The sequence below is a fragment of the Cuculus canorus genome, chromosome 3 (genome assembly GCF_017976375.1).
Source record: "Cuculus canorus isolate bCucCan1 chromosome 3, bCucCan1.pri, whole genome shotgun sequence".
NCBI lineage: Eukaryota > Metazoa > Chordata > Aves > Cuculiformes > Cuculidae > Cuculus > Cuculus canorus.
This window is the reverse complement of record NC_071403.1, coordinates 77,885,259-78,173,616: the sequence shown is the minus strand read 5'-3', so window position 1 is coordinate 78,173,616 and position 288,358 is coordinate 77,885,259. Positions and strand designations below refer to the sequence as shown.

The 288,358-nt window shown below is 39.6% G+C and overlaps 1 protein-coding gene and 2 long non-coding RNA genes across 7 annotated transcripts; all 3 read right to left on the bottom strand.

The window, feature by feature from the left end:
• Window positions 1-36,403: 36,403 nt before the first annotated feature.
• LOC128851875 (uncharacterized) lies at window positions 36,404-67,967 on the bottom strand. Its single transcript, XR_008449409.1, has 4 exons — window positions 67,843-67,967; window positions 58,110-58,200; window positions 51,410-51,567; window positions 36,404-36,925 (listed from the first exon to the last, which is right to left on the bottom strand). It is a non-coding gene; the product is annotated as an uncharacterized LOC128851875 (long non-coding RNA).
• A 727-nt stretch (window positions 67,968-68,694) lies between these two features.
• On the bottom strand, window positions 68,695-81,378 carry LOC128851874 (uncharacterized). Its single transcript, XR_008449408.1, has 4 exons — window positions 81,057-81,378; window positions 77,648-77,727; window positions 73,891-74,065; window positions 68,695-68,824 (listed from the first exon to the last, which is right to left on the bottom strand). It is a non-coding gene; the product is annotated as an uncharacterized LOC128851874 (long non-coding RNA).
• Window positions 81,379-137,639: 56,261 nt separating this feature from the next.
• Window positions 137,640-276,085, bottom strand: CCDC85A (coiled-coil domain containing 85A). 5 transcript variants are annotated; one of them, XM_054063759.1, is made up of 6 exons: window positions 276,056-276,085; window positions 218,426-218,887; window positions 214,824-215,736; window positions 156,018-156,094; window positions 146,570-146,689; window positions 137,640-139,672 (listed from the first exon to the last, which is right to left on the bottom strand). In XM_054063759.1, exons 1-6 carry the CDS (start codon window positions 276,068-276,070, stop codon window positions 139,583-139,585), a joined length of 1,677 nt encoding a protein of 558 aa, XP_053919734.1. In that variant the 5' UTR covers window positions 276,071-276,085; the 3' UTR covers window positions 137,640-139,582. The 5 variants fall into 5 exon arrangements, with proteins under 5 accessions (XP_053919734.1, XP_053919739.1, XP_053919735.1 ...); XM_054063764.1 differs by lacking the exon at window positions 276,056-276,085 and adding an exon at window positions 243,212-243,227; XM_054063760.1 differs by lacking the exon at window positions 146,570-146,689.
• Window positions 276,086-288,358: the final 12,273 nt, after the last annotated feature.

The following is a 288,358-nucleotide window of genomic DNA, read 5'->3' as shown; positions in this document are numbered from 1 at the left end:
CTTCACCACTTTTTGTCTGCCTCAGTAGTGAACGGGAACAGAGCTCCAGTGCCAAAATCACCAATGTGCAGAGACAGGCTGAGGTGTGCACCGATTGGAAACACATACACAAAACTGAAGTTACCAGAGTGTGGGTGTCTCCCAGACTGGCATCTAAATTGTGTCTACTAGAAGTTGTGTGTTGGTGAGAGAGAAAGAGAGTTTTTGTGGTATCAGGAATGAGCTCTTTACTGTATTATTTAGAAAAAGGTATGAACTGCTCTGTTTTCATGTTTGACTGTGAAGATACAAAAGTAGTAATCTCAGTCTGCTCCAGAGATTTTTCTTAAACTATTCATACTGTTTGCTTTCTGGGCAACATCAACGCATTCCTTCCATATGTGAGGCATATAAATCTTAAGAAGCTTTTAGTGGACCAATACACTAATTGAGTAGCTGCTGAAACAAAGATGGAATGCTGATAGTATAGCTCTCTGCTACTTTAACTGGACGTGATCAGATACGTTCCATTGCTTTGAAATCTTCATTTCTTGATTTGTTTGGGTACAACAGTGTCTTTTAGTCTCCAAACATCAGAAGTACTGACCTTTATGTACAAAATAGGCACTTCTATAATTTCCCCCCCTATTTTTCATGGCACATTGTCATTTGTTGTTCAAAGTGTTTAAACTTATCTCATTATTTGAAAACTTTAGAGACTTCTTCAATGCAGGAAATTAAGGAAATGTTTGAAACCATAGTCCTGCTATTTAGAGATGGGTTTTAAGGGTGAGAAAGGGTGAGAGGTCAGTTCTTGGTTAAGGATTCCTCAACAGATTTTTTGTTGTCTGGGTTTTACTTATTCTTAAAAAAAAAAAAAAAAAAAAAAGAGTAGGGGGGAGGGGCTCTAGCCTATACCTTTTATTCCTTTTAATAAAAATTCTGTAGTAAATTTATTTTCTGAGGTGTATTATGAACTTTGTGGTTTTGGGGACTGGTGAAGGAATTTTTTTACAGCTTGTTCATGTGAGACCTGTGACCATAAAACTATAAAAAAAATTGTCAGCACAGCCCAGGGCTGAGTCATCTTTTTTTTTTTTTTTTCAAGTGGCTAAATTTTATATGGGTGTCAGTTTGTTTAGTTGTCTGGTTACTAGATGAACCCAATTTTAAAAAGCATCTGATTTTATAGTCTAATCCAAATGGAAATCACTTTTTTTTTTACAATAACCTTAGTGTTGCAGAATATTGTAATTTAAGTTTTATTTGCTGTTACACTTGAAATAGAAACAAAAACATCTGGTTTTTTAGCTCCTCAGTTGATATCAATCATCTTGCTGGCAATTTTGTTCTATATGCTCCCAGCTGATGTGTTTCATCTCACTAAATGCTCAGGAAAAGCACAAAATCAGTATATTTTCTTGTCTTGGAAACAGCAATGAGAAACACAACATAGTAAAGCAGAATAAATAAATTTAAGGCAATTAAGATGGAAAAAAAAAAGGAAGGGAAAAAACCCCAAAGGATCTAGTCAAATTAATGTGGCAACTTGAAAAATCGTAACTGTGCGATTCAGAGTTATATACAGCCTACAGTAAAATATTTGAGAACTAAGATTTATTAGGTAGCAGGATTTGGGATCCTCTTACTGAATATCCTGCAAAATAACGAGGAAGATGTCTTCCTCTATGTATCAATAGTACTTCAGAACTATTGGAAGTGCTTTCTTCTCTGCCTATTTTATGTTGAGATCTAACTATTCAAAGTCCCAGCATCTTGCCGGGTCTGTAATAAAGTGTTTATTTGCCTTTTATTTTGGCTGTTCAGTTATCGCTGTTTTTGATGACCACTTGTGGAGGGTGGCAGAGTCGGTGCTCACTTAGATGCAGTTTAATATATTTCAAAATAAGGGAATTGGCTTTAAAGGGTGTTGTTATAATCACTTCCCACATTTTTTCCCTCATTTCCTTCCTGCACATCCTCAAAGCTGATTTCTTAAAGCTTACTTGGAAATCAACCATGTGTACCTCTAAAATGAGTACATTAGGGTCTTTCCTGTTAACAACCTTGGAGGCTGGTGGTAAAAACTTGGTTTCTGTGATATCACCACTTAAATTCAGTGCCACATTGTCCGCAAAACTTTGGGCTGCTTGTCCATTCTCCAGTCTGATATTTAACTGACTTGAGTCCTCTCTCTGCATCATGGAGGTAAAGCCTTTCTACCCCTCAGCCTCAATATGGGAAAGTCTCTGCAGGGCGATGCCCACACTGCAGTTCACCTGCCAACTTCAAATCTGTGCCTGCAGAATAAAACAGCTCTGCAGTTAATGGGTTGGGAGGAGAGTCAATCTGCCTGTCCAGAGAGAGTTTGTGATTGTTGTTTTGGATTTTTGTTCCCTCATTCCCTGCATTTTCTTCTATCCTGAGTTCCAACAAGAAGCTGTCACCTCCAGTACTGTCATAAACTGAAGAGAAAAATGAAAAATGTGGACGGGATCAGTCATGCACTGCTTGCACTTTGTTTCCTTAGCATCGCTTTAAATGGAGTATTTCTAAATGAACCATATTTCACGTCAGAATAAAACATTCAAATTTCAGAGACCCTTTTTTAAACAAGACTGGAATTTTTCTCATTCATCTTTTCTAGGAAAAGGTTTAGATTTTACTAAAGTAGCTTTTCTTTATGAAAACAACCACAAAAATCTTAAAAATTTCTTGCTATTTCTGATGGTGTTTGTCACACATGCAAAGCTAGGAATCTGGGCATACATGAAAACGCTGCCATGAACTGGCAGATTGTATTCACTATAAATCAGTCCATGTCAACATGCTTTGTATGTCTTCAAACAGTCTGTTTCTGAACTTTAGTGTGTACGAAACTGTAAATATGAGGATCTGACCATGTGGTTGCTGGTGTCAGTTGTGACCAGGACCAGGCAAGGAATGTATGTAACACACAGACAGCTGCTAAAAAAAATTTCGGATCTCATTTTTTTGCATCTCCCCCTTTTCCTGGGGAGGAATTAAAATTCTCCTTTTTTTGTCCTCTATTGTGAAAGAATGTGTCACTGCTGGCCCTTGATGTACAAACCTGTGTCTTGGGTTACCCTGATCCTGGCAAGAAAGCAGCACAGCCCAGGCACCTCTCCCCCCTGCATTAAGGGAAAGAAGAGGTCATCCATGGTTGGACTTAAAAACGAGTCTTTCATTTTCATTTCTTCCCAACAACCACTGACTATGTGATGAGTCAAACTGGCTATAGTATGTATCTAAAACTGGGTGAACCAATGCCTCTGGGTCCAATTTTCTTCCAGTCTGCATGAAGTCATTTATGTTGTTCTGCTGGGATTTTTTTAAAGTGACCTAGAAATAAAATGGTATCATGTTAGAGTGGCACAGATGTAAACCCAGTCTGCATGGCTAGAAGTGACCACATAAGGTAGTAGGCAGTGATTTTTAGATGTTTTTATACTTGCATGAATTTTTACACTTCATGTGCTATTTTAATATAGCACTGATTTAAGGTTAATATATTTTAATGAATGCCTTTTAGCAATAGTGAAAGTTGCAAAATGGCTTCTATTAAACTTTCCTGGATTTTTTTTCCTCTATAGTGGCTGAAAAGCTGATTTCTCTTGTAGCTGTTTCTGGCAGGTTTGTTCTGCTTAATATTAAAAATATCCATTGCATGAGAATGATAAGAAAAAAATATATATCTTAAAAGGCATCTTTGTACTAGACGGACATTAAAATTCTAAATCATCAATATGAAGCTTGAAATGTCCCTTGAGTAGAAGACTAGAGATGGTCACATCTTTTACAGAAGAAGGTAGGCCTTTTTTTGTAGGTTGGCCTTTCTACATTTTGCTTAAATTTCCGTGTGCTGATTTTATTGTCTAATTGATGCCAGTAAAAGTTCTTTCTTTTTGTCTAACAGCTGTTTCTCCAAGTTCCGTGCCCTTCTCTGTCAGAAAAAAAAACTATTCCTTTTATTTCACTGCCTGTACTTTAAGCAGACTTAGTTATCTAATCTTTGTTTCCTTTATCCCTTAATTTTCATAATTATTGTAAAGGTTTGATCTAATTACTTAAATCCCTTGGGAATATCCAGCGTACATAAAAGTGACAAAAACTGCAGTGCTCAGTCTGTTGCACAGAGAAAATAGTATATATAGGGAGATGCAAAAGATGAATAGTTATAATGACGATGTGTTAATACAAAGTCCAGCATAAAACCACCACCACTCCACCTCCCAAGGCTAACCCTATAGCTCAGGAACCAAAAGTGGGAGGGGACAGACAAAGAGAGTTATAGAATGCCTCTAACCTGTCACGGTGAGACAAGGTAAAACTCAAGTGCTTCTCTCAGTACCAGTGGATGCATGTTCATATATAGACATTTTCTTACCCTCAGCTGGAAAACGTCAGTGTGCAAGAATGAATGGTGATTTAATGTAATGTTTCTTGTGAAACTGAAGAAATCCATAATGGAAAATCTTCAGTTACTGACTGAGGCTTATGGTGAGGAGTGCATGTCTTGTCTCTTTTTGTGAGAAGGAAATAACTAGAACTGGATGAACAGTTTGATTTTTGCCACAACACCAGCCCGTAAAGCTTTGTCTGTGAAGCTGATTTTAGCTAATAACAGTATCACAGTATTTACTAAAGCACCCTGTTCACCAGACCAGGCTCCCTGAAATTTCTGCCTCTTCCCAAAGGTCATGTTGATGTTCAAGGGAACCCACATTTTGTCAGCAGAAGATATGAGACCAAATAGATGGAGATCTTCCACAGCATTTCAGAAAATTATCAGCAGAATTGCTTTGAACAATGGCAGCGTCACACACAGCTGTGTGTCAACTCAGAAGGGAACTATTTTGATGGCGATTGTAGTTGATTTTCTTAATTTGTTGAATAAAAAGGGTTACAGGCACAGTCTTGGGATTTTTGAGGTCAGAGCTCTTACACTGTGAGGATCTTCAAGCACTTGTTTCTGGCAAAAGCGTTGTTCGGCTTTTACAGTGGCCCAAAATAATGTTTTGATGGCTGTCATTCTCTTCATAGTCACTGCCTTTCTGTCTCATTGCTCTGGGATTCCCCTGAGGTGAAATGCTGTGGTTTTTTCCTGCTACACTGCACATTGTGAAGCTCATCAGACTACCAAATTGGCAAAAATTCTGGGGAAGGTGTCTATCTTTGTTTTCTCCTCACCATTAAATATGACATCACCTGATTCCACAAAAATCAAAGAATCATAGAACGCTTTGGGCTGGAAGGGGCCTTAAAGATCATCTAGTTCCAGCACCCTTCCTATGGGCAGGGTGATCAGTGGATCAATCCAGTAGATCAATCTGACCATGCAATGAGCTGGGGAGAGTCTGGGAGTACAATGTGGAAAGCTGTGGTCTCTGGCCCTGGGTATGGAGTCTCACTGGGTTTTTTTAGGCAGTTTTTAGGCTGTCATTTTTAGGCAATTTATGATTCCTAGGAGGTGACAATATTTTTAATCTGGTCAAACTTGAACTCTTAATCTAATTTTTTATTTTTCTCTGTTGCTTTTCGAGATGAACGCAACCTGGAAATCGAGTGGAGATTCAAGTTGATAAAAGCTGGAATAGGGAAAATTGAACTGACAGCAAAATTGGCCTGATGTCCGCCTCTTCATCCCATTCCCTGGTTCATTCCTCTGGCTTTGTTGCCAAAATAACTGACTTTATTAAGTAAAATTAAAGGCTAATTGGTATTAACCAAGCAACACGTAACTACAGATACAGGAGCAGAAAACAATATACACTATTTTGAGGAATGTCAGTGTAACTCATGGATCTTAAAACTACAGTTACTTTTTTTATAAAGACATCAAATGTGCTAAAGGTTTTTCAGATGATTCATGTTTTTTTTGTAAAGGATTCTTATCTTGTTTACATTCCTCTTTAGTTTGGTTTTGTGCACAAGTCTATATGATATGCATTTGTTGCATATCATATATGCAACTTTTCATAAATTGAGCAAAGATTCACCAATGAGACTCCCATAGCCACCAGGGACTGGTTTCAGACCTCCTTGTTTGCAAATGGGTCAAGTCCCAAGAGCCACTTTAGACTCCACTACTTTCCAGCCTTGCATTCTTCCAGCATATAACGAGAGGGATTCTTGCCAGTTATGGTTGTTGTCTGTAAATGGTTTAGTGGAAAGTGATGGAGCTTGCCTGACAACAAGTCAGATCAAAGATCTTTTTAACATTGTTCTTTCTCTTTAACCTAGTGGCTTGGTAAGGCAGGAAACAAATCTTTAGAGAGGTGTTCTGCATTGTCTTAATCTCTGGCAATTAGATCACATTCTCTGAAATTGCTATGAAGAAATGAAGTTTTATTTGTCATTTACTGAGTAAATAAATCTTCATGGCATTATATTATAGAAGCACTTTTGGCACAAATCTGAGCAAACTGAATTTGGTATTCACAATTTAGTCCTTTACACAATGTTTAAAAACAAAACAATTTTTTTTACCCCCCAAAAGGTGAAGAATATAGAGCCTTTAATGAGTTTAAGGCTCTTTTCACTCAAAAAAAGAATTAAAATGTAACCACAGGCTCTTTATGCCAAAACTAAACAATTATTTTCCTATCAAAGAATTCTATCTCCTCCTCAAAATTATATTCATTTCACTTTGGAAGTAAAATTGGAAGTTATCAATTAGGACTCTTTACTATTACTCTGAGACTACTGTAGTCTTGTAATTGTCTCCAGTAATGGTGTCCCCGTAGGCATTGATCATTCAACTGGTAAAACAAATGTGCTCATTTTGACATTAGGCAGGAAATACATTCCTGGGGCTTCAGCCAGATTAAAAAAATGTCATTGGTAAGCAGATAAGGAGTACTGCACCTTCCTAACAACTTACAGTTGAAAACGAGTGATATTCCTTCCAAGCATGAACCATACTGGTGCGAGTGTTACCAACAACAGTAAAGTGAGCTGTAGGGATTTACATTAGAGCATACAGGGGATTGGCACTTGGTGGAAGCCAACACATCAGGTAGGGGGGAATAATTGCAGAGCATTACGAATGTGTGATGAATGTAATGAATAATTAGATGCATCCCTCAAGGACTGATTTAGATGGCTATAGAAGTTGTTCCTAGGTAATTCACAACAATGCTACTCTTGTTGGCTTTCCCATAATCTGGTGAGAGCATTAAGGAATTTATGTTCTAGAATCATTAAGATTGGAAAAGTCCTCTAAGATCACCAAGTCTAACAATCAATCCAACGCCACCATGCCTACTAAACCATTTCCTGAAGTGCCGTATCTATGTATTTTTTGAACTCCTTCAGAGGTGGTGGAGTGCCACGGTTTCCCTGGGAAACATCTTCCAATGCTTCACCACTCCTTCAGTAAAGAAATTTTTGCTAATATCAAATTCAAACCTCCCCTGAAGCAACCTGAAGCCATTTCCTCTTGTCAAATTGCTTGGGACAAGAGCCAAACACCAGCCTCACTGCAGCCTCCATTCAAGTAGTTGTAAAGCAGGATAAGGTCTCTCCTCAGCCTCCTCTTCTCCTGGCTAAACAACCCCAGTTCCCTCAGCTGTTTCTCACAAGATTTGTGCTACAGATCCTTCACCATCTTTGTTGACCTCTGGGCAGGTTCCAGCACCTCAGCATCTTTCTTTGTAGGGAGAGGCCCGAAACTGAATGTGAGACTCAAGGTTCAGCCTCACGAGTGCCAAGTAGAGGGGAACAATAACTTTCCTACTCCTGCTGGCCACACCATTTCTGATACAAGCCAGCATGCTGTTTAGGACTGAGAAATCTAGTTACTAGAGTCAACATAATTATTAGTAAATATTAGGGTAATAAATATTGGTAATTTTTTGTGCTAATGGATCCTACACTTTTGATTAGTCGGCCATTAGATGAAGGTCTCTTGGCTGAAAAGAAGGAAGAAAAAGTGCTTTGGTTTAGTTGGCTCATAACCAGCCCTAGAGAGGATAGGGAATTGCAGCAGAAAGAGGCTTGTGACAGACTAGTGATCACTATCAGTCACTTTTCACTGGTGGTGTTGTTACGGTCTTATTTTTTTTAGTAGCCGTTGTATAATTTGTTGGAGTTGTATAATTAGCTAGGAGTAACTGTCTCTAACCTGCATTTTGCTTGAAGCTTACTATTGCTTTATCAGAAGAGACTTGTATGCCCCAAAGCTGCATTTGCTAGTCTAACAGGGCCTCAACTTCTGCCTGCAAGTATGTTCATAATGGGGAAAAAATGATGAAAAATATTTGTTCATGGGGAAAAGAAATCCATTCTACTTTTTTAGAAAGCAAGTTTAAGATGTGTGTTTAATTTGTGTGAGCTAATGCTTGAGGCCAAAGCAAAGGAGAGCCAAATCAGATATTAGTCATTTTGGCCTGGGAGGGTAGTGCCTGAAGCGACCTTGGGAACAGTAGTTTTAAAAAGATAGATGGGAGATGTTGAAGATAGTGTTCTCTGAAGTGGGCAAAAAGGAGTGCCTGCAAACTAACTTATAAAACTTATGCATTACATGGTCTTCAGCCTCATCTGCTAGCCTTTTCCTGGCTTTTCTAGACTCAATAATAAATTAATGTCATGTTCTGTGAGGGTTTTTTCCTGGTCTTAATACGAACTACAAATGCTACTTGTCTTGCACAACACTCGCCTCGAGACCTCCTTCTTGAGCAGCTGCTCTGTGCAAGAGTCTGTGCAGCCTCACCGCTTTGCATGCTCCTTGGTATGTTCTCCTAATCATTATCTTACCAACTTATCTACTATTTCATGGACATATCTATTCTTTTAGATAAAAAAATAATTAATTTCATTGCTCTTCACTGTTTACTTTTATATTTATTCTACAAAAAATTAGCCTCTTCTTGGTGAATCCACGTGAACTGTGGTGGCACATATACAGAATAGGTTTTCTGAAAAGCTGTACTGTGCAGCAGGTAGGAGGATGCTGACTTCTGAATCATTTATCAGAGCATTAATCAACCATGCAATGGTTTCCTATTGCAAACTCAGCCTTTGTCATTCTGAAATATTGAAACTGGGGAGATCTAAATACTCTGCAAATATATGCCTGCTCGTGAGGAAAAATGAAAAATCCTGAGTTGTGATTGATGACATTGAAGGCATTTTGAGTGTGCAGCTGAGTGTCTGATGCTCTTTCCCTGAATTTCGTATGTTCCAATTGTGTTTCCTGAGAATGAGCTGGGGCTGTTGGCAACATGCTGCATTTGAGGGACTTGGTGGATCAGCACATTCAGTCTCCTGATGCTGCAGCCAGCATCCCATTTACATGGACAGCTTTTTAAAAGCAAAGAATGGGAGAAGGTTGGTTTTGGGAGAGGATTGGATGGGTAGGTTATTTGTTTGGGGTTTTTTTCTTCCTCATCCTCCTCTCATTTTTTCCTTCTTTTTCCCAGTATAGCTCCCCCTGCGAGGCCATTTCACAATCTAATTGCTGTAATGGGGGTTAGGAGCGTTCACTCTTGGGAAGTTTTGTAGTTCTCATGCTTTAGCATATGGAGCTGTTTTCCCTCCTTGGGCTTACCTCTGTCACACTTAGAGCAGCAATCCTATATGCTTTTTATTTTGGTTAATCAAGCCTCAGCCTCTCAATTCCAAATTTCCTTCGGTTTTCCCATTTACCGTTTCAAATCTGGTTTAGTTTCCTAATATTATACACTTCTGGTAACCTTTGTTCAGCATTTTAAATGAGGTATTTAGGCCTTCATACAGCAGCTTGAATGTTGAAAATAATTTTCCTAGATTCAGTTTTTCCTCTTTTTGTCATTGCATGACAGCTTAAGTCAGTCTGGGATCACCTTGGCTGTTCTTCAACTAGTTTTCCATTTGACAAGCTTACCTCAGAAAACTGCTGCTTTCTGAGCCTGAGTTAGTACTCTCATACTGCTGAGTTTTACCCTGTTCTGATTTCCTTCATCATTGATAAGCTTGAGTTTGCATAAAGAAAATCAGCAGCTGACAAATATTGCTAATAAATGTGTGTTGAGAGTAGCTCAGAAAAGAGCACTCTTTCAATAATTCAGGGCAACAAAAATAGTTAAAGCAGATATATCTCCTGCCCTGCAAATCAGCTAAACTTTAAACACAGCAAATATCCCAGTACTTTCTCTAATAGTGAAGTCAATTACCTGGTGCACAGTTATTTATTGCCTTGAACAGATTCTTTAGGACTAGCTGTTGCTCAAATATTGAGAGATATAAAATGAACTTTTCAATGTAGGACCGCATGAGGTGTGTAACGGAGGCAGACCATTGCTGGGGTGTTTTGGGTGGGTTGTGGGTTTGGTGGGGTTTTCTTTGGTTGTCTGGGGAGAGGGTTTTTTTGAGCGAGTGTGTTTTGGTTTGGGATTTTGGAGTCTTTTGGGTTTGGTGGGTGTTTGGGTATTTTTGTAGGTTGGGCTGTTTTGCTCAAAATAAATCCAAAATGTTTTCTCACACTTCAGGACTCTGGTTGAAATTTCGTATTGGACTTTAATCATCTACATTGTTAAATCCCATAGGCATTATTTTAAAGCCTTAGTGATAGACCTGAATTCTGTAATGACACTTAAGTAAATACTTCTGAAATTTTTCTCACAAGCTTGAAGTTTTCTTATGTTTGGGGTTTGGCTTTGCCCCTTTTCTGCCAGCTTTACTTGAGCTCCCTATGGAATTCACTCTGAGACAGAATTCATCCCAAAACATAGCCGGCAGACTGAAATCCAAAATCTGGTAGTTACTACTACAACTCAGAGAAGGTCCCCAAAGCAAAATACTCAAACTCAGATGCTGCTGAGAAGGTATCAGACTTTTTTTACTGTGGCTTATGTCAGGATGATTGCATGTCATAGTTTTTAATAAAGCCTTTTTTTTTTTTTTTTAAAGTAAATAATCTCCAAACTTCATTTCTTGTCAGAAAGATACATGAGCGAGCAGAGTATGTGCAGAAGAAAATCCTGGTATTTATAAACTGCTTAAGCAACATACAGATTGTGATATGTCAGCTGAGACCTTGATTCTTCTTGCACATCAGCCAAATAAAATTAATACTGGAAGAAATAACTGTGCTGAAAGAAGTGTGTGAATTTAGTAGAGGGACCTGAAGTTGTACTTACAACATTATACAGCAGTTGAGGTTCTGTTTACATAAATTATCTTTAGATAAAATAGCAGTAAACCGTCGAATCCTGTTTTGTCTTCTTCACATCATAGATGTTACAGGAGATAACTTCAAATTTAATTTCCAGTTGTTCTGTACGGCCAAGAGACTGCAAAAGGGCTAGCAAGAACTTTACACTTGAGCAAAATGCTTTTTGGACTATCTGATTTAATAACAGCAGAACAGAAAATTTCCTCCTAGGTTCTGGGTTCATATAAATAGATATAGCTTTGTCTTCTCTTGGCAATTCTTATTCAAAATAGCTCAGATTCTGTATCAAAGATTTTTTTTTTGTGCATTTTATTTCTGTCACAGGTACTTTTTAATTGAAACCATGGCTCTTTTTAAAGGGAAAGGGGCTGGGGGAGAAGTCAAGGGGAGGAGGGAATGTTTCCATCGGGCAGAGCAGGGGAAAGAACCCCAAACTGTAAACCGTTTCTCTTCCAAAACTCTGCCTACTTATGTGAAAGATAACTAACTTTTTTAAGGAAAAAAGTACTTTGGAAAAAAAAAATCAGCATTTAAAATTTGTTCTTAACTTTTTCTGTGTGAGTGTGGCAAACTACTACTACAGATATTCCACAACATCACCATCTAACCTCATCCCAAAAGCCTTCCATAGGCTACATACGTTGTTATTATCGTCTTTTCCTCCTCAGTAATCTGTTGTTCTGTTCTTCACCTCTTCATTTCTCAGTCAAATTAAAATCAGAGTTTCAAATAAAATTGGTTGTGTGTGACACCTAAAATCACTTTAAGAAGCAAGGTCCTTGTAGATGATAGCGCTGCAAAGGCTTATTACTTAGCTGGTTACAAATGACGTATCTGGATCACAAAGCCCAGTACAATTTATGACCTGCCATTGACATAAGTGATTGTTAATTTTGGATGACTTTAGATGAGGTTCTCAATGAATAGTCAGTGTGTTAATTGTAATGGGTCTTTCTGGTTGAGAAAGTCCTCTTTGCATGCATGAGTTTACATTAAGTCTATACCGTAGCTTTTTAAACAAGAAATATCAAAAATAGGACCCAGGTCCTCAGTTGGGTTTGGAAAAATAGTAATTTCAGAGCAATTTTTGTGAGCCAGATTTTTTTTATCAAATGTTTTGTGGCCAAAGATGTTCCCTGACCTTTGAAAAGTGTGTTTTCAAGAGCCTGCATTACGCATTTCACTATGATCACAAATTAATACCTTTGTGCATAACGCAGCTTTATTAATACAGCAAATTTGTCGTGCATCCCACTTCCATCATGCTCAAGCACATAAATGGTGCCCTTGATATTTGTAATGACTACTTGTTTCCTGGCAGAGGAAGACATGTTGCATTAACATGAAGAAACGAATCCTTTCTAATTACTTACTTATTTTTACCATTTTCAACTTAAGTGAGGTAATTAGCATGCAGCAGAGTATGATCTAGATGACGAATTAACTTCATATAAGTGTATTCTCTTAATTACTCCCTATACAACAGTGCAAATACAAGATTAATTTTTAGGAGTGAACTTTATGGGTCTTTTAAGATTAAATAAATTGGCTGAACTTTACCTGAAGTGTTTTTGTAAAACCTCCAGACCATTTTCTGTCCCTTCTGCCCAAATATGAAACTGCATGGCTCAGCATTGCTGGTACATAATCTGAAATTCCCAAGAGGTATCATTTGCTATTGAGTAGTATACAAACCAACGTGGGCATTCAAATATACCTGTTTGCCTTTTTGAAGACAGAAAGTAATGTTTGCTTTGTAATATATTCCTGTTACACATATATCTGGCCAAATACTTCAGGAGACTCATTCGAGGTCATTGAATTAATACCAGAATCAAACAGACTTTAAATTAATAGTGAGTTATTGGATGCTTTGCTCATGCTAATTAAATCTTTAAACAAAGTGATATACACTTGCCTGCTGCTGTCACCCAGAGACGCTTCCCATACGTGTATGGATGACTTGCTGACAGCACTGTCTTAGAGACCAAAATTTTGTTTCAGGCAACTTTGTTTTTCTAGGCATCCCTCTGCACTTCTAATGGTGTTTTCTTCCTGAGAACAACCTTTGCCCATGCAAACCTATTAGCTAGACTGTAACATTTTGATTCTTGCATCATCAGTTTATAAATTAGAAGAGGCGGTTGATACATCTTATAATCCAGTCTGAGGAATAATATAATAATAATTAAAGCAATTGTGATTGCTCATTCTCAAAGCTCTTCACAATCATGATCTACAAAAGAGTCAGCTCTGTGGCTTGGGAAATACCTAACCGTTTTCCCGCTGGTCAGATTAATATGAAGGCGGAATAAATAGTTAATTATACCCTTGCAGAGAGACCAAGTTCCAAAACTGCTGTCATGACAGTTGAGAAAGAGATCTGGAAGCCCTATTTAACAGGGCCCATAATTCATGTGGTTCAGCCATATGTTTACATTTCTAAGTAACCTCTCTTTAATTCTGTATTCACACAGTAGGAACATTAGTCAATAAGCATTGGTTGAGTCAAATACATCTTTTCATAGCAAGTGATCCAGCTGTCCAAAGGTGCTTAATCTCAATTATATAAATTCATTTTCATTGTATGAAGTACACTTAAAGAGACTAATACAAGCTGCTGTTGCAATGAGCTATTTTAATGGCATTAAAATGGAAAACTCTATGTATTTCCAAGTGCTGTTTAAGAAATTATTTCCCTAAATACCAAATTTCATTTAACTATTTTCAGTCAAGATAGAGACATGCACAGGAAACTCCAGAGGAATGGATTTAACCCAGGTGACACTACGCAGGGTTGTCACGAAAAATGGATTTTGTAAAGGTTGTTGGCTCTAAATTAGCTTAGTGTTGAAGATTTGTTTGCTTCTTCCCTGTATGCTAGAAAACACTTCATTTCTGAAAGAAACCTGGCAAAGTTGACTCAGTACAGAACTAAGTCTATGTCACACTAGACTTCATACTAGACCTTCAGAGCCTGCAAAATATCAGTGAAAGCTTAAAATTAATTTTTTGGAATTTAAAACCCTTTTTAAATCATATCTCTTGAAAATACTGAAGGATGTGCTGGTTTGCCAGAATGTAACAAGCTGCTTTTGGGGGTATCAGCTCCCACCTTTATGCATATTTGATGGGATTAAAATCTGTGCTGCAAAAACTGTTTGATCAAAGAAGCATTTAAAAATTTTACAATTCTGAATTGCTAAGTTGCTCTGTCCAGTTCATCAGGGTTTGGCATCATACTTCACTTCTGACACCATTCTGCCATTCCTGAGCACATCTAGCATGCTGATCTGAAGCAAAAAAAAAAAGCGAATTTCCCATAAACCAGCTATTCTCTTGAAACCCTGGCAATATTATGATATTTGATGGTGGGGTTTATTTTTCTGAAACATATTACAACTATTTAAAAAACAAACCCAAAACCTCGCACCTAAAAGAAACTAATTAAAAAAAAAATCACAACCTAAAAAAGAGGAAATTGAACAACTCCAGAGTGGAATTTTTCTTTCAAACTCTGTGAAGGTTATTATATGTCAGGGTATAAGGGAAAAATTACTATAATGAATTTCATGTGCCTTTGATTTACCTGCCTGGTTTTAGTCTTTTGCCATTGAATTACACCCACTAAGGTCTGCTGAGGACGGCAAGCAGGAAATGAAGCAGCAGCTAGTGATAAAAGAGGCTTTGGGGGAAAATATATCAAGGGCTCCTTAGGAAACAGCAAGATGTTCTTGCTTAAGAAATGTTTGCCTGCCTGGTTGCAGTGAGGTTAACAGCCTTGGGGTTTGTTTGTCTTCTTGTTTGTTTTACTTCCCAGCCACCTACACGGCTGGAGCCTAGAGCCATACTAAGTGTCCTACCTACACTAAATAGTAGCTGCTCGAGCGTAGCCAGGTTTGGCAGATGTAAACTGGTAGGTTTGCAGTTTAGAAAAACTAGTGTTAAAAAGCTTTGTGGCCCTAATCCTTTATTTGTTGCAGAACGTTTTTAGATGATGACGTAAGCTGTCATTTGGCAAAGTGCTATTTAGGATCACTTGAAGTGTGTTTAAGAAGCAAAGATGCAAAATGTAAATGCTCTTGGGCGGCCTTTGGGATCAGTTTGCTGTTGGCATGAAAATGAGGACATGAGAACCGCTTGCATGAGAAACCTACAGTTTTGGCAGAGAATTCGTAACAGTTGCTGATGTTTTGGTTGCTTTCAGTTCACGCTGCATCTGAAGTGCAGCATGAACGGGCACTTTTCAAATATGTTCTGCTCTCTGTGACATACTTATGGCAAGAGTGGGACTTACCAGCACAGGCCAGTGAAGGGCAAGAGTAGCAACCTGCCAGCTAAACCTCTGTCCCACAGGGTGAAATTTATATGTCAGTGCTATGTATGTTGCAATGGTAGCTCTGTTGCTGCAGCGGTTGGTAGTTCTCTCCCAAAGGTAAATAAGGTTTCTCTTTTCAGTGCGAAAGGAAATCTAAAGGAGAAAGGATGATGTCCAGGAGGGTTTCTTCCATCAGTAACAAGTGAGAGGGGGAAATGCCAGTTGTATTAGCAGTTCTGAAGGCTGTGAATTTGATATTTGATCAGTGGCCTGTGTGAGTATTGCCTGTATTTCTCTTTCTCTGGTCAAAGATGCTCTGACTTTTCTGTGGCATTTGCTTAAATCGGAGCAACTGCTCTGAATAACAGGCTGTGTCTTTGCATGCAAAGTAAATTCTCTGACGTGGATCAGAGGAGCTACAAAAGGGCAAAGTAGCATATTTCAAAGAGAACTGGAACAGTAAAATTTTATTTGGTTGGAGCATCTGACTTAGCAGATGGTAAGGAATAAATTGAAGAATGTGAAAACTATGTGAACGTCTCAGGAGAGCTAGTTACCAACAGGTGAAGTGTGGGACTTCTGCAGCATAATCCAATCTCTAAAATAGTAATGGCTGTGATGCTATCATAAATGTGACGTTTGTTACAATTTCTGTCAGCATATGGCCACAGGAGCTGTCAGGACCTCACAAAGCTCCAGGATCTCTCAGGTTTTCAGGGATGGAAGGGTGGCAGCAGGAAATAATTTGGACTTTTCCTATTGACACTCATGATATTTATTCATTTTCACAAGGTCAGGAAATAGTAGAGAAGAGTTGAGAGAAAGGTACAAATGCGTAATTGCTGTAGCTTTTTCAACCAGCCATCAAGCTAGAACTATATCAAGGTGCAGGAATACTGCACCAATGTGAACATCTGCATCAGGCCTCGAACGTCCTTCTCCAAAGTGGTACCGCCATTTCAAAACTTAACTGGGATTGTCAAGGGTGATCAGGTTCTTAGATGGAAGAAGAACATGCTTTTTCTTTTCTTTGGTTCCAGTAGCTCAGAGTTCTGGTGCCTTGCTCAATAGCTCAGCCGACCTATTTTGACTTTATTCAAATCTGATAGAATAGTGACACTTTAAATGGAATTAAACTGGAGGAATTTATTATTTTGATTCATGGAGACGCTCTGTAGCATTTGGGATTAGAACTGCAGTAGTAGTGACAACTTCTTGGCAAATATATATATTTTTTAATCTGATAGATACGCTTCTCACATCTTATCTTTTTTATCAAAAAAAAAGACAGAACATAGAGAAACTTGCTGATTTTAGGTCTTATTTCTTTAATGGACTTCACAGGAATGAGGATGGGGAGAATAACTGTAATGTTTAGTTGTGAACAGGCCATACATTAGGTTAAGGAACTGGGCTTTTAATTAATAGTCACAAACTGTACTTTCAAGACTATTACAAATTAGAGGAAAATTACACAAGCACAAAGCTGACAGCTCTGCTTGCAGGGAGAGTAGGTTGCGTAACTGGATTGAGATGACAAAAAGCTGTTGTTGAAATTGAAGTCACATGTCTCTGGGGAATGATATTTTCCACTAAAATATGTGAATATATATCCCTAATTTACAGATGCATGTAAGGCAAAGGACTCGTTTTCAGCTACTGTATTCTCCTCTGGAGTTTTTTGAGTCTGTTTTACAGACTGGGTGAATAACTTGCGTTGAATAGTTTTTCTGTTTCTGATCAGCCTGTGAGCAGCCCAGGTAACTGTTCACCATACCTGAATGTAGGAATTCAGCAGTTTAAGCTGTACACTGAAGAGTTCAGGGGCTGCTGGAGTTGCTAGAACAGTTCTGCCCTGGAACATCTTGAGAGTTAATGTTGGGATCTGGGTAGCTTTAATTCCGGCTAGGATAAGTTAAGGTCAATCAGGCTGTAATTGACCATCTGTGTAATATTACTGTGGTAGGAGCATTAGGCTCAAACATGACTCATTGAGCTTTCAAGAGGAGGGAAGAATTTTTCAATATCATCAACCAAACCACTTTATTTCCTAGGGATTTTTTTATCTTGATCCACAAACACAAAAATCATTCCACTTTTCAAAGACCTTTGCAGAGCAAGGAATGTACTTGTGGTAACTTCAGCATGCCCTTGTCATGCGCAGTCATGCAATGTTCATGGTCACACAATATTCAAAACTTCCTCCCCTCATCTTCTGCTCTTCACGTGCCATCTGGTGCAACTTGCTGAGCCTTCTTAGCTCACGAGCACCTATGCTGATAGCTCACGCATATATTTAGCAGATATCAGTGTGCAAGGAAGGGGTTAAGAAGTCACTTCTGCAAACGTATATAGGAGGTTCCAGGGTCTTCCTGGCTTTTCACAGAGAAGGGGAGGAAAAAAAAAAAAGACAAATTTTAGAATTTTAGACATGAGAAAACTTCTGGAAAAATAAATGTCCAATGTGTTGTTATAAAGAAGTGCTGCTAAGAATGCGTAAGACAAGCCCTTGAAGGAAGGCAGCTAAAATATGATAACAAGTGGAAAAACATTGATAGTTGTTATAGGAGAAGAAATAAGAAGGATTTAAGCCAATTCTAGGAAAATCCGTTACTCTTGTGCTTTAAAGTAAGCCCATCATAAAGTCTATCCTTAGTTGCACTAAGGACATAATCACATACTTGAAGCTTTTGTATAGAGTTCATTCTTTGAAGTACTCTTCCATATCAGAGTTTTTAAAAAAAACCCCAAACCACTTATATCACTAGAATTTTTTTTTTTCCTTCTATCATTGCACTACTCTACTGTCCCATCCACACTTGGGCTTTTTACCTGCTTCTATGATATTTTGAAAGGATTTCACTGAAGTCAATTAAATTAATCCAGATTTCCACTCACACTGAGAGAGTGCAGAACAAGAACTGCTGCATCATATTTTTTAGCATTGTCTCTTTTCCAAACACAGACTTTGCATATAAAGATATGGCAGTGTTTTTCAGGGGGAGAGTGTAAGACTAGGTGACTGCTGAGGTCCTGTCCAGCCTGAACTTTTCAATGGAATGGTGTTTCTTCTTCAGCAGTGAACTTGCCATCAGGGCATTGCTGCTTGGAAAAGTCAGAGTGCATTTCCTAAAGGAGCGGGCAGGAGGGGAAGCACGTCGTGGCACAGCCACTATCACTAGTTCAATACCCTTTCTTATCTTTTAATCTTTTCTAGCTGAGCAATCACAATTTGCCTGTCTGGCACTGACTTCCTAATTAGTGCAAAATAACTTTATTTCCAGTACCCTCCAATAAAGTTCCATCTCAAATAAATGTCTTTGCTTACTAATGCAAATTGAGCAAAGAGCACCCGGCAGGGTTATTAGCAGGAAAATTTCTTTCACATCTTGTGTAGTAGTCTTGTATTCTTAGTCATCTTTTGGGGGAATCATCAGAGAGACACCCAAAGCAGCTTTTCTCATTACTGTCCAAAAGGGTACTAGATGTAAGATATAGGGTTTGTGGTTAAATATAGATTAGTAATATGTATTCAAGATTAGTATTGTTGTCTGGGAGAGGACGTGATCTTGTAGTTCAAGGATCTCAGGAGGTAGGATAAGAGCAGGATACCTTTGAGGTGATGTTAAAGAGTGCATGTCTGACATTGTATAGGAAAGGTGATACACAGGAGAGCTAAAAATATTTTCTTACAGATAAATGTGGAACAGACATCTTGTTAATTATGCATCTTTTAAAGCTTGGTTTGCAAATTGAATTAATAGTACATAATCATGATTTATTTAAAGAGAAATTAGCATTTGACTTTGAATTTTCAGTTGACTAAGTCATCTGCATTTCTGGTGTGTTGTTATCATGGAGCTCGTATTTGGCACTTCATGGTTTTTAGGTCACTAAGGTGAGAATGTTGGACAGCTTCTTTTTTTTCTCTTTAATAAAACAACCTAACTCATGTTTTTATATTATTTTCATGCTGGTAAGAATACTTTACTTGTTGTTAGAATTATAGTGGTACTTTCCTGTTTCCTTAAGGTGCAGACAGTTTGTTTCTGAGTTTCTGGCTCACAGAGTCTGTATTATTGATTATGGATATTTCTCCATGTTTCCCAAGTTAATATGTGTTTGTGGCATAAGTAACTGATCTCACCACTTTTTGTTATGAGACAAGCTGGAGGTGGTGAAAATCTTTGAAATGAGTCCTTTGAAAAAAAAAAAAACTCTTTGAAAAGTTAAAACGATTCTAACTTTCTGCTTTCACTGTGATCCACATTCATTTATTTCTCTGTTTGCTTTCATGCGCAGTCTCTGGCTGTTTTTTCTATTAAAACTTTTTGTTAATCAAGCAGTCTCAAAAGACGAGGGCCTTTCAGACTGCCTTTGGAAATTCAGTATACAGACATTTTTAGCTTTCATGTTTCCAGTGCCATTTATTCGTAGAAGATAAATGGTTATGAAGGCTAAATAGGACATCAGAATAGGACAATACTAGTTTTGGTTTGTGTGTTTGTTTTGTTTTTTTATTTAATAAAGCATTTAGAAACTGCATTTAGTCCTGTGGGCAACTCATCATCTTTAAGAGGAATTTGTCTGTGATGCTTTTGTAGACTATATACACGTGTAAAAGTCAAACCATAGTATAGTCCAGAAGAAATGTCTTGCGATTAGCATTTCCTTGGAAACAGTAGCTGTAAGGTGGTGGGGTTATCTAGTCAGTATGCAGAATTAGTTATGGTTCCTTTTACATCTCTATAAACCCGAAGTGACGTTTGAATTACTGTTATAGCTGCTGCCATAATTTTGGTTTAGTTATTATTAACGCTGATGGTTTATTTCTGCAAAATCCTACAATCTGCAGCAGTGAGCTCATGGTACACACTTTTATCGTGATGGAAATGCTTTGTCAAAACCATACTCAGAAAGCATAGATAGTAACCTGAGAAACGCATGCTATTCTCATCTTTCTGTTTTTATTGTCTCACGATGAGTCAAAGCAGTGGTACTGAGTCCCCTCATTTTTACCCAAAACACTATAAAAAGTGAAAATGACTTAACAGCTTGACTCGTTGGTGAATACTACAGACCATGCAGAACTTCCTCTTAAACAGAACTTGGTACATACGTAAGCATAGGAGGAAAGTAACTTTTCAGATCTACTCTTCACTACTGTAAAATGTTTGCAAATAGCTAACCACTGCTATAATGTTTTGTTGTTCAGAATTTATCACCAAAGACAGACCAAGAATCATCTGGAAGATGCGTGTCACTCAGGTAGTTCAGTAAAGAATTTCAACACTTTAAGTGGTTCCCTGTCAGACAGAGGTTACCTTATAGATTTCCTAGATGAACTACATAAGTTTAAGTCTTTGAAATTGCCTGCCTGGTGCCCATACCTGTTACAACCATGAAAAATGCAATTTTTCTAAATCTGTTCCAGTATTCGTTTAATAGCATTCATGCCTGACAATAAAGCTCCTCTGTCAGAATGCTCATAAGAAGTCAATGAAAAAAAAAAAAACGAGGGCTGTGGTGAGGCCATATAGTAATGGAAATGAACCAATTGGGCAGAAAAAGCATATTCTGGAGGTTGTTATGCTTTGCTGTTTGCATGCTGTTACTGTTCCAGTTCTAGAAAGCTCCTGGGATTCTTTATAGTTTATAGTATGTGACTCATTGGTCTTTTGATACAGCTATTTGACACACAAAGATTTTTATTTATACTTCCCTGGAGAAATGTATATGCAGGTAAAGGTTACAGAGGGATGTAAGTGACCCTCAAATTGTATTACCTTTAAAAAGTGAGAGAAAGCATCTTCTCCCTTAAAATGTTGAACAAGATGGCATTAATGCCAGTTACAGAAATCTTCAGAGCATGCCACTCTGCAGTTTGTTTACATACATCCAGAATGAAGGTAGTGAAGGTACTTTTACAAGCTATTTATTTTCAATATAAATAAAATGATAGTGAAACAACCTGAAAGTGCCTTATTTATAGCATCTTATTGTAAAATGTGTTTGCTGCTTCTCTTCAGTTTGGTTTAGCCAGCAGATAGGAATATTTAGCATGGGGATGTGACCGAACTGCAGTGTTCTTCCTTTTTATTTTCCTATTTCCAAGTATTATTGTGATATCAGTGGTTTTCAAGTCCTTCAGCAACTACCTCTTAGGAAGGGTTTGGTATCTGTTGTTGGTTAGTCTCCGTAGCAACATTTTAAGGGAAGTGCCTGAAATACATTTACAAATAAATACCTGCTGCTTGGCAGCAAACTCTCCCCAAGCTTTACTTAAATGTTCTGTAGTTTAAAAAATTGGAAAGGCATGGGAGAAAATACTGAGGATAACATTAGAGTACTTGTGCCCAAGTAACTTTACTTGAGAGGTGCTGTGAGGTGGGTAAGGATGTCATCTCCCCACTGCCCTCAGAAAGCTGACAGCACTCCTATTCTTCGTTTCATTAGAAGAGCACAAAAGGAGCTGCAGAGATGGGCTTGCACACAGGTTGTACAATAGCCATCCTTTTACTTTAAAGAAACGCATTCAACTGTGCATGATTAATTTTTTCTCTGGTGCTTCACTTATAGCCACTGAGAGCATTTTCCCCAGAAACACAATACCTACTTTCTTAACTGCAAAAATTGTACGTATTTAAACTTCATGGAGCATGAGTAGCCCATGGAACTTCAATAGCCCAAAAGCAGTCATTCAGTATGAAGTCTTTGCTTTCTCTTTTTCTAATACTTTGCGATTTGTATTATTGCACATCAACAGTTTATCTCAAAGAAATGGCAAAGACGGTGCCATTCCATCTCTAGAACAGCTATGCTGATAGACAGGTAACAGTTTTTCCGCTTATCGCAAGGTGCTTCAGAATTTCAAAGTTGCTATAGAAAAGCACATAATTGTTCAGGTCAGAGTTTGTTGAAGTTTTATCAGAATCAGATAATTTTAATTAATAAGGAGGGATGGCTCCAGTGCAGTTTATACAAGTCCATCATGCCAACCTGCTAAAAACATTGAATGATTAAAAATAACCTTTTGATATATTTCTGTTATATCTTCTCTCATTTTTGTGTTGTCATTCTCTTCCTAGAAGATCCTGTTCTTCATATTCTAAAGTTATTGTTCTACAATTTGTTGGCTTTTTTTAATGGGGAAAGGGGATAGAGGAGAAAGGGGACAGAGGAGAAAGAGAAGTGTGCTGTTTATTCCCATGGCTGCAAGGGAATTTTCCACCCATACGTGATACTGAGATAAGGTGTGACCCTATATCCCTCAGAGTCAATAACAACGTTTTTACCTATCTCAGAGTGCGTGAGTCAATCTGTAATTCTCAATGTAAAAGCACAACATCTGGCCCTGCAAACATACCCTTTAGAGCAGAGTCACTGGTATTGCAGTGAGAGCTGTCAAACCACTGTACACAGGTTGGCACTGGAAGTGCCTCATCTTATTCTAGGTGCTGAGCAGTCGATGATCCCAACCATGGGTCTTTCTGGAAACTTAGTGCCTTGCATGCGCCTCTGGCTTTAAATTGCACCACAATCTGAATTTTTAAATTAGAATGTTGTGTCTTTCTGTGAGCAGAAAAGGAGAGTTGTATAACATCTAGCTCTTGCAGGGTGATACTGCGGGAATTTTGAGGAATTCAGTGTGGTCATCATCTCTGTTTGACATTCATGGTGTAGTGTGTCAGGCGAGAAGCAGTTTACAGATTAGGAGAAATATTTTAAGGCAATGTACTTAAATGGATTACTGGATTGCAGGAATTCAGAGAAAAGCATAAGGATAGCTCTGTGTGCTTTCCTAAAAGTTTTCTACTCTTGTGGCAGCAGCAGAATCTTCTCTGTTTTGATCAGCCTGACTGACATGTAGTCTTTCTTGCTTGCCAAGATTTCCATGGACATAAACAACTTGGCCATTCTGGCCTGGAAGCCATTGTTGTTCAGTATAGTTCTTTTTTCATCTGGTGGTCTCCTTTAGAAGTTCTTGCTCAGTGTCATTTTCCCCCTTGAATTCTTGGATAGGAAGCACTACTGCCTCAAACTTCTGCAAAGCTTAAATACCTGATGTTGGGGTTGCAGATTGCAATGTATACTTGCTTCCTTATCTTAATTCCCACTGTGGAACCTTTGCCCAGTGGCAGATCTAAAAAGGATGCCTAGTTTTGGAGGGCAGTAGCTAAGGGAATTAATTTCCTCAATGTCTTTACAAAAAGATGAATTGGTCTTTTGCATTCCTGCACATCTTGTGATCCTAGATTTTGCAAAGTTGTCAATAAAATACCCATAGTTTCTGGTTTGAGCTAAAGCACAATTAATTTTCTAACTTCTCAGCTAAGCCTTGTCTAAGTAATTTCATTTTCTAAAAGTTAACTGCATGTTTTCAGACAGTGTTTCTCTCTAGCAATGATAACACAAGACATTGGTATGCTGAAAGACCATTGCTTACACTCGTTCCTATATAAACCAAGGCTATCCTCAAGTTGGTAGAATGCCATAAGTGAAAGTGGAAAAAAAGGATCACACCTGCAGAGAGAAGCAGACAGGGACAGGTGACCCAAAATTGACAATCAGAGTATTCCATCTCATGTACATCATACTGAGTATAAAACCAAGGGATCACAAGGATCAAGTTTCTCTTGGCTGGCATCCAGTATGGATCTCGTCTGTCTTTTTGGTCCCTGATCCTAGATCTGTGTGTTCCTGAATCTGGATTTTGAGTTCAGCTCCCTCCTGCTACTGAGTCCAGCCTGGGACCTTTTCCCAAGCACCACAGATGCTTGAGTTTAGCTGCCATTTGGGCCGGACCAGGATCAAACTGTGACACCATGTTTTGGAATGTGTCATGGATGTGTCATGAATATGCTGATATTTCCTAATGGCCAAGGCATGGCCCGGAGCATTTGGACCTTTGGACTAATTCTAGTGTTTCACACACTTCAGGTTTATTCAGGCAAATCTGCCTGATAAGAACAGTGACATGGGATATGTATCTTACACTGGCAGAGGTTTAAATTCAAGTGTTTCCTCAATAAAGTGGAACCTTTAATATGCCCTTCTCAGATGCTTGGAGATTCAGAGAAAGCAAGCTGGCAAGGCACTAGGGGCAGAAGAATTATAATAATGATAATCTGTAATAATCTATGATGATATTTTTTCTCTTCAGTTGCTTACATGTAGGGCAGGTCAAGTCAGCTCTCTGTGCCTCAGCTTCCCTTCTCAGTGTGTCTCTGCTGTCTCTATAAAAGGAAGATCTAGGAACCGTGAGTGCCTTTAGCCCTGACACTGTGGGATGTGAAATGCAGAGGCGACAGTATAAAGGAAATAATAACCTATGTGTAACGTGGGACCCTTCATTTCATTAAATTTTCCATCCTCTGAGGAAGATCCTTTTCAGAGGTGGGGAAAGGGGGACAGTAAATATGCCTAATAATATTTGACTCTAGTAGATATACTGGAACCGGCTGCCCAGGGAGGTGGTCGAGTCGCCTTCCCTGGAGGTGTTTAAGGAACGGGTGGATGAAGTGCTTAGGGACATGGTTTAGGGAGTGTTAGGAATGGTTGGACTCGATGATCCAATGGGTCCTTTCCAACCTTGTGATTCTGTGATTCTGTGATATGTTTCAGTATGGACCTCTTGTGTTAGTCTGGAGGAGCTGAAAAGGAGTCCATCATTATTTTGATATTAATTAGCATTCTTCTGAAGTCACATTGGAAAAAAAAATTGCTAGGCAAAACCAGGCTATAAAATTACTTGCAGATGAGGCAAAATATACCATATGTCAGCTACAGCTTAAAGCCAGCAGGGTGCCACCTTTGTTTTTCTCCATGTGGTGTTTTTGCTGAGGTATTACAGGATACCTTGCGCTTTCCATGGCAAAGCCCCAGGTTTTGGTGGGTTTCTGACACAAGAGTAACAATACTGTACTGCTTTTCCCTTTTAGCTTTAATTTCTTATTCTACACTTATATGCTCAGACGCTTGCAGAGCTTGCAATTGCAAAGCAAACATTTGAATTTTTAGTTTTCATAATTGATCACCTGCCTTAAACATCTGCTGAGTTCAGGAGATGCGGGAGTTGATGGAAAAAAAAAACGTATGGCTTTTCTCAGCAGGGCATTGACTCAGCTCTCCTCAAATATTTTCTCCTGATGTGTTCAGTGCTGAACGTACAGGCGCTTACTCCCTGGTGGCATCAAGCCCATGGCTGCTGAGTGCTTCAGCATGCTCCAAGTCATTTACATCGTCTAGAAAATAGATACAAGAGAAGCTTGCTGAGATGCCACTGAGCAATTCTCTTGGCAGAGAACAGACATGGCTCCACCAGGCACAGGACAGGTGGAAATTTCCCTTGGTACATCTCTGGAAAAGGGGAGACTCAAAACCAGGACCAGTACACATTATCGTAAACGTGACTGTGTGTGTGTGATGGCTGTAGACTATAGGTAACGTTGTCTTCAACCATAACACTTAACCAAGAACAAATTACATGAGCTAGTAGGGAGAAAAGGTTAAAGTTATTTTTGCCTTTGAGAGAGGAAAAGAACTCTGCCCTAAATACCCAGGAATCCAGGTGATTCATCATTTTAAAAGCTCTATTTCTGTTCACTATGTATGTGTCACCATCCCAACCATTACACAGGTTATTATATTAAACGAAACATCTCAGGAGCTGCATTGTGCAAGTTGTGTCATAAAAAGGTGCAGGAAAACCTTGCAACTCAGCCTATAACAAGGTAATGTGCCCACTCTAATGACAGGAATATTTTTCTTTTTTCTTCTTTATCTTCCCTGCCCACATGGATAATAAACATAGGGAAAGTAAAATGTTGCCTCCTCATGCAAATATGTAGCTTCTAGAAACAGTACAATCACTCTAGTATTAATATTGAGTACCAATAAAATGCTTGTTAGTGGGTTTTTCTATATATGTACATTATGTTGGAGTGGGGGTTTCTCCGTTGCTCTCTGTTACTAAGAACTGATTGCACCATGAATGAGGAGTTAAAATTGTATTTTCTAGTCTGGATCAGCAGATATTTTTAAGTTCATTGATTAAAGCTCAGCAAAAAGTTATTTTCAGATGGCAAACTAGGCAGTTCTGACCTCTCCCTGACTTTGTGGAGAAAGCTTAAGGAAACCCAGAGCTTTTGTGTGACACGGCACTTGTTTTTGCAACCAATGGCAAATGAGGATGGTGTTTTGCCTCCTGCGTAAGGCTGTTATGGCAGACAGGGAGGACACTGGGTGAAACACCTCTGTTGTAAGTACTAGGCAACTGTTTCTGGAGCAAAGACGAATCTATCTAGATGTTGTCTGCAGGAACAACAGGCTCCAGCATCTCACAGAGGAAGACAATGTCTCAGCCAGTGTAGGCAATGCTGAAGGGACATTCCTTGGCACTCGCAGCGTGTACTGTCTGGGTGTCCCCTTACTCTTCTCCCTTGTCCTCCCTCTCCTCTTCAGGGCAATTTCTCCTGACTTGGCATGAATCTCAACAATGATGAGCCAGCAGCCTTTCACATCAGGCTGCAATTTCCAAGGGGGCTGGCACACATTTGCTGCCCTTTTTCTCCTTACCCTTGCTACTGCTCCAGACAGAGGGAGCAGTTCCCATATCCTTCCTGAACTGAATAAATTCAGGAAGGTCAGTTAAGACTGACCTTCTCATAAGCAGATCGCAGGAAGGGAAGTCTGTGCAGGCATCTAAGTTAGATGTCCCTTTTGCTCTCTCCATTTTTTAAGCCATTGAGTAAATAAATGGTTGGAGGGGAAATGTGATTTAATAAATTAGGCTCCTTTAGACTTAACGGACAGCGTCATTGCTATGGTAAAAGAGAAATTGTGGAACTCTTGTGGAAAGGCAGAATCTGTCTGAAATTCACAGGTGTTAAAAGCTGGTGCCAGCTGCTACAAAAGTCAGATGCGTTGTACCAAATTCATCAAAGTTGAGAAAAAAGTTTCAGTAGAAGCTAGTAGAGAAGACATTTAAACTACATACAAATCTCTGACACTGATTCTGTCTGTAAGGTGAAGGAACAGACAAAGAAAGGGACAAAAAAGAGGTTGAAAGCATTTTATGAAGACTTGAAGTTTCTTTGTAGAGTGGAGCTGCTCTACTGTTCATTTCTTGCTTTAAGTAGTGACTCTAGACAGCATCTATGGCAGCCCTTCTCTTTACAACTGTCTTAGTCCAACCAGGATTTATAGGTATTCTTGAAGTATTTGTCTTCTAGCTTCCTCTGAGAGAAAATATTCTATGTGATTTTGGAGATAGACACAATTCATTCAATTCATGTAGCAGAAATAGAAAAATCATGAAACATCACCTGTAATTAAATCAATCTGGTGACATTATGTTCTGCTAACAGATATTCTGCAATCAGAAAAAAAGCAAACACTTTCAAATAGGTTCTTTGCTGTAAAAGCAACTTGGAGGTTTTTTTCACCATGAGATATACCACTATGCTAAGAGTGAAACCACATAGCATCTCATTGAAGAAAGAAAACACAGGGAAAAAACCCCAGAAATAAAGGTGAATGTGCTCTTATTGGTGTCCTTAGAGAACTCCCACCTCTAAATGATACTAGGTGGTAGTACAGAGAGTTTTTTATCATGACCATCCTCTAAGAAAGAGTATTTGTCCTCATTTGTTGCCTGATGGGAGTACCCCTCCCTACAGGTTGGTCTGGGAACACAATGCACAACTCCTTAAGATCAGCCAGGGAACTACTCAACTTTCATTGTATCAGTTCCAGGCCCATTATTTTCTGAAAAAAAGGTGGAGATATTTAATAAGACCAGTTACCCTTTAAGGTGCTTAAAGATACTCTTTCTGTAGCTAATGAGCAAGTAGACAAGAATCTAAAGATCAAGCTTGTTATCCCAGTGCTGTTGAAAGCTACATAGAAACGACTGAATGTCTAACACTAAAAGTAACTATACTGTATATAACTAACAGAAAAATCCCAACAATTGGTATTAATGTTCATAGGAAGACAATTTGGCCATTTATTTGCTTATGCAACTTTAACCAAATTTCACGTCTCAAGCAGCATCACATCTGATGAAACAACACAGCTTTGTCACTGATTTCTACCTAACATTTTTCCTTAGCATTACTAGTGTATGGCACATGTGCACAGCCTTTGTAAAACACAGCGTTTGTGATTAATGGGAATGAGAAAATTCACTAGGTGGATGCTTTTGAGTTGAAAAGAAATGCAAAGCTTCCATCCAAAACTGCCCTTTATATACATTGTTAAATACAGTACCCCAAATTATGCGTCGATTTTCTCAAATATGTAGAACTAACAAGTAATTTCCAGTCTTTACCTATTGCTGAAGATGCCTTCTCAGGTGTTTGCTATGCTGTATTAAACCTGGCAAATATTTTTATATTTGTTATCACTGATGCTGTAGGTTTTCCAATAATTTCTCATTGTTTCCACCACATGAATTATGGAACTTTCTTATGACAGAGATTTTCCTAAAGATGGTGTTAGTATTATATACCAACTTGATCAATGATTTGGGTTACTTAGCTGCCTCGATATTGAATTTCTGGGCAAGATGCTCCTTTTGCTGTGCCTACTATTTTTTTTTTTTTTAGATGCTTTTATTGTAGTGGATTAGCTGGTAAATCCCTATCTACTCAGCCCTTCTTTTTTGCATTAACAGTTCTGCCATCTACAAACCAGCTCACAGGAGATTCATTTCTGAGATGAACTATCCTACACTGATAAACACCTCTGATAAAACCCTGATATCCAACGTGTGACCCTGGAGGACAGATAAAATGATCCATCAGAACCTGTCCCTTTCTGACCACCACAGGGCTTTTTCCCAGAAGATGGAGCTCTTTCCCCGAGACTGGTGATGGAGACTTGTAAATTCAGTATCCTATAAGATTTGGGAATTCTTATGGATGTCAGTGAATTATGCTTCTTAGCTGAGAGAAATAAGAGAATATGAACATGTTGACTGTAGCTATTTTGTTATGAAAATAGCATTTTCATACTTGATTCATACTTCATTTCTTGACTATAGTAGTAGTACATGAAAACAAATTCTGTTAAAGAGTTTAGATTTAGGTTTTTTTGAAGGAAGATGAGACTCCTTTGCAGTCTTGAGTATTTAAAGCTTTGCAATTTCCTTGAGTTTATCACTTGATTAGAAAGATGATGATTTGTCTTATTGACAGCAGTCACTCCCTTTTTGTTAGAAGCAAAACCATTCACTCTTCTCTGGAGTAGATAGGGGTATTTATTTCTAGTGTGCTTTGTTTTCCTGTGGGTGATAAGACTGAGAGGGATTTTAAATTTCCACATAGAAAACCAACTGAGAAAGTAACGAACATAGAAGATTGAAAGAAAAATATGGATGATGAATCCTGCTGAAGTAAGGATGATTTGTGGGAACTCACAAATCATGCAGGAGGAGTGTTGGGATGGAGCAGCAGAGCCCTTTGGTATCAAGTGCCAAAGGAAATAAAAAGTATATGAGAATTTGAATACATTTATGAGTATTTGTATTTTGTGTCTGATCTTCTTCCCTTTAAACCAATGTTAAACCTCTGCTCCTTTCCTTCCCTGCTTACCCCTAAATCTGGGGTAAGGCAGTTGGTCTTTCATAAGCCTGGACACATTGAGGAGCTCCTATGGAGACTGGACAAAACTATTGCAGTTAATGACTCCAAATATTTGCAGCTTCCACCAAATATGTCTTACCTTCCACTGTTTTGGATGTTATGAACATTTTATTTTTCATTTTACTGCTGTAGATCAGAGATAGATTTTTTTTTTTTTTTAATTTTTTTTTTTACAGCTCGCGTGTCTGTTATCTAAACTGCAAAAAAGATTATGAAGAAGGGAAGTTTTATAAGCACTGTTGTGGTTGCTATAGCTACCTAAGCCACTTTGCTGGTACCGTACAAGTCTTTTACTTTATCTGTCTAGCTTTTACACAAACAACATTTTTTTTTGTGAGAGTCTGAAGAAACGGGGCTCAAGAACCATCTATAAGCCTAGATGTATGTGTGTGTGTGTGCGTTTAGAACCAAGGTGAAGCTAAAGCTCATTTTCACCCAATCAAATAGAATGTGTTATATGCCTTGGACTGTGAGAGAGGCAGCTCAAAGCTACTCTCTACTTTCAGCTGAATTGACAAAATCTGAAATCCTAGCAAACTGGCACAAATGATCAAATGATGTGAGTTGCTCTGACTTACCATAAGGTGCAGGTGCCTTCCATCTAGCTGTCACCATTATAAAGTTTTAATTTGTTTTTTGGGTTGGTTTTTGTTTTGTTTTTTTTAGTGGATCCTGCCCATTTTTCTTTAGCACTAATTACAATATTTGCAAATCCTCCCCAACTCTTCAACATTTGACTTTCTCACTGAAAGCAGAGCAGGTGGCTCTGCCTTTCTCTTTGCTCAGCTAGAAAAATAGGAGGTGAAGGGACAAGAGAGACAGAGTCATCTCTTACAGCATGCTGTGAAAGTTTCTGGACGCATCATTAAAATCAAAGAGAAATTGTGAGCCAGTATCATGCTGTATACATATGCCATATTCCACTGAAGTCTGCTGAAACCAGATTTTCCTAAGTAATAAGTTCTATGTCTTTGCACCTCTGCAAATTCTTGAGCGTTTGATTTCACCTTTGGGATGGCTCAGAAAGACTATGAACTTGACTAGAAGAGAGATTTATCTGCATTGATCCTTCACATGCAACTTGGGCACCAGCTGACAGTGTGCGTACAGGGGTTTTTTGAGTCTTGTGGTCCAGAGGAGTGCGCCCAAAGCAGCTTTCAGCTGTTGCTGTTTCCTTGGGCAGGCTCTCTTTTGGGTGGTTTTTTCTCCCTTGGTTGCTTGGTCGTTGGAATCATGAGAGCCTGTACATTCCTAAGGAGCAAAAGACCTCTTCCGACAAAACCAATACTCCTTTTATGGCCGTTTATAAGTCTCTTCCCACAGGCTCATAATATTGAGACAACTAGGACATGTGAACGCTCTCTATGAAGCACTTGGAAAAGTGCAGTTGAGCCATCAAAGCCTTTTTTGGGGTTTGTTTGAGTCTTTTCTTTAAGGGAACAGTTTGTGAAGTGACAGACACATGGATCATTTGCAAGGGAACAACCAGAAGTAGGAGTAGTGAAAGTCTAAATGTTAGCATATTCCTGATGCTTTATTTCAAGCAAGATGATGAGCATAAACCTGATAGGCAATCAAAACAAGAACAAGGAAAAGTACTAAGTGTGCTGAGAAACAGAAGAAATGTAGCATGCTCTGGGCACAGTGTCTCCAAAAAAACAAGGGTCCGTTTAAGATAAAGTTTTGTTGCTAGGAGACCACAACCATGAAATAGAAATGCTGATTAATTGACATACTTGAGAGATGATGAAAAAAGACATCTCAGTGTCTGTGTTATGTCGAAAATACAAAACCACGCAGTTATTTTGGAAAAGCTAAGTACAACAATACAAATCCAAACAGCAGTAAATCCAGCCCAAGTGCAAGCAGTTATAGGCTCTGATTTAAAGTTTGATTACAGGAATAGAGCTGAGTTAATAATTTAGGTGACCCAACAGTTAAATCATTTGAGAAGGAGGAAGAAGATAAGACAGGTTAAATGTATGCAGCTGTTGCATTCTTTTAGCACTGAATCAACTTTAAACCTGTTGGAGAGTGGGACGCTCAGGTAACAGGTTCTTATGTAACCTGCATGTACACAGCTTTGTGCTTTCCTAAGGCCCCAGAAACTCCTGAAGAGAGTTGTTACTGTACAAAAGCATTTTAAATTCCAGGTAGACACCAAAGAGAAAAGTTTGGAAAGAAATCTGAAAGATTTCAGTCAAATTGGAAAGAAAACAAATTGAAGGGAATAAGGATAGAATTTCAGAAGATAGGGTCCGGCCATCATGTTCGTTTAATTGTAACAGGAAAATAATAACTTGCATAAAGGAAGCCTTCTGTTAAAACTCACCTCTTTAATCACCTCTGGTCATCGTTAGAAATAGAGAAAAGTAGTTAGAGAAAGATAAAATGAAATTGTCCTCCATGATGAGTTATGTTTGCATTCCTCATTGTCATTTTGTTTCTGACAAATCTTGCAAACACCTGTGTAAAATAAAACATCTGCAAAATGCTTCTCTAGCTAGTGGGGGTACAAAGGAAGTTTCAAGTAAAACCATTTTCATATGTCTATCTGCTTTTAAATCAGGCCTGGTGAGAATCTGGAGTTGTGAAAGTTTTTGCAATCTTGAAAACTGTAGACAATTCAGTAACAATATTATAATGAAATCAATAATTTATGCTAAGCATACTTAAAAATGGCAAAATGTAATTTAATTATTTTGCCAGTGGGGAAATAGTGAAGAAATGAGTTGTGCTTGCTTAACTTAATTTTTATTCCTTAGCAAAAGGTTTATAATTACTTTAAGTAAGCAAGTTATTTGTTTTCATTAGCAGTAATTGACCAGTAAACATGATAGTAACATATTTTGTCTTCAAAAACTCTACTAGTAAGTCTCTGTAGTTGAGAGCTATGACTAAAAATACCGTGTGGAATGGATCTCAAATGTGTCACACCTGAGACTAGCTATCCTTAGCATAATGCATCTGTTACTAATTATGAACTGCAGGTCCGTGTGGGTTGGTGTCTTAATGCTGTAGGTTGCAGAGAAAGTGTTAGCTCAGAAATGCACTCTCCCCAAGCTGTGCTTAGACGTCTCTGTAGCACCGGAGGAGATTTATTTATGTAACTCATGCTCTAAATTGGGAAAAAAAGTAGTGTAGATCATCCTGCTTGCAAATAAATTTGACCTGTGCCTCTCCAGTTAGCAAATGCCTACAGGAAATATTTCTATAATGGATAATACCATGAGTACAGGTACATTTAGACAAACAAATATGTCCAGAACAAACATACACAGTCGACTGCAGTAGTGTCCTGGGTTTTTTATTTAAAAAAAAAAAAATAAATTCAGGGCTTTGCTCTTTCTTTACATGTAGTTTTGAGACCTGGTAGCCTACTTAGTTCAGCAGCAAAAGCAGATGCTTAACATACCCCAAATTACTCACTAAAGCTCAAATCCTCATCCCTGCTTGGCCATAGTGGAGTAGCAGTCATCCACCTGTCTCCTGCCTGTATAGATGCAACATACAGACACACCCTTGAAAGTAACACCCCTCAAATTCTGAGTGAGAGTAGGCAGTGTTATCAAGGAAATAAATTTTTAATGGTATTATACTTCTCATCTAATCTGTTTTTATTGTGACTTTGGCTGCTCTGCAAGAAACATAAAATCTGGTCTGGATGTCTGTTTTCTACATCTGGATAGCTGGAAATTGGTATGTGTTACTCAAGATCCCAAACGGCTGCATAAAGGTCTTTCTTTCTCAGAGGCTGCTGGTGGCTTTGCATACAGCATTGCCATTCCCATCATATGCTGGTCCGCAGAAGGAGTATCAACCAAACAGTCTGTATGAGCAGAAGGCTTCTGATTCTATTGTGGAGTCAGCAGGGAGCGCCCAATCCTCTGCAGATCATAAGCAACATATTCAATTCTGGAGCTACTCACAGCTGACAAATACTTGCTCAAAGTCATCAAGCCATTTTAAAAAACAAGAGTTCTTAAGAATTAAAGGTTTTTTCATAGGCAAATACTAAAACAGAGTGCATCTTAGACAACATGCTTTGGGTAGCTCACTCTCAAGTAGCTAGGTAGTGAGAAATTACAGAAAGAGCAAGCTGGGGAGACGTGTTGAAATCATTAAGGAATCATAGTTGATTGGGTTTTTTTTTACTCCCAATTCAATTGTGTTTTGCCATGAGGAAACTACAGGAAAATAAATAAAATTATCACTCAAGAAAGGACAATGCCAATTGATTAGTACATTGTGTTGCAGCAATATCTTCATTGCACTGGTAGATGACAAAAATCATTCGTAATGAGTTTTCAGGGAAACGGCATTGCTTGCGAGTGCAGACATTACTGATTATTCACACGGTCAACAGATTAGTGATGTTCATGGAGCAGCCAGCTATTTGCAACAAATAAGTACATTTTCTTAGGATAAAAAGGCAAGCTGAGGATTACAAGGACCCACGCTTTTTATCTCCACGCAATCCGTGTTTCAGGTTTTTTACCTCTTCAAGGCTTGAAATAAATAACATATTGATTTCCCTTCAACTTAAGAATATGTTTGCTGTTAAAGTATTCACACTGCTTATAAAACAGTAGGGATTGTTTTGCTTTTAAGGCTTCTGATATCTATGTGAAAAGGTATCTATTCTGCCAAATTTGTCCATTGTCATAAAGATTTCATGCAGGAATTTTATATGTATTTATACTTATTTAAGCTGTTCCTACAGGGTTGTTTTCTCAGCTTCTAAAGGCAAGTGAAATGTGTTTGGAAACCACTTGTTTGCATCACTGTATTTCAACTCATATATGTAGATGCAGAGGAAGGCCTTTAATTTGGGGTCAGTATAGGGGTTTGATTGAGCTCTTTTTCCTGCTTGACCTGCACTTTGAGCTTACTTTTCTGCTAGTGGTACCTCTGAGAGCAAAGAATGTATCTGTATGAAGGCAAATTGAATGTAGTCTCTCTAACTACAGATTCTACTATGTAGTACCATATGATTTCTTAGTGTTCAACTCCCAACCTGTCCACAACGTCTTGCTGTTAACTAGACAATTAACAGATAAATTCTCATAAGTGCTCTGTCTCAGCAGAGTCATGAAAGATCTTCTTAGGAGCTGCCCACAGCAAAAATGTATCCTGAGAGAACAAAACAGATATGGATCACTTGCTGAGTATTAATTGATCCAAAATACCTGCTTTACTGGAAGAGGTAATTGAAGCATTTGTTTTGTTTGACTTCTGAGTTATCTTTCTCTTAAAGTCATATATTGATTATCTGCCCCAAATCATATTTACCTCATCCAAACCAAATTAGGATGCACTCAGTGTGGGGGAAAAAAGTAAACATTGGAAGGCATCATGAATAGTATTTATCCTGTAAGCAGGATACTTAGTCCTCAAATAGTGATAAGCATAAAACACGCTGCTAGTGGCTTGTCAGTTCTATCCTCTTGCTTTTCAAAACTTCTCTGTAGTTGGAACACTGCTTTCACAACTAAAGTTTAGTTGTCGTTTGTAAACTGTTCAAATATTAAATGATTATTGATTTCTTATCCTAGAGAACTCAATAGCTTAGGCAAACTGAAACCTCTGTATAAAAGACTCAGTCCTTGACAAAACTAGAAGTGATGCGGTTTGAAGAAATCATATTGTAGAAAAACTTGGGGCTGGGGGAGAGGAATGGACAGTACAGCAACCAAGGTGTTGCTTAAAGCTAAACGAAACAGCCTGAAAATCATGGCTTGGATCAGTTTGTAGTTCTTTTGGGACCAAATGCTGGTCTCGCTGGCTGTAGCAGCAGAGGAATTTGCTTTTAGAGGATATTCACGTTAAAAGAATTTTCTCTGCAGAGGAGCAAACTGATGAGTTCCTGATAGATTTAGAAACAGAGTAGTCCCTAACTCAGATAAAGGATATTACCTTCTCCCGTGGTTCAGGTTGTCCCTCTTGGTGACTCTTACACCAGCTACAAAGAGTTTCCAGGAAAGGTTATTCAGTATTAAGTGTTTTGCCCCTGGGGATCTTCAGGAAGTAAAATAAATATTTCTACAATTACAGAGTATTATTGCATCCAGCCATGATCCTTTGATCTGAAATGTGTAACCTGTCAAGTGTATTTCACAAGTCAACTGATTTGTTACCTGTCTATATGTATAGTGCGTCAAAGTCCAACTCACTGTCATTAAAGGAATTTTCCTGTATTTTTCTCTCTGTAACATCTTTATTCTATAGCAGTATGTCTGAGCCCAAAGTTTAAGTTCAAGTGCTGAATAGAGAAAATCCCAGTTTACAAAGTGGGTTTAAACTTCTTCAGAATTTGAGATAGTTCTGTTCTGAATTAACTTCTCTTCCCCATCTGTTTCAGATTACAAAATTTACTTTCTCACACGACTTAAGCAGGTCTGTTATTGATGTTGCTCTCCAGGATGTATTTTTCATTTATTTTAAAATCGTCAAACATTTTAAAATAAGCAACTTCATGATTAATAATTAATTTACTTTAGCAAACAGATATTGCTGGGTTGTTACCTTGACTCAATTCTTACCAATATTCTTACACAGCCAGGAAGTGTTCTCCCTCTTTGGAACTTGATGTTATGTCTCTTTAGCCACTTATAAAGTAAAGCTAAGTGAATTAGTATTGATTCTCTTACTTAGAATAACAGGAATGCAACATAATCACCTCTCCAAATCACCAAGGCATGACTGAGGATGGGATGTGAAAGACGTATGGAGAATACAGGAATTTGGTGTTGCTGAGGGAACAGTACGTAGCAGGTATCTCATCAGGCAGCACTTGCTCCCCACCTGGTGAATGAGAAGTAATTTTTAATGTTATTGTTGCTAGATACAAGAAGTTGGGTTTTCCCCCATGTTGCATGGTTTCTTGAATTATCTTTCTTTGTTGTATTGACAATAAAGATTGATATTTTATAAGTTTCACTCAGAATTTAAAACTTTCATAGCATTTTCCCCCATTCCGTTACATCTCTACTTACACTCTCACTGTCTTGAAACGTGTTTCTTCTCTTTCCCTATTCAGCTGAGTAGGTCAGGAAATTAATTACCATTATGGGATGAAGGCACTTAAATGCAGACACAGTTGCAGAGAAAGATAGATATAAAATTGTTCAGGTTTTCTGAGCAACTTCTCTGTTTTCCTGCCTGAATAGTAATTCTCTTCCTCAGTCTCACATAGGCTAAACCATCCTTTCTTCCCGCAAACAAATATTGCAACAACAAAACAGGACAGTTTACCAAATTTATACTGTGCACACAGAAAATCCTCTTGCAAAGGCCAAAGTAGCTGCTGTCAGGCATGTTCCTGCTGTTCCAGAAAAAATTAGTAATAAAAAAGTACACCAGGGCAGGATTTTTCATTATGGAATGCTGACCAGCTTTTCTTATCAACCTAGCTTGTGCGCAGTGTTTGGCTACAGAAAACTACTCTTAGGTATACTTTACCTGGTAAAGGTCACACAAACACTCAAAAATTGTCACCTGCAGCATTTCTGGTGCGTTTAAGACCTAATCAAATTGCACCAAGGAAATGAGCTACCTGAAATGTAGATTAAATTAGTGTTGGAAATGTTTAGCTTTAAATACTGGTGTTTACACACAGAGCTAAATTTTGAAACATTTATTCTTCATCAAGCTTTTCTAAGTACACTCCTTTCATATTTCATTGCCTCAGTTTTGCAAATATAAAGCAGAATTGCATCTTCAGTGTAGGTCCAATGTTAAATCACTTACTATCTCCAGCATTTGTATTTCATGTGTCCGTTCAACCAGTATGGGAGGCTACGTGACTTGCCAGGTGTATTTTTGGTAAAACTAGGCCTTATGCGTTGCTATTAAAATAATAAGGGAACCATACAGCTCACAGAACACTGTCATTTACAGATTTAGTAAATCTTTTCCAAAAAATGCTCTATCAAATAATCCTTTTAATTGTTGTTTGTGTGCAATAGGTAAAGACAAATATTAGAATTAAATGTATAAGGAATTTCTAACTAAGGAATTCCACAGAGGAAACATTGTTTTTCACTAAACAGTAACAAAGATATATTTCAGAAGACAGAAAAAAGAAGCTTTTATTCAGAAAATCCTTGCCTGTCTTGAAACATAATGCAGAAATTATGTGAAAACATTAAATTAAAATGATACAAATACAATATTCTTTTTTCCTCATCCGTGGTTGTATGTAACTGAACATCTGTTATGTTCTTCAATGTGGCATTCCCCACCTGCTGCAGATGAGCCCCAAATGTCTGCTGCATTTATCCCAGAGTATTTCAAAACACAAGTCAAAACAAATGTATTCAATTTTCTTGTTGTTGCTGTTGATTGTGTGATGCCAACACACTCTACAGCCAATTACAATAAAGACAACTGTAGGTGAATGAATTTTCATTAAAAAATACAGGAAGAAAATGTGAACTACAAGCAGTAGTCAGGATATTTCTTGCTAAAACAGAAAATATTTATCTAGAAATTAATTGAAATAATCTCGGAGTATGTTATCAAAGACTGGATTGAGAGGTAGCTTAACCTCAACATAGAAGCACCTTTCTTAGTGGGAGATGACACTTACTAGAGTGTTCCTTTGTCTAACAAGCAAAGGCCTGTCTAGAGATTGAAGCAAGCAAACCTATTCCCAAGGTGAAACTCTTATGTTGTGTAGTAAGAAGACAGCTAGCTGACTATTGGAAAAGTTTGCCATGAGAGTACTACAGCTTTTATTTGAGATGGAGTTACAGTCACTGGAAGCTGGGAGTTTAATTTAACCATTTGTATTTGAAGTAGGTATAAGAATTCTGCAGGCTTTCCAATCTGAAATTTCAGTGTTGCCAGTGAAATTGCCAGTGTTGGTATTCATGTGATGTGTGTGATACATATAAAATAGCTTCTCATTTCCACTTTCTTTCTTCATTGAGATTGTAGGACATGAAAGAAATTAGTTTTGGTCTTTAGAAGTGTGGTAACATTTCACCATGTACAAGAGCAGTGAAGCCCTTTGGACTGTCTTTATTGAGTATGAACAACTACTAGGTTGTCTCAGAGATTAAAAAAAAAGAAAATCACATCCATTTGGAAACCTGAAGTCTTGAAAAGCTATCTCTGAGCCATTTTTTCAGTTCAACTTTTGTGCTGTTCCTCTTACTGTCACTGTCATTTATATTGTTTTAACACTCTTGAGCAGCAGAGATACCCCTTACAGCAGGAAGATTATGAATGTGAAGGCTAGCTTCTAAAACCTAAAGGCCAGTTTGAAAAGCCACAAACAGTTGCTTTTTGTGCACACAGTTCTGTTGATTCATACGCATGAAAAAAAAAAAGAAATATGCCTTTGAAAAAAAGGAGTCTTTTCTAAGTTTTTTACCTATTTCAACCTGAACCTCATTCTTCTCTGAGAACCTTTAAAAAATTTGCATACAAACACTATGCAAATAGTTATTTCCACATGGAAATAGCTATTTTCAAACATGAAAGTTATATTCCTGCTTAATGTTTTTCTCCATTTTAAATACTTTTTTTTCCTTTCCTAGAAGTAACAAATTTGTTCACTTCTGAATGTTACCATCTATTAGCATAAACTGCTAAATGAAATTAAAGCCATTGAACTAGATTCAGGTAAAACCATACTGAGATGAATACATTGACACTTCACGCAGGAAAGTCTTTGATAGGCTAATGTTTAAGATTACCTGAAGACACTGGGAATCATCTGAAGAGTTAGCTGTTATCACTGAAATTACAAACATATTCCAAAAGTGTGTTATGTTAAAGTAAGGTTTCCAGCTCTGTAAAGTAGAGACTTTTGACTATTACTAGAGTGATATTACCTGAACTTGCTCACCTTTGACATTATTAATAAACTACAGTATATCTCATAAAGAGTAAAATGACCTTTTATCTTTCAATTTTTTTTTCCGTTGCTAGCCTCATATGCATTAGAAGCTACTGTGAGTCTCTGTAGGCTTAATTACTGGGAGGCAAACCTTGCATATTAAACTGAGTAATTTTTAATATTAGAAAACTGCTTGAAACTCCTGTGCTATGGCATGAAAAGCTTTTTAGTCTCTCATTTTACTCCTTAATGGAGGTTCAAATGTTCTCTGTTTACTTGTTCCAGGAACAAATGCAAGTGATGGTGGCAAAAATATTCTTCATGTAATTTTAATTATTGAAAAAAATCACCATTATATTCTTAATATTTTTAATTTATCCACTGAATATATAATTCACTGTAAGATGTAATCTAGCTTGATGTTGTTTATGGGAGTAGTTCTTCAGCTGGCATGAATGGGTGTAGTTTTATTGTCATCTGAACTATCTCAGCTGTAAGTGGTTCCAGAAATGGTGTTTGAAATATCAGAGTACCCAGAAAATTATCAGCATACACAGAAAGTGCTAGGGCTATGAGCACATTTACTTTGTACTAGGAAAAATGCCATGAAATCTTGGCCCCACTGAATTCAGAAATCAATCTCTCATGTGCTCAGTAGCATTAGTTTTTCACATTATCTTTCCATTTAAATGATAGAGTTCAGCAGCAACAGGTATCTTGCACTGTCCTGAGATCCGTTGTGTGGCTGCCAGTACTTTGGTTGTGTTCATATGTGCCACTGCTCTGTACAGGGGAATGCTCCTTTCATGTGGATGTGGCAGGATTTCCATCCATACTGTGCTCTACAGTCTTTGTCTATTCAATTCGGTGATGGAAGACACTTACAGCAAGGCTACAGAAGAGCGCTGTGGCCAAAAATAATGATTATCTCTCTCTCTCTCCCACAGCATCTTTTCAACTTCTGTTTAGACCAAATAAGATGTCAATTATTATTTGACTGCAGGTAAAACAGTAACAATTTTAACACCGATGTAATTGACATGTTCAGATTTTTTCCCCTTTTTCTGTGATATTAGATTTCATTTTCTTTCTTTTTTCCCTTTTTCCTTATTTGAGTGAGCAAGGGCGTTGTTAAAGTGAATCATTCTGGAGCTCTGGACTTCTGCAATTCTTTTCTTTTCAAAATTAAACAAACAGTAAGATGATTTTCTTTCCCTAGAGCGGTTTTGGCACTTACCATGTGTGCTAGTCCTACTCATCCACGCAACTCCTCTTTTTTTTTTTTTTTTTTTTTTTCTTTTTTAACTAGAGAGAAGGAAATGTTATCACAGTTTGATGTCTTACGAATCATCGACCGAGGCCATTAACTGAGTATAGGGGCATCAGGACTGAAAAAGGAATATTTTACACAGAGTTAATGGACACTGGCTTTAAAGGGAGTTTTTGCATCAATGGTTCTTTATCAATTTCCAGTTAAACTATTTTTCCTGTAAAGTCTGCCCAAGGTACTTGAAAGTGAGTTCAAGACACTGTTTGCCTTTGCTAATGCATAAGCAGGTATTAACTTTCAAGAAGCAACTAGTTAGCAGTAAGGTAGCTAACAAAGAGTTAGCAAGTTGGTGCTGCTGAGCATTTGTAGCTGATGCTGGGGGATGTAAGAGGAGGCTTTTCTTGCAGTTTACCACTAATTATATCCACAAAAGACAAAGACACGGGACTAACTGCAAATGATGGATTATATATAAAAACTATCTTTCCTTTGTAAAAAATCCTCCTTCATGACGATTAATATAAATAATGCTTTTCTGGTCAAGCTAAATCTATTGATGATCAGTATAAAACTAAAATAAATCATTTGTGAAAAGAGCACTGAAATCAATCAAGAGTGCGTCACATTCTATTAAGCACTGGGCTTCTCTTCTGTCAGCCTGTGTTTTGTTGTGTTCACTGTGTTTTCATCCTCCTGAGTCACTGTCACCAACCAGAGTCACTTCCATACTCACACGTGAAGAGTCTTGCAACTGGAAGCTTTTCAGCATCTTCTCCCTCAAAGGCCTTTTATTCCACTCAGTAGTCATTTATGTCTTAGCAAATTAATTATTACATATTAAATAGCATGGCACTATGTTCTGTACTAGAGGGGACAAGATGCTCATGAGTATTCAAAGGTAGCTATATTGTTGGATAATCTTCAGCATTCTGTCCTGAACATACACATGTTGAATAATGAACAATTTACTTCCCATTTGCATTCAAGTTCGTAGCATGCATGTTTGAATGAAACAGTGGAAAGAAAAATTGTTTGTTTCAACCCTCCTCAAAACTGCTTGCTAAGACTAAGAAGTGTAAGACTTTACACAGGACTTGTTCATGTTCTGTAGAACTGAGAAAGTGGGAGGTTATGCAGTCAGCTGACATACTGACAATGTTAATTGTCAAGCTCTTAATGTCTAAAACAAGGCAATATTATCCATTCATTTTCTGTCCTAAATATCCTTATGTACCTGTAAATACTGCTCTAGATAGCCTGTTTTCCAGCTTCCTTCAGGAAGCCCAGGGTGCGGGCTAACAGTCCTGAAGCTAAAGTAGAGGGCATACGGACAGCTGGTACCTCCTGGCTTCCCCTCACCTGCTCTAGTTTTGAGCTCACTGGGCTGCTTTGTCCCGTGGGAGTGAAGCCTAATACCTGAAAAGGAGCAGGTGTATGTGTTTCTTTTGAACTGCCTCTGGTGTGTGTCCATGGAGAGAGGAAGGAAGTAATAGGAAGGTAGAGGAAGAAAATTTCCATGTTCTTATTTGTGAGAACTCTGGGGTTTTATTCCTTTTTTTATACATAGATAGTCTGTAATGCCCAAACAGAAGTGCATGCCCTTTTGCAGCATAATTTTCACAGTTCAGGCTCTTACGTATTTTGGTGCCAAGTCTGACAAACTGGCATTGTTCATTTTACGTGAGTGACAGTAACCTAGAGACACAGCCTTCTCCACTGTGTACGTGCTGTCAGCTTGGGTTATTCACATCCTGGTAGTGTTGAATTGCCCTTCTGATGTAGGCAGAGATCCTATTTATCTTTGTAGCTGGAGAACTGGCAGACTTGCTGAAGTTTGACCAGAAGGCCCTCTCAAGTCCCTACAGCTGCTTTTGTTATGGTTTTTTTCTTTTTCATTATGTTTGACATTTTGAAGACTGAGCCTCATTATAGACAGGCAATCTCCAACACCCGGCAGGGGAAATGAGTTCTGTGTGGTGGAGAACACACGAAAAAGAGTGACCACAAAATTAAAACAAGATTTGAGGCACACCTTTGTCCTGTGATGTAGTCTTGCACAATATCTGTTCAAAACAAAAAAAAAACCTGGAAATCAGAGAAATTAAAAATTGGAGCAAAAGAGATCCCTCTTTACTGGGCTTTCAAGGCACAGGGAAGTATTTGATGCACTATGGTGTTTTTGTATGCTCAGTGTGTAAATACCCTTGCTGATATAGCAATAATAATATTTGCAAGGCCCATTCTGCTTTTGTGATTTTTATTTTTTTTTAAATCAGCTCTCCTTCTATTTCTTCATACTGTATGAATGCTCTTTTATGCTGATGTGAATTGGATACTACAGCAACAAACTCCTGTTCCACAGACCAAGGGAAGACTAAAGCAAAAAATGGCCACCATGCATTAAAAAGCTATACCTTCTTGAAGTCCTAGAGCAGGCAGGCAGATGACACGATTTATATATTTGCTACTATATTAACATATCAGTGACAAATTAAATTTCATTTGCAAGCTCAGTTTCTGCTTTTCTCTGCCAGTTAATGAAGGTTATATATCTTCCGAGAGTGTCAAACTGTGGTTCCAAAATAGAGTAAATTCTTAATAATGTAATCAGATAGTTAAACGTTAGCACTTGTGACAATTCTGGCATGAAGTGCTCTCAATAAAGTCAGTTTCTCTCTTATTTATGCCAAATAGGGTCACAAATGCTGAGGCAGCAAGTTCTGAGTCTCCTCCATCAAAACTACCCGATTCCCTGGTTCCATAATGAAATGATGTGACAATGCTATAAGGACAAGCCTGTATCCAGTAGCGGGATGGGAGATGCCACATCTTATCTTAATTCAGTCTAAGCTGAAGTAGTGCTAAAAAGGCTCTGTCAAAGGTCAGGGCTTGTTTTGTACAAAGACCAGTCAACTGGCTTACAGCAGAGATACCTGTGTCTGTAAAAACCTGCACCTCAAATGGCTGAGACCATTTTGGGTGGATAGAAGACCGAAAACAATCCTTCAAGGCACAGAAAATTGAAGCATACGAAATTTTGCTGACACTAATGGAGATTTCTGGGAAAGCTGTCTTCATTTTGGGAGTTAGGGAGTATTTTCACAAGATTGTGTTGCTACCCTGAAGCTTTTCTAGAAATCAGTTGCCACTACGTTGCTCTAACTGATCTCCTTTATGTGAGGCTTTGTTTACAACTAGCTTTATAGTTTGTGGGCCTATAATAAACCTCTATATTCAAATGAAAAAGTAAGGAGAGAGCTCTTTTGCAGTAGTCATTTGACAAAGAGGCTAGAGAAGATCAAGAGCGGTATATAACGTTTCTGCAAAGGCAGAGGCTAATGCAGGGGGGTGGATTTGGGGATTAGATGAGCAATTATAATATTTCCTTCTGCTGAACGCTCTTTGTTCTTCAGTGTTAAAAAACAATCCTGCTCTTTCATGTGAGATATAGTGGGCCTTAGGTCCATGACTAGGCCTTGACATAATCATAATTATATTAATGTGAAGATAATAGATGTAAAGGAACAAAACTGACTTGTAATCAGTTTAAAGCCCATGTCTTCATTACTAAAGAATTAGAAGTTATTTAGTTCTAGTGTAACAACCACACAGAGAGAAGTAGAATTTTTGTCTGGAGATGTCCAAGCATGTGTTATGAAAGTAATTTGGGCTTCCAATATGTCGTGCTAATAGTAACTTCTGCTGCAAAAATCTATCCTGAAACATATCCTGCAAGTAGGATTTATAAAAAAATTTAAAGTGTAGAGCAGGAATATTTTACCTTAATCAAGAGGATAATTTTTGATGGCTCATAAAAGTACTGATCAGACTGTGATAAACATAGCTTGGAAAAATGGCAAAGATATTTCCTTGGTTTCCCTCCCCAGTGGTCCGAGGAACAAATCTTCAGAACAAATGATCTGTTAGGAATGCAATTGAAATTAAAATAATCATATCTCTTGAAGTCTCAGAAGACGATGGAATAATAGAAGCAGCAGAGGGATGTGATCTCTGAAAGCTTCAGCCTTGTAAGGAGAAAAGAATCATGTGAGCATCTGATATTTTCACTTTGGAGCTAGGAAGTTGTCCTAAGTACTGTTGAAAATCTAATTGGTTAAAGTAGATTTGTCAAACTGCCTACAGAAAACTGGATATATTTACTGATGTTGGAAATCCAGTCTCCCTGCTCTAGATTCTGAAATCCTAAAACTGAAAGAGTGTGAGGTAAGATGCCCTCAGCCACTCCATCCATACCTGGCTCTTCCATTCAACCACCCTCACAGCAGTATGGTGACAATCCTGAAGAGCCGCCACTGAGCCTTTCTTTCTCTAAGATCACTCCCAAAAAAGCAGCACAGATGCATTTTGGTTTTGCTTCCCTTTGGTTTTTTTTCCCCCATTGCTTAGGGTTGTATTGATTTTTATTGCTAGATCTGCTTTTATCCATTTGGTTTTGTAGGGTCTTTTTGGAGTGGGGCTCATGAATTCCCCAGTATCACTTTAATCTGAGAGATTGGTAGCTCTTGTGGCTGTAGGATGGAGATTCCCTGTCAGAATAAGAGGAATCTGCACACACAGAAAGTTTAGTTCAAAGGTGCAGAAAAGAGAAAGGAAGGAAAGGTGTGTGAGAGAACAAGGAAGCGTTCTCTTTAAAAGCGTTCGTTTTTTTGGAAACAAGGAAACACATTTCAGCCCCTCAAGGATTAAAAAAAAAAAAAAAAAAAAGCTGTGTAGGTTGGGTACTGTAGCATCCCAACTTCATCCTACCTTCAGTAATCTACTGCATTTCAGAAGATTTTTTTTTTAATGAGCACCCTCTCTAGAGAGAAAAGTTGCAATTCAGCATTTAATTTGCTGAGATGAGAAAAATAAAGGCTGCGAGGTATTTTAAAAACTAATAGGCTATCTCTTAGAAAAATTTTTCCTAGATGAGGGCTACTGCTCTATATAGACTGTGTTCCTCTCTCCTTTGATTCAAAATGAGATTTAATAGATTTCAAATAAACGCAGTATAGATGAATGGATGCATGTATATTTGATGGTTCTCCATACTTTATGTATTACGAATACTAAGAATACCTGCAAGACCTTAAGAGTATTTGCTTTCTTGCTGATATTTTCAAACGGTTTCTCAACCTTTATAAAGGTTGAGAATGAAAACAGTTCTGAAAAAATCAAGTACCCGCTAAATGGGGAATTACTCTCGGAATTCAATAAGATACTGATACCTACTTTTAATTTATTACTTGAACTTAATTCTCTCAAAAGTATTTAATTGGCAAGCAGTTTGAAGCTATGATAGTTACTGAATAGGCATAATCTGGCTGTTCCTGCTCAGAATATACATTGAATCATCTGGTTCACCAAATTTTGTGTGTAGTTTGAATATCTTGCAGATTAATAAAAAACATACTCATCCTGCTTCCATTTGCAAAATACTTGCAGTGAAAATGTATGTGAGGAAAACAAAGTATGGGAAAAATAAAGCCATCTGGTGCGTGAACAGCAAAGCTTGTTGAAAAATTACGTCTGCTCTGAAATGGGCATAAAATAAACAAACAAAAACTCCTCCCTGTGATACTAATTTCTTTCCATTGCTTCAGTTCAATAAATATATTCCATTTTTTTCCTCTCTTCCACTGAAATGTACTTTACAAGCTGTAGAAGGAAGAGCTGCTTTGAAATGAATAATTGAATAATTTCATTTTCATTCCTGGAAGACAGAAATAGGATTTTTTTTTTAACTAAACAAAATACTGGAGTATAAGTTTTGTGTCCTGCAAAAGTTCATTTAAAAAAAAACGGATAAATCTGCAGAAAGTTTAGATTTAGAGACGGGGCCCTTTTCAGTGAAAAACTTTAAGCTGGAAAACATTAAATCTAAGAATTTTCAGTCAGTGTTAGTGAACAGGGTCCAAAGGCAACTTCAGTCAATGTATTACCAAAGAAAAGCCGTAAATGGTATAACATAATCCTGAAGTAAAATTTAAATGACAACCATAAGGCACAAAGAAAGATTGAGTTACAATTTTAAAATCAGGTTGTCAATATTTTGATCCTCCAACAGTGGAAGTTGACTGAAGAAATTTCAGTCAGTCTCCAATTTCACACATCATTGGAAACAATAACAAACATATAGCAGATAAGCAACACTTGATATACTAACGCAGTAAAATGTAAGCTGAAAGGAGCAAAGAGACAATTTTCCAAAGTCAACTAAAATGGAGATCCTATTAATGTACACATCTGAGTAATTTTCTTAGCTATTGACAATGGGCAACAGCCATCTATATATTTCTATTACCAATAAGACTTTAAATTTAAATATAATAGAATTTTTCAAGAGGGACCACACTCAAAATTATCTTTATTCCTTTTTGGCACTGTTTTATTTATACAGTTTTATACCTATGTAATATTGTTAACATCACTTGACTTGTTCATGTTCTGTAGAACTGAGAAAAGAATCTGTAAATATCTTGAATATGAGTGCTATATTTGGTAAAATATCCAGGGTCACAGATCAAGAAATATTCATCCTTCTCACAGATCAAAGAGGGGTATTGCAAGCTGGCCTGTGCTGGCCCACAAATTGAGGTGGACTTTGGCTTCAAGAAACTTGCAAAGTAATGCAAACACACATGTGTGTATGTGTGTGTATACGTATATATATATCTACTATCTTAGTTCAGTCTCAAGGGCCATCACATTGCTGGGGCTGCCAACAAAGTCCAATTGCTGCATCATTTCTCTCTGTCTATCACACTGAAGCAACACTTTGAAGAATTTTTCATCATTGCTGACCTTAACAGAATCCTTACATAAAAGGAGAATACTTAGCATCCTACTGCTGTTTAGCTCTGTTCTGAATTTTGTCTTCAATGTTGACTCATAAAGTCATTGAATTAAAAAGCACAGGATTTCCAACATCAAACAAAAACTTGCCTTCCTTATCACTATTAATTCTATGTTCTCCAAATACTCTTGATTTATTAATGGTAAATCTGGGGAAAGTAACATTAGAAGTACCACGATAGCTGGCCAAAACCTGCCTAGTTTTAGAAATGTAACTTTTGTTTTAATTCACCAGTTGAATTGTGGCACGTTTTTGTGAAATATATACTGATAATATAAACAAATATGTCCTTCTCTAAAAAGATGTCATTGCAGTATCCATACAGATGAATATCTTCAGATATTCACTGCTACATTTTCTAAATATTCATCTTGGAGAATTTCAGATTTTATATGTAAGTTTTGTTATTTACTTTCCTGAAGCATCCTCCTCAACCCATGACCCAGTACTGCTTAAGAAATTGAATTTCCATTGTGCTCTATGATGTAAAATTATTTCCTCTTACTAATAATGATAAAAGCTGAGTTTTATGTTATCTTTCAGTCTTTCAACCTGTCATATAGTTGCATTTTGGACTAGATTGTCGAGGTATCTCTTAGAGAGGTCTGTAAGACTACTTGATGAAAAAGTAACATGGCAACAAGCAATCCTCAGCTGGCTTCTCGGCTGCTGAGCCTCTGTCATTAGAGGCCTTGATTGGATTTAAAAGGGATTTAGCACTCTATGAACAGGCATGAAGACCATTACATTCTTAAAAACTGTCTATACTACCATGAATATTAAGGAAGAAGTTATTATAGGTGCTGTAATTGGATGGCAGAATTAGATATGTGTGTATCCACCAGAAGCTTCAGTTATGCATATATTACATTGAACCAATGATCAATGCCAGTTTGCACCAAGACACTTTTTTTTTTTAAGGACAGATGGGAGCAGTGAATTAACACTGTAACTTTCTAATGACTTAAAAAAAAAAAAACTAATTCAGAGACTCATTAAAGCTAATATTATACCTATCTTTATTCAGGAAAGAAACTAGCTAGTTTAGAGATTAACATGTCCTTAAACATTATTCCAAATCGGATACACAAATCACATAAATCAGCAATCATCACTCTGATTAGGTGATGGATTTCAATTTAGAAAAAAGATGCTTTGTCTGTAGAATTATGTGGAGAAAAGGAAATTATGCTATTTGATTGATCTAGCCAATTAAAACTATCTGAAAGAGCTCAAATTTAATCATAGACACAGTGAAGTTCTCACAAACGCTCTAAAGACCAATAATTGTCCATAAAAATTATTTAGAAGAAATTTTGTAGAACAAAAGTGATGGAGAAAATCTAAACTCTCTCTGGTCAGTTCTGGAGTAGAAATTGGCAGAACTCATTAAATTATTCATTAACTATCATTTATTCAGCTTGGTGTATTACAAAAGTTATTGATTATGTAGTTTACAGTAGTTGGATGTATTTACGGAAATGTGTGTCTCTTCCCTCCTGTTATTTTATAGTACGTTGGGTTTTTTTAAAAAATGTGGAGGAATTAAATTATGCATTATTTATAACATAAGTTTTGCACTCAGATAGTAAGCTAATAGGGATGGCAAAGTCAGAAGTCTCTAACCTTTTCAATATTGCATTTCAGCTTGCCAAAATGAGCAGCCTTTACCTGAATAATATATTGTATATAGTGACAGAAAAGCCTAGAAAAAATACTAACTCATAATATGTATGAAAGGCTAAAAGATTTCCAGTGAGATCAAACTTTTTTTGTTTGAAAAGCATGATTTGTTCTGTTTCTTTTTCCTCTCTGCTTCAGCACCACAGAGCCTTCCCCAAGTGGAAATTAATAGCTTGTTATCCTATAGTAGTACAAGTTTCTGACTTCTGAGACTGAGCAATATTGCGTGTATCATAAATACTTGAAAACCAGTTTGACATCTGCAAAGAAATATGGTTGTCATTAATGTATTAATCTCTATAGCAGGTGATCAAAGATACTTTGCATAGTTAACTGACAGAGAAAAAAATATATCAGCTTGAACTTTTAACTGTGAACTCCAAGAGTTTGGGAGGAATTTTCCTCAAGGTCAGAATAGTTGTACAGCCCCCTTTAGTCCCCTGCCTGAACTGTTGTGTGATGTTGAAGGAAGAACATCACTGTAACACTGCAGTGGTGACAGCAGTGGCATTGCTTTTGATGCATCACATTGGGTTTTGCCTCAGGGAGAAGAGATGTACTTCAGTAACGCAGAAGACAAAATGTAAATCCAGGTAATACAAACGTGGAATTCCTGCAGCACTTGCTGAGATCAACGAGGGACAAGAAGTGCAGCAAAAAGATCTCATCCAACTTACAGGTTAGCTTCTTTTAAAAGTGGAGAGAAAAATACGACAGAGAATATTCAACCTTTAATTACTCTGACTTGAAATATATTTTTTAAATGTCTTGGAAAGAATAAAAGAGTTTAGGACTAGAAGAGTTTACTGCAATGGTTTATCATTACCTGTATTTTATAAATGCAGGCTTAATATTTATGTGCTGGTCTTACTATATTCCAAGTCTCCAAAATCTCCCTAAGTGTATCATCGTGGTATTTCTGGATTTGGCCCACATGTGAAATCTACAGTGGAAAAATTCCTTTAGAAAGTGGATAAAAACTCAGTCTGTGTGTATAGCTATATTGTAACCTTAACTACGCCTGTGGTATTAAATATCTGCCAATAAAGTGTTTGCGTGTCTGTGAATCTTCAAGCATGATGTGCGAATGTACTTGCTAGACTACACTGTTCCCAAAGTACTGGGACTGTCTGCTCGGCAAATGTATATTGTCACGACAATAACCTGCAAAATATTGAGGCTAATTTCAGTATAACTTCTGTGAGCTTCCGTGTCGTCAGTAACATATGTTTGATGCATAACACTAACATACACTAATGTATAAAATGCTTAATGTTGTAATCCTAGAAGATTTTACAGCTTTTATTTCTGTGCCTACAAGCTATGTCTGTGGCTTTTCTATGGCACTGTGGCAGCAACAGGAGAATGCTAGGCACTGGTCTAAGGAGACAAAGAAGGAATGGAGAAAGGCAACGACTAGAAACAAGGAAATTCAAGGCCATTTCTAGGGCTAAGGATTAATTCCTTTCCCTGATTGCTTTGTAAAGGCTGCTAAATTGTAATGCCAAACCTTTTTGTGTCAGTGGCCTAAAAGCAACAAATGTTTGAGTATTGCAGATTATTTAGACAATTACTTCCTAGTTCATAACTGCTCGAGCACCAGCCACAAGGAAAATGCAAAGTTTTGCTCACCCTGCTGGATATATGTCTTGTGACTGGAGCATCTGATCAACAGGGCTTGTGTTTGAGATTGAGCATCTTGAATTTCAGCTTTTTCAACATGGTTGCAGGAATTAGGCAGAAGTGATTTCTAATGAGGAACTGCAATTGTTTCCTTGCTCCCTTGCAGACTGAAAAAGAGAAAAAAATCAATCAAAACTCAGTGTAAATTATCCATCTGACTTTATTATGAGTTTAGCAAAAACCTCAACCTGGCAGCAATATAAGGCTCTTCATTCTGAGGGGCAGCAGAGCCCAGCTCAGGAGCCCCAAAAACAAAGATGTAAAAAACACTGCTGAGTAACCTCCTCCAGTTTGTCTGTTGGGTCCTTCTGCTCTATTCCTGCTACATATCTGCAGCTTCCCAGGATCTGTGGGGAATATGGTGGTGCATTTAATCGCAGGGTAAAAAACCTTATGCAGGTAGCATCAACATTTCACACCCAGTCTTAAAATCCAAAGTACTAGTTTGGATTACAAAATAATGAGTCTTTCAGATCAACAAATGTTAAATCCTGGAGCAATACGGTGGTGAGATACAAGTTTAATGAACTCTGTAGTGGTGTATTTTCAGCTGGTGTAAATTGGCACAGTTTCAATGGAGACTGCAAAAGTCCTAGCCCTGGCTTTATGTAAGTATTCAGTAATTGTCTCGCCCTTCTGTCGGTAAGCTTTTATCCTCAAAAGCTATCTTCTATGCAGATTATCTTGATTTTTTTTCCCCCAATTTTAGCATCCTAAATAGAGGCTCTGGCCTCTAGCTTTAACTGTAGCATTTTCTATCTGAAAATAAGGCAGTACTTTCTAAAGGTAGCTCGTGCATTGAACTCAGCTGTCAAAGCTACTCATGCTGCCTTGGGTAATTGTCTACTCACAAATCTTTATCTAAAGTAAATAACTGTTAAAAACCCTAACCTAAACTGAAGCAGTAAATTCTCCCACAAATTCTTTTTACTGCCCTGTTTTGCTTGGATTTAGTCAACCTATAAATCAGAGCTGAACAAGAAGTTTGCAGAACGATGGCCACAGGGATCTTTACGAGGTCTATAGCCATAAATTTCAAAGCTGAAGAGGCTGAACCAGCAACGATCTGAGCTCTCCACAGTGCGTTGTTTGCACACTCACTGTCCGTGCTGCTGGCTTCCTCGGTGTTACATGAAAAGGATTCCTCGCTTTTTAAAAGTTTGTATAATTGGTTTGGGTTTTGTTTTTTAAAAGTGGGAGGAGGTTGATGGCTGCTCAGCTTTCTCTGTGGCGAGCAGTGGTTAGAGAAACCGCTTAAACCACAAGAAGGCAGGATTTGTCTTCCCCTTAAGCACATGTGGTTTGGACTCATGTTTGATGGACTCATGAAACTCAGGTTTCGTGGCCAGGAAGTTCAGATGAAAAGTTCAGATGGCTGAAAGAAGAATTTTGGTAGAGTTTAAAGAAATAATCCTTGGATTAGGGACTGAATGCCAGGATAAGGGAACAGGCCTTGCTGGACTGAGCCTCCTGTGTCTTAATGAGAATTTACAAGGATTGTCCTATCCTCAAAACTGTTTAAACCTAGGGGAAGAAAACATTTAGGTTTTGAATAATTTGGTGCAGCTAAGTTAGTGGTTCAGACTCCGAAAGCTGCTGTTTTACTTTTCCACTCTATAAATTTTGTCCGTGCTCATCATGAATCCGATTAAAATCCATATCCTGGAGTCTGACAGACCGAGTGATAAAATCCTGGTGCAACAGGGATTGCCTTGTAAAGTTAACTCTAGCTCCTGCATGCAGTTTCAATCTGCAAGGCAGAGGAAATCTATGAAATAAAGATTTGCTTATCTCTTGTCTAACTTCCCATCCTTCTTGCCACTGGCTTAATGTGTTGGTCTGCTCGTGGAGCTATGCTACACAAGTATCATCAAGGGCCATATCACTTATTCGCCTCTGGGTCTGGTTCTGAAATCTGCAACAGTCCTATAAATGTGTGGTGTGGCTTCGTCTGAATAAAATGCATGGATTTCTTTATCTGGGTACCATAGAAATGTACAATACAACACTGTCAAGATTTATGGAACTTAGCTCAATGGCTGGATTGAGGATAGTTCCAAGTAGGAGAAAGTCCTTGTTGGAATGTTCCTGTGGTTTTTAAATACTCCATTGTGCCTGTTTTCTGTGTTACAGAAGTAAGTCAAGGAGTCCGGCCTTCTGGCATTTTTCCCTCTGTATCTGTCTCTTGTTGTCTATGCAGTGAAAATCTTCTTTAAAGTACATGCCAATTAAAAGTTTGGGTATTTTGCTTTTGTACTACACCAACGCCTGGAAAGCAGGGTTTTGGGATCAAGTCCTGAATATGTATTTCAATAATGTTGCTTGAAGACAGACTTCAGAAAACTCATGTTTTTTTCTGGACTCGGAGTGCCTTGCCCTTTACAGCTGCTGTTCTGTAAATGCTGGTTTTGTAACTTGGGTCTTGCAATTAAATAAAACCTTACCATTTATAGCAGCAATAGATTCTTAGATAAATTCACCTAATTTAGCCAACAAACATTTTTAAATACCCACAGAGAGGGTAAAATAACCAGATTTTCCCATTTATATTCTGGGGTTGGATTTTGCCTCCCAGCATTTGAAATATACTTTCCTCAGAGGGAAACTATACTCTAGATTTTAATGGAGTTATGACACTGGCCCTTTCAGACCTGTTTGACACCAGTCATAGTCTTCCTTGTTGCTAACTTGCTATGGTTAGCAGAACATGGTTCCTAATCTTGGTCACAGTCTCCAAACTTTTTAGTGATGTAAGAAAGAGTGTTTCTTTCTTCATGTCTCTCCTAAGCCATATATGTGCTGCATAATGTATTGCATTTATATTAGTGTTAAGTATAACTTATGTGAGTTACTATAGGTAAAGCATGAGAAGGAGTAGCCTGTATTTAATTTCCTCACATTCCTTTGTTCTATATGTAGAAAAGCCTAAACCTTCTATACACAATCTTTCCTTGTCTGTAAACTACTTTTGGCTTAGGTTCTCCATTTTTCCTCTTGTTTGGGTGCAGAATCCCTTTACACACTAAGCCTCTTCAATCTGTATGATCTGTTATTTCTGTTAGCTGTGTTCACTCATATAGATTGCTCAGGAATTCTCAAGTAATCCCCTCTATAAAGCTGATGCCCATCAATACCTGAAACTTGTTGCCCTTATTTATGAAGATATAAATACTTTTAAAAGCTATTTTGCCATTTATTTTCCCTGTGTTTGTTCCACTACAGATCTCCTATGCATCCTCTTCTCCAAGTCACTTCAGGCAGACCTTTTACTCTTGCAGCATAAATATCAGCAAAGCAATCAGATGCTGTGGTCTCAGTCTTCAGCTCTGTTACAAATTCCCCTACAAACTTGGACAAACTGCTTTATCTTTCAGCGTCCCATTTATAAGCTGTGAAATGTCATCTCACAAACAGAAAACTCCTTTTTATCATTGTCTTTTCTTTATCTTTGAGATGAGTGTGTGTTATCTTCACTAAATTATAAACTAGACTTTATTCAAAAACAGTAAAGATGGACTAAAATTGCTTGTGACAAGTGCCTTGGTCATGCTTGTGGCTTTTCTCTGGACCTTTTCCAGTCTGTCCACATATTTTTTGTATAGCAGGGACCAAAGCTGAGCACAGTATTCCAGATATGGTCTGACAAGTGCTGAGTAGAGTGGGATAAATACTTCTTTATCTCTTCTGGTGATGCCCTTGTTAATGCAGCCCAGCATCCTGTTGGCTTTCTTTGCCACACAGCCCACTGTTCACTTGTATTGAGCTTGTCCACCAGGAAACCGAGGTTCCTTTCCACAGAGCTGCTTCTCAACCAGGTAGATCCCAGCCTGTGCTGCATTCCTGGATTATGTTTTCCCAGGTGCAAGACTTTTCACTTGTCCTTGCTGAACTTCATAAGTTTCTTGTTAGCACACTCTTGCAGCCTATTCAGGTCTTCCTGCATATCAGCAGCAAACTTCTTCAGGCTACACTTGATTCCATTATCCAGATCACTTAAGAGAGATACTAAACAGTGTTGGACCCAATATCGGTCCCCAGGGGACCCCATTTGTGACAGGTTGCCAGTTTGAAAAGGAGCTGTTTACTACCACCCTCTGGGTGCAGCCTGTCAGCCAGTTCTCCAATGTCTGTATAGACCACTTGTCTACACTATAACACATTGGTTTCTCTTGGAGGAGGCTTTATGACAGCAGCTGATTCTATTTGTTGACATGCATTCCCTTTTTAGCTCCATCCCTCCTGGATTTAAATTGGCTTCCCTATTTTGGGACATGTTTTCTTCAGTAAGCCCTGTTCACTGGTCACCTCATGCATCCACTGGAATGGACCAAATTTAGCTTCCTGAACATGGGAGCAGCCATTCAGTCGGCACAAGAAGTGGCATGTAAGCTTGGGAGCTCTTGCTATGTAGAAGGAGATTTTGAGCAACTTCTACTGGCTGGTGAGGGTAGTATCAGGAATGCTGTTAGATCCTCTTCTCTGTGAAGAACTACTGAGTGTTGGATGCTGATTTGTGATGCTTGATCCCACAGTTTCTACTGAGTTGCTTAAGGGGATGCCCATGTGGACATAACCAGTAGAGAGGAGGAAAAATACTGGGGCTCCTCAGATTGAGATAGACTCTGGCTCACAAGTAACCACGGCAACCAAGCTGCCACTGTGAACATCAAGACACTTACATACCAGAAAATAAAAAAGCCCAAATACAGTACAACATACAGTAACGCTCCATCTCATTTGGAGTCTCTCGGTTTTGTTTGTTGACAGCTGTGCCTAACACATGGAGAATACCTTTTCTTTATTTCTTTATCAGCTGCATCAGCAGCAAAAATTGTTCCTGGTGGCAAATGTAACTGCTTCTAATTAAAAGGGTGTATTTTATTTTCAAGTTGAAAAAATACTGAAAACAATTTTGTATTCTCCTTAAAAAGTTTCATCTATCACACACTTCCAAAAACAGTGTGCTCACATCAATATTTATTATATTCAGCTCTGTGCTTTCACAAAAGAGCCATTAATACAACACATCAACTCTGGTGACAAGTTACATTTTATTGCTGTCAACAAAGATAGATGTTCTTTCTTTCTTTCTCTGCAAAATCCTCTTTTATTCTTTTTTTAATCTACCATCGGATTTGAATTTTGAAGGATATGTGTAGCTATGCTTTCCAGTATTTTCTAGAAGGCTGCCAGGGAAATGACAGAGTCAGCTCATAGGAGCTTCTGGAAGACACTGATTAGTATTTGTCTATGAGATTAAATAAAGGTTTTAGAATAGGGTCTTCACTTGGGATAGAATTAATCCAATTTCTAAAGAGGACCAATGAATCAGTACCCCCATTCAGAGGGTGTAATGCCCCTGAAATAAATATTTAGTTTTGAAAACACCACAGAATATTCATCACTGTGCCGTTGTTCTGACTTAAATGAATTTGTACTTTTTACTAGCGTAAAAGGGACAAGGAGCAGAAGTCATAATACTTGTTAATCTCTTATCACCACAATATGTTACATGATTTAGGCACTTCATACTTTTGCTTCTCAATCTCTTGTGCAGATGGGTGTCCTCGATGAGCATTGACTCCTGAGAGCAGGTCAGTTCTGCTGCAACACCTGACACCTCTCTGCACCTCTCACCTCTGCAGCCTTACGTAAGATCTTATAGGAGTCCTTTATCAAAAACACTGGAAGCACCTCAATGACTTCAGAGTTCAGTTCCACTGTGTGTACAGTGCCACTTCTTATTTTTCTTCTCATGCTAATTAGTCTCCTGAGAGAGTTATCGGTGTATATTGAAGTAAGAAATTTGATGTAAGTGGCTCTACAAAATCAGTTTAAAAGAAGTTACTCATGCAGGTTGGAACAAGTAGGCTTCAATGATTTTAGTTAGATTTCAGCAGCAGCAGGAAAAAAAATAGAAGTATAAGCATATCTGTACTAAACACTGTCAGCTCTCCAGCTAGTTAATTGATCTTACAACTGTATAATGATCACCTGCTAATATTCAATTTTTAAAGCCATTTCAAATCACATAAGTTAACTCAGTTCCACAAAACTATCCACTTGAGTCAATTGTGCTTTACTGTTACAGAATTCACTTCTTCAAACCACGCATAGCACTCCAGCTGCCAGAATCATTACAGTAGATTAAATGACCTGCACACACCTGCAGCTACTCCTGATCATGTACTCAGAGGCTCGGTGGGATAGCGAGATGAACACCTCCAGGACAGCCTGTACCACCACATTCAGTTACACTTTATTGTTTCTGCCAAGAGAATTTATTTCTGCATGCAAAGCAAAGGAATGGTTTATTTGCTTCATCAGTCCTGTTGCCAAAATGGTCACATTGGCTTTTCCCAGGTTTGCCTTTCACAGTCCTGGATGGGACAGGAGAATTCAAGCTATATGGTATAATTTCACTTTTCAGTTGAGCCATTTTTGAACCTGGGAGGAATTGGGGGATGGAATTACTTATTTTTGGTTTTCTTCCCTGCATGGGCTGGCATGCTTCTCTGGCTGTATGCTGTGCCAATATGGGACTGGTTTTAAGCTTTCTTTTTCTGAGCGTTCTAACTAGCCATTGATCGTTATTATCAGATCTAAAATCTATTTTCAGCAGTGAATCCTTTGCTTCCCACCAGCTCACCGTACTCTCCTTGTATCTTTTTAATCCTGTTCCAGTAAAACCAGGAGGATTGTTGCCACTTGCTCTAGAGAGGTCCAGATGCAGACTTGTGCTGTTAAGGACAGAGATAAGTATCTCAGGATCTTTCAGTATTATAATGCAAAAAAAGAAGAGGTCACAAATGCAACCAAGTTCTTTTGGCCCCTGCTCCCATAGCCTCTCCTTTTGTGTCCTCTATCTCGCTGTACTTAAGGTGTTTTTTTTTTTTATTTAGAGTACCTTTCAGACTGGATATCCCAGGAATATTCTTGAGCCTCCTTTGAATTTTTAAGCTGGTAACTTACCTGTTTCTCTAAAAGAAGAGTGCCATCTTTGGTGTTTTGCCAGATTCTGTTTAATTATTCTTTATTAAGATCAGCCCCAGCCATAAGAGAACCCTCAAAGTGGCTATGATCCATCTCAACCAAGACACAACACATGGCTTGGAAAAAAACTGCTGTAAAGTTCAGTCAGGTAAAATTCTTTGAAAGTTCAGAAAAACCAGCCTACCTGTTGTAGGTTTCAACCAACATCAAGAGATACAATATGGGATGTTTGTCAAAATTCATCAGAAGGTTCAGATTTGCTCAGATCCAAGGTATTTATTTGGATATATCTAAAGTCTTACAGGTAGATCAGATATCCAAAGCTTTCTAGACATAGATTTTTCCAAACAAGGAGGGTGGGGAGCCACAGAGGAGGATTTCATATATTCAAATCACTGCAGGTTGCAGTTAAGATAACTGCAAGGTTGTTTCCTTTTTGTGGTAAAGATGTTCATGCTTTTAATTTTCTATTAGTTTGGTTTTCTGTCATATGGTACCTTTCTTGTACCATTTGGAAAACAAGTGGAGAAATTAAAACACACCCAGAGTACAATAAAACCATTCTGATAGCTATACTGATGGGAAAATAATTACTCCTAGCTGTGCTAGCTCGTTTGGCTATCTCATTTAAAGGCCATTGCTTTGAGTCTCTGCAAATTATGCATAGAGCTGTGACCAAACTAGACAAAAAAACCTCAGGAATAAGATTTAAATCTGGAACTCTTCTGATAATACTCACCCAAACCCAAGATTCAAAAGTTGTCCATATACAAACTATAGAGTAATTATGATTTGTTTAGCTGGAAGACCTAGCCAAAAAACATGATCTGTTGTTCCAGCTAGCACACACTGAAGGCATTTCAGCAGTTCAGCCACTGTGGGACAATGCAATCCAACTCCAGTTGACTTTTAATACTGAGTTGGTGGCCTCCCTACAATATAGTTGAAATTCCAGCTTTACTGAGGTCAATAAAAATTCCCACTGAATCTAAAGGAAATGGAATTTTGTAGCCCCTGCACAATACATTGAGTGTAGTGAATCCAGAAAAATTAGCAAGGGAAAATGATTTCAAAATTTTTCCTTATGTACTTTTAGTTTTACAGAGCAATCACAGTTGAGGAATGTTGTATTTATGCATTTCAACTAGATCTGTTGTTGATTATTTTGGCTATCGATGTGGGGAAAACAGGCAGACTGAAGGAACCTACCCACAAAGCAATTTTGAAGATTTTTTTTTTTTGGTACATTACTTTAAAAATAAGAGTGGATTAAGCTTTGAATCAGGTAGCAAATCCATCTCCATGCCCTGAATGGCAATGCCATCAGGCTAATTAGACCATGAAGGGCAACATTAATTTAAAGATATATGTGGATGGAGAAATATAAGATATTGCAACAATCAAAATGTCGCATTGTAGGTGAATCCAGTTTCCTTGGCAACTTCTAGTGTGTGGTTTGTGTTTCACTCAGAGTTTTACCTGTAAGCAAGTGGACAGAAGGTACTTATTTGAGATTAAAGTCCTTCTGAGTTTAACCATTGAGAAATGGGCAATCAAATCTTTTACTTGTATTTTTTTTGTTCTTCCTGTTGAACTCTTTATGTGTCATTGTTTTCACTGGCATGAAGAGGGAATTACATAGTTAAGTGTTACCGATGTATTTGCTGCTGCTTTTGAAGTGAATCATAACCATTTTACACAATCACGAGATGCTTCTTGCTGTGCCTTTGGCAGCAGCTGATTTTCATGCTCTAACTCTTCCAGGTTTTGGGAAAACAGAAAGACTGGTGGTTGAGCAACTGTGCAGGACACACAGAAAGGGAACTTTAGGCCCAGATGCTCATGTAGCAGCACCTACAGCCAGGGCACATCATTTATTTGTCCTGTTTGTTCAACTTTTTCCCTTGGGAAATTCCTGTACATAGAATGATCATCAAATTTTGTTAGTTGAGTAGTTACTCACAACAGAAGAGTTTTTGTTTAAAAATGTCCCTCCCACCCTAATGTAGACCAAAACCAGTTTAAAAAGCAGGTAGAAAACTATTTTTTTCAATGTTTTGGATATAGGAATCCCTGGAACCTAGACTCTGGTCTGACGTTCTCATCAAGACCTCTACTTCCAAGCATTAAAGCACCATGACTGAAGTATCAAAAACACATGAGGTTTTAAAAAATAATAAGTGTTGGGATGATTAACTTTTTGCATTCATCATTTCGGTCTTTGCATGACATATTCAAAGATTTTCATTTTAATAAAAGTGGAATTGCTCTGCAATCCCACGATGTGCAATTCCAGAAGTGGTGCTTTCAGTGAGAAAGTAAAATTGCAAGACATTAAAAAACACAAGGATTGACAATCATTAAGTCAGATTAGAGTTTTGATCCGCTTATTTGGAAAATCATCAATCGGAAAGGAAACAAATGTAGCTAAACATACTGCAAGTCACACGGAGAGTGGCTAATGGTTATTATGAGAGCAGGGCAAGAAATGGAGTGTTTAACCTAAAAGAGTATATATGTTTGTGGTATTGAACATGTATACTTTTTACATCTCCACGGATATTAACGTAATTCTCCTTTGTAAATCTTTTTAGATTTCTCATGTAATGCTTAGGATGTCTTTAGAACTTCTCTTGTCTTTGGGGAGCACCACCATTCTTTTCTTGAGAAATGGATAATATTTTTATGCGAAAAGTATATGATTCTGTTTGATTCAGTGTAAACTTCTGAAGACAGTTGAAGTTTACAATAGCCACTGCTCTCTGTGGGCATAAGGTAGAGCAATCAGCAGGAACATGTTGAGGACCATCACTCTGGACATGTGTGTTTTCTTGTTTTGTTTTTTATTTAGGGGCTCATTCTTACTTTTTGAAATAATGGCACAGCAAAAACAACTGGAAGGAAGGTCATTACTGGAAGCAAAAAACTTCAACAAAATACACGGTGACTCCTATAGAAAAGATCGTCATTGGAATAAAAATGTTTAAAAAACATTCTTTAATGCGAGCATCTTCCTTGCCTTTTCTCTCTGTAGTACTTGAAATAAAAATGGAGATAATTCCATTTTGTATTTGGACACACTGCATGCTGCTTCACATTTTGATTTGCCACATTCACAGAATAAAATGTAAAGCACAGAGAGAAATGAGCCAACAAAATTTAAGGTTTAATTAGGTTAAGAGTTATGGAATTCAATGCTTTTATATAAAGAGGAGGAAGTCTGGGGAGCAGCTGTACTGGAGAAAGCAGATTCACGTTCAAGTATTGGATAAATTTTCACCTGAGTCAGTGCCGTCATTTGCCTTGTCTGTTTTATCTGCTTCTGGAGGAAGCCCCCACAAAACCATTGCTAGAGGGATTTTTTGGATCAGTGTCTCCGTGTACTTCCAGAAGGAAAAATGCCCCCTCTAACACAATGTGGCACACTTCTTGCTTCAGCCAGTAGGATGGTTTCTGACAACTGCAAACCTGGCACACAGTTTCAAAAGTACTTTTCTGTACACAATAAATTGTGATTCTAGAGAACTATGGATCAGGATTTACAGCTCCAATGCATCTTCAACATAACTGAACGCAAAAAAAAAGCGAATATTATATGAAGAAGTTTGTGAAGGAAAGGGGTAGGTTTTTAATTTCTCCAAGGAACTAATACCAGATCTAATGCCAGCTGCTCCTTTTAATATGAATATTTCATGGTGTGTTAACTCTTAGACTAACCTACTAAAATAGCTAGTTGATTTTATACTGTAATTTATGTATGACCTTTTGCGATTAGAGTATATGAGAACACACAGAGGTTAATGAATTCTGTCTTTTCTCACCAGTGTGAAGTACTGAAGTAATAATCTCTTGTTTCAGGAGGGAAAAGAGGGCACATGTCATGTCCAATATTTTAGCCTGTAGCTGAGCTGTGAACTAAACCTAGCTCTCCAAAACCAGGTTCAGTGCTGAAACAACTAGGTCATTCTTGCTCTCTCTAGACCATACATCAGATGAATTACAATGTACATTTAAAAAGCATCCTCAGGTTGTTTAGGCTAAGGTCCAAGTTTTCCTTTGCAAACACCAGTTCTCATGGGTGGCTTTGACCTATTACAATGATTGCCAAAGTTCTGGTTTTGTTGGGGGAAAGTTATGGTGGCAAATATTATTTTTGGTTTTTCTCTCCTGAAATAATTTTTGTGTAGTACTGTAGCAGAGGAAATAGCTCTCATCTGACAGACAAAACTAAAACTGAAACTGTTCAGTACCACCTTCTCATTAACACTGTGGCTTTGTTAATTTGTGAGAAAAATTGTGAATACAACACAGATGAAAGATGAGAAAAGTTCAAATGGTTCATCTTGCCTACTTATAGCTCAGAGCACATGCTCCTCTTGGGTCATTTGCAAGTATTATATCCAGAATGACAGCATCTCAGGCAGTCGTCAGACTGGAATGGGACAGAACGTACATGGCTGACCAACGCATCGAACAACAGGTCTTCATCTTCTCTTCTTTCATTTTCCTTATTTCTATTTTTTTCTCCTTCTGTGCTTCCAACCATCCTTTCATTCTTCTGTCATTTCTTCTGTTCTTCCATCAGTTCTATCATTCCATCCTTCCCTCTGTTCTTCCTGGCATCCTTCTGTGTCTATATCTTTCCTTCTTTCTGCTCATGCTTTCATCCATCCTTCCTTCTGTCTGACCTTCTATCCTTCAGTGGTTCGTTCCTTGTTTCATTCTTTCCATCTCTTTTTCATTTCATCCATTCTTATGTCTATCCTCCCCTCCTGTCTATCCTTCTTTCTTTCTGTCCATCAATCCATCTTTCGCCTTGTTCTTTCCTTTGTCCATCTTCCCTTCCTTGCATCCATTGGGCCATCATTCAGTGCATCTGTCCTTCCTTCCATCTATGCTTCCTTGCTTCTGTACTTCTATCCATCCATTCCTTCATCTGTACTTCTTTAATTTTTTATATCAGTCTGTACTTTATTTCTTCTGTGCATCCTTCCATCTTTCCATCCTTCATTCATCTTCCCTCTTTCCATAATTTTATCTGTTCTTCCTTCTCTCTGTCATTCTTTCATTCCATCCACCCATCAGACATTCTTTCTTTCCTTCCATCTGGCCTTCATTCTTTTTGTGCTTCTGTAAATCCATCCTTCCTTCCATCCTTGCATCCTTTTATCCACTGTTCTTCATTCCTTCTGTCCCTCCTGTTCTTCCATTCTACTGTCCTTTCTTCTGTCCTTCTTTCTGTCTGTATTTCCTCCTTCCTATAATCTATCCTTCCACACATCCTTCCTACTGTCCATCCATCTGTTCTTCTTTCCATCTATCATTCTTTCTGTTGTTCCTTTTGTCTTCTGTCCATATTTCCACCTTTCTTTTCTATCCATCCTTCCATCTTTCTCTCTTACTCCTTCTGTTCATCCTTACATCTATCCTTCCATCCTTCCTTCAGTCTTTCCACCTGTCCTTCATCCTTCATTCAGTCTTTCCCTTTTCTACCTTCTTCCATCATCCTTCACTCCTGAATTCTTTTCATCCATCCTTGTCATCCTTTCCTTCAGTACTTGTCTCTCTTTCTCTGTCCTTTCATCCCTCCACCTTTCCTTCCATTCATCCTTCTACTTGTCACTCTTTCAATCTATCTGTTCATCCAGCAATTTTTTCTTTCTGTCCTTCCATCCTGCCTCTCTTCCAGCCATCATTCGTTCCTTTTGTCCATCCTTCCTTCTATTCATCCTTCCTTCCAGCCTTCCATTGATCTTTCTGTATGCCCTTTTCTCCTTTCTTTCCTCCTTTCTTGCTTCCTTCTCTCTGTCCTTCTGTCCATCTTTCTACATTCCTTCATTTCTTCCATCCTTTGTTTCTTGCATCCATCCTTTGGTCCATTCATATATCTCTACTTCCTTCTGTCCATCCTTCTTTGCTTCTGTCCTTCCAGTTTTCCATCCATCCGCACATCTGTTCTTCTGTCACTCCATACATATCTATACCTTCCACCCATCTGCTCTTTCTTCTGCCATTGCCCTTCCCATCATACTACTTCACTTTTTTCCTTCTGTCTGGCCACCCTTTCATCAGTCCTTCTATCCTTCTTTCTAGCCATGCTGCCCTTCTCCCACCTTCCATTCTCTCCTCCTACTGTCCAACTAAGTTTTCCTTCTTCATTCTGTCTGTCCTTCTATCCACCATTCCTTCCTTTCTTCCTTCTCTCTGACTTTTCATCCACCATTATTTCCATCCATCTTTCCATCCTTCTGTACTCTCTTCCATTTTTTTTCTCTCCCTCCTCCATCCATTCTTCCTTCCTTCCTTTTGTCCATCCTTACTTAATTCTGTCCATTATTCTGTATATCTGTCCTTCTGTACTTACTTCCATACACCCTTCCTTCCATTCATCCTTCCTTCCTTTGTTCCTTCCATCCTTCCTTTCATCTTTCTGTCCATCTGTCTTTCTTTCTGCCTGTATTTCCCTTCTTTCCATCCATCCTTCCTGTCTTCCATGCTTCTGCGTGTCCCTTCTTCCATCCATCCTTCCTTCTGCCCATCATTCCTTCCTTTCTTACTCCCATTGCTCCTTCTATTCTTCTGTCCCTCTGTCCTTCCTTGTGTCCATCTACCCTTTCTTTATCCAGCCTTCAGTACATCCTTCCCTCTGTCTGTACTTCCTTCCATCCCTCCTTTTGTCTCTGTGTCCTTCCATCCTTCTGTTCATCCTTCCTTCCTTCCGTCCATCTTTCCTTCCTCCTGTCCATTCTTTCTTCCTTTTGTCCATCTTTCCTTCCTCCTGTCCACTCTTCTTTCCTTATAACCATTCTTCTATGCGTCTCTCCTTCTGTCTGTCCTTGCTTCTGCTCTTCTTTTCTGTCTATCCTTGCTCTCTATCCTTCCTTCTTTCCATCCTTCCTGTCCATCCTGCTATCCTTAATTCTCCCTTTCCATCCATCATTCCTTCCTTTTGTCCATCTTTCTTTCTGTCTGTCATGCTGTACATGTGTCCATTTCACCATCTGTCCTTCCACTTGTCCTTCTCTCTTTGCTTCCATCTGATCTTCCATCCATTCTTCCTTCAGCCTTTGTCCTTCCTTCCACTGTTCTGCCTATTGATCCTTTCTTACTTCCGTCTTTCTTCCACAGAATCCTAGAATCACTAGGTTGGAAAAGACCTTTGCGACCATCAAGTCCAAACACCCCGTTATACTGCTAGCCCATATCTCTGAGTATTTCATCCACCCATCTACCATCTGTCCTTCTATCCATCCTGCCTTGCTTCTGTCCTTCTCTTCATATTTTTTTCCTTCCATACTTCCTACTGTCCTTCATTCTATACTTCGTTATGTCTTTTTGTCCTCCCTCCCTCTGTCTCTCCCTTCCTTCCTTCCTTCTGAACCTCTCCTCCTTCCTACCTTCCTTGGTTTTCAATCCTTCTGTGTGTCCATCCTACTTCCTTCCAACCTTCTTTTCATCTGTCCTTCCTGGCCTCTATCATTTCTTCCTTCCATTCTTCCTTCTTCACGTATATATATGGTAGATATTAAAATGACATGTTCATAATACATAAAAACTAAGTTTTCCTGGAATCAGCTGATAGCACAGGCCATCAGCAGAATGTGTCACCATCCATGCTGTTTGATTTGGGGGACATTTAGTGGAGATATCATGATATCTATGCACAATAAAATAGCCTTTTTCAAAATGCTATCCTTGATATTAGCCTTGTTGAATGAATAATACCTCTCAGTGCTGCGCAGATTACCAACATACAAAGTGCAAACGGAATGAGAAAGATTTTGTTTTCATGCAGAGACAGGCGTTTTGTGCTACAATGAGATGACCATTTGCTTGTTTCACATTTAACTTCATATGCAACTCACTAATAGCCTCCCAATGTCCCTCCACATTTCTCTTCTTACAGTGTCTCTAATGCACCTTAAATGAGGAGAGCACTATATCAATAGTGTCAATTTAGGCAATGTGTGCTTTTGGCAAAAAAACAGCAAGTATTGCTAGCATAAATCTCCCATTACTATAATGACACACTATAATGACACAGGGGCTTATAATCTGTGTTGAGAAATATCCATCCACCTGCTCTCTGAAAGAGTTATGTATGTTTATCTTTTCCTTTACCCGTCTTTATACTATCCTGACTTGCAAAGATGGAAAAATAACACCAGGCATTTATCAACACACCAACATTCTGTGCAGCATTCCAGCAATTCTAAAGTGGATATGTTTGGATCAGATACCCAATGTTGTCTGTGTGAGATAAACAAAGAGAAAAGAACATGGGTGACTATCAATAACAGTTAATGACAACACACACACACACAGCCTCTCACACACAGCCTCCCACTTTTCCTCAGCCAAAAACTGCACATGGCACTGGCAGGAGGAATAGGCCTTTAATCTAGATGAAACATTTTTTAAACCCTTTTCTGAATTACAGGACATACATTGATCTGGCTGTCATTCTGTTCCATTTGGAGTGATAGATATGCAGAAAAACACTCTTGTTTAATTGAGATAATATTGTATTTTTTTTTAAGTCCTGTAAAAGAGAACTGATTTATGTGGAATATTCTTCCTGAAGTAAAAAGATACTGGCATATGAAGTCCTGACAGCAAAGCCCACATTCAGAGATTGCTTAATATCACCAACTAAACAGGCCATTGCATCCATCTCCGCAAGCTGGAGATGCTGGTACCACCATCAAGAGGCTCCCAACAGACTGAAAGTAGTATTTTCTCCCCTAATGGAAGTATTTAAGTGAGCTAGGCATCCATCACAAAATGTGCTATACTGCCTTTTCTGGACAGCTTTGGAAATAAAGGGGGTTATTTCCCCCCACCCTTTTCTCATCCTGACTTAAAGCATTTATTGAGAGTTTCTGCCCTTGCTTTAGGGTACAACCTTGCAATACCCAACCCATACATTTGCTTCTTAGCAGTAAAGATAGTTTCTTCTGCTGGGAAAGGGCAGTCAGCTGGTAGAAATCGGCTGGTGAGGACACTTCCATTCCATATGCCGTGATAGGCCGGAGATTAATGCATTTTCCTCCAGATGTTACAGTATCTCCCTAGTGCTCTGGTTAACCATTTGAGGCTAAGTTGTCATGGGAAATTATGTTGCTCTCCTCACCCTGGCAACAGGTGAGTTTAGCCCTTCCAGAGAATGACACCAAATTAACTTGGACCATCAAAAGCAGGGAGCATACAGCCTAAGAGACTACACACTAAACCAGAAAGGACCATTTTTGTTTTGCAGGTATTGTTGGTGCCAACACCTTGGCTTTGTTGTGTGTTGGGTTGAAGAGGAATTTTTGGGATGTCTGCTCTCAGGTGACAGGTGCAGCACCTTGAGTTGGAAAGAACTTTGAGAAATCTCTGTTACTAACCCAGACTGTGATCACAGCATGAAAGTTCTGGTGCTGAAGGTATCACATAGGATGGGTCATCATAGATGCCTTGCCGCTCTATGTTTCCTTACATACTTCTGCAGATGGAAGTTACTCGGTACTCTAAAATTAAAAAAAAAAATGAAAACCGCCACCAAAATCTGTTTCATTTGGTACAGTATCCTATTTCTTTAAGGAATTCTGTCTCTTAATCTACTCAAAACCATTATTTAGATTCTACAGGAATTCCTTAGCAGGAATTGTGTCTTTGAAAGAACTCACTTTTGTCAAGGTGCCTTTTTTGCAAACACACATAATTCATATTCACCGGAAAATTAAGTTTATTTGGTAAAAATTTAAGTGGTAAGGTGCTTTTGCCTTTAATTAGATAAAGGTAAATGTCTAATTAAGGACAAAAATTATTAAAAGAGAAGAAGGAGCATCATAAAAAATGATATAATTTCTTGTTTTATTTGTGTTTGCGTTTTTTGTTCTAGCTGAGTATATGTGTGCAAACTATGGAATCAGATAGGAAATCCTAACAAGAATTGAGTTTGATTTCTGAGGAAAACATGGTATAGCTTTGGATGATGAAGGTTTTTTCTTCTGTTAAAAGAACCAATTTGCTAGAAGAGGAAACAAATGAGGAAGCAATGTATTCCAGGTACCAAGATCTGTACTTTCAGAGTCAGCATGTAGGTAGATATTTTAACCCTATTTTCAAGGGCCTAACAGGAGTCCTTGTTTCCATATGTCAAAGGAGCATTTAGGGGGGTTCTGCATTGCTCTTGAGGGACTGTTTGCCCTGGCATGTACCTTAGTATGTTGCCTTTCTTAAGAAAATACCTTTGGGAGGATGTATGCTCATCACCAATCTCTTCTTTTTATCCCAGCCTGGCTGTTGCACTTCTTCCAGGATGGCATACAGCATAATCCTGCTCTGAGTATCATTAGAGTTATTTATGCTGAGCAGTGGATTTCTCTAGGAAAAAAAAAAATATTTCAGCACATCTCTTACTGTAGAATTATTTGGTTTCCCATGTCATTCCACAGAGGCTTTATGCTGCATTTGCTTTTATTCAGGGTTTGTACTAGCATGAAGCAGACCCCTAATTATGGTCAAAGTTAAATCCCAAAGTGTCAAAGCTAAAGTGTTTTTTTCAGCTATACCCGATACCTTGCATGCGTGCAGAGGTCAGGTGCTACATTGCCTTCACCACTGCCCCAGGGCACAACTGACTTCTTGGGCTGTGAAAACAGCAGAATCACGAAGAAGTAGTCAAAAAAAAAAACAACCCAGTGAGCTTTCAGTTAATAACAGAGGCGGTAAGTGACTGAGTTGCTGCATTTCCTAGATTTACCAACAGGAAGGTTTCTGGCAGTGCCACTTTGTACTGATTAAAGCCTTTAGGAGGCCTGTAATCATTTATTCTAGTCATGTTTTAGTGTAGTTTAGTGAGGAGTCCCTCCAGGAGGCAAACCAGTGTATTCATCTCTGTATCAAGGTAAGGGGAATAAAAAGCCAGTCACTATTCACCACATTCGCTCATTTGAAAGCAGGATGGCACGAGATCCACCCTGGCAACTCTGCCAGGGGCAAACTTTGTCTTTGCTGAAACTGTGAGAGAAGGATATTTGGAGAATTTGCCCTAGCAAGCAATGGCACTTGGGTAAAAAAAGCATTACAGCATACATCTCCCTCAATTTAAATTTGCTGAAAGCAGCACGAAGGAACAGTTCCAAGAGCAGAGAGGACAAACCTGCTGACTCTCACTGGTTTTGTATAAAAGTCTCTCCAGTTTTAGTGCCCGGTGGTACCAACATGGTCCTCTGACCTTTCTGTCATCCACAACTCTATTTCACAACCAAGGGACACGTTCACAGTTTGAACAGGAACCCTCTTATGGATAAAGTAAAGCCCAGTTGTAAAACTGGAGTTCTTTTGCTTCCTCACTTTTTTTTTCCCCTTGATGAGGAAACCAGGAAAAAGTATTCATTTTCTGTGCTCATATAATGCTTAATACAATGAAGATAAGACCAAAATCTGCCAGAGGCCTCTTGAAGTTACAGCAACAAAAATGAGAGACAGCAATAATGAGATTTTCTGTGATTTTTTACATCAATATGCACCTCATACATATGAGCAGCTATTTCTGCCACATACCTCACTGATATTAAGTCATGAGGTTTCCATTATAATAAACCGACTATTTAAAAAAAATGATTACAGCATAGTACAGCAAAAGAAATATTACAGCATTCATTACTTGGTGACCTTGTCATTTAGATGACAACCCAGTTGCCCAACTGACTTGTGCCTGGGCTGGAGCACAGTATAGTGTGTGCCCTCCTTTTCAGTAATTTAGACTTGACAGGTTTCACATATTGAGTTTTCAGAGCCAGCTGGTTTGTTTTTTTCGTCTAGTGTGCAGCAAATATCTCCCTTGTGCAAGACAGTGGGGCATATTTTATACATAGATGAGATAGATAAATATATATATCATGTGTAACAGCCCAAGTTGCTGTTGAGGAGCAGAGCTTCTGCTCTGGTGTCAGCACTTTCTTGACCGCACTGCCGTAACCTATGTCTGGGAATAGCATAAAATGATCTATACTATACTACACTTTCATCTACAATGTCTTAGACTAAGACAACTGGTCAATAAAAATTCTGGGAGAACGTGCCATCAGCCCTCCAGCTCCTTCCTCCCTCACCCTCTCCCTTAAGAAAGAGGCTAAAGAAAGCAAGAAAATATTTTTGAATCCATACCCTTCAGCTCTCGAGTTCTAAAAAACAGTACATTGCTTCTAGTGGAATAATGATTTCTAGATGGATTCTCATAAATGGACTGTTTCCCACATTATCTGAAATAATTGGTTCATAGAGACCACAAAATGAACAGCAGGTAGCAAATGAGGTTGCAGTTGCCAAGACATAATAGATCATTTAGTCATTCTCAGAAGGTTTTAACACTTCTTTCCCCATCAGAAGGCCTAATTGCAGTTTTTCTGTTTCTGGTCTTAACATAATAGCTGGGCTTTCATTTAACTCACAACACAAGTAAAACATACAGGTATGTGTGCATTCCCACCCACATCCACACACTCACAGTCCTCTGCCTCCTTCTGACCAATCTTCTCCCTTGAGAACCTTTTTTACCTTTTTGTTTTGTTCTGTTTTGTTTGCATATTTTGCATCTTCTTTTAATGTCTCCTTTCTTTCTTTTATTTTTTTCCTCAAAGTTGTTTCCAGCCCTTCTTCCTCCAGCTAAAATTACTGACAAAAATCGGTCTAACCACTTAATAGACCAGAGCCTTGAAGAGGTTTCATCTTTTTGCCATTAAAACCATTGTGTGAAGTGCTGGCACCTTATGTGTCCTGAGGAAAGCTTGTTTGCGCAGAGTCAGGAAGACATCTGCAGCTTTCCATAGATAAGCCCATGTCTGCCCTGTCAGTTTGTCTTTAGTATTTGTTCTGGAATTTCTTGGATTCTCTCTTCTCTTCCTTAAAAAAAACACAACAATCCCTTTTTGGGTGAGCTGCTTTATGAAAAGGAGCTAGTCAAACCCTTTAAATATGTGTACATTTTAATTTTGTCCTGTGGTAGAAATTATATTTGAATTACATTACTTGGTCTAGAGCTTTCAAAGAGATAGCATGGTATAAGTTTGAAAACAGTCTATTTTTGGTGAGTTTTTTAGTGTACTTCTACAAGGAAAAATAAAAAAGGCTTTCTTGCATTTTCAGAATTTGTTTGTTTCAGAAGACTCTGTGCTGCTTCTCAGTTTCCTGCACAAAGTCTCAGCAAGGCAAGCTGCATCTGTGAATGCCATTCAAGATTTTTTTCATTGTGGTTCCATAATGAGAAAGGTTAGGAGGACTAGAAGAAGCTATTTAGAAAGCATTTGGACTGCTTTGTATACACAGTTACTATTCTTGTGAATGCAATATGGATAATTATTCCCCAAAATAGCCAAACTATCTGTGTAGAGCTTCCTCCACAATTGTAATTACACTTGCATTTTGTACATTCAATTAAGCCTGCACTGAAATTCTGTAAAAGTTGTCCGCAACTTTTTACAATATAATGAAAATCTAGATCCTTTAGAGAAACTAAGGCCACCCCTCCTAAAGTGGGGTCCACAGAGCGTAACAGAAAAAAATTAGATGTAATGGACTGATGCTATATCTTACCCACTAGAGTAAAGGGGCTACAAAAAGGGAAGACTACACTGATTATGTCTCACGGGTAACAACTGAATCCTCATTGCAAGCAACAGGAGAAAATTTTCCTTTTCAGCAAGGCAGTCATTACAATTGGGGCCCTTCATGAGCTTAACAGACATCATTTAGAAGAAGGATAGGTGAAACAAAGTGGAAAACAGGCTCTGTTCAAAATTACATGCAGGGCTTTCTGAGAAAAAAAACCAATTAGCATTTTTAGAACTGTGTTGGGTTGAGGCAGAGTTCACAAATTTACTGTATATAAATAAATCAACCTAGATTGATATGAATTTCTGAAGTGCTGCAGATACAACAGAGAGCTGATACTTGGTATCAGTCATATTTGCCTTCATCTACCCTACATTTACCTTACTGTCACTCATACATGGGTAAAGGCAATGATAAGGACACATTCGTCCTATTCAAATTTGTATTTCAGAGATCACGAAACACTAAGTCTGTTAGCTGTCACAGTTTGCAGAATGAGTGTGTTTTCCTTTCCTCTGATAATAAAAAAATTACTCACACTAGAACTCAAAGCAGGACCCCAGAGTAGGATTAAAATAAGGTGAGAAGCCTCCTCGAGAGTTTCACCAGCTCAAACAAGACTGAGGTTATATCAGATATGCTGGAAGAACAACAAGCTCCTAATTTATAGACTGAGAGAATCGGGATGGAAGTAAGCAGTGTTTGATGTTAGAATGTATTTAAAATAAGACTGGGTTAGTTACTTTAATGATCTATGCCTGGGGGTTATGAATTCACCACCAATGACTGTCTATTTCAAAAAAGAAATCTCTCTGGATTCATTCCCCTGATTTTTTGTCATTCAAGCAGAGCATACTAAGTTTGTGCTACAGCAATAGTTATTTGTGCATTTTAGTGTTTCTAACAAAACCTCCCACCTTGACTCCTCAGTTCATCCACTTCATGTAGATCAGTCACAGTGAATGGGAGATTCTGCATGTTTTGAGATAGTCAGCACCCTTTTCTGGGCTTACCTAGTTTTGTGCAATTTTGTTATTCTGCAAGTAAGGAGCCAATGCAATGTTTTGAGTAGCACCAACAAGTTTAAAACAAAATACAAATAGAAATGCTCAAAAATAAGACAGGTTTGTAAGTACCTTAGGAAATTTCCCTGCCAAGAAGCTCTCATGCCTTCAGTTCAGTCTTCCCAATGTGGAGAACACCAAAGGATATAAAGCTGTTATCGCCACTCAACAAACACTTTAGAGAGCTACTTATTAACAATTTTTGTTGAAAACTTGAAATATTTTTATCAAATCCTAGATATTTTGTTTAGGAAATGCCTTTACGGTGTTTCATACTTGTTTAGCTCCTTCCTGCTCCTGTCCTGGCTAAACACCTTGTAAAATTAGAATGATGTACTAATGTCTCCCCTTCCTTTCCTAACTTTAATAAGGGTTGTAGGTTCTTTCCTACCTAGGTAATGCTTTTCACTCCAGAAATGCCCATGGTGAGGTGCTGCTCACTAGAGCACGATGTTCAACACATATTTGGTACTGCAAGGCCTTCCTGTCTGGGAGAAACTGAACCATTTCAGTCAGTTCACTCCTTTATAAAAGAATGTGTCAAACTATACTCCTATAAAACGATATTACTTTATCAAAGTACACGTATTCCAGGAAGAAAACTTCAATATTTATATTAAAGTTCCGAGATTGCTGTTAAACCACAATACTAGCTGTAAAACTGAAAATGAAGTATAGAAAATACACTTTATAGTCACTCTAATTTGGATTTGGATTTCTGCTTGAAGGCCAGAAGACAGGGCAAGGAGGGACTTGGGGAAATAATCTCACCAGAAACCACTTGCCAGAAGACTCCACCCAGCACCTTTCAATGAGAAGTTACTAGAGGATGATGATAATTTTGTCTTCCCTGTCACTGCTGCTGCTACCAGAGCGGATTTCAGCAAGGAAATAAATCTGATCCTTCACAAGGCTGTATGTTGAGTGAAATGAAGTTATGCAGAAGCTGTAAAATAAAACAAACCAGAAAGGAAACTGTAACTGAATTTTAACATTATTGTTTGCTATTACCACTTATAGTCTTAATGCTCTGTATGAAGATCCACCTTGGTTGCTAAAAGAGCTTTTTCAAGGAGGATTTGATCAGTGGAAACCAAAACAAAACACCAGCTCTATAGATCCTGAGGACTTAAAAATTTTAATGATACAAAAATAAGCTAGAGTTATCATAGCTTGATATGCACAGCTCACAGAGCTTCCAAAATAATTTGCAACAACAGGCGGCAGCTATCTCAGATCAAAGGAGGCTTCTAGACTGATGAGAAATTGCATAACTGTTTCTATCAAATATTTAGATGATAAATAAGAATGCATCCTGGAGGTATCTGTATGCAGGGACATAAACACATAAACGTACATACATATAGATACTTATACATACACATGCATATCACTCCAAAATATCTATAGCTATATCTCTACATACCTATATGCACCTACAAATGTGTATGAATGTTTGTACACAGACACACGCATACTTAAAGTCATATCAATTTGGGATCAAATTCTACTCAGTAGATAATTAGATAATTTTTTTCCTGACCACCACCGTAAATATTGTGATTTCTTTTTCATAGAAGTTAAGACTGTCAACTGCTTCTAATAACTGCTAGCTAATTCAAAGGAAAAGAAATGTGATTGGAGTGGGGCATTAGTTATTTTCAGTCCCACGACTGTCAACATAGAGGTATTGTATAACGCATTCCTTTACCAGTCATAAGCTATAGTTTTCAGCATATGTATGTTGAAGTCAAGCTTGTGAGATCAGAATACCAACGACAGCACAGCAGTGCGGTCAGTGACTTATGACAAGTGACAAAGTTTTATCGCAGATAGATTATATTTCGGATGCTTTATCACAGTGAAATATTCCCAGAAATTATTACAAATAGCCACATAGATCAGATGAAAATGGATCTTAAATGAAGGCTGATATGCCTCAGATATGAAAGGAGAACTTTCTTATTATTCCAGATCCTGATTTAATTAACACTTACTCCTAGTCTAGCTTTATTTTTTCTTTTCATCTCCTTCCTGTCATTTATTTGACATCTCTAGTGTGATGGGAGTGATATTTAAAATTAATGGGAAACACAGAAAAAGAAACAATTTCCAGTACTCTGTCTGGTTAAAGAGATTCTGCTGATTCATATTAGCATCTTTGTCATGTAACTGGTCAGATGCTTCTCAGAGTGTTAGCCAAGGAACAGATGGATTATTAGTTTTAAATAAGAGACAGGTTCAAAGCATCTAGTTCATCTTTAAATTTGTTTCTCACGACTTTGATTGCATGCGTGGAAAGCCTTTGTTAACAGCACTTGACACAATTTCATAAATTAATCTCCTTCTGCTTCCCATGGGCAGCACACTCCCACCGGCTGATTCTGACCCTGCGGTTTACTGTTGGCTTTGGTCAGTTCCTATCGACCTCAGCAGGGACAGGACGGCACCAGTGTTTCTGCAAAAGCTCCTCTCTGGTATTGCCAGGTTACAAGAACCTTGCCATTAACAGGAAGAAACGGCACCAGGATTCACGACAGACATTTTCAGCACCCAATTGTTTACATAAGGAAAAGAAAAAAGGGAAATGAGACTTGTACTAGAAAATGTGATGAATTTTCACCAGTGTATTTTTTAAAAAATTCTAAATCAGGGACACTTAAATGAAGTAAAAAAAAAAGATTACATTCCTTTCTGCTTTCGTTAATCTCTCCCAAAGGTGATTGTTAACCCTTTTCTTTTCACTTCATCTCAGACTAATATTTTGTTTCTAAAAGAAATCACAACTTAAGATAGAATTTCAAGAGCAACAGTCAGCTTTTTCTCTCCCCGGTATATTTTCCTATCAAACACAGTTCCTTGACTGCTAAATGCCTCCAAAATCAGCCTGATGCTGAAGTTTAAAATTCTGATGAAGCAGAAAAGTAGGGCAGACAGGGAGAGGAAATTTTTCAAAGGCAGTCGTGATTGCCATAGGTCCTATTTCCATGGCAGTCAGTATTAAAATGTGCATTGCTTCCAGTGCTAGCAGAGGTGGGCTGCTATTATAGAATCAGAGCCCTGCTTGGTTTTTAGTCTCATACCAATGCAGAATGGGTCAGTTTGTTCTATGTGAAAAGCTGACATGGTCTTCTAAATAAAACACATTAACAGTAGATGTGCTTATATTCATTTTCTTCATGTTTTACTGACCTGTAGAGGCTTTTTTTATCATGTAAAGCATCTCGTTAAGAGATGAATTATAGGTGTTCTGACCTTCAGTCATGCAGTACAGTGGGTTTAGTTTGGGCCTACATTGCAAGAGACAATAATTTTGACTCCAAAGCATCTAGCTGAACAAGAATTTTCTGTTGAGTAAAAAGTCAACTTCCACTGCAAAATGGTAGGTTTTTAATTTTTATTTAAACACAGAAGCAGATTGTAGGAACTCTTTTCTCTGAATTTACTTGTGTTTTTTCTTTCACTGTGCTTTATGTCAGTAGACAATTACATTGTCAAATCATTGACACAGAACCTGGATAATATAACAGCTGCTGTAAGTTTGCAGTCAAACTGTACTAATCAGTCCTGGCATCTGGAAATTACTTTTCCCCAGTTATTCATAGGAGGTAGAAAACAGAATTTACATTGTTCCTATTGATATTCCAGATTCCCTTTTAGTTAGCCATGCACAGACTTGAGGGAGCAGGAAAAATCAAAGACTGATAAAAGCCCCAGTCAGTGCCTTCACACAGCAACATTATTTCTTGCAGTGAGCCAAGATGAAAATCTTCAAGCTGAAGAGTATATATAGGCCTTCCTGTAAAGAGTGAAAGACTGCCTCTGACCTCCAGAATTTCTGATTATGCAGACTTTTATCAACAGATTGTGCTGTAGGAGATGGGCCTAAAACTTTTGAATAGGCCACTCATAACTTTCAAGACGGATTTCCAGGAAACACTCTCTGTGCCACAACAGCTTCTCCAAAAGTAACACAATGCCAGGGACAAGCTAGGAGTGAATCCCAGCTGCTTTAACATCTTGAGAAAAAGGCCAAGCTCCTTCTCAAAACCAACAGTCATTTCAGATAAAAATGTTTGTAACCTCAGGAACAGTTGACACTCTCAAATATGTGCTAACTGTCAGGTTCCGTATGAGGCAGTTACTAACAGGAGCTGTTTTGATATGCCATCATTCTATCTTATTATGGCATTGATTTTCGCTATGCCTGACACCCCCAAACTTGCTCTTACAAGAGGTGCAGCCATCTTAGTTTTAGATATACTGTCAATAATTTTTTTCCAATATTTCTGCCTGGTTTGTTCCTAATCAAGCACCTAAGGTGCACTTTCCAGGTTATGTCAAGAGGAAATTTCCCTTTAATCGATACTTTTTTTCTCAGCCTATTTTATTTTTGTCTTCAGGTGCCAGATTTACGCTGAAATTCAAACAAGCCTCCAGCAACATACCACAACCTGGCACAGGTAATGCACAGCTACATCCTTTGTGGCCTTCAGAAAATAGAAGATGGTTATGAATAAAGACTTACCTGGCTGTGGTACCTACAGCTGGTGTCTCTGTTCTTATGAATTATTTAGATTGTTGCCTTTACAAAAGAACTGCAAAGCTCTACATTAAAAAAAAAAAAAAAAAAGAGCAAATTTGACGTTTTAACATATAATACGTTAAAGTAGATCTGCAGGGATGAAAGACACAAGCTACCTCGTACTGTTAGTTAGAAGACACTATAATATATATTTAACTGTGCTGAAGCTTTCGTTCGTCTTTACAGAAATGAAAGATTTCCCTGGGATCATTTAAGTAACAGCCAATAGCTTCTCTTGCTTTAAAAAATGTCTTTTCCCTATGTGCATTACACATATGAAAGAGTTTAAAACATTTAACTCTGTAATTTAGATGGTAATTTCATTGCCTTTATCACATGCTTTAACAAAAAGGAAAGACTACCAAAATTTGAAGCAGCAGCCACCCTAGCTCTCCAGGGAATGGTCTGTAGGCATCAGCACTTACCAGCACAGAGGCCAAAGAGTAATGCAGAAAAGAAAATTCAAGGGAGATATCAGGAAGAACTTTCTAATTGTAAGAACGGTGAATGACTGAGGCAGAGACCTGCAAAGTCTTTATGTAGCTTTAACAGGCTAGACAGATGTTTGTCAGAATGACACAAGTACAGAGCTTCCCTGAGGCTTGGTAACATCCTGAGGTCTGTTCACACTGGATGGTTCCATGATTTTTGTCATAGAGATCACGCTTATCCAAACCACATCCTTGTAGGAATATGGACGGGAATTTTGCAACCAGGACTGCTGATCAATGAAGGAAAGAGGCTTGATGAGCACTTCCACCAGTTCCTTTAGTCCTCTCAGATGGATCCCTACTAGACCCTGTAGATCTGTGTGTCTAGGTGAATAGCAGGTCAGTAACCATTTCCTCTTGGATTATGGGGGCTCTGTTCTGCTCCCCATCCCTGACTTCCAGCTTACGGGCCTGGGTACTCAGAGAATGACTGCTCTTAACTATTAAAGACGGAGGTGAAGAAGACACTGAGAACCTCAGCCTTTGTCACTATGTTTCTCTCCATATTTAACAAAAGAGGGAGATTCTCCTCAGCCTTCCTTTTGCTGGTAATATATTTATAGAAACATTTTTTACTGCACTTTACAGCAGTAGCCAGTTTAAGTTCTAGCTGGGCTTTGGCCTGTTTAACTTTCTCCTGCACAGCCTCACAATATCATTGTAGTCCTCCTGCTTTGCCTGCCCCTTATTCCAAAGGTCAAAAACTCTCCTATTTTTTCCTGATTTTCAGTCAAAGTTCTCTGTTCAGTCAGGTTGGTCTTCTCGCTTGCTGGCTTGCCTTTTGGCACATGGAGACACTCTGCTCCCGTGGCCTTTAAGACTTCCTCTTTGAAGAATGTCCATCCGTCCTGGACTCCCTTGCCCTTTGGGACTGCCTCCTAGAGGACTCTGCCAACCAGGCTCCTAAACAGAAGTCCAGGGTGGCAGTTCTACTGACCTCCTCCCTCCTCACTTCTCCAAGAATCGAAAAGTATATTATCTCACGATCACTATGCCCAAGATGGCCTGCACCCATACCATCTCCCACAAGTTCTCCTCTCTTCATGAACAACTGGTCCAGTGGGACACCTTTCATGGTTAACTTACCCACTAGCTGTCTCCGGAAATCATCTTCCACACAAGACACAAGTGAACAATGTTGCAATAGTCTAAATCATGGCGCCTATTCTCATTTCCATCTGTCTTTTAACTAGTTCCAGGTAACTTTTCTCGTACTGCTTGTGTTACGCTTTCCTATATGTATTTTAGTCAGCATGATGCACATAAAATTTGCTGACAGGAAAAAGGATATCACTGGACTATGATGATACAGCAGGTTAATAACATAGTTTCCATGTGCCCAGATTGATTCCAAATACACATTTACAGGAAAAAGAGCCTTCGGGTGGTGGCGTTGTTCAGTAACCCACTTTGACAAAGAGATATGACCACTTGATACAGCTACCAAGGAAACAATCTTTTTTTGATGGCTACTTTGCATGGCTCCTGTGATATCTGGTAGTTTTGTAATAAAAGAAATAATTATAAAAATTATAATATAAGACAAGGAGCAAAAAATATTGAAAGTATTTCCGTTTATGTGGAGATATATATAGCAGGAAGAGGGATCAATCATCAGTCTGGAACTGCAGACTGTTTCTCATCACGTAGTCCAATGCAATAAGCATTTGGGAGCCCCTATTGTGAGCAGGTATTTAAAGATTAGCATTAAAGCAAGCATAAACCTTTCCAATCAATTGTGAAAGTAAAATCAGCAGTGAATCAACAACAGAAATTGAAGCACAGCTAAAAGAAAATTAAAAACAGCTACCGCAGAATACCTGTTTTAATTAAACGTTAGCTGGGAATATGTGAATTAAAATAGGAATGACATTTGAATTAATAAAAGAGCAGCAAAATTATTTGGGATTTTTTTTTCTTTGAATGGTGGTATAATTTACTGAGATTCAAGTCATCTTTGCTGTCTAGACAGACCAGCTTTACATGGACACTTTGTGAGAATAGCTCTGTCTGTAGCTATGGTTCATGCAGCACCTGTTGTGAGCTGACTTAATTCATTGATCCAGACTATCTAACCAAGCTACCAGGCGCCTGTATGGTTTAAATTGTAAAAAAGAGAACATATGGAATTTTTTTTAGGTGATAAACAAAATTAATTGGAAGAATGTCATGATAGCAGGAAAGCCAAAAGAAGATGCTGAGTAGTCAGGAGAGAAAGAGGATCTCAAAGTGTGTTCAAAATATTTATGTGCTGGGGAACGTGTCCAATGCTTCCTTCAGTTCCAAACATATGTAGAAATTGAGCAGTACCATAAAGCCTCACAAACCAGCAAGATACAGCAAGATTAAATATAATGTAAAAGCTATTTAAAATTATTAGAAAAATTAATATTAAATATAGAGACTTAAAATCTTGGAATTTGGAGTTTGTCAGTCATAACTTTCCAGATTTTTGAGGCCACTTTTCTATGAGCAAAGTATTTCATTAGGAAAGTGCTATACAGTAATACACCAGGCCACAAGTACCATATCTCACATATGCTGTTGCTGCACTGAATTTATTTATATTGCCATAGCATCTGATATCTTTGGCTTCAAGGTGATAAACACAGACTTAATATTAATAAATACAAACAATAATTTTGTCTACATATTTGTAACACTTAAAGTGCCACTCACTGACACATCATGTAGCCATAATGCAGCCCTTCTGGAACCACATGTCAGGTAATATTTCTACCTCTGTCCTCATGATCCCTCCAGAAGGCTTTGGAACTACAGGTCCCTCCCCTCTAAGAAGGCAGCTCCAGCTCACCAGCTCTAGTACACACACAGCGGTCAGTTTTGAATGCCTAATTTACCTGTGCTGTATCACTGCTCAGCTCCTTCAGTCTGTTTGCTGAAGCAGTGTAGCAACATAGCAGAGTTTTTCCATGACAGTTTTTTCAGTTTTTCCATATTTTGCTCCACCAGTACCACAAACTCATTCTTCTAAATGGATGTATTGGCTCCTTAGTGCCCTCCATGGGCAAGAACATATTTCAGCAGCACTGTAAGAGAAGAAATGATACCTGATGCTCATTGAAAGCCTGTTGATGGTCTCTGACTTTCCTGGTGTGAAAGATTCATCAGTTTCTTTTACCCATGAGAATGTGTTTGAATGTACTATTTTGAAAACAGAGCAATAGGTACCAATTATATCCTATTAAAGTTTGTGTCTGCACACAAAATTTCTGTTGTGGTGGGATGCTATTAAATTTACTGGTATATTGGCAGAATTTGCAGATATTAAAAATAAATTCTGACATAGTAATAAAAACATGTTTTTACAGTGTGTTGAAGTCTCACAGGACGATGTTTGCATGCTCCCTTCTCAAACCGAAAACACAAATTATGAAAGGATTTATTTTTAGGGCTGGCAGCCACTACTGCACATGTCACATCAAACAAAGCTGGCCAGCTTGGACTCCCCCTGCTCCGTCTGTTTAGATGCTTGGGCTGCAGCTTTGTCTCCACTTCCTTCTTTTCTATACTGATGAGGTGAAAAAGCACTAATGGTAAAAACAGGGAACATTTTCAGGCTTACATCAGCTCCTTCAAATGTGCATCATGAGCCTCTGGTCTTGTCTAATTTTGAAGAATAAACAACTACAAGCAATAAATGCACATAAACTATATAAACAGTTGAAAGGTAGGGGACTTGAGACTTCCAAATACATTTGAACACAGACGTGAGCTGATACATTAAGACACAAAGACAATTTTAAAGATCTTATTAGTCATTTCATTCTTGTACAAAGATGCCTGTGGTAGTCTGCAGCCTTAACATCAACCACCAATATCCTATTACTTTCTCTTGCACTTGCAGCTCAGCAAGTTGCAGCTCCTGGAGTGGAGTGCTGTAAAACACTGAAGAGAAAAACAGCATGGAGGTAATAAACTGGTAAGGGAAAGTACCTGGGGTGGGTATGCAATACACCAAAACACGTCTATCAAAATAATATCAGGACACAAGCCAGTAAGTAAGTGCTGATCTATAATACAGTTCCCAACTTCCAAATGTAAAGATGTGTGAAACAAATTGCCTGGAGGAGCAGGTTATGGGAAGCGGAGGAAACGGCAATCTGTACCATATAACAGGAGAGAACCTTCATTTATCTCTATATGAGGCAGCTGAAGCCTGCAGCCAGAAGAGCTGAACTCAAAAGGAGGATTTGAAGCTTAGAAAATAGCAGTGTAATGGAGGGTGCTGGGAGAAATAAAATTACTCTGTTAGAGGACAACTAAAGAAAACAATAATTAAGAATTAATATTAAATGAAGGCTAGAGAATTTGGAAATGGTAAATTCAGCCAAAAAAATTTGTAAGGAAGGGGCACTACGTGGTCTGGTGGAAAGCAAGGAGAGCAAGTCCATGCTGATGCTATTTCTACATTATTCATACAGGAAAAGAAATGCAAGTAAACCTGCGGTAAAGCAAGAAAAACACAAGAAAGAAAGGAAAGAAACCTCTATATTTAGATCATTTCAGCATCACAGAGAATTGCCCAAAAATCAAAACAGCTGTGTCCGTTAAAGCAACACCAGACAATAAATTAACAGTAATAGGAGGAAACAAAACAATAACCACACTAAAGTGACAGTAGAGACAGTTCATCCTCAGCCAAAAGAGGAGATCCTCTTGCCTAATGTTACTATCTCTGCACAGCTCCATGGGTTCAAGTGGACTACTTTCAATTGAGAGTGGCAAGGATGAGGGCAGATTTGCAAAGACAGCAAGGCTGGATGACAAGGAAGAGACTGCAGCAGAGGAGGAGGCCATTTGGTCTTACCCTCTGATCACTGTGATCTTGGGTGCTCTCTCACACACACATATCGTTCACAGATTAACTATTGCATGTCCATCCCTTTCAAAATCTGTAATGCAAACTTCATAAATTGTAGCAGTCCCATCTGACATCCTCAAACTGGAGAATTTGTCCTTGTCTATTTTTTTAGGCACCTTTTGGGAGCAGGTCATAATTGGAGAGTCAAATACATTGCCCAGAGGAAAAAAAAACGAGGTTAGTTATGGCATTTCAAAGAGAAATATTCAAAGCTCATGTATATGAAAAATTAATAAGCTGACCAAACATTTGAAAGCTGAATAAATAACATTTCTTTAGCAAAAATAAAGCTGAATTATCTGAAACAGAATATGGGCATCCATCCAGCACAGAGAAGGAAAAGATAAGCTGTCTTTCTCTCTAAACTTCTCCGGTTTCGTTAGAGGTCACGCAGTTCAAAGAGGATTGAGTTCAAAAAGAACTTCAGCATTTAAGTCCAACCTTGATCAAAACACATTTTCTTGGGAAACAGAAAGTAGGAAGTTATTGGCTACATTCCAAGACAAGGTGACACATTAGAAAGCATGGGCTTCATCCTGCACCCTGGTGCATGACCTTCATATTATTTCCCTGTACTCCTGGACATCACTGCAGCTCTGCAGGCAGCTTGTCCTTCCCAGCCACCTCCATAATATTGTGAGTAGCAACAAAAATATACTATTCCCACCTTGCCAATGAGAAATTTCACCCATCCCTTACGAAACTGGCCCCACAACTATCTGCCCCTTGCAGCAATTTCCCATTTTCTTGCTCACTCTTGAGCAAGTCCCATAACTTTGCAAGGGAAGCAGGTCTCCCTCTCCTGCCATAAGATGCTGCCTGACCTGTGCTTTAACATAGAACAAATCAACCGAAACAACATTCTCTGCCACAGTTATACTAATTGTCAAGTGTTTTTCCATGTAGGAAGGAAATGAAATAAAGGAGATGGAAAGAAGTATCCCACACAGAGATTCAAGTAGGTTCAAGTCCTGACTTAGTGCTTGATTGGGTGGCAACTTTGAAGTTATTCATTCAAATTATTCATTTAATTTGAATCACAGCTGAATCTTTCAAATAACTGAGCTCAACCTGTGCTTTTATAGCTTGAACATTCATACTGAGTCAGGCTTGTCTATAAAAGCGGCGAATTGTATATTCTTAATAGATTCTTGGGATGCTTTTTTTTCCTGAGTTCAAACAGTGGCAACTTATTATACAGCAGCTTCTCTCCTGAGCCACTGGAAGAATCAGCCTTTTGTCAGTCCACGGTACCAACAGCATGCTCATTTTCCCCACGAAAGTCCCTCACTTCAAAATATCAGCTTGACTCACTACTGCTTGCTAGATCTGGAAACTGCTTTCATGGCAAGGGTAATGAATATACAATATATGCACAATAACAAATAGCTGATGAGTCATCCCCAAATCTGTCATACATTAACTTCTCAGCTAATCTCCGCAGGGGAACAAAAAGGTAGTGCTTTAAAAGAGCTTTAGAAAAACTCAGGGGACATGCTGAACTTTCAGTTTGTTCACCAAATGGTATAATTTGGCAATATCAACAATGTTCAGCAAAAGTCAGGTTAAGGCATTTAATTTCTTAAAGTTTCCTTTGCCATAATCAGAAAATATATAGCCCTACCCAGTCTTGCAAATAAAACAGTGGCTCGGATATTACAAAGCTGCCTGCAAAATTACCACAAAATCTGAATAAGCCTACAGAAGATACTTTCTAAGTTTTACTGTGATATCTGAGAGTAATAGGACAAACAAGTTTTCTTATTCTTTCATTTAAAAAGACCTCTTCAGCCTTAGCAAGCTGGCAGGCTGAAACCACTAAGACCAAATTACAGCTCGACAGACTGAATTCCCATACAAACACTGAGCTTGGATGAAAATCCGTATAACCCCATAATTTTGAGTGACAGCATTTTGGTTTAATTCCGATCTCCTCCATTGCCCATGTGTCTGAGTATGTGTGGACACAAGGCATAATGACAATGTATTACCATCGCTTCATTTTTAGCCCCTGATCCTAAAGGAATAATGTTAATAGAAGTACATTGGATAGAATACTGACCCATTTTTCTTCCTCGACAAATTTTGATCTGAGTGCTCAGCTTCAACCAAATCTGATCAAACAGTGGCAGTCTTCAAGGTATCGGTTGTCAGGCATGGCAACAGGGAGCTGGCCTCTCCATGGAGCTGCAGGCAGCTCATAAATACACTGGAAACCCGAAATACTGTTATTTACAAGACCATTGTTTCGGCTTGTTTGGGGATGTTTGCAACCATTTCTGCTTTTAACAAAGTAACAGTAAGAGTATTTGGCCCCTATTTCCAGGATGTAAACATAAAACTCGAAAGGAAAGCTTACCTTTGCCCCAAATGCAGTGAACTGATAATGGCAATTCGTTAAAAATAATGTTTTTATTGTTGCTGTAGGGTTGGTTTGCTTTTTTTTCATGGAAACCTACCCATTCCAACTGGGCTTGATGTTTACCTATGGGTGGACAGGCCACCAGTGTGTTCAAAACCACAGGAGCTTCCTAGCCGTGCTCCTGCACTGAGCTCATGTAGGTTATCTCATAGATGGCCTGGCAAAAACTACACTCACACCTTCTATCATAGTGCTTTCACCTTGTAAGTTGGTGTCAAACAACGTGATAAAAACCATTCTTCCCTAAATCTTATCCATACCTTCCCTAAATAATATCCATATCCATATACATAGTGTATACCAGTGCAAAAATTGTTGCGCCCCACTACATGAGGAAGCAGATCAGACACTGCATCTTGGACCATGCTTTGAGACACAAGAACATATCTTAGTCCTTCTTCTTCAGGTCCATTTTCACTGCTGCTATCTTTCCCTCCCAGGCTTTGTTTATTTAGTGCCCTAGGATTAAAATAGCTTTATAGAAATAAAGGCTTTTCTTCTGGAACAATTCAAATTAAGATCTATGTTGGAGCGTGTAATTATCCTACATGTGTCTGACATCAAGGAAAGCCACTCAGATGCCTATATGAAATGGTATGTTATTTTCACAGCATATAATTTTCAGATCACGCACATCAATATAATTGTGTTATGGAAGCAGAGGGTAACTTTATTTACATACATTTCCTTTAACTCAGAGAAGTGCTATAATTTCTCTTCTCCTTAGTAAATATTTTCCTTTCAAAACCTGTATCAGCTTATGACTGTATGGCTGCATTTTGTGTTTGAGGTGGGTGGTCCATGGCTGTGAAAGCCCTTCTTGCTACAGAGGTGATTTCATTTGGTAAATTAATTCTAATTGTAGGCATATTTCCTGCAAAGCTTGTTGGGTGGAAAACTCAGTAGACTGAAACTGGGTGTGACTTTAATCACAAGATATTCAAATCTAAACATTCATCATTCTCAAAAATACAAGATTACTTTTTTTTTTAAGAAAAAAAGACAAAAAAGGAGGAAACCCCACAAGAACTGTAAAACACCAATACACACTGTTTTCAAGACCACAATGTTTCAAGAGTCAATAAAGTTTTGTTTCATATTGATTTGTATGTTGTGGTGAATTAACAAAGACATCAGTGGAGCCCTTTCCCCGACAACATTGACCAAGTTTTATCAAAATAGGATTTTTGGTGTCTAGTAAAAATCCTTACTGTATTCTTGTATTGGGGATAGACTTTTCTAGTTGGGTTTCTTACTTCCATCTGCTTAGTTTTGTGAAATCTGTATCAACATAATAATTTGTGAGATTTCTGCTCTTCTTCCTTGTCAACTTTGGTTGGAATTGTCCAATGATTTTAAAAGTCAAAAACATATGGAGGAGCAGGAGAGAAGCAAAAAAGAGCTTTCTTTAGGGAAAAGGTGACTAAGATAAATGCACGCTATGACTTCTTTGTCCTTTGGCTTCAGAGATGTTTAGAAAACACTCAGGTCATGTTATCAATTTTTTTTTCAACATGAAGACTTTTTATTATTTTTCTTGTGAAAAATGTCACTTTAGAGTCAAAAGGCTCTGGAGCATGATTTCAAGGAAAACACACAAGATGCTACAAAATATTTGAGTTCATTATTAACAATAAAATCAGTGTCACACTGGTAGCAATTATGCATACCTAATACAGTAGCCACAAGCCCTCTCAGCTAAGAGAGAAGTTTTGTTTCTGTTTTTGTTCATGCCTTAATGCTATGGAGTCTGAGATTGCTAATGCCAGTGCCAGCTGAAATCACGGGTAGCGTTGGTATGATGAATAGTCATTTATTTGAAACTGTCATAAAACAAAAACAGCCCAAGAAAGCAAAAGTAAAGCCAGGAAAAGGACAAAAATTAAAGATAGAGAATCATAGAATCACCAGGTTGGAAAGGACCCACTGGATCATCGAGTCCAACCATTCCTAACATTCCCTTAAATCATGTCCCTAAGCACTTCATCAACCCGTTCCTTGAACACCTCCAGGGAAGGTGACTCGACCACCTCCCTGAGCAGCCTGTTCCAGTGCCCGATGACTCTTACCGTGAAGAATTTTTTTCTGATATCCAGCCTGAACCTCCCCTGGCGGAGCTTCAGGCCATTCCCCCTTGTCCTGTCCTCAGTCACTTGGGAGAAGAGGCCAGCTCCCTCCTCTCCACAGCCTCCTTTCAGGTAGTTGTAGAGAGTAATAAGGTCTCCCCTCAGCCTCCTCTTCTCTAGGCTAAACAACCCCTAGATGAGCATAATGTGGATATTATTATTTTATTTTTTCTGCAAAGCAGCTATACTGATATTTCTGTGTGATTAACTTTAGATGTAGAGGGCTTTATAGGCTTATCTTCATGCTTTCATTCCAGCATCTATGAAAACCACATGTGCAAAGGAAAATACAATAAATACTACATATTTATTATATTTGTTTATTATATATTATTTATTATATTCATTACATTTACTGAGTACTAGAAAGATGGATCAGGCTGCAATTCCAGATGAATCCATTACGGAAGATTTCCTAGCTATTTTTTGTTTTTCAGCTTTTTGGCTGACATTTCATTGAAGTTTGCCTGACTTTTCTGCTATATGCTCCTTGCTTAAGAGCTTTCCACTCACAGTTTTCCAGACTGGCCTTGCTGCTGTCCTTGCCACAATGTGTACCTCTTACAGAAGAGCCCATTGCTCTGAGAATACCATTAACTAGACCATTGGGCTCACTAAACACACGTCTCACTTGCAGTGGGATAACTGTAAAAACTTCATCTAAACAAAGTCTTCAAGGTTCAACCTATGTAAAGCATCTATCTGTTCACAAATGAAACTGTTTCCTCTCAAGAAATAATGACTAGTAATGATGAAGTGAATTAGTGATCTCTGATGAGCTTTGGGAAGCATTCTCTTCAGGAAACATCTTTTGGCGAGTTGTCTGATCTGTGAAGACTAAGGGTACTTTATGTCATGTCACAGAAGCGTGCCTATAGCATCAAGCCCCATGTGGAAAATGAAACTGAAAAACTCTTGAATAATCTAACTACTTCTACCAATGTTCTTAAATAAAGTGTTGGATGTATCTTTCCATTTCATGTGTCTTTTCACTTAGAAACGTCAATTTTCTTTTATTTTTAAACAAATGTTCTTGCGATCAAATGGAGACTTTCCATTTTCTTTTGACTTCAATTTTTAAAAATTTTTGAAATTATTATTATGTCATCATAACTGCCAGTGAGCTGAAAAATGTTTCCAAAACAGCTCTGATTCACTTATTCTGTAAATCTAGCTATTACAGATGTATCAGAATTTTCCACTGTGAGTCTCTGGTCACCAGAATGAAATGATCAATTGCTCTAATTTAGCTTTTAAGATGACCTGAATCAGATTCTCTATGATGTCCTTGTTCATGGGTTTTCAAAACCCAGCCTCTTAGAATGGGGAGGAGGTGGGAAGGTACTTATAATAAGAGGTGGCTGCAACACAGCAGGCCAATTTCCTGCCATTTAACATCACAATTGTGGAGTCACTGGTAATAAGAAATTCAATTTATAAATCCATTAAAACAACAAAACAGCCCAATTTGCTATATAAAAAGTAATGTTTCTGCCCTAGCAGAAAAGGTGTTTGTTTCAACAAGACAGGGAAGAATGTTGTTCTCCTGATTACTGTCCTTTTTGCCCCCTCTGCTTATACAATGCACAAGATTTGTAAATGTTCTTACTTTCATCAGCTTTCTGTGGCCAGTTTCTGCTCTCAGCTGTTCTCATGAAAACCTGCTTAAAGCAAGAATTGACCCAACATCTAATTGAGGGCAGAAGTTGACCCAGGTGTGTTCAAGCAAAAAGACTCAGGGATTTGGCAGGAATTCAAGAAAAATAGGAGTAAGTAGGAAAGGAGGGACCTTACATTGTCATGGGCTTTGCGTTCCCTGCTCGCCTGGCCCAAAACTGGAGGTGTTTTGCCCCATCTGAGCTGCCAATGCCACAGGCTGCAACCAGCGCTGGACACACATACACTCCTGCAGGTATCTCCTCATCAGATTTTATTTATGATGCTCAGTGTGGTAGTCCTCATCGGGCATGTAAACATTTCTGTAATGTTAATAGTGGTACTCAGAGTACAACTATTCAGAGTCAGTTATGGCTATAAATTTTGATTGCAGAGATGGTGTATTCAAAACATCACAGTGAAGATTTTGAAGGCAAATATAAAAAACTTAGATCATTTTACATGTCTTTCAGCAGAGATCTTTGAGCCTTGCAAACCAAATTACAGGAATGAAAGGCACAGGCAATTGATAGGGTAATTATTCTTAATTAGATTTTGACACAATCTTTGGGAGACAGGCATTTGAGTCACAAAGATGTTTTTGTATCAAAATTCACAGAAGTGGCAGTTATTGTGTTGTAAAGCCAAATACAGCAGTGTAGTGCTAAGAGAGATGATTCCACACAAGCAAGAGTGTAAGGAGTCCTGAAGCCAGCCACCTCAGCTCTTTCCATTTCCAGGAAGCCTTTTCTGGCCCCCAAAGGGGTACATCTCCAGTGCAGCAGCAGTGCTATCTCGTAGACTCCTCCTTCCATCCCCTCTGCTAAATACTCTATGGCTATTTCAGAGTCAGATTCTCATTTTTCTGACAATCCTATTTCCTGTTGCATGCTTTCCTCATCACTTGTTTTTGTGCTCACCTGTACTTTACTCCACCTTAAAAATGGCCTATTTCCTGACACCTGTAATAAACCAATGCAAGCATTCAATAGCAAGGACAAAAAGAAGACATGAGCTCCCTAGGTTACTCCAGGTGGATGCTGTGTCTCGTGCTGCCTGTCCCACAGACTGTAAGCTGTCTGCAAGGAGGGTCATTTTGACCTTTTCTTATAAACAGTAGAGAAAACACTATTAGCATATAACGAAAAGCCAGCCAGCACTCATTTCTTAGACCTGGGCTGGACAAAGAGAAACAGGATAAAACAGAGGAGGAAAATGTAGAAAATTAGAAGTAAGACAGAAAGGTTTGAGCTTTCCTTCATCTCTTCCTGATGGCAAGAAGAAATTTACCAGTTTTTCTTCTACTAAATACAGCCATAAATTTATGGAAAACAAAAATAGATCGGACCTCTACTTTGCTCTTCATGACTGCATATTCTAATTTACACTTTCCTTCCTTTATGCCTTCTGCTTGAATAAATTGCACAAAGTGGTTGGTTTGATGTGTAGCATAGAGATGTTTCCCTTCTTCATGAAGATCCCTGCCCAGAGAGTACAGTCTCCTAATCCATTGCTATCCCAACACACTGGGAACCAAATTATCAAAGGTAAGTAGCAAAGAGGACAGATTCAGGTGTGCATATTTGCTCAGATCTCCTCAATTCACAGTAGGATGTCCAGGAGATGCATAGCATACAAAAGGCTCAATTCTTATTTAGGTATCACCAAGCAAGAGGTGAACATTTATGCACAGGCTTCACAGCAAGTTCATTAAAATAAGATAGAACAAACTTACTCTTCTCTGACAGTAAACATGGGAAAAATAAATTTTCTTAACACAGACCAGTGGTCACAGCCAGTGGAAAAGAATAAGCATTCCTGTTTGTGTTGGAGGTATTCCCTAGAGACGCTATGTAACCAGTAACTACTTTTTTGTCTAACCAAGAAATATGAAGCTGCTGTCCTGTCAGCCTTTCTTGTAGAATAAATGAGAAATACTGAAATAGTAATTATAAGTAGAACAATGAATTATTTGAAAAGATGATTGTTCGTAGGTCCCCCATTCACTGGACTGTTTTGAATGCACTAACTACCATAGCTGGTCCTGCATGAAATGCATAGGATGTATGACTATTTCACTCAATAGCCTGAACTGCCATTCTATACTGCTGCAAATGCAACCTGTCCTCCAAATTGAATGTACCTGCTGGCTGAAAAAACAGACCCATCATATTTAATGGGATTACACATCTGTGACTGAATAGGCTTCCCGCTATGTTCCAATGCTAGCCAGGAAAAATAACAGATTCAACAGAGACCTAGAAAAATTGAGACTAATTATTGGATCTGATCTCCAAAAACCTGGAATTAAATTGCCCAGTTTAGCACCAGACTACCATAAAGAGACATAATTTAGCCCTTTTTGACCCTTGGGTAAAACTACTGAAGTCATGGCAAGTTCGTTACAAGAGAGTAGCTTGAGAGTGGAGTAATATCTTGAGTGAATGGGGCTTGCAAGGATTTTCATGGTTCTCATTTATAAAGACCCTTTACAGACCTAGTTCTTTTAGCTGAGAGCACCATTGGAAGCAGGGGCAATGGGAGACTGAACAGGATATCTGCCAGCATGAGCCTGCCCTTGAAACAACACATTCTTCCTATAAAGCTTAGTCATTGCTCTATTCTAATGAGTTTCATGTACCAAAAAAACAAACAAACAAACAAACAAAACAAAAAAAAAACCCACAACGTTTTCCACCTTTGTCATCACGAGAAAGGAGATTCCAGGTGCAATTGATTCAGAGTTAACCACTCGATACAGGACTTTTAACTTTTTTATCCATGATATAGGATAAGCATGGTTGCAACAACACATTTAGACATGAGCTTTGCTTCATTTCTACATCCTAAAACTTAGTGCTATGTCTTCCTGACTGTGCCAGCAAAACTCTGGCATGGCACACGATGCCAGCAACTGCTTTTTGCTGCACGATTGGCAGTTCAAAGGTAAAAAGTACTATTTCTGTTCCAACCTGATTTGGGGCTGAGATGAATTATATAACGCTTCCAGATACTCATCAGTGCAGGCTGACAACATTTGATCTTGCACAATCGCATAGCAGAAACTAATGAGAAATTTAAGAAAGAAGATGAAAAAGAAGAAAGAGGAAGAGATAAAAGAAAGAAATGTGTTGTTTCTTAAAAATAAAAAACCCAACAAACATTAAGCAGAAGACCTAGAAAGTAGAAGAAAGAACATTTTTCTGAAACCTTTTGACTTCTTTGTTCCCGAGGTGCATGTGCTGATGTTTGTGCTTCCCCTGAGTTTTCTTACCCTTCTCACTAACTCTGCCTCTGACTGCAAAGAGAAAAAAACTGAGTACATGAAATCTGATTTCTCCTTTCAGTCTATTTTCCCAATATACCTTTTCAGACTGTATTATTTACCATTAAACGATTTTATATTCAACACTTCAGAAGACGTTTTCCTCTGTAACAGTTTTGTTTGTCACTCTGAGATACAGCTGCTGACTTTAAAGCAGAGGGGATTTGAGCAGCAGTCAGCAGAAATGTCACTGGATATAAGTAAGTCTTCCATAATAAAACCAGAAAAGTCTATTTAATTGGCACAGGTCTGGTAAAATCAGAGAGGCGGCAGCTGAGGGCTGTCCTCTCCTTGTAATACAGGGACAGAGGAGCACGTGACAGACAGCGGGAAGAGAGGCTGTGAAGTACCTGTCATGTTAATCCATTACCTACTGCACCTGTTACAGCGATGAGGAGTAAAGGGCTTTATTGAGTTATGTTTTCTTGTGTGTTCTGAAGCTGTTGTTGACCAGGGACGAGAAAGATGCAATGAAGATTTTAAGGCACATTTCTTATGCTTAAAAGCCCAAGTTAATGATGCCAAATAATAAGACTTTGGTGACTTCTGCAAATGTATCTCTAATTCTTTTGGCAGAACCTGTTTTGTCTTTAGTAACCGTCTCTCAGGCTGAGTTTGAGATGCAAAATGCTGCACATTTGGGTCTCAGAGGACCAGAATGATAACCATATCATAGAAAGGAGAGCAGGAAGACATCCCAAAAGGTCGGTTACTCCTTTCCCTTCCTCAAGGCTGAATCAGCTCTGCTAAATCAATCATGATGTTATTCGTCCAAGATGTTCTGAAAACTCAAACAGCTGACCTTAAGTTTGAAACGCCAGAGTCTGATCTGTAAAACCTCTCCCATGAATAACTCTTTTTCCCTAACACCTGCCTTGTGTAGTGTTAGCATTAGCTGAGCAGGACAGCAGCAGACCCCCTTGCAGCACTAATTTTCAAGTGTTTGAGACTTCAATGCAGGATAACCACATGGTTCCTCTAAATACAGGCTCCCAAACAAGGGCAGACATTTAGGACTTACAATTTGCATTCTGTAATTTTCTTTCTGTACTCTCACAATGATTTTATCGTTTCTTTGCTAAATAAGGCAATGCTTAATCCTTCTGTTAATGTTCTTTGATATTCCAAGATTCTCATTTATATCAGTCCCTCACAGCTTAAAGGCAACAGTGAATAAAGCCCCACGGAATACTGTTAATGAAAGCCTAATGAATTTAAACCAGCCTCCATCCTACTAATGCAGTGTAAACCATAGGATTCATGTAAAATACGACCAGGTATGTTCATATTAACAAATGGTTTTTCTTCATGCAACATTTTAATGCTACAATAAAATCCATTCTTTTGCAAAGTTAAAGGCAGGGGCTGACACACTGGAACTGGAGAGCAAGAAGAGCATATGCCAATCTCTCCCCTTTTCCACTGCTTGATTTTCCTATCACAGTTAAGAATTTAATTTGGAATGAACTAAAAAATCCATTTTTCCACCACACCAGAGCAACGGCTCTGACCAGTGGTTGCACACATGGGAAGTTTTCAGAGATCCTTAAATCCCAAGAAGACTTCAAGTGATAGTAAAACCAAACAGAGGGGTTTAACAGGTAGTAAAAACAGTATTTTTCCATTGCTGTGTTATGGTAGAATTAACTGTCTTCAAGCTGTCTAAAGTAACAGAAATGTTTTTTCTTGAAAAAGAGTAGTGTTGACATTTCATTTAAAATCACCCAAAACACACTCAGTTAGAGGTGATAAGAAGGTTAAAAAGTTAAAGCAGAAAGGAAAAAGCTAATGAAAAATGGAAAATTCGACCAGCTGTTGATAAAACAAATCGGTCATGGCATATCCATGGACTGAGTGGAAACCCTACGTATTTTCAAGAGAAATCATAATGCTCAAACATTTGTGGACCGTTTTGATGCTTTCCATTGCTCTTTTTCAAAGTGACTTTGAATCAATGCCTGTCACAGAACAGGGTCAAATACATTCCTTTGCTCAACAGGAGGAAAAAGCAAGTACCAAACAGATTTTTGCTCCCAAGTGCTTACACATTAAGTTCTTCAGTCACTTGGATATTCTCAAATATGTTATCCCATTCTTCTGTAACAATATCTGCTAAATTATTCTGCCTGTCCCTGTAAGGAAGAACTTGGACTGAGTCCAGTCACCAGCTGAGAGCTCTCCTTGCCAAGTCTGTCAAGTAAATTGATTTTCCTCTAAGACCTCTGGGCCTCTCTGAGCAAAAAGAAGCCATATATTTCATCTCCTTTTTGCTCAGAGGTCTTGGAGGAAAAATCTCAAATCTGGACTAGAGGACACATAGTGCCACCCAGGGACCATTGGTCACCCACAAAACTTCTGGATGTGGCCTAAGTTGGGCCATCTTGACAGCACAAGCCACTCACCTAGACAGTTTCACTGTCCTCTGCAGCTTTGTTGGGCCATGATAAGTTTTCTGGTCACTCAAGGGACCACAGATATCAATCAAAGACCATAAAACTCCCACTGCTCAAAAATATAGTCAAAATCCATAGGGCAGCATATTGTATGACAGCAAGTCATAAGCCTGTCATGGGTACATCTCCTCATGCTGAAGGTGAGTCTTGCTGTATGGCCCCCAAGTCTGTTGTCCCAGCTGCTATCAAGCCCACTATAAGCAGCATTTTCAGAATGTCTAGGGCACATCTTTGCTCCTGGAGCTGAAAGCTCGTGGAGACAGCAAGGTTGTCCATTAGCAGTAGCAGACGATACAGTAGTAGCTGTGAAGGATCCGAGATACAAATGCATTGGACTGTCTGCTTGTTCACTGTAGATACTTTTAAGGTACCGCACTTGTTGTTTTTTTTTTTTATTTTCCTTACCAGCATACAGCTGTTTCTCAGTTCATAAACAGTTCTGGAAATCCATAAAAATTAGTAGGCTTGTAAAAAAGTAAATTGAAGATATTTGTTGCATCAGGGTAAGCTATAACATATGATTCTGGTGTATCATTGCCTCAAGTGAAAATAACCAGGGAAGATTTCTTGTATACCCTCAAGAGCAGTGAAGGAAATAAAATCTGAAGTCAAAGATTTTCCACTGAAAATATCTACTATTTTGCCTTTGTCCAGGCAGATCTTACGACTTCTCTTGAGTTTTGCAAGGAAGGAAGCATAATAAAGACAACAGCTTTCATAACAGTAGAGAAGTTACATTTCTATTTTAGGGATATATTACACACCAGAGCTCCATACAAGCTGTGGGGTGTTAATTAATGTGATTTCTTTCAATGGCCACCAGTCCAATGTTTGTAGTTGCTACTTACCCTGATCAGGGAGCGATTCTGTTCCCCAGGTCTTTAGTAAAATCCTCACCCGGGCACAACACTTTGCTCAGTGGCACCAAATGGGTAAATAACCAAACAAGAAGAAGCCTTGTAGCAATCCAGTTATTTTTAACATTTCAAATGGTGTTGTGTGCCTAGTCCCGGCACTGCTCATATACTGGAATAACCTTTTTAGTCCCAATATTTCACATATAGATCTTCTTAGCAATTGATTGCTGTGAATAAAACCCTCCTACAGTCCTAATATCTTTATAATGGAAGTCAATGCTAAACACATAATGTTTTAGCAGAAATATATCGGCAGTGTAAGAAAGGAATAAAACTAACCTCTGCAAACTGTGGTCGAACTCTAAATGGTTTTGTTTAAAATATAAACGGTTTGGTATTAATAAAAATTACACTGCCAATTTCATTAGGACAATCTCTCTGCCTTCCCCGACTTTCATCTAGGTTTCCAGAAATAGAAGAAATAAATAAGAAGTGGAGCTTTCTTCACTTTATGCTGAGTTCTGTCTAAGAACTTCTCTTTACCTCATGAGCGCCATAAAGGAGAATAAGCCATGATATAAATTACTGTATTTTGAACACCACAAAGCTTTGGATCCAAGATTTTGGTTTAGTCTACACTATAACCCAGCTGTGCAATCTAGGTTTGCATGTAGGCTTGCATGTAAATAATCTATAGGGATAGAGAGGAAAAGGTCATTCCATCTGAGCATTTTATCTTGGATTTTCTACCCACTCAGCTGGAAGAGCACCTTGCTAGGTGTGATCAAGATCTGGCTTGGAACCACTCAGGTAAGAGCCCATCACTGTGTAAGTTAAAGACTTTTAATACGATACACTATATTGTACCTTAACTCTCTATAGTTTAATATACATTCTAATAATTCCTTTACTCATTTAAAGTCCAATCTCTCTGATTTTGTCATGTTAAGAATAGTTCAGAGTGCTCCAGGTCAAACAGTGTAATTGACTCTGCGATTGTTGGTGCACAATAACACTGCCTGCTGCCTGCAGAAGCTTTTCTTATAAGAAGATACAGCAGGAGATGAATTTGTGATTCTCAATCACAGTATAGAGGCTAAGCTTCATTAGTAAAGTGCATGACTGTGTAAACAAAATTGTATCCCAATCACTTGGTGGACAAAGGGACTCCAATACTTCTTCCCAGACTTGTACACTGCTGTCACTGTTCCCAGTCACCTGCAGGCCCCCAGATCAGAGTGAGGACAGTCTCAATCAGTTGCACCCATTTAGCTATTAACAGGAGTCTTCTCAACAGCATGGTAACAAGGAATTGGATACTACTGATACAGCACAATATTTCCAATCTTTCTTCTAGGAAAAAAGGCTGATAACAAAAACAGCAAAGTGCCATGAATTTTGGCTATCTGAGAGCAAGAAGCACCAGAAGTGTAGTGCATCCAAGTGGGATAAGAAGAAACAAAAATTAGCACATACGATCTGCAGTTAGCGGATGTGGACAAGTTTGCTTCCACCTGCGTATTTCAACACACACTGCAACCTCAACAAGAAATTGAATGCACATGGGGTTGTCTCTCTTTTGGGAAACTGGTTGTGGACATAAAGAAAAACCAGCACAGATGTACCACAGCCGTGACTGAGTTCTGCCAAAGTGCCTTTGGGTAGGAGTCATTGCGGTTTTCTGTAAACCAAAGGGATCGCGTGCAGGGGCCGTGGCTGCAGCTGGCCCCATGTGATGAGCTAGTCACCTATATGACGAGCTGATGAGTGTCCTCCCATCAGGGCAGCTCCACAGTGCAGCGATGCATGTCTCACATCATACTCCAGCCTCCTGGTTTGTGTTTTCTGGCATGGCTCTCTTGTGCCGATGAAGCCTGCCAGAGTGCTGCCCTCAAAAGTGTGTGTTGCCAAGCACGTGCAGATCAAATAGTTTGTGACATGCTCTGTAAAATTAGCCTACATTGTTGAATGTGTTTGATCATATTTCACTTGAAAACAACTACAGTTTTCACAGACTGTGGGCTATTCCCCAGCCAGGGAATCACTGGCTTTCTGTGCTCTTCTCAGGTAGAAAACACTATTTCCATAATCACAGAAGTGACAAAGCAGCAGGAAAAGCTGAGCACTTACACCCAAAATATAATCATCTGCAGAAAGAAGTATCAATAGGTGTATTGAGTGATTTTGGCCATAAAGGTGATGCTCTTTGCTCCCTTCCCTCGTGACAGCAAATGTCTTGTAGCTTCCAAGATCAACACTTCAAAGCCACACATCTTGGTCAAACACTGCATCACTTCTTAAAAGACACCACACTGCCTGCCAGCAGCTCCAGAGGGTTAAAATCCATTTACAATATGTCTTTCTGTTGGTAGCGCCCTACAGCGCTTACCAGGTGAGATGCTCTCCTGAGTTGTATGGGGGGGTAGGGGGAGAGGGGAAGCTGACCTTCCCCACTTGAAGATCAGAAGAATCCCCAAATCACCTCTAACCTTATTTTCCTATTGCATTGGTTGCATCTACCTGAGTACAAATATTCATTTAAATGCAAGGCTGATGGCATTGATTTGCCTTAAAAAAAACAGGACTGTTATAACAAGTCATAAAAGGCAACCATCTGAACTGTGAGAAAAAAAATGTCAGAGATGTGGAAAACTTGGCAGAGTAGATTTGCACTCTTCGCAGCTGGAAACTGGGTGTGCTGATAGCCCCAAATCCACTGGGAGTACAGATCAGAGCACTGCAAATAGATTTCCTTGAGACATCCTCTTTTCACTTGCAAAAGGAGAACATCTCTGCTGAGAAAAAGCAGTGACATCATCCAAACAGCAAGGAAAAAGCAGCATCCCACTCCCATTGCCCCTTGCAGACACAGATCCAACCAGAACGTTAATATTTACTTTCATCAAAGATCTCTTCCTTGACACAGTAATGCAAGCACGGTATATAACCCTGATACAGATATCCCCTATACGTCCACACAGCTCTGCTATCTGCTGTTTGCAGTGCACAAATCCTGCAAGCATGCTGGTGACAGTAGGAGTTGTAGCAGGGCGAATACTGAAGGAACAGTAGCAGACAATGATCCATCCCCTGGGTACTCCGAAGCAAGGTGTGCAGGTACCACTGCAGTGTAATCCAACCAGTTCCTCCACAGCACCTTCCCTCTCTAAAAATGCAACTTCTAATTGACAAAGGCATGTCTGACACTCTAACAAGCAATCCATAATCAAAGGAAGGATTGAGACAAAAAGACCTATTTGGTGCCTGTGTTTGAATAAACATGCACAACTTTAAAAGCATCCATTTGGTGTTCTTTAGTGCAAATGTTATTTTTGCTGTTTGGTAGAATACCATACAAATTTCCCTTGCTCCTGTAGTATACAGGCATGTATACGAGGCAAAATATTCATAAATCACTATTGATGTAACACTACCCAACAAGAAATCCGCATTTGATTTGATGCAGTTTATAGTTTGGCTCATGCTTATTAAACATAAATACAAATAAACATTCTTTATTTTCTGTTAGTCTTGTGGTTTGAGCTAAATTAAAGGCAGTATTGTTATTAACTCAGTTGCTGTATGTAACTTCTTTCTCTGAAAACTAACAGCATGTTTTTGAGACAGTATTCTTCTCTAAAAGTGATAACACAGGGCACTAGTATGCAAGAATGCCAATGCTTATACTTAACCAAGGCCATCCTCAAGCTGGTGGGAAAGCGGGCTGTACCTGTGAGGAGGGGCAAATAGGGCAGGTGACCCTAAACTGACCAACAGCGTATTCCATCCCAAATACATCATAGTCTGTATAAATTTGAGAGATTACAAGTGTCTGATATCCAGCCTGAACCTCCCCTGGCAGAGCTTCAGGCCATTCCCCCTTGTCCTGTCCTCAGTCACTTGGGAGAAGAGGCCAGCTCCCTCCTCTCCACAACCTTCTTTCAGGAAGTTGTAGAGAGTAATAAGGTCTGCCCTCAGCTTCCTCCAGCCTAAACAACCCCAGCTCTCTCAGCCACTCCTCATAAGACTTGTTCTCCAGCCCCCTCTCCAGTTTCGTTGCTCTTCTCTTTCGTTGCTCTGGACACTCTCCAGAGCCTCAACATCCTTCTTGTGGTGAGGGGCCCAGAACTGAACACAGTACTCAAGGTGCAGTCTCACCAGTGCCGAGTACAGAGGAAGAATAACCTCCCTGGACCTGCTGGTCACACTGTTTCTGAGACAAGCCAAGATGCCATTGGCCTTCTTGGCCCCCTGGGCACACTGCTGGCTCATATTCAGTCGCTGTCAACCATTACCCACAGGTCCTTCTCCTCCGTGCAGCTCTCCAGCCACTCTTCCCCCAGTCTGTAGCACTGCATAGGGTTGTTATGCCCCAAGTGCAGGACCCGGCATTTGGCCTTGTTAAACCTCATGCCATTGGTCTCAGCCCAGTGGTCCAGCCTGTTCAGATCCCTTTGCAGAGCCTCCCTACCCTCCAGCAGATCCACACTTCCACCCAGCTTAGTGTCATCTGCAAACTTGCTGAGGGTGCACTCAATGCCTTCATCCAGGTCATTGATAAAGACTTCTTACTTTCTAATTATTCTCATTGTTATTGTTATTATTATCATTTCATTAAACCTGCAGTTTTAGTTTCCAACCCACAAGTCTTTTTCCTCTAATTTCCCTCTTCTCTTTTCCTGAGAGAGGTGGGACTGGAACGGATTTTGGAAGCTCAACTGCACAGTTTCAGCTGCCAAGATTTAGAGGGGTGGGGCTAAGTCATGACAGTTGTGTAACAACCTCGCTAGTGATAAACTTCAAAAATCAATTTACCATATATGACAGATCAGTGAAGAATAAGATTTTGTGGCTATTGAAGCTGATAGCTGTGTGTTTGCTCTTCAGAAGGCAGGAGCCAGCCCAGACCCGCTCCCACCAGCCAGCACCACGCTACCAATCATCACAGCAGCCCAAGTCTGCCTGGTGCTTGTTCATAAAGCAAAGCAAAATTCCACTCAAGTTTGCCAGCATTAAACGTCAACTCATGGAGAATTCAAAGTAGCTAAAAGTTTTCTTTCACCAAAGAACTTCATTGACCTCTGAAAATCAAGTCCACAAGGTGGCAGAGGTCAGCAGTTTGTAGGAACAAGAAATCATTTCATTAGACAGCTGCATCACACATGGACCAAACCTGCTGCCCTATGGCACAGCACTTCTCCCTTGGAGATAAATCATGCACGTATTTAACAACTGGCCTCGCAGCCTAAGGTTCTAAATACGTGCTCACTGCAGTCTGGAGAGACTCCAAGCAGCACTTTCATGGCTGGTTTGAGCCAAAAGGCATATGGGAGGATCAGGCATAGAGGCACAGAGTAAGCTATGATTGTTTGTGTTTTTGTGTTACTTGTTTGCCTGGCTGCTATGGATCGGTGCATTGGCCTCAGGTCTCACAGGTACCTCCAGCTCAGTGTCTTTTTTGACTTTTGGGAATTATGTAGTCAAATTAGGCAATACAGGGTAAAGATAAGTATTAAACAGTAGAGCCAGGCAGCTGCTACCTGTCTGCAGTGATGGCATTTCTCACGCCGACAAGCTGCAACATAAGCGTGCACAGAGAAGTCTTACAGAGCTTTCTCTGAAGCACCAGGTGTGGTTATGGATGGATGCACCAGTCTGGGACCTGAGGAGACGGAGGGAAGAGTGGGGAAGCATCGCAGAGCAACTGCCGTCAGAATCACAGCCCCTTCTTCTCACCCAGGCTCGGAAATCAGCCCATCATTCAGGCCATCCACTTTCCTGGGAGAGGCATCCCAGCTGCATGTGGCATCATTTGGAATACACATTATTCAGTGGACTAAACAGAGGGCAGTTGTCCAAATCCAAGTGCTCCCTGCCCAGCATTTGTTAAGAGAAGGAAGCCTAGGCTGCGGTAAATCAAAGCAAGTCCTCTGCCTCTCAGGTAATGACAAAACTCATATGTAGAATTCACCTGTAAAAATAGGAGAGAAATGGAAACTGCTGACAGAAATATGGAGGCCAGGCACTGCAGATATGATGTTTGTGGAAAAAAATCACTGTATGTTATTTTTCTTCGACTCAAAAATGTCAAGAACTTTTTTGCCTCAAAGTATTCTCTTAGAGGTTTTTGTTTCTAAAAACAGAAAATATTTCCACAGACCATTCTGTAGAAAGATCATCACTGTCTCACCAGCAGAACAGATTGCATATATAATTCGTATTTTTTCCATTCTTCAACCTGACTTTCTTACAAGCTTCATGCCATATCAGTGTCTACACTGAAGGAAAAGCTTTGCTGAAACCCACAATCAACTAAGAGGTATAAATCCATCAGCAATCAGTCTTTATTATTTTCTGGCTCAGGTAACCACTCCTCATTTAGCTGCCTTTGCAAAGCTGAGCTGAGCTCAGTGCAGTTGAAGCTGCCTTTTGAATGTCCCAAAGTTTCACTGATCTGCCACCCTGACAGTCTGGCATATTGTCCCCACTGTGGTGCTCGACAGTGTAGTTTCTACCATAGGCTGTCAGCAGAAGGAAAAAGAATCTCAACAGGCTTTTAAGAGGTATATATTTAGCTTAAAATTATTGTTTTATTAATTCACTTAATTTTGTATATTTGAGCATGCTTAATGCATGTAAAATTTTGTTTTGAACAGTAAGAAAATAAACAACATAATATCCAGAGCTTTGAGAAGGCACTAAAAAAACCATCAGCTGTCAAAACTCTACTCTTAGAGGAAGGTTTGTTTTCATAGTCTGTCACTATAATCAGATCAGTGTCTTCATCTCACTTTACCATCTCTACATTTTGCCTTGACAGTAACAGTAGTCATAATAACAACACAAGTCAGAAAGACATCAGAGACAACTCAGCAGTACAGTACAGAATCCGTCCGCAGCATATAGCTGTGCCCATCTGCTGCAGCTTCAAACTAGCTTCCCTGGGAACTCCCTGTGGAGAAGCGGCTGTGCTACCAAGGCACACAGAGATGTATTTTAAAAATCTGAGCTTCATTTTGAAGTCCAAGATCTATGGCTTCTGTGGGTTTAAACCACTGATGTTATCTTAATGCACTTACTGGTGTTGAAAATATGTGGGAACCTTTTAAGTGGGGGTGCAAGATTTCATTTCCTTCAGGTGAGCTCTGCCCAGTCAATTCACCTTGTCTTTGGAACATGTTAGTTTTCAATGTTTGCTAATATGCCAGTTGCTGCCAGGCCTAAAAATATACAATGAAAGAAAAACAACACAAACAAAGTCAACAAGCTGCTTAGTGTTTCCATTAATGACAATTCAGTGAGGATTGAAAGGGAAGGTAATGCAAGAGGATGTGATTCCAGCTAAGGCACAGTTGTGTATTGAAACACCCAAAGTGATGGCTGAGGACAGATTTAGGGGTGCTTTAGTAACCTCATGGCTCTTGGAAAATAACATAACATCTCCCTGAAGACAAAAAAAATACAAACTGTTGCTTGCCTTAAAATGCTTCAGTTCTGATAAGGATATCAGAAATGAAAACACCAAGATGATTCCCTTAAAAGCGGTGAGCTGCAGCTCAGCCAAGTCAATTGTCTTCCTGGGACCAACACAAAATCATTTTTGCTGACAAAGGCCATGCTAGAACATTTCTTAAATCTCTTCCTAGAAAAACTTTAGCAGGTAGACTAGAAATAATGCAGTCAGAAAATGGGTAAAGCTCTACAGAACTGCTGATAGCACCAGACCTGCCAGTTGAAGTCTTTGGTCAAAGACTTGAATATTCACCAGTTGGAGCAGTGCAAAATAGGTGATATTAGAATCAGATCCCACCAAGTAACAAATATCTTTGAAAATGGGGAAGAGGCTACTCTTTGGTATTTGGGTTCACTTATGGGAGACTCTTAAAAGATCAGTTTCTGTGCACATCGATTATTTTCGTACGTGGATTATTTTCTGTCTTCCAGGAGAGCTGAGGCACCCAGCATCCACTTATACATCCTTTGGCAGCTCTGGCACGTGAGTTAAGAGCATCCTGTATGTTTATTTTCTTGTTTCTATAAGGATTTTCCAAGAGAATAAAACCCATTCCTTTGATTTTCCAATAAACCCATGCCATTACGGTAGCTGCTGGTGTCCAGCCATGCTGACAGGGTGCTTCTGAGAGATGAAATCCCTACAGACAAGTCTGGAGTCAAGCCAGGAGAAAGAATGAATCCCCCCAGCACAGGAGCACCCTGCCTTTCAGCAGTAGGAACCCATGTATTGGAGCAGGTCTGTCCTTATTTTTCAAAGTGCAATAGAAGATTTAGGCCTATTGTTCACACTTTATTGCTATTTTCTGGCACTTTGAGAGATACACCTTCCTCTAGAAAGCATCTTCTTTCAACAATGATTATTCTTTAGCAGAGCTTCCTTTGGATTCATCATTTTCACCACCATTTGTGGGTTCATAAAACTCGTGCTACCCTTTAAACAATCCCTTTGCCACCAGATCCTGAGAGTCTCAATCAATATTCCTCTCAGTCCTCTACAGAGCCCTTTTTTCCCCTTTACATTGTAGAACTCCAGATAAGAGATTAGCTTAATGCCAGAATGGCTTGAGCTTTCCTCCAGCTCGGAGCTGGCTGATTTCTGGTGGCATCTGGAGGAAGCTGGGGAGGTGATCAGCTATCTCTGCACTGAAATGAAGCTAACAGAGGCAGAGGTGCAACTCTCATTTAATCCAGCCTCCTTTCATCACGAGTATTAAGGATTCATCTTCAAGCACTTATGCTCTTTTATTTAACCTTCCCTTGTCTCCCAAGTGGTCCTAGAGCAGAAAGAAATTGAATTAGGAGGGCTCAGTGCTAATAAGCTCAGGAATAGCTCTGGAGCATACTGTTTTGGAAAGGCCATGCAAGAGGCTTCTCAGCCCTCTCCCAAAGCACCTAATACAATTCCTTCCCTTTGCACTGCAAAATCCACAGAACCATCTGCTATGCTTTCAGCAACTGCACTCAAATAATATAGTTGAAAGCAGAGGACAAACCAACTTTCAGAAGGTGCAAGTCAGAGGACACTGGTCTCATGCTCGGCCACTGCACTGTATGGGAGCGAAGGCAGCACAGTCCAGTGCCACAGAGTTGAAGAGAGTAAAGAGGCTGGGTGGTCACCCAAAAGTTGGTGCCTTAAATTACGCAGCTACTGGAAATCTTTGGCTGACGCATTTACTTCCTTCTGCTGGGGTGTGGAGGTGGAGTTGATTTTTTTTTGTTTTTATTTTCTAGCTTTATGCTTCAGCTAGGCTGCAAGGCTGTGATGTTTCTTGCACTGGAGGATCAGAAAGAGATTTCCTGGAGACAAAGCTCTAGTCAAAACAGTAAATCTTTTGTGCTGGTTTTGTTCCTCTATTATTACCAGCTGCTTATTTTACAGCTTAAGCAGGTGATCGTTTCAGCAAGAGCATTACTAGAGCAATAAAAAGTTGGAAGAGAAAGGTGAGAAAGGACAATGTGGATTTTTGCAAAGGGAGAGAGCAAGAAGGCGGTACTGTCCTGGCAGTGCAATGAGACACAGGAGAGTGTCAGAAGAGCCACAGAGGGACATTTCAGGTACATCAGCACTGTGCAGTTAGTCCAGGCTGGGAGCCAGGTTTTATTTCAGTCCTTGTCCCATTCACCTGGACACTCCTTCCTATGGCTTTGGAAGTGCCTCATTAATTCACAAAAATTAGAGCTAGGTTTAAAACTTTACTTTTGCTGAGGAAGGAGGAACTAATCTAATATGCAAGTTAATGCAGTAGAATTTGGGAGGGTCCCAGACCTTTCCCTGGTGAAACCCTATCATACCCTACACCAAGCCAACTGACAAAAAAATAACTTAGATTACAAACAAAAAACTCTCAGGTACCTGCAGAAATAGTGAGGACATAATCTAAGAGTTTCAGTACATCTACACTCACACTTGGGCTTCCTTGAGCAGTCAATCAGAGCACATCACAGACATCTGGACAGGAGCCCAATACACACATTCTAAAATATATTTCTTCTTAGTTTATGTTTCTACAAAACCTAGTACAGGAGAGTTGTGTTTCATGGTGAGGTCTATTCTGCACTATTGCAAAAGAAATACTTTAAAATAGATTTAAAACTCAGTACCTACAAATCAAAAGCGTGCCAAAAGGTGTGTAAAGCTAAGATTCCCAAGGCGTGTGGCCTTGTGCTCTTACAGAGTCTTGATTTTCCCCTGAAGGTAAATGATAAACATATCACGTAACAGAAAGGAATGAAAAAAATCCCTTCACAATACAAAAAACTTCCAGTGACATACTGGCAGGCTCAAGAGATAAGAAAGAGAAGAAAAGTGAAGGCAAGCACCATAGTAGTATTTCCACATGTCAAATGCTATACTCAGACTGAAAGAAGAAAATCTATTGCTCTTCTTAAAAGAAACAGTCACAGGCTCTCTATTATCTCCAAGCATGAAAACAATGAATGATATTTCAACACAGAGTTCAATCTGCTTAGAAAACAGACAGGAGAGATGTTGTGTCACTTTTTGTTGAACTTTATTCAGCAAAATCACTGTTTTGCTCATAAGCCACCTTTTGCCAAGCAGTTGTGCTCTGATGTAATGTAGAAAAAAGGTTTTATAGAAAATGGGAGTACACAGAGAGTTGTTTCAAAGCTAATCATGCACCATTTGACTGGGCATTGCGTCTCTGCAAAGATTGCTGTAATAATAAAAAATGAACATACCCAATACTTTCTTCAGCATCTTCCAAATGTTTTCCTATGCATATTCATACTACATGAATATCCCATTTAAGACAAGGTATAACTTAGCAAGTAAAGGTTCTAGGTAGTTGAGAGGAGTGTCTGAATTCACTGTTAACCTGAACCACGAAGAAGCAGGACTGTTCACAAGCCAGTTTGACAGGAAAAGAGCAGAAATAGCTTCCAACTCTTCATTTCCAGGTAAAAGCAATAAGTCAGTTATGTGGCAGAAACCCACAAGCTAGGATGCAATGATTTCTGAATATGCAAAAAAAAATTCAAATTAACTAAACATAGAAGAAACATTTTCTACTCTATGTCAGATTGATTTTCTTAAGCAGAAGTGGAATTTAAATGGTTGACTAACTCCAGAATTTGTATAGCTTTATGGGGCTTCTCAGCCAAATTCCCAAGAACAGGATGCTGAATCACATGCCAAAAAAAAAAAAGCAATGGAGAAATTCCAGTTACATTGAAAGGTGTTTAGGTGTGGGCCATCTAATATGCTCTTTTGTCAGAGGTATTCTTGTCCACACCAGGAAAAACACCCACCATTTGGGAAAGATCTTTTTTGCGCATGTCATACAGTTACCCTATCCCAGATATCCTCTAGAAATACCCCATAGTGGCCACAGGGCATATCACTGAAACTGTAGTCATTTAGGCAATTTATGCCACGAACAGGGCAACTGGAGCCCAGAGTAACTTCCTTTATGAGCTCCCTGTCTACTCAGTGAAGCAATTCCCCCCACAGCAACTACATTATCATCTGCATTTCCACACACACTCTTGGGTATTTGAATAGAAAACAGTTCCATTCTGTAATTGATTAATCTATGGTACAGCTCTTAAATTGGTTGCTTAATTTAGAAGTATTCAAAATAGAAGCACCTAACATTTAAGAACAAGGATCTCCTATAGTAAACAAGAAATAAGCCCTACTACCTCCACACAAAACCCCTGAAAGTCAGTTCCTTCAGTTGTACCCATAATCTTTGATGATCTGATTTTATTACCAAGCAGTTGAAATCATCATCGTCACTGGTATTTAGCTCCAAAGTGAAGCCACCCGTTCAACCCACAGCCAGCTCGCACACTTGGGACTGTTCCTGGGGCCAAGAGCAAAGGCTGCTCTCACACCAGTAAGTATAGGCAAGGTCTTGAGCTTTGGGAAAATGTATTTTCAAATGTGATTAGGCTGAAAGACAACAGCGAAACATGGCCAAACATACGTGGAGGTACCAAAGCAGGAATTCAAGCAGAGGGTCATTAAAAACTTCATATTCAATCTACAAAAGGTAATATATTTCACAAGCTAGTTTCTAGTTACAGACAAATCAGCACTTCAAACACTGAAGAGATGGCAGGATGGGAGATGGAGCAACAAACACGTTTGATTTTTAACCTCATTTTTGTTAAGTTTCAAATTAATGATGAGAATGTCTATACTTCACTTTTAAGCATGAGGGTGGCCTATTATAATTCAGTCTCATATAAAAGTTAAGCACATACATGCAGGATCACTATCTTTATTTAGGAACAACGTAATTGTTCATGTTTCAACCCAACATTAGATTTTTTAAGAATTTACCTTAATGTTCACCAGTAGAAAGCATAATGTATTTTTTTTTTCCTTTTCCCTAAAGAGATTGAACCAAATTATTGTGGAATTTGTCCAGTTTCTCTACTGAACTGTTACAGGAGAGAAACAACATATTTGCTAGACTTAATTAAAACTCATGTTAATAAACTGAAGTGTTTACAGCAATAATACAGCAAATATTTTACTATAAGTAAAGATATACTGCATATTTAACTGTATTGGCTGTATTATCTATTCACTATATATCTTTTTATATTTAATATAAATAAGAAGGTGTGGTTATAAAATATAAAGGTTAAGTCTATATATATATATATAGTTAATTTACAGATATGTTTAAATGTAAGCAAAGTGAACTAATATTAATACTCTCTAAGTTTCATTTCTTTCCCTTATGGTAGGTAAAGAAATTACTTAGTGATTTATCATATGGCTAAAACCAATGTATCAAGACTCTCTGAGCTTGTAAATACTTATTTCTCCAGTCCCTGTTCTATCACTGGGTGCCCAGTGCAGCCTCTGCTGTGCTCTGCCCAACCAATGATTATTTCTGGTGGCATTTTGAAGGCAATTAAGCCAGATGCATTTCAACCCCCTGAAATATCAGACAATATAGAAGCACAACAAATTATTAAAAATACAAAATACTACTAAAATCACAACAAATTACTCTTCCTGAGTAATATACCTGGTTTGAGTGGGAGACATACAGGCTGACTGCCTTGTTATAATTTGGCCCACATTTCACCATGTGAACAACAAACACATTGACAGCTGGCAAAACTCTGCCTGGGTTGCAAACATATTTTCTTTTGAAGTTAGTATCTCATGCAGATACCATCTGCTCTGCAGTGAGGAGTAAGCAGTACACAATAAACAGGTCTGGGATAACCAGCCAAGCTCGTTTCACGTGCCTATTAGCTGCAGCTTGAACGATTCCTAGAAGCAATACTGTCCCCGGCTTTACAACTTGTTTTTTCAGAGTTGGTGTGGTGTCAGAAGGAGTAATCACTCACCACTTTGGTCTGCCAACTCACCATCCTCTTCTTGCCCAGGCAGAGAACTGCACATGACTTTTCTCTTTGTGCTTTTATTTGCGTTTCTCCTCCAGGTTCACTTTTTCCATAATATCAAGACGCAGTAACCCCCGCAGAAAAGGAAAATAGGTACAAAACTTCATTTGCAGAATAGATCCATTTTCCAGGTCAAGCACAACCCACAGGAAACCAGGTATGGTTTAGAGATCAGTCCAGTTACATACCATAGGAAAATATGGATTACATGGTCTTTTTACTGTTGTGCTGAACAAGTTTTTAGAGCTCATTCTAGCTCCTGCCCATCAGTAAAACAAACTAAAGCAAACAGCCCAGTGGTATTCTGGTTTGAGGGAATATATTTGAGGTATATATAACATGTGATGACAGAGGTGTATTGTCAAGAACATCTATACTATTTTAGTGGACATAAAGGAGAAAATATGCTGTAATAAATTGTAAACATTATGCCTTTTAGCATCTAGATGGCCACTCTAGAAATTTAAGACCTTACCTTTAAAAAGTGAAACAACTAAGCTATAATTCATATTTATTGCACTCTTCCACCTTCCCAAAGATTATCACTCCACGTACAACAATGTTTTTTCAAAAAGCTGTCAAGAACGCAAGGAATTTTTACCTTGAAGAGAAATACACAACCATTTCTTGGTGTCATAAAATATAATAGCATACGTTTCAATCCAGACGGGGTTTCAATCCAGCAATTATATTCATGCAGATTATATTTTATGAGATTTCATCAAGGCAGGGAATTACAGTTTTAGAAGAGAAAGGCTAAAGCTCCAGAAAGGATTCTGGAAGATAAACATTCCAGGAAGGAACCAAAAAGCCATCCCACTCTGTAGCCTTATCTGTTCCATGAGGCTGAACCAGCCTTGGGGCTGAGGTTCTCTGCTTCAGCCTTTCCAAAAGTGTACTTTCATGCTAATATCTTTTTCAACTAATTTCTGAGCAGGTTGCACTTTGGTTCAACTTTGTGGATATTTTGCCATTTCTACACTTAGTTTTGGTTCTTCAGACAGAGGAGGACCTGTTCACAAAGGCTTGTAGTGATAGGATGAGAGGGAATGGGTATAAAATGGAGGGGGGCAGATTTAAACTAGACATAAGAAAAAATTTCTTCACTATTCCTTCACTATGTGCCAGTGCCTCACTATGAGAGCAGTGAGGCACTGGCATAGGTTGCCCAGGGAAGTTGTGGATGCCCCATCCCTGGAGGTGTTAAAGGCCAGGTTGGATGGGGCCTTGGGCAGCCTGATCCAGTGAGATGTCCCTGTCCATGGCAGGGGGGTTGGAACTGGATGATCTTTAAGGTCCCTTCCAACCCGAACTATTCTATAATTCTATGAACCACAGTCAACTTGTAAAAGCAGTCATGTCTCTCTTGGACCATCCCCATTGCTTTTCATTTCCACAACACCCCATTTTTATTGACAGTTGGGTAAAGGTGTTTTCTCACAACTCTGAGTACCCCTATTTCTCTACAGAGCTTACACACAGATCTTTACTAATGCAAAGCAAAATAAATGCAAGAGTACCATTCCTTCACCATGGATGTTGCAATAAATGTTTCACCTGCTTCACCCAGTTTAAATCCCACAGAAGTTTATCATGGTGCATATTATGGGTTCATTCCTGTAAGCCTGCAAATTCCTGTGAAATGCTGAGTGGCACCTTTTCCTTCTGACCTCAAATTAATCCAGGGTCATGCATGTCTTTATAGAGGAATTAAAGCTTTTTAAGATCCCAGCCCTTTGGATCCAGTTTTGCCTTGGGTAATGGAAACTGCTGAAGAAAACGTGGCTTGTGTAGTATTTCATGCTCCCTTTACTGATCAATACACTATAAAATACATGCTGAGGTGAGAGCCAAAGTTCACAAAAAGTTGCACTCGCCAGCCCCAATCCACCTCATGGCATCAAAGCAAAAGCTTTCAGCAGTACTTCAGCCTCCTTCGTGCCTTTTGCCTGCAGTCAGTTCCTGTCGTGCCCTCAGCTGGAGGACAACGCTAAGTCATTGCAAGAGGTTGCAAACAAGCAGATGATTGCAGTGCACAATTAAAAAGCATCGTGCAGGTCCCTGCAGAGTGGTGCATTGTGTAACTTTCCATGCTCAAAAAGTCAAAGAAAGTGAACAAGTAGGGAAGTTGGATTCCTGTCACCTGGGGAGTTCACTGAAAGCTGATTCTTTTCTTTTGAGGAATGCATGTATATAAACTTAGATTTAATTGCAAATGGCAAACCTGTATGTCAACGAGATGATAGAAAACTAGTCTACTAGCACGTAAACTTCAGTCACTCACCCAACCCAGGAAAGGAAAACCACAACTTTATGACCATGGGATTGTGATCTACAAGGGTATAAGGATGTTCCTTAACTGCAAGTGTGACTTGCATATATTCATTGTCTTTGAGACATCCGTCTCATAAATACAGCCTTTACATCATGAATATGCTGTGTCTTTCACTTACACTACATTTGCAGCACTTTTTTTGCTGAGTTTAATGATATTCTTTTTTGGAGAGGAAAAACTCCACATGAGTTTTTAGATCTCCACAATTTAGGCAGGACCTTCCATGTTTTAGAATACTACCTGAAATAGGGTAGTATTCTATGTGAGCAAACACAATTGAAGAAAATAACTTAAATGGCTAACATACAGTTCTCCCCAAAACAAGCCCATTTTCATTCTACTTGCACATCCCTGGTTCCACCTGTTACCATGAGAATGAAAACTGAGGCTATTGCTACAAAACTCACAGGTTAGCTTTTCTCTCTGTAAATAAAACCAGTGGTATTTTTTCTCTGAACAACCTTTAGCAGCTTGATCCTGTCTCCAGGAATGATAATTCCCTTCCAGAAACGAGCCTGAGGGATAATTCACACAGAGCCACTAAATGCCAAGGAAAATCATTGGAGAGAGCAGACTCTCTTGCACCAAGTCTGCCCTGGAAGGTGAATGACAGTCACTTTGATCTGTAAATCCTTTGACTACTGATGAGATCCAGTGTAACCTAACATTTTTTTTGCTCCATTTCTGCAACCTTCACATGCCAAGGTAAGATCTTTACTAGATCCATTTTACGTTCACATAGACTAGTCAGTGAATAACGTCATACACAATTTCTCTTCTTCTCTGTGCCTTCAAGGAGTGATATCCCTGGGTTTGATGGAGTCTCTGATGATATTTGGACGACATTGCCAGATGCTTAAAACTGCAGAACAGCCCACAAATGGAACAAGAAGTGGTGGGTTTGCTCAATCTGACCAAAGAAGGACTGACTAAGGCTCTTAAAAATACTTCAACTCTAACTTCCTTTTCCGTCTTGGAGGAATAAAGCATTTTTCTATGAGGTTGAATTTCCCTCTTCATAATGCCTTCACTGGAGAGAGAGCACTCTCTCAGGCTCCAGAGACAAAAGATTAAAAAATACCTTTCATGTCTAATTTCAGTTTAACTTCTGTTATGACACTCTGTCTCTGGCTCTACACCAGGATATCCTTTTCCTTCTAAAGCAAGAGTAAACTCAAATATTAAACAAAAACTCTTAAGAATGAAAACAATTGAGCTTTTCATGTGTAAATGTATACATTTGTTCCAACAATTTAGCCTATCATCTCTAATGAATAAAACTGGGTATTTTTTCCCCTTTTGTTGTCCTTAAAATGAATAAGTTAAAAACAAGAGCCAACTATGCACACACAATATAACAGAGTTACATCAACTGAAATGTTAATAATGAAAATACGACTTTCTATTCATTTTGTGGGCCAGAGTTCTTCTCTCATGCTTAAATATCTGTATTACACTGTTATTTCACAGAGACCAGAAGAACACTTGCAAACACCAATCCCGATGAGGCAGGTAGACAGGTCCTGTACAAGCATGGCATGCTGAGGCACCCTCTGGCCCAAACCATACAAAATCAGTTATAAAGTCAACTTTCAGATCTGACAATGAGAAAATAGGGATCCGAAACAAAAAAAAAAAAAAAAAGAGAAGATGTAGAATGAAAAGATTAGCTGAGGACAGAGCACAGCTTGATCTAGATCTGCTCTCATGCCCTCAACACTGCTGGAAGCTCTGACTGGAGCACGGCAGACATTTATATACCAGTCTCAATTTCATTTATCTCGGCTCCACCGGTAGCAGAGGCTTAATGCAGAGCAAAAAAACTCTGGAGTATATTAAAGCCACCTAAGGCGGTGGAGATGTCCCCTTAAACACACTCAGATGCAGAGGCTGAGTTCCTTCCAGCCATGCTGAGAGCAGTCCATGCCCACAGCAGGGTTTTGGGCACAAAAACAGCAGATCATAGAAATGGCCAGTAAGATATACAACCACCACCAGTACCTGCAGCTGCACTGTTGTTAAGTCTGTTTAAAGGAGATAAAAATTTCATACCCCATTAACTTTTTTATCTGTAAGTTGCAAATATTGTTGTGTTCTTAAAAAGACATAACAATACAATCCTGACATGTCTTTTTAAAAAAGAAATCTTTTATACTACCTAGGAACAGAAGTATATAGAAGAAAATTTAAAATGCAGAAGCAGATGACTGGTTGAATTTGTCGTGTTTGTTCTTGCCAGAGTGATGCTCCAAATTCCCCAAGAAATGCATTTCCTTATAAAGCACAAGTGTTATTTTTAAATCAGCTTAAAATCCCACCAGAAGCTCACCAGACACACATATGCTCTCAGACACAGAGCCACGTAATGTCACGGGAAACTCCAGGAAGACTTTCAGTACATTTTTCTTCACGACATTGTGTGCAAAGCCCACAGCCCATTTCTGACGGCACTTGTACGTTCTCACACCCTTATCCACGATGTGGCAACTTTGCCTTTAATGGGGTGTTTAAGTTACTGTGGAAGAAAGAGCCCAACACCCCTAGCACATTTCCTTCCAGGGCAGAAATCTTCTACTTCTGCCGTTATTCCATAAACTATCTTATTTATTTGGGTAATAATGGTCCAGAGCCAAGCCCCCAGCACTGCATAGTCCCAAGAGCAAGGCTGCTTCGGGTACTGAATACAGGGATATGACGTAAAAAAAGTAATAACTTCTGGCTGTGTAATTATAAGCTGCATCATTATGCATGTGCACGAAGGAAGGAGAGGACAAACTGAGGTCACCCAGGAAACTTTGATCCTGGCATTTCTCTGCCTCGAAGTGTCTGACTTTGCAGCTTTAATAATATTCATGTCATGAAGGGGTTTTGTCTAATTTATATATAGATTATGGGTTGGTGTCTATCGGCAGACACCCGCAGTATTGGCTGAATGCAAAGCTTCCCTCTTTTGAAAATATCTGCTTTAGCTAGAAAACCATTTCATTGCAGGTATTACTTATACTCTGAATGAAAAAGGAGCCTAATTTTGGTTCTGTGATATGCCCAGGGAGGACAGCATCATTTAATGTATCCATCACGAGTTACTAACTTGATCATAATTGAATGGGGAATGGTGTATCTGACCTTTCTTCCGAATTACCAACAGTCTTTTAACGGGGTTCCAAAAACTTTTTGTTATTAACATGAATATTAGAGGAATGAAATCAACCTGTTAAAGCCAGTAATCACAACGCTTAAAAAAACAACGTGATTCCTGCAAATAATCTGCTGAGGTATCAAGAACTGTCTTGTTCCTAAAGAAAGACAAGATTGAGACAAATATATTGACTAGTAGAGATGATAACTATATCAACACAGTTAATCAACTGTTTTACTGAAAGTAATAGAGACAGTGAATTAAATGGGACAGAATCCAAGTGGGAGTATGAAGTTACTTTACAGTATGTCCTGTGGTTAATAGGCATGAGCTGATCTTTCGCATCTTCCACTTAGTTTATTCATGATGGATATTAAGCTGCATGGTGCAGAGTATTGAACTGTTAGTTACATTGTGAACCTGCAGTTATTATCATGTAAGATCCTAGAGTCACGTATTATTATTAATGGCAGATTTGCAGGCAAGGTCAATGAGCAACACAAGGGAAGAAATTCCTATGACGCTGTTAACTTCAATGGTAACCAAATCTTTTTGAAGGTGCGTCCTTTTTATTCTTATTTCTGAATTAGGAGCAAGCAAACACTGTTCAGTCATTCAGGAGGAAGGAGAAAAACCTCAGTCATAACTAAGCTCTCTGTTAGCTTGCTATTAATCTTTCATTAGTGCTCCCAACTACTAGGACCAGCGTCTGCTGTGTACATAATACTTTTTTCCCCCCGCTAGATGAAAAATTACAGTAGTGGGTCTGGAAGATGCCTACTTCTTCATGGAAGAGGTGTAATACACACAGTGGTGATAAATACTTCCCTAACAATCTCCTTTATGAGCATGTCTTGATCCCAAGCTGAAGGCACTATCTCTAGGTTCAAGACCAAGTTGTGCTCTGGTCTTTTCTGCTAAGAGGAGGATTTTCGCGGTGTGCAGATTTTCATTTTCTCATTTCTCAAGGTCCTAGTAAAGAGTTAGGTATTACTGGCTGTGATCTGACAAGTGAGAACAGAAACCTGACTGACCTGAGGAGTCCGATAGCCCTGTGTCTAATATTCTTCTTTACTTAATATGCTAAATGCCACCTTGTGAGCTAAAGTACCATTTACAGAAATCAACTTATAACTGAATTACTAAGCATGCGAAATTGGCTACAAATAGAAAAGGCATTCTTCCAGTGATGATTCAAATTTTTTTCTACTGTGCCATAGTTACCAGTTATTATTGCAGTTTAATAAGTATAATTATATATGGTTGGTGTTCAACCAAGTTTACAACTTTCTGTAATTCCCTGTTCTCATTTACTTTTCTGCCCGAACAGGTCTAACTGACAATAATAAGAAATATCCACCCCATTTATGAAGAGAAAACCATTATACTTAATTCCATAGATATATCAACTTAATACCATAAATTTTAATACCAGGCATTGGAAAAGACACTTAGCTATGTACTGTGCTGCCTAAACTGACTCAGTATATGCAATGGCTATGTGATACAATTCAGTAAGGACACCAAAAGCTATTGGAAATGGAGCGTATCCGGACCTGTGAAGAGCCATGCCAATAGCTACGTGTTATCAGCCGTTGCATCTAGCCTTTTACCTGGCATTTGGCCAAAGTTAATAAAACTAATCACCATGAGATTTTTTTTACAAATGGAAATGCTGCTATCATTTTACAAATGATACAATCTGAGTGCTCCACACTGAGCACTGTACATCAGGCAAACAAATGAAACTTTTTTTTTTTCCTGTGGAGAAAGTGGCTGTTCCTGTTCACTCCAATGGGGAAAGTCACAGCTCTGTTTTCTGGATCTGCTGTTCCTGAGAGACAGTAGCAGAGAGGATCTGCCTTTTAGCATTATGAAAACTATGATTCTCGCAGTGGTCTTTATTGAAACACTTACCTGCAGATCCCCTTTCATTATATGCAATTTCTGGTTGCTTTTTGCAGATCACATTTTCACACATCCTTAATAATGTCACCACTGCTCAGTTTCATCTACTCAGGTCCAACACACATGCACAAAATATCCTGTTATAAACAACCCCACACACTCCTTCAACCCAGCATTTATACAAAAGCTTTCTGATAATCATCTATCCTCTGCAAGAGCTATCGGATTTCACTTCATAGCTGATCACATGCCTTATGGTCTTGCTGTAACTTGCTTTCAGCAAGTGGCAGGGGGCCACTAGTGTGACACAGGGTTTCTGGCAGAGGGAGAAGAGGCACAGGCAAAGCTGCTAAGCAGTGTCAGTGCCTCCAGCCATTACCAGGATGGTCTGCAGTCACCACTGCATCTCAAGCCAGTCTCACAGCCAGGATTGTGTTGGCACCAAAAAGTGCTGTTGATATTTGTCCTGACCAGTGGCAAACAAAATGAAATATCAACAGGAATAAGAGTCTCTATTTACTGCAGACGACAAAACCAGGAAGGTTATTTGATCAGGAGAGAAAAAGCTGTCTCCTTTGCAGCTGGTGATATTTTAGATTACACTGAGAAGCCATGCTCACTATTCCAGAGATGGTCATTTTGATCTGTGAAACAGACAACACTTTTGGGGCTATTAGATACAGCTATCCGATCTTAAGTTCCAAGACAAGTCACCTTGAAACTACCAGAATTGTATGTGTGACAGCAAAATAGCTGTATCGACTCTAGTCTGGTGCATAACCCAATGCCTGAATCCAGACATGTTCTTCAGAGCCTTTTGGGTTTGGACTGGGGCTGCCCACTGCTCTTATTTGAGTATTTACTGGTAGGTGCCAACATAAGGAATTTCAGTTTGTCACTTATTTTCCTTATTAATTTCCCATATCCTAAGGATCCTGCACTGAGCCCTGTTGGGCTCCATCCATCGGAGATGCACACTCTCTTGTGAAGATTAGCGTAGGAAAAAGTGACTGGTAAAAAGCAAAAACCATCACACCAAAGTAAGTGGCAAATTAATAGCAATGTTTATTATAAGAAAAACACTAAATGTCCTCCTTCTTGAATAAGAGGATCTGCATCTGGGAAATTGTATCTGGCTGTACAGAAAAAATATTGTGGTAGAAGGAAGGACACACAGAAATGCTCTCAGGAATGGTTTTGTCCAAGAAGAAATCTTTCCCAGGGGGGTCTACAAAAAAACTTTTTTACTTCTCCTGCTACCCCATTTACTATGCCGCTTTACAGGTCAAGTGATGTGAACTCGGAGTGATCAGCTACAATTGAACACATTTTTCTATCACTGATCTCCAAAGAAGGCTGAGCACCATGCTGCCACAGACACCTTCATACCTAGGGGCTCAGACTAGGACACTTCCAGAAAGTGTCAAGGGCATTCCTTTCCTGTCTCTGCATGGTCCAAACAAGGTTGCCTGAGAGAATAGCTGCACCATTTTGGAGAACGTTTTCCACTGCTGCAGGCATCTCTGCAGGCTGCAAGTACTTGGTCCAGAGTGTTCACCACAGTCATATGAATTTTGAAACACAGTGACTCTGCAGCCTTAGCCAAGGATTTCAACTGCATTCCCAAAGCATTATGCTCACTGTGCTAAAAAGCACCTGCAAAGCATTTCTCTGTGATATTTACTTTATAAAATTAAAGCTCAAGGAGGAAAAAAAAGCATCGGTTTCTTTCTGCTACTCCTTAGTTTGTGTAAGGAGTCAACTGTAAATGTCAAACACCAGCGGAGCGCTGAGGAAAGGATCACACTGAAAAATTCTTTCTTGAAGGCCAGAGCCCAGACTCCTCACGAGTCCCCAAACTGCCCTAATTTCACGTATAACATTCTATATTAGGACCATGTACAGTAATACCTGATTTAGTCATGACAGTTCCAGTAGCATGGGACTTAAAGAGACTCAAGTAGCACGCGTGCAGACAGTTCACCTCATGCTAAATTGTAGGCAGTGCCACTCTGCTTCAGATAGCTCTGTCCAGGTTTGAAAGGGTGAATGGTGAATATTGTGAGATTTGAGTTCATTACAGGAGCAGGTGCGGATGTCTGCAGCTGAATAAGCAGGTTGCTTTGGGAATAACATGAAACAGATGTCCTGTATTCGCACCCCCTGAACATTTTCTTCAAATAAATTGCAAGCGCAGGGTTTAAGGCTGAGTCTGTCATTTTTCTCTTTAGCAACTCCTCTTCTGTTTTCTTCTGCACATTTTCTTTCAGGATAGCAAATCTTTTCTGTAAAAGGATGATATTAGAAGCTAGAGGGCAAAATATGCTTTCTGACTGAGCAAGGGATATGAAATACTCCAGCCAAATGAGTTTTCTGAAGTTTCAGGTAGAGATTATTGGTAGGTGTTCTGTACATGGTATAAGACAGGCACATACTCAAACAATGCCAAAGCACATTAAAGAAAACCACTTGCTAGGCTTTACTCTTAAGGGAATTTCCCTTCAAGGTATTTTCCAAGCAACCTTTATTGTTCAGGTTGAGGATGGATCAGGTTTTTTTACATATGCTAATTATAGCTTGTCATTTGTTATTTCAGCACAGCACAGCACTTATTCATATCAAATGTCCGAAGTGGATGAAGGGACACTGGTTCTGATTACATACCCAAATCCTGGGAAACACTCAGGCAGGCCTAGAGCCATTCACGGTTACCAAAAATATGCTCACCCTGCTTACCAAAGGTGTACTCTCTTTAAGTAAGAGATTACTTATAGCACACACAAAAGCCAAAGGCACTTGATTCTTCTTCGTCCATGAAAATTTTACTTTGAAAGACCAAAATATCCAGTTTTCTATAAACAGGAAATGTTTTAGGACAATATCACCCAAGACTCTACCAGAAGGCATCTATTGATCATCAGAAAGTCCCCACCACTCACCATCTGGAAAAGTCTCAATGAGATTCCTTCATGCTTGACAATTAGTTCCCTTTGTCAAGGCCCAGGATTCACATTTAAAAACACTTTGCACAGGTAATGTACAGGGGACTAAAGGAGGCAACAAAGTTCCAAGATGTATTAGAGGAAATGAAGGGATTTCTAGGTCCACTGTCTTTGCTTTTTATTGACACTTTAACCAGCAGTGGTGCAGGAATGCCATTTACTGTCTATTTTAATGCTTATGCTGCTGGGATAAGCTTTACTATATGCAATGCTCTTGACAATGTGCAAAACTCAGAATTATACAAAAGAAACTTCCAAAAATCTGCAGAGAGAACTAGTTCAAGTCTCAAGATGAAGAGGCAATAATTCCCTGATTCCATCAGCATCATTACCAGAAGTTAATGCAAAATAAATTCCATGCGAGTTGGCAAATATGTCAGATGACAATAATACCTTACTGAGGCAGAGCACATTTTATGCATCTTTCTCATTAGCTGTAAAGCCTGTCTGCATGACTGTTTCTTCTCATTTGAATTAATCACACTGTATATTATGAAAAGACCCACTGAGCCCTTTAGTACATAAAGCATTTAAAAGATGATATTTAAAAAGTTGTTTTGGGCATTTGCAATTGCTCATCTATTTTTACGCTTGCATATATTGCTTCTTTTGCTGTCAGTCTGTGTCAAGCTAAAGACACAGGAGTCTGTTTACAGAGGTGGAGGTTTGGAGCCATTATAAGCATGCTTACAAGAAAGTAAGAGTATCATTCTTCTAAAAGACTATACAATTTAAAAGGCAAGTTATAGAGCAGCTGTTTGGCATAAACAGATTTGCCAAACTATTTTATAAAATGTTTATACATCATCTCAACTTCAATATACATTCCAGTTCCATAACCAGGAACCCAGTAAATCCATGTTCCATCTAGGTCATGAGTAGATCCAACAATGTTGAAATGATGCCGTATACTGAAGCTCCTCTATGTGCAGTTTCTCAGTTAGTCTGGAGCCGTAAACATTTAAGGCACAGAAAAATTCCTTTGCAAGCCAATGAAGCCAACCATCTGTCTACCAGTCTACATCTCCTCACATGAACTAAGTGTCAGTCTTAAAAAGAAATTCGACTTTTTGCTACACCCTTTATAGGAAGACACTTTTGCCAGCCTGAAGCTTTCTTCCACTTGATAAAATAAATGCAGCCACTGTTAGTTTATTCCCATTTACTCCCGCACCAGACAGCTCTTCTCTCTATATCTATTTATAGACAATAGCGTAAAGTGTCCAGCCAGCCTAAAAGAGAGACTTGGGCACTGATTTTTTGGCTATAGCTTTGGTTTTGAGTACAAGTCAGACAAGGATTATTTCTGCCTGCAGGCACCTTCACTCTGCTAGCACTATTAAGAGCAAGAGAATAACAGTGTATGAATTCCACAGTCCTAATAATCTTATAAAATTTGTGAAACACAGCAGACAAACAGGTTTCACTCAGGCACCTCTGGGCTGTGATGGTAAAGTTTGATACAAGGGCAGCGGACTCAAGTGTTAAATGACTAAAATGGCATCCCCAGCAGTTTTTTTCCTCATTCATTATCAGTGCATTTTTAGAGTCACCACATAACCCTGTCCACCCTTGCCCACAGGGATATCAGTATTGAGTCATTCATCAGCAGAATATTGTCACATTTTACAATATCACTCTTAAATACAAGAGCCCTCAATAGGACAGTGCTGGAGGTTATTGATTTTGAACAACTGACACAGCAGACCGCATCCCCCAGCAGGAGAGATGCCCAAGGTCAGATGCCTTCTTAAAATACACATTTGGCTACCAGGAGTTTCATAAAGTTCAATAAACCACCAGGTATTGACTGGCAGACCTATTTATAAATAATCAGCCTGTACAGTGCTGAACCCTTTTTTATTTAATGATATTTGTTTTCTCTTTTCAGTGTCAGGTATTTTGAGTTAGCGAAATGCTGTGACCTCTCCCACACTCAAAATGAAACTGTATATAAAGACTGTTATAAAAGCCCAACAGTAGCAACAGCTCCCGGAAACAGCATACGTCTATTTAGGTAACACAAAGAAGATCTCAAATCTTTAAAAGAGTAGGCTGTTAAACCAAGTGCCAAACCATCCATAAACGTTTGCATACCACAGAGCAAGAGCAGGCTTTCTTCTTCATTCAGCCTCCGTAAAATAAGTAATATATCATGCACATGTTATTGCAGCAGTGACAAGTCATCTCAAATCAAGACACTCAGGATTTAAATCTCTCCCTCCTTGTGCATTTCCTAAAGGGGAAGAATTTCCTAAATGCAATATTTCTTGCACGGGAGCTGCAATGTGTTGGACTAATGTTGCCCTGACTGGAGAGCGCTTGCCAGGGCTGAGCTTCAGCATAGCCACCCAGCTCCAAGCTCTCAGTGCAGGGCCAACGTCCTGCTGTGCTCAAGCTCCCACGCTTTCCTAGTTCAGCATTGCTTTCTCCTTCTTATACAGGAGCTGGCAGGAGCATTATCTACCGCAGGCTAGCAAACACTCATTTTGAGTTAATGTTCCTTTATTACCTTATGGACTTTCCTTATTTCTCTCTATTCCTTATGCCATGGTGGCAGAGGTAGGCATCCCTCTTCCTCCTCCTGCCTTGCTGTTGGTTTGTTCACCTGACCTTTAAGTTCTCCTGCACAATCCACAAGGAGGGATTCACAACAAAAAAATCCAGGAAACATAAGCTTGTAACTTCAGGCCATACTATATTTAGCAGTTCCCTGGTGTACTGCTATGTTTTTGATGGCTGTTGTCAGAATACATGTGGGAGAGGAAGCAGCTGTTTTATGAAACAAGAACCCTTTATACCCAGGTGTTAAGCGTGTGAACATCATCCAGCCAGTTAATGGGACCGTGAACTGTCAGGGTCAAATACAGCACACCTAGATCCAGTTATTTGCCTACAGCACTGCACTGCTATACTTGCCATGAAAGTTGGTTGGTTTTGTTTCCGTGCAAGCTCACGCACATTCATGCAGAAAGGGGTGCATATTTGATGAGTGTATATATGTTTATACTATATTATAATATATTTTTATAATATATTTTATTATATTTTATAATATAATATTGTATTATATTTTATAATATATTATATTGCATGACAATGTTTTGATTTGCAAGTGAGTAGTGTTCAATGATGTAATGTGGAACGTGCATGGGGGATGGATAGATACAGAGCTATCACAAAGCAAGATTAAAACTCTTTGGTTGATCTATATTGATTTTATTTTTGTAGTACTGTCTTACTGATCACAAATCTTCCATTTCCACCCTGCTGCTGGGCAGGAGGGGTGCGTGATTTGGCTGAGACTGCTCAGCACAGCATATATCTGCGTAGCAGCGAAAAAGCCACCGACATCCTTGAGTGGTTAGAAATTACAGACCTCTCACTAGGGGACCAGATTGGAGCCAGGATCCAGCTTTTAGTGTGCCAAAGCCAAATATAGCTGAATTACACTCTCATCTGCTTTACCAAACAGCCACTGTGAGAGATGCAGTCTCCAGCGGGTCCTTGCCCTGTAGCCAGGGCCACCTTGCATGGCCAGCCACATCACTGTGGAGGGCCCATGCTGCAGGGAGCAAATCCTGTTTGTGGTCTGTCATACTCAGATCAAGCTTAGCCCTTGTACAAGTGCATGTACACATGTAACAACCTAAAGCACTTCCAGAAGCAAAAGAAAATTGTTCCACAATGCAAGTGCCAAGTAAGAGCACTAACACTTCATACTCAGCAGGTACAGCTGCTGCAGAGGTTCCTTTGCCACCGCGCCAGCACCGAACTCCCTCCCTTTCTTTGCAACCCAATAAAATTGATCCAGGAGCATCTTCAGTGTGACCAGCAGTTCCCACTCCTCCTTACTGAATGAAAAGCGGCAGGTTATTTGAAAGCAGGAAGCAAACACATCCACACTGCCTTTCAACCTTGTTAGCATTTGCCAAGCATCATTTCAACTCTAACATTATAGATGTTTAACATGTCCATACCGAAAGTCTTTGAACCTTGTAATCAATACAACTGAGCCACTGCACAAAATTTACCATTGATCCGTGTTTCACTTCATTAAATGTTAGTTTTACAAGGTTCAAAATGGGTCTGCTTAAAATTGTTTAACAACCTGTGCTTGCATTATCAGCTCTAAATGGCCACGGAAGACTGACTACAGGCAAACCCACCAGTTATTTATTCCTTGTGCTATAACAATATCTATTCGGCAAACTCACTTTTAAAACTTAGTAACACATTCAGCAATATTCACTTTAAGTTCAAGTGTGCTGACAATACCACTTAACGATAGCCTTTTAGGATTCAGACAAAGCTACACCACTTCCAGCGATCCCTGATGTATACTCACCCATAGGAGCTGCAAAAGCAATGCTGCAAATTTATTATACCCCTAGGAAGCTCCTGCCACACTGACTGCATTTCAGCTGTGTGCCTTGGATTAAGGAAGCAAAAATCACTACAAAGATGGCTGGTGCCAGGGAATGTCCTCAGCCTGTGCATCACACAGGGGCAGGACTGTCCATCTGAAGCAGAAAACAGTTGCAGGATTTTTGTGTGTAGCAACTCACCACGGGTAGTGAGAGCTTCAAGGCAGCAGCACAGGGAGAGAAAGCACAAACAAAGCTTCAAACAACGGGCACACCTTTTTTTTAGTGCTGAGGATGAGCTGCTCACTCTGTGGGCCAAACAGAGGGATTCTCTTTAAAATTCTTCAGACTTTGAAGATCTGGAGCAAGCAGGCACAAGTGCCGCAGCACACGTCATTAGTTGCTTAAAGACCATATGATGCTGAAGTAGACTAAGCCATAGAGATATGCAGCAGTATTAATGTGCACACTCAGCAAATTAATAATCAATTCTGCCTTTTCACTTCTACTTCTTGATCCACTAAGCTAAATGTGAAACACAAAATCTCGATCCCTGTTACACCACGTTGTCTGATAGCATCTATCAAGCTCTTAGTCCTTAGGCAACACACTGCATGGAATAAACTATGAGGGCTGACAGCAAACCATCACTCTACCACCACTAACGCATGCCATTATTTATCTTCTGGACAAGGTTAATATTTTAGTGCAAATGGTTTTATGTACTAGCATTTCCTCATATCTATGGCCTTGTGTCACTAGCCTCTATATTTTCACTTCCACAGCCAATAGCTAGTATTGGAGAAAAATATTGTACATTCATTACACAGAGGAAAAGAAAAAGACCCACATCAACATATTCCTGCGTGCTCTGATTAAAGGTTAGATTTTCCTCTTTATTCTTGTCTCCAGAAATTTATTAAACCTCCTGCCACAACAAAATGAAGAGAATAGGTAAAAATTGCAAACAATTGATACATTGCACAGACCATCAGATAAGAATCAGTTTTCTTTAAAACGAAAACACATATATTTTGAAAGCATATCAGTTGCTGGGGAACTTTGTCACCTACCACTTGCAGATGCACCAGGGCAGTTGGCCTCAGGCCGGGACCCCCTTGGTCGTCCAGATGGACTAAGGTTTTGCAGATGGAAATCTGCTCAAGTGTTTTGAAAGATGACAGCCCAGCAAACCAGAGACACGGCACCACCTGCCTGCATTGCCCCCTCTCGTCGCCTTCAGACGATGCATTCCTGATTAAGAAATAGACACAGAGAATTAGGCCAGGTTCATAGCCCAGAAATAGCAGCCTTCTTGTTCACAAGGCAAGTAATTAGACACTGTAAAAACCATATACAGGTGTCATTTTTACATGGATGCTTAATATTACAGAGCTGTGAGCTGCTACAGCTCAATCATTATTCATTCCCATCAACAAACCGGCGTTGCTAAGTTTCGAGGGAAACCTCTCTTGGCTGCTACAAACTCCGTGGCCAGGAGAGGGACACAAATGTATGTGTTCAGATTTAGACGGCCGCACTGCTCATAGTGATCAAAACCACCCCTGCAATTACATCACAAGGAGTTTCACAGTGTGAAGTGACACTAGCAAAGGCATTTGGAAAATTCTCCTCCTTTGTGCACTATTTCTCTCCACCTCCCAGTTTTGCTTTGAGCAGAGAAGCCCCATCGATGGCAGCAGCTGGAAAGGGGTCTCTGCCATACAGCTAAACCATCATGCAACCCAATGGTTTTATTGTCACTGTCTGCAGGATAGATGGTATTTCTCTGACAGACTGAAAATCACAGACAAAATAAACAGATACTCCTACAGGATAACAGGAGCGGAGAGCTGCTCCAGGCACAGATCAGCATGATTTTGCAATGCCCAGCAGCCTCTGCCAATTCGCTTGGCACCGCCAAGAAACCAACTCTAGCATCTAGGCAGGAAAGTAGAAAGACTGAAATCAGCTCTCATCTGCAAAGATTTATTCTTCTGAAGATCAACAAAACACAGATGGTCTTTTCTCTGGGTGAAGACCATTTTGCACCTGGAAAACTCAAGTTGAGAAAAGACACCACAAGGTGAAGGGGAAAAATCCATTTGTAGAGGTACTTTGCATTGCAAACTGAACTGTAATCCTCTGATGAGCAGCAAATGTTCCTGTGCATAGCAGTAACATGCGCAGACCAAATGTATCTCTCAAACAGATAAGGGCATTTCTTTGTGTAAATAAATATTTTGCATTAACTTAAGAAAAACTACAGGTGCCTGTTGGAATTTTATAATAGAAGAAAAAGGTGTTAATAATATTAATAAGGCTGTCTGGGACCTGTCTTTCTTTTCTGAAATTATTTTGAAGGAATAGGGATGAAGTCAGAAGTGGATTGGAGGTTCCTTCCCCCAGGAGCAAAGTTCAAAAAGCAGTATTTTTCTGACTGGTGATGCCAAAGGAAGGTTGTCAGGCACTCACATGGATCTCCCAGTGGTACCACAGAAAATGATGCCATGTCACATACTAAGACAAACACTAAGTTAAGACCAAATAAACTAAGCATATGCGTTAGCATCTGGCTCCACAAACACAGAGTACACCCCAACAGACTTACCTGTCTCTACCGACAGTTTACAAAGTGCTGTCACTGAGCATGTTCACAGTGTTGTCCTTCAAGACATTAACAAATCCCTCCTGACAGATTCCCCTCTAACAAGAAGCTTTAGCAAAGCATCCAGTGAATCACAGAGCAACATGAAAGCAATTTAAGTTCTCATGAGCAGGGAAGCACCTTATCTAGGCTGGTGCCTTATTCATGTAAAACTATTCCTGTTGCATCTCCACTTCCTTACCAAGTTCTGCTGAGCTACATAAATTAGTTACACGGCAGCAAAAAGAGTGGAAGATATCTGATAGATCCTGTGAATTCCCTGAAGCCCTTCAAAAACCTAACCTTCAAAAATGAAGAAAACATCTTTTAAAACTCATTTAAATTGATTTTTAATCAAATTGCAAAGAATACTTCACTGCACTTCACCCAGTAATTTTTTTTTGTAATGACACATCTGTATTTTGTTGTAATTCAGCTACAATTGTACAGTTTGTCAACTACCATAGCCACACGCTTTCACGAAATACCTAATTGTTCTACTAAGCTCTACTATAGTTCTTTATGAGAGCAAGAGCGCCTGCGAAGTACACCCACTTCTGATCATAGCAATTAGATTTTTACTCTTTATGGACGAAATTTTCCTAGGAGGTACAGAGAGGGAAAACGCTTTTACAGCTGAGGTATACCTAATGCCACCAGTTCAGGAGCATAGCTGGTGCATTTAGCTTTTATTGGAATAGCCTTGTCACTTCTTTCAACACACATTATCATTTTTACCATAGTAACAGTTTGAAAGTCTCTAGTTCCCTTCCTGGGCCTCAGGCCCTTCCAGCAGTGGCTAACGATGGAGATTCACCAACAACCACAATAGATGGACATGTGGTTTCCACCAGTTATGGCTGTCACTGCTTTCAGATAAAAACTGTTTAAGATGTTTTCACCACAAGAAAGGACTCGCAAGGGTAAATTAAATTTTAAAGCTCTTTAATTGCTCGATTTGACAATTGCCATGTAACCTACCTACTCCTCGACAGACACACCAAAATGAGACTAGAAAATGCATCATTTGGAGATAATTTTCCAGTCATTTATACCCATGAAATCCCAGTTAACAGGATTGCATCTGCAAAGCAGCCACAGAAACATGAAGGGAATCGGGTCCTTTCTTTTAGGTGAATGTCTGTCCAGCAAAACTGGCGCAGCATTTCCTAGTGGATTTAAATATTGCACAGATCACCCAGGTAATTGAAGACAGAATAAAAAACTGGGGTTTTGTGCAGTTGTAGTTAAGCTAAGACTCCAACACTGCAGCCGTAGTTTTCCTGCACTTCTGTCATTGTTACTTTCCTCTAAAGAATGAAAACTTGCAGGACACATCTGAACAGAGACCAAGTCAGAGAATTATTTTGCATTGGTTATTCAGCTCTCTTCTAATACCATCCCTTAGTTTATGTAATTTTAGCACCTCTTGTTGAGGTCACCAGAATTCAAAGCCTAATAATGCATGAAATAGGAACTACAAATGTGGTTAATAGGCAGTTTAGTGAGAAACCTTCTAGGGAACATATTTAATTAATCCTAGGAAAAAGAACACTGCTCAATATTTCCTCCCTGTCCAAATGAATAGCATGGCATAATTACACTAAATATCTTTCCCTCTTGCACTCTCTCTCATTTATGGACTTTGCTGTTTACGTAGTTTTTATGATGACAGAAAACTAAAACACAGCAAAAGGAGGTGATTCTACCTCTCTGTTCTTGCACAACCACACCTGGAGCCCTGCTCTCAGCTCTGGAGTCCTCAGCACAGGAAAGACATAGATCTGCTAGAGGGAGTCTAGAGGAGGCCATGAAGATGATTAGAGGTGGAGCACCTCCCATATGAGAACAGGAGAGAATTGGGGTTATCCTGCCTAGAGAAGGGAGGGCTCTGGGCAGACCTTATAGCAATTTTCCAGTACTTAATGGGGGCCTACAGGAAAGATGGGGAGGGGCCCTTTATCAAGGAGTGCAAGGATAGGATGAGGGAGAATGGTTTTAAGTTGAGAGAGGAGAAATTTAGATTAGATATTAGGAAGAAATATATTATTGTGAGGATAGGGAGGTACTGGCACAGGTTGCCCAGAGAAGTCATTCATGTCCTATCCCTGAAGGTGTTCAAGGCCAGGTTGGATGAGCGTAAGCTGTCCCTGCCCGTGGCAGAGGTTTGCAACTGAATGATCTTTAATATCCCTTCCAACCCAAACCATTCTACGATGCTATGAAATATGATCTCATATAGATATTTTATAATATGCATCAAAATGTTTTCCTCAATTTTTGATACTGATGCCTGCTAGGCATGCACAAATTAACTGCGGGCACTAAGCCGACAAACTAATTATTTCTGAGGGTGTCTCTATCACCTCTATGAAGAAAAATGACAGGAAATCTCCAAATTCAAACCACTTTTTTCCGTTTCAGAGTCACACAGCATGATTTGAGGGTTGGGGAGCAGGATTGTACCCTTACTCGCACTGAGTGACAGAGGTCTCAGCACTTCCCAAGTCTTAATTCCTCCTTGGAGAAACACCCACAAAGGGAGGCAGTTTGAGGAGGGAGAATACGGCTCTGCCCACAGCACAGGCTGGGCTGGGGAGCCAGGCACCATGTCCCTCCTTGCCCACCTCCAAGGGAACAGGGAGGGAGTTCAGCCCACCCAGAGCTTCATTGAGGAGCTCTATTTGCCTTTAAGCAGAAAATTCAGGTGGGATTTTTAATTCATATCATGAGTTCATTGGGTGCGGGCACCCAGGTGTCAGCTGCACTGGGAGGAGAGATGGGGGATGCTCCTGCCGGGCACGGCTGATTGCAGCCAGTTCTGCCCAGTTCCAGCAGCCCCAGCCCAGGGCACAGCACAGCCCCTCTGCCTCGGCAGAGGCACCTCAGGGAAAACGGATTTAAGAAGTGACAAAATGGTGCCTAGCAGTGAAGAGCAAGAGTTAAAAATACCATGAGAAACAGCCCCACAAGACTGGGTTGGAGTGGAGGAGGAGTGGAAGAGAGGACCCAACATCACTCTCCTCCTCACAAGAGATAGAGTGTGGCCAGATCAGAGTTGGCATGTCAGGATGTGTCCCATAGTGACAGGCAATGAGACATGGTTACTAGCCACACACACATCCTGACATGGCCAGCTGGTCCCAAAACCACAAAACCTCCATCCCCACAGGGCTGACCCTGCGAAGTGAGAGTCCTTGCAGGCTCTTAACACCTCTCCGGGTTAGAGACATGGGCAGGAACAAGCCCCTTGGTACCTTCATGAACAGCACAGGACCAAAACAGCCGAGGAAATTTTCAACTGACATGTGAGCATCGCTGAAGGATGCCGAGTGTCAATTATTTCATCAAGATCAAAGATAAACAGTTATCTGCCTTGTCTTGGCACCGCTCAGCAGCAGAGCAGATCACTGTCTGAATGTTATCAAAAGCCATATTCTTTCTATTGTTCCTTCTTCCTGCTAAGGCAGAAGAAAAAGCCAAGTATCTAATCACATGGACCTTTCATCTGAGAAAAGGAAAAGCTTCAAAGGGCCAAGGGAAGGTACTCAGGTACTCTGAAGTAGTCTTTTTTTCTTTTCCTTTTCTTTTTTTTTTTTTATTGTAGGCAACCACTCTATCTTTTTTTAATCTGAAAATTTCTCTGGAATTACTTTAGAGCAGCATGTTTATTGCAGACTGCTGGCACGTACCTTCCTTTACATCAACGTCAATTTTCCATTAGCAGTTGCAGAACATTTTGTTGGACACAGTAAAGCCATTACTTAACATAAGCGCATATGGATTATGGATGCTATATATGAATATTCCTGTAGTTTCCATTCTGTCAGAGTACTTCATTGCCTTTGTCACTACAGTATTTAAACACATCTACTACCTTTGTAAAGTAGGGCTGGTGAGGGAGGTGATCCTTCCCTCTACTTAGCACTGGTGGGACATCCAGATTGCTGGGTCCAGTGTTGGGCTCCCCAGATGGACATGGACATACCAGAACAAGCCCACAGGACTACACCAGGATAGCCAGGGGCTGGAGTAGAAGATGTATGCCTCTCCCCAGAGGTGCCCAGTAAAATGATGAGACACAAATGGGAACACAGAGAATTCTAGGCAGATGAGAGGAAATCTTTTTCACCACGAGGACAATCCGACTGGATTGATCACAGGGCAACACTGCAGTTGGTAAGGACTGACTAACACACAGGGATGAATCTGCCACACCTGGTATGGTCTAGCTCAAGAGTCTGGTCCACACAGCTCCCTGCTGGCACTCAGTTGCTGGCATGTGCCACGGCCAACGGCAACAACTTCCCCTGCGGATGACTGCAGGCCACTCCTATCCTGTTTGCTATGAATTGTTGCGGCATGTTTTTTGAAGCCTGATTAAATTGTAGTAATGGCTCATCTATTCACAAGTGGCTTGTCAAGGTTCTCAGGTGCTTCACCCCTTTCCTCTGCTGTCACACAGTCAGGCCCTGATGTGTAATCAGCAGGCAGATCCACTCCGTTGGACAGCTTAATTACACCCACGTGCTATTGGGGTCAGGCAGATTTTAGAAACTGAATGCCAGGTAACATATGGCATAATTTATAATAACAGAAACATACTGGTGCCTTCCTGCCTCGCTCCCCGCCTGTCCAGTTCTGCACATGGCTGCAAACCATGGGAGATGTATCAAGCCCAAAGATATCTTTCCAAGTAGGCAAAGGATGGTGGAAGCTCTGCTTTGCCAAATCATGCCTTCAGTCTGGGGACAAGCTGGTCGTTTTCCCCCAAGGGACACTGAAAAGGTATATGCCCCAACTGTGGGGACTGAGGGACCTTCTTGACATTCTGTGGCACCTCTGGATACAGAGTGGGTATTTTCCTGTATAGAAACAAACAATATTGTGCTAATTATATAGCTTTGCTCCTCTAGTGAAGCCATCTTAGAGTATACCACCTTCAACATCTGTTTCACTTTTCCCCTAATATTATTAATGGGATTGATGAAGACAAGTCTTAATCATCCATCATTATTCTACCTTTTCTCCCTCCTTTTTCAGTTACTAGCAAAACAATTAATATGAACATTTTAACACAAATTTCTAGCTATAATTCATCTCTGGAGGAAAAGTCTTTTGTTTTGTTTAACATGTGTACATAATGTATTTACTGTAATTAAATTAAGAAGCTTTGGAGCCCTCCTAGCTACAGGTTAGCTTATTTGGATGTGAGGTGTTCTACCTGTCTGCGGGAAGAAGACCATTCCAAAGGAGCATGGTTTACTTTCAAATCACTCATGCAGATGCCTCTTAATGACAAGATACAAATAGGTAGTTTGGATACAAGACTTTTTGCTTTTGATTTTACCTTAGGTTCTCATTTGAACTGTTTGGTAGTAGTACTCAAATCAGAAAGCTGAGAAACTGTTCTGGGAGCCTTACCAAGAGAAACACACTGCCTTTTGCGCATTATAGCAGAGAACAGCCTTTGCTCAGAAGTGCACACCACCTTATCTGCAACACCCTGTAACTGCACTATGCACCAGACCATAAGCTAACTTAAGTTCTTTTAGTTTCAGTGACCTTCAAATAAAGCCCACAGAGCCTGTGTGAGCACCTGAGCAAAGGGAATATGTACCATGCTACATATTGACCGTGCCAACAAGAAAGCTAATAATATACACTATTTTCTTACTATACTGTGCATAAGTTCAGTAGCAGCTCCACTCATGCATCATTATGAAAGGCTCACTGGCTATGATGTGCTTTTTTTTTCCCCCCCTAAAGTGTTTTCACCATTAAAAGGCATTGAGCATATGTTCTCCTTACAGCCCTAGAGATCTGCTGGCCGTTTAAGGCTGCCCTGCCAGCAAGGCAAAGTGCCCTGGTGCAGAAGGGTGACCCAGTGCACACCAAAAAGACTAACATTCCTTTGGGGAGCTGATGGATGGGGGTGCCAGAAGGCAGAGAAACAAGGGCACAGGGGATTGTTGTTCAGTGAGAGAAATTGAACCACAAAGCCTGGATTTTAGAGGTCCTCATGCTAATTGTTACAGCTTGTTCCCTTGGAGAGCAGATTTCTTCTCCTACTGTGGAAGATTTGACTTTCAAGATGGCACAACCCAGAGCAGAAGACCTCCAAGAAACATTTTTTGCAGTTATGCATATTCAAAGCTTGATGCGAAATAAAGCAAAACCAGAGCAAGGACTAGGACCCGCTACACAACAGTGAGAAGCACCCTTCAACCCCAGCCAATTCCTACATCATCTTTGCATCTACTTCCTACAAACTGGGCAACACATACTTATAAATTCATCACTGATCCCCTTTTCTATTTGGTCCCGCAACCGCCTAGCCTGAACATCAGTGACTCCAGTCCTGCTGCCCGAATGTGGACAGTGGTTACCCAACTCTGACAACAACTTTCTTCTGGCATACAGTATCACAACTTCAACCTGGCCACCTTGGTTTTATTTGTCTGTGGCTACAAATGCTAATATTCAACTGAGCTGCTCCAAGACACCGCTCACATGCAACAGGAGAAAAGCGTAGGAGGAAAATGAAACTTCCAGTCTATGCTTGGTAGGCTGTCAGCAGCACAAAGCGAGACTACCTCAGTGACACATCCAAGCACCAAAATAACAAGTGCAAAACCCCAGAATCTTTAGTGAGAAGCCAAAGGGATGCTGCAAAATGTCCGTAACAGGCTTAAAAAGTAAAAAAAAAGAAGAAATGTAAAAGTCACAACAGAAAGAAAAGAATGCCTTGTTTTAATGCCAGTGTAAGGTGAGAACATACAAGAACGCTTGTAAAGAAAGGTTTAAAATCGTTTCATATTCTGCTGTGATTGAAAGAAAGGAATTATTCAAGACATCATTCATCTTGCACTTAATTGTAAGCACATGTTGGGATTCCAACCTGTTGCTTCAGGCTAAGTCTCCAATTATTTCACAGGATTATAACTACTTTTTTTTTTTTCCCCAGGAAATGTAGTGTTATTGTGAAGCACATCTAGACATGCTATTTCATAATTAACACTAAATAAAAAGTGAATTCTCTCCTTTGTCTAAATAGTTTGCTTTGGCTCAGCTAGGAGCAGCAATTAGCAAGACAGCCTCCCTGAATGTATTTGATCTGCTACAGGGTTTCCTGCTGTGTATCAGAAGAACAAACCTGACTTCACACAATCCATGGGGTTTACATTGGCTGGATGCGCTATAATTAAAATGATCTTCTTCCCCCTACCCCCCCCCCCCCCCAAGGGCTTTGTTTATACGTGCCTAATTTAGCAGTTTTGTTGATTTACACTTCTGCTTTTTACTGGTTCCCTTTGCAGTGTTCACCGTTTGTAGTTTGGAGCAGAAATTGGGACCTGTTATCATTTATGTTATAGGTCCATTTTATTAGCAGGAGTAGAGGAACAGTTCCCATGGAAACGCTCCCAAGTTTCATGGTGTTCTTTTTCTGGGATTTTCAAGGTTGTGCAGGGTGGGCTCTGGGGCTCTCTAAATGGGCACATGCAGCAGTCTGTGAACACTTCCCCTTCAGCAGGGGGAGAAAAATGATGTCTTTTTAGACTGTGTATTTCTTCTTATGAAGTCTAAAGCCTGTGAAAACAAATCAGCTCGACAGATCCATGCCACAGATTGATCTTCAAACCAATTCCCAGTAGTCTGACAACAAAACGGATCCTATTTTGAAAGGGCCACCTCAAAATTCGAGTGTTTTCCTTTCACACTCTGACCTTTATGCTTAAGCCACGAGTGATGCTAGAGCTTAACAGAGCTCAGTGCACTTACCAGAGCCAAAAAGTTCCTGTGGCACTAAGGACTTCCAAGGCTTCATGGAAAAAAAACATGCCATCAACTCCCTCCTGCTCGCCAGCTGAAGTGCTCAGGCTCAGAGAACACTAATGCTCCTGAGCCAACCCTGCCCCCTGTCATTTACCAAGAGCAATGCTAAATATATATACAAAATCACATGTGAAAATGTTTAAACACCTCCTTTCTCACACAGCCTTTCTCAGAATCCTCTGTGATTGCCATACGTACAGGTGAGTTGCATAGCAAATAGATTGTACCACCAGTCATGTAAACACCGCAGAAGATTCACCTGCAGCCTGGATCCTGGCAGAACGGGTCCAAATCCCCCCTTCCCTTTGTCCTTTCTTTCCAGAGTCTGTTGATGGGTTCCTAATCTTATTTTTAGCTTTAACGTTTCATCTGAAGATATTATAAATAAATTATTTTTAAAATTTACTTCAATCTATTCACAGTAGTGGGGAAAAACGCAACAAAGAAACTTGAAACTTTAGTTCTATGGCCACTGCACTGAAAATTATAAAGAATTCTTATTCAAGTAGAGAATAATTATCATGTTCTAACAAACATATTAAATAATTCATTATTATTATTTTGGCACTTCTTTGTGAACCAGGTGCTTAGGAAGCTGTTTCAGCTGGAAACATGTAATGAAGTCCCTGGAGTCCTTCCCTACCAGCCAGTAGCACGAGAAAAAATACAAATGCTGGGACAGGGCTGGAGCTAGCATGCCCAGCAAAGACCTACCACTATCAGAAGATGCCATGGTTTAATTTAATTTCATCATTCCCCATAAATATGTCTGTTTTCTAATTGCTTCCATGAAATTGTTTGAGTTTTCTCAGCTAAGAAAGATTCAAGTACTGCTTATGACTCTGGTCCACGTTATCACTGCCGTTTTTAAAACATGGTAAAATTTTTAGGTTAGACTACTTAAAACTCTATTTTCATTCACACTTCCATTGTTGGGTTGTCTGACCTCCCCACCGAAGTCAGCAGGAGTGCCAATGAGCATCCCATGTAGTCTTATTAAGCCTTTTCCTCCTCCCTCTTCTTTTAGTGAAGTAGCCCCAGTATTTGGCCTTTTGTAACCACTAAAGTTTCTCTTCTGCATATTGAAAATCTCAGCCACACCATGGTACTTCTGGGATACAAAAGTCATGTTTGGAGTTAATGAGGAGCAAAGAGAGGTTCTTTAAAAAAATTAAATAAATAAAATAAATCATTACTAGCAAGATTATTTGCCCTTTTCCTCCTTTACAATTTCTCCCCTCCCACCCCCCAACCCCCCCCCAAATACTGCATACATGATCAGAGTTGCCAGCTCTGGCAAACATCATCTCATGATTCACTTCTGGGCCTGACTGCATGTGCTAGAGAGTACCATAATCATAAGGGAGCGCAGCAAATACCCGCTCACTGGCTGGTTAAATAATGCAGAATTTATAAGTGCAGGTAGAGCTGCCATTGAGTGAGCTGTCCTTACCCTCAGGTTTTCAGATCACCAGGGTCACAGAGCTATTTGCTGCCTTGGGGACATTCATGGCTGGGGTTCCTGTGTGCATGGATCACCCAAGCCCAGAAAAGACAAGTGTGGAAACGTAAAGAGGTCTTGACAGTATATATCGGGCAGCTGCATTTGATACCCTGTTCCACAGGAATTCACAATAAAGGACAATCTCATCAAGATTTTCCCTCTGAAAGTGGGGAAAAACGTGGCTGAAACACTTTCTTCTGTATCCAGTTGGTAAGATCAGTATAAAGAATTCACACCAGCCTGGGACTTATTTCTAAACTGTATAAAGAACTAAACGAACCAGTGCTCTAGCAGCATGGTATTTGTCTGGGAGACACTCGACAGCAACACAGAAAGATATTTGGTGTTTGAGAGGTTCAGGCAGTACAAAGGAGGGCAGGGCTGGGTACCATCCCCATGACACAGAGGCTGTTTGGGCTGGCTGTGCACAAAACATTACAAAGGGCACACCAACTGTGTGCTGTGTCCATAAACGTGTCCATCAACCCCAGCCTTTGGGGAATGGGCTGAAACCATTCACTTGCTGAAAAATAAACAGCTGTTCTTTCCCTTCTAACCCTTCAGCAAAGCATCTTTTTCTCCACTCCAGAATGTAAAATCCATTCACGACATCTGCTACGTGATTGCTATTTAGAATTCACTCACATAGTGAATTTTATAGCTCATTCATACTCAGCTGAGAAGCTGGGAATGGCCCCATAACAACATGTGCAAATTTTCAACTAAAGCAAGATTATGATAAAAACTGAATGAAGAGTCCATGAGGCTTGGCGCGATTACATTTTACCGAAAAATGCCTAAGCATGTGGGCAGAGAGCAAGACAGATGAGATGAAGGTTCGTAACCACTACAGCAATTTTTATTCATTAGCGTAGAGACACATCAGCAGGCTACAGGACCCCTCAAGAGCACTGACTCTCTCTCCACACAGCACACTTTCTCCTCTCAGTAAGCTGTATTTTCAAGAGTCCCCACAGGACCTATTAGCTTCAAGATATTCACTGTACTAAGTATCTTTTTTCCAGAAAATTTAGTGCAAGTTTTCCGCTCACTAGCACAAGCAGCAACGGGGCAAAGTGCAGCATGCTGCCTAACAGGCGCAAGCTGGGGGGTGAGGGAGCCCAGTCACAGGGCAGAGATAACACAACCAGCCTCCCCCAGTACCACGAACAAATCTGCATCTCTTACCTGAGCAAAATGGCCTCAGAAGCTTCGTGTTGCCCTCTCCTCATCTCAAAGCCACACTGTGCAAGAAGGGGAGAGGAAGGGAGTCACACAGGTGCCCTGAGGTTGCCCCTTGCAGCACAGCTGAGGATTTAACACTTCACACCTGGGGCATACGGCTGGTGGCAACACCCCCGCTGTCTATACATAATGCATACAGCAGCTACCTCAGTTAGCATAAAAAAAAAAATATAAGCAGGTCTATATATCTGGGATTTTTTTAGAGAAAGTGTACAAAACCCCACAACATGCAGATAATTTCTCAGCCAAGAAGGAGTCGTTTCAAAGAGGTCCTTCAAAGCAAACTGTGAGCCAAAGCACCTCACAGGTTCAGTCATTAAAGGTGAGCAAACAACAGTGAGGTTCTATAATTTATTATTGTTGCTAAGATGAACACAGATACTTGATACCCAATCGTATGCAGAACTGTAAAAAAATAGTTTTAATACAGTATCAAAATTTACACAAGTGTAGTGTCAAAAGACCAGTGTCTCTCAAATTACCCCTGCACATACGTACTGCAGGCACAAGTACAGGTTTTACATTTTTTCATACATATATATAGATATATAGGAATACAACAATTTAAGTTTAACTATGCAAAAAATATGTATGGGAGAAAACAACATGTAAAAGTAACAGACAACTGTTTCAGCTGGATTATATATAAGAAATTTTGCAAGAGCACAATGTTTCAAAATGGAAGGGCGGATTCTGCATTTCCAACTCAAGGAGTGAACAGGAGTTTTGCCGGAGAAAGCAGTGCTGGATCAGAGGCTTTATAGCAAAGGGTACCAAGAAAAAATTAACAACAGAAACCAATATAATTACTGCTACAAATTAACACCTTTTTTTCTGAAGACAGTTAGCAGATTTACATCATACTCCTATATAACAAAAGATTGTACAGCAACTGAGCTACAGTCCACTGCAAATAGCCCACAAATACATAGGTCGCAAGCTCAGAGAAAACAGAGGTTCTGACTTTGGCTCAAACCTTAGTAACCAAGATCAAACAGTAAACCCAGGAATTGTTGCATTCCTATTTTTTTCTAAACATTTATTAGTCTTCTTGATACTTAGCTATGGTAAAAACTTAATCAACAGCATTCAGTCACAAGCCTGTTGCACATTCATACATGAAATTATCAATGCTTTTAGATATACACAAAATACTTATCATTGCAATTCAATACACACAACTAGTATCATACACATAGATAAAAATAAACTAAGCACATCTAGGGCGCCGTCTGGTCAAATCTCAGGCAATCTGAGCAAGAGTTTTCTGCCTCATAATAATGAAAGACATGCTCTGAGTATAATAAAACCTTTTTCTTTGAAAGAATGCTATAGTGGCAATAAGAGCTTTTTTATAATGCAGTACAATCTTTTAGATCCTTATAGACTCTTGCTAAATAAACCAGCATGTCTCTAAATTAAACAATAGAAATCAGCATCCTGACAATTGGAAAATACTTCAAAAAAAAATAAAAAAACTCTAATGGAAATTCTGATTTAAGACCTGTAATAGTGATACCCAAGTATTCTGTTCATTAAAGGGCTGCAAACATCATACACATCTTCAGAAGATGTGCATCAAAGTGAATGGAAAAGAAAGTAATCTTTACTTTCATTTAGAAAGAAATTGTGTTTCACTACAAGTACTGTAGTTATGCTACACTACTGGCTGGTTAGAAGACTTTATGGTCTTTTAGCACCTCCAACGGCAGGTATTCTACCAAAGCAAAAAAAATCGTCTGGAAATCGCCTAAGCACCATTAACTGATACTTTGCAGACTGAAGTGATAGTTACTAAGAAGTGACTTTCTCAAAACTGCAGAGACCAAAGGCACAGTTTGTCAATGCCTCTCCAGTCTAATGAAAAACCTCTGTTAAATCCAGTGGAAAATTCATTCAGTCTTATTAGAGATTCCCTGTAACTAACCAAAATAAAGCTTATTTCATCTAACTCCTGCAGAATCCCAATTATCTTTTAGTTAGGACAGAAATACCTCAATGCTTCTAAATGCGATGTATTGAAGTGACAACGCGGCAGCAGCATTTCATGAGCCAGTATATGGAAACAGCAGTATTCAGGGGACACTTGACAACACGGCTCCTCTGAAAGATCTCTGTGCAGAATCTCTACTAGTTTCCAACGAAGTATCTTGTAGTGCATCATACAGACAACCTGTCGTCAGCTGGGAAGTTGATCTGGAAACAGTTCTTTCTCTCTCATCAATAGTTCAAACTCTTTTTCTTCAGAGAGAGGACTTGCTCCGGGTCTTTTACATAGGTCCTTTATACTGATTTCCTGACAAATGTTGTCTAATTCCAGGGCACGACCCTGCAGCATCTCCAAGTTTCCTCCACACAACCTAAAGGAAGGGATGGAAAGAAATCTTATTATCACCAGTTAGGATGTACTGGTGTTCATATAGACATGCATCTGGAAATGCCACATTCATTAAGCAGATCATGCGACACAGTAAAGACAGAGGGGAGGGACACACAACAGGAGAAGAGACTATCTCTCAAGGCATACAACATTCCCTCTGAACGCAGAAAGCACATGCTTCTAGGTAAAAATTATTAAAAACAGAGACAAATGAACTAGTGCGTGCATTGCCAGGATATTTTGTGCTTCAGATACAAGACTGAGGACATTCACAGACCTCAATTGAAACTTTTCAGCTGAGGTTCAACTGTTTCCCCAAGAACACAACTCAGGAGCACGAAGCTCAGTCCAGCAGAGTCTAAACATTTCTCATTCAAAAAGCACAAAGCAGCTCTCCCCCTTTTCAAAGAATTTACTTTTTCTCTTATAATCAAGCAAGGCATTACAGTGCTCGGGTTTTTTCATTTGTTATTCCTTGAGATCAGAGGAATTTTATGTGTAGTCACTGTTCTATATACGCTTGTGTGTTTTGTTGAACCAGAGAAAAATCCACGATTTAGTGTAAGTTAGCAATGTTTTTCTTAGTGTGGACTACAGGTTATAAAGATTTCCTTCCTCATACTCACATCTACTCCCATTCATGATTGCATAATACCCATGTTACAATTATAGAATTAAAAAAGCAGAGCAACTATACCAAAACCCACAAAAAATAGTGAAGTATTTTATGAGTTATAAAAAGCTTGACTGATTACAAGTATGAGAATCAGTAGCTTGTGTTGCATCACCAAGGCATTTCTTTCAGGGGCCACCAGAAACAAGAGTGGTGATTACTACCATACCATGTATTGCAATTTCAAATTATTTCTATTTAATAATAATCAACTGGCAACCAACTAAAGTATAACTGCTACTAAACCTACCCATTAATCTCTGGAGCAATAGCAATATGACTGTTGAGAAAAGAAAAACCTGTTTTCTATTATCATTATTTGTTATTTCTATTTTAACAGTGCCTAAAGCCCAGAAGTGAACAGAGATTACATTAGCTAGAACTGAATAAACACAAAGCAGCTGGATCCTGGGAAGATAAAACACCACAAACCCCAATTCCTACAGCTGATGAGCAAAGGCAGAACAAGCCATTATTCTGCACAGGAGATGGAAAAATAATCGAGTTCCTCTGAGCCTTCACTGAAGAAAACCTGCATATAAGCATGAAAATACTAATGGGTGGGCATAACCCACACTCTGCAAACTTTTCATATGACCAGAATCTTGCAGCCCAAAATCATAAGGAAAATGGATTGAATCATGTTATAATCATAAAAAATATGCATATGTTTTAGCTATGTTTGCTGTATTGTGAAACTCCGTGCCGTAGTGAAAATATGAAAAATGGGGTTGCAGTGTAACCTCGCAAATCAGCTGTCAATGGTTGAGCTATCAGAAATGGAAGAGGGCTGAACTTGAGAACATGGACGTTTCTTTCCAGTGTTTTGTTGCTGATGTTCCTAACTTCATATTATTAAGAAGTAAGACCTTGTGGATAGCTCTTGAGAGAAGGCATATCGTACCTACAATTTTTCGGGTCAATAAACATTAGACAATATTTACCAGCAGATAATGCTGACACAATAACAAACTGAAAGGTGACACTGCTGAAAATCCTTGATTTCCAGCTGAGCAAATGACCCCTGCTTGCTAGGAAGGGACAAACACATACAAAACAGCTCTGGAAAGCCAACATCCTAAACAGAATTGACAAGGTGGGTTCAAAAGGAATATTCATGCCATTCTTATGGACAGGAAATGAAGAAATATTTATCAACAACCACTTTTGCTTGTGCATACAGTGCAACAGACACCTGGGTCTCAAAGGCATCACAGTAATTTTATTTGCCTCCTTTTCAGAAACATGGGATCATGGAGGCTAAATTTCTGCAGATTTATCCCCAAACTCTCCTTTTGTGCTGGCATCTGTACAGTTCTTTTCACAGTCACGATAGTTGTACACATTGCTGCCTTCTGTTCACATATTTGTTTGCCCCTCTACATTGGAGATGCATTTTGGATTTGCATATAAGGTTGTTTTTCCTCAGTTTACTTGTTCAACACTGACGTATCACAAGCAGCACTAATGGAACTACTTTGCATTTACAAGCACTCAAAAGAATTAAAAAGTTATGACAGAATCAATAGCCCTGTACCAAAAACTTAACTCAAAATTTCAGCAGAAACCTTGACTGAATAAAGGACAGCTATGAGATTCACGAGGAAGTCATGACAATTCATTTCTACCATACTTCCAACAAACAGGAGTGAAAGGATGGAGAAATCATCTCTCTGGAAGTCAGGCAGAGACCTGCACCTTAACTGCAGACAAGAGCAGCCACATCACCTGCTGGCTATGGTAGCATTCAAGGCCTGTGCTACTTCACGTGCAGCATGAAATCCTTGTGGAGCTATCTGGGCTTCCTGAGTCCTCTTGCTCAGCCACCCCACCAATTCCATATGGCATGTCCCATCTTCCCTTTGGCTCCTAGGCTGCTAGCCCAAGAAAGTGTACTGCAGCCCTGCAAACAAAACCTACCAGTAGCCTGAGGAAAATCATGACCAACACCCCTCCAGACATAATTCAAACATTGCCATGCTTTTAAATTACCTCCACGCTCACTAATACATGATAAACTACCTCTAAACCTGCTGCTACATATTGCTATGTTCTCTGAAGACAATGCAAGTATATAACTAGAAAGCAAAAACATTCCCAAATACATTGTTGATAAGGTGGTACCACTACCACATGTACATCCTGAGGAGAGAACTCCCATATCCATAAACTCAATAAAATAGCAACAAGATCATACAATACCATAACGTTCCTACAATATGAATTATACATCCAAATTGCATTTTGGTACCAATCAAGACCATGCACCAAAATCCCAAAGCCCAAAATGAAAGTTGTCATCATTGCACTGTTTTCACAGGCAAAATGATGCCATGGCAAATGTTTCATATAAAAAACCCACAGGGTGCAAAGCTGAAGGGAAACAGTGAGCTACAAACTGGAAGAAACTGCAATGAGAATGCATAAGAAACAAAGCCTTACAATTAGTTTATCACAAATCCACGGTACTTTTAACATGGACTAGATGAATATATGAAAAAGTAAAGCCAGAAAGAAAAAAGCCAACTATTTTAAAAGTAAAATAATAGCTCAATAGTCAAATCAGACACAGATTATAAAAGAAAGGTAGAATTTCAGTGCCAGCAGCAGAGCTTTGAATGGCTGGGAAACACAGAGACAAGGCAGAATACAAGTATATATTCGGGGTTTACAAAAGTGAATTGATAACGTCAACTTTAGTACATCAGCATTTTAGAAGTGGCATTACTTACATCATGAGAACTTATGGATTACTATTTAATATCTATTAGTTAGAAACTGCTTTTTTTTTTATCCATACATTGCCAAGGAATATTGTAGGCAAGAAAATACATAGGTGTCATTGTAGAGATGGGGAAACTGAGGCTGCCAGACTTCATCGTACTTGCCAGACTTTATTCTTACAAAGGATAAACTCAGGTCAGCTGAGTCATACAGTACTTTATTTCAGATATATTATCACACATAGATTTTTCTGATCAATACTAACCAACATATTAAAATTACAGTGTTCCTAATAAAACAGTAATTGCATTACAGAAACAGTAATTGACTTAATTTCCATATAAATCTTCAAGGGCACACTGTCAGCATTTAAACAAAAAATACTTTGCATCTTCAGGTCCTTCCAGGCTCAATGTAGAATACAAAATTAAACACCTTGAACTTATACTGCACATTTCTCCTGCCAAATATTTTTAAGACTGTTACTGCTACCTTCGTGAGACAGAAGAGACTTTAACAGCCTGCTGATTCACATTTTCCTGAGCTTCCAAGACAAGGATATGTTTACAAATTTGTTTTGCAGGCAAAAACAAAAGTAGTAGTGTGTTTAAGCTTACAGGAGTCCTTCCTGAGTATGGGCACACATATACAACTGACCAATTGCATTTAAAGATAATTAAACTGATTACCATGCTCTGGATTTCAGGGAAGGGGGGATAATTAAATCTTCCTGCCTGACCTCCTGGGTACCACAGAACACCTACTTTTCTGCAGCACTTCCTATACTTAGCTGTAGACCTTGTCTTCCACTAAAGCACACTTCAAATGAATTGGCAGATGGCATACTGGATTTTCCAGCAGGTGACATTGCATTCAGGATAGGAAAACCCAACGCAAGTTTCACAGGTAAACCTATGCCCTTGCCTATTTACGCAGTCAGACAAGATAAACTCTGGTCTGCAAAGCAAATATGTGGAATATGCATATCTCCTTGCAGAAGCATGCAGTTTCACCATATACAATTTGCAAATAGAAACAAATACATCCTGCCATATGAAAGAATTACTTATATATCCCTAGTGAACCCACTGGCAAACAGGGAATAATCCCATAACCACTGGCAGGGTGGGGAAGAGCTCCAAGGCCCAGGCATGAGAACACACATAGCAATTTCTTCTTTCAGCCACCCTGCACAGCACATCAGACAATGGAAGAGTCCTTAGCAGACAAGCTGCACAGCAAAGCTCTTCTCTCTGTCACCAATGTTTCCACCAGTCAGAGATTCACAGGCTTTTTTCTTTTTTTTTTAAGTCTCCTCATTACTCTGGAAGAAAACAGCACTTTTTTTTGCAATGACCTCCTCCTGTATTCTTATGGATCCATCCCTTTAAAATACAATCCTGCTCCTTAAATTTCTTGCTCTGCAGAAGGGGGTTGCGCTAACAATGAGGTTTTGTAACAAAGACTATTTTTTTTTTTTTTTTGCAGGAATTCCAAACTGTGAAATATATGAAGAAAAGCAGGCTCCATACCTTGGCTTATTCTTCCTCCTACATTTGATTCTGCTAAGTGATGCAAGTGGGAGATCGGCATTCCCCAGAAAGTCAGGACCAAACCCGTATGCTTCACTCTGGGAAACAGCAGGGTCTCCTTCCCTGGCTGGGATGCGGAAGGTTGGGCAGTCTGTTTAGCTGACAGCTCACTTTCCATTTCGAATATAAGAGTATAATTTATATCTATTTCTGCTTGCTGCAATACCTCCTAGAAAACTAAAAGCTGAGCTTTCACATCACATTCAACTAAATTCTGTGTATTTCTTATCAATCCATTTCAGCAACCAAAGTATCACCCATTGTTCAAACATTTCACTTACACCAACCAGCTATTACAGGTTGTCAAAAGCATGTTGTTAAATGTTCCATTCAGGCAAGTGCCTTTGCCAATGGGTATTTTAAGAGAACTACAAAAGGATTTTTACAATAATTATGCATGAGCTTTTCACAAAATTACTTGGCATAGCTTTATTTTGTAGGCAACAGCAGGCAAAATATATGGAAGATGCACACAGGATCTTGAGCACTGCTGACCCAGGCACTTCTCAGCAGCTGGAAAGGGTGGTTCATCGTACCTCTTCTGGATGATGACAAAACCAATGCACTCATGCATAGTGTGCTGCCGATGGTGACATAGTTGGGGTGGCCATTAGAGCCATAACTGTGTGCATGGGGAGGTAGGCTCAAGCACTCCGCTGCTTCTGCTTGCCCTGTTCCAACGCCAGAAAAAACAGTGAAGTGGCTGAGGTGAAGCCCTGTGCCTGAGTTTTATATTACAGGAAGGGATCTGATTGCTGTAATTTGTGCACAGTTCACTTGCATAAACCTATTTCCTCAGGCTTCACGGAGGAGAAGTCAATGTCACCCAGCCATGTGGAAGATCATCACACTGCACATAAACTCAGATGTCCAGGCAAGTCCCTGGCACTGCTGAGCTCCTACTGTGCATCTATACAAAGCTCACAAACAGAGCAAATATCTGCAAAAGTCCCTTCCAGTTCTTCCTTGAAGGACTGCAAACCTATCCCCTCCAAGTAGCCAGTATGTCCCCGTGACACCTGTACAGGTGGGGAATAACATCCACTTAAATGAATGAATATTAGAGCAGTTTAGCTTTTGAGCAAAGTACAGGAGAGAAGATGTGCACAAAGCACCAGAAAATAATCACGTCAGAGCCAGCATTAGCAGAGGACAACACAGAGTCCCTGCTCTCTGCTTAGCTTACCACCAGCTTTTAATCCTCTCCAGAGAAGCACAGACAAAGCTGACACCCATGCTGCAGTGAGAGGGTGAACTCAGCCACATGTTGGTTCAGATCACCTAATAAACAGGTTTCATTGACTGCAAGTTTCACTGCTGACTTAGGTAAGCACATGCAAATTTGCCCCTCTGGTTGCTTGTGTCAATTGCTGTTTATAAATACAACACACTCTTTGCAACCCAATCCTAACTTCAGAGTAAATCACGTCTGCTCTTAAAGTTTCAACACTGACCTTGTAATTGTCTTCAACCCAAAGTTCTACTATTTTTATTATGAATATGCCATGCACATTTGCTTTACCTTTGCATTAAAGTATTTCTCTCTGCATGGGTTACAGGAATCCATTATATTGCACTGGAAAACAAATACGCATCCTAGATGAAGTAGAAAGACTTCCTTATTCAGAAAAACTTCAGCTTCAAATAAAACTGTACAAGGGTAAGTAATTCGGACAGCAGCTACAGTTGGCATCACCCCCACTGTAAGGGTCAGATCCCTGCCCCAAGAAACACACATTTCACAGATGCAATGAGTGACAAACAGAAAACGATCCCACTGATGACAGTAACATCCCAGTGGTGTCCACAGGAATGTTGCCAGGACGATACGACATGTGTTGAGTAACAGACATGACGTTTTGCATGGACTGTACCGGAGGAGTGTTACCTTCAGAGCATTTACCACTGAGTCAGACTGCTGAGAGGCTGAGCCATGTCCACTGACGCTAGCTGGCTCGTCTGCAGAGCAGTAACTCCCCTCCGCCCCTCCTGGCATCCTAATGGGATCCTTCGCAAAAAATTAAAAACTATTTAATAAAGAAAAGGGTTGGTAACTAATTAAAACAGATGTCAGTTATTTATTGCTCTTTTTAAAAAGGCTAAGAAGCACTGAAGGCATGTTGCACTCCAAAGTCCCCGTCTTTTTGTGCCACAGTAACCAAGATCCACATGAGGCAACTCAAACTGTTGAACCATCACTCAAACACTCTGGTTCTCAAGAGTGTCTATCTGAAAAATCAAGACATAGTAATAAAATTCCTTATGTACCTCCATTGCCTCACAAAAGCGCTGCAATACTCAGAGAGACGAGTTCAACTCCAGCGGAAGGTTTTGAGAATGTCTAATTTTATCCCAACAATTCTGGAGGTTGTTCTTTCAAGAAAATTCATATTTTTAAACATTGCTACAAGGTTTGCAACTCAAGCTCAGAGACAGCAGACCAGAGAAGGAGGCAGGAGCTCCAGGCTGCCAGCTCACTCCTTCCCTGCCTCTGGCTGCTCCAGTATAAGGCCATGTTCCCATGCTTCCCTGCGAGATGTCCATTTATACCCAACAGTGACAACCTTGTGGGCTTTTTCCTCCCAGGGAACACCTGGAAGGGTTCTTCAGGACGCTGCAAAACAAATGAAAGATACCCAAATGCTTACAGCTCAGTCACCTCAAACTTTGCAAGACGTGAAGCATCTCCTGGAGCAACTGCAGTGCTGAGGTAACCTGAGCGAGCAGCCTGCTTTGGAGGATTGCTAAAAATACCCCTGCTGCATTCATGGAGAGCAATGTGATAGCTGCAGCAACAGAGATGGCCCGAGTAGGTGCTTCCGAGGTGCCTTCAACCTGACCTGCTCTTCACTGTCATTCTTCATGCAGACTTTTGTTTAAAATATGAGAAATATAAAGAAGAAAAACATTTCAAAGCTTAAGACATGACAAATGCCCTTCCTACAGAATAAGAAACGCTGTAGGAAACACTAAGAAATAACGTAGCAGTAATTTCTGCTGGAAAGTGTGGGAAATGCATATCTGAAGGATAAATAATGGCAGTGGAAAGAGCCTCTGATCAGAATCGGTTCCCCAATGTGCACTGATTTGCCCTGCTGAGCAAGCACATAGCATGTTGCAGTCTTTTGGGCGTTGTCTATAATCTGAACAATAGGAAAGATGAAGGTGGGTGTGGGAGAAAAAGGGCACTGAGATGTCATGAGGCTGAACTTCACAGATCCAGTCTGCCTGGAAACATTTACTTGAAAAGTATTCCAGTCCAAAGCAAGATAATATGCTGAGTATGACTTCGTCAGGATATGCCCAGGCCTTTGTAACCAATGCTGGCACAGGGGCACATAACACAGAGAACCTTTGCAGCTACTGAACACATTAGACTAGACCCCAGCAATCACCTGCAGGACTGAACCTCACATATTTGAGAAAAAACCCTAAGAACAACTCTTAAAAAACAGTGAGAATGCTGCATATGTTAAGCCCACAGAAAAGGTAACTTGAAACTGAATATGAAACCCTATTTGGAACATGAACTCATCTCCCAGTGCTGCCCTCCTTCCAAGCAGTGGATGCAGCGTAAAGCAAAATACGGGGCACTAATGGGTCTCATAACTAGGCTGACAATACCAGCACACACATAGGGCAGCGCACAGTGTATCATCCTTCAATCCATGGCAATGAATATTAGCAATTTGTTGTGATGTATGGAGGGAGATTTAGCACTTATGTTTCTTTGGGATGGATTTATAGTTCTGTTCGTGACTGGGCAGGCCTAATGTTATACTTTGGGAAAGGAAATTAAAGAGGAAGGAAAACAGGTAATAAAGTAGATTGGAGGGGTTCTGCTTTAGGATAAATTCCCTCAGTCAGCTTTGGAGTTTTATAGTCAAAATATATAGAGCATTCTGTTTCTTTACTAGCTCCAGAGCCACCAAAGATTTCGGTCATTTTTGAATGGTAAAATATAAATATTATTATTAAAAGGCTGGGGAAATTAGTACGGAACATACATCTAAAGCCCTAAGATGAGAAAACACAAAAATCCTGCAAATTATGCTGCTGTCACAGTTCAGACCTTCCTCCAGGCAGCTATCGTCCACAGCCTCTTCTGTGCCATATGCAGCACAATTCTGTCTCCCTTCATGAGAATGAGAAACTTATTGTGAACACACTGCTTTAGGCAGACAGCATTCTCAACACATGTTGGTAGAAGACTGAAAATTAGTATTTCCTCCATGGACGTCCTTCTCCCTTCTACCTCTGTCCTTGATAAGACACATAAGCTTTCCTTTAAAAAACAAGGCAAGTTTTGCCACCCTGAAGCCCCATCCTCCAGCTCGGCGACTTCTCATCCCAGATGAGGCCACTCAAAGGCCATACCGCCTCTGCCTTCTTTGGAGAAGCTTATTCCAGCAGGTTATGGAGGCGGGACCAGCTTGAACACAAGTCTCCTGTTCCTCAGCAAGTCCTGCCAGTCTGAAGACACTTCAGCAGTACTGACTGCATTACGAGTTTCTGTGGCAGTGAAGGAAAACAAGGGGAAAAGGAACTTTGCCAGAGCAGTGGTGCCTGAAAATGAAGTGCCTTAAGAGACTTGACCTGAGTTTCCTTGCACTGAGACCCTTCTCTGCCACTGCTCAACCTAGATTACAACTGGATCCTAAGCAGTACCTTGAGGACAGAAGGAGAAATCCTGTTCCCTTCCTCGTCCTTCCTAGCTCCACACACAGCACTTGCATTCAGCTGCTCAAAGTAGGCATCCCATATGTCCACATGTTTCGGACAGATCTTTTCATTTAGTATTCCATAACAATGCTGTGGAAGTAGAACTAAATCAGACAGAAGGGATGAAGTCATGGCTCCACAGTGCTGAAATCTGCATTAACTTTAAACATCTTGAGTAATGTTGAAGAAACTGTGCTGCACAACATTAATGTCTGAGAAATAATTTACTTTTTTGCTCATCCTACACTGCCAATCTTTTTTTCCTACTGCCCCTGCCCAATCCTTCTGTCCAAACTACAGCATGGATTTCACCTTGCCTCCTCTGAGTCTAATGCATACTGTGTGCAAATTATATCACCGCAGAAAGTACAGGTAAAACCTTCATAATGTCCCATGTACATTTTGCCACAAATAAAAAACAGAGTGCAATCACTAAATGTGCAGAACCACTTTCTGTTGGAAGTAAAGCCATAAAATATCTAATGCCAAAACACAACTCTCGTGAATAGAAAGCAAAGGAAATCTGACTCAACCCCATAATATCACATAACAAAGAATTAGATGAATGGAAATCAAGTATCTCAAGTCACATTGACTGCAAAACATAAAGGATATTCAGGCTGTTGTCCCATAGTGCCAGAGGCAAACCCTGCACTGTACCCTGGTTAGGGTCAGAATAAAGACCCCTGTGTAGAACACAATATACTTTGATGAAGAGAACTAATCATAAGCCTTTCTACTTGAGCCAGCAGAAAACATCATTTTTTCAATCTATACTGTTGATAAGAGCAGTCATGAATGAAAGCCGCTGTAGTGCAAAGCACGCTACATAGCTCAAGTCAGCAGCAGTTGATCTGCCATCCTCTCCGGAGGAAGCGTGCCACTTGCTGCCTGATTCACAACCTCCTCACGGCACGCAGGGATAGCTGAGGAAGGAAAAACACAGTCCATCTCTGCCCCAAGGACACTTGCAGTCACCTCACCAAAGCTTCTGAGAAAACACGATTTTCCTGTCCACTGGGCACTGCTCTGTTCACTTGCCATTGGAGACCTACCTCAGCAAATGCACAAGACCTCCTTCTCCAGCTGCCTTTTATCCCAGAGGCAAGTGCTCTACTAGGAAGTATATCCTTCCTGCTGGGTAACTGCCACACTAGTTCAATCACTACCTGCTTTTTAATGTTTTTTTCTGATTTCCCAAGCCCTCAATTTCCCTGTTAGCTCCAAGAAAACGCAGGCTGTTTGTCAGCTTGTTTCAAACAGGCAAGAGAAAGCAAAAAGAAGCAGTAAGCTGCAGTATGTTGCTCTGCTGCGTTAATAATGCACTAAACAAAACAGCAACAATTTTTTTTAGGGAACCTTCCTGTCAATTAAAGCACACAATTTTAAAATGCTGTAGTTATCCACCATAACTCCTCTTCTCAAGGATCTCAGAAGAAACCTCTGCTCCTGTGTATTGCTACTGAAATCCAGATATCCTGTGCATATTTCCATATCTGAAGCACATTCGGACTTCTGAGTGGCCAAAACCACTGCTGGCTACAAACCTTCAGAAGCAACAATTTTCAGCAGGCCCTTCATAAAGCCCTTTTTCTAATGAATCTGTGAGAGAAAAAGGCTCTGGGCTGTAACACCTCTAAATCTTGGAGGTCACACATAAACGCCACCTGGAAGACAGTAAAATCTGGAAGATTCAGTGTACTCTACTAGAAAATCATGAGTACAAAGTAACTCCAGACTTTCAGGAATTACTCTGGTGAGGGGAGAGGTGAAGTCCCCCATCCTTCTCTCTGAACTACAACTCTTTTTGTACACCATTTTTTGCTTGAATTTTTATATAGGCAACATCAAGCCCATAGGCTCTTGCCATTCATCCTGCCCAGGCCAACCACAATGGAAGAGGCACGCTTAGGACACCCTGAGACGGAGTCTGGTTAGAACCTAGCTATTGTAAACTGAAGTTGCTCCATTAATGACCTATTAATTTAAACTGACAATGAGAACACATAAAAGAACAGCGTAGGTTAACACTGTTGATTTACTTTCAGCAAATATTTGATGACATAATTAGGTAACATGGATTTATTCATTGGGTTTTAATTACATTTTGGTTGAAGAATTCCCTATTCTTCTATGCAGTATGGAAGAGAAGAGACAAATAGTATTGGACTGTGAGTGACAGATTTTACAAAAAAAAAAACTAACCAAACAGTTCCCATCTTCTAATTAGACTTATAACTAAAGCCATGCCATGCAGAGGGAAAACAAAATCCACAGATCTCAGCAAAAAGGTCTTTGCAAGACTTGGAAAGGGGTCGAAATAAAGTGTGATAATCTAGTGGAAAGGGGAAGAAAGAGGGAAACTGAAAGTTTTGGAAGTGCTTAAAAATAAAGCAGCGTGTACCTAAGGGTCACGCCTGCCTTTTCACGCTTGAACATATCAGGACTGGAAAAGGCTAGCAAGCATGGAAAAAGCAACAGCAGATGCCTGCAGCAACAACTGAAAAAGATTCAAAAAAAAGTGAGACTGTAAGGGACCCAAAGACCTGTAAGGGAAAGAATAAGGAAACAGTGGCAGAAAAGTCCGCATGAGTGGGAGCAGAAGGGCCCTCGTTCAGCCTTGCACCACACATGCCTCGTGGCTTTGGTGCTGCACGCTCTGGAAGCCAGGAAATCAGCTCCCAACACCAGCCTCTGGCTTCATGGAGTTTGTTCACTCAGGAAGCAGCATCGTAGCAATACTACCTCTCCCTTTCATTAAAAGGTAAAGAAAACTGCAAAGATAAAGAGTTAGAAGAGAGAAATGTCTGACAATTCTCCATCTCCGCCCCTTGTTCCCACTTTCCACGAAACAAAGAAAAACGAAGCAATGTAAATCGTGTGGCTTGCCAAGTATGTAATTTGCAAATACATTCACTGTCATTAGTGACAGATGTCCACATTTCCATAACATTTCAGTTGAGCTTATCAGCCTTGAAATACTACCTCCACGAATATCCAAGGATATCTTCAGTTAACTGACATTTGTATGCCAGATCCTGATCTTGCTTCCCCTGGCATAAGACATGGGGAGCAGTTATGCACAAGACCAAGTCTGGGAGGACACTCCTGTTCTCAGTTATCTAAAGTCCCTCACTGACATAACAGGTCTGTCACAGCCCAGGAAGCTGTAACTGGGATCAGAATTCTTTGTTTGATCCCTACATATTTTCTTAGTTGTAGCTGAGTATCTTCATTACAACATACACAGACACTATGTTCTGGCAAGAGCACTGGCCATATTATCATGCTTGGTTTTTTAATATTAGCAGCAACACTTAATCGACAGGAATGCTCTAGTTTCACGCACATTTTGAGGCAGATGAAGGTGTGGCACTGCCAGAGTCCACGCACTGCAGAGCTTTCCTGCCTCAGCCCCGCAGGGGAACTAGTCCAGCCTGAAATCCATCCAGCAAAACAGAAATGTTCTCTCTCAAATCCTTCTGCCTCTACACACTGCTGTCATACACCCTTACCTACATGAGTGTTTGAGAAGCACCAGCACAAGCTGCACACCCTTGTCTTGGGCGCAGCCAGCATGGTTTGGCATTCTCTCCAGAAGACCCAGCTGCATATCATAAATCTTGGAAAGTATCTGCTTTCTTGCACAAAAATCCTACGTGTGGCCGCAAAACGAAAGAGTCTGGATCAAACTCTAGTTACATGCAATCTGAGAGAAGGGAAAAAATAAAAACCACAACAATGGAACAGCTAATTACAACTCGCAGCAACACAACAAACCTACAGCCCATCTACGGCTTCTCATAACTCTTAAACCCACTACTATAAGCTGCCACCAGAAAAACTGTGCAGCACAGGAAGAGACATTAACAGGCTTAAGTGAATACATGCATTTTTATACCTTTTCTATTACCTGATCAAACTAAAATATTGACTCTGTGGTGGTAATGCATTTCCCCTGACAAAGAAGCCCTTCGGTACTTAAGAGTGAACAGAAACTCTGATTCCATTTGAACAGCGATGGCAGCACTTAAAACCATTTTCTCTGCAAATGTTCTTGCCACTAAATATTAATAAAATCTTTACATTAGAGGTCTGTGCGGTTCTGAAAAGAAACTAACATGTATGGAGGGAGACAAACAAGGCAGAGGAAAATGGAACAGAATCTCACCTAAGTGACAGACGAAAGGAGTGATTTATCTGAAGAGGGTGTCAACAAATATGCTGGTGCACAAGTGACACATAAGCAGAAAAGGGGGAAAAGAAAAGGTATTGAAAGCAGAGAGGGAAAAGGAGAAAAGAGTAGAAAAGGAGAGAAAAAAAAGCCTCAGAAAGCAAAGCGGGGACTCTTCAGCCAAGACTTAGCAGAGGCATCACACTCAGGAGTGCAAGTCGTCACCTCTTCATGCTAAGTGCAGTCCTGCAACTCTCAAACCCTCCAGGTGCTTCAGTACACCATCACTGAGGTGCCACAAAAAAAGCAAAAGGCACTCTCTTACTGAAGCACTGGCAAAATTTTAAAGCACAACACTGTAATTGAGTAAAAGCTGTGCCAGAAACCTTCATCAGTTGTGCAGCTCATCGTATATTTTCAGCTGATTTGTCAAAAGCACTCACTTGGCTGAATGCCCAGCAAACTCCCATTCCTCCCATTAAACAGAACTGAATCAGTATCAGAAGAGTATACATTTCCATCCCTTGTCCTTGACTTTGTGATGGGGCCCAATCATGTTTAGGGTGTTACTCATAAGAAGAGCAAACCCCCCAAACAAACTCATGCAAATGTAATGCCAAGGTAATTGAGTGCAAAGTTGCACTAAGCTTGGTGTCTACATTTCCTCCCTCTCCCCAAAGCAATGACGTTCTTCAGGAGGAAAGGTGAGTAAGATATGCCAGGAAACAAGAAACCTTGTCATTCATTATTTCTTATAATAAAGTATGAAGTGATATTAGGAGATTTTTCAGAACTCTAATACAGATCCTCGTGCCAACACCACCAAACATAAGACAAACTTTGACCCGTGTATTTAAAAACAAAAACAAAATGCAGTTTGAAGGCTTGATCACCTAGTTCTTTCCCTTCAAAACTCCTCAATCAGCACATTTTGGCTCAAATAGTTTTGCAACAGCTACGCGCTCATTTGCTACTTTTACAAGCACTATTTTCTGGGTTTAGCACCCCATTTAAGATATCTCCAGTGAACTCAACATGCACAATGTAGGTGTTCCAGTCTTAGGCGAGATCTGGTAACACATTTCATGGGTCTCCATCTGAGCACCTCAAATACCAGACAAATGAAACAAAGTCATTTCTAAAGACTTTGCTACAAAGCATGCTCTGTGCAATTTATCCCCCAGCACTGCTCCAGAACCGAGACAAACTATAGTAGTATTTTTCAGGTAGATTTGTTAACATTTACCCTGAACATCATTCTTGAATAACAAGCAAATAATATTCTTTGTCACTGAAGATCAACCTTTGTCTTTCCTATTGAAGACTGTATACATGTGAATGGACAGACATTTAATCATACTTGCTGTCCTTCTTGCTAGATCAAAAAATTAGGGTACAGAGAAGTTACATAAAGGTCACTCAGCAAGTCAATAGCTAAACAAGAGCTATAGAGGCCCCTCCAACTGTCATGTTATAGATGAGGAAAAAACCTCCACATTTTATTTAAACTCTGCCTTAAGAAAGGAAATTGTTAACCCAGGGCTGAGATCTTCTAGCTAATCTTGGCTTATACAAATTAATTAATCTGATCCAGTGGATTTTACTTCTTACTACATTTCATTGCTATTTTGGATTTTACATTCAAATAACTAAGTTCGAGAAAAAAACACTTTTCTTATTCAGACCAATGCCTTAATTTATCCTAGTGTTTGATCTAAACAAAATGCAACTTCTTCTTCTTCCAGTGGGCAACTTCATTTCGAGACTTTATAGATTTTCCTGGGGATTACTCAATCAAATATAATAGAAATATGCAATGGTATGTATGTGTATATATAAAAAATACCCAGAAGTGTCTGAATCATTCTTATTGAACTTCGAAACTTTTCATTTTTGGAGACACGCTAGGGAAAGCTTTGACTTCGTATTTGACTTATTTATTCCATATAATTTCAGTCTTGCATTTACGTATCTCATATATTCCTAAAAATATTAAAAATAATCTAACCCAATTAATTTTACTTAAAACATTTGCATTTTTAGAGCAAAATATTTTGGTTAACTATAAAAAGTACTTGGTATTTTAACAACAAGAAGCTGTTGCAATAAAATCAGAAGGTCAGTTCAGTGTGATTTTCAACCCTTAAATTAATTAATTGTAAGTTGCGGCTTCCCGTGAATTTTTCTTAGCAAGGTTTCAACATCTGCAAAGGAGAAAAATTAATTAAAGCATTGTCACAGTCTTAAATAAATACCCCAGTCAATCACAAGCAAGATGAGCAAACAGATGTGAGCGCCTTTGATTATCTGAATGATCAGCCTGAGTGTTCAAATGCAGTAATGTCAAATCACAAACCATACTGGTTTCATCTCAAGCATGAAGACTCGAGCATTACTGTCTAGCTGCCGGCTACTGTTCCCACGAACAGAAGTCACCCACCTGGGGCAGCATGCGATTTTCCTCCTCCAGCTGTCTTACTCTTGCCTCCAGCTGCCTAACATAGGACAAGGTTGATTCTAAAAATCAAAAAGAAAAAAAAAACTCGTATTATCCACAGAGATCTGCTTGTGTTTACTGGTGTCAGAGCCTGCACCACATTCTGACTTGTACTCACAGCAGATTGCCTCTCTCAAAAGTCCGTTAAACATTTGGCTCTGCTCCTCTGCAGTGCAAATAACACTGATACTAGAATTAATCCAATTCCTTGTTGCTTGTGATTCTGAACTGCTGTGCTTTCAGGTGGTCCCTTCTCAGACACAAGATACCTACAGGCAGACCTGAGTTCTTCCAACCCACCCCCCAAGATCTGTGAGCTTGTACTGTATTTTGGAAATACTCCACAAGAGTAACGCATTATCCCACCAAGTCACCACCGAAAAGCCCAGAAAGAGAAAACAGTCTTCTGAGGAGAGATGCAGTCAACAAGGCCCCTCCACCGTGGTGCACATGCAGTCTCCCCCACAAGCTCTGACCTCGCTTGCAGGGAATATAGCAGCTTGCCAGCATGGAGGCTCAAGCCTCAGCCTCTGTTAGGAATTAGACATGTTGTCACAGCTTGAGCCTTTTAGGAACCAGATGTGTGTCCCCAGGGTCCTAGAGAGGGTTTGAAGCCTGGTTGATAGCACATCAGCCTAGGGCACAGCCCTGCTCACAGCATGTGCTCCTCAGCCCACACATGCCAGGGCAGTGCCATACTAGGACACACGCTCACAGCACTGCTTTGCTACACAGGGTTGGTTGAAGAGCAAAATCCCAACCACCCTATTCACAAGTAATCTCACTGACCTTCATCGGCTGTGTTGGTTGATTATGGAGAACATGAGTCACTCCTAGTCTGTTCTGTTCCCAAGAAGTTTATGTAAGAAGAGTAGATCCATGTTCCATCCCCTAAAGCATGTGAGAGCTTTCTTTGAGAGCTTTCTTATCATGCATTTCTTGGGTTGCAGAGAATTTCTGCTATTCAAGTCATGTATCTATGAGAAACACATGCCTGAGAAAGTAGCACTTGAAAAAGATATCTTTTCAGCCCAGAAACACTGCTGCCTCTCATACCTCCCTTGTATACAGATGGAAGTTCACCACATACTCACTTCTGACTCAATGATCCACTAACTTTCTCTGAGATTCCAATTCCAGTAACATATTTGTGCTCCTACTACCATGTAACTAGTAGAATTTTCTCTCTGATGGTTAACAGTACGGAATCCATGACTATCAGGACAGGACTGTCAGCTGCCTGCATTGACAACAGAGCTGTTCACTGGTTTAAATTGACAGATAAATTTGCACACCAGCTTCCTGTGATACCTAAACACCATGGCAGCCCATCCATAAAATAGAGGTGATGGTAAATAAGGTGTCACTTACTCTTACGAGACTGCAATAGGCTAAAATACACACGCAGACAGTGCCTGGGAATCTATACAACATGAAGTTATTTGTCAAAAATTAATACACAGCAAGGCAGTGGATTAAAAATAGCATTGTACAATAAAAGGGAAAGAGGTAATCTGAGGTTCTGTGCGCTCTGCTGCGTAAGGATTTTCATAGCCAGCGATGGGTGTATCTCTTGAGAGTCGCTAAGCCTAGCTCAGATGAGCACTTAGAAGATGAACAGCTTATTCAATTAACTATATACGACAGGGTCCCTCCCATCAAATCAGCTTCCTTCCCAGCAGCAGCACTTCTGGGAGGAGCTGCAGAACCTCCCTTACCATTATGGCCATTAGCACAGGCAATAGCTCCCAGCACATCTCATCTTTACTCTCAGTTGTTTTACAGAGGACTGTTTCTGTGGACCTATCTTTTTGGAGAGACTGCCATAGGCACTTTCTTTGTCACTAGCCATCTCTAAATGCACTGGTTACAAGTCCGCTGCTATGTTAGCTTGGGCTCAGACTGCATGCTCAAGTTCTACATCCCAACAGTGCCCACTAGCCCACTTCATGCAAACTCCCCACTAGATTCTCTTCAACTCTGGGTCTTTATGAATTTTCTGTTTTATCAATAATTAGCTCTTCATGTGGTATATAGCTCTTGGTAAAGTTTGCCTCAGTTTTATTTCCTCATTTGTATGTTGAGAGTCCAGAGCTGAAATCTCTGCTGCTCCAAATCACACAAGTCTGCTGTCAGTTCATAACTTCACAATGCCAGCTCATAACAGCTTAGGATTTAGTCTGAAATCTCTGTGCCCGATACTCCTTCTAAAGTGTGAAACAGTTATTTAAATCTCCTTTTGTAATCTGATTAAAACAGAAAATTAGGTCATCTACCAAAGGGTTCATCTTGCAAATCCTTATTTATGAGTCTTCTTGACACATAGATTAGATGCATATATATTTCAGCATCCGTTAATATATTTATGCTGTGATGCTATGAGCTCAGAGGGAAGAATGAGCAGAAAAGCCAGTCAAGGACATAAGAAGTGGAGGAACTGAAAATACACGAAGTGAAACACTGGCACTGGTGACATAATAGCAAACTTTAAAAAAAAAGTGGCATCTTAAAGGTCCGTATGAGAAGGACTATGTGAGCTATCTGTTCTTAATCAGCCTGAAGACCTGTGAAGAGCTCTAAATAAAAAGCAAATTTTAAAATGCTACACAGAAAGAAAATAGTTACCTGATACCACTTCCATTGTCATTCCAGGCAAATTTTCACAAGACAATTAAGTAATTTAAACTGAAACAGAATGAACTGCTGATAGTAATGCTCCAGCTTCAGTATCTGAGCAGAAAACAAATGTCCCCCAAAGTGAAAGCAGCACAGAAACTTAGCATCACTTCTATAGCATTCCTGTTGTCTTATAATAAAGCATTTAATAAGATACTACAATGTGTCAGGAAGCCATTGCTCTGAAACAGAAGCTGCTCAAACAAGATGATCCCTAGCTGATTTCATTAATCATAAACACTTTTGGTGTTTTGTCTTTACCCAAACAGATTCATCTCATACTGTTCATTTTCACAGAGCTCTAAGTGCACAGAAAAGCCCTCCCCCATTTGCAGAATCTTAAAATTGAGTTGCAGACCACTTATAGAATAATTTCCAAACACAAATCTGTTGAGTTACCTCTGCCCATAACCCAAGTGGTGAAAAACAGCATCTATATTAACATCACAAAAGCTCTTCTACTATGTTCTGGGCAACAGCACAGAAACTGTTAACTATGTTGAGATCAAATGCATGCTCAATTAAAAACAATTCATTTGGGCTCACATCTAAGCAAGATATGATCACAGAACCATGATACTGCAGCAGCCAAACTACTGCTTTCATCACCTGTGGGCTTCCTGGTTATGTTATTCCTGCTCCTTCCCATCTTCCTTGTCTAGGCACTTCTACTGAGGTAACAATATTGAACAATTTCCATTCTTGGCAATGGATCCCTCCCAAATGAGGTTCCCTACTTGAGTTTCCTGTGCTCTTAGCGCGATTGAAAATATGATCACCATGTGGTGCTCCATTACAGGCTGAAAATAAAATTATTTTCCTAATTATTAGAGAGATAGTAATAGCTAGCTTTTAGGGAAATTCACTGAAAGAACACCTTTCCTCCACATACATCACTCTAACATGTTATTAGAGAACATCATCTATTTATGTAACTGACTACTTTTTCTATAGGCAGCCACACTCTTGAAGCTAGTAGGTATTTTGGGGTTACATCAAACTTTATCAGACCCTTACAATGCTGCCAAAGGCACGTTTCTACCTTGGTTTTATCCATTTTTGTGTGACTGTGCCTGATCTCAGTCTACTGAGTAATTCCTAACGTTCTTTAAGCTAGATTGTTCTCTGCAATTTTAGAATGGTTGAGGATGTCATGTTACAGGGTTTGGTTTTTTGAAGAGATTGGAGGGTTACAACTCATAGACAACTGAGGGATTGTACTGAAGAACTTCTTGAAGACTAAGGTCCTCTACTCAGCTATAAGCTCCCTGCAAAGCAAATATCAGAACCCCACAGAAAGCAAAAACTCCAGGGTTCAACCTACTCTTCTACTAGTTGAAATGAGTTTCAGTAACAAAACACAATATAGCAGGTGGAAGGGATTTTATCCAATGAACGGAAGAGTATTTGAGGTAAAGAAAGAGTAGGAGATTGCAGCACCTCTACTACCGATGTAAACTCAGAAAGTAAAGCTTAAGAAGTGCTTTAACTCAACAACTAAAATTCCGTTTTTGTAGATTTTAAAAAAACACTGATTGTAATAATTGTCTGCAAAGACTGAGCATGGAGATTCCACAGAACTCCTTTTAACTAAATTTATAGGATAAACACCAATGCAAAAGATGCTCCTTGCTTCTTTAAAGTTAAAAAATGTATAAAATCGTTCAGCTCTGGAGAAAACTAGTAATACAGTAGATGAGCTAAGCAGACATCCCACAGGGACTAGAGAAAAATCCTCCAAGTTGAAAATGCTTAGAAGACTGTAGGTACTAGGAGAAAAGAGCAATACTGTGCCTTGATCTCTAGATATTAACTTACAGCCAGCATAAAGAGAAGATGCTATGCTGGACAGAAGGCTGGTCTGAAGCAGCAGCAGCTGGTCCTTACATCCTCATATCCAGGAACCAGAAAAACACAATTTCATGATAATGCAAACATTGGTTCTGTTAACATCAATATTTTCTGTTTCCACTGTCTCGGCTCTATTTGGTATTCATGTTCCTAAAGGAGGTCATCAGAATCCGAAGAGCTGTAACACCCCAATACACATATTTTAAACACTTACAGTATAAATGAGGGAAACTGCCAATTTACCTCAGCAAAGAATTTCCCATTTTATGTGTGGTGATACTTCAACATATGGTGATGAAGGTTCAGTTAAGGTATATTCAACTTCAACAGGGAAAGTAATTTGTTATGCTGTTCTTCCTGCACTGTGGTGGAATATAGTAATTATATATCAAATCATATTTTGGTCACTGAAATCCACACCCAGCATCCCACAATGAAAACTAAAAAAATCTTTCAATAAAATGGAAGATGAAAAACAAGGCTGTACTATTTTAAACCCTCCTCTAATTAACTGACAGCTCCATACGTTTTTGAAAGGGTTTCTCTACTAACTGGGGAGCAGATTCAATGACACACGAAGTATCTCCCAGTCCTGTAATTCCTAGTCATCTGATTTAATTACTTCAATATTAATATTCATGACTCAAACATGTTATTACTTCAATCCCTCTCCTTTCAGCTAACTTGAATATTAGAAAAGTCACACTGCTGGATTTACACTAAAGCAAATTTATACCACCTGCATCTCTAAATGGGTGAAGCTGCTCGGAGTTTACACTGGCAGGATCCAGCCTCCTAGCAGCAGGATTAGACGACCTCTGAAGGTCATTTTTAGCCCTGTCTTCTATGATTTTTCTATTATGGTTGCACATCTTGCATAACGCTTCTATTGAATAAGTGCTGGAGAACTTCTTATTAAAGCACAGCCGAATTCCCCTGTAACACAGTGACGTTAGGATTAGTGCTGTCATGTAGACAGAAAGACGTTTGCCTAAGGCAAAATTTTATTAAGCTCACTAGAATGTTTAGGAGCTATTTACCACTAAGACACATATTCTCAGAAAGTTTTGGGACAGCAAACACTGTAGCATTAGCATTAAGATGGAGTTTGCATATCTCAATATTGCTGTTGTCTGAAATTCTCCCACTCCAAGCCGAGATTTCTTGTGATTACAGATCCAGCACCCCTTGACTTCTCTCTATAATTAAAAATATTATTAACTAAGCTTAGCTGGTTGACTGAATATTTCAAAACTGAATCCTAGCAAAGGGAAAAGCTTACATATGCTAATCCAAACATATAGAATGCAATGTTACCTCTGCCACTTAGTTTTATTTCTCAGGCAACATGTGCCACGTTTCCCCTTTTTGGCACACGTTGCACACAATGTGCTAATTACAATATCTCTGTAATCAAACATTTTTTATCCAAATTTCATACAAAAATAGTGTTTTCTCAGTTGCAGCAGCTTTTAATCACAAATTTTCTATCTATTACAAGAAAAAAAAATACTTCTCATTGCCTTGAGGCAGCCCTAGCCATGCTTTTAATGATTCATCAATGGTGTCTGACTCAGATTGCCAACACGTTTGCATTTGTCTGGATTTAAGTGCCGCTTAGACACTGTATATGATGTGATTGTAGGGAGTGGGTCTGGGTTGACTGTGCTGCCATGCACACGCTATCGTGTGTTGAGGGGCAGGCATCACTCTGCTGCAGCAGCACCTCAGGGGGTCACTTTTGCTGAAGTCACCCTAGGTATGCCTGACATCACCCAAATGCTTCCTGTGGCACAACGTACTGAAAATACAGGGCTGGTTTCCACTTAAGAACCTTAGTGATTTCAGCTGGCATTCCTTGGAGGATTGGTTGCACATCTAGCAACAAAATTTCCAGTTGAGTTAATCTCCAAAAAAGCTTAAAACAGAAGTTTAAAAACTCACATAGCGCAAAAGGAGTATACTTAAAAATGATATCAGATGTCAGACGAGGGAAGGTTTTGTTTTCCTCTTCTCTGAAGCCATCCGTAACACTTTTGCTAACGGGTGAATAACACTGTCACACTAATGGTGTAACACTAACCTTGGTTTGTTTAGGGTTTTTTGGTGCTAGAGGTGAGAATGGAAAAGCTTTTCTTGCTGGCGTGCTTGATATCCCGTTAGCTCCATTCAGCCTGTGCTAAATGCATTTGCCACGTTATTGATGAAAACTGAGAAAATCAAATCCATTATGCTATTGCTAAAACCTTTCCCACTGGCTGTTAGCTTGTTCTGTTATTGATTTTGTGTGTTTCATGATTGGTAAAATCCTTATTGGCTCCATTTACTTAACTGCTTGGGTTTGTCCCCATGCCACCGCACTCTCATTTGCTCATTAAGAGTGTCCTCAAACTACAGGCACGTCCCCCAAGATGGAAGCACAGCAGGAGAGGAGGGGTGTTCAGTGAGCTCCTGTGTGAAATCCAATGAAAGACCGGAAAAGGCAAACCTGAGCTTAGCCTAGGAAAGGAAGGCAGATGAGGACACTGGCTCAGAGAGGTAAATAAGGGAGGGTTTCACTACTGGTACATAGAAATAAATGTGCAAAATGGCATTTTGACCTTACATCAGTGCCTCCTGATGACACTGACTTGCATCTGTTAAGTGCTCCCCTGCCAGAAAAGCCCTGGATCCTCTGCAAACACGTGGCCAGTGTGAAACCATGCATGCCTTTACAGTCCAATGTATCCACACAGCCACCTCCAGCTTCTCCTGGTTCTGCTGTGCCCATGTCAAATGACCATTTGCAGTACATTGAAATTAAAAAGCAATAAATGAAAATATCCCATCAACAGCGGGATTAGGGCAAAAAGCAGAAGACCAGAGGGTCAAACTAATTGGGGTGCCAAATATACACACTAAAGGTCCCTTAGCATCCCTACAGATACTCACAGCCACCTTTCTTATCCCATAGAATTATATTTTTCAGGCTCAAATTATATTTTAGACAAGATAGTTTGGTCAAGGATTTTAGTATTGGTACAGCAAGCTCTAGTTAATAATTTTATTGGCTTCTACTTGGTAGTCTGCAATGTAGGTCAAAACTGAAAACCACATCTCCAGGGATTCTGAATCAGATCATCTCCAGGAATTCTGACTCAGATGAAACCTATGAATCATTTTTATGCTTCTCCTCTGCCTCGTTAGGGGGTAGATATGCAACCTGTAAACTATCTTTTCATGGGTTACTATTTGCGTGACTCAAAACTAAATTCAAATTATGTTCCCAAGAGAACAGAAACAGAAGCTTCCACACTTCTTAAGCCACTGTGCAAAAGCACACACTTTTTCTTGCTACCACTACAACACAGATGTAAAAACTCAAAACAAAGATCCACATGATACATGGAAGAACAACCAACCTATACTCTTTCTCCTTGTTAAGACATCGCCATGTGCAAGTGAAATCAGCAGTTCATATTTGCGGATTCTGTGGAGCAAGTCAGGATGAAGAGGCAAAGGCTGGGCAAGATACGATTTAATGCATAAAGCATTAAATAAATCGGTGACCAGGGACTGCAAATATAGAGCAGCAGACTGCATCCTATTGTGCACAGGCTGCAGACCATGGCACACAGGAAGTTGTGTCAGGGAGTTCTTTCCTGACTCCTTAAATCTCTCCCTGCTCAGAGAAGCCTCAAATGAGATAGTCTCACCTGGGAGAACCTGGACAATCATCCAATTGTAGCTTCAAGAAGTATCTGGGGAGCACATAGTGCCACAAAAGCAAGAGGAACAGTAAGGCCATTGTCTTGGGCTCTGCTTCTAGCTCCTTGGCTTGCTTGCAATGCTGCCACTGCTCCATTTCCTGCAACAGAAGTTTCCTACAGCAAACTGAGGTGTGCAGATTGCGGCACGAAGCCCTGTGTAAGCCCTGCTAGAGAGCGAGCATGGCAACAGCATCTTCCATGCACAGAACAATGCTGGTACACCTGGTCTTCAAGGGAAAAGTATTATGTAATAATGACCCAAGAAGATAGTAGGATTTAATTAAACTATTACCTGTGAGACTGCTGTCTCAGGGGTACAGGAAAAGCTGCTGAGAGGGTCAGGAGTCTTTTATTTTCATTCTTAAACTCAGATGTGCAAATTGACACCTATCATGTCAAGGATCAAGAATAATGCAACCAACCACTTACAATACTGTTTGGGAAACTCCTTTTTAAATGCATTATACAACCCTAATAGAACCATTTTTTCAAGCTTTTTGTGGCTTTTCTCACTGTTCTTACTAAGAACATTTACTTAAGTGTTCTAAATCATTCCCGCAATACAGCAATCTGGATGGCAGCAAGGCTTTCAGAATGCAGCATGCTGGACAAAAACAGTAGCATTTACATTTAGCAAACACGGGGGGGGATAATAACCATCTCAACCAAATGAATAAATCAATTCCTTAACCAATGTCAGAGAGGAGAAGGAAGAGGGAGAAAACAGCAGGTTGAATGCCAAGATGCTAAATTTAGATCAGCTCCTATTCCTTCCCCATGAGGATCCACAAACAAAGAACCTTCACATTCTGAGTTGCCACTGCAGCTCGCACAACCTGCAACTCGGAACTAAAGCGCATGCCCCAAATACCAAGTAAAGTTATAGTGACAATCAATGCTACATAAACACACCAAAATATGTCAAGCTACATGAATTAATAAGGTAAATTAAGAGACTAACACCCTAGATGTTCTCACCGCTTACATCGTCTCCAAACTATACGTGTAAGTTCAAGATATGAGAAATTTTAAATGGTTCTGCCATTTGATCTCATTAGTGTTCAAGCAGCAGAACAGAAATTCTCCTACACTCAGCCTCTTTATCCACATACCCATCCTGCAGATATCCACAACACTGTGGACCTTCATTGAGAAAACCAAGTCAGTACACAGTCTATATGCCATACAGGAAAGAAGAAATTCAGTGTATTTATAGAAAGCTTTCACTTTATTTGCAATAAAAGATTTCAGAAACTTTTTACAATATTGTGGTTATAGAATAAATATAACCCAATATTTTATGAGTGACGAGAAGTCGATAAGGGACATCATTATTCAAATACATATACAAGATAAACGTATTTGATAAATAGTGATGAACTGCAGAGATGTTTCTCTGCGATGCTTTAAGTCCATATTTTAATTCTTAATCATTGAATGGAAAAGAAAAAGAGGGGAAAAAACTATTTGGGTTGACTGCCAGAGCTGTGAACATTTCCACTAATATCTTACTTAGCTGTGTTAAAAGCTCTGCCAATATACAATTTCATATTGGAATAGTGAGTCATACTTTCTAACAATCACTAGATCTAATTTTGACTTTCAGACCTGCCCATCAGTCTCCCCCACAGCTACACACCTCTGCCTCATGCATGAGCCCTGTCGGGTACCACTCAAAAGGAAGGCATCACGGAGCCTGTGGCTACACACAGCGCCTGCTACCACGAGGGCTGGACAGCATCGCTAACTGGAAAGAGACAGCAAAGGGGGACACCCAAGCCTCTTGCCTCTAGAAACAAAGGCATCAAAATGCCCAGTGTTTCCATGTGCCTGCAGGCAACTTCTGGTCCAGGGCACACTGCCTGCGTGGCCAAATATCCGTCCAAGCGGCTGGAACCTGCAGCAATGAGCACTTGGCAGCGATGTGGCATCTCTTCCCACAGGCAGAACATCAGCCGGAGCCCAACTACAGCAGGTCACCATGACAGCACTAGGGCACTCCACACATGCAAAAAAAAGTGGGAGAATGTGCTGCCCAGAAGCCTAAGTGTCTTATAACAGGGTGGATATTTACTGGGAAACTCAGTGGGGAAAAACTACAAAACCAGGAGGTCTCTCAAGTGAAAGAGAAGCTAAATTTACACAATTATCCACTCCTATGGCTGAGCGATGAGCATTCCCATGGTCAGGCCAGAGCAGAAGCCGGGGAACTGCCAGAGAAAGACAGGCTGACGTGGGCAAGCACAGTGGAGATTTAAAATTATCAGGACAAAAGGAGGTTTTGGATTAATTTCTCTACACAGAGTGATTAACATTAGGACAGGCTATTAAATGTAGTAAAAGATGTTACAAGATTAAATATGTCCTCAAGACTGAAACCACCCTCTTGCTTCCCACAGCCCATTAAGGAGTCATCATATCATAATGTCTTCCTGCCTCTACTGAGCCTGGTCACATTTGAAGCTGAAAGATGACCATTTTGTAAAATCACTCCACTGCCTATCTCAGCTCAGAACCTAATTCTGAGGAAAAATTAACTATCCATTTCATGATGGCAGCTACATGATAGCAGAGGAGAAGGCTGTCTGTATAGCCTCCATCTCTTCTGTAAGAGTTTTTTTGGGCTGATTGTGGAAGGGAGTATTACAAGGAAGTATACAAATGACACAGGTTTAAAGCCAAAATCTGTCAGTGCAAGTACGTCACTATCTGTAGGTACTCTGCCAGGCCACATAACACAGTAGCCCAGACTGCTTCCTCCGCAGCTGAAGCATCCATGTGTCCAGAAAAAAATCCCTGGGAGAGGAAAGCCCTAAGAGAGATCTCAGAGTTCAGGACTCAGTCTAAATGTCCAGCTCCAACTGAGATCACTAAACTACTTCAGCACTCTGGAAAGTACTGCAGATGTCTCCTGTATGTTCTAGGTACCTCGAACAATCCCAGCCTCAGGGGCATAGAGATGCCTGCACCAGAGCAGACCAGGGACCCATCTAATGCAAGATCCTGCCTCACTGTCACCTCTCTATTTACTTTATTTCTGGAGATCTGACCCACTGTCTCTGGGGTCCTGATATGATGCTAAGATTATGCAATTATTCCCGTGTAACTCTCAGCACCCACTGCCACTTCAGAACCTCAGCTCAGGCAGTGACTCCCAGGCTGAGGGGACTCTGGTGCTGCATGCTGAACCCTGACATGTTGCATTTTGGGGCATCCAAGCTCTCCAAGGGGCAAGGGTTTGGCAGCTTTAGCACATTTCCCTATTCACGTGGTTCCCTCTAACTCAAGCTTAAATTTTTCCCTTCCCCATTGCCTTTCCTGTCTTCCCCAAGATCTCTGTGGCTGTATCCTACACTGCTGCTGGGCCACAGAACTAATCAAAGACCACATTTTCACATTTTGGGAAAATATACAGACAAACCCACTTCATTACATGATTCAGAACAATAACACTTGAGAGGCATAAAACACGGGAACCTATGTTTTACCAGGGTGTCAGAGGAAACCAAATGCACCACATAAACACAGTTTTCTCATTTCTCAGCCCCTTTTCACAGTTATTTCACTGCAATCATAATATGCTGCTACTAAATTAACATGATGATGATGAAGACACTAATAACTTGAAAGTAATCTCAAACACAGGTAACAAAGCACAGCACATATCATTACGGATAAACTGCACTAAACACATTTATCTGCTTTAAAGCTATCAATTTAACAACTGTATAACGATATAACTCCCAAACCCAGCAAACGGTAGCTGAGCCCCTAGCCATATATCTGCAATGCCTTTCCAGCAAAGCCAGCCAAGATTTCCTAAGTCAGGATGTTCAATAACCAGCTGCCCATTTCCTGGTCAGCATAACTGATTCTCCAGGGATCCCATATAGGTTGCATGGTTCCCAGGACTGCAGACGTGGTAGCTCCCTCAGGATGCTGCTGCCTGTCCTGTTGGCAGCCCCTCCACTGATGTGACCTTATACCAGTATTGGTGAAGCTAATCCTTGGGCTTTAAGAAGATGTGATCATCTTCCAAATCAGAGGTTAATGAACTGCTTTCACTTTACTACACTTCCAAAACATTTAGGAAAAAGATTCAAATGTATCTCCAAGCAGCCCTAAGGGTAAGTCTTCCACAGAACTGCATATACCTCTTTGTTGCCAACATTGCCATCAACACATGCACTTCTTACGATGAGCGGTCTCTTAAACACACAAAATGACGCCACACTTCTGTTGACCACCCCTGCACCTTCTCCTTTTATGTTTCAAGTACCATCTAATTCAAAAATCAGTCAAAGATAAGAAGTACCCTAGAACATGAAAATGGTAAATAAACAGTTGTGACAATTCTGCAAGTCTTATTCATCTGCACTACTTTAATCAGGGATATAGTACTTTGTTCAGCTGTACAAGGGGCTTTGACATCCAGACAAAGCTGAGAATGATTCATGGAGCAGTCAAACTTGAGAGCTCTCACAGCTGCTTATCTACATCATCAAAACAAAACAAATATTTTCAACAAGGTCTCCTGTTTATTTCCTGGTTACTTCACTAATGGGAAAGCAATTTACGTAATTCCTCTCCCTAAACATATAAATAATTGAGAAATGCTTTTGGTTACAAAGGCTTTTGGAAACTGTCACGTACTTCACGCTGAGATTTACACAGAGCAATTCATTACCGGTCACCCTGCCCTGGCACAGGGAGAGGGGCTGAACGACCTCCTGAGGCCCCGTTCTTGCCCCATTCAGCATCAGGTCCCTTTTACAGTACATGGTGCACAAGGAATAATGAGACTGACCTCAAAAATGAAGACTGCACACGTTTGTGTGCACACAAGCATGTGAGGTGAGAGCCTTTTTATTCATGATCTTCCTTAGAGGTATTAGAATTTCATTCTGGTCATATTCTGAAGGCGTCTTTTATAGGATTACTAGGACTAAAAATTTGCTCCTTCAGCAGGCAGAAGTACAGAAGAGAGATTTTTGCTCATTAGCTGAGCATTTCCTGAGCAGGTAGTATGGTACAGTCATAGTTATCACATTTAGCTGTTTAATGCTAATATCTGATCTGAAATATAATATCATGAAATACAATAAATTCTAGAAAAAAATAAAAAATACCGACATTTTACTCTCTCAGCAGCTGCAAGCTAGGACTGTATCTCCTGAGACTTACTGGAATGAAAACAAAAAGACATAATAATTCCTAGAGTTCTTGGGCAATAAAAGACATACGTGATTGTAACTACAAACTGAAGGAAACCTACAAATAAAACAGTTGGGGGCAGGGGGTTGAAAATTACAAATCAGATTATATTACTTAAACATGACCAATGCAATGCATGTTAGAAAGACAACAAAACCAGACTAGTGAGTGTTTTATTACATAGGTATGAGCTCAGATACTATAGTGCTGAGGGCAAGGAAGGTAGAATAAGTATATAAATGAGCTGTCAGGGTAGCTGCCATAACAAAATGCAGACAGCATCCTGAAATTTCTGAAGAAAATTGAGAAATATAGACAGGTTTAAGGCTAGAGAAATGCCATTAAAACAATGCAGTCTGGCTTCCTGCCCTGCAGAGACAAAGGAATTTTGATAATAATTCCAGGAATGCCTGGTTTCCTTTTCACCACTGGAAGTGGACACAGTCAAAAGAAGGTTGTGGGGTTTTTTCCTCTACAGAAAATTCTGGCAAGAACTGAAAAACAACTGGACTAAAATTAAGTCTATGAACAACATTTTTCACGTGATTTATGACATAAACATAAGATCTGTAGTAATAAATTATGGCAGGAGGTTTACATTCTCCTTTTCTGTGTTTTTTGTGAAGCCTGACAATCCATCTGCACAACTTCCTGTCATTCATCAGGACAATCTGGCTTGCATGTTCACCTACAGAAACAGCACGAGAAAAACTACAGCACTTACTGTCCGTTGCTTTGCTTATATCGCATTGTGCGCAAGAAGGAAACCTGTCTGCCCCAGCTGGCAAACCACCCACTGGAGGACATCCCACAGTGCTTCCTCCATCCACCTGCTTCTACAGGGGTAGCAGAACAGGTATTGTATGTCATGCTTCAATTAAGCATTGCCAAAGTCCCTGAATACAATGAGAAATCTTACACAGAAGATGACCCCCAGCAACCCACCGGTATTTCCTAGATGGTAGCAACTATCTGGCCTCCACCAGAGTTGACCAGATAACTGCCCATATCTCCTCTCTAGCAGAAAGTGGGACTTACAGTTCAGGGGCAGGTTTTGTGCAGGACTTGTACCACTGGCCATGGAGAAGGTACGGTTTTGCAGAAGATTTCTGCTCATACACTCAACAGAAACTTTCAGTCTTAACGAAGACTAAAAGAAAAATCTCAAAGCATGGGGTTGTAGAGTACAAGGAATTTCCTTTCCTCCAGTTCTTCTAATAGCAGCAATTACGACATACTGACTCCAGAAACAGTTGACACACAAAACAACTTCTTCCTGGAAACGCGCCAGGAGCTCCGGAAAATTACAAGTTTGCCTTTCCTGTAGCATAAACACATTTCAATGAGGCTCTGCAAGAACAACAGCAGCAGCAGAATTATCAGGCAGAGCAGCCACTAAAGACTACATGCCTCTTTGCCGACAACCGCCAGCACAGCTGGGACAGCCTGTGCTTTCCAAACAAACAAGCTTTTTCTTAGACTGCCTATATAACCTTTTCTTGAGTACTCAAGAATCCAGTGCTGGTGGGAACTGAACTCTTCCAGCAGAGTGGCAAGTTCATAGAACAACAGAATCACAGAATGGTTGGGGGGGAAGGGACCTTAAGACCATCCAGTTCCAACTCCCTGCCATGGGTAGGGACACCGTCCACTGGATCAGGTTGCTCGAAGTCCCATCTAACCTGGCCATGAAACCTCAAGGAATGGGGCAGCCACAACTTAACAAACAGAATTTGGTAGACCAAGCACTTGAGCAGCAAACAGAGCCACTAATACAAACAGACAGAAGAAAGAAAAAGGCATTTAACATATCTCTAAATCATTTCATAAGCTAGAAAGTGGTAGTGAGCTGATATTTTTTTCCACCTTGGATAGACTTACACGTGGATTTGAAGCCTTCTGAACAGAAAAGGAAAAGAAAGAGAGGCAGAGTCAGAGAAAGGAAACTTGACCTCAATTTGAACTAACAAGTGAGACAAATCTCTTATTATGGAAGCCAGAGGAATGCAGACCTCTTTGGAAAAGTAAAATCAGAGGAAGTTAGTGATAATCAGTAAACTTATTTTCAGAAAATTTATCTTTACTGCCTTATTCTTAACACAATGTTTCTTATGCTATGGTAAAGAATTCTCTGTAAACTTAAAAAGAAGTGGTTTTTTTTCCTAGACAGTTTTCTTCAAGCCATCCATTACCTCCAAAGAAAGTCCCTTGAGCATCAAAGCATTTGCCACTGAACATGTTAAAAGCTGGCAACAGCCAATTTTCTTTCAGAAACACTCACCATGCAATGTCAATTCCTATTTTCTTCTACCAGCTCTCATCAAAGCCCAAATAAAATCCATGGCTGATGCCACCTAACCAGGTTCCTTCCTCAGCTAGCAATTAAGTACATTTCAAAACTGTACAATAAATACATTAAAATAAGTGGAAAGTGTGACTGACTGCACATTTGTTAAGAACCATGCTTACTGCAACAATAGTTGCAGTACTGCCAAAAGTGAGCTTCATTCTGTTTTATTAGATATATTTGTGTTAGCACATATGTAACAACTCCAGTCAACAGTGTCTAAAACATAAGTCAGTGACTCTTCTATCGTAAGTGAGTTCTCAGGATAACACATAGAAAGCTGAAACATATATACACACACACTCTCTGCATCTGCACAGTGTGTTTATAGTAAGCATTAGCCAGATCTAGTTTCTGGTATTTTGATCAATACAGAAATTTCACCTGCAAACTAATTTTTCCCACTTCTATATAAATGTTCACACATATCAGTAAAAATAACAGCAGAACTGACTGTTCTAACTGAAAACAAACTCTCTTTCACTCCAAAGCGCAACAGCACGTGTTCTTAGAATTATAGAATCGTTAAGGTTGGAAAAGAGCTCTGAGATCATTGAGTTCCACCATCAGCCCAGCACCACTGTGCCTAATAAGCCGTGTCCTTAAGAGCCATCTCCCTCCAGGGATGGAGACTCCATCACTTCCCTGGGCAGCCTGTTCCAATACTTCACCACTCTTCCAGTAAAGAATTTTCTTCTAATATCCAATCTGAACTTCCTCTTCTTGCTGAACCGTATGGTAGCACAGTAACAGTAAGCAACCATGTCATAAGGCTACCTGGAGTGACTGTGTCAAGAGCTGACATTTGGATATGCAGAAATGTCCATTTCTATGACTTCTGTAAAGGTGCCTCAGTCCATAATCCCCAGGGGTTCAGATCTTACCTATCTCACAGGGATTTCCTAGGAACAGGAGAACCCATCATAGAAACATACTGCTTTAGGACCGAAATCAGTGTTTCTAATCCTTAACCAGAGGCACATCACTATTTCAAAGTTTAACACACCGAACTAGGACTAACGCAATTTCACTTTCAGTTTTAAAATATTCATGAAGTTGCAAGATGTTTTTCCCACAAAGGCAAGAATAAAATTGATCCCATGCTTAACCTTAATTTTTATCTTCACATTATAAGAACATTCAATCTAATCTGCTGATTTAGATAAATATTTTTACAGGAAAAAGGATATTTGTCCCTTGGATTCAGGTTTGGAAAATATCATGGAAAACACAGGTTTTCAGAAATTATGCAATAAGTGCTGATATTCTGAGGAAATGTCTTTGCAAGTTATTACTTACTGCTTGGGGATCATATATTTGAGGACATTTCATGTGACAGCTTTCCCACACCATAAAGAAAATAATTTTCTATACTGTATATTGCAATCCTCTCAAATTAAATTCCTTTCCCCACTGAAATAAGTGATCAAACCCATATAGACTACAGTTCATTTAGTGTGTTGAATAGATCACAACAAGCAAAAGTCACTTTGAACCTAAAACATTAAAAAAATACTTGAATCAGCAGTGTCACACACTAGATTAAATTTGCCACTAATCCAATCAGATACACCATTTACTTTGTCCTACATGTTAAGCAGACACACCCCCAATCTATTAAATACCAGGTATTTCATTAACTAGAGCTGGTTCATAATTCACAGTTAATGTCTCGGCACAAATTAAAAGGGAGTTTAAAATCTCCTTCCCCTTGCTGATACTGCATTGGCACTCCTGGCAGGGTGCATTGCCACTCATCATTTCTGTATTCACAGTGCAGTAAAATGGGATACGTAGTTTCGGAGAGGACTGATATCAGAGCAGATATGAGATAAGACACAGCATCCCTGCGTGCAAATCATGAGCCTGGGAAAGCTCAGCCGGGCGCAGATGATGCCAAGGCCAAAAAGGAAGGAGTCAGCCTGTGCTGCAACACACAACCGGGTGAACACACTGCTCAAAGTTTAACTCTACTCCAGGGCAGAGACAAATAGATAAATATTATATTTTGTTATGTATATTGATATACACACTTCAGGCAGGCTGTTGCACGCCCTCTCTGCACCTCAGCAGAAGTTCAGCTGCACACTAACCACTCTCTGCGTCAATGCTGCTCAGAACTTGATAGATCACGTCAGACCCAGGAGACACATGGCTCTTTATTTGCTAAATTCACATATTAGTCAATTTAAATATGCAAGGTGGGGACCAAAATTAAGGATAAATTTGGATTCCCTCTCACCCTCTGTCCAACTGTATAAAAAGCTTCACAATGCCAGTTGCAGCCTCAGAGCAGGGCTAGGGCGGCTCTCTCAGGACAATCTCCTTCCCATCACCAGCAACCTGGAATCAATATTACCGCTCTGGTATGCATTTGGATCACACTGAGAATCATTTCCCAAACACTAGCCTTTACCTGCTAATTGTTAAGTTTACATTTTCACTGGTAATTGGCTTTTACCTGCTACTCTTGCTGCCACAGACTTTTAAGGCACCTTAAACACTTCTTACCAAGAACTCAGTCTAACAGAGCATGGTGCGTCACTTCACAATATAATTAAGTCTTCCTGGCGCTGGGAACCACAACATAAAAATTAACCAAGCGTAAAAGAGATTAGAGATGTTGTTACTCAAAACACCCAAATTTTACAAGTTGTATTTCTTAACTGTGAGATTATTTCACGTCTGTCATTCCATCTCTTCTAGTTTTGTGTAAAAAGTCTGCAGAAACTCTATGTTTATTTGAAATGTCACCTTTACCAATCTTCATACCAAGTTTAAGGTCAATAAACTCATACTAAATTAGATTGGAAATCTCTTGAATGAAAGATGAGTTTGACTGAGCTGCAGTTTTCATAATGTGACAGCACATAATCAAAGATAAGATTGCTATCCCCAGCAGAGCTCTTTAGCAAAACATCTGTTTCATGGTAACAGGACAGGTTAATTATTGTTTCCCCAAATAAAATTACTTTTATATAGGTTTTGTGTATTACATTAGAACAAATGATGTACGAACATTTTTAAATAGGATTCCTCTCTTCATAAAGGCAGTCGTAATTCACAAACTCTTAAGTCCTTTCTCAGTTTTTACTGTTTCCTTGAAGAAATTCTCACTAAGGATCGCAACAAAGTTTTCAGATTTTATCCCAATTATCAGTAGTGCCATTGTCTGCCAATTGCAGACACTGAGAATTAAAAAATAAGTATTTGCCTTACGCTACAGCTTCCTTACAACTTCATAGCATCCATCAACATATCTCTTTGCTTGTACATTTAGAGATATGCCAACAAAAATAGCTGAAGGAAAACAGTAAGAGTGGACCTACACCTCTAGGTCCTCAGCATTTTGCTTCCTATCTTCTTGTCAAACACATCTTTTATATTTGGCATGTCTGTCAGATGGATAAATAGGGATATTGTCAAATTGTCACATTCAGAAGCACCATTTTGACCATGGAATATCACATATTTTGGAGAACCCATAGAAGACAAAGATGCTTTGAAAAAGACAGCAAGATCAAGGCCATATGAATGAAGAATTAAGATCAAGATTTATTTATGCAAACTGAACTTTTTTAAATAATGGGAAAAAAACCAAAATTAACATTCAAATGAAGTTGAATCCTGTAGCAAAGAAAAGTCAGTAGACAAGTTTCAAAGGAGTGAAAAAGTCCACTTTCAAGTGTGCTACTTAGGGCCTTTTTCAAAAGGCTAGTGTACACAATACAACTTCTTGAATGCTTATACAGCTCTATTTATCCTCTAAAAAATATTCACCATTTAATATTAGGATGCTGCAGATCTTGTATTTGTTGTGAGAATAGCTCTACTTCCAATTCTCATGAACTAATTCAGCATTCTGCAACAGTATTGGGAGGACAAAATATTTAACACTGAATACGAACGGAGATTTCACCAGAGTATGTGAAGATCTGCACAAGATGTTCTTTTATGAGAGCCTCAGCCCCACAATATTCAGCTTACCAAGAGGTGCAGTGCATATGAGAGTGCTTACTGGTAAGTAACACCCATCTGCACTCCAGTATATCTATCTCTGTGTTTACACAGCACTTTCATTTTCAAACAACAGTTTTCTCTTGCATGTACAATTTTACACATAGCTGCTAGTTTAGGACATTCAAGGATAGATGAATGATTTTAGCAAAACTGACATAATTTGAGCCAAGATTGGTTTAAAGATCTCTTTTGACAGCCCTTCATTCTGACAGCTTAATTTTGCTGCTAATTTTTTCAGATTAATACTAGTACAAGAAGGGACTGTATTTGGCCATAACACGGTCTGTCACTTCTATTATCTGTCCAACCCATCATGTGTGCTTTCACCATTTTTTCACTACGAGGGCGGTGAGGCACTGGGACAGGTCGTACAGAGAAGATACGCATGCCCCATCCCTGGAGGTAGGTGTTCAAGGCAAGGTCGGATGAGGCTTTGAGCAACTGATCCAGTGGAAGGTGTCCCTGCCCATGGCAGCGGGGGTGGAACTGGATGGGGTTTAAGGTCCATTCCAACCCAAACCATTCAATGATTCTCTGATTTTGATTGTTTCTCTGCAATCCCCTTTGCAGTCAGGCATGGACACAAGAATCGTTTCTCAGAGACTGAAGTTCCGCCCAACTTGGAAGTTTTAGCTTGAGAACTGTGTCACCAAGCATCAGGCAGATGTACTGTTCAAACATCAGTGTCCAGGAGCTTTCATGAGTATTTTCAGTGACTGACCTCATATGCCTGTTTTGTCATAGGACCAATTTAATAATCCTTCCACACAGGAGTTACAAGAATTCATTCTACCTGGGTGTTGCATTGTTTGAAAGGCATAAAAGGAGAATAAATTCATGAAGGGTCCTCCCTTACTGCAGTTCAAGGAACTGGTAACATCTGCCCAGCCCCACTACATGTCTCCCTTTCCCACACAAATCCTGCAGGTGAGCTAAGCTGTAGGCATGGGTACCCAGAACAGATCCTCTCCTTTAGATGCTCCTTTCGAAACATGAATTGCACATTTTTATTCCTGGGGTCTCTTCCCACTTCCAGAGAGAAAATATCTAGTTACTCAGTTCATTTCAAAGATTGTCCACTCCCCTACTTACCTCCATGGGAAGAAAGTACTTGTAGCATATTCTTTTAAAGGTTTCTAATTTTGAAGGTGTCACAAACGTAACAAACATTATGATATATGTATGTTCATGACACGTATTTCCTGAAATAGAACAGTTCAAACAACATCCCTATCCTAAAGAGACATGATGGGAAGCTGTACGATAAGATTAGTAATGTGCAGGGGCTGAGTGAAAATTTGGTCCAGATTTTTTCACTTGAACTACTTTTCCCTAAAAAATACAGGACAAACTCCATTTATTCACTCTCTGGCTTCTGTGTCAGAAAATCATAAAAGTTTTCTAGCTTTTCTTTCAGAAAAAAAAAAAAAAACCAACATAAAAGCATCTTTAAACTACGGCAGAGGTGAAGTCAGTGACTGGGAGACTGCCCATGAAGCTGTCCTAGAGGACGTGCCATCAGCTAAGGACTTGGTTGCAGCTGCACCAAGGTTGTCAACAATCAGAAAACATGTCTTGCCGACAGCCACTGGGCCTCTGACAAACTGAAACACAGTCAAGCTGCAGCTCTTCCTGAGGGTCTGGACCTGACGTATTCACCCTTGAAGTACCAAGTGATGTTTTTTAAGAGAGACATATATAAGCCTACCACAGTGTGCCTCTACAACCCACATAACGTCTACAGCTTCAGGTTAGATTTAAAACAGATTTAGACACCCAAAACAGGACTTAGGTGGAACTCAAACTACCATATCCAAAACTGTATCATTTTCTTTAAATGCACTGACTTTAGTTCCCCAAATAGAAAGAACGCCAAGACATGAATTTGTGCAGTCGTGCTGTAGCACGTCCATTACTTTTCTCTGTAGTTCTTTCCACCATCAGAACACCTGCATTCAGCTCAATGAAAGCATAACAATTTGATTTTCACTTCAAATTATGTAGATACCATACAAATATGTACATGTATTTGCACCTTCTTGTACAACTACTGCATTAATAATTGCTCCAGGCACAACACGAGTAACTCTAGCTTTTGTCAAGAAGTGCAGCCCCAGTGAAGCGACAGAGGAGCTGACCCCAAGAGCAGACCATAAACTGACACCAGCATTAGGAAATACAGGTGCTAATCCTGGGCTGAGACACAGCTTTCCTTGTAAATCATGGGACCTCTTCATTTCTCCCTTTCCCTCTTTCAAAGGCAACCACTTCAGTGTGTTTGCACACTGCCTATTCCAGCAGAGCTGCCACACTGTCTGGCCTGACATGCAGACACCAAGCAAATCACACACCATCAAAACAAATTCCCTAAGAAAGAGCCCACCATAACTAGCCAAAATTGAACAGCCTGGCCTTGGCCAGCAGCCAAGCCGTGTCCCAGTTGAAGCTAACAGTAACTCTTCCACTTCTGTAAGGATTAATCTAATGGGTATACTTACAGTGTAAATGCTGTATATATCCATTGTAAATGCTGACATCCACTGTAAATCCACTGTAAATGCTGACAGTGATTTGTTGTTTAATAAATTATAGGTCTGATTTTCAAAGGCAGCCAAGTGCCAGCTCTGTTCCCACTGAAGTCACTAGGAAAAGAAAATCCCTCTTGATTTAAAAGTCTCAAGACTTTTAAAAATTCTTAATTATATGGAGATGTAAAAACCCACTGAAACAAAATAAGTATATAAAAATGTAAATGGCTTCAACAATTCTTTAAAGTTACATCAGACCAAATTTTGCAGTTTGCAGGTATTTCACATCAAAGACACAACAGATGTGAAAGCCAAAAGGAGAAAAAGAGAATTAATTGAGATTCATTACTCCTCTGTTTCTTAGATCCAGATATAACGCATAATGACTGTATCTTAACCTTGCCCTGAAGTATAATACATGACAGTACAATGTTTCTTACAGAAAACATAGCTATATCTTATGGCAATAACATGTAAAAATTAAGTTATATGAATAATTAAGAAGAGATTGATACCTTAAATAAATAATAAGTTTCACAAAAATAGCATCACATACATGTTGTAAAACCCTTATAGAAAAGTGTAGTAAACAGTAAAGCTCTTTCAGGAAATTATTTTTACTTTCACAAAATATTATATCCATTTATAACGCATTTACAGCAGCAGCTATCATATATCCAGAGTTTCAATACAGGGTTTTCTTAAAGGCAAATTAAAATAACTGGTTTTTATTAAATATAAATGAGGATCAAATCTGCTACCTTTACACATGCCAAACTCATTTTACTCAGGACCTGATCCTACATATGTGTTCAAGCTTGCATTAAGAGTACAAAGGTTTAGCGATGTATCCCAGGACAAGCCCACTTCCTCAAGAAATTCCAGAACCTCCCATCCTACCTAGCATATGTAATATTTAGCACCTACATATTTAGGTACATCCAAGAAGCTAGACTAAGTAACATCTGGGTTAATGAAAATAGTATTTCCTAAAGAACTTCTGTTGAGAAGAGGAGCCTCTGTCAGGCTCCTGAACCCTTTTAGCAGTTAAAAAAAAAAGAGCAGAAATCAGCAGCTGCAATTCGCACAGAACTAAGAGTAGTTCCTTCCCCTCGAGGCAAAGGTAACAGTTATAAGAATCTAATAAATATTACTAAAATAACTCCTTGCATAAGGTTCTACAAAGGTACCAGGTAAATGAGGGGCACTTAAAATACAGGGAAACATTTGCTCATTCAGAGTTATTCAGGTGCAATAGCTCCCAGCAACTGCTGTACATCATGACAAGAGGCTACGTTACAAAACACAGTGGGGAAGGGATGACATTGGATACCAGACACAGAATCAAGTATACAAGGTGTACAGACCTCTCTGCATTTCAGAAATCATTCTTCAGACCAGAACACTAACCCCTCAACAGTCAGAGGACCTCCCATCTGTAACTGCGTTCTCAGCTGAGACCTTAATGGTGAAGCACCTGAAAAGTAACGGTACCGCTGGAACACTATTCAATTGCCTTCCCCTGCTTCTGTTCCACACAAAGATGAATTCAGCAAAGCCACTTTGAGGAGCTCACACAATCCAAAGAGTAGTAGATGGAATAGTGTAATTTCACTGCCAGGACACCACATACCTCACAGCAAATCTCACCTGAGAGTAAATGTTTCAACGCTTGAGTTGTAAACCTCCAGAAATGGGACTTCAAAACTACAATTATCACGTTCCCTTGGCTAAGGTGTTACTCTAAAAAGAAACTGCTAAAACTGCTATCTATTACCTGAGGCAAGATTAAAAATACGGTTTCAGGGCAAGTAACTTCAATGCAGAATGTACATGTATTTAAGAGACCCATTTATCCCCTGCAGTTATATTTCTCCCTGATCTTCCTTCTCTCTTCATGCAATTATATTTAAAATTAATAGGATTTAGAATAATATAGTGAAAATTGTAATGCTGTGGCCATCTGAACTAGATATGGGTTTTTTTCCTATTTTGCAATTTTACAGATATCTGGATTTAAAAATAAAAAATGCTTAAACAAAATTAAGCTTAAAAAGTACCTGCTCATAACATCATTTGCTTAAAGGCAGTTGTACAGACAGTGCAGTATGAGACTGCTTACATCTGCAAACAGAATCCATTTATAAAAATTAGCCTTATAAACAACCACACATAATTTTATGAGAAATCAATAAACATGGTTTCTATTAGGAAGTTGTAATGAGTTATTACTTTTCCAAGAAGCAAAATAAGCTCTTCTTTTTTCCCCCCTCTGTAAAATTCTGAAGGCCATATCCAAAGTCTTTAACAGAGAGTGAAGCTTCTCACTGACTTCTGTGGGCTTTGGATGATACCCTTCACCTGTCCTTAAACTTGTCAACAAATTCTGTCATATCCTTCAGAGAAAATGCTGTAGTTGTTTTAAGTATGTCTAATCCATAAGGACAAAGCTTTAATGAGTTTCTAAATTTATATCTTTAAGAAAAAAAATAAAATAAAATAAAAAACCCCGTGACCTAAAATCTATTCCAAGGCACTGCTCATCTTTTCACAGGCTCTTGTGAAGAGCCTCCTGCAGTGAAGTATCCAGATCAGATTTATCTCACATACATGAACTCATAGGCAGAAAGCAGGAAAGAACTTATGTGCTAGACAAAATTATGGTTTATATTATATCCTCTGAAAGTCAAAGGGGCCATACTCTGCATAACCACTGCCACCCCAGAGAAACTACCACCTCATCTACCTGCAGATGTACATCAGTGAAGAGCTACATGCATTAATCCTGGTTATACCACTTGACATAAAACTTGCTAAGAGTGCCTGCATACGTGTGTGTGTGTGCGCGTATGTATAAACGCATGTGTTAATAATAGAGAGAGAACAAAAATGTGTACGTATTTCAAGAAAATATAATGTAAATGTAAAATTTGCATGAAAAATAATGTTCACTAGAATCACCTTCTGGCACAGGGGCAATGGCAGATTCCACCTTTCAATGGATACACAATTTCTTAGTCCTTTAGGCAAGCATAGGCATCCACCAGAGCTTCATAAAGGCAACCACAAAGGAATGGTATTGACGGGCTGAGGAGTCTGTGAAATGTTCATTACTGGAGGCTTGAAGAAGTTATAAAAACATTTGCTAGGGAGGGCTGAGACGGAGCTGACTGTGCCTTGGGCAAGCTGGCGAGTTAGCTGACCCCACAGAACCCCTTCCATCCAAGTTTTCTGTGAGAGTGTGTGTGCGTGTGGTGTGTGTGTCTGACAGCATGACATCATTTCTAGATGACAGATGCTAGTTTTAGTGAAAATGAGAAGGCAAAGAAATGAGGGATGAAGTAGGCCCTTGGGAACAGTAACAGGGTTCTCCTTGATTCTCACTGTTCATCCCTTAGGTGGTTTAATAAAGGGCAGGATATTGTACAATGTAAAATGAAAGAGATAAAATTCATAAGAACTTCTTGTGTTTCACTGACTTTGTTTATAATTTGGCACTTTTGTAATTTAAAATAATTGAACAGTACTTTCCATAGAGACCTTATCAACCTGAGAACAACAGAATCCTAGTCCGTTACCTAGGATTTATTACACTTACAGCAAAATAAAAAATGAAAGCAAACACCAACCTTTCACTTGTTCCTATTCAAGAACTTAATTTCCTTTAAATGATCCAATTCGGTACCTATAGGAAACTGCAAGTCAAAGTCTTTTAGTGAAAAACTAAACAAAAAGGAATTAAGTAAAACTTATTCATTTTAATGTAAATAAAATAAAACAAAACTGGTAAGCAGCTAGGAGGGTAGAGTGCTCAGCACAGGAAGGACATGGGTCTGTTAAAGCCAGTCCACGAAGATGATCAAGGGGAGCACCTCATATATGAGGACAGGCTGAGAGAGTTGGGGATGTTCAGCCTGGAGAAGAGAAGGCTCTGGCCTTCTTATAGCGACCTTCCAGTATCTGAAGGGGCTACAAGGAAGCTGCAAAGGGGCTTTTTATTGGGAAGTGCAGAGATCGGACAAGGGGGTGGGGCTGTTTTAAGATGAAAGCGGAGAGATTTATATTAGATATCAGGAACAATTTTTTTCCTGAGAGTGGTGAGGGACTGGAACAGGTTGACCAGAGAAGTCATGGAAGCCCCATCCCTGGAGGTGTTCAAGACCAGGCTGGATGGGGCTTTGAGCAACCTGATCCAGGGAAAGGTGTGCCTGCCCATGGCAGGGGGGGTGGAACTGGATGATCTGTAAGGTCCTTTCCAACTCAAATGATTCTATGATTCTCTAAGACAAGTGGGTGAATTCATGGGAAAACAAAGGGAATTTACTCTGTTTAGTCCTGCATGCAGAATATCCAGAGAAATATATGAAAACATATAAACAATAAACAACATATTTGTCATCACATAGATCGCTATCGCTGCCTGGTGTAGTGCTGTTTGCATCTCTTTTGTTGTTTTTCTAGGGCATATAGTCTTTGAGGAAAAGATAATAGTCCTTTGTGTTCTCACACTGCTGGCGCACTTAGGATGCTGCTGCAACCTAGCCTGTGTGAACCTACAAGGCTGATGTAAGATACAGCAGGGAGGGCCAAGACAGAAAGCCATAGAAGGGCAGCAACCAACATCTGCTGCAGCAGATGAAAGTACAAATCAACTTAGTCTTCTCTGTTCTTGAACAGATTTGGATATTGCTCTTAGGGCATGACACAGAATAAGTCATGGCTACGTCAGAAAGAGAGAGCCAGGTCAAGAAGTTATAACTTGAAGTTATCATACTTTTTGATTCCTGTTGGAGATGAAATAGTTACTACTAATGTTTTGACCTTCTCCCAGCTGGTGCCAGGCAGAATAACAGAAAAAGATCTTGTCTTTGTAAAAACAGTTGGGGTTGTAGACAAGCTATAGAGAAGGAGCTGCCAGGCACACAACAATGCAGTGTGCTCCCCATCACAAAGTTGAAGGGAGGGAGCAGGTAAAACCCCAAACCAAACAGCTCTGGTACTTTGCATATCCTCCTTTTTGGTTCTGCAACTTCAGTCCTGCTTGATCACATCATATGCTGAGCACATAAGAAGTAATGCTTTTGCTTTTTTTTTTTTTTTTTTTAATGTATACTGTTGGAGGGCTTCTCCCTCACCCTTGTCTCATATTTATGTCTGTTCAACCTCTTTCCTAACTGTACAGCTGCATTTTCATACAGAAATGTGTGTACATCTTTAGAATACAATCCACATGGTGTTATTTCTGCACACACAGCCTAAACAAAGTTTCTACTTGAAAATTCCCTTAATTATAAGCATCCACTCACACTAAAATAAGCTACATATATTTAATGCTGACAGATTTCAAAATCACAGAATCCTCAGGATGAGCTCACTTTGAGGGCAAGCCAAACAATGTATACCAGCTGTATCTATAATGCAAATACAAGCAGACTTTCCACAGAAGGTTCCCCATCAAATTAGTACGTCTCCGTGCACCAAAATGATCTATTAAAAAAATAAGTAATGCAAATAATTGCTGGAATAGGACTTAAATAAGAAACAAAGCTCCAGCATAAAAGGGTAAATACAGCCTTTAAGTGGACAAATCCGCTTACTGTTTCAGCAACACAGGAATTGCCAGACTGATCTGAAGTCACACAAGGATCTCAGTTATTAGTTCAAGACACTGCAGAGCAACAAGCAAACACTCTCCTACAAGCTGACACAGGTTAATTTGTCCCTCTTAGTAGGGAACACACCCTGTTCTTCAGTAGGCAAAAGTAAACAGAATCTTGAAACGCAATTATTGTGGAACACAGCTTGTCCCAGATAATTATAATGACCCTGGACATTCCCAACATCCCCATTTCAGTCTTTTTTCAATTACAAATACCTTTTAAGTACAACCCACTTCTCTTGGACATAAATTTTACTTATATATCTAAAAAACATGTTCAGCCTTTCATTGATTTTGAAATTCCTATTGTATTTCATAAAGTATCTCCTACATTTTCTAGACGTAAAATAAAGCTTCGATCTGTCCCCTGTAGTGACTCATCATTTATATATTTTCAATTTTTTTCTCCTCTTCTCCTCAGACCTTAAATTCTTCTCTAATTGTCTTTCACCGATTAATTCTTTCTTGCTCCCAAGATAAAGACCAGAACTTCACTTATTGTTTACGATAAATCTTATACAAAATAGAAGTGTAATACCATGTTTTCTATAGCATTCACAATCCCACATGACCTATGATCATCTCTGCTGTTTCTAAATAATGCTGCACATGCACAGGACCTCCTTCCAGCTGTAATGCCTACGTTCAATATCAGCATAAAGAATGCTATCATTTAACCACTGGAAAAGTGCCTTACATATTTCACATCCCTATTGAAGTTATCCTAGCTGGACAGTACAATGCTCATATTGGGACCACAAAAATCTCCCCGTGTGCTCTTTAGCCTTATGAATCCAAGTGACAGGAAACAGCAAAGAAAGAATTATGTAAAAAGGGAAGAGGATTACTAGCACTAGTAAACATATAACAAGACAGAATATCTTTTTTAAAAAATATTTAGGTTGACACAATACAATGACTTTACATCAAATTGTAACTGGACAAATTTATGATATGCAAGTAAGCTGATCTTGAATAAGGTTGGTTTGCTACAGAACACATCTTGTGTAAGTTTGTTTTTCCAGGCATGACACTCATATTAAGCAAACACTGTCCACAATGTGGTTTTACTCCCAAAGACATTTGAATCTTTTTCTAAAAAGGTCACAGAAGGACAAATATTTGAGACCTTGTCTAGGAAAAACATTTTTGTTGGATTGTTGCTTCACTGGGATTTTCTTACTGCACTCACTCACACCTTGGTTGTGAATTCTGCAGATGTTCCCTTTGTTCTCTTTCAAATGTCACTCTCTTTTCATAACCCAACCATTTCTCTGAGGACAGTTTTTCTTATTTGGTAAAAAGGGCATTTGAAGGCATAGCAATAGTCTAACATCTTCAGTTCCAGTCCTATACTGTGTCGATTTAATCTCATCACTTGCCTCAAAGTCCTTTTATTCTTCTTGTTTAGGAAACTGAGGATGTATGGCAGTGGTTACCTAGAGGCAGAAGTAGGTAACACGTGGCATGAGCTTAGAGCAAGCTAAGAAAAATTAACAAGGAAAAGGTAAGCTTTTTCACTAGAAGTAACAGTGTTACATATAGGACTGAAGCTCCCTTCTGCATGAGTGCATACGCTATAAATACCTGATTTTCAGGTGGCAGGCTTAGGTTGTGTCCAAGTGAGGAGCGGCATTTCTCCTCAGTCAGAATGCCAGTGCTTTCTGTAGTTCCACTGTCAACTTCACAAATGACAACTAAGCACTAGGAGCACACACCATGAAGGAACCAAAAGCAGCTCCCATTCGCCTGCAAGGTCAATACTTTGTCGGCATTTTCCATTTTCTGTGTGAATTAATAGGTATTTATTACTCTGGTTGCTCCTGTACTGGTACAGCAAGAGCCAGTGACCCCAAGGAACATACACAAGTACCAGCTGGGAGATCTGCTCCTGCAGTTCCCAGGCCATTCTTATGTAAGTAAATAGCAAGATGGGGAATGATGAAATTATAGGGGATTTAGCATTTAAAAGTATGAAGGTATTTGCCTCCTTTTCTTTAACCTAACATGTTCCAAGATAAGAGTAAGGACCATCCCACCACCAAAGGTATATAAAAGTTAATGTACCCATACCTGTTGGACATACTTTCAGGTACAAATCAAAAGAAGAGTAATACAGATGCTGTTTTAAGTAAGATTTAGGTCCTACTGTTTAACCCCACTACAGCACCTGCATCGTGCCCTCATCTGTTTTAAGCTAACAGACAATGGATCTTCTCATCCAGACCCCTATGAAGTACAAGCTGTAGCTGAGCAAGAGGCTCAAACATAAGCTACATATTTAGTACATCATCTATAAAATGTGAGATATTCTATTTTAAACCAGTACTGATGCTTCTTTGTTGAAGTTTTCTTTATCATCCCAGAAAATACTGAAAAATATCTGTCATCTTTTAGTAAGCTTTAGTTCTAAACCTTTAAGGAACAAAACTGAAAATTAACAGTGTTAGCGTATAAGCACAATAAAAATAGCAGCTGATAAAAATCCCTGTAAAAATGAAATCCAGCTTATTCTTCTTGCAACTTTACATGCAGCTTGCATTTCTTCCTAAAGCTTCAGAAAAGGCCAGGAAACAGACTATTATTCAGAAAACCATGAAGCTAGAATTTCAAGCCAGGCTAAAAAGATCCCAGCTGAGCTGCTCTAATAAATAAAAGAACCCATGAAGTACAGTATGAAGCTTGATTTCCTTAGCTTTGAACCCCAAGGCAGAACAGTCAAACTCAGAAAACTGTATCCACAGTTTAATTCATCTTATTTTAAAAGTTCTGCTGCAGCATCAATCACCTTTGGATTTGCTATTAGGCCTTGCTTGCGCCTCAGATGATAAAATAAACACGTGGCCCTGCCTCAGCTGTCAGCTCATTAAAGACAGCATATTCAAAGCTACAGCTCTATAGAGACACACACAAAATTATACTTTCTGCATAGGCTTCTATAGAGAAGGCAGAAAAGCAAGTGGAGAGGGAAAACTACACACACCAGGTGTCATGGTAATGAAATGAAGCAGTTAAAAAAAAAAATGGAAATTTATCAAAATCTATGTTGCACACATGGGAAGAGTTATGGCTATGTAAATCCTCACCTTGCGACAAGATCTACTGTGTGAAGATCTAGCTTTAGTGAAGTCTATATCATGAATTACATGCCACATACTGACTGAGCTTACCAGTTAAAATTGACTGTTTTGTTTTATTTTATTAAACAGTAAGTCAGGGTATGGAAGGAAGAAGTAAGAGAAAAACTTATGCATTGCAGGGATGGCCACTATCCAAATCTTTGCAGATTTCATAAGAGCTGTCATTATTTGATGTAATGAATGCAATGGCTTGAAGACCTGAAAATCTAAGCCAAATTCTCAATCAGTCAGCAGTCTGTTGTGCTATGCCACCTTACATTAGCTAAGGGTTTGGCATCTCATCCCTTAAAACATTAAACTCTTATCTGGTGGTGTGGATCACCAACACAAACCTGTTCCCTATGGCTGCCAAGGGCTGGTTCAATAAAGGCACGTTCAGAAGGTCCTTTTATTACCACTGCTAAAGGAAATGCAAGATTTAATTTTTGCAGCTCTTATTCAGGAATTGTTTTCTTCCCTCCTCACTAGAATGTCCTTCCATTTCTTAAAAATCGTCTGGGGAGAAAAGAGAAAGAAAATGAAAGCAACAAGACGTATTAAAATGTATAAATAAGTAAACAAAAAAAAAAAATCTGTTTTCCAGCTATTACTAAATTAGATTGAAGAAGCTCCTGTCATCATGCCCAATTCCTATCAGAGGAAAGAGAAGTGAAGAAATGGCTGTGAGATAACAACTGGCCTCAAGAAAAACATCATCATTATTCCCTTTCCACTCCAAAAACCTTAAACATATTCAGTCCTACTTGATTTCATCAAGATACTGCCGAGGCAAGTGAAAAGATTCCAAAAATAGCATCAGCACCAAGACTACTTGCACTGCAACATATTCCTGGACACCTGCCTTCTGATCTATCCCTTCTGACATGACATCCAGAACATCACTAAAGCTTAGTATCAGACTGTGGCATTCAGCATCTGACATTGCAGCAATTACCGAGTTACTGTGATTGCACATCTCTTCCCCAGTAATCCCCATAGACCAGTATTCTGCATGAGAATTTGACTTTTGAAGAGAATGCTGATCTTCTACATAGGGCGTTTCCAGGTCTTGCACATTCAGCATAACTCAAAGTAGCCCTGTCACAAATTTCAACCAGCAGATTAAAGTTCTGGTGTTCAGCAACCTCTATTTTCCTTTGAAACTGCTATTATTTGTGTCTTCCATCTAGAAAATATCACCCTCAACACATCCCAGGGCTTCACAGCTTTCTCTCCTTTTCTTGGCTCTAGCACAGTATCTTCAAAACTTGACACCAAACCTGCTCATTGTTTTAACCACTCATTGCATCCTTTGTGAGGCATACTGCCTACAAACTATATCTTGCACTTCTACGCTATCCTTCAGAGCCCTTCAGAGGCTTTTATGCTTCCTGCTGAGGCTGCCTACCTGGGAAACCTCAGCTCTGGGGAAAAAAAGAATTAAAAAAAAAAAAAACAAATTAAAAGAATTTCCTTACTCATTGGTCAGACAAACTTAAGTGCTTCACTTAGAAAAGTTCCATTTCTGTTCCTTTCAGATTAAAAACCAAAACTTCCACAACAGCGTGTGTCAGCCTCAGCAGGTGCGTAGGTAGTGTGACTTCATGCACACTAATGGAGTTGTTCCAAATTTGTTTTGGATTTCCAGTAAAAGACATTGATTTCTTCTTTACTACATTTTTGCTGTTCCTTTGTCATGCAACTGGGAAAGCTAAAGTGGAGTATTTAGTGCGAAGTGCACACGTGAAACAGTGTAATGTATCCTCATGTAGGCATAAAATCCAAATTCTGCCTTGGGACGCAAGCACAAAGCTTCTGCAAGTATCAGAGAGACAGAACTTAGTCAAGATTTAAATGAGATCACAAAGTACAAGTGCAATGGTCAAGTTGCCTGAATTGCTAGAACCAGAGGCTGAAATTATGTCTGTGCTTTTTGGAAATAGAACACTTCACACGATCCATGGCTCTACCCAACCTCCTTTCTCCAGTCTCACAGGTATCTAAAGTCCAGGTGATTAGTCCTTCACTGTTTTCTATTCCAAAGTTTTTAAGATCATCTCTCATTCCTTACTGTCTACTTTTAGCTTGCTACATGTTCTAATTCTACTAATTATTTATACTCTAAAAAGTAATATATTTTATGCATACTCTGTTCTTGGCCAAAGGCCTTTTTACCCCTTTTTCTAGCCACACAACTTGCAGAACCATTTTTGCTTTGCTAAAATGTCCAAAGAAACGATACCTTTACCAGCACTGAAATACACACCATCTTTCTTGTCTCATATAAAAATTAAGCCCAACCTGCTATCTGTTCAAGTTGTCACATCTAACACTTACTACAAAAGTGAGCTATTTTATCATCCATCTAGAATTTGATAGAGTTATCATAGTATCCTCTCTAAAGGAAAGTAACAAATTTTAATGTCTCTTCTTTAGTATCATAAGGTATTTTAAACCTTTGATGAGCTTCAGAATTAGGAAATTTTTTCACTACTATTAATAATAAACAATATTTTTTTTTTATTGTTAGTTCCGTGGTAAAGAAAGTGAAGAGTACACCATGAAGGGAAACTGAACTAGTATTTGCAAAAGAAAACAGTGAAACATGTTCTACCATGTAGAGAGCAAAGCCAAGGCTGTGTAGTTCGGAAGAATCCATGCCTTGGGCATCCTGAATGATGAGGCAGAACATCTATAGGAAATGTGGGAAGTCTGTACCAGGAGGAACAGCAAACAGATCTCAGATTTGACCAAGTTTGTTCTGCTATGTCCAAACAATATCACTTCAGCCAAGTTAGGATAATTTCTGAGAGCCAGTAGAGTCCACAAAGGTTTGGCTGCTGAGAAAGACAAATAAAACTATTTCTGAACTAAGAGGCATTTCTCCAATATAAAAAGATTTTTCCATAACCAAAGTTTGATGACTTCACATTCCAGAAGCCAATAATTTGAAATCATTGTTTTACAGCTGCACTGAGCACAAAGCTTTGCTCTAGCAAACAAACCCATGTCTACTGTAACATCAATGTCCATTCACTTTTTACATTTTTTTCCATGGGTGAAGACTGAGATGCCAAAAACCCTGTAAGGAAACTGTCCTTTCACATCTACAGTTGTTCATCAGACAGTCAAGCAGACGTAAGTATGAAAATCCAAACACTGATCATTCTGATAAATCCAAGATGACAGGTAACAGAACAGGGAGATGTAGAAAGAATAACCATGATTGATTTTTTACCGAACATAACATTCACTGGTTTGTTGCACTGCAGGGCTCGGTATCTGTATTGGATAGCAATCAGTTGTGAGCAGCTCAGAGTCAGAGGGCACCACAGTTGTTCTCTCATAATCAGAGTATGGGGGATTGCAGAGTCTTGTGATCATTATCTACTTTACCACCCATAGAAGGCAGAAATCAGGCTTATCAATTTTAAAATTCTTCAGCACTGAATTTTCTGAACATGTGTAAAGAAACATAAGGGAAATAGCATTTCCAAGGGAGAAAAACAGGTCAGAGAAGGGAGTTTTTGCCCAGGATGGGAATAATCTCTTCTTGACATAGTCCTGGATCACTTCCATCCTCAGCAGGCATTTTTGCCTATAATTAAATCTACTTTATCATCCAGAAAAATAACACTCAAGAGAGGCAGAAAGAAGGGGCAAAAAGAAAATATAAGACAAAACGTGGTTGCAATAAAGAGAATAAATTGGTGCTGTGATAGGAGAAGAGAAAGTGGATCTGCTCCAGGACTTGAAACAGACCAGCATAGAGGGCTGTATTTGCTTAGAAGCACATCACAGCATCAGACAGCAGTTTCTGATAATAAGTGAAGGATAATACATTCCACCACCAATGTTTGCAAAGAGCCTTGGAAAAATTTTAAAGCTCTTGGTCTTTGGGACTTCAAAATAAGAAGTAGAAAGAATCACAGCTTAGTGTTTCAACCTTTACCCTCACAGTATTTATGGCTGACTCAAACAATAATGTTTTTTCCACCACAGGCTAACACACATGGGTTTTTTCCAGAGGTTAAAAATCCAGGTAACAACTTAAAATGCCCCTGCTCAGCTTACAAATACTGAGAAAAGCCTTGCTTGCAAAGGTACAGCTTCTTTTAAATAAATAAAGAATTAAATAAAACACCGAGTCTTTGCTTTTTTAGTTGAGACACTGCTAAACTCTTCTGCCACTTTGGAACTGCACAAGAGCCTGTGTATAAAGGAGGATTATGAAACAACCTCTGAGCAAAGCAAAGTCATCAGCTCACCTGATCTCTGTAGGGCAAGGACCAAAACCTAAGCACCTGCAAAATTTCACTTAAGTCCCCCATTTAGGCGTTAGTGAGACTGTCACAGCATATAACTTAGTCCTGTGGATTTATGAAGTATGCTTGATGCTGATGCTTCCACCAGCAGACACGTACAACCTTGAAGCCTGATGCTGCCACGCTATTAAGAAGCTGAGCTGCTCTTTACTCCAGCCAAACTCAAATACACCTACAGGATGCAATGCACATCATCAGCTCATTTTGTATATTCAAGATTATAAAAACTTCCAGTACAGGCTAGCTGTGTACACTTATGTGTAGCTCTGAGTTTAAAACACCCACTCAGCAAGCAGCACTGGTACTTTCAAATCCTCACAGTGCAAGAGTCAAAACTAAGCCCAGAGAAGCTGTGGATGCCCCATACCTGGAGGAGTTCAAAGGCAGGCTGCATGAGGCTTGGAGCAACCAGATCCAGTGGAAGGTGTCCCTGCCCACAGCAAGAGGTTGGAATTGGATGGTACTTAAGGTTCCTTCCAACCCAAGCCATTCTATGATTCTATGAAGTCTCATTTGCACCAGGAGAAACCATTAAGCACTGTACCACTGGATATTTGCCCTCCAGAGAGTTAACAACATACCACAGCTGATAATTTCCTTTAAGACAGGCTGCCTCTAACATACCTCTCCATCTTCTGCACTATGAATTATTCTCTCGGTTTTCCCATTTTTGCTACACCCATGCCTAAACAGGTTATTCTCCCTAGGAGTTAAAGAGTCAACCCAGGTACATAATTTAGTGCTAAAAATTCCTGTATTTGAGCAAGCTCTGATGCGGGCATTTCAGGACAACTGGTCTCCCACTGCCTGGGGTTTCAAACTGAGGGCTGTCAGCTGAGATCAACCAAGAAACTGCTGTGGGTCACAAAGGACCACACGAAGAGGGATGATCTATACCCTTAAGCTTCAGTCAATCCCCTGAGATCTTTAAAGATTAAGACTAGTAATTTGATAAAGAACCAGAATAAACTGAGCTATAAACGTCTTTTGCAGCACAAACTGTTGCTAGATTAGGTTTGCAAAACATCTCAATGGTAAAAGGGGAGTAGTCTTGACATGGAAAGAACAATTTTAAAATCTCTCCTATTTTATTTTTTAGTTCGCTTTTTTAAAATCATGTTTATCAATCATTTACAATTCCATGGGGTACAAACAAGTGATAAAATAAATAATCCACTGAAAATTAATTCTGCTCATTGGTTCTACAGTTTTAAAGGTAATAAATCATCAATCACCAGCAAAAGAGCATAGCATCTATTTCATGCATGAAGCAGCACTTCATCATGGCAAATTTAGCTATGTCTCATTAAACTGACTGCAGTCTCTGACCCACTAGTAGAACCTGAATAGGTTTTCACATTATATTCCTCAGAGCTCAAAATAAATCAAAAGGTCTCAGCTTCATATATCTACGTGATTTTTAGAAAATGACTTAACGATTTCAACTACTGAACTACTCTCCAAATTTGTGGTCAGTCTGAGGACTAAAAACTCAAGGAATATCACTTCTCAGTCTCCACGGCTCTGGCATAACAACCATATTAAAGATTAAAAAGTTAATTTAGTCTCCATGCGGTCAAGTAGAATTTTGTTTATTCATTTTTTTGTTTGGGATTGAGGTATTTTTTGAGTGTCCACAATCCATAGCAACAGAAAAGCAGTGTGGCTATATCCTGTTCCTCTAGAAATCAATGGCAATATTTCTACAAGAGGATCAAACCATGAATGATCAATTTCTCGTTCAAATTCATTTCTTCGTCTCATCAAAATGAAATTAAAGCAATTTAAGTATTTTCCAAATCCATCTGTCCCTTCTCCTAATGGCTTACGAGCCATTCTTTTCTGAAGGAAACAAAATTTTCTCCTTTGTTTATGTTCTAAAGTATGCATTATGTGTGGCTGATTGTGCCAAGGCTTTATTCCAGCTCCACCCATTTCCTTCACTTTATCCATACTGATTTTTCATACTTTAACTACTGTGGGAAGCAAAGATTTAGGGAAAGAGTTGGTCACCAAGAATGAAATGTGTGTTCCTGTGAAAATACAATTGAAAGAAAATTCTCGTGTGACCAGCAAGATAAGATTCCTCTTTCCTGACGTTCCATTCTTCTCAAAAATCAAAATGCAGTTGAACACATTGGAAATGGTACTTTGGAACTACCCATGTCATCCGCTAACCTACAGCACACCAGGTGTTGTAAGGTCAGTTTTTGCTCCTGGCAATCATAATTTGTACTCCTGCTTCAAGGACTGCATTGTTTGGCAAGAAAACGGGCCAAACAATTCTAGCTCCATATCTTCTTGATTCTACTTTGAATTTCTCAATTTTTCTCCTCCGCGTGTACAAGAAATAACATAGGATATACTTGTATATATATTTATCCTCTTTTTTACCCCTCTTTAGCAGAGGGGGTGACTGAAAAAGCATATTGCAGTCTTTTCATTCAAGATACTTACAGACCAGAACGTGTGACGTTAAGATATGTTCAAAAAATTCACAGCTCTGTCAATTTACCCTCAAAACTGTGCTTACTATTCCAACATATCTGTTGGTGTGACAAACACAGGGTCACAGCACCAGGATCTGAAATGCTCAGCACACTGACAGTCAGAAGCTACCAAAGCATATCCTGAGGCAACTCTCTTCGCCTTTTTTAACCTGAAATATTAAGAAAAACAAGGTTTTCAAAAGAAAAGTCTCTGATAAACTTAAAAACACCTTTTTCACCTATAAGGGGTTATAAAGTTTTGTACTTATGACAAATTTCTGTTTGCCTCTTTACTCTGCCCTGCAAGGCAAGTCCCACTCGTGGTTTTCTTCACATGCCTATTTACAGGCCAACTGTTCTGAAAGGGAGTCAGAGTGAGCCTTTCCACTGACTTTAATTAACCTCACCTAAACATGATGACAGGTGTAACTGCAGCACAGCAGAAAGTCATCTAAAGACTGCACAATCCTATACATCTGTAACTCCACAACTTCAACAGCAACCATCAACATTGCATTCCCCCATCTGGTTTTATTTCCCCAAAAGCAGTGAAATACTTCATGCAATTCCTCAACTTAGAGGAAGAAGCTCCAGGAAGAAGCTCCAAACCACAGCCAAAAATCACATTCACAGTCATGCATCAGTGACTAAAACCTGCATTTTCTCAAGAACAGTCATCAGTCTACAGTTACCCGTTTAGCAAGCAAACACTGCTGGCCCTTAGCTGTCACCAAAACAACGTCAAAAGGAAATGGGGAATAAAGCTTTTCCAATCTCCAGAAATGTAATCACAGTTCACGACACAATAGCTTGAGTGCTAGTCACATATAGTTCTTTTGAAGCATTAGATAAACCCTGGTACACAGCACAGATGTCTTTCAGACTTTCATAATATTAATTTATTGCAGAGATATGGTCTAATTTCCTGCCTTCAGTGCAGTAATAGACTGGCAACACTCTTGTATTCATTCTGCTTTCCCTTTTATTGTTGAATTCCAGGCAGTCTCTATATTTGAATATTGAGCTTATTTGTATAGCTACAATACAATCTATATGTGATCACCCTGTGTACCTTCTTGCGTTTGACGTATCCTTCCGAAAAAGATTTGGAATTTCCCATTTGTACATTCATGTCCTACCTGGAGTTTTGTACAAAAGCATTCAGACAGCATGGAAGGAAGAGGGGCATGGGGTATGGGTATGTGCATGTAGCCCGTGTCTATATATTACCCTGGAAAGCATGTATACCTTAGAATTAAATCGGAAATATTAAAATATTTATCAGAGAGGTTTTTAGTTTTCACCACGTACCCTGGCAGTGGGATGGCAGTCCCTGGGCACCAGCATTGCATTACTTTTCACTCTCTCCAACTCTAACAGAGGTTAGATTCTTTTGGAACAGAAAGGCAATTTCATATTAGCTTTATGCAATCTAAGCAATAATAACCATAAACACAATAATAACTACTATTATTACTTTTAAAAAATCTATTTCTCTTCTAGGTGACCTTCCAGGAAGTTTTTCAGTCCCACAGTACCCTTGGTTCAAGTTAAATTTATCAGAACTAGCATTTAGACAACCTGAGAGTTTAAAGGCGTTTAAGGCCATAGTTAGAAATAGTCATAAGGCTAAACCTAAGCATTACAAATTACTCAAGAAAGCCTTCAAACCTTTGTAAGGCTATTTAGCTAAGTTTCTTGATAATCTTGAAAACAAAACCAAATAAAACTCATAATGATTGACCAAAAATTTGTAGTTTAACATGTCTTATATCTATGTAACGTATAATTAAATAATTATCTAGCAATGCATGGCAGCCTTTGTAACTGAAATTAATTCACTCAAATTTAATTAATCTGATATAATAATGGCATGCAGGTGGGTAGTCTTATTTGTGCAGTTGAGTGAACATTTTCTAGTTGATTTAAAATGAGACAAGTGGCCCTCTAAATTAATAAATGCTAACACGTATGGATACACATAGAACAAATCATTGGATTCTTCCCCCATTCAGCTAGTCAGAGATTTTTTCCAAAATGCTGAGGTGCAGGCACCTACAGGAACTTCACGCTGCCATAAACTTCCTGCTGCCATATTAATCAGACAGCACTCCGTCACTGAAACACCTGCTAGATGAGGACTAACAAAAGGAACCAAGAGGAATTCCTACATCCCTGACTTCCTGAATAATACATCACCCACTATACAAAATAAAACAAGGAAAACGTATTAGAGGAGTCTTTACCTTTTTTAGTCACTGGCAGATTTGCAGTGATGCATCTCAGCATTAGCATGAGTGAAATTCAGCCTTCATGAGAACAGGCAAAGTGTTGCTGAAACTACAAAAGTCATGTCAGGTCTGGATATATCCCAAGTTTATCTGACAAGCTGTATTATACAGAGCTAGAAAACACATGCACTAATCTTTTACCAATATGCAAGAGAAATTAAGTCTATTTCTTACCAGACTGCACCCAAAGTATAAAAGGCAACAGAATATAACCCAAACAGAATGCATCAATTAAGTGCTGCATTAAAGCAGCACTCGAGGACAACACTGTGCTTTACAAGGACAGATAGTACTCTCACACCCAACTCTCAACTGGGTTTGTGTTGTTTAAGAAAACAAGGCCAAACTTCTCTTCGAGCAATCTGGTCAACAATATCTATGACTTTGATTTACATATCGTTTCTTTTGCAATGCCCAAAGCACAGTTTCCAAACCCAGATTTAATTAAAGTTTATTTATCAACATGGTCTGAACTTTAAGTGTGCATCAGGCTCCCTGAACCACATGATGTCTTGCACTGCCAAGTTTAATGAAGAATACTTTGCCCTTTAAAAGTCCAAGTCCTCAAATCAGCAAAGCTGCTCCTGTACTTAAAATAAGGAACACACAGAAAAGCTTACAGAAGAAAATAGCATCCCTTTAGCTCATTAGGTTAGAGCTGTCAGTAAATTACCACAATTCAGGGCCAAAGGTATAAAGTAATACACATTGAAAATGCAACTTCAATGCATTAAGATTACTGCAACCAAACCTATCTACTAAGCTATTCTTTTTATTCAGAGTAACGTGCATTGTTGCTGGCCTGATGCATCATTCTGATTATGCTTACATGCATATCACTAAGCTTTTAAGCAGCTCTACAATGCTGAAAGAGCAATGCAGTGAAAGTCATCTTGATATTTCTCTGAAAAATCTTTATTAGGTATTTCTGTACTGCTGGACTTAACTTCTGCCACTTTTGCTGCATTGCTGAAGCTGTCCAATTTCACCACAGAATCTTCAGTCAAATTCCACCAGATTAAAATGGGTGCAATGGATGTTGCACTTCAAAGACAGATGGCTGACAAATTAATTTTTAACAATACACATTGTTGCAGCAACAAATTACACAAAGAGAAGAAATTAGCTATTTAACAGCAAAACTGGGTACCCAAATAATTCAATGACCTCTGTTCTTGTCTGCAAATACACTAAACAATGTTTATAAATGGCAGCAAAAGACCGTCTCTGGCCCATATTAACTGATAGAGGAACCAGCAACGTAAAGTTTTTAATCTCACATTAGACTTTTAGTTGATCTTCCAACGTAATTGCTTTTTCAACAGCAATAGTCATCAAAGGACTCATAGTAATGACTTTCACAAATCATTAAGATTAATTCAGTAAAAAATGGATAGAAAACATATTTTGCTTTCTCCTTTTTAATTAGGAAAGCTCAATTTTAGTAGCAGAGTTCATCAACTAACACAAACTTTTCACCAATGCCATGGCAGCAACTAAATATTTAATAACGAAAGACTTCTGTTTTCCAACGCAGGGGAAGAGTCCTGCTTTACAGAAAGCAAGAGTAGAGGATATATAAAAAGAAATTTACATTTCTACACATTTCTACAATTTAACGGCTAGGACTGCTTGAAGTAGCTGTAATCGAACTTCACTCTCAACCACAAGAGAGGACTTCCAGTCAGCACCTTCAAGTGCACAAGACACGAAAAGTTATGGGGACCTCAGATATGCTACAGAAGCAAAAAGCCTGAGCACCCACTGTGAGTTGTTGGTCAAGATCAGCACTACTGCAAAAGCAGCTGCAACATAGCTTGCAGATACTGGCAGATAAATATCCTATCTTTCATCTGGTAGCAGAATGTAAGGGGAAGGATATCAAACCCATACCTGCAACTGACTAAAAACTGCATAGTCATTAACCCCTGCAATTATTATATTTATCACCAACAAAAAAGTAATATATAAGTGTTCATTACCTACCTAATTTCCTACCATTTCAAGTTCGGAAATGTTTGGGCTCTGGTTGCCCCTATAATCTAATTCTTTCTGCATCTCTGTTTTCTAGAAGCAGAGATATGGCTAAAAAACTGTGCAAATTCAGCATAATCCAACTTCGGGTAATTGGATTATGATAATTTCCTTTCTTCAGAGTCCTTGCCTTTACAACCTGTGCATTCTTAATATAACTCTGATTGTGTCTCAACTCATCTAGTTCCTTTTTCTCAAGGAAAAAAAATCTCATAAACTACAAATTCTCTTCTGAGCAACTCTGTTGTCTGTACTCACTAGGGTGCAACTCAAACCTTCAGCATCAAACGCAGCCTGCTCCCATTACAGCTACACTACCTTCACATCTGAGAGACGTTTTCCTAGAAATGGTAATCAGCTTCTGAACCCAGGTTCAAGAGCAAAGAGAAAGGAGATCTTGTTCAGTTTGTCCTTCCTTTCTGCTTCCAGCCATTGTGCCCTCTGGGGAATAGAGCTCTGCCTCTGCACTCCAGCCCATCAGGCACGACTGGTGAAGCCGCTCTCTCTCCTCTCCTGGAGACTGAAGATGCTTCACCTCTTGTAGTGTTTTACAAGGTGTATGCATTGTCAAGAGGTCTATACTTGGTTCAGTGTTTCCAATGAAGCAGAGAAGGACCACAACATGCTTCCCCTCCTACTAAAAGCTGCAGTGGAAGCTCCGTGTGTGTCTTCAGTGAGGGCAGGAGCCCAGTCCTGGGGTGATCAATGAAGGCAGCACCCCAGGGAGGTAAAAAGGCATAGCTATTTTTTTTTTTTTGCCGTCTTCAAACCTGGACTGAGAGTCTGTGTCAAATATCAAGCTTACTGAAAGTAGACAGTGGAAGGATAGAACTTCTTGCATGAAAAGTTGAAAGACTCTTCAAATCAGAACACTATGGGCAGAAAGGTATTGCTGTCTGCTTCCCCTGGAATAAATTTCTAAATCCCAGCTCATAGTTCCATGACACCACTTAAAAAAAAAATAAATAAAATAAAATAAAACAGCCACCCTGCTCCTAAATGCTTGTGAACTCAGTGGTAACATACAAGGGTATAAAGTCAGCCACCTGCATAAACAAAAGCAGTATCAAAACCTAAGTGATTTCATTACTAGATGAGTATCTCCAATATGACAACACAGCAAGTCATTTTGTTTTCAAAAGCAGCAAGATTATAGCACACATAACTAAAGAGACGCATTCCTATAGCACAGTTCACAAAAAGAGGCAAGCAGTTATTTTTTCCAAGTAGCAACCAATGCTTCAGGTGGTTTAATACTACTTGCCCACATTCCTAGGAGACATGCTAGGATATTTTCTGGCAGCTTGTCTTTCAAAGTCTACCCAATTCCATCCTTGCACTTAAACTGCTGGCTCCTGCATAACAGAGCTGCTAGGAAGCAACAGGGCAGCACAAGACCCCATCATCTGTCTGGCACCAGTTCCACACTTTAGAGCATTTCCTAAAGTGACAAGCAATATGGATTATGCTCATCACACACCCGTATCATAGTGACTTACTTTACTCCAGGAGGACTGCATTAATCAGAATCCTTGCTTTCCCTCTGCTATGCAAGAAGTCTAGTTTTAGATCTGCATCATTCCATGAGATAAATATTTTTGTTCATTTCTAAAGAAGTATATTTAACAGGCCAGTTAGCCTCCTGCTCATTATCCCTCATGCTGAAGAACAGTCTAGCAATGTACAGAGGTAATCTGGTTACTCTACTCATCGAGCCTTTGCAGCTATTCCAGTCTCCAGTCTCAGAAACATTTTCAGTCTCCTTTCATTGTATACAGATGAGCATGTTGCTATTTTACATTTTTTAATGCATGTTCATGACTTAAGCCTTGCATGGCTCAGGCAGAAGAATCATCATCACTTGGAAAGTGTGTTCGCTAGACTGAACACAAAACATGAAATGTAACTTGTTACCATGTAAGTATTCTGGCTGCTTTACTAGAGGATTCCGTGTCGACTGTCAGTGATATCCCAAGAGTTCAGCTCAAAAATAATATTACTATTTTGACCCTTTCAAAATATATGCAAAATGTTTTGATAAACTATTTTATTTTTTTATTCAATCATCACTATGATATTTCTTGCTAGTCTCTTTGAATTTCTAACTACTTACTGTTCATTTTTCCTATTTGGAGTTGACAGTTTAATTTCTTGACCCACATCCAGTAAAAGTTCAATGACAGAACAATGATAATCCCATGTTGCAGTTATATAACTGGTTAAAAACATTAGGAATGTTTTCACAGGAGAAAATTATATGGCTCTGCAGAAAACCTTACAAGCAAAGATATTTAGACAAGTGCTACATCAGAAGTAACACCATATGTTCCCATACTTCAGCATGAAAGACAAAATGCCAGTAAAACGAAAGGCAATTATTTTTTTTCCAAAAGCTGGTGCCCTGAGAACTTAAGAATATGCACTTATTTCAAGTACTACATAATCAGACCAATCTAATTAGGAAGGAGATAATTAAAATACTAACAGGTTGCTAAATTATGCTTAGGACACACAACCTGGTAGCTGCTCTACTTTGTAAGTGAGATTAAAACAGTAACAGAACCAATGTCTCTTTAATGTCTGCACTGGTTTGAAACTTAAAATTGCACTCAGACCACATTTCATCATAAGAAGGGACATTAAAATCTCACCACTTAGCATGGCAGGAAGCTGCTGTAATTGCAGTCACTCTCTACTCATAACAAGAATTGTTACTGGAGTTCTGTCATCACATATCACTGACTTGGAAATGTTTAGGCTGTCATTATTGAACGCCAAGGCCTGATTCCCCACTGAGTGTACATTACTATAGAGCTTAAAAATCCTGGACTGAATTCTAATGGTTGCCATTCATAAACACTTTTAGAAATGAGTCTGCCATAGTTAGTTATACAGGAAACCTCCATCTTTTGGCAGATGGCAAAAACCCTTACCCAATCTGCCCTCAACCACAGCCACTGCTTCACAAGACTTTAAGCAAGGATTTCAGCCTGCAGTATTTGAGAGAGCAGCAATCACCTACCTGCTAGAAACAAGATCTACCGGCAACTGGCCAAAAAAAATCTCAACACACACACTAGTTCACCAAGTTCCTATCTTCCTCATCTGCCAAGTCACACAGATGTTCAGACTGAGACTTGGGGAGATTTATATCTGCAAGTACCGCCGCTTCCCCTGCTCCCTGGCATATTCACAAGATGCCACACTATTGACTGATACTAAAGGCCAAATTACCAACTTGCCAAAATGCTGCTCTCATTTTTTCAGTGCACAGGACAAATTTTATTCTGTTTTTGATGAATACTCCTTTTGATGGTACCAGTTTGCAGTGTGAAAACCCCAGCTAACAGCTGACCATGCCTCAAATTCATATCTGCATTTTGATTTCCCAAATGAGGACAACTACAGCTACACAACGATTCTGCAACACTAAAAACCGGAAAAAAAAAAAGCAAGCAGAAAAATATTCTCTCCTCTAATAAAACTATCACAGCACTTCATTCCTACCCAAAGTTTGGATTAATTGTAGATCACTTTCTCCACGCGCAAAGACAATTTTAAGCATCCTGCAAATGCAAAAGTTACATTGAAAATTTCTAACATGCCAGCTGCACGCACACACAAAATATAATTAAAAATAGCTTTGTTCTCTACTGGCTTGGTTAGCATAATTCAGGAAATTCAGAAAGGAAGGAAACTTTGGTTTAAAAGTTCAATTTCTTTTGAAAGGAAACACATTGAAAAAGTTTGTATCAAGCTAATTGTTCATAATTTTCATAAAGGTGTTTTCTAGGCACGTGAGTAACCTCAGCCCTAATTTCACACCACACTTGATACAGACTTATCTGAGAAAAAAATGTTAGAACAGGGGTATGATGTAATGGAATAATCCATAGCTAAGGCTCAGGAAACCTGGATAACAGATTTAGTTGATGGCTGATTAATCCTGTCTTGTCATTTGTTTAGACAATTGTTCTTCATGCACAAGATGATGATCACAATATTTGCCTCCTTGGTAAAATGTTTTGAGAACTAGGAATAAAAAGATCTAATATCCAGGTACTACTAACAGGTGGAGAAGTTTACTCAGGTTAACCTTGTATGCATAGCTCACTATGCACATCACGGTGCATGTTCCACACATCTGATGCTATCCTGGCCAATATATGAGAGATCTCCAGGGCTAGAACTGCCATGAGTTAATCCATCTCCAGCTGAAAAGCCAAGGCTAACTAGTCAAAGCTGCTTTACCTCCTAACAGTGAAACAAGGCTGTTCCTCAAGCCTCTGCAGGCTCATAGTCTGCAGTTAGAAGCTGATGTGAGAGAGAGGACTTTCTAATGCATTTTCACAGCAACCAAGCGAGCAAAGAAAAACAGCACTGTCCTCCCCTTCTTTAGCTCCCCTGGCGTGTAGCACAGTCTCTGTCTCTGAGATCACAGACTTGCTTTGGACCTTTCAGAAGCTCACAGAACTCACTGAAACACAGAAGCAAGCTTATGCAGCACAAAACACAGCAAAAGTTTTGTCCCAACGGACTGGGCCTGAAAAGAACAGACATATTGCGATAGCAGTTTCCAACATCAATAGGCTGATGACCAACACATCACAAATTTTCAGTCTTTCCCCCTTCCAAATGTTCAAGAATTCAGCAAAATTTAAACATACCACAGACACACAAAGTAGATATCACCGAGCATTTATTTTGGTGGCTTTGAGATCTGAATTACACTTGTGTTTGGGTTTTCCAGAGTTGGGCTTTTCGGTTTTGAGGGTTAAGTTTGATGCACAATACACAATTAAAAACGTGTTCACAAAACCAGAGCAAGATAACATGATACAAAATCTGATGACCCCACTGCAGTGATGCCATACCAGAAGGTGGAGGGAGCCACTTGAGCAGTAAGGCACCCACTTTGGTTTTAAGGATGGCAGAGGATGCTCAGATCTTTCTGTGAGAATACTCCCCACTCTATGGAAACAGGCATTAGCAAACTCGCATGAAATTAATTTGCTACCAAGCCTTATCTGACTAACTATCACTAAAATTCTCACATCTCCATAGAGTCAGCCTCTAGCCCAGCTGAATGGTTTGCAGCTACCAGGCCACACCTTGCATGGCATCAAGGATAAGCACCAATGGAGTTGAAAGCAGACAGGCCCACAGGTGACAGCTTAGTCAGCATCATGCCAAGAATAATCTCATCCATCCCTGGTGGCTTGAGCCCCAAATACATTTGGATCATTAAAGGGGTGGTGTTTACATATAGAAGAGAACTGGGCCTGCAATCTGTAGGTCAAAGAGCTACTTCCAATTCACACCATTAAAATAGAGAAATCTGTATTTCTTGAAATATGGTTTTTATAGATGCAAAAAAATATCTGGATGTGGCTAAAATAAAGAATGTTCTCAGCTTTATCCTCTCCAGATTCCCAATTGGACTTTTGGAGCAGTGAAGAAACTTTCTCTCAAAGAACATTTTCCATTGTGTTTCACCACATATAACGGGACATAAATTCAGTTCTTAGTAAGCAGCACATCAAGTCATGCTAGCTAGATGAGTAAACGAGTTGGCTCATTTATTATTATTATTATTAGTTATCATCTAACTAGCATGACTACTTACACTCCTGAGGCACCTGAATACTATGCTGATGGGTGAAAACAGACACTGTGACGTTCAGTGTTTGGAATTAAGATGCTCCTGGTTCCCTGGGAAACAGCATTACCTAATAAACAGAATACAAACATTGTCTGGATTTTTCTCACTCTGGGCAGTGAAAATCTACTGATCACTTCCATCTTCCATTACAGATCTTTCGCACAAGTTTCAAGAGCTTCTTACTTCCTGTTCATCATGATGTATTTCTGAGCAGCACTGCAAGAACAAATAAACTAAAATTTAACAAAATTTTGGGAGTAGTAAAAGCACTTAAATATGTTGAATATGAAAGTAAGCATCACCTGACTGCATCTTCACAGTCAACACCTTGTTTATCCTGTAACAAGGATAAAACATATCCAAAAAATGTCTTTTGAGGTTTAAGTGACATGTAAGACTGGTATCGATCATCAATTACCTGAAAAATACATCTCCTAAGTGCACCTCTACCAAACACAAAGCGGACAGAGCCAAAGTCTGCTACATTTACAGTACAGATCTTTTAATATTTATAAATTCAACAGATATTTCACTCTCAAAGCAAAGAGATTTCTCAAATATTATTTACTAATCTTTCAAATATCCATTTTGCAAACTGATATCAGAATCAATTCTGTCAATTTTGTTAGTTAAAAATAAAAATAAAAATAAAAATAAAAATATAAAAAATAAAATACGCCATCAAGCAACAGAGGTTGAACAGAATATGTTGCCCAGGAAACTGACTCAGCTTCAGTGCCCAAAGTACACATTTCCAGGTGAGGGCTGATAAATGTTGGCTTGTTGTTTAAGTACAATACACTTTGTTTATTCTGGATTGTTGTAGTTATCATGAAAGAGGGTCAAGCAGGTCCTTTAGTGCTACACCTCTTTTTGGACTTTTCCAAGTATCTTTTCAGTATTCCATGGGTCTACAACTGGATGTAATTGCAGTTGTGCAATCAATACAAGGAGTTAGCACTATCCAACTCATTCTTGACAAAACCAGTATGACAGAGTGACATGAGTGGATAAAACTTTGAGATCTAAGCTTCCAAAAGTCTGTTCAGTTGCTTCCATGCTGCCAGGCAATCCAACAACTCATTTTTATCAGCCTGTATACAACTTTTCAGTATAATCTAAAAAGTTAAGAAATCTTTTAGTTTTATTACTTTTATAGAGAAGATAAAAATATGCAAATACCACTGCCTTAATCCTTGAATTAGGATTTCTTTTAATGTGCTCAGGATGCTTTTTGTCCTCCTAGCTCTCAAAAATATTTGCACATGCTACGGTTGCAAGAAAACCGGTGAAAATGCAGCATGCAGTATTATTGATTGCAGTGTAGACCAGGTGTCAAGCTCCAACAACAATAAATCAAAAAGCTCTTAGCACCTGTACCTGAAGAAAACAAATTCTGGCATCTTCTGCTCTTTAGTTAAGACTGCAGAGCCTTTGGTCTTGGTGGCTCGAGAGCTGGTTAGGAAAAAGAACATTGTTGGAATGCTTTGGTTTCACATTTTCTTTATGGACCTAATGATATTGCAAAAAAAAAAAAATCAAAATTTAATTCATGTTACAAAAAAATCCTAAAACAGACACAAGCAAGATGAACAACAATAACAGACAAATTATTTCATTCAGAGCACTGTAAAAATATGGATATTTAAGCATCTTGCTTCTATCTGCGGATCCAATTTCAATGATGTCCAATAGCAGCAAAGTGCTCAAATACTCTGAAGGATCTAAGCTATTTTCAGATTCTACCTCATAACATTCATATGCTTGTGTTTGATGTATTCAGCTGCCTTCAGCAAAACGTTCTTTTCCTCTCTCATATTCAAACAGTATGTTTAGAGACTTATCTTAATGTCATCAGTAGTGTTTTCAGACCACAAAAATCCTAAGATCAATTTCTAAAACCATTAAGATTCATCCACTATAAAACAAAAATAGACTCAGAAACCAAGAAGGGATATGGCTCACCAGTCAGTGCTTTTTTCCAGGCTTGTAAGAACCTATTGGTGAATTGGCCCTGTAACCTTTGTAAAAAGCACAATGTTTTTTCATTGAATCCAAGTTACAAGTACACACTCCAAAAGCCTACAGCAAGCATTATTCAAGGGAAATTTTCACAATTCACAGGAACTTCAAAAGATGCAGGGAAAGAAATTTGGGAAATTTTGAGGTCAAACATTTGAGGGACAATTGCTCAAACTAGAGAAGTCTGATATTACAGGCATAAAAGCTATGGAATAACTTAGGCAAACTTGGGGAAGAGGCCTTTAGAAGACATTCAGTATTGTTGGTGACCACATGGGTCACTGTGCTTTTTCAGCTACAACATATGTCTTGCTCTACATAGTGCTTGAACACTGCTGTGTTTGATTAGTCTAAATGACCACTCAAATTATTATACAGACTTTTACAAGCCAGTATTACAAACCTTGTCACCATTTTTCCTCTCTGTAACCTGACACAATATTTGTAATAATTCATTGCAAAGTTCACACAAATCAGGCAAAAAGAAAAAAAAGATGAAGAAACACATACTTGCTTATACATACAGATGCAAACCTGTCAGTCTCTCCCTCTCCCCAAGAACGTACAGAAACAATGCAAATATGCCCAAAGTTTCAGAGCAGAACTGACAAGTTAAACTTATTTGTTATTCACAGCCTTCACATAACTGTTCATCTCTTAAGACAGCCTAGCTCTAGATTGCAGCTTTCCCATTCACAATCGATAAATTTGCAAACATTTTCATGCTGTGTACCAAATGCTCAGACAGATCTCAAATCACGATCCTGACTCCTTTTTGCATTTCTTGCAGAATTAGAAGTACTAAAAGAAAAAAAAAAAAGATTTATAAAAATACTAAATGTACACAGACGAGTATCATTACTGTATTTTTTCTACAGAAGACTTTACTAGATATCATTCTCCCCACCACATTATGCTTGTATAATTAATTTACTCTGAAACAGATCCTTGTCATTACTAGAATATCTCGCTGTCTTTCAGTCCCACTGTCCAAGTCCTCTTCCAGGTGAACTGTTCCTTTTATTTTTTGAATTTTCTTTGGCATCTTTCTGTTATGATACTGTCTGAAAGCCCCACCAGAAGTGATCAGATTTCAAAATAAAAAATAACAAAGATGGGAAAGAGAGAAGTGTGGATTTTTCTCCTCATTTACTTAAATATACTTTTATATTTCTTGACCGTGAAGGCTCCAAAGATTATAGAAGATTCTTAAGTCATGTATATAAAGAAACCAAAGAACATTACTAAAAAACTACACAGTTCTTCCAAGTTCACACTGACAGTGAAGGCCATATTATTAAGTCCTTGAGGTATACTACAATTCACAAGTAGAGAACAAGTATGTTGCGTCCACATACAGAGCAACAAGATTCAAAAGAATCATCTTACAGAAATTAGAAACTGCCGCGCTGCACCAGACTAATGGAATTAGTATTTTATCTCCTCCCTATCAAGAACGATCAGGATCAACAGTTTTAAAGAGAGGCATACAAAAACTTTTGCCATGGAAAAAAAATGGAACAGAACACAGGAGTGGAAGTCACCTTCGGTTTCTATTACTTAGATGTTCACCGTAGATCAAATTAATCAGATCTCTTCTCTGAAATCCCAAGGATTCCAATATTATCTTCCATTTTATATTATCCAAAGGAATGTACAATACTTCACAAGAATTCACCATCATTGCACTCTGCATCATGTCACAGCACTGACTGTCTGGCTAAATCTGCAAGTGTGGCTTAAGATTTTAGTTACAACTGAGCATCCCATTAAAATAGTTATCCAAATTCCATGGTAAATGCTATACCCCCTTTTTCACCACTAAGGCTTAATGCTGCAGATGGGCTTAACTTGTACAGATTCAAGTGTGAAGTTGTGGTAAAAGCACTGTATAATTTGGTTTTAATCTTTTCACAAGTATGGATGTGGTATATCAAGATGAATTTCTTTCTGCATTCAGCAAAATTCGAAGCTCAGTGTTTCAGGTTCTAGCTGATCCTCTTAGCAGAATCCACCCTTTATTCAAGGGGCACACGCAGACAAGATCTATATCAAGATTATGACTTGAAGGCAATTCTCAATGCCCTCTCAGTCACTGTCTATCTATGTAGAAGATAATAAGAGCTAAGATAAGCCATGCTTCAGTTTACTAATTAAGACACGACTTATTAGCTCACAAGCCAATGAACTGTCATTGCTAGTCATTTTCTTATGTATACAAAGCTTTATTATACCTCATTAAATACCCTATAATTTGGAATGCCTCACTGTCCTTGATACCCATCAACATCTATGCACTTTGTATGCATACAAAATCTTAACCCCGTGCTATACTGACTGCTATACTCTTCCCTAATTGTTAACCCATTCATCTCCAATCCCTGTACAACCTGCAGCAACTCTCCATTACTAACTTCCTAATAAAATAAAAGAAAACTCAAAAAAAGAAGATTCCATTAATAGAAAAGACAGGACAGCCTTTGATTAACACATATAATATACCCTACAAGGCTGAAGCTCTTAAGCAAGCAGCACTTACCAAGAGTTATAATATTCTAACTCTGCATTATAACTGCCAGCATTCATAGAACTTGACAATTTAATCACTGTAATATTTCTAAAAACTTATTTTACTATTATAAATCATAACACTATAACTCAGAAAGCGTGCAAAGGACTATATTATATGAGATCCTGTCCTCAGGTTAAAGGCATCCTCTCCAAGCAAGCACTGATGCAAGGCTTTAATGTGATGACTCTCCATTCTGGCACTAAAAAAATAAAATAAAATAAAAATCTACCTACATATTTCAGGCAGACAACAATAACAGCCATGCAAGCTCCTGATGAGCCTCTAAGAGGTTATAGTAAATGTCTTGCATCTCGACCCAACGACCACGAAAAATAAATAAGCTTTTCTATTGTCTTCAGTACATACCAAGACAAAGTCCCACTCACTACTCAGAAAATACATTATTTTTAAAAACATACAATGAAATAACCAAAACAAACAAACAAACAAAAAAACAAGTATATCCGGTCCATCCCAGGTATAAAACTAGTAAGTGAAGTCAGGGGAGGTGCACAAGCGCTGGCTTGCAGTGTTGGTCAAGACACTGTCAATAACAGCAGTGTGATTTATTGTTAGCCTTTCACTTCTGGAGATCTGTGGTCAAATGTCAGTGACATCCCAACAGATACACAACAACAGATACAGCCACACTTGTCAAGTTAATCAGCCAGCCAGCATAGCTGCTAATCTCCACTTGGTACTGGTTAAACACTTGGCAGATAAAGCACTATTCACTGGTCTGAAGGGAGAGTTACTGAATGGGCTGTATCAGCACTTCTGTGTAACGGTGTACGCCACGTGAATGGGGAAAATGAGTAACTGACTCACGGGCAAAAGCTGTGTAATCATCACCAACTCCCTCCTACTGTATTAATACACATACACTTAACACGAACTAACACAGACCTTCTAAAAGATACATCATACACTGATGCTGGTTTAAAGATAACACATCCTTATTCCTTATTCTGATTCTTGCTTCCATCAAAGAAAGACTGAATTAGCATCAAGCCCTTGCTGCAAAACAAAGTCAACTGTGTAGCAGGATATGCAACCTAAAAGGAAAAGGGAAAAAGTAGAAAACTTCAAAGCGGTGATTTAACAGGAAGTTCTGTCTGTCACTTGTGGTTGTGGTGTACTTGTAGCCCTATAACAAGAGAGGTTGTTCAGACAAATCCTCCTGTACTTCCTACTATAACATGCCGTGCTGCTGCCCATCTAGCAGCAAACAGACAGGGATAGAAGCAAACCTCTGCCATCAGCATCAGTCTGCTTGCTACTTTGTTCACCCACTGAACTTTTCAGTAACCAGGGTGCTGCAATATCCATGTAACTGTTTAAAACTAGGCAAGCTTATTTACAGAGAAGAGACCTCAGTCTTCCCATCAACACACCAACAGTTTTGATGGAAGGATGACCCACCATATACTAAAACATTCAAACCAAAATCGGTTTTGTCAGTGAAGTTAAGGATATGGAAGTGTGAACTTCTCCCAAAATCCCTACAATACGAGTTTCTACTAGATTTGTGGTTTTGGAAATGTGGCTCGTAATACCAATGTGATAAATTACTCCTCAAAAAACTTAAGTTTGGTAAGAAAAGCAGCATGCTGTAGTCACAGATCTGTAGTCACAGATATTCACATACCACACCCCACTTCTCTTATGGTATATAAAGGCTAAAACTAATTACAAGTTTGACATAAAACCTATGGAATTAAACTGAAATAGACCAATTGACACAAAGATTCGGACCTCTTCACTTAAAATAATAAGCTCCTGAAACAAATAGTAGATTAGTTCATAACAGCAAACAAGAAATTCTGTCACTCCTGCAACCTTTGCTTATACAACAGGCTACTCTCAAGCATAACTGATGTTGTATCAGGCTCCCATCACCAGAAGTACAGTGGTGGGTACCATCAGGAATGTTCAAGTCACACACAAATACTGTGCACTGCTGTTAGTGACAGGCAAATTATTTCCATTTCAATTTGAAGAAGCATAACACATAAGCAAACCTGTATGAAAACATCATTTCACTATTTCCGCAGAGGATATTGGTTAACTCAGTAACACTATTATAAGACCTTTTCTCTCTGAAGTCCTACTGCAGTTTTCTCTTTTTACTCAGCACAGTATTTTCTGATTTTACTTTCCTCATAAGGAGCACATTTACAGCAGATATTTTTCAGAAATCTAAGCTGACACTCCATTTGGCCTACAAATACCTTTGCTCAAGGAGAGGTGCTGTTGCATTTGTTCTGTAAGAATCCTCATACCTCCAGCAGTACAGATAGTGGTAGTCAGCAGTTTTACTTCATTAATAACCTCAGCAGAAAGCAAAAAGCACATATGAAAGCCACCTTTCACACAGAAGTCAAAGCCCAGAGTTAAACAACGGACTCCCTAAAATAGAAAGTTTACAATAAATTGCTTAAAATAAAACATACTACTTAGACTGCAAACGCTAAAAGCACATTGCCTTATGTAGAGCCACTTATATTTGACATATTAGTGTCAGAGTTAAATAGTCAAATATCAGTCTAGGTTGCATATTTGTTTACTTTAAAATGTTTTTACCACTTTCTCTTCTAATTTCAGCAATCTTTCTATCCCAAATATCTCCATGCTCATTAACCAGAACTTTCAGGTGAGGTCCAGCAAAATTGTTATCATATGTCTAATTTTAAAGGCTCTAATCAAATAAAACATATGTTTTCAATAGACAAACCTCAAGCCAAATTTAGCTCTCATATTCCATTTTCTGTCACTCCAAAGGCTGAGGACACCCATTTCAGAAAAAAATATGTAGGAGAACCCTGAAGTAATTTTTTTTTTAGATCTTATAAATGACAGCTGACATGTCATACAAGAAAAAAATACCAAGTTCAAACCTTTGAGCATAGAAAATTAGAAGAATTACAAAAGGAAATGTTATCACCTTATCCTTTATTCCTCCAGCTGTGCCTATGGACCAAAGACAGCTTCAGACTAAAGTAACATCCAACATACCTCATGACAGCTTAAAATATGCATGAAGCCCAAACGATTAATGCTGATAACACATCTTGTAAAGCTACACATGCTATACATCACATTTCTGATATCATTGTAATATCATATTGCAACTGCTTTAACTTTCGCTTACAAGTTTTTAAAAAAAAAACCTGCAAATAGTCTTAATTCCATTCCCCACATCTTTAAATACATGCAAAGTTCTGGTATAGATAACTGTACCCTACTGAACACACTGCTTTCCTGAGGTCATGCGTGTGCTAACAAGACCAGAATTCTGGGTGAGTAGGAGCTGTTAGCAGCATACGGAAGCTTTCATATCAACGGGAACAGCTAGGCTGTTTGCAAACATGCCTTCCAATTAGGAACAGCAATTTCAGGTAGACAGCACAGTACGTTTCAGAATGAGGTTTGACATGCAGAGATATACTTTCTCCCCTCAGACCTGATTCAGAATCCAGTTAAGACCAGGAAGGTGGGACAGGCCTGTACAGAGTCTGGTGAGTTCTGATTACATAGTTACAATATATTAATTTTTTCCCTGTATTTACGAAGGAGTCCAAAGATGTGAGTCTTTGCTATTTGTCACTTAGGATCACAAACACTTCACCCTTGCTGCTCAAATGACAGTCCACAGGTACTTCAATAAGATTAGAAGTGCCCTGCAAAATAATCACACAGACATGCGATCAAACATCTACTAGCTAGATATGCTCCAAATTTCAAAATAAACTAGTTTCTATCAACATGCTATAGTATATTTACTATGTTTTTTTGGGACAAGAATCAAAAATAGCACCCTTTCATATTGCTCATCAGAGTTTAGGGCCAGGTTTCTATACGACTTTTTAACTCCGGTTCTCACAATTTCACCATTCCTCACAATGGATGCAGAAGATCAGGATTTTCATTACAGCTCAATGTACAGTTCCCATTCGTACTTGGCTGGCAGGTTCATGTACACAGGAATACACAGAACATGCAAATTAAGATTTACAGATTATGGTAAGCACTTCCACTACTTTCATATTAACTTTTCTTCTCCAATAACTTTACAGTACCTGACAAAATCAAAACACAAAAACTCAAAATGATTCAGCTTTGCTGTGAACATCAGGTATTTTCCTGAAGTAAGGCCTCTTCCTCAGAGCAAAGCTGTCAAGATTTTTACCACTGACCAACATCAGATGAATGTCAGATTTAAAATTCATGCTTGAATCGAATTACATAAATATGAAAGAAGTGAGATTTGACAACTTATAGGTGAAAGGAGTCCTCTGCAAAAATGATTACACAAAGTGCAGGACAGCCAAAGCTCTGACTAAAGTCAATAAACAGACTCCCAAACCACCAGCTGCCCTCTCCAGCATCTTGTGGCTCGAGTCCAGATTGTAGACAGTTGAAATACTCCACACAAAGGACACCAGTCAACTCAGGTTTAAAGTAACAACCGCTTTCATTGCACTGTTAATGACATGGCTCAATTCTTAGCAAGACTATTTGGACCAAAAAAAAACCATCAGAAAGCCAACCATTTGGAGAGCAGGAAAAAACCTATCTTTATCTGTGAAGAAGTCTTAAAAACACATACTTAAAACCTTAGTTCAACTGTCTACATTAACAAGTGACACAACTGATGAACATCATGAGCACAACTAAGAAGCCACCTTTAGGAAGGCTGGTTCCACACTTCATGCTACTTACTGCCAGGTCAGCTTTAAAACAAAGAATTGAGTGGAGAAAGAAATAGAGTTTTTAACGGAAGCTTTGAAAGATCAGCTTTTGTAACTTTAATGTGCATTACACAGTTATCATAAACTCATTTTATTAAATCACTTTAAAATCATTAAAAAGAGAAGTCTCTACACTTACCACTTTGGGATTCACCAGCCCTATGGAGCATATGTATTTCACTGAAACTAATCTGGATTTATCCCTACAGAGCAGGTTCCCTTAAATGAATGTATTCTGTAAGTTAGTCACAACAGGTAAATGGACTGAAGTGAGAGCACAATGTGACAAATGATGAGGACAGCACTCAACACACAGCTCAGTCTCCTCCATCTCACAAGCAGATCCAACAAGTGGTCAGTTCCACCGAAGTCAACACAATTTCTCACAGCTCCTTATAAAATGGAAACACATAAGCTCCATCTGAGACAATTTACTAAGACAAAATCATCCTTTTCTTTAGAGCTTGACTTCAAATCTAAGTGTTTAGGTCTGAGAAATGGGTTTTCAACTATGACACTGACTTCCTTCATGAAAATATGGCGAAGCACACAGAAGAAACAAAGCGGATCAGACTGTAGAAATTCTGCAGTCTATAAAGTTATTTCTAGAGCATAGTAGGATGTTTGGACTTTGTTTTTAATCATTTCATTTGGTGTATCTCATTCGTTTCAATATTTTTGTAACCACTTGTCTTTCAAAATAATGAACTACTAAAATTGTTTGTATCTACCTTGAAAAAGGAGTAATTAATTTCAATCAGTGCAGATACACAGCTTTTAAAAACTAGACATGTCTAATGGTTATCTTTCTAAAATGCAGCAAAATCCCTACCCCTTAAGATCTTCCTTAATTTTTAATTTGTTTTAATTAAGCACATGCAAACTCAAGGCTTTGAAGCTATCGGGTTCATTTACATTTAGCCTAGCTCTTCATCTGGGTCTTTTCTAGAGTTTATGGAAAAGGATATAAGAAGCCTTCCATCAATAAACAGGAAGTTTTAAGATCTTTAAAGTAACAGACAGGGTAGGTTAGGAAAGTGGAAAGAAAAATGGAGACATTCAGCTCCATTCTGCTGACCCAAATATAGGCACGGCAAGAAACACACAAAATTCCTCTCTGATGTAAACAGCAATCTACCTTGGATAAACATGTTACATCTACCAACCACAGAGCAAGATCAAGGCCACGTGCTGCTTCTCAATACCTTATACCAACACTCCAGATGCACGTCCTCTACATTTTTAATCCATCCAACACCTGCTGAATGGACAAACAGGTACATTTCAGTTAATTCAATTGCTAAAGAAATTATACTGACACCAGACCTGTTACCTTTCATTTTACATAAAACATTACTCCTTTTCCAGAAAGAGTTGAAATAGCACTGAAACTACCTTAATAATTTTCAAAGTGAACTTTCACTAAATGTATTGACCCACCATTCATTCCATTGTATATACTCCTGTGGTGAGGTGACAGGTCATCTGTTACTTGTCTCCTGAGGGTACCTTCTCTGCTGCTTCCACTGAGATGTCTGAGATGCTCTGGGCTCCCTCCATAGTGCTGTTTGAGATGCTCAGGGCTCGTACCCCTTACTTTGTGTAGATGTTCTGTACTTCCACTTGGTGTGTGCTTTTGAAGATGATCTGGGCTGCCACTGCTGTGCTTTTGATGCTCAGGGCTACTACCAGGCCTCTGCTTTTGAAAGTGTTCAGGGCTACTACTCAAAACGTGCTTTGGGATAGTTTCTGGGCTACTGCTGCTGTGCTTTTGTTCAGGTGCTTTGACAATGGTTTTGTGATGTTCCGGACTTGGCCCTTTCAGGTGACGATCAGGACTGCCAGAACTCCTAGGCTTCTGGAGGTGCTCTGGGCTGATACTCCTGTGTTTCTGATGCTCAGGGCTTCCTTCACCCCGCGTTTTTTGAAGACGTTCTGGACTAGTACTTGGATGATGTTTATGATGGTCTGGACTGTCTGTACTTCCTGTGCTAGAGGTACTACTCCCATCACCAACATCTCTAATATAAGTGCTCGTCGCAGTTAACTGGCACAGGCTGATTTGGCTGTCAATAGAGCTCCGGCTGCCTGCTCCACCACTTTTCTCCTCATCCAGCAACACACACAATTCTTTCAGCTCCAGGTTTTCCTTAACCACTTCTTCTTGTCTCACTTCCAGCTCTTTCAGCTTCTGTAAGTATAAGGCAACCTCTTTGTGCATGACACTGGCACTGTATCTGCCCAGCCTCTGCCATTCGCGGGACACCTTCTTGCCTTTCTGCCTGTCATCATCCAGAAAGCAGCAAAGATCTCTCAGTTCTTGGTTATCTTCTTGCAGTTTCTGGTTGATATCCTTCAAAAGAAAGATAATCATGGCAGAGAAGTGTCTAAAAGTATTAACATCATACCATTACCATTATATAAGCTAGTGAACAGCACTGCTATAAACCCATCGTGTAAGCACTCAAGTGAGGCATAAATAATTGCGTGTGTGGATCTGGCATGTTATAACAGCATCATGCTTCAAACAAAGCGAGCTGCTGCCCAGTAAAAAGTGACTATAATGTGGAGCTAATCTCAAAGGGTTCAAAGACCAGCTTCTGATACAGCATAAAAGTTTCAGGTGCTTAATTAATTTTCATGCTAAACATCAGCCTAATTTAGCTCCCAAACTGGGCAAAGATCATGAGCTCTCTCATGATGACCTCACTCCCTTGAGAAATATTCACCTGAGAGTCACTGCTGAATAAAACTGCAAGGTATATCAGAAATCTCATTTAAATTATTCATTATTAACATTTATACTCTCTATTCCCTAAAGTATATTCACATATAAAGATGAACTTTCTAGAGATTTAAAATATTTGGGGGTTGTTTGATTTTCTTTCAGATTTGCATAAAATAACCTCATCAGTTATTATTTAAAACCATTACTGACTCAAACTCTCTAAAATTAAATAATCTGCTTTTATAGATTTTTCACTCCTAACAAACTGAAGTACATGATTCCATGCCCTTCTCTAAGTGCGGAACATTCTGAAGCAAATGCTCTGAAGCAAAAATGTTCAAGCAATTACTATAGCATAATAATATGCCAAAGAAAACATTTTCAGTATTTCATCCTCCTAGTTTTACTAAACTGGCTTGTGACCACATTTATCTTTCTTCCATCTACATAGTCATTCCTTTTTATGTATTATATTAGAAGCAGAGGTTAACCATAACTCTTAAAAAATTAGCCTCATGGAAAGACCATTTTAGCACTGCCTCTTAAGACAAGGAAGCTTTTCTAACTCCAGTGTATTTTCATGCCTGTAAGCATTTGATCTTTGTCTCAAAATAGCCTTGAACTTTACCAATCTCAACCCATATTTGACAAAGGAGAAATCGCAGTGGGGTTGCAAGGTATCCTTAAAAATCGGTGCTGGTGAGAGACATTTAACAAGACCTCCTTGGTGGCCTAAAAACGTTGTGGCAGCCCACAATTCATCAGCCAGAAGCATGAGGCACCCAACCACTGAAACCAGGTACCAGTGGTCATCATTACTCGTGTATGCGTTATTTCACACAGGACAAAGCAGGTAGATGTCCAGACACTAACACAGGGCTCAAAATCTCCTTCTCCCAACTTACTTTTCAAAGTTCCAGCTGGGGCATCTGAACAAAAGGCAGAAGTGAAACATTACTTAAGGAGTTCAAATTGAGAGAGGAATTTGTCACTCCTTTCCACACATTTCAGTGTAGTTTTTTACTTATCTGGAAGATGTATAAATCTGCATCATGTCACAACACCTTTGCTCATAACTGGTAGAAAGATACTATCATTGTAATTTAAGGCTCACATTTAAAATATAAGTTATTTTCTACTAAAGTATCGTCATTGATGAGTCTTTTTTTATCCCCAGACACCATACACTATCAAAGAAGGAGGGGGCACACACAAACTCACACTTTGCAGAACAGGAAAATTCAGGAGACAGGAACAGTCCTACCTCACATGCTATTTATTTTATGCCACACTATTATCAAAGACACTTTTCCAGTAATTTAGTTGTTTAATGCCCTTCTACAAGTGAAGAACTCTCTTCTAATGTTACTCTTCTCAGGTAACGATTCAAAAGCCTACACTGCATCTCTGTCTCTCTCCTTCCCTACAACTGCACATAATTGAAGGAATTTGCTAATAACAATGTCCCTTTTCAAACCAACACGACAGAAAATGTTTTATAGTCATGTCTACTTTAAAATAAATTCCTAGGTCTATAAATACATATGTAGATGGTGCATCAGGGTAATTTTCTATAAATAGTCAAATTAACTTCCGAATTCTCAGAACTAGGAAGGAAAGATCAGGGACTATGCTTCTCATCCAACAGAGAAGTCTAATTAAGAAGGGATAACTCATTACAGACTCTACCTGTAGTCTGCAGAAGTATACAATCAAAAATGGTTTGGTCAGAGATGCGTTATCATAGAATCATTCAGGTTGGAAAACACCTTTAAGATCATCAAGTCCAACCATAATGTCTTTCTGAGACAAAAAGCTAGGAATTGGTTTTGATCATCCAGAAACCAAGCCCAGGGGTTTGCCATCCTGGAAACAGCCACTTCTCTCCAGCAGCCTACAAGACTAACCGACAGACGAGCAAGTCATTTTAGAATAGTGGCAGAAAACAGCATAAGCTACACGAAACCTTCTGAACGCCTCCAGCCCTGCACACTACTCTTTCACGTGCACTTCAGAGAGGACCACTTGACCTCACTAAAAACCAGCAAAGTCTACCACAAGACTTGAGTGTCCCAAAGCCTACTGGGGCAGAGCCACAACAGCCGCGCTCCACAACCCGCTGAAGAGTCTGTCACCCCTTAACCGGACCCTCGATTTTTAAGCAGGATCAAGCGCTCTTCAGCCCAATCCTCCTTCGCTTTTCCTGCTATTCCCGGTCCCGGCTCCTGCCAGACCATCCACCGGCGGGACGGGCTGGGGATGCAAAGCCACGGTGGAAACTCCAGGGGTCCCACCCTGCCCCCCACCCCGCTACCTTCAAGCCGCGGATCTCGCCGAGGTGGAGCTGGAGGCGCCGGTTCACCTCCCGGATAAGGTTGCTGTGGTCCAGCATCGCGCTCATCTTCTCGGCCTCGGCGCGGCGGAGGCTGCGGATCAGCTCCTCCTTGCTCCACTTGAGCAGCTCCTCGTCCGACACCTTGGACAAGTCCTCGGGCGGCGCCGCCCCGCAACTTTCAGACGACACTTTCGACATCGCGGCAGCCCGGGGGGGGCACCGCGGAGCCGCTCCACCGGGGAACCGAGAGAACGGGGGCACCGGCGGCTCCTGCGGGACGGCGGATCCCGGGCGGCTCCTTGCGGGACCGGGAGGAGGCTCCCGGGCGGCTCCTTGCGGGGACCCGGGCGGCTCCTTGCGGGACCAGGAGGAGGCTCCCGGGCGGCTCCTTGCGGGCTGGGGGTTACGAGAAAAACGACTTCTATCCCCTGGCAACGGATCCTGGGGTAAAAAAAAAAAAAAAAAAAAAAAAAAAGGAGGAAGAGAAGGAGGAAAGGGTGTGGAGGAAGCCAGGACACAGTCTGGGGAGCAAACTTCCCCCGTCGAGAAAAAAAAGAACCCAAAACCAGACGGAGACAAAGGACGCGGCGCTTTCAACAGGTCACGGCAGCCTGGCCCGGTCGCGGTGACCGGCGCCCCCGGGCTGGGGGCCGCGGCGAGCCGGGCGGGGAGGCTGCGGAGCCCCGATGCGGCGCCCCATGCCGGAGCGCGGGGCCGGGCGGAGCCGGGGCGGCTTTTCAGCGGGGCGCGCGCCCCACTTGCGGGCGGGGCGGCGGCGGCGGCGATGCCCGCGCGCGGCTCACGGGCGCCACCTGCCGGGCCACCGCGCACCGCCACCCGCCGCCGTGTGCGCCCCGCATCCCGCGGCGAGAAGGGGATGTCGGGGAGAGGCGTTCTGTGGGCAAATAAAGGGGCGAACGCAGCCGGCCTCGCGTGGGCCCGATCCCGCCGGAGAGGTCGCGGTGTATGGCAGGCTTTTCATCTTCCAGAGCTCAGTCTAAGCACGGGGCAGCAAGAGGAGATGGAGGAGGGAAGTTTCTGCTAGGTTTGTTTCCAGAGAGAATTGTTTTGTTCCATATCTTTATCAATGACCTGGATGAGGGGGATCGAATGCACCCTTAGTAAATTTGCAGACGACACTAAGCGGGGGGGAAGTGTGGATCTGCTGGAGGGTAGGGAGGCTCCAAAGGGATCTGAACAGGCTGGATTGATGGGCTGAGGCCAATGGCATGAGGTTTAACAAGGCCAAATGCCGGGTCCTGCACTTGGGGCACAACAACCCTGTGCAGCGCTACAGACCAGGGGAAAAGTGGCTGGAAAGGTGCACGGAGGAGAAGGACCTGGGGGTGTTGGTTGACAGCAACTTAACATGAGCCAGCAGTGTGCCCGGGGGGGCAAGAAGGCCAATGGCATTTTGGCTTGTATCAGAAACGGTGTGACCAGCAGGTCCAGGGAGGTTATTCTCCCTCTGTACTCGGCACTGGTGAGACTGCACCTCGAATACTGTGTTCAGTTCTGGACCCCTCACCACAAGAAGGATGTTGAGGCTCTGGAGCGTGTCCAGAGAAGAGCAACGAAGCTGGTGAGGGGACTGGAGAACAAGTCTTAGGAGGAGCGGCTGAGGGAACTGGGGTTGTTTAGTCTGGAGAAGAGGAGGCTGAGGGGAGACCTTATTGCTCTTTACAACTGAGAGGAGGGAGCTGGCCTCTTCTCCCAAGTGACAGGGGACAGGACAAGGGGGAATGGCCTCAAGCTGCGCCAGGGGAGGTTCAGACTGGATATCAGAAAAAAAAAAATCACAGAAAGGGTCATTGGGCAGTGGCAGAGGCTGCCCAGGGAGGGAGTTGAGTCACCTTCCCTGGAAGTATTTAAAAGATGGGTAGACGAGGTGCTCAGGGACATGGTTTAGTGGCAGATAGGAGTGATTTGATCCAAGTGGTTTGATCAGTGATCCAAGAGGTCTTTTTCAACGTGGTGATTCTATGATTCAATGAAACTGCCAGCTTCAGTTGTAATATCCCACAGCAGAAGCCCATGGGGAGGCAGATGTCTCTTTCTGGATGGGAAGAAGTGCCCTCACTTAGCAGGCAGAGCTATACTTTCTTCCACAAAATTTGCCATTTACATCACCAAAAGGCAGAGCTGCCCCAGGCTTTGCCTCATCTGTCACCGGCAGTGGGAATACTTCAGCTTTAGGTAGCTGTTATTGGGCTGGAATAGACACGCTTCCTCATTGCAACTCTTCGCTCAAGCTGATGCTGTGAAATGAGCTCCCCACAGGAATTAAGATTGGGATATTCCTATTTCTTCCTTGAGAATATTCAGTCGAGGCGTTGGGAGAGGCTTGTGTTTCCCCATTTGCTTAGAGATCAAAGACTCCATGAACCTGCCTTGCAGATGATTCAAGAGTAAAACTTAATAATCCATTGCTGTTGCTTACAAAAGAAGACTATTTCTCAGTGGATGAACTGAAACTCTTAGGTGAATGATTGGTAAATTCCCATTTTTAAATCACATCATTCCCCCTGAACAGACTCTGGCAGGCAGAGGAGGTGCCTCACTTAATAGGTCCTTACTACCTCCAATCTTGCAATTTTATAATTACTTGGCATTAAAGGTTTCTATCTCTTCAGCGGAAAATTTAAAGTACTTACTACCAGCACCGTGAGGTTGCAGCCCCACGAGCAGAACTGGCTCTGCAGAAGGCAGCTGGAGAACGTGTGCCCTGCCCATCCCACCACTGCTGCCCTAGCTGGCTCCCTTGGCATTTGCTGCCCACAGCAACTCTGCCCTGCCTGCTAAGAGATCAGCCAATGCCATGGGACCAGACTAGCCCAGGATTATTTTCTGCTGTAGTCCCATTTAAAAGTTACCACAAGAATGGTTAAATCAAATGCTATTCCATTGTTCTTATTCCTAATTTTATGCTTGAACTATCATCATTATCACAATAAAAGTTCTCTTGCTCCTAATCATCTTGGGCCACGCTTCGCGTTTTCACCTTGACAAAAAGACCTGCATGTTTTCCCTTTCCAAGCACCATTTGGAGATGCTTTTTCAGTTGATCCATTTTTCGTGTACTTCCAGTTTCCCAGCAACGTGCCAGACCCTCTGGTTCCAGTCAGTCCAGTCACAGGACAACCCAGCAAAGGCAGCCCCAGAAGCCCATACCAGCTTCCTCCCATAATAGTCACTTGCCAAAGTCCTGGCATGGGAGTCACATTTGAGCTGCTACCATAGGTACAGACTGCTACTCAGGATGCATGAGAATTACCCACCACCCCTGCTATGAACAGTGCCTGTGCCACAGAGTGAAGGACGGCATGTTTGCTGAGCTGCAGTATGAACCCCAAAGTCCATCACTGTCAACAAGAGTTTCAACAAAGCACGAAGCTTTGCCATCGTGAAATCCCATTTCCTGATCAGTGCTAAGCACTGTGTGAAAGTTTTATTTTCTCTGAAAACTCTATCACTCTCTTAAATCCTCTGAAAATTTTTCCACTGTAAGTAACAAAGCTTTAGATAAAAGCATCTGACCAGCCACAGCAAAAATACAGTAAAAGGCCATGAAAAGGAACTGTCATCTTTTATGCTTAAATATATTCCATTTTAATGCAACTAAAAAGGAACAGCTTGGGAAAAGAGGCAGCAATAAACCAGGCTTTTCTTATTCTCCTAATTCAGCAGTATATTAGTTGAAAAGTCATATGATGTTATGCTCAAACGTATTTCTTTCCATGAAATAAACAGTTGTCTGAAAATTTTTAATCAAAAAGCTTCAGGGAAGAATGTCAACTCGCCTCAACTCAATGTTCATGGCACTTCTCAGGAGTAGCTTTTCATAGCTTTTGATCGCGAGGTGCCATGGAAAGCATGGATCCGAGATGAACAGCTTCAGGGAATACTACATTCTCCACCAATATGGAATACTTCCACATCTGTGTCTTCAGGAGGCACTGCTTTATTGTATAGACACAAGCATTAAAGGAGAATTCAGAAATTATGGCCATGAGAAATACTTTAATAAAATCAAACTTCAAAGTTCGGCACAAATGTAGCTCTAATAATGGAACCAAAAATGTATCAAGTGAAACTAATCTGGAATGTTTTTAGAAGGAGACGATCTAATTTCACATTCACTTGCACTTGTGTAACAAGATCAAAATGAGAGTGGGAAGTGCAACATAATTATTCCCATCTCCTGGCAATTTTAAAACTTTTTAGGTGGTCTGCCTCACTGCTCAAATGCTGAGTGCTTCCCTATGCCTGGACTGTTAGCAGCAGTGGTGATGACAACAATAGCTCCAAAACAAACACTTTATTTTTCACATTAAAGCGGATATTTTTTGCAATTCTGTCTTACTTCCCTGAATAATTCTTATCCAGAGGCTGAAGTGGAGGGCCTAGACAAATTAGCTAGGGGGTTGCTGTGCTGGGATGGCTGCAGCCTTTGTCTGGTGGCAAGGGGGGTTGAAGTCCCCTTTGCTGTCAATTCTTGCACACCGTGTGCAAAATGCTAGCAGCAACGTGGACCAAGATCCAATTAAGTCTCCATAGGTGACCATGGTTTGCCAACTCAGTAACATTTTCACTGCGGTGTCCTGCTCACTCCTTGTTATGCAGATATACAGCAAATTCTCTTGCAAGTCCTCAAGGGCTGTCACTGGCATTTCCTTGCTGCTTGCAGACCATCTAATGCTTTAAGTTTCCAGTTGCTGGGTGGAGCCTCTAAGCATTATTAGAACCAATAATAATTATATAATAATTTTAAAAACACTTTTGGACATTTCCAATGAGGACCTAAAGCTGTTCAAAAGCTGTCTGCCAAAAATCTGTCATAGCAAATGAATACTTTCGTAGCAGTCACTTTACACAAAGATGGCTAAATTGTTTTTGTTCAGACTTTCCAAAAATACTCTTGAGAAGAGTTCAGACTTGAAAAATGTCATTCCCAAATTGGAAGGAAGTGGAAAAAGCTTTAAAAATGAAAAGTTCAAGTAATTTTAGTTATAGTTGCTTCTAGATGTTCTACCCATCATTCATGTGTCTGTAGCTGACACTCAACACGAAATCACCCACACTGGCTGCTCTCTAATCTTAGCCCACTAGTTCTCTGCTGGCTCACCACTCATCCCTAGGAAGAGCTCCACACCTTCTCATTACTAACAAAAATCCATCCCCCTCCTCACCTTTCCATCCTGTCCTTCACAACAAGCCTCTATGCATCCATGGCAGTACCCCAGTCATATGAAGTATCCCACTATGCCTCCATGATCCCAATGAGATCGCAGCCCTGCAACTGCACAAACACCTCTAATTCCTCTTAGACCACAGGATCCATCCACTCCTCCTCGAGTCCTTTTGCCATCGTGGCAGTCTCTAGCCTGACAAGCACAGACCTTGTCTGCCCCTCCTTTATTCACTACTCCAGCATAAATTAGATTAATGCATTCACATAAGAATATTTACAATGCAATGTAGAACAACTTTTCCTAACAGAGTCTCATACAATGTTCATAGAGTGCTAGTGCACATAAAAATTAACAGACTGATACTAGGCAGTCCATATATTTTCTTCCTCACTGCATACCCACTTCCATCACTCAAGGCATATTAGAGATAACGTCACCTAGATAAAGCCACCCAGAAACAAAATCCATCATTACTGACACCTTGGTATTCAGAACATTTACAGATTAAATCCCTATCTTTTGCTTCTGACTTTAAAATTAGGTAAAAATCAACAGCCGACTTTGAACAAAACCAAACCTCATTGCATTCACAATCCAGTGTGCACTATACTCACATCCTCTGGCTTAAACTCATTGCTCCAGGACAGTTTCTTTACACTGTATCTCTTCATAAATCTTCTAACAGGTACAGATACCTCACCACACTTTTCAGCTTTAAATGAGACTAAAGAGAGCATGTTATGTGAAAGGAATAGTGACTCAAAGTATCAGTTAGATTTCCAAAGCTCTTGCTCCCACATGCCCTTGGCATTTCAGAATGCCTCTCACCATTCTCTTCTTTGACAGGGTTTCAGTTGTGAACTCCCCCCCCCAAGCAACACTGGCACCACAGCAAAGCCAGCACATCCATGACGGCTGCAGAAGAGGGGAAAATTAGTGGAAATAGCAGGGATCGCAGACTTCTAGGACAACGCTGGCTCCATGAGGGCACACTGTGCGATTCTTAAACCCTCTGGATGATGTTTCAGCTTTATTGCAATCTAGATGACAAACAATTCCACAAATATAATTTCCAGTGCAACTATGAGCATTTTTTAAAGTAGTCAACATGCAGTTTTCTCATGCCAGAAATATTTTTGAGAGAGAAAAAGTTTCATAAATTCCCAACTATGAGAAAAAGTAAAAGAAATGTAGAAATAGAAATGTTTTCATATTAGCAATCTGGAAAGGGGGGAGAAAAAAGCCCAGTTTGAGCATTGGGCTTTTTAAACCTTTAGAAAGTTTCAACTTTAAACCCTTTAATCAAATACCTACAATAAATAGCTGTAAGAAAAAAGAAATCAACTCAAATAAAAACTTCTTGATATTGTTGGAAAGTTTATCTTTTTTTTTTTTTTCAAAACTAAGAATTTCTTACAAAACAAAGTTTGCTATGAACTTCCTCCCATTGCCATGACACATTTCTCATGATCTTGCTATCATGCAGCCATGTGAGCTGAATCAGCTTCATGAGTCAATGAAAAAAAAAAAAATCAACTACTTAAAAATAATAACTGGTTTTCCAGTGGATGATTGCACTGATCTGGCTCACAGCACCTATATCGGATGCAAGGGAGGTGGAGGCAACACACAGCCCTGGGTATGGAGGCGGAGCAAGACCATCCCTACGGATGGCAGCCTGTGTTTAGAGCAGATTAAACATGTCATGGCAGTGAGCATTCCAGATAGCCACCAAAGATGTCCTGAGGAAGAGGAGTAGAGAGCAACTGGCACTTCTGGCTGGGTATATGTGGTGACTGTGGCTCAACCAGACTTGTAGATTTCACTTGGAATCTATAACAGAATGAAAAATCTGCAAACGTCTTACATGTGCACTTTGCTTTTTACTTCCATTGGAAAACTGATTGGAGACTTTCGTGGCTGCTCTCTTCCAGGGCAAACTTGGGATCCCCAGGTCATGGATTACTCACAGGGTGTGCCAGGAAAAGACACTGCCACTCAAACTGACTCAGAAATTGCTTTCGCAAGTCTTGGCGAATACTTCTAACCTTGTTTGTTAATTTCAGTGAGGTACAAGTAAATGAACATGCTTTAAAACTGCTCAAGATTAAACAAGTGGTTAGATGATTGCTCCTTAGAAACAACATGAAATATAGAAACAGGCACCTTTCCAACTCAGCAGAAAATGTACCTGAAACAATAACTTAAAGGCATCCAAAGATGTTAGAATGAAATCATTAATTATAACGTTTTTATGGGGTTGATTTTATCGTGAAGAGCTTGGCAACTTTTATGCACAGCTAACAGTTTGTTCTGGCTGGGATCCAACATAGACATATAACCAGAGCATCTGTGGGTTTGTTTTAATTGTTCTCCTGTTCATCGTTTGGGTAACACTGGACTTCATTTTGTGTTCATATTCAAGTTGTGAGTTACTAAGGGGCCAGATGCTTCTTTCCACTATTGCTGATGGAAGTAAAATAGATGACTATGTGGAGGGAAGTTGAAAAGGTGTATGTCCTACAGCATAATCCTTTCCTTCCCCCAGCCTTGTCAAAGTGGCAAATACTGGCACTATATCTACCGGGATGAAGATAGAAATCTCTTGTCCTCCTCTAGCCTACTGACATAACTGCAGTAAAGCATAACTGTAAGCATTTATAACATACTTTAAGCATTTACAACATACTTAGCAAGCACAAGCACTGGAATGAGCAACACCATGCCAGGATGACATATGTTACATGATATTTTTCACATGATTTTTTTTTGCCCCCTCCTCCTCTTTCTTTTCTATGTCCACTTTTCAAGTTTGAAGTCTGGTATCATGAATGAAAACTGACAAGAAATCACTGGAATATTGGGTTCCTTGATAGCTACACAAAAAACAGTACTCATAGAGTTCATGCCCATTTACATAAGGCATCTTACCAAAGAAGTCATGATTCTCGAGTCCTAAAAATCGTGGTCCAAACCAGCTATCTAAGTAGAAGGGAAAGCCTCCTATTATCATTTCCCTGAACCTACAGCACAAAAATCTGTATTTGCAAGCTCAAAGCTTCTTTTTTAATATGTCTCCTTAGTGGCCTTATTGTTACTTGTTAATAACACACTTTATGAAAAAGAGATTATTATTATTGATATCCTTGTAAAGCTATGTATGCTTAAATAAAACTAATCTACTCAAAGAGTATATAGGTCAGATCTTCAATGGTTTGTAGCACCATTTAGAATCAACCTAATTTATCCCAAAATATTTAAATCAGCCAGCTGCCCACCCATTCTGGCTGTTGCATGGCTACATGCTGGCCTTTTATACCCACCTCCTCCTTTGGTATAGGACGGTATTTAGGATATAGACTCTGCAGTTTCTACTAATTATCCCAAAATACAGTTGTTGTCTGCAATAAGGTGGGCTTTTGTGAAATCATTGCTTATTTATCCACCACTTAACCCCTTGCCAGACACTAACAGTCTATTGCTGAGGCAGATTTCTCCCTATCTCATGCTGTTTCCAAGTAACAGCTTCCACAGCTGAGCTCAGTAGGAAACAATTCCAGAGAGTCCCAACTTATCTCGACTTCTCATTTTGAGGACTTCATATCTTTACTGTGATTACCCATTTGCAGGGAAGCAAAGTGAGATTCTTCTGAAGATTCCCCTAGACTTACTGTTAAATACTAGACTAACTTAAAAATACAAACAAACCCAGTTAAGCTGGGTACTTGAGTACAAAATTGGAAACGAAGTGATGAAAGCAGAGTATAATATCAAGGAATCCACACTGTCCATATCAGTCTCACAGCCTCACTGCAACTGTGGGTTCATCTACAGCCCTTGTCGAAGCTGATGGCCAGACCATGGCATCTGGAGTGCTGTTTCTCACAGGTGGCCCTCTCAGGGGCCTTGTTCAGGTTCAAGAGTGAAGACAGCAACTCAAGAACAGCTAATATCCGAATGGGTATTTTTCAATGCACTTTGCATTGCAAGCCCTAAAGCCATTCTTCATCTGAGGGGTGCTTTGTTCTGTATAGCTCTTTACGGAAGACAGAAATCAAAAACAAAAATCCTTCAAATTTAATGAATGAAAAGCAGCACAATTAACACAACCTCTCTAGCAGATGTGGCTGTGACAACATTCACTTCCTTTATAACAACCGCAGCTCTGATAATGCCCGTTTCCTTCTCCCTATTCTTTAGAACTGGGCTTTGTTTCTACTCCTTGTTAATTAAAAAAAACAAACAAGCAAACAAACAAAACCAGCCCTCAATATTTGCGCTTCTGTGAACTGAAGCATTTGGAGCATATCTAAGAGAGATTGGTGAACACAATGCCAGTGTTGCTACTGCAGTTTAAAAATTATTGCAATATTTTTTAGAGTATATATCACACACTTGATCACATCACTGGTGATTCTTCACAGTGATCTGGTGCAAGAAGCCAGCATTCAAAGCTCCTTGGGCTTACTCAAAACATTGATGGTTTTCATTTTGCCCAGTGAAAGCAACAAGAGCAGGCACCTTTTGTCAATTTTTTCTTAATTGTTATGCATAGATGATTTTTTTAATGAGAAAACCAAGAAAAATTGTTGGAGAAAAAAGATGAGTTAATGACACGTCCATGAAATTATCACAGAAACATCATTAAGCTTGCAACTTCACAATGCAATGAAGTTGAAGGCTTAAGCTGCGACTAAAGCAGTTTTATACCGTAGTTGCCTTCACATCAGTTAGAAACTACACAAATGCAGAAGGAAGCTGCCTGCTAAGAGATACACTTTTCACTTGCTCAAGCCCTGTGCAGATACCACTGGCTCTAGTAATTCTAGCAATTAACTGTTGGTTCTGACTGCCATTCAGGAAGGAATAAAGACTGTAGCATCTTTAGTCACCTTGAGCATTCTTTATTTATTTGTAAAGCAACAGCACCTGAGACTTCTAGCTCTGAAGTATGACCCCTTTGAATTGGAGTTGTAGAACCACAAAATAAGAGTGTCTTTAATACAGTACATAAAAAGACAATGCTCCTGGAATTTAAAAGCTATACCTTAGACCTCTGTTTCCTGCAAAGTGCAGGGGAGGGGGCAGAACTAGTTAAATAAGACTGTCCTGTTTAATATACAGCCATTTTTCACTGTAATCCTACACACACGTTAAACTAATGAAGGAACAAACCACACTAAAAAAAAAAAAAAAAAGCACTAAAAGTCAAATAAGAGGATTATAAGGTTTGTAACAAAGGAAGAAGAAAAATGGATATTAAGAGACAAGAATTCTAAAGAGCATATTAGTGAGAATTATGTCAAACAGTTATATACCCAGTAATGTAACCTGAAAAGATCATGGAGTCAATGACAGCAATAACAAACCTCAAAATGCCTGGACAGTTGATTTTCCTGAAAAACCTTAGAACCATTGTGGATGCAAGGCATTGAGCTGTTGCACGGAAAACAAAAGACAAAGTCCTCAAAGCAAGGGTGGTCCTTCAGCAAGTACGTCTCAAGCTGGGCAGCCACGGGGAGATGTGCTGATGTGAAATGGCTGAGAGAACAGCATGTTGTCCCAAAGGACAACAGCTTTGAAGAGTTAGGACCAGAGCCTTGCAGAGAATACTGTTTTTGAACAGGAAATGTTCTCATATCAGTTCACTCAATATGGCTGAAGCGATTGTTTAGCTGGTTAAGGGATGGCAGAGATGGCCTTGTCAATGACGCTGTCCATTGGGCTGGAGTTTCCCAACAGCATTTCTGCTGCTTGCAGTAGGTAAAGTTCTATAAAACATTCTGAAAGCGTACCGTTGGTGAAGCATACAGAGAATGGCCCATGAATGCCACATTTGCAGCCATCTAAACTGCTTCAGTATCACTGTTAAAATCACCTTTGCTCAATGTTCTGTTCTGACTCTTTGAATATGTTCAAATGCTCTATTGGCTTCAAGCTACATTTTCAGTTCAGCAAACAATCAACTCAATATTTATCATCATGCCATACAATAATACTTTGAAAGTCTTTACTGGTTTGGGGCTGCTGCTATGTGCATATACATATTAATGCATGCAATGCCACACTTGGAAGAAAGGTACACATTGGGAAGGCAGCTCACGAGGTTATTGAATGAACAGTAATCCCCACAGATCATCTTCCTCTGCAACTTTCATCTCCATGAACACACTCTTTAGTTATTCTGCTGATTCCTCTCAGCAGGAAAAATCCATTAAATATTTAATTAATCTCTGTTCAATATATTAGGTAAGTGAACTATTTTATTTAGTGCTAGCTTAACACTACATGCTGTATCATCATGTTCTGCACAAAACAGCGTTGCAATGACACTCACATTATTGAAGATTTTGTTCTGTTTGCTTATGAGCAGTAAAAGCAAAAATAAAATGGACACCCAAATCATGATTTCTCATCTACGCGTACTCCTTTTAGATATTATTATTAATTAATCAATTCAAGAGGAGATGCCTGAACAACAGAAACAGCTCGTGCACTAATAGGTGGGTGCTGAAGCCTTGTGGGGGGTTCACTTGTTTGGGTTTTTAAGCCCTGCAGAAATTCATCAGTAAAGAAAATCCCTCTGTATGGCTCACACAGCCACAGGTATGCTAGACCATAGTGGAAATTTTAAACTGAATGAAACAAAGGCAAAGCAGAGAGGGGGATAGTTTGGAGATTCCAAGCAATAACATCTAACCTAAGCACAGCACAAACCATTCGTGAGGAACTTCCAGAAAAATCTTTTCAGCCTCAGTCAATTCCTAGCAATTAGGGATGACACTCACTATAATGTTTGGAATATACAGGGAGAGGAAAGGAAAGATAATTAAATTGCTGTATGTTTTGTCACAGCTGACGTATGACAGTTGCCAGGGGCAAGTGCTTCTGAAGATAAACTGATAGGCTGCAGTTGAAACAATTGCTTCCGACAAGGAAATATTAGAAGCCAAAAAAGAAACCCTCTGACCAGTAGGTGATGAGTATTTGCTCTGTTTGTAACATTAGATAAACAATGTGCACAAAGCAAGATCACTGCACAGGGAATTCTTACAACTGCAACACCATGTGAAATAAAAGAAGATCAAATCCAGAAATTTAATTTCCTAGGCTGACATAGCAAACATTCATCAAAGGTTAAATAAAATATTTTAACTTCCTAACACATGAAGGTAGGGACAATTTGGTTCAGTTCTACAAAGTTTGAAGAACTGGGGATAATATGCAATTATGTAAGACCCCAGAACTGACAAACAGAAAGCTATGATTAAAAAAGGGGACAAACCTCACTACTTTATCAGGAACTCAGTGCTATGGAAACAGATAGCTGCTAGATGGTTTAGAATTTATACCAAAATTCACTGGCTTCAATTGGTCTCTTTCCGTTATTTGCAAGGAGTACTGCATTGTACCCAGCTCAGTTACTTACCTACTAGCCTTATTCCTGATCTCTTATTAGAAGAAGGCTGACATTTGCATAGAGAAAATGACAGAAAAAAACTAGAAGAGGGAAATAGCAATAAAAAACAGCTAAGGAAAAAAAATACCTCACATAATCTATTTTCTTTTCTCACATCAACTCAAATTCTTTTACAGTTCCAGTAATCCAAGTGGTAAGTACTTCCTTATATTGCCAAAAATGTAAAGATGTTAAAGTGAATTTTGCAAGTTACTCATGTGTCAGAAAATCTCAACTGATTCAATTTTGATAAATGCCCTTATAATAAGAGCCTTTCTTCTTTTTTTTTTTTTTTTTGGGGGGGGTGGGATTTTTAAGCAGGGGGTCTTAAAAGCACTAAAACCAAAATATCCTGAAAAATGCAGAATGCAGAACCTTGTTGCAAGCAAACATGGGAAGATTTGCCAGCTGCTCAATTACTGATTTGGAAATAAAGTAGGTTCTGGATCTAGACCATCTATGGCTTTACACAAACCCAGAAAGTCCCTGATCTTGCAGAGGAGCAGGGAGAAGCAGTTTGGACCAAATTGAAAGGAAAATCTCCCAAAGGTTTTCTTCCAAGGGAATCAAATGTTGATGCAAACCTCAAAAGCAGTTATTTACAAATAAATAAATTACTAAATAAATTACTAAATAAATAAATAAATAAGGCTGAATAGAAACAGTTATTTTCCATGCATCCTTCTGAACCACAGGCAAGAATGGAGGACAAGGTCATTGGGTTTTGTCACTATTACAGACATGGAAAGTAAAAAGAAAATCTACAAACAGATACTGTTAAAGGTACTATTGGTTTAAAGCCAAGTCCCATTCTTCGAAGGGTGACAGAAATGTGCTGGACCCACAGGGAAATAGAGGATCTTCTCATCTTTGTGCTATAATCTTGTTTCTAGCCTTTCAGGGCCATAAATCGCCGTCTAGCACTGCAACACACAGTAGGCCAAGCTGAATGTGTTGTACAGTAGTCTTAGACAAGGATGATTTTAGTGGAGAGGGAAGCCACCAGATACAAATGTTCATGTGGGACAAATACAAGAAGATTTTATGTATCAATAAACAACCTAGTTGTCTTATTTGTATTTGTGGGCACTGCAGCTGCTTGCTTTACTAGGGTTCTGAGGATAGCATTTGGTCCTAAATCATATTCTCTAAATTTACATCAATAATCCAGTTAAAATGTATGAAAATTAATTAAACCTAACAGATAATGATAGAAACAATAGTACATAGTAATTTATAGCATTTGCTATCTTCAATGCACTTTACAGACATTATCTAATTAATGGATAACATGAATTTAAAAATCAATGCGTGAGAATAGCATAAGATTAGAATTAACATTTCAATTACTCTCCTCTGACCACTACATTTACAAAATGCTTGTTATTTCTTGGTACTTACGTGTAATAATTAAATGGGATTCTCTACAGCTTATTACAAAGTAATTATAGAGTTTCTGAACCACTCTATACACTCAGCGAGAAATCACATGGGCTCTCTTATTCTCCTCAAAATCCTGCCTTTTTAGATAATTTCCACAGTGTCCCATTAAACCCTTTTTCTTAAACTTTGCTCACGCACAGTGGATTCTGTGCAGTAACTTCTTGCCACACTAAAACAAGGTGAAGCTCCTCAGGAAAAGCCATGGGAGCTGCCATTACTCTGGAACTGAAGTGCTCACCTGCAGACACAAAACGTGGATTTGGCAAGCTCTGGGGACCAAAATTGCCATCACTTCTTCCTGTCATAGAATGGCTTGGGTTGGAAGGGACCTTAAAGATCATCAGTTATAACCCCTGCCATGGGAAGGGCCACAGGTTGTGCAAAGCTTCATCCAGCCTGGTGGCAAATACTTTCACCTAGCTAAGGTGGCCTCCACTGGTGTACCTCAAAAATCTCCCATTCTAGTGGTAAATCAGGGCAGGATAGAGCTTGTCATGGGCTAAGACTGCTCTGGACCCACTTCACAGACTGTTTTATTTAGCCTGAGCTTTCTGATTGCGCCACAGAAGTTTAAATGTAATGCAAGTATATCCGGATGCGCAGGGGCCAAACGTGGAAGTCTTCCATTAGGAGGATCTGAGGCTTTCAAAATCAGCAAAACAAAAACACATTTTGGCAACTCACCTTCCCCTGCTGCCAATTTCAATCTTACAGTTTAAAATTACTTCCTTTCAACATCTGTTGTTTTTGTGCCTAACAGATTGACCTTTTTGAGAAGGAAGAAAAGTTCCTTCTGGGGGTTTTGTGCAGAGCACTGATCTGCAGGGATGTCTGACTGAGTGTCTGGATGCTAGATTTTTCCAATAGTTTTCAAGGGGTTTCAGGTACTAAAACCAAACCAAAGCAAAAATCTCCAAAGCGCCCATGTACACTAGCCATCACACATAGACTACAATAAAAAGAAACCTCCTTCAGCTGACAGGGTAAATGCATTTGCCTTCTCTCCACAACAAAAATTTACAGCACAGCATCTCCCTGCTGGTGCTTTCCTCCCCCTGCCCTCTCCATCTGCAGAGAGTTTCAGTGTGTCTTCCTGCTGTTTCACACATCCTTTTAATGAAAATTAGATCACATTGCAGCATTTTCCCTGCTAGATGTTTAGGCTGAGACTCTCTGCTTTGCTGTTCTCCAGCTTTCTTTATGGACAAATGCAAATTGTCCAGGTAGAGCTTCCTGTATGAATCTGTTTTTCACATAATTGCCAGTCATTACTGTTAACTTGTAAGTGTAGAGGGACAAAAGCATTTATCCCACCCAATACAGTTATGTCTTTCAAATAACTTTTCTGCTCATGCCCTAACCCTTTAGCTGGCTGTAGATGCCTCTGAGCAGCTGGTATCCATTCAAAGTTGTCTTTTTTGGTGTTAGTAACATGTTTCCAATCAATGAAGTCAATAGCACACTTCTGGTGTTTTCCCTGTTACATAAATAAATACAGATCTAATGCCTCCATCACACAGGTTAAGGTGGCAAAGAGAGGGGAGCACGGTAGGGAAAACCAACAGAAATCACTCAAGCCCTGCTGAATTAAGTTCTTACTAACCATTCAATTATCAGATTTTTTCATATAAATTAATAAAATACCCACAAAATTCTAGCAGCAGGGCAAACGCTGATTTTAATCTTGCTCATTATATCATTTGCTTCTGACTAATAGGGTTTCAAATATTCATTCTTGTGCCTATTTTTTATTATTCTTAAAAATTGAACATTTCTTTAATTTAGAGAAAAGCTAGCTGGTGTGATCTACATAGCAATATTTCAAGTTCATTGCATTTTACTTTCAGCTGTGAAAAAAGTCTGAATAACTATGAAGACAAGTTTAAATCAAAATGCAACTTATCTCTTCAGAAAAGCATTTCCTTATACACTGTGGAAGAAATAACTATGTTTATTCAGTGTTAATAAAGTTTTCTAGACTTTGATTTCATTGATAAGTCTCACTAGCAAGATGGGCTTAATCCCTTGCTACTATCTGTGAGGAAGATTTTCTAATAGCAATAGTAAGGCAAAGGGGCTGAAAGAGCAACAAAAATCCATGACCATTACTGCCACACTGAGACAGAACTCTGAAAGTTGAAATATTTGGCTGCTACAATGAAGAATTTTAATGACAGAATTTTCTAGGCAAAAATAGGATGGAAGGATTCCTGGTACTCTGACGGGAAGCCTGCCTTAGGAATCCACCTAAACCTATGCGTGAGCAGCAACTACTGCTGCTACTCTCATTCTGTGGCCTCTGAAGAAGGCAATGAGGAAAAAACATCCAATTTCTAAAGATAATGAGGGAAAAACATCCAATCTCTAAAGTACAGGAAAACAATTTCACAAGAGCAAGCAAGTTTGTATCCTCCCAGTAGGCTTGGGAGAGTTGTTGAAGAATAAATGAACACTGGAGAGAAAAAAAGCTCTGAGCCTCAGAGATGATTTTTAGACAAGACTCTGGCCCAGAGCATGAGAAAATTTCCATTGCTGTTAGTACTGTACGTCATCTGGATAAATAAAGGCTTTCCTAAGTCATCCCCTTCCCATTGCCTTTCAGAAGTGCTGCACTTACAAAAAAAGCAGTAAAATCCTTACAACTACAGGAACTGCAAAATATTTCTCTTTTATAAAAATGTTCTAAAGGAAAGTGGTATCATATGGAGAAATATTTGACAAGAAATTACAGCCTCATAGTTATCCCCATTTTGCTTTTCCATTTACCGTTTCTATCCACCTGCTCTCCCACCCACACACCGCCAGCATTATTAACAGTTATGAAAGAGCATAAAGTTTTCATAATAAAGAATGTTTTTGTTCATTATCTAGAGTATAATATAGTTCATTCAATGTGTTCCCTTGGAGAAAAAAAAAAAGAACATTTTGGTCTGCTGTAACTAGATGCTTTTTCTCAGGAGAATACATGGCACTGAACTACCTGATTTTCTTTTGGATTTAGAAGGGTACACAACACTCCTGCCTGGAGACAGTGATTTTCATCATGGGATGCTCACCCACAGATGATGTCAGGTGTGCTATTCGTTACATATCATCATCCCATACCATATGTTATGTATAGAATGAGGAGATCTATTTTTGATTCTAAATGCTGACTCTGTTCATTTTATCTCATTACTGAAAAGACAGGCATGCTAAAGCTCAGGTTTTATACCCAAAATCTACTTCAAGGACATGCTTTGCTGCCATTGACTCAACTTCTCGAAAGTTCTCTATTAGCCAGAGATTTGGTGACATCACTAAATCATATACTTGCAAAACAACCTACATTAGCATTTGTTTATGCCAAGATTAAGGCCAGAATACAAATTGGAAATAGTTGTGGAGCCAGAGATTTCAGCTGACAGTGCTTTACCCTAATACATACAAGCTTAATGTTAAGGTAAAAACAGCAGGAGCCTTTGAGGTAGGGAAAAATGTTCTGGCAGAAAAAGGGAGAGGCAGTCCGTGAAGCAGCTGGCTTTCAGTGCTCTCTAAATGGAAACCAAAGTTTCCATGTGCTCATGGCAGTGAAACAACAGCCAGTGCTGAGCACGGAAGCATTGGTACACAGTGCTAGTGTCAGCCTGTAAAACTGGTGGCCACCTTCACCATCACTAAAGGTAATACTTGACCAGTGTGCAAGTGTAAACAGTCCCCTGTCATTCTTCTTTATAGCAATCTAGTCTCGAAGGAACCAGGCAGGTGTAACTACAAGGACTGCATCAGAAAGAAAAGTTGGCAAAACCCTGCCACCTAGAAGCTGGATGTGCCTACACTGAGGTTAAGGCTGCCATCCAGGTGTTTGGGGCTGTTGATGTAACAAAAGAACACTGTAGAATATTGCAACCTCTTCAACAACAGCAAACATGACTCCCCATGCTGCCTCATCTCCAACCTGAATTCATATTGTCACGCTTTCCGAGACGTGCTTATAGCTTTTTAAAAACAGGGAAGTGAGGGAGCACTGCTTGAAAGGCAGGTGCCTGCTGGATAGGATATGCTGTTGTTGTTCCCCAGATCCTCACACACTCTCAACCAGAAAGGCAGCCTAACGACTTCTTGGGAGATCAAGCTTGTGAGAGTCCTCAGGCAGTATTTAGCAAAAAGGGGACAGTCCCCTGAACAGGACTTCCCAAAGTTAAAGAAACAATTACATAGCAGCCTCCTCTGTCCACAAGAGGTACTGCATAAGAAGTAGAGAAAGTCTGGACTGGAGTATCTTCAGCCAGTTCAACAAATGTTGTGGATTTGCGATTTAGTGAGTATTTATTAAAAAAAAACAAAACAAACAAAAAAACCCCACAAAAATAACCCCACGAAATTGAGTTAGTCATTGACATTTTAAAAAATAACTCTAATACAAGTCAGCACTGAAATTACAGAACTTAGAAATAAGCCAAGTGCTATGTTATTCTCTGGCTTTTCTATCATTCTATGCAAGAAACTTCCCTAAGCCTGGTTTTGATTAGAAATGCTGACCCAGACTTATTTTCCTTAGTTTTAACCACTCACTTGAATGTGCTGGCATGGAGCCGGTCACTGTGTGTGTGTGCTCCACAGACAGAGATGCTCTGAGAGAAGACAGCTCAGCTCTAGGAGTAAATTCTCAGCACACAGACCCTTGGAGACACAGGCTGGGGGGCTGCCAGCTCCAGCTATAGCCCAGCTGTGCCCACAAGTCAGATGGGGCAAATCCAGAGCTTTCTTCCAACTCAGAAAAAGTATGTTCCCATCAGAGAGAGTTCAAATAGTGCGTGACTTACAGCACCGCAAACCAGAAACAGACACTCTCGAGTACTGAAAGTCCAGCCCTATATGGGGATAACAGTGAATCTGCAGGTTCCCTTAAATGAAATCACTGCCTGCGTTAACTCAGTTGGAGTGAGTGGAAGATGACTGGGCATCACAGCTGAGAGAGGTTCTTCAAGGAAAGCAGAAAGGAGAGCTTCATCTAAAATTCTCATCTAGAGATGAAAGCTTGGATCTCCCTTTGAGAAACTTAAGATATAAGGCAGGACAAAAGTGCGTGACATGTAACACAGCATTGTTCAGATCACCCAGCTTTTAAAATACCTTAAGCTTGCCCTGGACGGTGCCATAAGTATCACAGAATTGTTTGATTGGAAGGAACCCTAAAGCTCATCCAATTCTATCCCTCCCGCTGGATCAGGTTGCTCAAAGCCCCATCCAACCTGGCCTCCAACACCACCAGGGATGGGGCATCCACAGCGTCTCTGGGCAACCTGTGCCAGTGCCTCACCACCCCCACGGGAAAACATTCCTTCCTAATATCTCATTTAAATCTCCCCTCTTTCAGCTTAAAACCATCCCCCCTCCTCCTATCACTGTGCTCCCTGATAGAGCCCCTCCCAGCTTCCCTGCAGCCCCTTTTAGCGCTGGAAGCTGCTCTAAGGTCTCCCCGAAGCCTTCTCTTCTCCAGGCTGAACAACCTCTTGACTGAGCAGCGTCACATTTAGCTCCCCTCTCCATCGAATCACTTCGCACCTTGCCCATCCCGCAGGCGGCACCGCCGCGCTTGGCCGGAAGAGGGCGCCCGCGCACAGGCGATGCGCGGCCGGAGTGTATATAGTGGGTGGCGGGGCGCTGGCACGGGTGGGACAGAGACGGGGCAATCCTCGGTATCAGTACAGGATGGGGGATGATGTGATGGAGAGCAGCCCTGCAGAGAGGGACTTCAGGGTGCTGGTGGATGAGAAGCTCGACATGAGGCAGCAATGTGCGCTCCCAGACCAGGCGGCCAAGCCTGTTCTGGGCTGCTTCTTTTGATGGAGGTGAGGGGGGTGATTCTGCCCCTCTGTTCCTCTCTTGTGAGACCTCATCTGGAATACTGTGTCCAGTTCTGGGTTTCTCCATATAAGAAGAATATGGAGCCTTTGGAACGTCTCCAGAGGAGGGTTACAAAGGTGATCAGAGGGCTGGAGCACTTCCCATATGAGGACAGTCTGAGAGAGTTGGGGTTGTTCAGCCTGGAGAAAAGAAGGCTCCAAGAAGATCTTATAGCGACTTTCTAGCGCCTGAATGGGGCTGCAGGAAAGCTGGGGAGGGACTGTTTACAAAGGCTTGTGGTGATAGGGCGAAGGGCAATGGGTATAAACTGGAGAGGGTTAGATTTAGACAAGACATTAGGAAGAATTTCTTCATCATGAGGGTGGTGAGGCACTGGCACAGGTTGCCCAGGGAAGCTGTGGCTGTCCCATTCCTGGAGGTGTTCAAGGCCAGGTTGGATGTGGCCTTGGGCAGCCTGATCCAGTGGGAGGTGTCCCTGCCAATGGCACAGAGATTGGAACTGGATAGGCTTTAAGATCCCTTCCAACCCAAACCCTTCTGTGATTCTGTGATATACACGCACACATATCAGTGGCCTCCCAGCTGTTTGAGACCTTCCTCCTCCTCTTTGATCTCTGAAGAACAAAGGGGCTTCACCTCCGATGACTCATCTTAACCACGCTTTGGATGTTCCCAAGGGCAAATGGTTGGAAGCAGTGTGGCAGCCTTCAGGTTTCCTCTCCCAGGACCCAGCACCGTGCAACAGCACCATGCCACAGAGAGCGATTCCCACCAGTGCTGGTAGCACCGGTCTTGTTTTGCCCGTTCTGCTCTGGAGAAGGGCCAGCACCTTCTGGGAAACCTGTGGCCCAACACGGAACAGATGCTGCCATCAGCACCAGGCATGCTTGCCAAGGATCAATTGCTGTTTTAAGGGGTTTCCTCTTTGCACACCCTGTTTCACTTTACACATAGGATAAGTTTGAGGTTTTATGCTGCCTGCATTTTATGGATCACTGAAGTGATTTTTAAATGCACAAATGTATTTGTGAAGTATTATAAAAGTATTGACTATCTTTTCTTGTTTCACGTTTTTTGTAGCTGAATACTGAACTCATGCAAAATAAACAATTTTCTGGAGTTTAAGGAAAACCAGAAAATCCCAGATGATGCCACTATGAGTTTTTCACTGGGTTTTCTGCTGCCTATAGAGCCTCTCCATCTACATGAGGATACATAAGGAACAACCATTCCCACAGTACAGAACCCAGGGGTTCAGTATTGTTTTAGAGAGGAAGGAACTTCAGGCATCACTTACAGGTAAAGAACTGAAGCAAGCATCTAAATCTGAACAGAACAGAACCCCCATTCTTGCTTTCGCTACATGAAATCATTCCACCCCAGCAACACCGTCAAACATGTTATTAGACTTACTTTTCAGACAAAAACCCCTGTGAACATGGGCTTGGAAAGGATAAATGGATTGCCTCAAGCAACAGTGAGCCATGGCTGAGGCCGGGAAAAGACAGGAATCCCCATAGCTGGCTGCTGCTCTAACAATTAGGGCCATTACTGTAAAAACTTCCACCCAATCTGCCTCTCTCATTCTCTTCTTCTCTTACACTCAAGTCAGGAAAGTCTGTTCAAATGCAATCACATTGAAATAAAAAAAAAACAACACAAAACTCAGCCGTTTGCTTTTACTGCCCAGTGAAGTCCCCTATGAAGATTATTGGGCAGTAACTCACAGTTACGACTCTCAAGCCGTGCTGAAGAAAAACTTAGGGACATTTCCTGAAAGGGCCACTGCCCATCCACTGAAAGCAGCTGATAAAATAAGCACCAAGAAAGCCAAAATTTGTGTTTAGTATAGCCACCTGAGCCTCTTCAAAAACATTTGTGCCTAGAAATGCATTTGGGAAACGTCCTTCTCCCCCAGTGCATTGCCTTTCTTACAGTAAGTTAGGAAGAAAAGATGCCCCTTTAAGTACTATATTTTACTAAGTACAGCAAGCTGGATTTCTGTAGAATTGGACAATTCACTCTATTGAATGACACTGCCTCACACTATCTGCACAGGGATGCCTGCCAAAGATCGCTGGCAGAGGTACCTAACAGGCTTGTTCATGCTTGTGGGACTGAACAAGTTCATTAGGCTTACAAGGAAGAACAAGCTCAAATAAAACTGTACACATCGATGTGCCCTGCCTTAATTAAAATGTACTATCATCAAACAGCTGACACCCAAAACACTACTGGCACAAAAGAAGAACACATGTCCCTCACTTAATCATGCTTTTATTTTCTGTCAAAACTTTTCATGTAGGCCTTTTCGTTGAGTTTGGGGGGCAGTGTCTCTATTGATCGAGCATAAGAACCTGCACCATGTGGAACCATGTCTAATGAGTTTCTGAATTTGTTTCAGAACGCACTTAAAAATTCAAGGTTGTTAAGATAATAATTAGAAAAGTTGTGTATCTTTTAGTGATTTTTTTTTAGTGATTTTTGTGATCAAGATTTTGTGACATATCATAAAAATATTGGCCTTTTCCTCTATCTCCTATTTCCGTAGCTGATTGCCACACTCCTGTGAAAGTAAAATATTTTCTGGAGTTTGAGAATGATGCCACTAGAGTTTTCCACTTGCATTTTCCACTGCCTATAGAACCATCTACATCAGGATATAGGGAACAACAATTCCTGTTGTACAGAACCCAGTGGCTTAAACTTTTCCGCAGCATCACAGTTGCCTTGCCTTCTGCCCAGTGGTTGTAGCACCAACACTGGCAGTGCTGTCTCCTTAACCCCCTCCTCCAGCCTACCTGGAGACACAGCGGACTGTGTTCAGGTCTTTGAATGGCAATCGTACAGCCAAGGAAGTGTTGGGATGTGGCAGAGAGAGGACATATCTATATGCACACATACATCTCAACATGATCAAGACAAAAGAGCAAAGGCAGAATGTATGAGGCCTACCCCAGCAAGAGCACCATTTCATCTTCCACCTGTTCTCTGAACTGAAAGGTCTCTCCTCAGTTCAGGCTTCATCCTGCAGTATGGTCTCTGAGGGAGGAAGCACGGAAATTCAGAGCACAGACCATTTGCAAGATTAGCCCTTTGGGACAAGCACTCTGTGTTCAGTCTCAGACACACCTGTGGCACTAAGAACACCTTAGGGAACAGGAACTGTAGATGTAGTCCAGTGATTGCTCTGCCTAAGAATTATAGGACAGAGTTTTAAACTGCAGTGTTACATTTACACTTCAGAACAAAATGTAAGTGTTTAACGAATTATATAGGTTCCTCTCTAGAACGGAAGTGGAGAATATTAGTCCTGTGCTGCACTTTTAATATTGCCAGACCTCAAGTGACAAATGTTTGCCATGGGTGTTTCAGCACCGCTCGGCCCACTAAGTGTTTGTGAATATATGATATGCACTTCCTTCTGACAGCTAACTAATTGATTCTTGGAGAGAACCAGCTTTCCAAAGGTAAGCAAAAATGATTTATGCAAAGAAGCATTTTTGTCACAGTAATCATAGATTTAAAGGAAATAAAAATTTTACTTGGAATATGACAGAGAAAAAGCAGTTCAGGAAGCACAACTGGGTTGGCTTGCGTCGCTTCTGAGAAGAAAAATACATTTGTATTTTTTCTTTGTTCTATTACCTGTGATATAGAGAGTTTAGATTTAAGGTTATTTTTCCTATGCTTGCTTTTATCAACATGATATCTTTCCAATGATCTTGTTCATTCTGGCTGCAGAAACTGGGGCATATAATGTTTTGCCATTTGCAACTTTTACAGCATGTTGTTCCAATGATTTGCAATACAGTACAATATAAAGCTGTTTATAAGGCAGTTACTTGGGTATATAGTTTAGCAAAACCAAAAGATATTTAAAATAAAGGCCCTCAGAGCTATCTTTTTTGTATTTGCTCATAAAACTATTTTGGAACTTTAATGTTCAAGTATAAATTTAAGCCAAATTAAAGTGCTGAAATGTTTACCGAGAGTCGTATTTTAGGAACAAGCAACTTCAAAAGCATTAAGAAAACAAAAAATAGGGTCTGAAGGCATGCCTCTGCACAGAACAGCAAAAATCAAACAGTATGGTTTAGTTAGCAAACAGTGCATTCAGTGAAAGTGAGAAAGCAATGAATAACCCTCTTATAAAGGTACTTCATATTGACAAATCCCACCAAAAACAAGAGGGCGAGAGACACGTTCCAGTCCCTTTGAACACCAGGTGAAAAATCTAAATCCAATGTACATAGACCCTTCCTAGAAAGAGGCAGGGCTTTGGCAGGTAAAAATAGTTGAACTGTACTAATTTCAGTACGTTACTTAAAAGTGTTGTGCAAATGATCTGGACTTAGCAATACTCCAGGGAAGTGAGGGTGTTATTCTGCCTGTTTTATGGAGAATATCTATTAAGGACATTTTTGCAACAGGTTTTTGCTATCATATTTTAAAACATCAACCATGAGGTAGAAACAGTTTGAAACATAGCTGTCCTTACTTAGGTTTTAGGTCAGCTATGCTGACCACTGCTGCTGGAATGCTGCACTGTTCATCTGTTTTAGTATAGTAATTCCTGTGTTCCTGAAATTGAGGCAAGAGAGACTAAAGATCAACACAAAGAGTACAAAGACCAGGGAGCAAATTCTTCTATATTACACTGGAAGTAAAAACTGTCCACCTACTAATATCCCTGATCCAAAGGGAAGCTTGTCTTGTAATTGACATACATGTAAGCAAACCAGATGTAGATGCTGAAGGGCCAGCACAGAGCATAGAGAGGCAGCACGCAGTCCTGAAGCTACCCCAGGCAATGCTTACCTGGTGCGAGAATAGCCGCCCTTGCTGGAGCGGACCTTTGGGGCAGGAATGGCAGAGACTGAACTTTCTGGGAGGGGACAGTGATTCCCTTGGAGATGCTCTGCAGTGGCCTTTGGCAATTTTGTTGCTTTCTGCATCTTTTGCTGTTTTCCATTACTGAAAGAAGAGCACATATTTTCAGAGAGCAGAGAGGCCGTTTCTGACAGTTTATACCATATGCCACACACAACAAACCAACTATTTTTCTTTTCTGAAAAAAAAAGATTCCCCCGAGCAAGACTTAATTCACAGTTCCAAACTGACCGGCAACCAGGAGTAGATGAGCACTCTAGACCACGCTCCATCGCAATACAGTTACAACTATTTAAAAAACAATCAATTCTCTTTATAACTTTCCCATCAAGCTGTGAAGTTCCAGTTGGAAAGGCTTTTTACTTTGATTTTGAATTCCTGTTTGGAAGATTAACTGAAAATGGATTTGGCTTGAGCAGCTGCACTAAACATATTTTGTTTTATTTTGTTGCCATCTCAAATAACAATAGTTAGCATTCTTCATCTTCAAAGCGTTATACAAACATTGAGTCACATCCCCTCACAACAATCTCATGACATCACCCCTTGTAAATAAAATCATTCTTATTGCAAAGAGGTGGAGAATGAGAAAGAGATCAGCAGCTTGTGCAGGGGCGAAGGAAGAGCCTTTGGCAGAGGCATCTAGATAAGCCAGGGGCTCACAGGCCCCTTCTGGATCTCACTTCATTAATCTCCACTTCTGCAGACGCATGTGTGTTGGTTGGCAGTGCAGTTTTCTTTGGTTTTATTTTTCTTTACTGCGGTTCATCCCACAGTAACACCTATGGTAGGTAGTATACGCACATATTAGCTTGCAGGCACTTTCTGCCTCTATGTGCCCTGCTGCCTGAAGTCAAGTACACATGTCTGGGTACATGGCTTGAAGTTTTGTTCCTGAAGTCACTGAGTCCCATAAGAAACATGCACTACTTGCAGCCTGGAAAGCCAACCAGTCTGTATCAAAAGAAGAGTGACCAGCAGGTCAAGGGAGGTGATTCTCCCTCTCTGGTGAGACCCCACTTGGACTACTGCAACCAGCTCTGGGGACCCCAACATAAGAAGGACATAGACCTATTGGAGTGAGTCCAGAGGAGGGCCACAAAGATAATGAGAGGACTGGAGTACTCCTCCTATAAAGACAGGCTTAGAGAGTTGAGGTTGTTCAGCCCAGAGAAGAGAAGGCTCAGGGGAGACCTTATTAAGGCCTTTCAGTACTTAAAGGAGGCTTACAATAATGATGGGGACAGACATTTTGCAGGAGCTGTAGTAGAATAAAATAGATAGAATCATAGAATAGTTTGGGTTGGAAGGGGCCTTAAAGCCGATCTTGTTCCAACCCCCCTGCCATGGGCAGGGACACCTCCCACTGGATCAGGCTGCCCAAGGCCCCATCCAACCTGGCCTTGAACACCTTCAGGGATGGGGCATCCACAGCTTCCCTGGGCAACCTGTGCCAGTGCCTCACCACTCTCATCGAGAAGAAATTCCTCCTTATGTCTAGTCTAAATCTGCCCTTCTCCAGCTTATACCCATTGCCCCTCGTCCTATCACTACAAGCCTTTGTAAACAGCCCCTCCTCAGCTTTCCTATAGCCTGTAGCCCCCTTCAGGTATTGGAAGGCTGCTCTAAGATCTCCTTGGAGCCTTCTCTTCTCCAGGCTGAACAACCCCAACTCTCTCATCCTGTCCTCGTACCAAAGGTGCTCCAGCCCTCTGATCATCCTTGTAGCCCTCCTCTGGAGCCGTTCCAACAGTTCTATATCCTTCTTATGTTAAGGATTCCAGACCTGGACACAATACTCCAGGAGGAGTCTCACAAGAGAGGAACAGAGGGGCAGAAACGCTCCCCTCTCCCTGCTGGCCATGCTTTGTTTGATGCAGCCCAGGATACTGTTGGCCTTCCGGGCTGTGAGTGCACATTGCCGGCTCATGCCGAGCTTCTCATCAACCAGCACCCCCAAGTCCTTCTCTGCAGGGCTGCTCTCAATCACATTATCCCCCATCATGTAGTGAAACTGGGGATTGCCCCGACCTAGGTGTAGGACATTGCACTTGGCTTTGTTGAACCTCATGAGGTTCGCACAGGCCCACTTCTCCGGTTTGTCCAGGTCCTTCTGGATGACATCCCGTCCTTCCGGTGTGGCAACTGCACCGCTTAGCTTGGTGTCATCTGCAAACTTGCGGAGGGTGCACTCAATCTTGCTGCCAATATCATTGATGAAGATATTAAACAGCACTGGTCCCACTATGGACCCCCAAGGGACACCATTTGTCACGAATCTCCACCTGGACATCAAGCCATTGACCACTACTCTCTGAATACAACCATCCAACCAGTTTCTTATCCACTGAACAGTCCACCCATCAAATCCATATCTCTCCAATTTAGAGAGAAGGATGTTGTGGTGGACCGTGTCAAAGGCTTTACAGAAGTCCAGACAGATCACATCCATTGGTGTGACAACAACAGGACAAGGTGTAATGGTTTTAAACCAAAAGTTGGTAAATTTGGATGAGATATAAGGAAGAAATTCACCTTGAGGGTGGTAAGGCACTGAAACAGCCTGTCCAGAGAAGTTGTGGATGCCCCATTCCTGGAAGTGTTCCAGGCCAGTATAGATGGGGCTGTGTGCAACCTCATCTAGGGGAAGGTGTCCCTGCCCAAGGTATGGGTTTTGGAACTGGATGATCCTTAAGGTCTCTAACAACCCAAACCATTTTATGTTTCTGATTCATGTATCTGGGCATAGCCAGACAGGGAAGATCATCCTCCCCTTCAGAGACACTCAAATCCGACAAAGTAGTAATCTCCCAAAGAGTTCACTGCTTTTGGGAAGAAAGCAGTGCCAGGGCCAACACTCAATCAGAGTATTGTTTACACAAGGCTAATACACTAGGCACGTGACTTATGTGCCTAAATCAGAAGCCTCAGGTCACTCTGAAGTCAGTGGAGAAAGGTACTTCCTTTCAGGGGGTAATTCAGAGATGTTAATTTAGACTCCACTGACTACAGAGAGAGACTGTGCTCCTAAATTAGACATCTAAATCAGTAGTCTGTGTGAAGCAGAAGCTATGTGAATGCATCCCTATAAATACATACTCTCTGCAGCGCCAACTCCTATAAAGTGAATTAACATAAAATGTGTAGAGCATACAGTTGTCATCACTTCTTTTCCTGAAGAAAACTGACAACGAAAATACGTTATTTATGTTCCTTCACACATCTTGGGTTTTTTCCCCCCTTATTTGGCTTCTTCCTAACTATCTAAAGATACATTTCAAACTAAAATAATAAGATTATTCCCTATAAAACTATATCATTACTTAGAGAGCCCCTTCCCAAGGCATTCCAAGGTACAAGCCAGGGAACAGGTATGTGGCATGACAGGTGTTTGGCAACAAACTATAGAAAGTTTTGTTGAATTTATGCCTCTTTGTGCAGTTTACTACCCTTGTTTCTAGGAGACACCAACAAATGTTTCCTATATTAATCCTCGTGCTAGTTTTTGAGTTCGTGTGAAAATTGTCCGTAGAATTCCCTTCAGCAATGCCCATGAAGTGGAGCAGAGGTGTGTTGGTGGGGCAGTGAGTAGGCTTGCACTGACTGTGCTGTTCCTTCTCTCTAGCAAATTTTCAAGCCAGACCTCCCTTCAGGCACAAATGGCAACAGCTCTATTAAAGTCTTCCACAAGCTCCTGGCCCATTTCAAAGCAGTGAAATATTTGCAAGAACTCTATGTCAAACAGTGTGGGGACATTAAAGAAAAAAAACATTAACCAACATGGCCATTTTAATATCTGGCTTTATGTTCTGGTTCTGCGAGTAAGCTATGAGATTAGAACCTGTCCAATTTACTCTTCACCTCTGTAGCGAGAGCTTCTCCCTTAGGACTGCAACAATCTGAGGCATGCAGGTCCTTGTTGTTCACAAAAAAAGCTTTGGCCCTCTAGAATAAGGTGAATTCTTACTGCCTCAACTGCAGGAAATTCCAGCCGGGAAGTGGGTCCTTCAACTATGAAAGCTGGAGGCAGTGACCCTGAACACAGTAGAACTAATGAAACTGTCTAAAACCTCACCTGGAGCTTAGGTCACCCTCACCACTCTTCTTGACACAGGTAATGTGTTTCTAATATTTTGTACTAAAAGGAAAAAAGAAATACAAGAAAAATGCCACTTCTCTGCAGCTTTTCAAGTACAAAATCCTCACCCAAAGGCTGACACTGTTATCAACACAGACCCAGTCTACACCTTCAACAGTACTTTCTTGCATTCTAAGTCTCCCACAGAGAGCCATTTATGGCCTTTCTGTCATTGGGGTAGCAGGAACATATACAGACACTGAGAGCATATAAAAAACCCATCATGAATAGGAAGAGGATGTAGCTGAAAGAATTTTTGAGAAAGTCTTTCAGTATCTACACCCACTTGCTGACTCTTGCTTTATTCTGGATCACTCTCGCTCCTTCTGAGGCTGCACTGTCAAGTTCTTATATAGAGACTGAAATAAACCCATCATCCAGACTATACTGTGACAAGTGTGCAAAAGAATTCATATTGCCATACTTATCATCCATCTTTTCACATTCTAGTTGCAGGATGTTAGAATATTGCATTATAAACTGTGCAATGGAAAAAGCGGGAACAAAAACTTGTACTAATCCTCTTGGATAGACTTCTGTGCAATGAATTAAAGAGGTGCAGAAGGATAAGTTTAAAGTTGCTATTTCTCATTGAGTGCTAAAGCCACTAAAGTTAACAGAGTGCCAACACTGAAAGCTGGGTCAGATTCAGATTCCCACTGGCATGTCAACATATGACATTTTAGATCTTCCATTAACCACTACTAAAATTTCAGGTACTATTTCAAACCAGAACAGAAGGATACCCCTGTGTTTTATATAATCTTCACTTCACGGAAGCATCACTGTGATGTTCAGGTATAACAAAGTGATGAGATATGGAATAAAAAGGAAGAAAATGGTCAAGGTACCTATCTAGATACCAAAAGACTATACATATTTATTACTTCAAAGTGAAAACACAGTGCAGACAGGAAGGAGAAAAGGTTCAATAAAAGCAGTCTCAGCAGAGGAATTTAAAATTATTCACATATTCCTTGGAAAGAATCCACAGCACTTTCATCTGGTAATAATAGTACTGTGTTAGGAAACAGCACTTAGACATTCTGGATTAAATAGCTATCTTGTGAAAATCAGGTGGAGGCATTAGTCCTCATCATCTGGTAAATGCTCAAAAGTGGAAGAGTCCTTTCTTAGAACCACACTTAACCTTTGAAGTTCATCAGTTTCACCATGCTCTTTCACACTTACACAGAATCTCTCAAAGCCACATAAAGACAACAATGTATTTGCACACAGAGATGCTGCATGCATTTTATACCTAGGCAGCCTGCAGCACATAGGTCAAGATCCTCATCCACGTCCAAGAGGAAAACAGTAACAGCAAGGAACAAAAGCACATAGGCAGCCAGATCCTCAGATAATCCACAATTTGTTGAAATTAGCAGAATTTTACAGTTTAGGACAGCTGCCTTCCTCCAGTGCAAAGTGATAGTGGTGATAGTGTTGGGGAGGACAAAAACAGTATAAGCACAACTATATCTGGGTGCAGATTCCAAAAGGAACATTTCAGGAGGCAGTATGAGGTGCTAGCTCACACACAAGTTTTTACAGGTTTAAAAAAAAAAAATAGTCAAGCTCAAACTTGATTTTGAATCAATGGACCTGTCCAAGAGCAAAAAAAGCAGCACGGGGAGAACAGGGGAGAAAATACACCCCAGCCAGTCCAGGGTTGAGAGGAATTATTGTGGACTGCAATAGCACAGATCCCCTCCCCCAAGCAATAGCTGTTATTCCAAATAGCTCCTGAAAAGCACTTTCATGAAAACTTCACTGCTGAAAAAAAAAATAAACAAGCAAGTAAAATGATCACCATAAACAAAAACAAAGAGTAAAAATACACACACGTGTATATAAAAAAATAAATATGAACAGAGAATGCAATGTTCTCAGTTAAATCTGAGACACCACACAAAGAAAATTTGATGTTCTTGCCAACCCTATGGACAGAAAAAGCCCAGCAAATGTGACCATCAAAGATTTATAGACAATTTCTGTAAAAAGCAAGAGGCAAAATCTCAGAAGTCACCAGTACTCATTTTATTAGACAGGTCGACTTAATTAATTTGTTTAATTTTCTTCTCTTCTATGCATGGGTGTAAATGCAGGTTCGAAAGCAGGAGGCTAGAGGTGATGGGAGTGAAGCTCATTAGGAAGCAATAAAGAAGGAAGACACACCAGAAAATGAATGCTAGTTCATTGGGAGAATTTTAAAAAATGCCATTTGTCTTCGTGACACCAAGGGAGAAGAGCTCAGCGAGCCCACTCATAAGGTTAGTTTTCAGGGACCTTTAACTTCCCCTGGCCTTTGACCTCAGTGTCTCAATCAAGACAGCACTAAGCCATGCACAGTGCCACCTTGTAGTATCTGGTAACTGCAGTTCTTAAAGATTACAAGCTAAAACCAGAATAAAAGGAATCGCCTAATGCAGGGTTTCAGCAGAATGTAGATTACCAGTGCCAATGCGGAAAACCTAAGAGCATTTGCTCCTTAGCCTCTGACAATCCTAGAATCCTACACACTAACATTACAGACCCTCTCATCCCCTTTGAACCAAAAGTCCTTTTCTGCACATTGGGTCTTAGTCCGCTGCACATTTCCAGACTAACAGGCACAAACTGGCCTGAGCTTCTCCCAAACTGTTCATCCCGGCAGTTTCTTTTCTTTAGACTGTGGCTGAAAGTGGTGCCACTGCATGAATAGCCTGCGGATTAAGGATTTCCCAAGTATGTCAGAGACATTGCTATAATCATTTACCCTTTTGACATCTTTCAAACTAGTGTCTGCCAGAAACTGGTGCTATGCCCCTACGTAGAGAAAAGAACTCAAACACAGGAGCAAAACCTTCACATCGTGGAGCTAGAGCACTCCCCTGGAGACCAGGGGGTTTTGTCCTTCCTTTTCAGGGTCACTTAAGCATTTCTTGTGACCAGTGGGAACTTCACCTACCCAACAGAAAAGCTCTGCTGTCTTTCCAGTCCAACAGCAAACCTTTCACTGCAGGGGCAGATAGTATACAGTTTTACAAAGAATCAAGTCATACTGCCCTCTACACGTGTTAGAGGAGAGAAGGAAAATGAAGGAGCTTCAAGTGTTTTCCACTGCCCCATAGAGCTTCTACCTACTCCATGCCCATGGGGCATACATTAATATTACTCTCTGATGATATATCCTGCGCTTCCCTGCTAGATTGGACTTAAACATTCTTGAACTGAGACTGCTTCTCCAGGCAGAAATTTTACTTTCTTCTGCATAGAAATGCACTTTGCATGAGCAGGAATTCAGAGGAAGGCTGGCTTCCCCTTATGAAGGGAAGATTGTGACTAGTGAGTGAAGCTGAGTGTGTAGCCATATCCTGGACTCTGGCCAACAGAGGTATCCAGAACATAAGACCTCTTTTACACCCAGCCTCTGCGGACATCTAGTCCAGCATGTCCAGGAACCACTGACTGCTGCCATGCTCTTCTACAATCCTCAAGCTACAATCACAGCATTTAAACATAACTGCATGTATCAAATTATGCAACAAATATTAGCTGCTTTTGTAGGCGCTTTCTCATTGCTTTCTCCTTGACTGCTCAAAATCTTCCTGAAGGTGTTTTACTCTTTTAGGCTCTTTGAGAAGAGCAGCTGTGGTCATTTCTGCAGTAGAAGACAGTTGTGCATTTAACCTGGCCAGGGATTGCTGACTGCAATCAGTCACCTCTTCCTCCTCTATCTGAGCATAGAGCCAGCAGTCGTCTCAAAGAATCTCTATGAGCTGAGACAACCATATCCCATAAATAAGTCAGACTCAATTATTTTATATCAAAACAATATCTTAGCTTTTAATGAGTGCAACTGCCAATACAGGCACTCGCACATTATGAATCACTGTTTTCTCCTTCCTAGCACTTTCTAATTTCCTGCTAAGGAGACAAGCTGAATGGGGTCATTAATCTGAATTAGAAATACCGTGACCTGCTCTGCACTTTATCTGCTAACATTTTCTGGCACAGCAATATAGGATGGGATTTCGTATTTCAGACAACAGTAGGATGTGAGAAATGTAGGTCCTCATTTTAAATAACCTCAAGAAGAACTAGCAAACTCTTAATTTAAATGCAGCACAGCATTCTCTTCTGAAGCATCACAGAAAATATGTTGACCAGACAGCAGATGACATTGTCTTTAAACAAGCTAGCATGGGAGCTTTTCTCCTTTACCTTCCAATTAAATATTGGAATACTTTTGAAAATACATGATGAAAGAGGTCTGAAAAAAATGTAAATAGAAATATAAGGCAATATATAAAATGAATGTAAACAATAACAATGTTCAGAAAATTAATGAAAAACACTGTACCTAATTTTATTTTCCATTTACAATGCAACTTTCCTCACTCAGGATTTCAAAGGCCCTGACAAAAGATAGGTCATGCTGAGTCTACACTTTTCAAGCAGGATTGCACTCTGATCTCTACAGAGAGTTGTTCAAAGACATAAACATGATATAGCCCAAGGGGTCCAATATCTGAAAACAATTATACACTCAAGCCTCGCTTTCTTTTTTTATGATTGTTTTTTATTAGATTAAAATGGAAAGTGCAAGCTGTAGTCATGGAGTACATTCCCATTGTGCAAGGCAAAGGACAAATTCAGACCAACAAAAATATATGGCCAGAACTAAGACCTGAGTGTTGCCCAGATTGGTTGCCAGCCATTTTACAAAGGAATGCACCTCTCTCAAAATAACTTTCCACAAATGGATAATCCCTGCAAAGTCAGTGGGAGTTTTCCACAGGACTTAAACTGCTCATGGAAACAACAATTTCCTGCATCCAGCCCAAGGTCCTGATGAGCTCGTATGCGAGGTTGTCTGAGTTTCCAGAGCTCCTCTAGTAGGACTGGGCCTAATTCAGAGAACAGCATTTACAAATTACCAAGCCTGGAACGATGAACAGCAGTCACTTGGGACTCAGCATCCTGAACAGCAGCAGCATGAAGGGAAGTTTTGGCTGAAAATACTGAAGTAAATGCCGCACATATATCTAACGTGACAGAACAGAGCCAATTCTCACTACAAATTACTCGATAATTATTCTCCATTCCCTATACATATTTGAGAAGCCAAGAAGATTAAAAGCCAGTAGTAATTTTTTTTTTCCTTATTTCTTTGGTCAAGTCCTAATTTTCTCCTGCCTATGGCAGTTTTACTATGCCAAAATCCCTTCAGCATTTAATTCTACTTAGTTCTAAATCATCGTTCTTCTGACCCAGACCTCTGCCTCCCAGGGTGTTATCATTTATTATCAGGTTTTGATATCATGTTAGGCAGTTACATTTCATAGCGCAAACATTTTTCAGCATTGCAAACCTTGTTGCTAAACACGTATTAAGACAAACTACAAATTAGAGCCAAGTAAGTTAATTAAGGCGGAAGAAACAGCTTTTCAGTTGTTCAGATTTCTCTTTGTTTCAGTCACTACTTGGCTGAGCCTCTATCCTTCTCAAGGTGACAAGCAACCCATATTTCAGCAGATTCTGTCTGCTGACATGACAGAGGAGAGGGAGAAAAGTTAATGGCTGTGCTTCTGAAGTTTACAGATATCAAGAAATAGATTTTTAAATTGCAGGCTAAGATCACTCCAGTGTTTGTACAACAGATTCTTCTACAAATGAGCAGTGCTGTGTTGTTCTCCTCCCGCATCCTTGTACATCACATGTCAAGAGACCATGAAATTAAATGTTCATTCTTGAAACAAGATGAGCATTGTAGGTGAGCCGATTTCTTCCCTTATTTGATGTAGAGTTTTACATGAACAGCAGTTTTCTCTTCAACACATACAGATTGCAAACAATGCAATGTACAGGCTACAGAACTATTTTTTTTTTGCCCTATTTCTATTAAGGCGTGACACTCACAACAGACAGGATGGAGCTGGAGAAAATGAAAAATGCCTGTATTGCTTCCCACTATCTTCTTTCCTCAAGATTACTCTCCCCGCATCTCCCTTTCTTGTTACTAGGACATAGAAATTCCCATATATAATACAACAACTTCCCCTGACTGAAAAAGACACTTCGTGCTGGAAAAATATTAAAGAGGGCAAGGAGATGGAAGTGTCCTGCCTTGTTTGTTGGGGAGGGGGGACGTGGTGTTTGTTTTTTTATAAACATATGCACTTGCATACAAGCAATTAGGTTGATGCAAAAATAATTGCCAATAATTGCCATTTTTGTCATTGTAAACTTATTTTGGATTAAGCTTTTAATTAATTACGTTCATGTAGTACACCATTTTAAAGCACAAAATTTCTTCTGCTTATTTATACTAATAGTTTTGATTTCACTGTTTTGGGTTTTTTATATATTACACTGTCAAGTTAAAGATGGGGAAAAAAAGAAAATTTGAGAGATTTTGTTGTATGAGTTCAAAAGGGGACGTAAAGCAGTGGAAACAACTACCAATACCCACCAAGCATGGACCACTAATGAATGTACAGCTCAGCATCATAATGGAAATGAGAGCCTTGAAGATAGGAGTTGCGTGCATCCCTCTGCGATGCATGAGAACCAGTATTGAAACAGACTCATGCAAAACAACTCAAGAAGTTGCAGACGAACTAAAAAAGACTATTCAATAGTTGTTCAAAGTTTGCACCAAACTGGAAAATCAAAAACGCTCAACAAATGGCTGCCGCATGAGCTGAGTGAAAATGAAAAAAATCTGCCATTATGAAGCCTGATCCGCACTTCTTTTGCGCAACAAAACCATTCCGTTTATTGATCACATTGTGGCACATGACAAAAAATGGATTCTGTATGACAACTGATGGCATTACATGTAGTGGCTGGACTCAGGTGGAGCACCAAAACACTTCCCCAAACCAAAACTGTATCTAAAGGAGGTTATGGTCATTATTTAGTGGTCCGCAAGTGGAACCACTCACTACAACTTCTTGTATCCTGGCAAAACATCATAGCAGAAAAGTATTGCCAGGAAATCCACAAAATGCACCAAGAACTATAATCAAAAAGGACCAGTTCCTCTCCATAACAATGCCCAATTGCATGTCTTGGAAATGACTATACAGAAGCTGCATGAACTGGCCTACAAAGCTCTGTCTCACCCAGCTTACTCACCAGATCTCTCTCCTACTAATTATACGTTTTGAAGCATCTTGACAACTTCCTGCAAGAGAAGGTTTTCCACAATCAAGCAGCTGCTCAAAACATCTTTGAAGAATTAATCAGTTCCAGGACTCTGAAATTCTATGCTACCAGAACAGACTGGCTTGTTTCTTATTGCCAAAAATGCATAGATTCTAATGGTTCTTATTTTGATTAAGAAATGTTATTCTAAGCTGAGATATACTGCTTTAAAATTGATGGTTAAAAACAGAAATTATTTTTTCACCAACGTAAGAAAGAGCAAGGTAGCCTTTAAGAGTTTAGGTGTACTCAGAAGTAACCTGTCTGTGGTTTAATCAGTTCTGGCTTCCTCTTATTCAATAGAAGGTACTGCAAACTGCAGTGCTGATGACCTGTGATTTGACAGCTGGCTTAGTATTGGGAAACAACTTGCTCTTTTCTGGGCCAGCACTGTTTTGTTTTAATTTTTTTCCTATTTTCAGCCTTTGATTATTAAAAAAAAAAGAAAAATATTACATTTTGGCAGACAGTTAAGAGTACAGGAATTGCTGGTCAGCAGTCTTGCTATTTCACTATCCTGACTTGCCAGCAGCTTTCAGGAAAATCATCTTTTTTTTGGTCAAACTTTACAGGTTACTATTGTCACCAGGGCCCATACAAACACTCACCCATGGCTGTGCCCCCTTGGCTAAGCACATCAAATAGTCTTTCCTCAACTTTGAAGATGATTCAAACAGTCATCTCATCACCTTTCTTTATTTCACACTACTAACCTTTGAGGAATTTCATTGTTTCTCAAGGAAAACCTCATGATTTTCCACTGACATGTTTCCATTGCTGAGCAACAGTTCCGTTCTCACAATGGGTCACAACATTTTAAGAATAAAGAAGTCTATTCCCAAAGGAATTCCTTGTCCAGTTTGAGTTGTGACACCAATAATGCATCCTAAATTCTCTATTTCCAAATCTCAGTAAAGCCTAAAGCATTCTAACACTTTTTTTTTTTCTCTCGTTATGCTGCCATCCAGTTTTTCCAAAGGAAACACAGAAGTTCTTTTCATGAGCTTTTTGAGACTTTTGGAGGCTGACATTCAGCCATGCAGTAATTCCTAGAAAAAGTAAAGTAGAACAACTGAACATTTGAACTCCCACAAATAACCTCCACAATGATTTTCCACATGACCCAGAATTATTTTTAGAACCAGAAAAGTAGCTTTTTTCTCTATTTCCATTTAGTCCTTGTGATGTTGGATAGGGCATTCAGTAAGGATGAGTATTACTATTTCTCCGTGATGTGTATTCATTTGGAAAAACTAAAATTCCTAGAAGTAACAGCCATGATGAAGACACGCTGTTCTAAGTGCTGCGTAACTTACGGTAAGAGACAGCTTCTGCCTCCTGAGAATTACAATCAAAGCAGATGAAACAGAGAAAACAAGAGGATGAGAAGTCTGCTTTGCAAGCAGGGGATCTTACCTAGTTTCCAGTTTCGCCACGTAGTTTTGTGTGAGATAGGACAAGTCATCAATCTTTCTAGACTTTAGACTTTACTACCTGTTCAGTCACAACTGCCTTCTACCTAGACTATCTTGTTATGAACTTGAGAGGTTTTCGCAAAAGCACTCAGCCACAGCTTCTCTGCGGGCCACCTGAGATCCAAGAAGCAACTTCTCTATACCCCTGATTTTCATTTTCTTTTTTTCATTCTCCAGCACTTTAAGTGCTATTGGGCTGTCATGGAAGCTGCTCAGTGGTTCAAATCAGACCACTGCATTTCTATTTTTGACATCCCCATGATTTCACAGCCCACCAAAACTCATGCTACTTCCATAGTATCTCTCTTCTATTCACTTCCCAGACAATACGTGTTGCTCAAACACACAGCAAATAAAAAACACTTATGACTGCCTTACAGGATCCCATCACTTCATAGAATAGTTTGGGTTGGAAGGGAGCTTAAAGATCACCTAGTTCCAACGCCCCTGCCATGGGCAGGGACATCCCACTAGATCAGGCTGCCCAAGGCTCCATCCAATCTGTCCTTGAACACCTCCAGGGATGGGGCAGACACAACTTCCCTGGGCAACCTGTGCCAGTGCCTCACCGCTCTCATGGTGAAGAAATCCTTCCTTATGTCTGGTCTAAATCTACCCCTCTCCAGTTTATACTCATTGCACCCACTCCTATCACCAGAAGCCTTAATGAATGGTTCCTCCTCAGCTTTCTTGTAGCCACCTTCAAGTGCTGGAAGGTTGCTTTGTCTTCTTGAATTATATCAAACCTTCAGTTACTGTAATGCTAAGGGGTGATACATAGCATGCTATTTTGCATGGTATAGTAATAGTTCCTACATAAATTGACTTATCTGCTAATCTCTTACCTATTTCTACAGTCTGAGGACAATCAACAGCCAATAACAAATTACTGATGCATGCACCTAAAGGGCATTGCAGCCAATGGTTGTGGAGGAGCTATGGAAATGGCGACCAATTAAGTCCCAAGAACATGTTGCTGGTGTCCACAGATAGATGATCTTACCAATTTTTTTTTTGGTGAGACAGAATAGGGTTTGTGCATTGAAAAATCCTGGGATCAAATATAGAAATATAATAAATACAACTCTGATATCAAATATAAAAGCTCCTGCAAATACCTCAGCAACTATTTTACAACCTATTTGATTAGCTAATAGTAAACGTAATCCAAATCTATTTATAAGCCACTCATTTATTTCTGAAAAACTTTCTAGAATAGCTACGCAAGCATCATTTACCCCCACTGCTATTCTCTCTGTTACCTACTAGAGAAGTCATGCAACAGCAAAATGCAAGAAACCTCCTTCCATTTTTAAACAGCTCCCACTTTTACCACCTTCTTCCAGAAGTCTGAGCTTTTCCAAACACTATCTCCTTGGCACCTATGAGCTCCATTTGAAGTCCATGAGTATCAAGGGAATGCATCAGTTTATTAAAATAGGTTTGGGATTTGTGCCTCAGTTCCCAGAACAGGTGAACCAGGACTTGGATCATCTCTGGGCTCTTTCTCAATATTCAAAATACATCAAAACCTCACATACTATTTATATTCCTATTTCTTGGAATAAAGTAGTCTACACAGACCTTTTTGTACTGTGAAACACTGCAGACAAAATACCTTGGATCAGCAAATGGTTCTTGTCAAAGCTTTCACTTCTGCAGATTCTCTCCCTTGTGATATCCAGCTGACACATCAATAGCAACACTGATACAGGTGCAGTATCCATGTTTAATACACATTTGTTTCATATCAGATTTATTACAGATCTGTAGAACCTAACTATACGCACTAACTTTGGCACTTTTAAGCCTTGATTTGCTATTCGTGTTGTTTGTTGGGGTTTGTGTTGGTTTGGTTTTTTTCTTTTAAGAAGATGGCTGAACATTTGGTGATTCTTAAGCTATGTATAATCCATGAGAATAATCACTCTTAAGAAACCACTGAAAAACTTCTGTGAGAACAATACAATTTATAGTGAATCAAAAGGAAAAACTCCAATTACACAATTTTTAACTTAGGCAACCTGTACAGTGGATTTTACTTTGTGGTCTCATCCAAACCAGTGCAGAACACTTAAGAAACTTATGAAATTTCATATGTCATGTGTCCATTATACATAGACACATGATGCACCATGCTATTTATTTTAAGCAAGTTGTATTAATATGCATGTTATAAAAGGTTATCTTGCTTTTAGCCTCATTTCATGAGTAAAAGCAGTTAAATGATAGACTGTAGGATTGTCACAGGAGAAATATATGTCTTCCTCACTTATGTGCAGGGCACAGCTCAAGATCTAGGCCTACACAGAAATTTATTTACTGTGAAAACACACACAGGAGTATTCCCAGAACATATTTGAAAGACGAGACAAAACCAACTTATCAGTTCTCATTTATTTGCCCCTTTCCACAAGTCCTTCTCTACCCTGTTCTGGAGAAAATTAGATTACTTTTAATACAATGTGTCGCGACGTTACTGTTGTGTTATCTCAGCAGGGAGCAGGCTGCTGGTGAAAGCCAGCACTCTGCAGGGACCAAGCAGTGCTGCAGCTGCCCTCTGTGCATTATCCCACCAGGTGCTGCACCACTCTCCGAGGGAAAACTCACTTGGATTTTTTTTTCCCCTCTGATCCCTTCCACTGCTCACGGTTAGAAAGAACTTGGAGAGAAGCTAAGAGTCCAAGGGGATTGGAAAGGCTATATAAATTCTGTGGCTGAACTCTGGCACCTGGTAGGTAGGACCATGCAAAAAACGCTGAGCATGTCCCAGCACAGCAGGAATATGCTGCGCATGCAGCACATGGCTCTGTGGGACCCCAGCCAGCAAATGGCCAGAGAAATTATACCTTGAAATCCCAGCCTAGGAGTCCAGCCTCACACTTCTAAACTCGCAATAACTGTCCCCAAAGAAGCGACAGCAGTTATTGTTTATTCTTCTTGGGGGACAGTCTGTGGACCTCCTCCTTCCAGTGAGAATGCACATAGCGGTAAATTTGTGGTTTGCTGCTCTTTCAGTTTGCAAATCTAGCAAAACAATTCAATTTTTTTAACAGCGAAAATCATTATCATTATCCACAAGTCAGATTTTAGAGAGGCTTTTGGTTTTAGGTTTTGTTCAGGTTTATACCTCAGTGAATGAAAACATTGATTCTGGAGAGCCCAAGAGAAATTTGACCATAATTCAAGCAATCATATCCACATCTCCATGAGTGTGCAGGGTCAACATGCTGGATTCTGTTTGCTTAGGTGGCTCTCATCATTATCTAATTTCTTTCTCTCCACAGTTAATGGCTGTATTAAAAGCACCTCCCATTTATACAAATAACACTTAGTTCTTTAATTAAAACGCAGCATAATCAGAAGCAATTGAACAGACATCACTGAGGCAAAAGACAGAACAGCTTGTAACACACAAGCCACAGTATTAAGGCTGTAGACAATTTTCATTCGTTTCCTTATTAAGGAACACAAATGAAGCCTTACATTATTTGAAGATGCTTAGAGAATATAGGTATGAGCACTTGGTAGGTTAATTACTTCCAGACAGGAGACTATTGGTAATTTCTTTAATTACAGTACAACTAATCAAACACAGAAAACTCAAAAGAATTGGCCAGTTCCTATGGATTAGACTGCAGGGGTCCCATCTAATTTCAGCGACTTAACCCACAATTTCAAGTAATGTATTTCAACTCGAACTCCAGAATGAAAACCAAAGCTGTACAGCAGATGGTGAGGTTACCATACCATTTTTCTGTGATTTTATTTAATAGAGCTACAGCTGAGCTTTGGTGGGAAGAGAATATTAACAATAAAGTAAACTTATCAAATGAAAACTCTTTCTATGGAGTTTTTATAATCAGTTTAAACTTGCTGCAAAAACATAAGTTCATAAACTCTTAAAAGCCACTAGTTTCAACCTTTGTTCAAAAAAGCAAATACGATTGTCAAAGCAAATGAATTGTGTAAACTGCTTCTTTTGTCTGTTTTAAGACATTAGCATTTAATACTGGAATTCCTTTTCTTTATATTGCTACTTAATTACATTTTTCTAGGTTTTTAATGCATAAAATAAGTTACTGTCAATAGCTTAATATTTTCCTGAATTGTAATTCAGTTTATTTTCTAATTTTTTTTTAGTATTCACTTTTCATATTTTCAGAAGTCTTTTAAACTAAGTAGTTTATACTTGGCTAATTCTGATATTAAAAAAGAATGAGACTAGTGAATCAGGAATCTTTCTTGCTAGAGAAGAGCTAAAGAATCTTAAATGTATTCACAGTGACACATGGAATAATAATTACTTTTACATGGCAGTGTAACGGAGGAGGTAATAGAGCATATTACAATGCATGAAAATAATACCCTGTCTTTAATCCAACATATGGTTTTCATGAAAGATGAACTTAAATTATAGAGCAACTGGGGGAAAAAAAAAACCAGGAAGGCTAGCAAGTGAACACAGGGACAGACAATTTACTACCTTAATATTAATACAGAAGGAAAAATACCTTTCTGGCAAAGCATATTCACACAAGGATGAAAAATTAAATTCCAGGGAAATTCCCTTCATCAAATACAACAGTTGGAAAGAATGTAAGCACAATCCTTTGCTCTCCCACCTTAAAACAGAAAGGAATTGTGCAAAGACTTTCAGATACAGCTGGATTTTCATGGCTAGTTTGTAACAAGTATTTCTGCATCTTGATTCTCCAGAGCACTTTGTATGCTTCTGCTAAATCTCATTTTTAGTCCAGCCAATTCTCACCTTGAATTTTCTAGGAGTCTTCTGACCTCAGGTGCATAAAGTTAATTCTTCTTAGCTAATTTATCTAACCCTTCTTTTCATCTAATTAAATTACTTCTTGATCAGTGATACAAGACAAGGAAGAAAGTAAAACTAGTATATAATTAAGAGCACAGTCAGGAAATTCACCTAGAGGTTTCCATAAGAGGTCTCTTCCGTGGACCACAGTGGCATGAGAAATTAATGGGGAATGTCAGTGCCATCTTCCAAGGCATTCCTGACACAATGGGGTGGGTTATACATTGCTGATCTTCACTTGAGCTGATCTTGTCCAGCTTGTAACCCATGCTATGGGGTTCATTTATCCTCCAAAGTCTCTGCAGTAGGACACCCTACACAGGTCAACACACATCTGCTATCTCTGCTTCTGGAGGCAGCACTTGGAGTATAACTTCCTTCGGTGCCTCACTTCAGCATGTTCATTGTCACGTAATATACGTGCTTTAATTCTCTAGCCATCAAACCTTTGCCCTGTTTCCGGTCTTCGGTGCTACCATACAACTCCCTTTTCCACACTGTCATTGCCTGTCATTGTCACTGCGTTTGCCTGGATACCAACCAAATTATGCTTCTGTATAGGCAATATTGCCTTTCATGCCTGCTGATAATCTTTCATCACTACATATCCATTAAATATGGATTTGAGAGGCAATCAGAGCATTCAAGAAATAACTATTGTTTACTGTTTTCAGCAAAGGAATGAGACAAACTAGTTATGAAGTAATTGTGGGAGAGATGTTTTCAGGACTTTTGTAGAAGGAACAGCAACTATAGGGATTGATTTTTAACAGGAGTTTCCAGTCATCCTTTGACTTTATCTGACTGGCTAAAATTTTAAAGAAAACAACAAAGCATCTTCAGACAAACTCCAACTTAGAATGAAATAGTTTAGCCTCCAGTAAGTACAAGAAAGTATATTTCCTATTTTAAAAAGAGTTTTAAAACCTTCTTGGAGCAAAGTAAATGTAGAAGACAACTAGCCTATGACTGAAGATATGGACTGCGAAATAAACACCTCTTCCTCTTTGGACAATTGTTCGATTTCTATGAATCCCAATTCTCCAGTTAAAAAAACAAGAACAATGATGCTTCATTATCTCATACAAGTAGGAAAAAAAATAAACAAGTGCCTCAGAGAAGGCTAGCAACTGTGTAAGTCACAGACAGATAGCTGAAGACAGAGCTTACAGTTAACTCAGAAATGTTCTTATGCCAGAAATGCTGGATTTGAGTTATCCAAGTTAAGACATGGTGCTGCCTATGAAGGCAGTGAGGTAGACTGTTCTCTCAGACTGTGAAGCCCAGGCGTAACAAATTATTTGCTACACGTGCATTCACAACTAGTTTTGCTGACTAACAGGTTTAATCAAAAACACAGAGGGTTCCCAAAATGTTTTAGCAGATACTTAAGCAGATCATTCCTTCTACTGTCTGCACACTTAACATACACACCTTGCCCTTTTAAAACAGTCCACTTTGCTTTAACTCCAGCCAAAGAGGATATGAGAGGAAGGTGGGAGGCAAGTTCCAGGGAGTCCCCCTAGTTCATTAAATTGCACTGTTAAAAGATCAACTCTTCTGCAACTTCAGAGCTGCTCAGCAAGTCTGCGCACGCAGGAAAATAGCTTTCTCCTACCAGCCTCCTCCAGTTGGAGGAGGATTGCTCTTCTAGTGAATACCACAAAATGCTAGCAATCATAGAATCATAGAATCATAGAATAGTTTGGGTTGGAAGGGACCTTAAAGATCATCTAGTTCCAACCCCCCTGCAATGGGCAGGGACACCTCCCACTGGATCAAATCCCTCCAAGCCCCATCCAATCTGGCCTTGAACACCTCCAGGGACGGGGCAGCCACCACTGCTCTGGGCAAGCTGGGCCAGTGCCTCACCACTCTCATTGTGAATAAATTCTTCCTAATGTCTAGCCTAAATCTGCCCCTCTCCAGTTTATACCCATTGCCCCTCATCCTATCACCACAAGCCTTTATGAATAATCCCTCTCCAGCTTTCTTGTAGGCTTTCTTTTTCAGGTACTAGAAGGTCACTATAAGATCTCCTTGGAGCCTTCTCTTCTCCAGACTGAACCACTCCAACTCTCTCATCCTGTCCTCGTACCAAAGTTGCTCCAGACCTCTGATCATCTTTGTAGCCCTCCTCTGGACCTGTTCCAGCAGCTCCATATCCTTCTTAGGCTGAGGATTCCAGAACTGGACACAGTATTCCAGATGAGGTCTCACAAGAGAGGAACAGAGGGGCAGAATCACCTCCCTCAATGTAACGATGCACACTACTGCAATATGGGGACATAACATTCAACCTTGTAAGTGAAACCTATAATAAAATGCATATGCTAATAAAGGTTAAGAAGTTGATACGCAGCTATACTGAGCTGAATGTAGTTATGCTGCACAAAAGAGAGATTATGAAGACTAAAAAAGCATAATTTTCCATCTTTAAAATTGCTGTGGACACATGTACAAAAGCAGATTACCTGAGAGCTTTTAGTATTCATCTAGCTGTCCTTTAATATTATAAATAGAAAACTGTTATCTGCAATGCAACCAAAAGATGCTGCAAAAGGTGATTTCTCTTAAAGAATAATTGAGAAAGCTGATTAATGCTACAAAAATAAACATTCTGTAAAGACAAAAATGTTTCTGCTGTCACAGATAGAATATAGTAAATATTGGTTACAGCCAGAACAGTGCATAATCAAAATTATTTTAAGAGATTTTTCCACAGCAGCCTTAAATATTTCAGCAATCAAAAAAATTTGTCACCTGGTCTCTTGCTAAGATTTATGTCAGTAGAGTACTGGTTATTAATTATTTTATTAATTATTTTATTAATTATTTTATTAATAATTAAGTGGTTATTAATTATTTTATTAATTATTTTATTAATTATTTTATTATTTTAAAACTGGGTAAATTACACCATTTAAGGAGATTTGAGCTCCAGAGCACATTTCAAATGAAAAAATTCTACACTCTGCCTCAAGAAACTTTATTTTTCTGAAGCAGCAATTCAAGATATCCCAAATTCTCCAGTACTGTTGCAGATCCAGTCTCTTTATATTCTCTAGTGTTACCATATGCTTGGCTTCACAACAGGGACCACTTTAATCAAGGCTTATTTGGCCATTGTGCTCTTGGAATTAGGAGATCATGAAAGGACCCAGCTTAGTATAATATTAGTGAATAGGAACAACTTTGGCTTAACAGGGAAGTATAAATTCTGACTAATGAGGATACATCCACCTTGTGCCAACTGGTTAGGCAGTGCTTACACAGATGTTTAATACATACAAACTTCTCAAATCCAATCTTTTAATTAAAAATTGTCATAAAAATGAAGATGGTCAGCTAAAGGTGACTGCTTCACACAATGTCACAGATGTAATTTTGTTATTTCATTTAAGACTCGGAAGCTTCTTCGGTCATCACATGAGAGGGGATCCTATACTACTTATAAACTGTGACATATTGGTCATTTGATGAAGTAAAACAGTCTAGTCAGTGTTAAGCTGCCATTGCCACGTCTTTGTTACGTGTAGCAGTAGAGTACTCTATATTTGTCTTTAGAAGTGAAACCACAACCAAACAAACTGCTCCATGTAAAGCAAGGAAAAATGATTTTGCTTTCCCTTGATTCCCAGGAACAGGAAACTTTTCCAGTAAGGAATGAGCCCACAGCCAGCAGCAGACTATTCACTCCCTCCCTGTGCCTGCTCACTGCTGGCCAGTGCTATGGGTTAGAAAGCAAAGGAAGCATGGGCATTCTCCTGGTACAGAAGAGGATTTGGGACAGCCCTGACGTCCACACTCCTCCTGCACTGTATCTGCTGGGCAAGTATCTCCCGCCAAGCAATATGTGATGTCCTGTTCATGCCATGCAGTGCTACGCAGCTATTTCAGATGCACCGCAGTCATTCTGTATGTGGATGTGTATATCCTGTAGGCATAAACGATAAACTTAGCGACTACTGTTACGAAATTTATTGGAGGAGCAGCATTTCCTAGCAAATGCACATTCGTAACTCTCCCTGAAACAAGGGTTCCAGTATAGCTGTGGTCAAAACCTGGTCCAAAGGAAGCTGTGCTTATTTATATTCTGGAGGCAGATTTGAGCTCTTAGTATCTTCTTTTCCATATTAACTTTAACAAAGCATGCCTTTTCCAAGGCCTGCTAATGAGCCTAGCATACTTAGGGAAAAAATGTCAAATATACAAACAAATTCACTGTCGGATGGATTTTTCCAAGGCCTGGAGTGAAATTCAGAGAAATAAAAAATAAATGTTATGTCCCTCCAAATCTCTTACAAACTCTGATGAAGAAAAAAAAACAACATTAATTTTCTGGCCAAATGTCCCAGCTGCTTTTGCAATTCATAACGGGTCTGGCTGGAGAGCTAGCTCATTTTTATAAATCCAGTTCCTTTTCACAAAAATGTTACTTTAATAATGTCCAAATCCTGATTATTTTGTGCTTAAAACCAAATTTTGTTAAAAGACGGTGCCTTTTCCCTGCAATGCACTTTCACCCAACATATACGAAAACACCTCTGAATTTCTTTTGAAAAGAGCGTGCCCTTCTAGAACCGGTGTCATTACTCAGAGATTAGGATGAATGCATTTGAGAAGAAAATTAATAAATCCAGATAGAAAGGTAGAATCTAACATCCTGGTGACCAGTAAACTGTCAAAATATGCAAGACACTAAAGCTTCAGAAACCACATACATCAAAAACTTAAATAAATGGTGAGCAAGCAGTATGAGTTCCAAACTGACATCATCACTCCAAATGTCAAGTTTTGAAGGATGTATTTAATTGTATTTCCTGCATGTTATCAATGCTAATCAGCACTGGATTCTCAAGCATTCCTCTTCTTGCAAGTGTAACATTTTCAGAGATTCACTAGCTAACAATCTTTACTGTTTTTCTTAGGAATTTATGAGGAGCATGTATTTTGTACCTAAATTGTCTTAAGGAGAAATCAGAAAACATTTATGTTATATATGTAGACAGCTATTTATGCAATTCTACAATTTTTGTGTGTAAATACACACACTGCAAGTACATGTGTCTTGTAATCTGACTCACTTGAGCATGTACCCCTCAACATCAGCTTTTTCCTGTCAAATGACACAAAAGTAACCACATAGGAATCAAATATGTTTCTCAGAAATGCACGTACTAAGCTTGCCACAAGGCCTTTTTCCACTTCCAAGCTGCATTACTTGAAATAGCTCTATCTCTGAAGTGTTTCCAAAAGGCTGCCAAGACATAAGGAAGCTTTCACATGCAACTTGCAGCTACTTGTTTCTCACCTGCTAAGTGATGGTGAAGGGGTCTGGAGAGGTCTTGACCAGATTCAACCTTTCCTCCACCATAAGCACCAGACGTCTATATGTAGCTACTTCTCATACTGTGCTTTTCCTCAGATCAGACACCATACTTACAGGGGTGAGTATTGTAATTTCTGATATCTTATAAACTTTTTCTGGAGGACAGCATAACAGATCTTAGCCAGGGTGTCTCTAATGCCTTTGCATACAAGAAATAGTTTCAGCCCTCAAATAAAGAGTCTATAGAATTTTGCTTGATGAAACTATAGGAAACAAGTTATAAGGTATCACATTAAATCACACAAGCTGCCTAACAAGGTCAAAAAGCAGTCACCTGAAATGAGATTATCACCAATCAGAGGTTTAGATGGATGTTTAGCTTCCTTAGATTAACTTCTCCAGCTAGTCTTTGTCAGGAGGAAAGTATTTCTTGCCATACTTCCTGAGCATGTCCTCACTTTCTACTGCATAGCACAAGCCACGATGACCTTTCTGTTAATTTGTGCTAACATTAGACAAGAGGCCAGATCAGTAAACCTAATCTTCAGAAACTAAAGGGTGAAAAAAAGCAGCACAGACTCTGTCATAAGGCAAACCTTACCAAGTCTTGCAAAGTGCCATGCTATGGTAGGTATAATCGAACCGAGTGCCATCAAACACACACAGGCGCCCATCACCCAGAGTGAAACAGCAGCAAACTGGAGCTCAAAAGCTCATGTCTCCTCTCCTCAAAAGTCAGTCCTGTGGTGCTTCAGGAAGCAGGGCTCCAAGCCGAGCACCAGCAGACCTTCAGGATGATGTGGACTTTGAGAATTCCAGAGTTTGCTGCTCCAAAAATACACTGTTTGACCAGCCTGCTGTCAGAGACGATTCCTACTAAAACAAACATTTAACATGTGCAAATACTAAAAGATGAATTTCCTGTTTGAACAGTCAGCACAACAGAATATTGCCAAAAGAATCATTGCAACATCTGTCAACGTAACCAACCACCTACCAGCCAGAAAACAGGACAACCATGATCTGTCATTGAAAGACAGAAAGAATGTCTCAGCAAAGCCTTCCTATATCAAATTCCACCATGGAAACAAATGACAGCAGGATAGGGTGCAAACAAGACAGTTGCTGTGATCTCCTATCCTTCCCTTCATATCCAAATAAGCCAGTAACAAGTGTAGAAATGAAAGTATCTTTGATACTTAGCTCAAGGAACACATGAAAGTAGCAAAGGAATCGCCCTCTGGGCAGTTACAACTTTGAGACCCATTCCGCTCTCCCCAAAACGTACCACATTTCTTATGGCCACAGTGCTGCCTCCCTCAGACATCTGAGTTAACAGAGCTTACAAGCTTGGCCAAATGTTCACAGCAGAACATAAAGACATTGTAATGATGGCAATGACAAGTCATTAGTATCAACAAGAGACTGTGCTTCAATTTTTTTTTAAAATAAACATTTCCAAGGTATTTGCTCATTTTCTAAGCATTCACATATTCATCATCACTCACTTTGAATCAACTGATAATAAAAAAGTTTAAATTAAGTTCTGAGGGAAATGCTGTTACTGCTGACAGCTCATCGCACACATCTGCTCAAAAGAAGCAGGTGTGTTCTGGTATCCGCAAGTGTATTACAGTCCTCAACAATTCCTTCTTCCAGGACAGCATGGACTCACTCCGAAAAGCTGTCTGTATGTGCAGTGGGACACTCTGTGCCATGAGAGATGTTACTATATTAGGAGAAATTATGCTGATGCTTCTATAGTTTTTTTTCAACCTATTTGAGGAAACAAAAATTCCTATTCAGTCTGAGTACCTGAAAAGTTATTGCAGGTGCGTGCAGTGAAAGGGTAAAGATTATAATTTCTGCAGCCATGCTTTAAAAAAATATGTAAAAAAAACCACACACAAAAAAAAAAAGCAAAGACAGAGGTAGCCAAATTAAATCTTGTCTAATTTGACCAGCCAGTTAATGAATGCTCCAGTGCCAAGGAGAAGGCTTCTGGCCACAAATGGCCAGGGAAGATTCCCATTGTGAACTTGCTGCCAGTGGAAATCTGGTGAAGAATTTTCTGAGCCAGTTCTTAATATTGTGGCATATGTATGGAACATGGAGGAGGAAAGAAGGAGGAGGAAAGGAGGAGGAGGAAAGGAGGAGGAAAGGAGGAGGAAAGGAGGAGGACAGGAGGAGGAAAGGAGGAGGACAGGAGGAGGAAAGGGTGTAGCAGAGCATTTTATAATATCTCAACTGGAATATGCTAGAGGAAAACTAGCAGTAGCAAGACAGAGCTGATTTCCAAACACTCTGTCCCTGGATACCTGCACTGAGCCTACAGGGAGAAACTGAGCTCGCTGCCATTTCAGCCACAGCTTGCATGCCTGGGATTTGTGAATGTGAACGGGGCCCTTAACCTTCAAAACCTTTTTCCTGTTTCTATTTTAAACTAAAAGGATACACAGAGAACTTGTAGAAGAAGGTATGTCCATAAATCTTAGGGCGTCTAAATCACTAGCAAAAAATGTTGCATTTGCAGTTTGTCGCAAGTTTGCTGACTGCTATTTGTAACATGATAAAATCATAGAAGATAAAAACTGAATGGAAAAAAAATAAGCCATTGCCACTGCTCAGGACTGACACCTGCACTGGCATATCAAAGGTTTCCAGGGTTTTGCTCTGTTTCCAGCATTTTACTCTGTTTGCAACTTATTTTCACACATTGCTGATGGTAGTTTCGCTTGTTTGCTTTGGGAAATCACCCCCAGACATAATGCACCTCGTTATTAAGCAGGTTTTCTCAAGCTTTGTATTCTTTTTCCCTTAAGTTTGTCTTACCGATCTTAATAATGCTTTTCCCTCATTCTAAATTACTCCTTTATTACTTTTATATTTAATGTTGTCCTTCTTACTGGTAATCAGTGAAATAGTTACATTCAGAGAAACCCAAGATTAATGCAATTAATTTAAGGGAAAATTTTGTAAATCACTAGCTGCATAAATAAAAACCTCACCTGATAACCAACCGCTTACCTTTCCTGCAAAATAGCAGAACCTATTTTGATAGTTTGGATTCAATTATTTGACATGAAGTTTGGAAGATAAAAACTCAAATGCATCTTTAAAGACACGGTATGGCTATAGCGCAGTTTCCTGAAGACAGGACACTCAGTTTGAAGCAGTTAAATCCAGCTGGCTGAATGATCCATACAGCTGTGGCTTCCCTCAGCTCTTAAATAAAATATTAGGGTGTGTTTCTATTGTTTGTTAGCTGTCATCAGCCCATCTTTCAGCTGACGGAGGTTAAAGGCTATGTAGATTCCTGGGACAGCTGTTTGGTAATTGTCACAGCCAGTTACTTGGTAACCCACAAACAGCAATCTCAGGAGGTAGACTCTTGGTTGCTAAGCGATAAATTCAGGTAAAATAACCTTTTCCTGGATTTTATTGCAACTACAGGCTCCAACTGTATAGTCAAAAGCTCTTTGGTTTCTTTTCTTCCCAGGGATAGGATTTAAAATTATTGCTGAATAACTTTTCTGGGATCTTATGCAGCATTCGGCACTATATTCTGCTCCTATTTAAATGGATAAATCTACAACAGACTTCCTACAGCATTTTGCAGTGGATGTAGTTAATTTCCTGGGTATAAGAGAGTGATTTACACAATAACAGGCTGAGGAGAATGGAAAAGGAGGCAGGACCTTCTGCAAAAGGGACTTTGTGTTTCTATTTCCTTCCCTTTTTGTGTTTGGGATTTATTTTTTTTTTATTTTTAAGAAAATCCAACGTAGAGGTTTGAGCTGAGCCAGATGCTTTTGTGACTAACGCTTGCTAAGCAAACCACCAAAGACCTCGCTGCCCTTGGCAGCGTTATAGGGGTCAAACTTCCACATGTACATGCAGTTCTTTAGCAATTTTTCCCACATGTGTTTCACAAGCAAGAGTTCTTGAACATGATCTTAGCTTCGGTGCCAGCTCTTGGTGTTCTTTTATTTCTTCACCAATGAAATGAGGATACTAGCTAGCGTCATTTTCCTACATCACAATTTTATTTATGAAGCTCTTTGAGAATTAAAGTCTTCTCTTGCCCAACAGACTCATAATTTTCTGATGTTTCATTAGCAGAGATACAGCTGTGCACAGTGGACATGGCACATCACTGGCTATGGGTGACAGAGAGAACAGGTTCACTTGGCTTTGGCTGTCAGCAGCTCGTCCTAAGTCCGGATGCGGTATTTGTGTGTGACCCCATACAGGGCAATGTGGGATGGCTCTCAGGGCAGACTGATGCCTTTCCATCATGGAGAAAAGGGCAGCTGCTCTGCCCTCTCTGCTAAGGGAATGGTTAATGTCCCTGGCTGCTTCAGCTCTATCTTACACAAACATGCTTTGCAGTTCTGTCCGTTCTTTTCATCTGTATTTTCGACAAAGATATTATTGTTATTGGTTGTTACAGGAAAAATCCCTCCTTCCTCTTGTTGTTATTATTTATTAATTCTCATCTCCATCCTCAAGGAAATTTTGATTAATAAATCAAAATCACTTTCTTCCAAAAGAGAGATGCAAAAAGAAGCTGGCTGAATTGGCTGCACTAACCCCATCTTGCCATTACAAAGCAGGACAGAAAAGTGTTATGACGAGTTCGGCTGCTGGGTGCACAACAAAGGTTCTGCATGGGCTTTGGGTTGGGAGCACGGTGTAGCTGTCCACAAAACTACGGCAGCCACCTACATGTGTCTATTAGCAAGCATCAGTGGCCACCAAAGACAGTAGCAGTAGCCCAGATTCCCTTGTCCAGGAGTGTCTGACCAGTGTGAAGAAAATCTCATCACACTCCTTATAATTGTCCATCTTTGTGCAGAGCAGTGGGCATGGCCTCTCCCCTAATACCTGAAGGAGGGTGATGGGGTGGTCCATACTCTGGGATCACTCTGTCTACATTCCACTTTCTTTCTGGCAACAAGGGCAATGCTGAGACAACTTCACAGACACTGGAAGGACTGCTACAGGACTCCTGAGTGACATATGTTCCTTTCAAGGGGAAGAAATCTAAGATGTTCCCTTGTCTATACCCTCATACAGTAACTTGTGATGTGGGAACATTAAGCTTTCGAAGCTATCAGTCTGGCATCCTGCAGAGGAACTTAGAGGAATGATTTCCATGGCCAGTCCTGCTACAGAAACCCAGTGTGTAAAAACTGTTTCTTGCCTCGTTTGTCAGGGATTTGAGCATGTTCACACTTGCCTTATTTACCCAACCAGTAACAGATGAACACTTTGAGCCATACTGAAAACCTGCCTCAGCCACAACCTAAGCTGGTACTGAGAGGACTGTTTAGGGTGATGTTTGCGTGCTGGTTCTACCGAGCAGAACACCCATCCCTCCACACAGAAGACAGACAGAAAACACAATGCAACATCTCAAAGGAAAAGAAAACCACAAAGAATTACGATGGTGAGGAGCACGTGCATAATGTATTTCTGTGTTGTATGTGTGCAGCATCTGCCAAGCTTTCAACAGAAACACCCAGAACTGTGATGAAAATACACCTTGCTTAAGAAGGAGCATAGACAGCAAGAACTATTTTAACATAGGCAGGCCAATTGCCTTGTGAATGCCCAGACTTCAGGCTTCGTGCTTCCAAGGAAATATACACAAGGCAACCATCTCCTTATAGAAGATCAGTCCTAAAACCTTGGGAAATGGGGGCAAATTCTGAAAACAATTTCTGTCCTGATACTCTATAAGAAACCAATGAAATACACTTGGTAATATTCAAATTGAGACTAGTATTTCTTCAGTATCTTTTGTGTTCTAACCACTGAACTACTGGTGCTATGCTGAGAAAGGATAAGTGAGCTAGCCAAACATCTTCCTTTTTTACTAATAAAGGTGAAAGAGGTGAACTTAAACCGTGGATGGGTTTGAATGAGTAATATACAGACATGTAACAAACCCTTTTATACACAGTCACTGTCACAAAAATTGCTGGAAAAGTGTTCTCATTTCAATTATGACAAAAATTACTATTGAATATAATAACAATCTGTTTCGTATGTACATAGAAACAGTAGAAAAGTGGTGGTTTACAGTGAAACAACAGGCACATTTTTCAGTGACATTACATTTTTGGTAAAGTGAGCTCAGTTTCTGATGGCAATGTCCTGCCCTTTTCCCTAAACAAAAATTAGATGAATGATTTTGAAATTAAAATTCATGTTTCCCACAGTCTTACCTTTTTTTTTAAGTTACATACTCAAAACAGTTGCAACATACATTTGGAGAAAAAAAAATGCATTAGTAAGGAAGCAATTGCTCCAGTCAAATATGGGGGATGTGTCTCACTCCAGCATGATCCAAGGCTTTAGTCAGTGCAATCTGTTTCCTGCAGGAGTAGAGCCAGCTCAGAGAAGGTCTGGTTGAACTGCCCAGCCCTGCTTCTCAACTACAGGGCCCACAACACACTACATTTTCAGCCCCTGAATGTGCCACATCACAAGTGAAGATGTCTGGCTGGGTTTTCTTATTGATAATTTTAGCTTTATGCTTAGTTTCTACAGCACTAGAAACATAAAATCTCTAAAGCTGCTTTATTGTTTAAGGTATCTGATTTGCATGCAATCGACAGATAGAAAATATCAGCTGCTTTGGATGTGCAATTGTCAGAACGGGTACATTGGGTGCAATGTTTCAAGTGGAGTCCGCACAACATCTAGTGGAAAACTGGAGTCTAAAGGTAATGTAGGTAAAAAGAAGAATGAGAAGTGGCTTTCAAATACAAACACAGAAGCAAAATATAGTAATTCAGAATAGCAAAGGGTAGGCACAGGTCAGATTTTGTATTTACAGGCATTGAAGAAAATACATACACATTTGCACACAACTCACTTATAAGTGTTAAAAGATGTAATCAGTTTAAATGTAATAATATCCTACATCCATCCATAAACCATCCATCCTAATGCATTCACTTCTTTAAAATAGGGAAAAGTGGAGGTATTCAAGAAAAGGAAAATATTTCCTTCTGTGTAATCTGAAGCTGATCCAGCACCCACGGAGTCAATGAAAACATTCCTGTTGACTCCAGTGTCTTTCAGATCAGTCTTTTAATAAGAAAAAATCTTATACCAGGGAAATCTCTATTACTAAAGGAGAACATCTCATAATCTCTCATAACTCAGTCGTCCTCTTCCTCAATAATACTTTTCTGAGGAAACAAGGTGCCACCTTTTGTGAGACATTTACAAACATGTCTGAAAGCTGAGTAAAATTAACTCAACACAGCAATCATTCTGATAAAGGGTTAGCAAACATATTTAAAAATCCTATGAAGATCTGCCTCTAGAACTAAGCACTATATTATATCTCTGTGTTATGTAGGAAGAAAACAAATGCCCTTTTTTCTACAGCATATTATCATCCTGTGCATAGGATTAATTTCTTCACTTAAAATGACATTATTTTCATATTATTCTTTATGTTATTGTTAATGTTTTAGAAGAGAATTAAACTTTTTGATAATTAAACTTTTTAATAATTAAGCAATGCCTTCCTTGGAATGGCCAGGTCCTGTTTCTGTTTGTTTATTCTCCTGCTGTTTAGCCACTAAGCCTACCTAAAGCAGCAGTGATTAAACAAGCCACGACTTTTTGGGACACAGGCAAATGTGGAGTAGAACAGAGAAGACGAAGATTTTTCAGTCATGCAAACCTTAAAACAGCACCCTCCTCACTTGTCATTTTTGTACCTTGACAAGATGTCCAGCAAAAAAAATTTTGCATTTTCAGTCTCACAAAAACCATGGGTTCTCAGCAATGAGGCAACGGAAAAAATCAATACTTGCCATGTACCATGTAACCAATAGAATAAGGGCAATGATTTATGTATGGATGGATGCAGACTGAATCAGCTGGGGCCTCAAACAGAGTGAGAGAGAGAGAAGGAGAGAGAGAGAAAGAGAGGTGTGGGGGTGAGCTGGACTGCAGTGATTATTCCTACACTATGGCCAGATTTTTTTCTTTCTGCAGCAATAATCCCCCTCTCTAGCACTGCAGGACATAGAGGAAACCCTAGCAATGTGTGGAATATATGATGGACCAGCTTTTCTCTTTTTGCCTGAGAATAATGATGCTATGTTGAATATTAAGGTACAGTAAAAAAAAGAAGAATGATATATGGTCTGCAGTCCTTCAGTCTTCCAGCTACCTCCACCCTAATAAAGACCAGCCCAGTGGGTCAACAAGAAATAGTTTAAAGAGAGTCAAATTATCAACAGGATAAAAATGTACCATCACTGCTTCATGACAAGAAAAAGCAGGAAGGGCTTTCTGAAGAGAACTACTGTGTACCCCAGGAGTTTCTGCTGAGAATATAGTTTTGTAAATTGGATTACCAGGGATACAGCACCATAAGGTATTTAATGACTGTGGTAACTTTTAGGTTATCTAATACTGCTCTTGATTTAAAAATAAAACCATCGAGATAAAATTTATTTATCTGTTTGTGTGAAGTAGGCTACCAAAAAAACACTTATCCAAACTCTATTCGATGCTTTATTGCTGTACTATTAATAAATATCTACTAGATGACAGTAATTTGCTACAGAAATGTCATACTATTTTATTAAAAATACCTCCTCTGTAGTTTGTGCAAATTGCTAAAATAATCTGTAAACATTTTGCAATGCCTTGGATATTCAGACTGTATTTACATTTTTGAGAATGAGATGTTCATTCAGTACTTTCAATATTGTAGTTTTACACAAAGTAATCTTGTTATAATTAGTATTTCTGCAGCAATTACCACTAATGACTGAAGCAAATCTTTTTTTCTCCATATAACATTTATACAACATTTAAACCTTGGTATTGTCCTTCTTTCTCTTGAAAGGCATAATATTTTTAGAGAATGCCACAGAACAATAGGCCACTAGTTAAATACACCAATTATGCAATGTTAGATCAAGTTAAGCTTTAAGGATTGTAGTATGTTTAAAAACCTTGCATTTTACAGATGTCTGTGAATTTCTCAGGTCAGAATAACACAGAAATAATTTCCTTTCTGACTTCACATGACACGTGCATTTTAAAATGCTGGTGAGATTAATCATTAGCTACCAAACTATATTTGTATGTTTTGTGCTGAAAATATCAATGAACATATGAACAAAATTTAATTTCAATATAAATAGGGTTTTGTTCTCTAAAGAATGTGATTGTATGTCACCAGACTGCACTTAAATTAAAAACATTTCTGGCTATTTTGCTTTGGTATTACCTACCTAGTTCTTTTTTATAAGTTATGCTATGCGTTGCATAACATAACATACACCTGTATGGACATATCTAAATAACAGTAATGTAGTAAAATAATACCTTATAAATAGAGTCTGTATTTCGTTTCCCATTTATTTGACAGTGGCAGACAATAATACATTTCAGAGAATGAAAGTATGAAACACCTTATAAGCTGAACAAGGATATACAGCTTATTACTAATTTAGTCAGAAAATTCTTGTGGCAAACACTTAACAGGAACAACTAACAATTTCTAGATCCCTCAGTCCTCTATCTTTATTACCCCACAACTGATAAATTAAAACATTTCCAAAGGCCTTAGATTTTTGTTAGGCTAAAATAGAAAAAGATGTAGCCTGTGTACCAATTAAAGTGTGACAGAACACAATCCACAAGTGAAGACACCTTAACAACAACTTCTAATGCAGAAATAATACACTATGCATAATTTAAGGGGATTTCTCAAACTCCTCGAAGTCCTGAGAAAAGAGCAGGTTATCAATATGCCTACCTTTGAATAACACATTGTAATTCTTCTCCTCCTGCTTTCTCTCTCTCTCTTCAATAAACAGAGCAACAGACGCTCCGTGGATAATGATGGACTTCCTTGACTTTTGTTCTGAGCTTCAGCCAGAATGCCATGGACCTAGAGCATTTGGAAAAGGAGAGTGAGTAACATGAAAATCTTGGCACCAGCCCAAGGGAGAAAGTGAAATAGTCAATGAAACAGGTAATAGTTCTCCACAGCACCAAAACCAGGTGAGTTACATGAGCAAAAAATGATTTGGAGCCAGTCACATGGAAATTATTGTTGAAAATTAATGAAAGCACGTTTCCCTGATCCTGGATCTACACAGGTTTGATAACTTGAAATACAAGCTTATGTAGTTAAAGAAATCTGACTAAAGCCTGTTTAAGTGTTCACACAGTTGTGAATGAATACAGCAGCAGGCAGCTCATTTTAAAGCAACAGACAAGTTCACATTTCATAAACAAAAGGCAGGATACACTATCACCACTGCGATTCTGCATATAGACATAGGACACTCTGCTCAAAAATTTCAAATGGCAAACAGACTTCAAGAACTAAATAATATTGTTACAATTAGGAAAATATTAAGAAAATTATCATATTTGCAAATGAGAAAATTATTTTAATGTTTCACATGAAAGTCTTTTTCGTGTGCAAATAACTGTTTGCTTTTATCCAGCACGCTATGTTCTCTTTTACCATTTGAAAATACACTGAAGTTGAAGAGTACCTTCACGGTGAAAATCCAAAGCTGTATTAATAAAAGCTGACACATAAAAATACTGGATAAAAAAAAAAAACAAAACACCTTATTCACTATTTTAAAAGAAGGAGAAGATTTCTATGTGGTGTTCACTGCAATGCATTTCCTTAGCACAATTTAAGCATTTATCAGAAGAAATATTCAGTTAGGGTGCAAATCTGTTCCCATTTCCACTAATGGTGAGATTATCAGTAGCACTAATGAAACTATTTGAGTTGATATCTTAGCATTTTAAATATTGTGCTTTGAGAAGAAGACCAAAAAAAGGAAGCTGGCATATGACTCAGTGCAACATTCTTAAAAGATGTTGTGACAAATGTGTTATTTTGAACTCATTTTCAATACCAGAAAATATATTCACACAATGTGCATTAAAATATCTTAAAATAAACATGTTAAACTTTCTCATTTCTCTTAAAAGCAATATGCTGACTTAGAATTTTTAGGTATACGTTTATAAAAACACATTTAAAACTTTTTTCTACTGCAATAATAGTAATTTGTCACATGAATTAGGAAACGTCACAGAATTTACTTAATTGAAATGCTTTATCATGCTTCAGAAACTAAAATACTGTAGATTAGTAACATGTACCTTTTTTACGTCTTCATGATTTTCAGTCTTTGTGTGATCAAAGAATCACTGATACTGCTAAACTACTTCTGAAAATGTGCAGCACTGACAGCTCCAACAAAAACTACCACTTACTGTAGGCACTGAACTGCACAAGGTTCAGCCTAAACCAAACTGAAGCAGACCAGTGAATTTAACATAAACGTAATATGTATCTCAAGGCATCAAATTTAATAAAGAGTAAAAGGAGAAGAAAAAATTAAAATAAAAGCATTACAGGACCCAGTTTTGAAAATGCCAGATACAAAAAAAGCACCACACACTGTGCAAATAACCTGGGGTTCTCTGGGCAAGGCCTTACTATTGTGGAAAAAAAAAGAAGTGCCAACATAAACGACCCTTGTTTTTGCCACATAAAAAAACCTAAAATAGTTATGTATCAATATACTTCCTGACCATTTGCATAGCTGGTGGTTATCATCTGCAGTTACTGTAATTGCATTTATTCTTTGCTATCATTCCCCATACTTACACTGTGTAACATCTGACTCTTTTATCTCATGCAAACCATCCCAGCTCTGTCAACAGCCTTTGAATTTTTAAAGAGGTACCCTTGTTCTCTCTTTCATTCCTCCTGAAATTTTCTGACCCCAGATTTTAAGATAGAGCAACTTCCATGGATTAAACAGTTCTATAGAAGTCACCTAATAAAACACTATTAATTGTAATAGATTTTTCTTTCTTCTTCCAGTGATATTTCCATGGCAACATTTTCACATTCTATTGTTGAGGGTGTTCTTCATTCCCAGAGCGGGTTAACCACAGGGCAGGAAGGGCAGGCTGTTGGTCAGCCTTTATTTTCTCTAGTCCTTCAACAAAGGTTAGTTGAGGTCATCAGAAGCCAAAGGGTAATTACTTTTCCTCAACAGGGTTAAAGTCACACAGATTGCTATTGAGACAACTGTATGGACGACCTTCAGTTTTTTGTGTTCAATCTTCTTTTCTTTTAGCAGAGCAAATGTTAATAAGGATAGCAGATCGGGTAAAAGCCCAGTGAGCTACACACCACGTATATCTCCAAACTTTTCCGTTCTGCTATTAGTGCAATTTTTAACGAGGAAGCAAATAGCTGAGCACAAACCACAAAAGGTTGCAAGGTTGCTTAGTGATTAAACATGAAAGCTGTCAATAGATGAAAAAGATCTATTCTGTGAATTCTCTATTCAATAAAGTTTAACAATATTCCAACTCAAGTAAGAAATTTCTAGAAGAGCCAGCACCCCCACATTCTCTGTTTCACTAGCCTCAAATTCATCACTAATGTCACTTGTTCACTCAAAAGGATGAATTGGGAGTGCAGGGTTTAACTAGGGAAGACTTTAGCACTCAGTATATCAGTCCTGGCTCCTTCCCTGAGCTTCTTGCAGAACAACTATCGGATCAGGATTGTCGTAGAGATGTAGGAGAGGAAGCCTGACCTGAAATGCAGAGAAAGCCAGGAAACCAACTGGGTTTATTAAAGAGTTTGCATGGATTTTGGGGAAGGAAAGTAGGCTGGTGGCACATCAGTGTCTCCATCACAACGTATTTAGCTCTCAGCATACATACAGAGTGGAAATGTACTGAGATTGTAAAACAGCTTACAACAGAGAACTAGTACATAAAAAAATCACAACATCTATGAGTAAGTGAAACCTCAGCCATAGTCAGTTGTTACAAGTCAGTGCAGGTAGGAGGAAAATGGAAAGAATCCTGCTGTCCAGGTGGCCCTGGCCACCTGCCCCAAATCCAATCTTTTCCTCTCATGGTGCCATGCTCATCTGTCCCAGGGATGCCCATCAGTAGAGCTGGTCAGTAATGGATCTCCACTACTGATTCAAATCACCAGACATCAGGACTGGAGGCACACAGGCTGGATCTCAGGTTATTTGGTGGGTCTCCAGGACCACTGGAAGCCAGTGTCCCAGCTCGCAGCCCCTGCCCCAGCACTCACAGCCAGGCAGAGTGCTTTGCTCCACTGCTAGAGACTGAATGTCCCAGGGCCTTTCTGGGTTCCGCTGTTCTCATTACTAAAATTAACAGCATTGTTTTTTCCTTTCTGTGAAACACTTTTAAGTAAATATTATAATAGTAGAAGTCAATAATGCTAAGCAAGTGAAAAAAAAGGGGGAAGTGTCACGTCTCAACCTTATCTTTAGCCTCTTATCTTCTGGCTATTCTTTTCAAGCTCAATGTTGACAAAATTAAGTACATAAACAATAAAAGGATTGGGTACTGATCATTAAATATCCATTATAAATCGGGGAATTGCAACTCAGCTTCTTGATTGATGCATTACTTTGTAAACTCAGCAAAAGTTATAAATAATCACAATGCTGATAAATGACGAATGGAAGATATGGTAATCAATCAATTCAAATGGAGCTAAATGGAAGAATAATGCATCATTTATATTTGGCTGTATTGTATACTATGTAAATTATTGAATACTTGCTATACCACTTTCACATCAAAGGGGTGGTAGACAAGTAGATGATCATAAAACAGAATTATCAGACTCTAGCCTTGTAACACTGTTTAACCATCTGCGCTACACACAGCATGCTGGTGGCAAGCCAAAGGACTTCAGAAACCTTCTCTCTGGTTTTAACAGGGTAGATATTTGTTCAGAACTTGCACTTCCCAGGTACAGCAATTGCAGCTTTCAAAGGTTCCAATATTAATTCCCAAATAGAAATCATGTTAAAAAGGATTACGGACAATATCATTAAATTAAGGATAAATGCATCATAAGGACTATCCACCAAGTAAGAGCTTCAAACACAGGAATTTAAGAGTTAAAATTTCATAGTTGTGTATATATATCTGTAGCATATGTGTATAAGAGAACCAAACACACTACATTACGAAAAGCTGTTTCTTAAAGGCACTCAATATTAATTCCATTATGAAATGACTCTACATGGCAATCACATAGTTAAATTATTTATTTAACTCTGTTTGTAGTCTTACACTTCACTAAATTAATTAAGATACTAAATTTGTTGGAAAGACAATTTCCATTTATCCTTTTCTGATCATGACACTAGGAAGTATATCAGTCCCAAACAGTAAAAAGTCACAAACTACCAAAGGCCAGGTTGCACTAACACCAGCATTCCACCGCATAAATTCTGCAGTCTGGGAAGGAGCAGAGGGATCAGGGATTTCCAGCTCAGGTCCTGAGGAAGGCTACAAAGATGATCAGAGGGCTGGAGCACCTTTGGTACGAGGACAGGCTGAGAGAGTTGGGGTTGTTCAGCCTGGAGAAAAGAAGGCTCCAAGGAGATCTTATAGAGACCTTCCAGTACCTGAAGGGGCTACAGGAAAGCTGAGGAGGGACTTTTTAAAAAGACTTATAGTGATAGGATGAGGGGCAAGGGTATAAACTGGAGAGGGGCAGTTTTAGACTAAGGAGGAATTTCTTCACCATGAGGGTGGTGAGGCACTGGCACAGGTTGTTCAAGGAAGTTGTGGCTGCCCCATCGCTGGAGGTGTTCCAAGGCCAGGTTGGATGGGGCCTTGGGCAGCCTGATCCAGTGGGATGTGTCCCTGCCCATCGCAGTGGGGGTGGAACTAGATGATCTTTAAGGTCCCTTCCAACCCAAACTATTCTATGATTCCATGATTCATGATCCATGCATCCTGAATTTCCCAAATTTTCACCCTCACTCAAGTTAAGATGAGTATTCATACTCCCTTTTCCTTCCACCGTGCTGGGAGGCTTCAGCATACAAGAGCTGATACAGTGCAGGGCAGGCACAGGAGTTCAGGGCACTTCTCTACAAACATCTGTAGTAGTACAAGTCCTTCTGTCCCATGTGTTTTGAAAACTTTGAGCTCAGCAGGTCTTCAGACAGCAGAAACCTCTCAAGCTAAATAGGCTTCACAAAAGTTTGAAAAATACCTTCCACAACATTGATGCAAAAAAAATTGGGTTTTTTTCTGTAGCAAAGGGCAGAAATAAAGATGTCCCACTGGGACAGTAACCAAAGTGTGTGCGCAAGAGAGCACTAGCTCCTGCACAGAATCCCCTTCCTATGCTGCAGATGCAGGCTGCTGAATATGACCTACATCGGCCATTAGCTGCAGCCGTGGAAGGCTGAGGATGACCAGCTGAAAGCTTCTTGTAATACTGTGAGCCGTGAGTGTGACCATCTATGAGCTTTTTGATCTTCAAGTCCCTCCCTTGTCATGGTAATTTCCATGACTATTCTTAAACTCTCTCTTTCCCATCGGTTCCCTCATGCACGTTGACTTCTCTGTCACCAACTAATGTTATTAGGAACAATGCCTTATTTTTAATATTGTGGAACGGACAATAAAGTTTTACTGAAAACTAGAAAACAAAGCTTTAAACTGCTTCTCCAAACTTGGACCCAAAATGCCAACTGGCCACAGAGAGGTAGAAGCCTAAAGTGAACCACTATAACTTCTATGTTAGAAACAACTGTCTTTCTGATCACCTTCCATACTGTGCACTCAACAGCAATACACCTCTCCTAAAGTATTAAATACACTTTATATTAAAATTACTTCCGTATTAGTCATATAAAGAGAAGTATATTCCAACTGTAGTTTAGTATAGTAGTGTAGTGTAGTATAGTGTAGTGTGTAGTGCAGATGCATTTAACCCAGGCTTTCAAAAAATATGATTGTGTTAAAAGCAAAAGGCACATTTTGTATCTTGCAGGTCTTATATCAGAAATACATAGATCCATTTGTATACACATTTTTAGATTCACGACTAGCACAGTGGAAAAATTTAGCTAGGATACCTGTCTTGGAGCTGAAAGAAAAACTGTCTCACCTAAAGTTTAATAAAGAAAAGGTAAATGGATTTTCCAAATGGTAAGACTGGAAAATATGCAAATAAAACAAGCTGACAGGTTCATGTTATCTTAGAAATAGCCAGTCTTCACTAATAATCTCCCATTTCATAGTAAAACTAGTAAACATTTATAGCCTGCCTTGGAACTGGCTACTGCAATCTCTGACTAACACAGGCTTGTGTTATTGAAAGGATATTCGTACCTGAACATTCTCAGGAATAACTTTGGCTTTTCCAGTCATTTATTTGACCAGAGTGCAGCTCACAGAGGTCTAGGACGCCGGTCCAGCCACAGGGAGCCACAGAATACACTGCTCTTCTGTCATTCCCACTTCATTCTTTCAAGGTCTATCCCATAAACAACATTTGAGCTGTAATGCAACAAACCAGATAACTCTCTCTTGCAACAGGTAAAGGAGAAAGACATCAACGGTAGTCTAATAAGCTATCTTTTCCACTCAACTCCTTACGCCATAAAGGCAGATAGCAAGTCTGGGGTATCTTATTTAAACATGCTGTGTGTGCTTATTTGAACATAACAAGGAAAAGCACATGCAGGAAAAATACATACTCTAGTATGGTGTGTAGCTATTCACCTGTGACAAGTACTTTCTTCCACGCTGTGACCCTCAGCATCTTGATTTTCTGTCAGCATTTAAATCCCAGCTAATTAGAAGATTCACTACTCTTTACGATTCCTGACTTTCACAGTTTCTGATTAGTCATTGTAGCAGTCTATTACCTAAATTAATTGTGATATCCCACTCGGTATGTTAAATGAAAACAACATCACCATTTCTCCTTAGTATTATTTACCTCATAGTAAAGTAGTTTTGTTCTGTGGACAGCAATTTTAACTTTGCAATTAAACTGAAAGTCATTCACATGAAGAGAGGTGAAAGTAAACAAAACCAGGTTGAATATTAACTCCAATTTTCTTTCCCAAAATTATCCCTCAGATTAAGGGTCATTATTGGGAAGATCTGTTCATAACGTGGCACTTAGAGATAGCGCTGAAGGTCTGTATACAAGATTGGCACATAACAACTGCTCGCACAGTTTGGCACAGTCCTTACTCACATGTCAGTGTTTACGAGGACAATTATTCTCTCCATTCAGCACTGCAGATCCCTGTTCTCTATTCTGTGCTGCAGCAGCTATGGAGTCATTCATGACGAACAAACCAGGAGGTAAGAGATGGATGCAAATTGTCCCTAAATTTAGGGGAAATTACATCCAGACACAAATTAAATTATGCCGTGTAGGATAATAAGGGTTGGTTTCCATTGCAGGAGGAGATGAGTGAATGTGATATTTATTTGGAGTAATGTAGGTTTCTGAAAGTCATGGAGCCACCAGGTCCACAGCTGTTCAACATTGCAACAGTTGTTCAGCAGAAATTCTAATACCTGCTAGATCATCTCTGGAGCTGGTCAGTAAGCAGTGCTCCAAAAATGACATCTTGTTGTGAACAGAACTGGCCAACTCGCATGAGAGCCTTGAGTGTTAACTACTTTGGAAATACAGTATGGTGTTGCCTATACTTTCGCGCTCAGCCTGCAAACATTATATTACGGATCCTGTCACTGGCTTTGCATCATCTTCCACCAGCGAGCAAGGTAACAGCAATTAAGTTAAACAAGTCCTAATGCACCAGAGAAAACAAGAATGGCAGCAGTTTGTGTGAACAACAGTAGCGCTAGACTCTGGGGCTAATTTTGTTTGTCTACCCAACATGACAGCAGGGGACTCTTAGGTATCCACTGCACAAACTGTGTGATTGACCTGGACTGCTAGGCAAAGTGCAAATGTGTATTTATGCAGCATTTGAGTATCTGTGATGCGTACTGAGCCACTGGTTCTGGCAATGGCTCCATTTACAGTCATTACTGTGTCTACCAACTCTCTCTTTTCCCAAGACTTTTTGTCTCTGAATTAATTATACCTTGCAATACTTTCAAAAGTTTTAGTCTATTGTTCTTGTCTCCTTACTCTTATTGTCCTTTTCTTGACCTTTCTGTCTCCTCTTCTACTACCAGCTCATTAATAGCTGCTGCTCATCTCTCACCCATTTCTGCTGTACCTCTCACTACCATACAGCTGAGCTAGGTCAGGCAACTTGGGCCAAATGATAAATCTGAGTGGGAAATGTGTCTTTAAAAGTATAAAATTCCCTTCCTAACCAGAAAGTCACCAATCCATACTGATGATCAAAAAGGTGCTAAAATAAGAATTCTATTAGATTTTCTCTGGATGCTATTGTCATTAGCATATTTTGCCAAAATCAGTAAGGTAAGGCAAGACCTAATGAGTAGCTAATTTCATAACAGAGTATCTGAAGCATCTCCCTGAATTTGCTTAAGGCAGTTCATGCTACTAAGATTCACAGGACTGAATTAACCTCATTTCTGAATGCAATAATTTATGCATGTAGGTATCTATATTTCTGCATACAAAAGGCATTTCTGGATGCAAAAAAAAAAAAGGAAGGTTATCTGAACAGTTCACTATCACCTGCCTATCCAAAATGTCCTTCTCGGGTGAAATTATGCATTCAAAAGCTTGCTTGAACCACACTAAAATTTTAATAGTCTTTTGTGAAAATCTATTGAAGTGTATATTTGTAATGGAGCACATTTCTCCCAATCTCCACTGCCAGTCATTTGTCAAATAATTACTTTAGGAAAATAAACCAGCAAGATGCAAAAGCATTACTTTTCTCAAACAAAATTAATTTCAAAAAAGGATAAAAAGATTTTTTAACTTTTTGCCTGTCACTTTTTATCCATTATTAATTATGCATTACTTTCCTATAGTTGCTGTCTTTGCCCACAGAAAGGGGGAATTCAGAAAATTCATTACGATCTTCACCCTGTAGATCCCAAAGAGTACTTAGCCCTCCAGAATAAGTAATTTGCTGAAACATTTTACAGAGCTGAAGACAAACTTGCCTATTTTGGTGTCTACCAGACTTCTATCAGCATGCAGCATTTTACAGGAAAGATTTTCAAAACAGTATTTTCCTGAGCACAGGACCAAATGATTTTGTGAATGTTTAATAACTGCGTTAACAAAAGCTTCCCCTGCTCCACTGGTTTTGTTGTCAGCCAGTACTCTGGCAGCAGACAAAGAGTTAATGTCAAAATACATCTTCTGATATCCCAATTGCTTTTCCTCATCCATTGTTTTCAAACTTCTTTTGAATGGTCAGAAATTTTCTGCCTGAATAAACTCTCAACAGAAAAAAAGAACTGGAGCAAACAGAGAAATGAGTCAAATAAAAACAAACTATGTGGGCAATAAAGAAAGAAGACCTGGTTTTAAAATCATGAATTTCTAGCACCAGCATTTATTGTGAAAGTAACATACTTTAAAAATGCAAATTTTGCCCTCTTGCAGCAAAATTAATATTTAAAGATAGGAACATTCTGTATAACGTCGTAGATCTGGCAAATTTAGCTTTGGGTGACTTGATACTCAGAACAGAAAAGAAATTAGACCGAGTCTTTGGAAAACTTCAATAAAAACACTTTTTAAAATAACAAAATGCTGTTTCCAGAAAGCTATTCATGTCACAGCTTCCCTTTAGGCTGAAATTTGATACTAGAAGTAGTATATCTAATTTCAACCTTCTGTTTTGATCACTCGTAGCATTCTCATATTACTATTGGTAGCAAAATATATATTCTTATGAAAAACAAGAGTAGTGCATTTCGGTTATGGTTATCTATTGATTCAGTTACACTTGAATTGATCTCAAATTGTTTCAAGCAACTGTTCTGCACCCAAAACACCACATGAACCACAGAAACCAGATCAATAGATTTCAAGTGAAATAATTGTTTTCCTTTGTTAGACCCCATTACTTCTTGAATGAAGAACTGTTTGATTGACCTCCAGGAAAGCAGCAGATGTGAATAAGCCAAGCACCTCGGGCCTTATCATTTAAAGCGAGGCCTTGGAAATTACAGGAAAGTACATTTAACATGTGCTCAGTTAGCTGTGGGAAACGCACAGCTGGAGGAGCTGCAAAACTGCATTTTGCTCAGATAATAAGAGAGCAGTCTCACATACATGACAAAAATAGACTTTTAGAGTAACACATAAAAATAGTTCACTAGTTAAGAGAATAATTCAAGGATTCTTGGTGACTCGTTTTATTTCACAGTATCAGTATTAGTGAAGTTTTTGTGCTGTTTTGTGAAATTTCACACAGCTGTTCCACTGAACTCACTTTTTTGACACTTACTACATAACTTTAAGGCTTTTTGAGCATTTCCAGATTGCCATATTCAGACACACAATGCAGGAGGCATAAACCAGTGCAGCACCTGAGAAAATCAAGGCGACCTCATTAATGCAACTAATGCAGATTTATACCAGATTAGCAATTTATTGGGGTGCCTAAAGTGATCACAAGCAGTGCGGCCAAACAGAGTGAGAAAGACTCTCCTAGGGACTGAGTATGGGTTGAGACAGGGGCTCTGCTGATCTCTGTGCAACACAGCCCAAGGATATGAACTTATAATAGTATCCCCAGGCTGCCAGATCTGCAGCTCTGCAGAGAGGGTCCTCTAGCTGTAGCCGTGCCTCTGCGTGGTCAGTGCTGCTCCCTCTACCAACATGCATTTGCAGCCCTGGGATAAAGCCTAACAACCATTTTTCTTACCTGGAACCTGTTCCTTTGCACAGGAGAAAATGTCCAGGAACCATCATCTCTATCCATGGCCATGGGCAGGAATGGGGCGCCTGTAGAAAACTGAGAGTGTGATCGGAAAAATGTTGGAGATTTGTGGCGTCTGAAGGCATGGGCTGGTAGAACAGGACAGAGTAGGACACCTTGCGATGATGGTTACGGCAAGGCATTGCCAGAAGTAACAAACTTGACCAGCTTGTCCTTCCAGTCTCAGCCTGATATACCGTGCTTTTTCCGCTATACAGATCTAAATGGCAAATGGCAACAACAATATTACTGCTTAGGTAAAGCAAACACTATGGTGTTACCCCAGTAGGAATCCATAGCAAGCAACAAAAAAATATGTGCACCTACTTATAAATTGCGGTTTTAATGCACAAGTCTATTTTTAGATAATTTCTTCCCTCACTTGATGCTTCTTCACACATAAGAAGTAGGAACTCAGAATACAGTGGTGTTATTTTTGTGGTCTTAGGACAAGAGTTGTGGTCCCTAGTGGCAGTCCTCCCAGAACAGAAAAATTTTATTTGCTTTTATTATATTGCAAACCAATTAAATAGTCACAATTAGAGCTCAGAATGTTTTCGTAAGGAAGTCTTGGTTGGCTCCTTGCATATATTAGACCAGATCTGGGCTTTACTCTTTTACGAGCACAATTAACTGCAAACACCTTGTCATAAACATTTTAAAAGGTCAAAGAGATTGTAACAATTTTGCTAAAGAGATAAATGGTCAAATAAAGCATTGAATTGTTAATTCCCAAGCGACAAAAAGCTGCATGAGTCAGATCAATAAGAAGACACACAGAACGAATTCTGGGATAAAGGGCGGGTCAACCTTGAAGTGTTAATAACTTGCTCCCATCATTTTGCTCTGGCACATCATATGTTCTAGTAGGTAACACTGCTGTTAATTGCAAATTAATGTTCACAGATTCACAGAAATAAAACTGGGCATTAGAGATTATTGAAACAAAAAGTTTTGAAATTATTAGCTCTATTAACACAAAGAAAAACAGTGGTTTAAGAAAGAGGCAAGCACAGTCTTATTAGTATTTCTAATCCAACATGTTAGGCAGTTGCTGGATAGGGCACACTCACTCTCTGCAGATTTTCTCTTATCATCCTGGTTCTTAATGCCTGGGCTTTTATTAAACAGTAATAACTGTCAAAAACATACAGCCTTATTTGAGTTAAGAGAATTGTAAGAAATCAGTATATTAGATGAAACCGAAGTATACTGAGGCTGACAGACAATTGCTCTGTACTGCCAAAGCTGTTGCTATGGAACTGGGGCAATTTGTATTAGCCTAACATTTGTCCCACAGAATGCAAATGCTTGTGGAAAGTCAGATATAGAAATCAGCATCCATGCAAAGT

Coding starts and splice junctions, on each gene's coding strand:
- CCDC85A (XM_054063759.1), bottom strand. Junction 146,690..156,017: donor AAAATCGCATGCTGCCCCAG/GTGGGTGACTTC, acceptor TTTTTTGCGAAG/GATCCCATTAGGATGCCAGG. Junction 139,673..146,569: donor CAGTGGTAAATGCTCTGAAG/GTAACACTCCTC, acceptor CCCTTCCTTTAG/GTTGTGTGGAGGAAACTTGG.